The following is a 259,257-nucleotide window of genomic DNA, read 5'->3' on the forward strand; positions in this document are numbered from 1 at the left end:
CAGGAGGAATGACCATCTGGATGATCCAGAGGAGGAATGGGAGAAGGTCATGTGGTCTGATGAGACAAAAATAGAGCTTTTTGGTCTAAAATCCACTTGCCGTGTTTGGAGGAAGAAGGATGAGTACAACCCCAAGAACACCATCCCAACCGTGAAGCATGGAGGTGGAAACATTGGGCCAAAATCCCTGCTGCAGTGTGTGCAACCCTGGTCAAGAACTACAGGAAACGTATGATCTCTGTAATTGCAAACCAAGGTTTCTGTACCAAATATTAAGGTCTGCTTTTCTGATGTATCAAATACTTATGTCATGCAATAAAATGCAAATTAAATACTTAAAAAACATTCAATGTGATTTCTGGATTTGTTTTAGATTCTGTCACTCACAGTTGAAGAGTACCTATGGTCAAAATGACAGACTTCTACATGCTTTGTAAGTGAGAAAACCTGCAAAATCGGTGTATCAAACACTTGTTCTCCCCACTGTATCTGTAAAACCATCAGTCATGTAACTGGAGCGTTTTCTTAGTGGATAATAAAGCTGCCTAATTCAACTGGAACATTTTACCTTTCTGAGACATTACTTTTTTTGTATGAAGCAGAATGTAACACAGGAAACGTGAGTGATGACAGAGCGAGGAGAACTGGAACCAGCAACACCTCCTGTCAGCACATGCTGATGATCTCCCCCAGCTGGACAGAGAGAGAGAGCGATAGGAGAGGGGCACTTGTTCTTGTGTAAAACAAACTTGTCAAGAGGGGTCTATACATTGTTCCAAGGCTGTAATCATAATACATATTGGAGGGACACATCCCCCCAATATTCAAATCTGGTCAAAATGTCCCCCCCAATATATTGATGTAAAAATATAAATGTGCTACGCTACGACAGGCAACCACGCACGCTGTCCGAAATTATCATAATATATATATATTTTATTCGGCCCCCCAATGTTGACACCATGGCTACGGCCTGTTACTTGATATTTTGCTTTTGCTTGAAATCGCTCAGTCTAATCTTGGTCCTCATGACTGCAGTCACAAACAAAGAGTAAAACAGTTGTTTAGTAGGAATGTGTTTCATTTTGTCCCACAGTCCTCGCAAACAGTCAGCCCTCACAGCAGTCTTGTGAAGTCTGGTTCCCAACCCTGAGATTGATGCTCTGTGTTTCTGTCCTTTAACAGGAAGAAACTTTACAACGATGGAGTCAGCCTCAAGGTGAGCCTGTTCAGAACGAGGAACTAAAGTAGATCCTATCTGGACAGGTCTGTCTCCTGGCAGTTTAATGAGCTGAAACCTAGACCTGTAGAATGTACAGGATGTTAATCATACAGCACATATATTTGGTGAATGTCTGCCATGTTTTCACTGGAAAAATAAATGAGTCTCACAGTTAACAAGGATTGTAGGGTTTTATCTCTGCCAGGGTAAACACTGTGTGTGTGTGCGAATGGGGGAGTGGGGTCCTGAAGTTGACGGGTAGGGTCTTTTAATGACAGCTCTGATTTAAGAGTCAATGCTTTGAGGCCAAAGATGAGTTTGTCTATCCTGAGGTGGATTCAAACACCTGTTCCACATCAACCCCAGCAGCCTGGACGTGTCAGCGGAGGTCTCCACTCCCTCTCCTGCCAGTCCTCCACAGCTTCCCACAATGCTCGGCTGTTGACAGTGTTACACATCAAGTTTATTGTTATGTTCCTTATCTGTAGGAATGTCCCAATGATTTACACGGACGGCCACTCCGGTGTGTTCTGGGAAACAGAGCTCCTTCCTATAAAAGCAGACTGTGGTTCTGAAGTAAATCAGAGTTTTCATGGAAACATATTCAAGGCTGTGGTCCTTCTACCTTAAATGGAACTGATATGTAGTCAAGTTTGTATGAGTGCTGACACAGAGATTCAGAAATGATCGAAATGTCATCATTCCATAAATGTTTGGCCTTCCTAACTTCAATATTGTGGTTGAGAGGGTTGGTCCCAAAACAAACTACCCAATGATTTGAGCACACAACTAAACAGCAGATTAGCGCTGAGCAACTCCATCAAGCTCTTGGGAAACTGTTCACCAGTTCATTCTGACTGTGGGTTTTTAGTGTCAGCCTTTCAAGGAGCAGAGAGTGGCTCTACAGACTGCTAACGCTACAGCAGCAGTATTGAGTGTGTAGAGCTGCAGTTGAAATCCATTACGGCATCACACCATTGCATCAACACGGCCCTGGGGGGCTCAGGGGCCGCTTCCTCTCAGCGCCGCACGCCCCCTAGAGGAGGGGGGGCTTGCCCCTTGTTCACACGTCTGGAAGAGAAAGACAAGAGAATGATATCATGACAGCTTGGTGATGCTCATCGCCCCTGTGAAACCAGTCAGGCGACAGATGTCCTGCCTGTTATAAGTGAAAGAAACAGTACAGCACCACTTGTCATGTTGTTTTGACATTCAGCCTGTTTAAGATGTGCCTTTACCAGCAGGGTTGGCCTCCATAGGGGCTTGTTATGGAAGTGCAGGGTTGTCAAGGTTTGGGATTATCACAAATAATCACATGCTCACATTGGGCCTCATTCACCAAATGTTCTTAAGAAAAAACGTGTTCTTAAACCCCACTTACGCAGTTTTCACAAAGATTCTGGCATTCACCAATGTTTTGTTATTTGGTATTTGTTCTTAGATAAGAAGAGAATTTATGCACACTCAACGGGGAATCTTGCCATCCTATAATAAGTGACTGATCACGGTATTTATAGGCCAAGATGGTCAGATGGCTGAGCGGTTAGGGAATCGGGCTATTAATCAGAAGGTTGCCAGTTTGATTCCCGGCACTTCACCCTACTTGCCTCGGGGGGAATGTCGCTGTACTTACTGTAAGTCACTCTGGATAAGAGCGTCTGCTAAATGACTAAATGTATCTAAATGTACTAAAGGCACCATCTCCAGATCCGTTCCCACATCTCAAGAAATACCACTCCATAAATGTCCAACGAATCTGCGACTCCCAGAATCAACTTCTGAATGTGGTCCCCTGCTTCCTAGGAGGTGCACAGAACAGTTCTGTGGGTGGTGTGGTGGTGCTGGTCCAGAGTGGGGTGTGTGGAGCGCACCATTGGTATTTTAAAAGGACGCACATTTTGGACTGTGTCTTGGACTGTGTCTTGCACAACATTGCCATGACCTCTGTGGTAATGAAGTCTTTTGAGCGCCTTGTGCTGGCACACCTCAAATCCATCACAGACCCTTTCCTGGACCCACTGCAGTTTGCTTACAGAGCCAACAGATCTGTGGATGATGCCATTAACATGGCCCTCCACTTCACCCTACAGCACCTGGATTACCCAGCATCCTATGCCAGGATCCTGTTTGTGGACTTCAGCTCTGCCTTCAACACCATCATCCCCGCCCTGCTTCAGGACAAGCTCTCCCAGCTGAACGTGCCTGATTCCACCTGCAGGTGGATCACAGACTTCCTGTCTGACAGGAAGCAGTGCGTTAAGCTGGGAACACAAATCTCTGACTCCCGGTCCATCAGCACCGGATCTCCTCAGGGCTGCGTCCTTTCCCCTCTGCTCTTCTCCCTGTACACCAACAGCTGCACCTCCATTCATCCGTCTGTTAAACTTCTGAAGTTTGCGGACGACACCACCCTCATTGGGCTCATCTCTGACGGGGATGAGTCTGACTATAGGTGGGAAGCTGACAACCTGGTGACCTGGTGTAGCCAGAACAACTTAGAGCTCAATGGTCTTAAGACAGTGGAGATGGTTGTGGACTTCAGGAACAATACAGCCCCACTCACCCCCATCACCCTGTGCGACTCCCCAGTCAACACTGTGGAATCCTTCCGCTTCCTGGGCACCATCCTCTCCCAGGACCTCGAGTGGGAACTGAACATCAGCTCCCTCACCAAAAAAGCACAACAGAGGATGTACTTCCTACGGCAGCTGAAGAAATTCAACCTGCCAAAGACAATGATGGTGCACTTATACACAGCCATCATTGAGTCCATCCTCACCTCCTCCATCACCATCTGGTACGCTGCTGCCACTGCCAAGGACAAGAGCAGACTGCAGCGTATCATCCGCACTGCTGAGAAGGTGATCAGCTGCAATCTGCCTACCCTCAAGGACCTGCACACCTCGAGGACCCTGAGGCGTGCGAGGAAGATTGTGGCCGACCCCTCCCACCCTGGTCACTCCCTGTTCCAGCTACTCCCCTCTGGCAGAAGGCTGCGGTCCATCAGGACCAAAACCTCACGCTATAAGAACAGTTTCTTTCCATCTGCTACTGGCCTCTTCAACAAGGCCAAGGACTCCCATTGACATTCATTCACTTATTTAACTATTATAAGTCCATCTAATGGAAATTACAGTATGTACAAGCCACCTTACCTCAGTATCTGATTGCACTATGTTGACCACTCACGCTGCTCATTCTTATTCTTATTTTTATATATATTTTATATATAAATTGTTGTATTCTGAGATTGTTTAGTTATTAGAAATAGTTAAACTTTTGTACTTTTACTTAATTAAAGATTTGTATATGTTTAGTGTTTTGCACCTCCCTGCTGTGTTTGTATAACATACATGGCGAATAGACCTGATTCTGATTCTGATGAAACGTGGTGTAGCACTTCCGCCTCAGCCACCACAGGAGCATGAGCGTCCTGACCAGCTCCTGGGACCGGACCACAGAGTTGCCGTCCAAGTTCGAGAGCAATTTACTGCTCGTTCGTAAATAAAGGCTTCATAGATAATTTTGCTTTTACTGTGTGATTCTGTTTCAAGTTCAGGCCTCTTCGCTCCCATTGGAGCATGAGGTGCTGATGAGTGGTTGTTCGCTATAATGTCAAGAAATAGTCACTCACAGGTTCAAGTGCATGTATTTAATTTCTTAAGTGTCTGGGAGATGGTGGTCAGTGTTGAGGCTATCTGTGCAAGTGCTTGGATCACATGTGGAGAAGTTGAACGGGATCTGGGGGCACGTGTGGATGTACTGGTGGATGCTTCAGGTTCAGCTTCAGAGGGTGGTTGCTGTTGCCTTGGCAGGACTTCATCTACATAAATGAAATAAGTGGCTGTTTTTGAAGATGTTGAGCGGAACACTTTACACGCAAAAATATACACTTGTGTCTTAAAAGAATCACATCTTCCAACTTTCAACTATCAAATATGGAGAAAAAAAACAAACAACCGCTTACCTTCCAATTCTGAGAGAGGAGATGTTCTAGGAGATGAACCCACCGACACGGGGCCCAGGTCTGTATCTAAATCCTCGGACGATGGCACACCCAAGAGGGATCAAGAGGGCTGTCTGTCCAATTAAGGACCCCATGTGCTGGTCCAGCTCAGATAGCTCTGGGCCAGCCTTCCCCCCTCCAGTGGCCAGCATCTGTCTTCTATGTTTTGAAAGGTTTTTTTGCCTCTGATTTCAGATCAAACCATTTTTTTTTTTCACTTCATCAGTTCTGCGCCCTTCTCCGGACACAGCATTCACTGCATGGGTAATTGCATTCAATAACCCTAACCCTAACCATTCCATGCATCGGTTTTATTTACCGCTATGTATCCACCGCTGACGCTACTAACTAAATATGATGTTGCGTTTGTCACTAACTTTTGCAGCTGTACCTCCACTTCAGAATTAGTTAGTGAGAGTATGCAAACGCCCCTGCCATCTCATGCCCTTTATTGGAATTAACAGGGCGTTTACCTATGCTGTTTAGGAACACGTCCCGAATCACACGTAGACTTTTATGAGGAACTTTTTTAAGAACAAATGTATACAATACTGACAGGGACAAAAATCAAAGGAGTAAACATGTGATCAATGTGCTTCTTCTTGTCTTTGGGCTGGGTTAGGCCAGAGCACTTTGTCGACATCACAAGCAATATTTTCCCACCTTCAACAACCTGTTTGCTCTCTGAACTGACTTATATTGGTTGTGCCACATCATTTGAAACAAGTGAAATCAATTTTGAATGGTTGTGTTTAGTCAATGACATGTTTTCTCTATTTCTATTTGATCGTTGCCATGTGTTTTAAAAATGAGAATGTGTTTAGAGTTTTGCTGAACAGTCTAAGTGTGAAAAGTGGGTGATCAGGGCCATGGCTAAGGCTAAACATATTTTAAACTGCCCTGATCACCCACTTTTCGGAGAGTTTACTGTAATTTGCTCCATTCTGGTCACCGCTTTAGGCTACCTAGGTTCAGAACTGGTCGTGCCAGTGATTCCTTCATTCCTGTGGCTATTAGGAACCTGAATTCACTTGGCTGACATCAATAATTTTTATTTGTATTTATTTCCTGCCAATGGCCATTACTGTCCCAATTGGACCCTGTCATGGGGTTTGGGGGAAGGTGTGTCTCTATTGTGTGTTCTGTGTTGTGTAATGTTGTTGGCATTTGGCGCAGTTCAGTTCTGTGTTTGTGTATGTGTTTCTGACCCCTGCTGCACACTAATTTCCTTTTGAAGGATAAATAAAGTTGAAAGTTGAAAGTTGAAGTTGAAAGTTGAGATCTGCAAATTGTGTTTTACCATGTGAAATGGTTTAGAGACAGACAGGCACAATTAGCTACATGAGTTCAGGCAACTGAGAACTTTGTTCAGCCAATGGGTTTTAGTGTTTTAGCAATTGAGAAAAACTGTAAATATTAATTTTCTCAATCCCAGTACTTTCCTGCTGTAATTCTTTTTAACAGTCTTGATTGTGCCACAAGGCGTACAGTTGAATGAATAATGTTGAGTGTCCAATTTTCTTTGGCCTCTTAATTGTTTGGCATCTGTGAAGTGAGCTTATTTTGTAACAGCTATTTGGCTGCCGGTGAGCAGGGCCCTGTGTAGAGGCGTGAGGAGACCTGAGGAGACGTGAGGAGACGTGAGGAGACGTGAGGAGACGTGAGGAGACGTCAGGAGACTTGAGGAGACGTGAGGAGACCTGAGGAGACGTCAGGAGACGTGAGGAGACGTCAGGAGACGTGAGGAGACGTCAGGAGACGTGAGGAGACCTGAGGAGACCTGAGGAGACGTGAGGAGACGTGAGGAGACGTGAGGAGACGTGAGGAGACGTGAGGAGACCTGAGGAGACCTGAGGAGACCTGAGGAGACGTGAGGAGACGTGAGGAGACCTGAGGAGACCTGAGGAGAAGTCAGGAGACGTGAGGAGACGTGAGGAGACGTGAGGAGACGTGAGGAGACGTGAGGAGACCTGAGGAGACGTGAGGAGACCTGAGGAGACGTGAGGAGAGGTCAGTAAAGAGCCAGACAGTGAGAAGAACCAGCACCACACAGGCTGAGTAACACTCTCAAAGTGAAACCAAAAACGTCATTTGACAGTGATTCTTTTCTCAGGTACTTCCAACATTGGTCAGGTAGCAAGGTGTTACCACAGCCTAATGATCTAAGTAATGATGAAGGAAATGTCTCCAGTTATTTACAACACTAGTTTAGGCTAGACTGTCACGAGGTTGTGACACAATGTCTTGTACCAGTGACAGAGTGTAACATGCTCTTACAGGAAGAGGTTTTGAAACACCTCCTTGTTTCCAAAATGTCCACTCTTCCCCTCCTCTCCTTTTGTCTCTTCTAAAGTATTCTTATGTCCAGGTAATCATGTGGTAGGCTAGTGATCAAGTGGTAGGTATTGTAGTTGAACTGTCTGAGCTGAAGGAAGGATTTCCTTTCAAAAATGTCAGGATGGAAACTTTATTTCAGCACTGGAAATCGATCCACTGAAGAACAGGTGTGACATTTTCGGGTCTGAGGAAGAGATATTTTCTTGCTCTTTCCTCAAACAACAGTCTGATAATAACAGTGATGTGTTCATGTAAGAGAGTGAAAACAATGAAAACAGAGCAAAACCATCCATACACAGGACAGTAAATGCATAGGACAATAGAAACACAAAACATGGAATGAAACATAGCGGCAGTACTGGCGGCAAAAATGCATTCCAGCAGTATGAATAGACAGATGCATGTGAACACAAGAGGGTTAGGGTTAGTGCTCTGGAGCACTCATTCCAATACTGCAACAACACCCTTTCCAACTTCAGTGACATGCCTTGTGGCCAGCGGGAAAACCAATGACATATCTTCAACAGTGACACCATTCAGCAGAAGATGTGTACAGTGCATCATGGGACCATGAGTGTATGTGTGGTGAGAGGAGTTGTGCAACACTGTGCTTGCCAACACACTTTATAGCAGTCACGTCTCTGTACACCTGGGAAACGACATGTAGAAAACTCCACAGCTCTCAGTCTTACTCCTAACCATCATGATGAGCTCAACACCAACTCACAGTAATTCTACTGAAACCTGTTCATGTTCATTGAAACATACAGGCATGTGAAAGGATGCTGACCAGCATATATATGGTAACTTGACTTATTGATCCAGTCAGAGCCTGGAGCGACAGCAGGCTGGCTGAAGAGGATGTAGTTAGCAGATCTGCGCACATCATCCTGATGGGAAAGAACACACTGACGTGTGGAGATGAGCACACCCTCCTCCCCAGGCTGTTCTCCTGAAGACACTCTCCTCCCCCAGGCTGTTCTCCTGAAGACACCCTCTTCCCCCAGGCTGTTCTCCTGAAGACACCCTCCTCCCCCAGGCTGTTCTCCTGAAGACACCCTCCTCCCCCAGGCTGTTCTCCTGAAGACACCCTCCTCCCCAGGCTGTTCTCCTGAAGACACCCTCCTCCCCCAGGCTTTTCTCCTGAAGACACCCTCCTCCCCCAGGCTGTTCTCCTGAAGACACCCTCCTCCCCCAGGCTGTTCTCCTGAAGACACCCTCTTCCCCCAGGCTGTTCTCCTGAAGACACCCTCCTCCCCCAGGCTGTTCTCCTGAAGACACCCTCCTCCCCCAGGCTGTTCTCCTGAAGACACCCTCCTCCCCCAGGCTGTTCTCCTGAAGACACTCTCCTCCCCCAGGCTGTTCTCCTGAAGACACCCTCCTCCCCCAGGCTGTTCTCCTGAAGACACCCTCCTCCCACAGACATAGAACTATAGAGACGTGTAGTCAGAAATAGAACTACACAACTATAGAGATTGAATATATAGTTGGAAATAAAACTTTTGAATTAAAGGACTATAGAGGTGTAGTTATAAAGAGAATTAATAAACAAAAGAGATATGGTGTTAGAAATAGAACTATAGATCTATAGATATTAAAGATGTAGTTAGAAATAGAACTATAGATGGAATATGTAGTTCAAAATAAAAATGTAGAACAACACAAATAGAACGTTGTGCCTTGAACATCTAGTTGTCTTGCAGTTGACATGTTCTACTTGAGCAGGGTGGTGTTATGGTATATTTACATTTATTCATTTAGCAGATGCTTTTATCCAAAGCGACTTCCAAGAGAGAGCTTTACAAAGTGCATAGGTCACTGATAATAACAACAAGATTACCAAAAACATTGCGGGTAGCCAAAACATGAAGCACATATTGTGAACAACCAAAATAAGTGCCAAAGGGAAGAACCACAAGAGCATGTAGTTAAACAAGTTACAATTAAACAACATGAATCGCTATAAGTGTAAGTGTACCTGTAGAAAAGCAAGCAACAATAAAAATATTTCAACAATTTAAATCAGTTACCACTGACCAACAAGAGCAGCAAGACTCTAAGCAAGAGTCATTGTGATCCTTGAGGAAACTAACATGGGGTCCAGCAAACCATTCCTAAGTACCGTTGTACTCCCGGAACAAGTGCGTCTTGAGCCTTTTCTTGAAGGTGGGGAGACAGTCAGTGTCTCTGATGGAGGTGGGGAGTTGATTCCACCACTGGGGGGCCAGACAGGAGAAGAGCTTGTGTTGGGACCGGGCGCTCTTGAGCGGTGGGACCACCAGGCGGTTGTCTGAAGAAGACCGTAGGTGGCAGGTGGGGGTGTAAGGCTGGAGGAGAGACTTGATGTAGTCGGGTGCAGTCCCGTTCACCGCTCGGAAGGTCAGTACCAGAGTCTTGAATCTGATAAGGGCCGTGATGGGTAGCCAGTGGAGGGAGATGAGGAGTGGGGTAACGTGGGAGCGTCTGGGTAGATTGTAGACCAGGCGGGCCGCTGCGTTCTGAATCGTCTGGAGAGGGCGGGTTGCGCATGCTGGGAGACTGGCGAGCAGCGAGTGGCAGTAGTCCAACTTGGAGAGGACAAGTGCTTGGACTAGCAGCTAGGTGGAGTGCTCAGACAGGTATCTCCTGATCTTCCGGATGTTGTAGAGGGTGAATCTACACAACCGGGAGACCGCAGCAATGTGGGCTGTGAGGGAGAGCTCGTCATCCATGGTAACCCCAAGGTTCCTGGCAGAGGATGAAGGGGTCACCGACACAGATCCCAGGGTGAATGCAGAGGATGTGGTACGTCGTTTTGGAAATGTGGAGTGTCTACACCAAAACCTCCATTTATTTATTGTGTGGTTTTGAACGTAAACACCTATTATACAGTGGAGTGGGAAGAGTTGCTCTTTACAATTAACAACAACCTTATCATCTCTGGGTGAAAGCTCTTTGGAAATGTGTAGGGCTATTCTCATAGATTTAGTAGGCCAACACTTCAAACATTTTATAGGCCTATACACATCAATTATTATATATACACATCAATTATTATATATACACATCATTGATTATATATTCACATCAAATTGCTGAAGTGATGGGATTTGGCTTACTCTCCTACAGGAATAATTGATCATTTCTGTGGAAAGTCCTCTCTAGTTACGCCCCTTCCTCTCCAGCTCCCTCCCACCCGTCAGCGGTACAAGTGGAGCGCGCAATGCGCGTTCTCAGACAGCAGCGATTATCAGAGAAAAAGATCAGTAGAAGGAGATGTGACACGGGAGTCTGAAACACTATATTTTTGAGAAGTATTTAGCATTATTCGTCAAACAAAAAACGTACGTTTTAATCTGTTAAGAGGAAGCTTGACAGACCAGGACACTATGGACACATCGTTGAAGGGAATTAGTCTGAGTTTTTGAGCATAGTATTGGTGAGCAGACGGAGCGCGCCTTGCTTAATATAAAACGGTATAGCGGGAGCGTGGAAACGAGTGGATTCAAGCAACAGTAGAGGTAAACCAATCTGATAAAAATGTCTTAACATCTACATTAGTCTATACTACAGGCTTATCTGAAAATGTGATTAACGTTCGCATATTGAATGAAGATTGGATAGCCTTCCAGTTCCCTCTTGCATACTGTGTCGTTCAACAGACATGAACCTTACATTGAACGGACACGATGCGTTGTTTTGTGTCGAGATTAATCGTGTTGAGTGGCTGTAGCAGTGTGACTGACACACGGTATGTCTTGTGCTGGCTTTGTGTGGCCGTTGCAGTCGGCTCATCAACGACCGTGCCTTCTTTGATAATGTCATTGATGATGCTCTTGAACACTACGTGTAGCACGGCTGTCATTAGAGCTAACCCTTGTTTCATAATGAGGCAGTAGGAAGACTGCAAGTGTGTCACGTTTGCAACGCATAAGTAACAATGAATATGACGCATTCTGTTTAGTTATTTTGTATCCAGACCAGTGGCATTCCACGTTGCAGGGGGGCTGGGGGGGTGCAACAGTCCATAACAATTAATTGTGGTTTTATTTTTACAAGCATTATTGTTCAGGGCGAGCAACTGCGTTTCGTTTCATTGTTTACCACAGTTTAAGAGCTCAGTAAATGCAATAACAAATGACGTATTATTCTCCAGAGCAAAAAGACCCTGGTTATGATGCATCCCGCGTTTAGATCGTTGAGGAGAAAGGACGAAATGACGCTTCCTGAGTTGTAGAGACGAGACGGAAGCGTTTTGCCATGCCATTAGTTGTTTACCGAGCTAGGTCTGTTAGCTGAGCGGTCTGTCTGTAAGAGCTAGAAGCAGGGTCGGTGTCTGGAGGACCAGGTGACTGGTCAGAGCAGTGGTGGAGGTTGTGGGCCCGGACTTGCCTTCCAGCGGGAGAATCACCCTGTGGCCCAACTCTAAACGGCCCACATTGAGCAACAGCATTCAAAGCTACCGGCGCATATCACGAGTCACTATCAGCCTTGGGCAATCCCCACGAAGATAAGATACATACATGTTATTGTCCCGAAGGAAGTTGGTCCGCATACTGTTTCTGCGGTTAAAATTCAAATAGATTATGGCATGCAGTACATGCGGTACATACCATCACACTCGAAGGCCATAGTGATGTCATTCTGTACATCAAAGGCTAGAGGGGTTTTGGCATGGAGCAATTTCCCAATGTTAACATGAGGATATCTATTTACAACAAAAGTTGCTTTTAAGGCAAATTGTGTAAGTGTATATACAGTATATGTGTCTGTGTGTGCACGTGTGCACGTGTGTGTGTTTCATAAGCCTTGCCGCTCCATTGCTAGTCATGGAATTCCCTGTTGAGATGTTGAGCTTGCCATCATTAACATTTCATTCAGGTTGTTATGTAAGCAACAAATGCCTTTGAGGAAGAAATGGAAACATTAGCTTGACAGGTCGTGCTGCATGCAGACAGGACATAAAAGGCGTGAACAGATGTCTCAAGAATCACTTTTAAAACTGTGAGTACAAAGGCAGATTAAAGTGACTCACCTCCTTAGTAGTATGGTGATCGCAGTGATGTGCTGAGTCAGTGCTGAATGCACTGACTCACTGAATCAGTGCTGAATGCACTGACTCACTCATTCTTTATGGACGATGCATTCATTAGTGCCTTCATTATCAACCCCAATCACCAGACCCATACCATCCAACGGTTATAAGCTGATCACCTAGTGTGTAGTCCATTGCCCAACAAGCATAGGTTATATATAGTCCAGTGCATTGTGACTAATATACATGTGCATGTAAGTACTGTCCAGTTGCTGTTTCATGATTATCTTGATACAGTTGGGTCAGTTGCTTCCATTGCAGCAGTCAAGGCTTTATATATAAATTTGTTTATATAAAACAAGACCAGGATGAGTCATCAAAGGATTATATCCATACAGTAACCCTGTAGCTCCAGTAAATAACCCTATATCTCTGGTATATTACCCTGTAGCTCCAGTATATAACCCTGTATCTCTGGTAGATTACCCTGTAGCTCCAGTAGATAACCCTGTATCTCTGGTATATTACCCTGTAGCTCCAGTAGATAACCCTGTATCTCTGGTAGATGATCCTGTAGCTCCAGTATATAACCCTGTATCTCTGGTAGATGATCCTGTAGCTCTGGTAGATAGCTCTGGTAGATAACCCTGTAGCTCTGGTTGATAACCCTGTCGAGGTTCCTGGAACTATAATATTTGGTGTGACGTTTGTAAGTGAACATTTTAAAATGTATGTGAAAATGTAATTATTTCTGTCTGAGATCAGAAAAGCTGTTCTTTTATAAATTATTCATTTTTCTGACCTAAATGCTGTCAAAATAAATGTTAAAAGAAGTATAAAGAAGATCTCAAATGTTTTCCTTGCAAGGCTGTCCAAGAATATTAGATTCATATTTTGTTTGCTGGAACCTTCTTCAAAGGCATAGATGTGTCAGTGGCACAGATTGTGTGATTTCAGAAATCCTTCTGATTCCAACATGGCCTCATTCTTAGAAGTGAGCTTGTTTGTTTCTTTTGTACGTTCAAAGCCAGGCCAGCCGTGAACACCCTTTTCATCTCATCAGCTCTCAATCCATTTGTAGTTCTCACTTGTAGTTCTCACTACCTTTATGAAGACCAACCAATCTGTGGTGTTTTCTGATGGTTGACAAATACCTTCTTCTTCTGCTTCTGTGTTCTTACATGCGTCTATTCCTGCATATTATCTTGACACCAAAAACCTTCTGCATGGAGGATGGAAGTGAGGTCAGACGTTTCCTGCATCAGCTGTTGAGGTCAGGGCTCAGCTCTGGCAGGCAGCAGCAGAACAGCCACACTCAGTCCACTATGCTCCCCTGTGCTCAACCATGGTGGGAGGGGTGAAGGGATAGAATCGCAGAATAGGGGGAGGAACTGATCATGTGAGCTCTCTCTAGGGTTTAACCATCTGACTTACAGACATGGGCTATTGTCAGGGACACATTACTGTGAATACAGTACAAATATCCAATGGGTAATTCAAACTAACAGCTAATCTCGCAGGCCATCTCTTCGTACAGTAAGCTAACCTTGCCATGCACACAGCAGGGGGCTAGTAAGTCTTGGATAGGATGCAGTGCTGTTGGTGTGACACAGGGATGCATGAGACTGTGGAAGACCCTGGAACACTCCTGATCCTTCAGAGTCTCAGCCAGACAGACACTCGCCTGTCTGTGTTTCTCCTCCATGAGTCTCGCTTTGATTCTGATTAGTTGCTAAGTCGTTGGCTTAGTGTCACCAGTCAGATCTCTCCAGGCATGGTAGGACTGCACTGTCAAGAGTTCAAGGGAAACAATGGCGGCAGGAGGAGAGGGTGTAGGAGTCACAGCAGCTTAATGACCATTGAGATGCACAATCACAGCCCAAATCCTTGATTTCATTTCATCTCCAATGCAAGGAGCTCTCAAGCTAATTTAGCATTAGCCTCCATTAAACTAGCCTCTCAGTTTGCTTGAAGAGACTAAGGGGATTAGCCGAATCCCAACCTAGCCTAGTTTACGCCTACATTGTGTTCAAAGCTTCTATTTAGACACACTGCTGATGGCTGGTGGTCTGTTTGGGCTTGAGTCAGTAGTTTAGCAGCAATGCTGACTCCAGCATTGTTTATCCCAGTCTGCAGCCAGGAGATTGATGGAGCTGCTGGCTGGATTGACAGTTCTAGAGCAGCGCGGCTCTTCTGAGGTAACGACTGGCTTCTGTCTCCTCAGAAAGGTTGAGAACATCCCAGTCACAATTAGCACTGTGTCATTCAGGGGTTTGAAGGCAACCTATCATTTCAGGTCTTTAAGTGTGCTGTGGTGAAGGCGAACCTTCTCCAGACTACTAGAAGAGGGAACATTATTTTGTGCTTCACTTCCTTTAGAGCTGAATCACTGTTCATAATAAGAACTCGCCTCATTCTTCTACAGTTCTTGTTCGGCCAGTTAAATCTCTGGCTGTTAGAGTACCCAGACAGAGTGCTGATGGTAGATACACACACTCACATACACACACATGCACTCACGCATACGCACACTAGTGGTCAGTGTGGCCGGCCCCCAGCCTGTGTCAAAGCTGGAACAATGCAGGCCAGCGACGGGGTGTGGCTCTGAGCACCATGGAGCTGCAGGCTGGAACACCCAGGACTGCATGGAGTCTCCCTCTCTCTCTGTTCTCTCTCTGTCTCTCTCTCCTCTCTCTCTCTTCTCCATCTCTCTTTCCTCACTCTCTCTTTTCCATCTCTCTCTCCTCTCTCTCGTCTCCATCCTTCTCTCTCTCTCTCTCTCTCTCTCTCTCTCTCTCTGTTCATCCCTCTATTCTCTCTTGTTTCCCTTGCTATCTACAGCTCTACTTGTTTTTGTCAGTTCCGCCCTTTTTCCGCCCATATTTCCTTTATTTATAAACAATATTTTTTACAATTTCTCTCCATTTATTTTTGTTTTCACTCTCAGTGCCTGCCTTTGTGTCTCTATCTGCCTCTATTTTGCATTCTCACATTCAGCTTAAGTAATTTGAAGTGAAGCCAGAGTCTTTCTGTAAAGGCTGAATGTGGTGTTGTCCTCTGGCTGCAGGTGTCCTACATGAGGATGGTTATATCTGGGACACAGGACTACGAACCCAGTTAGAAAGGTGTTCCTCATGCCTGTGGGAGGGTGTGGGCATATGTTGCTAACATATATCTCCCTCACCTCCTCTTTCCTCCCCTCTCCTCTGACATGACCCCTTCATTCAGACTAGCCCTTCAGTCCTGGCTGTCACTGTTCAGCAGGCTAGCATTTAGCCTTGCATTCTGTGCCCCAAATCACATGATCCCAGCCTTTGTGTTGGTTGTTTACATGGCTGCATGGTACTTCAGCCTGTCTGTTCTAGCTGTAAAGAGGGCAGTTGCCAAGAGCCCACAAAAGGCCATGTTTATATTCAATTAGCTGAGCCAATGAAAGGGCAGTGTAGGTCAATACTTGCTAATGCAGATTAGCAGTTTGAAGGTGTTTACATCGAGTTGAATGAATTGGCACGGAGATCAAATGCAAAGTGAAGATATACAGTAAAAGTCTATTGAGATCCTGGGCTTCATTAGCTGGCTTATTAAATATGTAATGTTCTAATCCTTCATGTTCTACAATTGGTCAGAACCAATTGTAGAACATGGTCTTCAATTGGTCAATGCTAGTAAATTACCTTATTTTTTAAAGACCCTACTGGTTGTTTAGAATAAAAGCGGAGATGTTTGCAGTATGTTAAGGGTTATCTATGGCAGTGATGAAAGACACATCGCCTCGTTTAGACTGAGCCACCCTATTGGCTCATCCACTCTGCTGTGAAGCAGGTGATTGGCTTGCTGTTACCATGACTAAATGACTAAATGTAAATGACTAAATGTACCGTGGAGCTACTTCCGAAAGATCCAGAAATGGTTCACCCCGGAAAGTGTGAACATGCCCATGTTAGGGTGAGAAGCAGGCTGTCTGTGACTTTGTTCACCAGGACACGCCGGCACTGATGGCGTACGCCTGGGACAGCTTGTCCTCCTTTTCCGAGCGCGCTCTGTTGGCAAGCTGAGCCGCCGTGACGGGAGAGAGGAGGGAGAGAGAGACAGAGACGTGAGGAGGAGGGAGAGAGAGACAGAGACGTGAGGAGGAGGGAGAGAGGAGGGAGAGACAGAGACGTTAGGAGGTGCTCCTTAGCTGCTTCACACCCCGGCCTGGACAACCAGCCCTGGATCATCACTGACCAGAGGGCCAATTATACAATGACAATCCAGGGGGTCAACTTCTTCTCCAGGGCGTGTATCAACCCCCCCGACCTGTTGTTTTTACCTCTTTTGGGGGGGTCCAAGTCTTAATTAGGGGGGTCAGACCCCCCCCCCAAACCCCCCTGTAATCCGCACCCTGACTCTGACCTCAGCCCTTGTCCTGCTAACACTCACACACACACAACACACACATATCCTTGAACCCTCCTCCTGATAGGCTGGCTCTTTGAGCCCTCCTCCTGATAGGCTGGCTCTTTGAGCCGTCCTCCTGATAGGCTGGTGTTATTGAGCCCTCATCCTGAAAGGCTGGCGTCGTCTCCTAGCGAGAAGAGCAGAGCTCCTGCCAGGAGATCAGGGTGTAACTGTGGGTCTGAGTGGATTTGGGAGGGAGGGAGTTTGTCTGTATTACAGTGGAGTGGGTTCGGGAGTGTGTGGATAGACCGAGTCTGGGCTTCAGAGGGCCTTTATGTAAATATCAAGACTGTGTGCAGTATATAGGGCAGCTGTTTATTAGGCACAGTGTATTATTTGTAGACTGGTGTTTCCACACGTAAAAACAGCCATGTCTCAGTTTCTGTGGTTGTTTTTGCTTGAAGTCATGTGACCGTATCTCTTCCTATGTAAATGCGTGAAAGCAGTAGGTTCTCTCTCTGTCCCTCTTTGTGTCTCTGTCTCTCCCTCTCTATCCTCATTCATTCTCTGTCTCCCTCTCTATCCCTCTTTCATTCTTTGTCTCTCCCTCCTTGTCTCTCCCCCCTCCCTCCCTCTCTGTCTTTGTCTGTTTCTCACTCAGGTTCTCAGGCCTATCAGTAACTCTGGACCAGATATGGACTAGATATTCAAACCAAACTTGTTTGAATATCTAGACTCAACAGCTTTCTATTTCTCTTGTGTAACATGCGCTTCTTCAGTAGCAGTGTAACATGCTGCCTCAGTAACAGTGTAACATGCTGCCTCAGTAACAGTGTAACATGCTGCCTCAGTAACAGTGTATCATGCTGCCTCAGTAACAGTGTAACATGCTGCCTCAGTAGCAGTGTAACATGCTGCCTCAGTAACAGTGTAACATGCTGCTTCAGTAACAGTGTAACATGCTGCCTCAGTAACAGTGTATCATGCTGCCTCAGTAACAGTGTAACATGCTGCTTCAGTAGCAGTGTAACATGCTGCCTCAGTAACAGTGTAACATGCTGCTTCATTAACAGTGTAACATGCTGCTTCAGTAGCAGTGTAACATGCTGCTTCAGTAACAGTGTATCATGCTGCCTCAGTAACAGTGTAACATGCTGCTTCAGTAGCAGTGTAACATGCTGCCTCAGTAACAGTGTAACATGCTGCCTCAGTAACAGTGTAACATGCTGCTTCAGTAACAGTGTAACATGCTGCTTCAGTAACAGTGTAACATACTGCCTCAGTAACAGTGTAACATGCTGCCTCAGTAACAGTGTAACATGCTGCTTCATTAACAGTGTAACATGCTGCTTCAGTAGCAGTGTAACATGCTGCTTCAGTAACAGTGTAACATGCTGCCTCAGTAACAGTGTAACATGCTGCCTCAGTAACAGTGTAACATGCTGTCTCAGTAACAGTGTAACATTCTGCCTCAGTAACAGTGTAACATGCTGCCTCAGTAACAGTGTAACATGCTGCCTCAGTAGCAGTGTAACATGCTGCCTCAGTAACAGTGTAACATGCTGCTTCAGTAGCAGTGTAACATGCTGCTTCATTAACAGTGTAACATGCTGCCTCAGTAACATTGTAAGGCTAGACAGGGATTATCACCCTCAGAACAGGATTGTGAGTGGTTTGGATTGGTTACCTCATGTTTCCTTCACGGCTGTGGAGTCAGTCCTGAACATGCAGCTCCATCACAGTATTATTATAGATGAAGTTTATGACTACTTGTCCAAGCAGAACATCCCTCACATATTGTCTGTATTATTTATCTGCAGCATAGGCAACGCATGGCACAGTTACAGTTATTTTCTTTGCACATGTGTGTGACATTTAACCCCCCCCCCATCCTCCAACATGCCCCCTCAGGACAGTCGCTGTCGGGAGAAGCTTCTGGACTAATGGCTGCCTTCTCAGAGCTAAATGGAGTGTACCTAATCTATGCCATTGATATTATGTCTCTCCCACACACACACACACACACAGGCCCTCGTGGGGTCGTCTACTGTCTCTCTCCATCTCAAGATCCTCCGTCTTCCTGGATGAGAGCTGTTGGCTCAGAGGACAGATGCTCTCGGCTAAGATTTGCTCTTTTAAACCCCACAGTGATAAACAATGAATTAGAGAGGACTACTGCTGACTGTGGATCCAAATGAGGTCATGAAAAAATATGATAATGCGTATCTTGCATTTCCTATGGTTTTGTTTTTCCAGGCCCTTTGTTACCATGCAACATTGTGGTGAGCACTAGATGAAATATAGCTTGATATTAAAGTGGTTTTCAGGATGAACCTCTATCAATCCATGGTGTAGAGAGACACCATCCCATACGCCAACCACTGAACTGCTCTGACATCATCCCAGAGGATTATATTCCCCCTCTGATGGGTTTATCTAATCTGGATGGGATTTGGCAGAGGGGGTGGTTGTGTGGAAGTCGTCTCCACGGTAACCTCAGATGATGGCTGTGCCCAGGCTTAGCTCAGCTCATGAGAGATGTTTGTGAGGGAAGTTCCTCCCGTTCTATTCTAGGGAATAGTAGAGTTTATACTGAGTGTTTCAACCCTGCAGTATTGCATCATTCTCCTTCCTTCAGGCTGAGTCTCTGAGAGGCTGGATGTCAGGGCAGCTGTGTCATTAGCACGGCCCTCTGTGAGCGTCCAGTGAAGCTCACATTCAGCATGTCTTCTGGTCAGGGGCTTGTTGACTCCTGGTCAATGGATGCAGTCTGTAACAGTGGAACACCATTTTTATTTTACACACATCTTAATTGACAGATTAGATGACAGAAACACCCTGTTTAATTCTTTTTTCTAAAGACTATTCTAGACTAAAGAAACATTAAGACAAAACTATATGTGGACTGTTAGTGCTTTAACCTGCTTGTTGTTGGTGTATTTGTGTCTGCTGTCTCAGATACAGAGGCAGGCCAGTGTTCAGGGCTAGAGGTGTTCACTTAATATCATAATCACCTGGCTGGCAGGAGGAACATAAACTGGAGGATCAGAATCTGATTTGGATTCTACCAATCGCTCTGGTCTTCCAATCCTGAACCAGAGATACTTAGGACAGGCCTATGGAATTAAACGACACGACAACACGAAGATTATCTGTAAAAATCTCACCATTGGCCATTATGACCCCACGTTGAAGCCTGAACTCAAAGCAGGTTTTTTTTTGTTCAGAATCCCGTTCTATTCTCAATGTGAATCACATTTAGCGTACCGTTTTGTCTGAAATCTAGTCAGCTCTTTTGGTTTTTGGAAGCTAACCTCCCTCATATCTCTCAGAGAACACCAGATCACCCCACCGCTGTTCTGAGAAACAGAAAAAGAGCAAGTCAGAGGGGGAGAGGAGGAGGTTTACCAGAAAAGTAAATGCTCAAATCTGCAATGTTACTCAATCCAGCTGAACAATGTGCTCATTGAGCAGTGGGACCCGATGGCTCTGCAACGCCACAAAGGCCTGTTTATGTGAGGCCCAGACAGCAACACAGCCCAACATTGTGCATATCAAACCCAGTAATGCAGGACATGCGGACAGTCATGCCTACACCCAGAGGCTGTGGAAGCAGGAAAGTGTTTGTTTTCGCCCCCCTGCGGGGGGGATGGCTTTGGGCTTTGAACCTGTTTGAGGCTCCAGCTTCTCAACGCTCCTCAACTCTCCCACTGTTTTCTGAGGACTCCTCCTCTGCTTCCTCTTCCTCTTCCTCCTCCTCTGCTTTCTCCTCCTCCTCCTCTGTTTCCTCCTCCTTCTCCTCTGCTTCCTCCTATTCTGCTTCCTCCTCCGCTTCCTCCTCTTCCTCCTCCTCCTCCTCTGCTTCCTCCTACTCCTCCTCTTCCTCCTCTTCTGCTTCCTCCTCCTCTTCTGCTTCCTCCTCCTCTTCTGCTTCCTCCTCCTCCTCTGCTTCCTCCTCCTCTGCTTCTTCCTCCTCTGCTTCCTCCTCCTCCTCTGCTGCTTCCTCCTTTGCTTCCTCTTCCTCCTCCTCTGCTTCCTCCTCCTTCTCCTATTCTGCTTCCTCCTCTTCTGCTTCCTCCTCCTCCTCCTCTGCAGCTTCCTCCTCCTCTGATTCCTCCTCTTCCTCAGCTGCTTCCTCCTCCTCTGCTTCCTCCTCCTCTGCTTCCTCCTCCTCTGCTTCCTCTTTTGCTTCCTCCTCCTCTGCTTCCTCTTTTGCTTCCTCCTCCTCTGCTGCTTCCTCCCCTCCGTGGTGCGGCCAGGAGAATGCGGCCACAGGTTTAGATGTTGCTGAAGCCTGTGATCAGACAGAGATCTCTGGTTTCATGGGTTATGACATCGGAAGCAGCATTTGCACGTGAGCTTAGAATAGCTCCAGGGTCAGAGACGCAGTGCAGGGTTATCTGAAGCCGGGCAGAACCGAGAGGTGAAGTCAGAAGAGAATGTGAGGGTCTGGCAAGCCTCCACCTCCTCATGAAGCATCTGATGTGAAAGGAGCAAGAGTGTGACATTAAAGGAGCAGGAGTCTGAGAGTGAGTCTCCGCCAGACCAGTGGAAGTGAAAGAGAATGGATCAGAAAAGAGAACCTTGAATAACTTCCTCTTCCCTTATCAGAGACGTTGTCCTCAAAGAAGGATCATGGCAGTATGTGGACGTGGTGGTTGCAACATTGGAGCGCTTTCCTAAAACACTTCTCTTTTGTTTGTGTTAGAGGGAAGAATCAGAGTAATTGAAGGAGACAAGTTCACAGCTGCCAATGAACTACAGAGACTTCCCTCTTGACTCTACTAGATGGGCCCAACTGAAATGTTAAAATGCACCTCATTAGTGTTAGTGAACCTCTGGAACAACACTCAGTTCTAGTTTGGAAATCAAAACTTGACCTCACCAGAACGTAGGTCTCGAACACTGTAACTTATATAACTATCAATATCAACCTTACTAATGAAACACTTCATTTCCATCCAGCAACTTCCCTCCAAAACACCCACAGAACCAGAGTGGACATGTCGTCAGCCTGTTTGGGTTGTGTGGCGTGTCAGAGGGCCTGCATGTTTCCCTCCCAGCACAGTGTTTACAAGGCCGTAAATGGATCCCGTTGGAGCTGAGATGTCAGCCTGGGTTGCATTCCACTTGTTTTATCCCCGTGATCTCAGCTTGTTGCTGGTTTCCTCTGTTCCCTGCCTCTGGTACCTCAACAGTCGCTGCTGGGCAACACGTTTCAATGTGTATCTTTACATTTTGACTCAGCTGGTCAGGTTTTTCAGATTTAGTTGTACTCATGTTTTTGTGCCCCTGTTCTCATGATTCACATTGTGTACCATTGCAGTATTGTTATAAATACAGTGAGCTCATAAGTGTTGGGACGATGGGTGTTACTCTGAATCAGCATTCTGCTAAGAGGATCAGCCTTGGTCACTGCAGCAGCCCTCAGCCCTCTCTACAGTATCTTTGCTGTTACCCTCTTTACAGTATCTCTGCTGACCTCAGGAGATGGTGTTTCCCTTTTCTGTCCCTGGGAAGGCTTTACTTCAAACCCCATTGTTGCTCTTCCTCCAGTCCTGAGGCAAGCTGAGTCAGCACTGGACTCTCCTCTCCATCTATCACTTCTTATCAGGGATGAAGCTTCCATCTGTGCCTCCACAGACGGCATCACCTCCTTCCTTTCCCTCGTCCAGCCTCCCTCCAGTCGGGGGTTCCTAGGGAAACTGGGTGGCAGGGAGGGGTGCAGCCATGACATGGCAGGATTGTACTTCCTGTTCTCTCTGAGCTGCGTCGGTCAGATCCAGCGCTGGGAACCAGAGATAAACACGCAGCTCTCTGTCACGCAGCCCTCTGAACACAGCCCAGCAGCCCCCTGTCACACAGCCCAGCAGCCCTCTGTCACACAGCCCAGCAGCCCTCTGAACGCAGCCCTCTGAACACAGCCCAGCAGCCCTCTGTCACACAGCCCAGCAACCCCCTGTCACACAGCCCAGCAGCCCTCTGTCACACAGCCCAGCAGCCCTCTGTCACCCAGCCCAGCAGCCCTCTGTCACACAGCCCAGCAGCCCTCTGTCACACAGCCCAGCAGCCCCCTGTCACCCAGCCCAGCAACCCCCTGTCACAGAGCCCAGCAGCCCCCTGTCACACAGCCCAGCAGCCCCCTGTCACACAGCCCAGCAGCCCTCTGTCACCCAGCCCAGCAGCCCCCTGTCACCCAGCCCAGCAACCCCCTGTCACAGAGCCCAGCAGCACTCTGTCACACAGCCCAGCAGCCCCCTGTCACACAGCCCAGCAGCCCTCTGTCCACTGTCAGGTTCAGCTCTCTCTCTGAACGCACAGCACTGGTAATCTCGTTGTTATGATCAGTGAACTATGCTCTTTTGTAAAGCTCTCTCTTGGTCTGCTAAATGCGTAAATGTAAATCCCTCTGGACAAGGTGGCTGTTTAGCATGTTTGTCTGGATGTTGAGTGCCCCAAGTGTTGTTTTGAGGCCACTCCACTGCAAAGCCACAGTCACGTAAGAAGCAATGTTCTCTCCATCTGAAACACTGCAGTTGTGGCTTTGTGGTATTGAGTCAGACTGCCTGCATGTTTTCCCACATGCACATGCGCATGCATTAGATGTTGACCTGCTTTTATTCTTCTGTGATCGAGGGAAGGCAGATGTTGATGTGAACCTGTTGTGACAGGGTAACAGTGATCATGAGCTGGAGGAAGCAGCAGTCTTGGTACTGGGTTAGGGAGGTGAGGGTGTTTGCTGTGGTGAGGAATGAATGAATGAATACATTAATATTTCATGTTCTATCACTCCATCAGCAAAGCCCTTACCATGTAACTAAGTTTAGTGTTTGTGTGAAAAATGTCAGCTCCCCTTTCGTTTGTACGTATGCACGTGTGTGCACAGAAACACACACACATCCTGCTGGTCGTGACATGTTAAGTTCCCCCTGTCCAACACTCAGAGGGCTGTTATTAAGGCCACATTTGCTTTTCCTTTGATCTCTCCAAACCGCTTGGCCGAGTCGTTAATTACAGCTTGAGTAACTGTCTGCCCAGTCCTATTACCCAGCCACAGAACTGCTGCTGGTCGATACCAAATGGAAATGAACAGGAAAATGAAATAAGGTGACAGGTATTGATAATTTCTGGACGGTCAAAAATCTATTCATGGGACCGAATGCCTGCAGTCCGGCAAACTGGATACGATCGGAGTAATGGAAACTGGATCAATATTTGTAATATTGTTTCCAGTGGATGAAATGGCGCCATTTAGATACGGCACGAACCCAATATACCATTGGTGCTGTCAAACTGGGCTAATGAGATAACAGCAAACATATGAATTCAAATGAAGAAATAAACTACAGATTAGTTCCTCTTTCTCTTTGACCTTCGATCATGGAAAAATCTTTAAAATAGTTTTCACCAGTCCACCCAGAGCCAAAGAGATGGTTAGTTATGTTCTGGTGTAGCTGAAGAGGTTGTTAGTTATGTTCTGGTGTAGCTGAAGAGGTTGTTAGTTATGTTATGGTGTAGCTGAAGAGGTTGTTAGTTATGTTCTGGTGTAGCTGAAGAGGTGGTTAGTTATGTTCTGGTGTAGCTGAAGAGGTTGTTAGTTATGTTCTGGTGTAGCTGAAGAGGTTGTTAGTTATGTTCTGGTGTAGCTGAAGAGGTGGTTAGTTATGTTCTGGTGTAGCGGTCACTGTGATTCTGACTCCACAAACACACTAGTGTTTCTGTTGGCGTACATCTCCATGTTGGAGCAAGGTCTCCTCAGCCTCCTGAGGGCTTTCATCTGACAGAGCAGGGGTGTGAACCACCAGCGAAATTCTGTTTAAAAACCCTGAAAAGTCAACCTCATTGAATGTAATGATGTTTTCCTTTACAATTGGGTTCCTCGTAGTAATAATAAATGGAATGTAGAGAGTGAAGATATTTCCAGAGGCCTTTGGTCCTTCTCCCAGCTGCACATGCTGTCCAGTTCTGTTTTCAGATCACGTTTCCATCGTTTTTCTGGAAGGACACTTTCTCCGAGCTGGCTGTGTCCTGAAGGGCCTTCTCAGACTCCAGCTCCATCAGTCATGCCAGCCCAAGAGACTGCAGGACATGCTCCACCCCCCAGAGGATGACATTGTCTTCTGCCAGTAAGCCCAGATCAATACAGGCTCGTTCCTCTGCTCTTATCAAGCCAGCCTCCCCCCTGCTGCCTGCCTGTCGGAGCCGAGCGTCCAGGAGGAAGCAGAGATGGAGGCACCTCAGGCCCATAGCTGCCTGTCTGTCATCTATCTGAATAACATGCTCTGCCTGGGTCTGCATCCACTTCAAATCTTGTTTTCAGGGAGCAGTGTTTTCAGTTTGTGCAAATAATACACTTGGACAGATTGACTGTAGGCTGGAAAACCTCTTAGCGAGATCCAAGTGCACTAGTTCTGGTGATGTGGCCGTGACTCTGAGATGATCTAGTTGTAGGGCTGTAGGGAATCAGATGGCTGAGCGGTTAGGGAGTCGGGCTATTAATCAGAAGGTTGCCGGTTCGATTCCTGGCCGAGCGAATTACTTCCTTGGGCAAGGCACTTCACCCTACTTGCCTCGGGGGAATGTCCCTGTACTTACTGTAAGTCGCTCTGAATAAGATCGTCTGCTAAATGACTAAATGTAACAGTACATCCAGCTAAACCATCTTAGCCGAACTGTCAGGGAAACTAATACATAAATTTGTCAAGGAGAACATTAATCACATGATATGTTCCAGTTCTTGAGTTTGAACTGTTTTATCTGTAATGTGAAACCAGAGGGTCTGGAGGAGCCTGAGGGTCTGCAGGAGGAACCGGGGAGAGAGAGCTCTGTGGGGAGTCAGACATCTACTGTCCGTGGCTGAGACCAGGGAGGGGTCGTCTCAAATCAATACAGCAGCCCACAGTGGTCTGTCTGTAATGCAGTTACTCCATTAGTGTGTGTGTGTGTGTGTGTTAGATGATGCACCATGGTGTGGCCCGTGCCAACCTGAGAGCAGCACAGCCAGGGTGATGTAATCTGTGCTGTGGCCCAGGGGCTTTGCTGGGGGAGGTAGCTCTGTACCATGTCTATCACACACATACACACACATACACGCACTATGTCTGGGGCTTGGGTGGGGTGGACACATTCATGTCCACAGTCCATATTTCTATCAGCCCTGTCTTGATTCCTCTCTCTAGCCTCTCTCTCTCTCTGCCTAGCTCTGAAGCACTCCAGCCTTGCTCTCTCTCTTGCTCTCTCTCTCGTTCTGCTCTGAGCTGTGATCAGATTTCAGGAAACAACAGACCTCCCACTCCTCCCCTCCCCCCTCTCCTCCCCCTTGTCCTCCCCTCCCCCCTTTCCTCTAGTCCAGCTGCCAAACCCCCCACACAAAAGCTCTCTGCCCTGTCATACTCCCTGGACACAGGGCTGACTGGACCGAGAGGGAAGAAGGACAGTTCTGGGGAAGACAGGAGGGAGGACAGTTCTGGGGAAGACAGTAGGGGGATGTTGTGGCTGCCTTGCAGCTGAGGTCCACTTCATGGAATTTTGATCTGGTGGTCTGACAGGGATTTTTAAAGATATTTCTTTTGAGAAAATCGTGGCCTGTGTTGGAAACCTGTGTTTCAGGCCATGCAGTGACTCCATGTGGAGTGTGAGGTGTTAAAGCAGAGGAGGAGGATATCTTGGTCAAGCTTAAAGGAGATGTCCTCGTCTACAACGACTGGCCGTTGTGGTTTTGCTTTAAAATCTGGACTTTCTGGCCCAACAAAGCGCGTCTGAATCATTCAAGTGAGTATCCGTCCCCGAGGACAGATGCTGACACGCATGCAGAGACGCTCTGCTGTTCTGATTGACACGGCTCTCTCTCCCCACGTAGACCGTCTGCTAGATGTGTCTGTGCAGATCCTGCTAGCCTTCTGGGTTCAGGAATTCTCCCCTTCCACATGTCTGTCTGACATTCCCTGGAAGTTAAACATCTTCAGCTGCACAACTGGAACCTTCCCGGAACACAAACTCCTCCACAGTGATCCTTACTGATCTGTGTCCCAGTAAAACACCATCCACAGTGATCCTTACTGGTCCGTGTCCCAGTAAAACACCATCCACAGTGATCCTTACTGGTCCGTGTCCCAGTAAAACACCATCCACAGTGATCCTTACTGGTCCGTGTCCCAGTAAAACACCATCCACAGTGATCCTTACTGGTCCGTGTCCCAGTAAAACACCATCCACAGTGATCCTTACTGGTCCGTGTCCCAGTAAAACACCATCCACAGTGATCCTTACTGGTCTGTGTCCCAGTAAAACACCATCCACAGTGATCCTTACTGGTCTGTGTCCCAGTAAAACACCATCCACAGTGATCCTTACTGGTCTGTGTCCCAGTAAAACACCATCCACAGTGATCCTTACTGGTCCGTGTCCCAGTAAAACACCATCCACAGTGATCCTTACTGGTCTGTGTCCCAGTAAAACACCATCCAACACCACCTTTTAAGGAAATAATGCCGTTACAACCTCAGTCAGTGGTTTCTGATAGAGGGGAATATCTAAATGGCAATCTTGTCAGTTGGAAACACAAGCACGTACCAGAGAGTCTGAAGATGTGCGGAAATGTGTAGAAGTGTGTCCTGATTGTTTCTAACCACAGACTGCTGTGAAGGAGTATGTGATGGAAGAAATGGTGTGCTTCTTGTGTGGGTGTGGGATGGAGTGTGGGGTTGGTATTCACCATTCACTTCGTCTTAGTCTCATGCATTTCAGAGGCTTTGGATAGACTTTCTATAGGCAGAAAATACATTCAAAGTTGAAATGAGGAACTACAAGGCTTGTATACTGGCAAAGACTCAAGAGGGGATTTCAACTGTCTGCAAGCTGTGTGTGTGTGTGTGTGTGTGTGTGTGTGTGTGTGTGTGTGTGTGTGTGTGTGTGTGTGTGTGTGTGTGTGTGTGGAATGCACAGGTTTGGTGTTTATTGCTCTTGTATGAGTGAGAACACAAACTTAGGGACTGTTTGCTTTCTTCACTGAGTTGGAGGACGGAAGCTTGAAGGATAACTTGTTTCAGTTTGGTGGCTGAAAGAGTTTTTTCTGTACAGACACAGTTGTACTAACTCTGTTCCTGTCTGCTTCAGTCCATTTCCTTCATGCTATCTTCACCAGTTCTTCCTTGTTTTGTTGTTGTTGAAGGAACAGTGTTTTCTGGCAGTGGGAGCTCACTTTCACCTGAGCGACCCGTCGCTGACCTGCCAGTGAACCTGCCTGCTGTGGGAGGAAGGCTCATTAGGAACCTTCCATGCCCCTCATACCTCCACCACACCAGCCCCCCACGGCCCATCTTCTGCCTTATCTCCACACACTGTCAACTACATGGACTCAACCATGACTAAACAAGACAAAACAAACACTCTCCCCTTCCCCTCCGCTTCCTTACTCTGCTCTGCTCCCGGCCTGGCTGGTATTAGTTAACAGTGAGCTCATCCTAGTAAAGGATCTCTGCAGGGGATCACATTATCTTTTGTAAATAGGTCCTTGAGATTTTAGTTGCTAAAGGTCATTGTCGTTGCTGATTTGATCTCCCCGGGTTAGGGTTGGACTCATAGGCCTTCAACCCAGAGCAGAACGATGCCTCGTGGCTCGTCCTGCAGTGCTTGGGGATGATTCATTGTGATCGTGTAACCCTAACCTGACCCTTCACCTCCTGTCCGTTCATCAGCCTCTGGTGGACCAGACTAGGGCTGTTCTGGTGAACCAGACGAGGGCTGTTCTGGTGTACCAGGCTAGGGCTGTTCTGGTGAACCAGACTAGGGCTGTTCTGGTGAACCAGGAATGTTGTTTCTCCTACCTGAGGAGGATGAGCAGGTATGTTCCTCTGGGCCAGTGTCTCAGACCAGAAGGGGCTCTGGGTTTAAAACGGGGCTGAGCTAGACTTGTTGCTGTCAGCTTTCCTCAGCTATTAGTCCAGTTTAGCTGGAGGGTTCACTTAGGTGTTTTTAAGACTGGCTTTTTCATTCTCTCCCCCCTCCCTCCCTCCACCCCTTGTTCCCTCCCTCCTGCTGAAACTCTTGTGTTGTAACAGTCCTCCTCAAGGCCTTTCTATCCCCAATGTCTGGGCTTGTATCCCTTCTCAATGACTTTACAATTCAGGAGAGGCTACCTCAAGAGTATCAGAACAATAACAAGACCGTACTCTATGTAAAGAAAGAAACTATGAATGATGGGCCCCAGTTGTCCAGTGTAACTGTATTGTAACCAGGTGCATTTAATACACACATTCTCTCTCTCACACTCACACTCACACTCACACACACACACACACACACACACACACCCATCCATCCTCATTGAGAAATCTTTGTTCCCCAGCATGCTCCCTTCCTCCCCAGCTCCAGGAGACAACTAGACGTGTTGGCAGCAGTCGTAACTCCCAGCCGAAGCAGGGGCTTTGATGACCGCTAGCCTCCTCCAGAGCCCCAGCCCCAGCAGGGGCTTTGATGACCGCAAGAATGCAGGAGTAGTGCCCTGCGTGCGAGCTAGTCTGCAGACAGGAGGAGCTCCTGACCAGCGAGGGCCCTGCGTGTGAGCTAGTCTGCAGACAGGAGGAGCTCCTGACCAGCGAGGGCCCTGCGTGTGAGCTAGTCTGCAGACAGGAGGAGCTCCTGACCAGCGAGGGCCCTGCATGTGAGCTAGTCTGCAGACAGGAGGAGCTCCTGACCAGCGAGGGCCCTGCGTGTGAGCTAGTCTGCAGACAGGAGGAGCTCCTGACCAGCGAGGGCCCTGCATGTGAGCTAGTCTGCAGACAGGAGGAGCTCCTGACCAGCGAGGGCCCTGCGTGTGAGCTAGTCTGCCTGGCCTGGCTGTGTTGTGTGTCAGTGGCACCATGTGGCTCCCCAGTCTACACATCCTGCAGGTTCATTCAAGCCGCTCCGGGACAAGTCATGGCTGATTGTACCTGCCTTGATATCCCAATCACCATTTTCATGCCTTGATGTCCCAATCACCATCTTCATGCCTTGCTCCGGGACTCCCAGCTAATGAGGCAATGAGCAAGATGAAAACCCTCATTCTAGTGTTGTGATTCTGTTATCGTTCATAATTCATTAAAACGGTCTTTTCACACATTGGCTTTTGGCATAGGCCAAGCTCATCTCTGTGCCCAGTGTCAGTGATATTCTCTAAATACAGTAGCACAGTTATTGTGTCTTTGTGTGGCTGTGTAATTGGAACCTTTTCTCTAGACTCACAACTGCAGCTCTGTGTTACTGTACTCTGGTCTCCATGGTGAATGGTCGCTCCTGGAGACCATTCTGTCCAGAGTCAACAGGGAAGTGGTGAATTAGACCATTGTGTTCTCATTAAAGCTACTTCTGTGGGGAAGGTGGCAGCTGTTAATCTTGGCACACAGTCACGGTACTAGGATTATCACACACACACACATGTCCAGAGATAAGCTGGGGCCATTGCTTTTGAAATGTATGAAACTACTGTTCCCCAGTGTCTTGTCTGGCCATACATCTCTCTGTGACTCACAATCTCTATCTCCTCATTGTAGTCGGAGAAGTGTTGCAACAATAGGATAGTGGTTCTTCAGACTATCAAAAACAAAATGTCCTATTATTTTCCCCTACTAGTCAGTCATGTGACTTCAGTGCTGACATCACTCTGACTCCTGTAGGAGGTGAAGCTCCTCTAACCTGCTCCTCTTCTCTTTCCCCTCCTCCTCATCCCTCCTTCCTGTCCTCCAGCTGGAATGTCCTGAGCCGGTCCTCCAGGGAGGGACGTGCAGCGGCCGAGGTAACCACGGTGACAGCAGCGGCCAAGGTAGCCACGGCGACAGCAGCATCCGTTGCTGATGGGACCTGCTGCGCCACGATGAGCCTTCAAGATGGAGGCTGCGGCTACGCTAACTCCGCCAATGCCGGCCACGCTAGTGGGAGCATGCGGAGGCGCCTGGAGGACCAGGAATTCACCCTGCGAGTGTACCCTGGCTCCTTGGCCGAGGGCACCATCTACTGCCCCGTCGCTGCCCGCAAGAGCACCACCGCCGCCGAGGGCATCGAGCGCCTCATCGAGCGCCTGCGTCTGGACCGCACCAAGTGCTACGTGCTGGCGGAGGTGAAGGAGTTTGGGGGGGAGGAGTGGATTCTCAACCCCAGCGACTGCCCCGTCCAAAGGATGATGCTTTGGCCTCGGAACGCCCTGGAGAACCGCTGCGGCCTGGGCAGCGGCGAGGACTACCGCTTCCTGCTGCGCCAGAAGAACCTGGATGGCTCCATCCACTACGGTGGCAGCCTGCAGATGTGGCTGCGTGTGACCGAGGAGCGGCGCCGCATGGTGGAGCGGGGTTTCCTCCCCCAGCCTGCAGGGGGCGAGCACCCGGCCGACCTGTGTGCCCTCCCTGAGCTGACGGAGAGAGCTCTGCTGGACAGCCTCCGCGCCCGCTTCCGCCAGGAGAACATCTACACCTATGTGGGCAGCATCCTCATCGTCATCAACCCCTTCCAGTTCCTGCCCATCTACAACCCCAAGTACGTGAAGATGTATGATAACCACCAGCTGGGCAAGCTAGAGCCGCACATCTACGCTGTGGCGGACGTCGCGTACCACGCCATGCTGCAGCGACGCAGGAACCAATGCATCGTCATCTCCGGGGAGAGCGGCTCGGGCAAGACCCAGAGCACCAACTTCCTGATCCATCACCTGACGGCACTCAGCCAGAAGGGATTCGCCAGCGGGGTGGAGCAGATCATACTGGGGGCGGGGCCTGTGCTGGAGGTGAGCAGATCATACTGGGGGCGGGGCCTGTGCTGGAGGTGAGCAGATCATACTGGGGGCGGGGCCTGTGCTGGAGGTGAGCAGATCATACTGGGGGCGGGGCCTGTGCTGGAGGTGAGCAGATCATACTGGGGGCGGGGCCTGTGCTGGAGGTGAGCAGATCATACTGGGGGCGGGGCCTGTGCTGGAGGTGAGCAGATCATACTGGGGGCGGGGACTGTGCTGGAGGTGAGCAGATCATACTGGGGGCGGGGCCTGTGCTAGAGGTAACCATCTTTTGTTAATTCCTTTATTTTGCGCTGTGAAGGTAACACGCACAGGCTCCATAGACATGTAAGGAGTTGTTTATGGATTCCTTGATTACGTCTTATTTCACTAGCAGTAATTGTATTGTAGATCCCAGGGATATTTTTTCTTAACTGGTTGTACTGTACGAACTAGTGAGTAGTACTGCACACAAATGCCAGGCTGAAGCGAATCCATGTGTTGTGAATTAGAGGTCATGGTTTGAGAAAGGAAGTGACACAAGCCAGTAGAAATATGAAGACAAGTCAATGCGTTATTGCAATTGTGGTGGAATGTCTGAGCATGGAACAGGGCATGAAATGGATTAAAAACCAGATTTCCTCAGATGGAATGCCTGAACATGATGGAAATCTATATTTATCTTAGATTTTCAACGTATGAGTTTATATATTATTGACCCAGAAACGGTGCTTAGCAAGGTCTGTCTCTGTAACTGCAGATTTAGAGCTTCAGCAGAAGAAAAAAAAAACATCAGAATGTGGCCTAATCCGGGATAATGGATCAATTATGGATTATGCTCTGTGATTGGGAATTCTGTGTATGAAAGATCAAGGACTACTGAAGGGCTCTCATGGTACTGAAGTCAAATTTCTGACAGGTTGTCCATGCATCAGCTTGAGCCTGTTCAGTACCAGGCTTGTATAGCATCACCCCCAGCAGCACGGTGATGTCATGGCAGGATATGCACCCTGTCAGCATGGTGATATCATGGCAGGATATGCACCCTGTCAGCATGGAGGGAGAGGGAGAGAGGGAGAGGGAGAGAGAGAGAGAGAGCTTTTCAAACTCGCTCCTGACATAAACACATTACATAGGAATCTGATGTTGACATGCACAGGATCTACTGTTATGTTTAAGAATGTAGGACGCATTCTTACATGTTGAGCATTTACGCTAACATTCCTTCAGCTTTTAGATACTCTCAGAAAAATGGCTCACAACAGAAGTTATGTTACGGGACTTAATAACAGTTTTTAACCACATTTCTGGTGATAAGCACGTTCTGAAAGCACCAGGTTACAGCCTACCGAACATGACATGACATTGCCGATTGACACATTCTGGGTGAGAAGGTCTTCAATGTTTGTGTTGTGAGATTGCCTGACTGTCGCTTGCATGGATGTGTGGGGTCGTTTTAAAGAGTGCTTTTCTGGGATGGGCATTCTGCTGATGCTGGCTGTAGACTGGATCAACACAGGTGGACAGGGGCATAAACCGACATGCGTGTGCACACACATACACACGTGTATATATAGTTAGGTCCATAAGTATTTGGACATTGACACAATTTTCATCATTTTGGCTCTGTATACCACCACAATGGATTTGAAATGAAACAATCAAGATGTGCTTTAAGTGCAGACTTTCAGCTTTAATTTCAGGGTATTTACATCCAAATCAGGTGAACGGTGTAGGAATTACAACACATTTTATATGTGGGCCCCCCCCTTTTTAAGGGACCAAAAATAATTGGACAAACTAACATAATCATAAATATAATTGTCACTTTTAATACTTGGTTGCAAATCCTTTGCAGTCAATGACAGCCTGAAGTCTGGAACCCATAGACATCACCAGACGCTGGGTTTCGTCCCTGGTGATGCTCTGCCAGGCCTCTACTGCAACTGTCTTCAGTTCCTGCTTGTTCTTGGGGCATTTTCCCTTCAGTTTTGTCTTTAGCAAGTGAAATGCATGCTCAATTGGATTTAGGTCAGGTGATTGACTTGGCCATTGCAGAACATTCCACTTCTTTGCCTTAAAAAACTCTTTGGTTGCTTTCGCAGTATGCTTCGGGTCATTGTCCATCTGCACTGTAAAGCGCCGTCCTATGAGTTCTGAAGCATTTGGCTGAATCTGAGCAGATAATATTGCCCGAAACACTTCAGAATTCATCCTACTGCTTTTGTCAGCAGTCACATCATCGATAAATACAAGGGAACCAGTTCCATTGGCAGCCATACATGCCCACGCCATAACACTACCTCCACCATGCTTCACTGATGAGGTGGTATGCTTTGGATCATGAGCAGTTCCTTCCCTTCTCCATACTCTTCTCTTCCCATCATTCTGGTACAAGTTGATCTTGTACCAGATCTGTACAGGCTCTTTTAGATGTTTTTTGGCAAACTCTAATCTGGACTTCCTGTTTTTGAGACTCACCAATGGTTTACATCTTGTGGTGAACCCTCTGTATTTACTCTGGTTAAGTCTTCTCTTAATTGTTGACTTTGACACAGATACGCCTACCTCCTGGAGAGTGTTCTTGATCTGGCCAACTGTTGTGAAGGGGTTTTTCTTCACCAGGGAAAGAATTCTTCTGTCATCCACCACAGTTGTTTTCCGTGGTCTTCCGGGTCGTTTGGTGTTGCTGAGCTCACCAGTGCGTTCTTTCTTTTTAAGAATGTACCAAACAGTTGATTTGGCCACACCTAATGCTTTTGCTATCTCTCTGATAGGTTTGTTTTGATTTTTCAGCCTAGCGATGGCTTGCTTCACTGATGGTGACAGCTCTTTGGACTTCATATTGAGAGTTGACAGCAACAAATTCCAAACACAAATACCATACTTGAAATGAACTCTAGACCTTTTATCTGCTCCTTGTCAATGAAATAACGAACTCCCTTTATGAGGGAATAACATACACCTGGCCATGGAACAGCTGAGCAGCCAATTGTCCAATTACTTTTGGTCCCTTAAAAAGGGGGGGGCCACATATAAAATGTATTGTAATTCCTACACCGTTCACCTGATTTGGATGTAAATACCCTGAAATTAAAGCTGAAAGTCTGCACTTAAAGCACATCTTGATTGTTTCATTTCAAATCCATTGTGGTGGTATACAGAGCCAAAATGATGAAAATGGTGTCAATGTCCAAATTCTTATGGACCTAACTAACTCTGCTTTTGATGCTGCATTGACCTGGCGCCTGCTTTCCTGCAGAGGCTCAAATCTGCTGCCATTTTCCCCCTGAGAGAGCAGTGTGCCTCTGGCATTTGTCCAGCACACGGGCAGCCTGATAGGAAGAACCCAACTCTCTCCCCCTCTCTTTCTCTGTCTCCCCCTCTCTCTCTCCCCTTTCTCCCTCCGTCTCCCCCTCTCTCTCCCTCAGTCTCCCCTCTCCCCCTCTCTCTCCCTCAGTCTCCCCTCTCCCCCTCTCTCTCTCCCTCCGTCTCCCCCTCTCTCTCCCCCTCTCTCTCTCCCCCTTTCTCCCTCCCCCTCCCTCTCCTTCAGTCTCCCCTCTCCCCATTAGTCTCTGTGTGCTGCTGAGTGGGGTGGTAGTGCTGAGTGGGGTGGTAGTGCTGAGTGGGGTGCTGCTGAATGTCGCCCCTCCGGGGCAGCAGCATGGCTGGCTCAGGCTGGATGAGTCACTGCATGTCTGCCTGTGGCATGGACAGACTCAGGCACATAAACCAAGACTCAAACCATCACTATGGTTTATACACATGACCAAGTAGAAATGAGCACACACACAGATGCTCATGTGGCCTGAATTTGTTCACCTTCTCTGAAGGTTACAGCTGCAGCCGTGGAGACAGTGCGTGAGTGTGATGGTCTGTGCTCTTTTCTGAAGGACACAGTGGGGGGCCTAGGGTGAAAACATCCCTGCCAGCCTCCCCTCTCTCTTGCTCTCTCTCACTCTCTCTTGCTCTCGCTCTCTCGCTCCCCCCCCCCCCCCCCCCAGCGTAAAGAACCAGCATGTCAACATTACATCATGCCAGCAGTATCATCTAACAGCTGGCCACACCCAAAAATCTCTTGAATCAATAAAGATCCTGTAAAGCAAATTACATGATTTTCATTTTCTCAGTACATTATATATGTGTGAAATTAGTTCCTGAAAGAATGTGCAAAGCGTGAAAACTTTGTCGCACTGAAATGTGGAGTTAGACCGTTGAACAGTTTCTCTTCCGTTTTCAGCTCAGGTTTTGTATAGGCGGAGCCAAAACCCGACCGATCTACGTTACAGCGACCTATCTACGTCAGATCACAGACGGTTTCATTCAGTTACTCAGCTGGTACGATGCAAAGACAAAGTAATTAATACATAAAACACTCAGACTGCAGGTAGGTCTGTTCTGATATCTGCAATTGACTTAGCTAGTGTTGCTGTTGTTGTTAAATTCAATAAATTCGAGGGGGCGGAGCTTCAGCTCCTTCAGGCGACACGCCCCCCCAGTCTCAAGCAGAGAAGACTGCTGATTTTCTCACGATTTCAAAGCCTAATTTAACATACTTGTCCGTGTTTGTTTTTTTTCATTCGAATTTGGATGGCTAGTTAACAACACATTCTTCTGTGGTGTGATGAACTTAAAAGTCATTTTCAATTCCACTTTACAGGATCTTTAATTACCGTAAATAAGTTGTACCACAGTCGGGTGGTGGCTGCTGTGTAATGTGATCATTGTTCAGAGGCGTGGGGGTCGAGGATGACAGGATGATGGGAGGGGGGGCTGCAGTTCGGTCATTACATCGGCAAGCGAAAGGATTAGTCTAAACGAGAGATCTAGCAGACGCTGTGTTCTGTACCAGACTGAGGCAAGGCTGCTGATTTTTTCATGTCCACACATGGACTTGGATATCCTGTTGTTTCCGAGATGACTTCACTATAAGTGATGTCGACACTTGTGCTGTTGCTGTTGTGTGAACATGGACAGTGCTGTGCGGTTCATGCAGTGCTTACAGCCAGCAGAGCAGGGCCTGCTGTCCTCCTGTGACAGCCTGCTAATCTGTCCTCCAGACAAGCCTGCAGTCACACTGACAGGCAGCCAGGATCAGGTGGATGTTACACTGACAGGCAGCCAGGATCAGGTGGATGCTACACTGACAGGCAGCCAGGATCAGGTGGATGTTACACTGACAGGCAGCCAGGATCAGGTGGATGTTACACTGACAGGCAGCCAGGATCAGGTGGATGTTACACTGACAGGCAGCCAGGATCAGGTGGATGTTACACTGACAGGCAGCCAGGATCAGGTGGATGTTACACTGACTGGCAGCCAGGATCAGGTGGATGTTACACTGACAGGCAGCCAGGATCAGGTGGATGCTACACTGACAGGCAGCCAGGATCAGGTGGATGCTACACTGACTGGCAGCCAGGATCAGGTGGATGTTACACTGACTGGCAGCCAGGATCAGGTGGATGCTACACTGACAGGCAGCCAGGATCAGGTGGATGCTACACTGACTGGCAGCCAGGATCAGGTGGATGTTACACTGACAGGCAGCCAGGATCAGGTGGATGCTACACTGACAGGCAGCCAGGATCAGGTGGATGTTACACTGACTGGCAGCCAGGATCAGGTGGATGCTACACTGACAGGCAGCCAGGATCAGGTGGATGCTACACTGACAGGCAGCCAGGATCAGGTGGATGTTACACTGACTGGCAAGCTGCTCTGAGGGATTCCTGTACACCTCCTCCCCTCTCATCTCTGTAGGCTGCTCAGACAGGGCTGCTCAGACAGGGCTGCACAGACAGAGCTGCTCAGACAGGGCTGCTGAGACAGGGCTGCTGAGACAGGGCTGCTGAGACAGGGCTGCTGAGACAGGGCTGCTGAGACAGGGCTGCTGAGACAGGGCTGCTCAGACAGGGCTGCTCAGACAGGGCTGCTCAGACAGGGCTGCTCAGACAGGGCTGCTCAGACAGGGCTGCTCAGACAGGGCTGCTCAGACAGGGCTGCTCAGACAGGGCTGCTCAGACAGGGCTGCTCAGACAGGGCTGCTCAGACAGGGCTTGTTAGGCAAGATATCAGAACACCAGAACCTCCATGCTGAAAGGAACCGTGGTGCTATTATGGAAGCAAATCATTGAAAATAAATAAATAAATTAACCCATTTTTAAATTCACGTCTTTAAAATTGAAATTCAAAATTCAAGGTTCGGACATTCAGGTTGCTCAAATTCGAACAGTAAAATTCAGATCCCAAAAATAGAAAATAACAAATTCACGCTCCTGAAATTCAAATCAGACAACATTCAGGCTGCTCAAATTCAGATGGTGAAATCCAGATAAAAAATTAGACGGGCCTGAGGAGAGAAGTCTGCAGTTGGACCCTTCTCGTGATTTGCTTGATTTAAGTTTTTTATTTTAGTTTTGGGATCTGAATTTTACTGTTTGAATTTGAGCAAACAGAATTTGAGCCTGAGCGGGCTGGAACCACAGAGGGCTAGGTTTAGCTCAGACTAAGGGTTTGTTTTGGCTAATGATTTTATCTCTGGCCTTGTATGTTCTTGTTCGCACATCTATCCTCGTAATCCTCATCCTATCCTCACTGCACGCTCACTGGTGTCCTCCCATCATCTGGTCCCTGGATCACACTCACCGGTGTCCTCCAGTGACTGTTCGCTAGACACTGGACATAATGTACCAGGACTCTGTTCACTAGACACTGGACATAATGTACCAGGACTCTGTTCGCTGGACACTGGACAGGGATGATCTGTTGGCGACCCGTGCTTCTCGTTTCTCCTCCATGAGAGAACAGTATTTATGTTTGAGTCTGAGTGGGATTGTCATGTCTGTTGGGCACACTGTCAACAGACAGCATGCAGACCTATCACCAGAGATGTGCAACATTGGCAGAGCTGTGTACTGTGTCACACAGCCTATCAGCTCCCCTGATTGGATCATGTGTAAGCGCAGGGTACACAGCCGTGTTAATGGCTCATTCAACCATGAATGAGCCAGTCGCTGTCACAGATGAAGTTCCCCACTGCAGTTTTGATGTGTAATTATTCATGTGTCAGAGAACCTCCAGAGGATTCACTGACAGAACGTTTAGAGCTCAGTTCATGCAACGGTTGATCTGTTCTGAGTCGCCTGGAAGTTAGGCTTCGATTCACCACTACACTCCTCTAATATGGAGGATGTGGGGATCGTGCAGGTCCATCATCTGTAGTAGTGTCTGCAGGCCGTTCTCTGAGTAGTGATGTTCAGTCCCAAACCGCCCCTCCCTCAGAGCAGAGCGACAGCACCCCAGCACTTCTCCCAGATGGAAGACGGAGTGAAGAGTGTCAGGTCAGTGATTGAGTCAGGGCCATGAGTCAGGGCCATGTGCACAATCAGATTCTGCTTCTGCGGTGTTTGTCCAATCAGAAACTAATGAGATTAAGGCCATTAGGATGTTTAACCTGACACCAGTCCATCTGGAACAGGATGAGTCAACAAATGTAATCTTCTGTTGTGAACTCATCCTCATCCTGTTAACCATCATCCATCACACTTTATCCAGCCTCCATCAATCAGTTAACTGTGTAATTTCCTTGTTTTTTCTAGCTAGCATTGGTTAATGTTTATTAGTAGAACAGGATTATTATAGAAGCAAATCGTGACCAAAATTAAAATGCATTTGCAGAAATGCTTTTTCATTTTAAGAATGTGTATGCATTATTTGACTCATAAATGAAATTAGTAATCAATCATCCTATTTGCATTTTAATTTTCTTCTTCAAGAGTGCTCAATCTTTCACTTAATTAAAATGAAAAAGAAATAGACATTTGAGATTTAATGTTCAAAACATGCCCCAGCAAATAGATACCAAAATTCAATTTGAAATGTAAAATTTGAAAATTAAAATGCATTTGCAGAAATGCAAAATGAACGAAAAAGCATTCTGAGCGGCGCAGCAGAGTGACGTCAGTAGCCGCTCTTCTTCAGCTCCCTGCTGACCGAGCAACCCATCTTGTTTGGTAGGGGGCGGTGTGCACATCTGTATTGCATTACATTGCAAATGTGCCGGGAAATTGATTGAATTACCGGGTCTTTAGAGCAGCGTTCCCCAACCGGTGCCCACTGGTCCGTGGGTCATTTCGTACCGGGCTGCACAAAAAAGAATTAATAACATTATTTCCTTTTAATTGATTATCAGAGTCTGAAAGACGTTTTATTCTGAAAAATGACCGGATTCTCTCCTTCTCCGCGGGCCTTTTCCCCTGAGCAAAAAAGCTCTGTAAAGACGTTTGTTTACTCATTTTTTTACTACGTCATACAGTACAACGCCTGACTGTGTGTGTGTGTGTGTGTGTGTTTATAAGCCGGCCCCTATCAAATCTCAGGAGTGCAGAAACACCGGAGGTACAGGTAGCAGTTACCTTTGAGGAAGAAAGTGCTGAACTTAAAACACAGCAGGTATGCTACTGTGAGGAAGGCACGCGATGCCAGACATTATTGATTGCTTCTTGTATAATAACCAGAGCATAATGAAAGCATCGGAAGGATCGTTTGTATGACCCACTAGTTTGTTTAGTCAGTTCAGAAGAATATCCGGGTCATTGAGAAGCTGTCAGTTGTTCACAATATCCATTCCTCTGAACACACAGGCAGGCCAGCCTGTAGGGTTAGGGTTAAGGAATCCGGTTAGAACAGGCTTGCTCCGAACCGCCCTGCTCAACACCAACACTGTTCTAACTGAAAATATCAAACACATTCAAATAGTCGCTAGCTATTGAAATCTGGCTTTTCTGAATGAATAGGTGTTGCAGAGTGCCTTTGAGGTTTGTGGTTCTGTAACCATGATGCTGGAGGAGGTAAAGAACGGGCTCTGTGGGCTCGCCTCCTCTCTCGAGACGGCAGATGTGGAGAGGGGGCTTTTCCTTTTATGTACACTACCGTTCAAAAGTTTTGGGTCACTCAGACAATTTAGTGTTTTCCATGAAAACTCACTTTTATTTATCAAATAACTTTCAAAATGAATAGAAAATATAGTCAAGACATTTACAAGGTTAATTATTATTATTAGAAATAATTATTTTTATTTGAAATATAAATTTTGTTCTTCAAACTTGCTTTCGTCAAATAATGCTCCATTTGCCGCAATTACAACATTGCAGACCTTTGGCATTCTAATTCTAATCCTTCTAATCATCCATTAGTCTTCAAAGGCAATTAGCAAACACAATGTACCATTCGAACACATACAGTAATAGTTAATGGAAATGGGCCTCTATACACTTATGTAGATATTTCATTAAAAACCAGATGTTTCCACCTAGAATAGTCATTTACCACATTAACAATGTATAGTGTATTTCTGATTAATTTAACATTATCTTCATTGAAAAAAAAGTGCTTTTCTTTGAAAAATAAGGACATTTTTAAGTGACCCCAAACTTTTGAACGGTAGTGTATGTGTTTAAACAGACTCCGCCACACACCTCACCTCCAGCCTACCTTGGTTAACACACAGTTCTCTTCCTCTGGTTTAAAGTCACCAGCTACCTTTCACAGTTCTCTGTCGTAAGTACACTACCCTGCCGCTCTAGCAATATAGAGCTGCACCAATCATGTGGTTCAGCCACACACCCCCATGCAGGAGGTCTACAGCTCTCTCCCCTTATCTGACTCTGCACAATCCCTCTCCTCCGCTATCCTCCCTTCCTTTCTCCCTCAGTATCAGCACTGCAGAGAAGATCAAAGGCCTGTTAGAGCACCTCGCTCCTCCCCCCCTCATCCTCGCCCCCTCCTTCACTCCTCTGGTCTTTTCCCTCATCCTCCCCCTTCCCCCTCCTCCTCCTCTCCTCTTCTCCCTTTCCTCTTCTCCCTTCCCGCAGTGCAGTGGCCCAGGCAGGATTTGATTCTGAGTGATGGAGTGGGGGAAGAAAGCTAAAAGGCGCGAGAGAGTTGAGGGATTGAGTTATGATGAGATGGAGAGAGGGAAAGCCCTGACTCTGGAGGAGTCAGGGCTAGGGTTAGGGTTAGGTGAGTAGGTTAGGTGAGTAGGGTTAGGGTTAGGTGAGGGCTAACTTCAGATGGTCCAGACTGCTCTGTCCCTGTGGCACGTTAAAATCTCCTGTCTCCATACTGAGTCCTCCTCTCTCACCCTCCAACCTGCTGCTCTGCATTCTGAACACAACACAGTCACTTTGACTCGTTCCATGAATGTTTTAACAAGATGTGCCTGTTTCTGTCTGGACCCTTACTACTTCCTCCCAAGAAACTGTAAACAGTCTCTGACACGCCCCTCGGGGACGGCCTGTCCCCGAGGGGCGTGTCCCCGAGGGGCGTGTCCCCGAGGGGCGTGTCCCCGAGGGGCGTGTCCCCGAGGGGCGTGTCCCCGCAGCCAGCGAGGGCTTGCTGAACGTCCACAGCAGGGAGTACTGGGTTAGGGTCAGGGCAGATTAGTCAGGCTGTGTTTCTGCCAGTAAGTCTTCTCTGCACTTCCCGTGTTCCTCTCCTGTTCAGTCTGTCCTTCCCGCCGTGCTTCTGTCAGCTGGGTCACATGAGGAAGTCTTTCCCAGGCCAGCGCTCCACCTTGCGGAGCTGCTTTGGGGTTTACCTGACTTAAAACCCAAGGCGGCAGTTTGCTGTCAGGATTTGCGCTGGTTTTTCTGTGTGTTGGTTTGGGGATTACATGTGGTGCGTGTTGCAGTAGCCTGCCGTAATGTTCACTTCAGAGCGGTGTGCATTCTTGTGGCATCGCTGCCGTGATGTAGAGCCGAGCTGAGTGGCACCCTGGGACTGAACCCAGGCACCGAGGGGGGAGGGGGAGAGGGACATGGAGAGGAAGAGAAAGTAGTGGTACATGGAGAGAGGGATAGGGGGAAATGGAAGGAAGTGAATAGCAGAATGGATGGAAAGAGAGAGAGTGGGGGGGGAGAGAAAGAGGACTGCGTTGCAGGGAAAGCAGAAGACTGCATTGCAGAAGAGGTGAGCCCAGGGGTAAGACTGAGCTTGGGTCAGTTCTCCAACGTTTCCTCCCAGATAGATGGCAGATAAGACTGCAGGAATGCCCCAGGTCTTATTAAATCAGTTTGGTAAATCCACTATTCCGACCTCTAATTCAACCTCTAACCCGACCACGAGCAGCTGGTTGGCTAACCCTAACCCTACCTGCCTTGTGGGGGTCATCTGGGTAGTTTAGTGAATTATGATGGAAACAGGACCCTTAAGGCCTTTGCACACTGAGGACCTCATGTACGTACATTCGCAAACGTAGCGTTATTAGCGCAGATAGCGAACGCTGTGAAACTTCAGTTTACGACGTATTTATGAAACCTGCAGGTCATCGGGTAATCAGCGCCTTTCTCCGCTCACTATACAGTACATTGCGAGCATTTAAACGCGCAATTGAATGGGCCACCTTCTCTCTTTCTATCCTGGATCAGCCATCAAAGTCAAAACAGCGATGACTGTTTGACATGATCCTGATGCCAATATTTGTAATGTAGCGAGGAGTTTGGGAGTCAGGTGGCTGAGCGGTGAGGGAGTCGGGCTAGTAATCCGAAGGTTGCCAGTTCGATTCCCCGTCATGCCAACTGACGTTGTGTCCTTGGGCAAGGCACTTCACCCTACTTGCCTCGGGGGGAATGTCCCTGTACTTACTGTAAGTCGCTCTGGATAAGAGCGTCTGCTAAATGACTAAATGTAAAATGTAATGTTTAACAACTGCTGGAATGGAATGTGAACGCTGAGTCGGAGATTCGATATAATCTTTGATTTCTTCAAGTAACTGTAATATTGCATGGCTGCTTATTCTGTAACGCGTAATGATTTCGTGTTCACTCAACTCAAAAAGTGTGATCCTTGTGGCAAAAATTCTTTGTCCTATGTCTTCATCTTGCTCGGGTTACGGCTGCCATTTCACCAGGAGGCATATACGCATCCTGGTTTACGCCTTTTGTAACAGACAGGGAAATTTCACCGCAAAATAATGGTGCGCTTTTACAGGTGGTTTTTGTACATACCGCGGAATACATAATTAGGCGCACTTTACGCATCCCCTCCCATCTCTTTATGGGAAACTCCCACTTTCCCCTTGACCCTCCCGTGAATGCATATGCATGACACGGAAAAGCGCAATTTGCCATTTTCAGTTCCCTCGACAGGCAGTCTGCGCTTGTACGCGCAAATTACGAAACAAATACGCCTGAAGTGGGTGCAAAAGCGTTAGTACATGAAGCCCTGAAGTCCCTCGATTTTCTGCTTTTTTAGCATCCATAGCCAGCATCGATTTGAGGCTGCCGATTATGAAAAAACGGATACGAACATTTTGCACTCAATGTGCAGGCTGCCGTGTAGGGTGCTGTGTAGTGTAGGGTGCTGTGCAGGGTGCTGTGCTGTGAGAGGGTGCTGTGTAGTGTAGGGTGCTGTGCAGGGTGCTGTGCTGTGAGAGGGTGCTGTGCTGTGAGAGGGTGCTGTGTAGTGTAGGGTGCTGTGAGAGAGTGCTGTGCTGTAAGAGGGTGCTGTGCAGGGTGCTGTGCAGGGTGTTGTGCTGTGAGAGGGTGCTGTGTAGGGTGCTGTGCTGTGAGAGGGTGCTGTGCAGGGTGCTGTGCTGTGAGAGGGTGCTGTGTAGTGTAGGGTGCTGTTCTGTGAGAGGGTGCTGTATAATGTAGGGTGCTGTGCTGTGAGAGGGTGCTGTGCAGGGTGCTGTGCTGTGAGAGGGTGCTATGCAGGGTGCTGTGCTGTGCAGGGTGCTGTGCAGGGTGCTGTGCTGTGTAGGGTGCTGTGAGAGGGTGCAGTGCAGGATGCTGTGTAGGGTGCTGTGGAGGGTGCTGTGAGAGGGTGATGTGCTGTGAGAGGGTGCAGTGCAGAGTGCTGTGCAGGGTGCTGTGAGAGGGTGCAGTGCAGGATGCTGTGTAGGGTGCTGTGGAGGGTGCTGTGAGAGGGTGATGTGCTGTGAGAGGGTGCAGTGCAGAGTGCTGTGCAGGGTGCTGTGAGAGGGTGCAGTGCAGGGTGCTGTGCAGGGTGCTGTGCTGTGCAGAGTTCTGTGCTGTGCAGAGTTCTGTGCTGTGCAGAGTGCTGTGTAGTGTGCTGTGAGAGGGTGCTGTGCAGGGTGCTTTGCTGTGAGAGGGTGATGTGCAGAGTTCTGTGTAGGGTGCTGTGCAGAGTGTAGTGCAGGGTGCTGTGAGAGGGTGCAGTGCAGGGTGCTGTGCAATGTGCTGTGAGAGGGTGCAGTGCAGGGTGCTGTGCAGGGTGCTGTGCAGGGTGCTGTGAGAGGGTGATGTGCTGTGAGAGGGTGCTGTGCAGGGTGCTGTGCAGGATGCTGTGCAGGGTGCTTTGCTGTGTAGGGTGCTGTGAGAGGGTGATGTGCTGTGCAGAGTTCTGTGCTGTGCAGAGTGCTGTGTAGTGTGCTGTGAGAGGGTGCTGTGCAGGGTGCTTTGCTGTGCAGAGTGCTGTGTAGGGTGCTGTGAGAGGGTGATGTGCTGTGAGAGGGTGCAGTGCAGGGGGCTGTGCTGTGCAGGGTGCTGTGCAGGGTGCTGTGAGAAGGTGATGTGCTGTGCAGGGTGCTGTGAGAGGGTGCTATGCAGGGTGCTGTGCAGGGTGCTTTGCTGTGTAGGGTGCTGTGAGAGGGTGCAGTGCAGGGTGCTGTGCAGGGTGCCGTGCTGTGCAGAGTTCTGTGCTGTGCAGAGTGCTGTGTAGTGTGCTGTGAGAGGGTGCTGTGCAGGGTGCTTTGCTGTGAGAGGGTGATGTGCAGAGTTCTGTGTAGGGTGCTGTGAGAGGGTGCAGTGCAGGGTGCTATGCAGGGTGCTGTGCTGTGCAAGGTGCTGTGAAGGGTGCTGTGAGAGGGTGCAGTGCAGGGTGATGTGCAGGGTGCTGTGAGAGGGTGCTGTGCAGGGTGCTGTGCAGGATGCTGTGCAGGGTGCTTTGCTGTGTAGGGTGCTGTGAGAGGGTGATGTGCTGTGCAGAGTTCTGTGCTGTGCAGGGTGCTGTGTAGTGTGCTGTGAGAGGGTGCTGTGCAGGGTGCTGTGCAGAGTTCTGTGCAGAGTTCTGTGCTGTGCAGGATGCTGTGCAGGGTGCTGTGCTGTGAGAGGGTGCTGTGTAGGGTGCTGTGCAGGGTGCTGTGCTGTGCATGGTGCTGTGCATGTTGCTGTGCTGTGCAGGATGCTGTGCAGGGTGTTGTGCTGTGCAGAGTTCTGTGCTGTGCAGAGTTCTGTGTAGGATGTTGTGAGAGGGTGCTGTGCTGTGCGAGGGTGCTGTGCTGTGCCAGGGTGCTGTGCTGTGCGAGGGTGTTGTGCTGTGAAAGGGTGCTGTGCAGGGTGCTGTGCTGTGCAAGGGTTCTGTGAGGGGGCTGTGCGAGGGTGCTGTCCTGTGCCAGGGTGCTGTGCGAAGGTGCTGTCCTGTGCGAAGGTGCTGTCCTGTGCAAAGGTGCTGTCCTGTGCGAGGGTGCTGTGAGGGGGCTGCGCGAAGGTTCTGTCCTGTGCCCACACAGCCCCCAGTCCCCAGGGGATGGGCTGATGTTTGGATGCCTGCACTGGGACTTCACCCGGCCCTTTCAAACACCAGCATCCAAACCCAACAAACCCGATGCAGGAAGAGGCGCAGGTCTGTTAGCAGCGCCCCACAGCATGTGTGTTCACATTACTGCTCGCTGTGAGAGCGTTACAGCCTGAGAGCAAGAGGAGGAAGACTGTACTAGCAGCTCATAGGTTGTTTTATCAGTCTGTCTCTCCTTTTCTATCTCTCTCTCCTTTTTACTCTCATCTCCTGCTATCCAGCTATCCATCTCTTACACACTCACACACATTACAAAACCATTTCCCACCTAACCACAAGCCAAATGTGTGTTTATAAAAATACACATTCGTGTTGGTATGATGAGCTGTCTGTCTGGTTATATATAGCCTCTCAGTTATTCTCAGCATTACATACCCTCCATGTTTACCCAAACCCTCCATGTTTACCCTAACCCTGTTTACCCTAACCCTCCATGTTTACCCTAACCCTCCATGTTTACCCTAACCCTCCATGTTTACCCTAACCCTGTTTACCCTAACCCTCCATGTTTAGCATGGATTCTCCGGGAGCCCCGTCCCTATCTGAGCCTGTCTGGCTGCTGAGGGATGATGCTCATGTACCCTCCCTCACACACCCTCCCTCACACACCCTCCCTCACACACCCTCCCTCACACACCACATTCTCACACCCTCCCTCTCATACCACACTCTCACACCCTCCCTCACACACCACACTCTCATACCCTCCCTCAAACACCCTCCCTCACACACCACACTCTCACACCCTCCCTCACACACCACACTCTCACACCCTCCCTCACACCCTCCCTCACACACCACACTCTCACACCCTCCCTCACACCCTCCCTCACACACCACACTCTCACACCCTCCCTCTCATACCACACTCTCACACCCTCCCTCTCATACCACACTCTCACACCCTCCCTCTCATACCACACTCTCACACCCTCCCTCTCATACCACACTCACACACCCTCCCTCACACACCCTCCCTCACACACCACACTCTCACACCCTCCCTCTCATACCACACTCTCACACCCTCCCTCTCATACCACACTCTCACACCCTCCCTCACACACCACACTCTCACACCCTCCCTCACACCCTCCCTCACACACCACACTCTCACACCCTCCCTCTCATACCACACTCTCACACCCTCCCTCTCACACCCTCCCTCACACCCTCCCTCACACCCTCCCTCACACACCACACTCTCACACCCTCCCTCACACACCACACTCTCACACCCTCCCTCACACACCACACTCTCACACCCTCCCTCACACACCCTCCCTCACACACCACACTCTCCCACACTTTACAAATCTGTCAGCAATTCATAAATTTTTCTGAGCCTACCTCCCCCACACATACTGTAGGCTCTCTCTCACACACACACACACACACAAACACATCTCTGACAGGGCTGAAGGGATCTACTGATGTAGGTTCTTTCTGGTTCACAGTTCCTGCATAGCAGAGCCACTGCACCATCTAAGAGCTCATGGAGGGTTCAGGCAGCTGTACAGCACGCCATCATCACCACTAGAGATCTTCACAGGTCAGGCTGGATCTAGTCTGAGTCTGTCAGACAGTGAAACCTGTCTTCTGTGTTTTTCTAAAAGCCTGAATCCTGTTCTGTCATGAGTATGTTCAGTCATCTGCAGTGAGGAATTCATTTAAGTTCTTTGCCAAAAGAGAAAAGCACTTGGGAGAGCTTCTCATTTGAAGTGTGGGTTTAGATCGATGTGATTCAGGTTGAGGTCTGTGTGATCTAGGTGAGGGAGGGCATACTGTTTTCAGGTGTAGTGTTGGATATGGAGTGCATTGTGGGGGCTGGAGTCAAGCCAGAACTAACTCAAACCCTAAATGATTGCATTAAATCTAATGAAATTAAAAGTAAAAGCAGCCTTGGCTTGTTCCACCAGATTTATAAAGAAATTGTCAAAGTAGCTTGGTTATATAGGACCAGAGAGGAAGAACTGTCAGTTTGTGCACACATGCACTCTTTCTGTCTCTCTCCGTCTGTCTTTCTCTCGCTCTTTCTTTCTGTCTCTGTCTCTCCATCTGTCTCTCTCTCCCATTCTCTCCACCCCCCCTCCCTCTCCATTTCGCTCTATCTTTTCGCCTGTCTCCATCTCTGTCTCTCTCTATCTGCAATGAGATGTGTTGTGTGTTGGCTGGTGCTTTTGGGAATTAACTCTGTAGTGACTGTGTGATGTACTTTATGGATATAATTATTTTGCTTTTTCTGTGAGTGAGCCTGCTCCCAGACCCACAGTTGTATCAAAGCTGGTTAGGTCATTCTCTCTCTCTCTCTCTCTCTCACACACACACACACACACACACACACACACACACACTGGAGCCAGGCATAGGCCCAACAGTTCTGTCAGATCCAGTTGGGATCCTCTCCCCCTCCTCCTCCTCTTTCCCTCCTCCTCAACTCCCCCTCCTCCTCCTCCTCTCCCCTTCCTCCTCCTCCCTCCTCCTCTCCCCTCCTCCTCCTCTCCCTCTTCCTCCTCCTCTCCCCCTTCCTCCTCCTCTCCCCCTTCCTCCTCCTCTCCTCCTCCCTCCTCCTCTCCTCCTCCCTCCTCCTCTCCCCTCCCTCCTCCATTCCCCCTTCCCCCTCCTCCTCCTCTCCCCCTCCTCCTCCACTCCCTCTTCTTCTCCCCCTCACCCTCCTCTCCCCCTCCTCCTCTCCCCCTTCCTCCTCCTCTCCCCCTTCCTCTCCCCCTCCTCCTCCACTCCCCCTCCTCCTCCTCTCCCCCTTCCTCCTCCTCTCCTCCTCCCTCCTCCTCTCCTCCTCCCTCCTCCTCTCCCCTCCCTCCTCCATTCCCCCTTCCCCCTCCTCCTCCTCTCCCCCTCCTCCTCCACTCCCTCTTCTTCTCCCCCTCACCCTCCTCTCCCCCTCCTCCTCTCCCCCTTCCTCCTCCTCTCCCCCTTCCTCCTCCTCCCTCCTCCTCTCCCCCTCCTCCTCCACTCCCCCTCCTCCTCCTCTCCCCCTTCCTCCTCCACTCCCCCTCCCTCTTCCTCTCCCCCTCCTCCATCCTCTTCCCCATCTCTTCTCCCCCTCCTCATCCCTCCTCTACCCCTCCTCCTTTCCCCCTCCTCCTCCTCCTCCCCCTCCTCCTCCACTCCCCCTCCCTCTTCCTCTCCCCCTCCTCCATCCTCTTCCCCATCTCCTCTCCCCCTCCTCATCCTTCCTCTCCCCCTCCTCCTTTCCCCCTCCTCTCCCCCTCTTCCTCCCTCATCTCCCCCTCCCTCCTCCTCTCCCCCTTCCTCCTATGACGTTACTCATAACTATATAGTATTCCAGATAAACGTCCTTTTAAATATTTATATATACAATATATACAATCTATGGTATGCCCTGATAAGGGTAGTGGAAGTGTGCCCCACGAGGCTAACTAGTGACTGTAGATGCTAGCCTGGCAAGGATGCAGGGGGGTCAGCAGGCGGGTCAGAGGTCAGCAGGGGGGGGGGGGGCGGTCAGCAGGGGGGGTCAGGGGTCAGCCTGCCATTGGAATGGTTGTTGTGCTGATCATCAGCAGACTGTCATCCAAGGGAACATACAGGGGGCATTTAAACCTCTCTGTGTCTCTCTCTCACTTTCTCTTTGTCTCTCCCTCCCTCTCTCTTTGTTTCCCCCTCCTTCTCTCTGTCTCTCCCTCTTTTTGTCTCTCCCTCCCTCTCTCTTTGTCTCTCTCCCTCTGTCTTTGTCTCTCCCTCCCTCTCTCTCTTTGTCTCTCCCTCCCTCTCTCTTTGTCTCTCTCCATCTCTCTTTGTCTCTCCCTCTCTCTTTGTCTCTCTCTCTCTCTTTGTCTCTCTCTCTGTCTCTCCCTCCCTCTCTCTGTGTCTCTCTCCCTCTCTCTTGTCTCTCCCTCCCTCTCTCTGTGTCTCTCCCTCTCTCTCTTGTCTCTCTGTGTCTCTCTCCCTCTCTCTCTTGTCTCTCCCTCCCTCTCTCTGTGTCTCTCTCCCTCTCTCTCTTGTTTCTCCCTCCCTCTCTCTGTGTCTCCATCAGCAGTTAGAGTAACACAGGCTGGTTGAGCCAGACGGCTTCACAGTTCCAGCTCATAAAGTCCTAATTGAAATCTGGCTGGAATTCTGCCTCTGAACTACCTCTGTGGTAATCTATAATGAGGGAGGGAGGGAAGAGGAATGGCCTAAAAGGAGGGAAGTGATGAAGCGATGCTTTAGCAGCAGAGGTGTGTGTGTGTGTGTGTGTGTGTGTGTGTGTGTGTGTGTGTGTGTGTGTGTGTGTGTGTGTGTGTGTGTGTGTGTGTGTGTGTGTGTGTGTGTGTGTGTGTGTGTGTGTGTGTGTGTGTGTGTGTGTGTGTGTGTGTGTGTGTGTGTGTGTGTGTGTGTGTGTGTGTGTGTGTGTGCGTGTGTTTTAAAGTGTCTTGACTGGGGTCACCAACAGTCTGCTGGATGAATGACTCTACAGGGAGCAGACTGTCAGTGTTGGAGGCCAGGAGAGCTGTAGACCAGGTCATGAAGTGGCTTCTTAAGATGTTTTTACGCTTTGACTTCCAAGAAAGATCCAAGATGGCGCCGATGATGGCTGCCTCGGTCGTTAGGTGCGCTTTTTTTTGTCTTGTTTTGTCTGTTAATTCAGTGTTCTGCCAAGATTTCCGGGGTTCTCTAACTAGAGAAGTACTTCTAAACATCAGGACTACAACCCCTGTGGATTTATTTCCCACTTTTCTGCTTCCAGCGGCGGAATTAGTGGGAATTATAGTCAAAGCCACCCTCGGCTTTGTCCTAGCAGCGAAGCGCCGTAGGAGAGGCAAACGAGCCGGTGCTCTGGTGCGACTCCGTCGGCGTGGGGCACGCACAGCGTTACCGGGGATATTTCTCTCCAACGTGCGTTCACTGAGCAACAAACTGGATGAACTTCAGCTACTGGTGTGGAAAAACAGAGACTTTCATTCATCTTCCGTTTTGTGCTTTACGGAGACATGGCTGAGTGAACTGATCCCAGACTCTGCGCTACAGCTAGCAGGTTTCAAACTGCTGAGAGCGGATCGTAACCCTGTGCTCTCTGGCAAAACGAAAGGCGGTGGTATTTGTTTTTACATTAACAGTGGCTGGTGTGAAGATGTGACAGTGATTCTGCAGCAATGTTCTCCTGATCTGGAATCATTTTTTATTAACTGTAGATCTTTTTACTCGCCACGAGAGTTTGCATCATTCATTCTGGTTGGCGTCTACATGCCTCCGCAGGCTAGCGTTAACGAGGCTCAACGTGTGCTCGCCAGCCAGATACTGAGTGTGGAGCATGAAAATCCGGATTCCTTGGTTATTGTGCTAGGCGACTTTAACAAAGGCAATCTCACTCAAGAACTCCCAAAATATAGACAATTCATCAAATGCCCTACCAGAGAAGGAAACACCCTGGATCACTGCTACTCTACAATCAGCAAAGCATACCATGCGGTCCCCCGAGCAGCACTGGGTCACTCTGACCACGCCATGGTCCACCTGATTCCTGCATACAGGCAGAAGCTAAAGCGCTGTAAGCCTGCTGTGAGGACATCAAAACAGTGGACCAGTGAAGCTATGGAGGATCTGCGGGCGTGCTTGGACTGCACTGACTGGGACATGTTCACGACTGCTACCAATAGTCTGGATGAGCTCACAGAGGCTGTGACATCATACATCAGCTTCTGTGAGGACTGCTGTATACCAACACGCACCAGGGTAAGCTACAACAACGACAAACCCTGGTTTACAGCTAAACTCAGAAGGTTGAGGTCAGAGAAAGAGGCCGCGTTTAGGAGTGGGGACAAAGACAGTTTCAAGGAGTCGAAGAACAGGTTTAGCAAGGCAGTGAGGGAGGCTAAACGACTGTACTCAGAGAGGCTAAAACACCAATTCTCTGCAAACGACTCTGCTTCTGTCTGGAGAGGGCTCAGGCAAATTACCAACTACAAGCCCAGAGCCCCCCACTCCACTAACGACTCCCGCCTGGCCAACGACCTGAATGAGTTCTACTGCAGATTTGAAAGACAATTGGACAGTCTTGAACTACCCCTTCCCACCCAGGAGGCCTCCCACCTCCCCCCCTCTACAGTGACGACTCTCTCCATTCAGGAGGGTGAAGTTAACAGACTTTTCAAGAGGCAGAACCCCCGCAAAGCAGCTGGGCCGGACTCTGTCTCTCCAGCCACCCTTAAGCACTGCGCTGACCAGCTGTCTCCGGTGTTTACCCACATCTTTAACACCTCCCTTGAGACATGCCATGTGCCAGCCTGTCTCAAGTCCTCCACCATCATCCCTGTGCCCAAAAAGCCAAGGCCAACAGGACATAATGACTACAGACCCGTCGCCCTGACCTCTGTGGTAATGAAGTCTTTTGAGCGCCTGGTGCTGGCACACCTTAAATCCATCACTGACCCTCTACTGGACCCCCTGCAGTTTGCCTACAGAGCCAACAGGTCTGTGGACGATGCAGTTAACATGGCCCTCCACTTCACCCTACAGCACCTGGACTCCCCAGCATCCTATGCCAGGATCCTGTTTGTGGACTTCAGCTCTGCCTTCAACACCATCATCCCCGCCCTGCTTCAGGACAAGCTCTCCCAGCTGAACGTGCCTGATTCCACCTGCAGGTGGATCACAGACTTCCTGTCTGACAGGAAGCAGTGCGTTAAGCTGGGAACACAAGTCTCTGACTCCCGGTCCATCAGCACCGGATCACCTCAGGGCTGCGTCCTTTCTCCTCTGCTCTTCTCCCTGTACACCAACAGTTGCACCTCCAGTCATCCGTCCGTCAAACTCCTGAAGTTTGCGGACGACACCACCCTTATTGGGCTCATCTCTGGTGGAGACGAGTCTGATTATAGGTGGGAAGCGGCCAACCTGGTGACCTGGTGCAGCCAGAACAACTTAGAGCTCAATGCTCTTAAGACAGTGGAGATGGTTGTGGACTTCAGGAGGAACACAGCCCCACTCACCCCCATCACCCTGTGTGACTCCCCAGTCAACACTGTGGAGTCCTTCCGCTTCCTGGGCACTATCCTCTCCCAGGACCTCAAGTGGGAACTGAACATCAGCTCCCTCATCAAGAAAGCACAACAGAGGATGTACTTCCTTCGGCAGCTGAAGAAGTTCAACCTGCCAAAGACAATGATGGTGCACTTCTACTCAGCCATCATTGAGTCCATCCTCACCTCCTCCATCACCGTCTGGTACGCTGCTGCCACTGCCAAGGACAAGAGCAGACTGCAGCGTATCATCCGTACTGCTGAGAAGGTGATTGGCTGCAATCTGCCTACCCTCGAGGACCTGCACACCTCGAGGACCCTGAGGCGAGCGAGGAAGATTGTGGCCGACTCCTCCCACCCTGGACACTCCCTGTTTCAGTCACTCCCCTCCGGCAGAAGGCTGCGGTCTATCAGGACCAATACCTCACGCCACAAAAACAGTTTCTTCCCCTCTGCTGTTGGCCTCTTCAACAAGGCCAAGGGACCACACTGACTCAAATGACTTATTGCTTAAAACACTCTGCTTTTGCACTGCACCACAACATGGTATCTTGTACATTTGTATTTTTTGTAATATTTGTATTTTTATATTGGCCTGCTGGAATCTGCACCCATCTCAGGTGTGTGCGTGTGTGTGATAGTTTTGATACTGTGTGTGTGATAGTTTTGATACTATTTGTGTGAGATACTGTGTGTGGGGTTGCCTTTGCGAGTCCCACTTCAGGCCCATAACTGTTGACAAAGAGCTCTGACCAGTCAGTGCTCCTTCAGCACCTGATTTGAAAGTCAAAGTTCAACATGGTCATGAAGTCTATACTCAGGTTGATGGACTATGTGCTGTAAATCTCTCTCTCTCTCTCTCTCTCTCTCTCTCTCTCTCTCTCTTTCTCTCTCTATATATATATATATATATATCTCACATCCATCCCTTCTTCCCACCCTTCATCACCTTTCGTTCTCAGTCAGTCTGTCCTCTGATGGTGTAATAAACGTGGTCTGTCCTCTGATGGTGTAATAAACGTGGTTGTCTCCTGCAGGCCTTCGGGAACGCCAAGACGGCCCACAACAACAACTCCAGCCGCTTCGGGAAGTTTATCCAGGTGAACTACCAGGAGAACGGGACCGTCCGAGGGTGAGACGCCTGGACACACACACACCTGACTATATGAACCAACACTTCCAAACTAGATTATCTGAACACATACTTCCAAAACTGACTTCTTTTATTTGATTCCTTGTTGCTTGAATTAGTACCTTTTCACCTAATAATAATGATGATGATGATGTATTCATTTATCTAAAGCAATGTAAGAAGGGCAATTCAAACCCGCAACCTCTTGATCTGCAGTCAGATGCTCTAACCACTTTTCTCTGCTGTGTTAATCAGATGTTGTGTTTGTGTATCCAGAGCATACGTGGAGAAGTACCTGCTGGAGAAGTCTCGCCTGGTCTCCCAGGAGCACAGCGAGAGGTGAGACCTTATCCACGGCAACACCTTACCCAAGGCAACACCTTACCCAAGGCAACACCTTACCCACGGCAACACCTTACCCACGGCAACACCTTACCCAAGGCAACACCTTACCCACGGCAACACCTTACCCACGGCAACACCTTACCCACGGCAACACCTTACACACGGCAACACCTTACACACGGCAACACCTTACCCACGGCAACACCTTACACACGGCAACACCTTACCCACGGCAACACCTTACCCACGGCAACACCTTACCCAAGGCAACACCTTATCCACGGCAACACCTTACCCAAGGCAACACCTTACCCAAGGCAACACCTTACCCAAGGCAACACCTTACCCACGGCAACACCTTACCCAAGGCAACACCTTACCCACGGCAACACCTTACCCAAGGCAACACCTTACCCAAGGCAACACCTTACCCACGGCAACACCTTACCCATGGTAACGCCGGTGATCCACATGCAGCCTAGTTTAGTCTGAGTTTGGTCTGTAGTTTACAAGGTTGGGATACTTAAGCGCAAACTTAATTATATAGAAACATCTCGTATTTCAGAGTAAGGACATTCCTGGCATAACTCTGAGCTTTAAACGGCAGCTATTATAGAGATAGTGAAAAGCAGCTTGTGTCTGTGGCAGAGAGGTGATATCCCTTAACTCATATGTCCTCTTTCTCCTGTCTCTCTCTTGAACACTACAGTGACTTAGCTCTCATTTCTGAGAAGCACTCAGGATATCTTATACACATCTAAAATAGACCGGAATTACAGACTTTCATCAACTTCTGACCACAGCATACTGAGACTATTGTTTTTCCCTCCAGAGTTAAATCAATAGTTGGCCTCTATGAATAATACATAATCGTTTGTGTAAAAGCATAAATATTATAAAACCGCTTCTGTGTATTTATAGCAGACCCAGTTTAGCTGACTAACACAGATAATCACCAGAGCACGTTGGTGGATCTGTATGCAGTTCCTCCCAGTCCTTGAGGCAGGGTGGGAGAGATCCTGCTGCATGCGACTCCGATTTAAAGGAACCAACAGATGATTTCTGTTTCAAGTCGTTTTTCTTTCTTCTGTTCAAAAAAACAGTTTGATTCAGTCCATTTGTCTGTCCCAGCTGATGGTGGTTAGAACCAGACAGGGCCTCTTGGTAGAACCAAGCCATACACCAGACTGGGCCTCTCGTTTGACTGGAAACACAAGCTCACACTGTGTAGAATTTCTCATGTATTTGTTACTTACAGTACAGCAGAATTTGCTGACATGTCGGGATCGTTTTCAGGTTCACAAGAGAAGAGTTTAGCCATGAAAGATAATGTTTTCCAGTGAACTGGACTGACACAAAAGAATCAGGCATGACAGATTAAATATAAATAAATATTAAATTTACGCTTAATGCGCCGTATCTACTGTTAATGAAGGACATACATCACCCTTCCCCGGTCAAAGCTGGGGGTCAGATGGCTGAGCGGTTAGGGAGTCAGGCTATTAATCAGAAGGTTGTTGGTTCGAATCCCGGATGTGCGAAACGACGTTGTGTCCTTGGGCAAGGCACTTCACCCTACTTGCCTCGGGGAGAATGTCCCTGTACTTTACTGTAAGTCGCTCTGGATAAGAGCGTCTGCTAAATGAATAAATGTAAATGTAATGTAAATGCAAAGTATGCTGCATCCAGCATTCAGCATCCAGCATTCTGCACTATATCACACATTCTGATGGATGACACATCAGTATAAAGTACAGCTGTACTGTCCCAGCCTGCTGCTTCTAACCTGCTCCATCTCCTCCCCCCGTCTCCTCCCCCTGTTCCCTACCCCCTTCCCCTCCCCCTCCCCTCGTCTCCTCTACTCCTCTCCTCCCCCCGTCTCTCTCCCCCTGTCCCCCACCCCCTCCCCTCGTCTCCTCCCCCCCCCCCCTCCCCCCGTCTCCTCCCCCGTCTCTCTCCCCCCGTCTCCTCCCCCCGTCTCCTCCCCCCGTCTCTCTCCCCCCGTCCCCTCCCCTCGTCTCCTCTCCCCCCATCTCCTCCCCCCGTCTCCTCCCCCCGTCTCCTCCCCCCGTCTCTCTCCCCCCGTCTCTCTCCCCCCGTCCCCTTCCCCCGTCTCTTCCCCCTGTCTCCTCCTCAGGAACTATCACGTGTTCTACTACCTGCTGGCAGGAGCCAGCGAGGATGAGAGGAACACCTTCCACCTGCTGAAACCTGAAGAGTACCACTACCTCAACCAGGTGGGCTCTACACACACACACACACACACACACAGTGCTCTACGGACACAATGTAGCTTGTGTCGCCATTGTCAAGCAACTAGCTCCAAATCTAGCGATATACCGCTACTTTGGAAATCTCTATTGTCTTTGTTGAGCAGTAGCAAATAACTACACTTCTGTGTTGTCATAGATAATGTTAAGTTAACTCACCCTCCCAGTAACACTGGACATAGATCATGTTAAGGACAATTTACTATCCATTGGCTAATCAAAGAGAATTCTTTGTCGCCTAGCGTGAAATTTGGTCGCATATCTGAGTGATTTACTAGCATTGTAAAGGGCTGATACACAAACACACACCACACATACAATACATATTCTCTAACTCAAACACACACACAGTACCTGAGGAGCACTATCTCAGCCAGGTGGGCTCCACTGTGACTCCTGTTATTCTTGTCTTCACTTCTCCCTGCTTCTACACCGCGTTCCAAATTATTATGCAAATTGGATTTGTGTCATAAACATAATAATTTTTGTTTTTCAATTAAACTTATGGATGGTATTGTGTCTCAGGGCTCTTTGGATCACTGAAATCAATCTCAGAAACCTGTGATAATTAGTTTGCCAGGTGAGCTCAATTAAAGTAAAACTACTTAAGATGGACGTTCAACATTAATAATCAGGCCACAGGTTTCAAGCAATATGGGAAAGAAAAAACATCTCTCTGCTGCCGAAAAGTGTCAAATAGTGCAATGCCTTGGACAAGGTATTAAAACATTAGATATTTCAAAAACACTTATGCATGATCATCGTACTGTGAAGAGATTTGTGGCTGATTCAGAGCACAGACGGGTTTGTGCAGATAAAGGCATAAGGAGGAAGGTTTCTGCTAGAAAAATTCATCGGATTAAGAGAGCAGCGGCTAAAATGCCATTACAAAGCAGCAAACAGGTGTTTGAAGGTGCTGGTGCCTCTGGAGTCCCACGAGCCTCAAGGATCCTCCAGAGGCTTGCAGTTGTGTATAAACCTACTATTCGGCCACCCCTAACCAATGCTCACAAGCAGACTGGGCTCACTGCTCTGCAATGGGCCCAGAAATACATGAAGACTAATTTTCAAACAGTCTTGTTTACTGATGAGTGCCGTGCTACCCTGGATGGTCCAGATGGATGGAGTAGTGGATGGTTGGTGGATGGAGTAGTGGATGGTTGGTGGATGGAGTAGTGGATGGTTGGTGGATGGAGTAGTGGATGGTTGGTGGATGGAGTAGTGGATGGTTGGTGGATGGAGTAGTGGATGGTTGGTGGATGGAGTAGTGGATGGTTGGTGGATGGAGTAGTGGATGGTTGGTGGATGGAGTAGTGGATGATTGGTGGATGGAGTAGTGGATGGTTGGTGGATGGAGTAGTGGATGGTTGGTGGATGGAGTAGTGGATGGTCCAGATGGATGGAGTAGTGGATGGTTGGTGGATGGAGTAGTGGATGGTTGGTGGATGGAGTAGTGGATGGTTGGTGGATGGAGTAGTGGATGGTTGGTGGATGGAGTAGTGGATGGTTGGTGGATGGAGTAGTGGATGGTTGGTGGATGGAGTAGTGGATGGTTGGTGGATGGAGTAGTGGATGGTTGGTGGATGGAGTAGTGGATGGTTGGTGGATGGAGTAGTGGATGGTTGGTGGATGGAGTAGTGGATGGTCCAGATGGATGGAGTAGTGGATGGTTGGTGGATGGAGTAGTGGATGGTTGGTGGATGGAGTAGTGGATGGTTGGTGGATGGAGTAGTGGATGGTTGGTGGATGGAGTAGTGGATGGTTGGTGGATGGAGTAGTGGATGGTTGGTGGATGGAGTAGTGGATGGTTGGTGGATGGAGTAGTGGATGGTCCAGATGGATGGAGTAGTGGATGGTCCAGATGGATGGAGTAGTGGATGGTTGGTGGATGGAGTAGTGGATGGTCCAGATGGATGGAGTAGTGGATGGTTGGTGGATGGAGTAGTGGATGGTTGGTGGATGGAGTAGTGGATGGTTGGTGGATGGAGTAGTGGATGGTTGGTGGATGGAGTAGTGGATGGTTGGTGGATGGAGTAGTGGATGGTTGGTGGATGGAGTAGTGGATGGTTGGTGGATGGAGTAGTGGATGGTTGGTGGATGGAGTAGTGGATGGTTGGTGGATGGAGTAGTGGATGGTTGGTGGATGGAGTAGTGGATGGTTGGTGGATGGCCACCTGGCCACCATGTCCCAACAAAGCTGCGACGTCAGCAAGGAGGGGGCGGATGTTTTGGGCCGGAATCATGGGGAGAGAGCTGGTAGGCCCCTTTGGGGTCCCTGAAGGTGTGAAAATGACCTCGGCAAAGTATAGAGTTTCTGACTTTCCACTTTCTTCAATGCTACAAAAAGAAGAACTGTGCCTTCCGTAGCAAAATCCTCTTCATGCATGACAATGCACCATGTCATGCTGCAAAGAATACCTCTGTGTCATTGGCTGCTATGGGCATAAAAGGAGAGAAACTCATGGTGTGGCCACCATCCTCAACCCTATTGAGGCAGTTTGCATCAAAACAGCAGCTCTGGGAAGCTATTCTGACATCCTGCAAAGAAATTCAAGCAGAAACTCTCCAAAAACGTTCAATGGATGCAGGAATTGTGAAGGTGGTATCCAAGAAGGGCTCCTATGTTAACATGTTAAGATATTTTTGATTGAAATAGCTTTTGATTTCAGTAAATATTACCTCCTAATGCAGCAAATTCAAAAAATGACAATTTTTAGTTCTTTACAACCTATAAAATGTTTTGAAACTCTGTTGTGCATAATAATTTGGAACAATGCATTTTGAGTTTATTTTTTTAAATACTGTTATCATTGGGAGGTTTGATCAATAAAATTTTAATTGTACCCTAACGGTTGATGACTTGATGAATTATACTGACTGTCATTTGCATCGACTATTTAGGAAAAACAGAAAATATATAATTTGCATAATCATTTGGAACGCGGTGTGGTTGGCGTCCCAGAAACCAGACCCCTCCCTAATTCCCCTCCAAACCCCTCTCTAATCCCCGGAGGCAACACAACCTCCATGCCGTCTGTTACTATGCACCCCTGTTTCCATAGCAACAGAAAGAGTTAATCTGGTTGGCTCGCTCGTGCAGAGGGGCATGGCGTCTCATGCGCTTGCGTGTGTGTGCATTTACATTACATTTAGATATTTAGCAGACGCTCCTATCCAGAGCGACTTGCAGTAAGTACAGGGACATTCCCCCTGAGGTAAGTAGGGTGAAGTGCCTTGCCCAAGGACACAATGTCGTTTTGCACGGCCGGGAATCAAACCGGCAACCTTCGGATTAATAGCCCGATTCCCTAACCGCTCAGCCATCTGACCCCTGCATGTCTAAGCCTCCTTCACACTCTGACCATCACTAAGGAGATGAAACACCATCTCTGACCATCACTATGGAGATGAAACACCATCTCTGACCATCACTATGGAGATGAAACACCATCTCTGACCATCACTATGGAGATGAAACACCATCCGTGCGGATCACAGTCTGGAACTACTTGGATCAATTGGGTGCCTGTGTCCATATGTTTCTTTTGCTCTATAGGACTCCTATATAACTCCTGTGTGGGTCTACACGACTCCTGTGTGGGTCTATATGACTCCTATATGACTCCTGTGTGGGTCTAGATGACTCCTGTGTGGGTCTACATGACTCCTATATTTACATTTACATTTAGCAGCAGACGCTCTTATCCAGAGCGACTTACAGTAAGTACAGGGACATTCCCCCCGAGGCAAGTAGGGTGAAGTGCCTTGCCCAAGGACACAACGTCATTTTGCACTGCCGGGAATCGAACTGGTAACCTTCAGATTACTAGCCTGTGTCCCTAACCGCTCAGCCACCTGACTCCCAATATATGACTCCTGTGTGGGTCTATATGATTCCTGTGTGGGTCTATATGACTCCTGTGTGGGTCTATATGACGTGTGTGTGTGTACATCTTACCTTTTCTACCTTATTTCCAGATGACAAAGAAATCCCACAAACTCCACTGGGACAATTTTTATGAGAGCGAGCTGGTCAGTATAGTCTGAGTGTAGTAGATGTGTTGGTGTAATGGTGCTGGGTTGGGCCTATCACATCTCACACACTCTCAACCTTTTGAAGTGTATGTCCAGTGTGTGTGTGTCTCCCTGTGTACAGTGCGTACATGTGTGCGTGTGTGGTTCTCTTGCTGTCTCTGTACAGTGTGTGTGTCCAGAGTCTCCTCGCTAGCCTGCTACTGTCTGACAGCCTTTACCTCAGCTGGAGAGAGAATTGGTCATTGTGATGCCTGGATCATCTGTAGATTTTCTTAATTCTTAATATAAAATAACTTTAATGTGCTGGTTGACAAACACTAGAGAGAGTAGATTTGATTTGAAGAGGGAAGCAACACATGAAGAGGGAAGCAACACATGATCTCTCTCATGCTTCCTCTTCCTTCCCTCCCTCTCCCTCTCTCCCTCCCTCCCTCTCTCTCGTGTTTGTTTACATGCTGTGTGTCTCAGGGCTAGTCTGTGACCTCATCTCCTATGCCAGTGTGAGAGATGCTGTCAGCCAGTCGTCCCGCCCCCCTGTCTGGCCAACCCTGAGGGCCTGTTTGACCTCTGACCCTAACTTCAGCCATGTGGCATGGAGAACTGTAGTAAATAGTTCAGCAAAGCTCTTTGAACTTTTACCTATTAATACAGTTGCTAGGCACAGCTCTCTGAAGGAGGGGCACAGGACACTGTCTAATGAAGTATCACAATGACCAAATGTATTATTGATGTTTTAATTTGCTGTGTGGTGTGTTCTTGACTTGGTCGGTGGCACGCTGCCAGGTGTGACAGAACAAACAGGAAAGACTCAGGAGAGACTCTCAGGAGAGACTCTCAGATGAGACTTTTAGGTGAGACTCTCAGGAGAAACTCTTAGGTGAGACACTCAGGAGAGACACTTAGGAGAGACTCTCAGGAGAGACTCAGGTGAGTCTCAGGAGAGACTTAGGTGAGACTCTCTGGTGAGACTCTCAGGTGAGACTCTCAGGAGAGACTCTCAGGAGAGACTCTCAGGAGAGACTCTCAGGAGAGACTTCAGGTGAGACTCTCAGGAGAGAGACTCAGGAGAGACTCTCAGGAGAGACTCTCAGGAGAGACTCTCAGGTGAGACTCTCAGGAGAGACTCTCAGGAGAGACCCTCAGGTGAGACTCTCAGGTGAGACACTCAGGAGAGACACTCAGGAGAGACTCTCAGGAGAGACTCTCAGGAGAGACTCTCAGGAGAGACTCTTCAGGTGAGACTCTCAGGAGAGACTCTTCAGGTGAGACACTCAGGAGAGACACTCAGGAGAGACTCTCAGGTGAGACTCTCAGGTGAGACTCTCAGGAGAGACTCTCAGGAGAGACTCTTCAGGTGAGACTCTCAGGAGACACTCTCTGGTGAGACTCTCTGGTGAGACTCTTCAGGTGAGACTCTTCAGGAGAGACTCTCAGGTGAGACTCTTCAGGTGAGACTCTCAGGTGAGACTCTTCAGGTGAGACTCTCAGGATCAATGCAGGATAACCCCCAGACATCCTGTACAGCAGCCTGAAGATCAGCACAGTCAGCTGAATAGAGATGTCCTGCTCTCCCTGGGTGAAGGAGAACAGAGCGTTCTGAATGGAACCCAGCTCACTCAACTCTGGTGTTTTTCGAACACATGGAGTAGAGTTAAGGGTTTGGTGGAGGACCAAAGGATTCCAGAGGAACTAGCCAACACTGATGTCTTAATTTTCCCTGCATCCCTCTGACACAGCAGGCTCCCTGCCATCAGGAGGGAAAACAAACCCGTCAATTTGCAAAACTCTTGTCCAAGACTCACCCCAGGCTCACTAAGCCTCAAATCTCTTGTAATTGAAGAAACTGCAAATTTGACCTCCAAAGAAAATGTGCCAACTCTACAACTTACTGTACTTTATTTACCCTGGAATGATGAGCTGAAATCTAAACAATAGAACTGTAGCTGTTGGTGCTGCATGGTCCAGCAGAGGAGATGTGAGTGTCATCCTGCCTGCCCACTGGTCTGCTGCTGGTCTGCTGCTGGTCTGCTGTTGGTCTGCTGCTGGTCTGCTGCTGGTCTGCTGCTGGTCTGCTGCTGGTCTGCTGCTGGTCTGCTGTTGGTCTGCTGCTGGTCTGCTGCTGGCCTGCTGCTGGTCTGCTGCTGGTCTGCTGCTGGTCTGCTGCTGGTCTGCTGTTGGTCTGCTGCTGGTCTGCTGCTGGTCTGCTGCTGGTCTGCTGTTGGTCTGCTGCTGGTCGGCTGCTGGTCTGCTGTTGGTCTGCTGTTGGTCTGCTGCTGGTCTGCTGTTGGTCTGCTGTTGGTCTGCTGCTGGTCTGCTGCTGGTCTGCTGTTGGTCTGCTGTTGGTCTGCTGCTGGTCTGCTGCTGGTCTGCTGCTGGTCTGCAGGGCTCTGCTGCTGGTCTGCTGCTTGTCTGCTGTTAGTCTGCTGCTGGTCTGCAGGGCTCTGCTGCTGGTCTGCTGCTTGTCTGCTGTTAGTCTGCTGCTGGTCTGATGCTGGTCTGCAGCTGGTCTGCTGCTGGTCTGCTGTTGGTCTGCTGCTGGTCTGCAGGGCTCTGCTGCTGGTCTGCTGCTGGTCTGCTGCTGGTCTGCTGCTGGTCTGCTGTTGGTTTGCTGTTGGTCTGCTGCTGGTCTGCTGCTGGTCTGCTGCTGGTCTGCTGTTGGTCTGCTGCTGGTCTGCTGCTGGTCTGCTGCTGGTCTGCTGTTGGTCTGCTGCTGGTCGGCTGCTGGTCTGCTGTTGGTCTGCTGCTGGTCTGCTGTTGGTCTGCTGTTGGTCTGCTGCTGGTCTGCTGCTGGTCTGCTGCTGGTCTGCTGCTGGTCTGCTGTTGGTCTGCTGTTGGTCTGCTGTTGGTCTGCTGCTGGTCTGCTGTTGGTCTGCTGCTGGTCTGCAGGGCTCTGCTGCTGGTCTGCTGCTTGTCTGCTGTTAGTCTGCTGCTGGTCTGCAGGGCTCTGCTGCTGGTCTGCTGCTTGTCTGCTGTTAGTCTGCTGCTGGTCTGATGCTGGTCTGCTGCTGGTCTGCTGCTGGTCTGCTGTTGGTCTGCTGCTGGTCTGCAGGGCTCTGCTGCTGGTCTGCTGCTGGTCTGCTGCTGGTCTGCTGCTGGTCTGGTGTTGGTTTGCTGTTGGTCTGTTGCTGGTCTGCTGCTGGTCTGCTGTTGGTCTGCTGCTGGTCTGCAGGGCTCTGCTGCTGGTCTGCTGCTGGTCTGCTGTTTGTCTGCAGGGCTCTGCTGCTGGTCTGTGGAAATTACAGCCTGAATGAGACGAGTCCACGAACACTCACAGGCTGTCCTAGTGTGTGAGGCCTGACGCCTGGGCCACACACATTTCTTCGTGAGACGCTTGCAAAATCGGCTGCAGGATGATAAAATACACCATAATAGTTTATATATTTGAATAAAAAACTATGTTATTACGATTTTACTACATTAATTGTAGACTACGGGGAACATTTGTAAAGTTGTAGACTTTATAATTATTTTTGTAGTATTACTTTGGAGGCCTACGTAGGCTACTTTACCAATATTCACTCTATATAAAACCTAACTACACAATGTTGGTAACGAACAGCCGTTCCATGTGGTTACCCTGATAAAAAAGAATGAAAATAAACGGATTGATCTGTTGAGCTAGCATGCCCGAAGTTGTATTGTTTGTTTGAGAGAAACGAGTTGTCATGCGTTGCACACAACACACACGTGCAGACACAGTCTACCGAACCCCCAAGTCGATTTCTAAAATCAGCAAAAAATTCAAGGAGATGGACGACATTAAATTAATTCTCAAAGTTGAAAAGCACAGGGAGTTGTTTGACCCCCAGCACCAACTTTACAAGGACAACGTAGAGAAGGATCAATGCTGGGATGCTGTTGGGGCGGCTGTTGGGATAACACGTTTCCTAAATAAAGCCTATTCCATGTTTATGTACCATGTCAGCGTTACATGTGAAAAAGGAAAGCTCAGATGAGGTGAAAGGCTTGGTGACCTGCGCGGAGAAATGTGCTTGCACAACCTTGAGCCGATCGTAGCCGATCGTGACGCTTCCGGGCGCTTAGCAGCAAGTGTGTCCCAGGTGTGAGGAGGACACTCGCACACACACCCAGACACACACTCAGTCACACACCCAGACACACACCCAGACACACACCCAGACACACACCCAGACACACACCCAGACACACACCCAGTCACACACCCAGACACACACCCAGTCACACACCCAGACACACACACACACCCAGTCACACACCCAGACACACACCCAGACACACACCCAGTCACACACCCAGACACACACCCAGAGACACACCCAGTCACACACCCAGACACACACCCAGACACACACCCAGACACACACCCAGACACACACCCAGACACACACCCAGACACACACCCAGAGACACACACACACCCAGTCACACACCCAGTCACACACCCAGTCACACACCCAGACACACACCCAGAGACACACCCAGTCACACACCCAGACACACACCCAGACACACACCCAGACACACACCCAGACACACACCCAGACACACACCCAGAGACACACACACACCCAGAGACACACCCAGTCACACACCCAGTCACACACCCAGACACACACCCAGACACACACCCAGACACACACCCAGACACACACACACACACACACCCAGTCACACACCCAGACACACACCCAGAGACACCCAGACACCCAGTCACACACCCAGTCACACACCCAGTCACACACCCAGACACACACCCAGTCACACACCCAGTCACACACCCAGACACACACCCAGTCACACACCCAGTCACACACCCAGACACACACCCAGACACACACCCAGACACACACCCAGACACACACCCAGACACACACACACACCCAGACACACACCCAGACACACACCCAGAGACACACACCCAGAGACACACACACACAGACACACACACACAGACACACACCCAGAGACACACACACCCAGAGACACACACACCCAGAGACACACCCAGAGACACACCCAGACACACACCCAGACACACACCCAGACACACACCCAGAGACACACACACACCCAGTCACACACCCAGTCACACACCCAGACACACACCCAGACACACACCCAGAGACACACCCACACACACACCCAGAGACACACACACACAGACACACACCCAGACACACACACACACACCCAGACACACACCCAGTCACACACCCAGACACACACACACACCCAGTCACACACCCAGACACACACCCAGACACACACCCAGTCACACACCCAGACACACACCCAGAGACACACCCAGTCACACACCCAGACACACACCCAGACACACACCCAGACACACACCCAGACACACACCCAGACACACACCCAGTCACACACCCAGACACACACCCAGTCACACACCCAGACACACACCCAGAGACACACCCAGTCACACACCCAGACACACACCCAGTCACACACCCAGACACACACCCAGACACACACCCAGACACACACCCAGACACACACCCAGAGACACACACACACCCAGTCACACACCCAGTCACACACCCAGTCACACACCCAGAGACACACACACACCCAGTCACACACCCAGTCACACACCCAGTCACACACCCAGTCACACACCCAGTCACACACCCAGACACACACCCAGACACACACCCAGACACACACACACACACACCCAGACACACACCCAGTCACACACCCAGACACACACCCAGAGACACACACACACCCAGACACCCAGTCACACACCCAGTCACACACCCAGACACACACCCAGTCACACACCCAGTCACACACCCAGACACACACCCAGTCACACACCCAGTCACACACCCAGTCACACACCCAGTCACACACCCAGACACACACCCAGACACACACCCAGACACACACCCAGACACACACACACACCCAGACACACACACACACCCAGACACACCCCCAGACACACACCCAGAGACACACACCCAGAGACACACACACACAGACACAGACACACACCCAGAGACACACACACCCAGAGACACACCCAGACACACACCCAGACACACACCCAGACACACACCCAGACACACACCCAGACACACACCCAGACACACACCCAGAGACACACACACACCCAGACACCCAGTCACACACCCAGTCACACACCCAGACACACACCCAGACACACACCCAGAGACACACCCAGACACACACCCAGAGACACACACACACAGACACACACCCAGACACACACACACACACCCAGTCACACACCCAGACACACACCCAGACACACACCCAGAGACACACACACACCCAGACACACACACACACACCCAGACACCCAGACACACACACCAGTATCATTAGATTGTGAAGGCGCTCTGTTGTCACCCAGCCAGAGGGACCAGACCAGTCTGTCTGCCAGCACGTCCCCCTCCCAGCACTGTGGCTTGACACAGCACTCTGGGTGTGTGTTTGTGTGTGTGTGCATGTCTGTGTCCCTCACCGCTCCCCAGCTACACCACGCTGGCTGCCCACGCTGGCTGCCCACGCTGGCTGCCCACGCTGGCTGCCCACGCTGGCTTGTGGGAGTGTAGGTACTGGAGTTTCCAATGTAAAGTTTGCAGTGGCTGTGGTTTAACGCAAGGCTGAGGTGAGTGTATGTATCATGTTTTAATGCTAAATTCTGTGTGTGTGTTACTCCAGCAGGACTGTTTCTCTGTGGAGGGGGAGGACTTAAAGCATGACTTTGAGAGGCTGCAGTTGGCCATGGAGATGGTGGGATTCCTCCCCGCTACACGCAAGCAGTAAGAACTCACACAAGATGTCCTCCCACGACATGCACCTCTCTATCTCTTCTCTCTCTCTGTGTCTCTCTATCTCTGTCTCTCTCTCCTCACATCCTGCCGTAACTTTTTTCTTTCTTCATCCCACCATCATGTCATGTAACACACAACACACACAGAGGTCAACTTCACGATTCTTCCTGTCTTCCACTGCCCCTCTGTCTCTCTCTCTGTCTCTTTGTCTCTCTCTGTGTCTGTCTCTCTCTGTCTCTCTCTGTGTCTGTCTCTCTCTGTTTCTCTCTCTCTGTCTCTCTCTCTCTGTGTCTATGTGTCTCTCTGTGTCTCTCTTTCTCTCTCTCTCTCTCTCTCTCTCTCTCTCTCTCTCTCTCTCTCTCTCTCTGTGTCTCTCTCTCTCTCTCTGTGTCTCTCTCTCTCTGTGTCTCTCTCTCTCTGTGTCTCTCTCTCTCTCTCTCTCTCTCTGTGTCTATGTGTCTCTCTCTCTCTCTCTCTCTCTCTCTGTGTCTCTCTCTCTCTGTGTCTCTCTCTCTGTCTCTCTCTCTCTCTCTCCCTCTGTCTGTCTCCCCCCCAGGATATTCTCTCTGTTGTCTGCCATCCTGCTGCTGGGTAACATCCGCTACAAGAAAAAGACCTACAGAGATGACTCCATAGACATCTGCAACCCAGAAGTGCTGCCCACAGTCTCACAGCTGCTGGAGGTGAGGCTCCACAAACACACACACACCAGAACAGGACTGGACACACACAGACCACACACTCACACCAGAACAAGACTGGACACACACACACCACACACACACCAGAACAGACAGACACACACTCAACAAAAACACACCAGAACAGGACCTGACACACACCACTCACACACACCAGAACAGGACCGGACACACGCAAACACACACACACACACACACACATCACAAACCAGACCTATGTACCCATGATAGATAATGAAAGAGATATGTGACTCTTAGGGATTGACAATCTGCATTTAAGTGCTCAGTTTTGGCCCTCACAGTAAACCATGTAGCAGTGCTCAGTGTGAGAGGCTGTTTTCAAGCACAGTAAAATGCCATGATGACAAATACCGTCTACACAGCTAGTTCTGATGGCTGCTGGAGTGTTCAGTTTAGCTGCCATGTGTGGAGCCAACAGAACCAGTCCTGGAAGTGTTCCTCTCATTATCCCTCACTCTAACCCTCACCAACACTGGAGGACCTGAGGTATCTGCAGAGGAAGTGTTCCTCTCATTACCCCTCACTCTGACCCTCACCAACACTGTGGAGGAACTGAAATCTTTTTATTGCATCGTGGTATTATTTTTGCATTAATTAGCCAGCTACTGTAATCGAGTTGTTTAAGTATGTGAGATGTTATTGTTGCTCAATGATATTCAGTTTCGCTCCTCGTGCCTGCCAGCTGAGATGTGGTTCCTTTACGCTGGGGCCAGGAAATAAAGACCATTCCTTGACTCTGAACTGTAGAACTCTGCATTTCTGATCGCGGGGATAATAAGCAAACCTTTCCTTTGCACGGAATCTACACTTCTTCAGACAAGACCAGACCATAACTCCTTCAGACCTCACCTCACCTCCTTCACACCTCACCACACTTTAAGACCTCACCACACCTCCTTCAGACCTCACCACACCTCACCACACCTCCTTCAGACCTCACCACACCTCATTCACACCTCACCACACCTCACCAGACATCACCACACCTCCTTCAGACCTCCTTCAGACCTCACCACACCTCCTTCACACCTCACCACACATCACCACACCTCCTTCAGACCTCCTTCAGACCTCACCACACCTCACCACACCTCACCAGACATCACCACACCTCCTTTAGACCTCCTTCACACCTCACCACACCTCCTTGAGACCTCACCACACCTCCTTCAGACCTCACCTCACCTTCTTCACACCTCACCACACCTCAACACACCTCCTTCAGACCTCACCACACCTCCTTCAGACCTCCTTGAGACCTCACCACACCTCCTTCACACCTCACCACACCTCCTTGAGACCTCACCACACCTCCTTCACACCTCGCCACAACTCACCAGACATCACCACACCTCCTTCAGACCTCACCACACCTCACCAGACATCACCACACCTCCTTCAGACCTCACCACACCTCACCACACCTCCTTCAGACCTCACCATACCTCCTTCAGACCTTACTTTAAAACTGTACACACATGCACATGCTCATATAAGCCCACATACACCCCCCGACAGCCATGTGAGCCCCATTGGCCCTGGCAGCTGTTGTGTGGCCCAGCCTCACGTCCCTGTGGACAGGAGAGGCATCTGTCTCAACACTGTCTTTTTTGTTTGTGTGCACGCTCTTAAAACTACTGACTAGCTATGCAGGGTTACTTTGAGCATCGTCTCCGTAGAAACATTGAATGGTAATGACTTGTAATGTGTTGAAAGGTTCAGTGAGAGATGCCCTTGTGTGAGTAGAGGAAGTGTTCAGCGCTGAGCTGCTCTGTGTTGCAGGTGAAGGAGGACATTCTGTTTGAGGCGCTGACCACCAGGAAGACCGTCACCGTAGGAGATAGGCTCATCGTACCGTACAAGCTGGCTGAGGTGAGCACAAGCACAGAGAGAGCTGGATGAGGGAAGTGAAGTCTCTCCATCACAGTGTCACCCAAGCCGTCAGCATGTCTACCAACACGAGTGTTGGTAGACATGCACCCCCAAACACCCCCCCCCCCCACACACACACACACACACACATACACACCCCCACACACACACACACGACCCACACATACACACACCCCCCCACACACACACACACACACACACACACACACACACACACACATACACCCCCCCCACGCACGCACGCACACACACACACACCCACATACACACACACACACCCCCACACACACATACACCCCCCCCCACACACACACACACCCCCACACCCCGCGCCCCTGCAGAGACGAGGCTAGCAACATCGTGTGGTTGGGACCCCTGCTGGAGGTTCCACACCTCCTGTGTGTTTGCGAGCCATGAGCCAGAGAGGGAAAGCACATTCAGCTCAGTTCAGCACCAACAGCGCCTGTCTGAGGCTTGCACCAGGCCTGTCTGAGGCTTGCAGCAGGCCTGAATAAAACCACCAAGTAAGAACTGTAAGAACTACTTCCACATAACATTCGTGACAGTAGATGTTTGCAGCTAGGTGTCCAAAAGCAGTCATCTCCGTTCCCATCCTTTACGAAGCCACTGAATGGCGTCATTTTGATCCTAGCGTGAAGTCTTGCATAATGCAAATAGCCGTACACAACCTCTGGAGCACAAGTGACGGCCCCTGGATAAAAATAAAACAACAATCAATAATGCAAGAGGGAAGAGAAGGAGTCAGGTGGCTGAGCGGTTAGAGAATCGGGTTAGTAATCAGAAGGTCGCTGGTTCGATTCCGGCCGTGTCAAATGAAGTTGTGTCCTTGGGCAAGGCACTTCACCCTACTTGCCTTGGGGGAATGTCCCTGTACTTACTGTAAGTCGCTCTGGATAAGAGCGTCTGCTAAATGACTAAATGTAAATGTAAGAGAAGGCTTTTAGAGATGAGATTTTGCTTCATCACAATTCCTCCACTGTGGATGACACACTGCCTCCACTGTGGATGACACACTGCCTCCACTGTGGATGACACACTGCCACCACTGTGGATGACACACTGCCTCCACTGTGGATGACACACTGCCTCCACTGTGGATGACACACTGCCTCCACTGTGGATGACACACTGCCTCCACTGTGGATGACACACTGCCACCACTGTGGATGACACACTGCCTCCACTGTGGATGACACACTGCCTCCACTGTGGATGACACACTGCCTCCACTGTGGATGACACACTGCCTCCACTGTGGATGACACACTGCCTCCACTCTGGATGACACACGGGGACCATCAGATTGCTAGGAAAAAGTGACAGCTAGAATGGTTGAAATTGCTGGAAAAAAAAAAACTGGATACTTGATGAAGGCAACATTTGAAGTACAAAGTCATCATTTCGCTTGAAGTCCTAATTTATTTGTCTGACAATGTCATGTCCTGTTTGTAGCTATATTTGCTCGGTCTCAAGACAGGCTTTGGTCTTTCGTCTCCCCAACGTGATGTAATACAATGCATTGTGGGGGAAGGAGATTCATTGCAAACTGCTGTACACAAAACACAGTACTGCTGCAGCAGAACATAGTGCTGCACTCCTGTACCTGGCTAGACTGCTGTAGAACACAGTAGTGTAGTAGTCCCCTCTATCCTGTCAGGAGCAGGATAGAGGGGGAGTTGTGTTACAATGACTCATCATTCCTCTGTCACTGATACTGTACTGCAAGGAGGGAGAGAGGCAGGCAGGGAGGCAGAGATGATGTTTTCTACAGTAAGTCCCAGCTGAAGGCTTTGTTTGGGAACTGCTGAACTTGTATTCTGGCACAGCAGTTGATGTTTTAAGACCACGTACTGTAGGAAGATTAGTAAGCACTGAAAGATAGGAGAAACATCTGGACTCATTCTTAAAGAAAAGAGTTAAATATGGTGGCCACAGACACACATGCATGTGTTCTCTCTGTCTGGTGGGCTAATCTGCTGGGTACTGGACATCTGTTTGCCATGCAGTGTAATGGACATCCGTTTCTGTGGAGGGTGTTCGGGTTTTTCGTGCCTATACCATCCTAATCTACATTATGTAAGGTCTTGTGTAAGAAGGACTTTAACTCTGTGCTGTCCTGTTTGTCTTACAGTGTGTCACAGTGTTATGGGGGGAGGAGTGAGGGGGGGGATGAGGGAGCTAATAGGATCAGCCGTCACTCCAGATTACAGGAATGCTCAGTGTATAGGCATCTGATTGGAGAAAAGAGGGATGTGGGTGACATGTCCCTGTGTTGATGTGTGTGTGTGTGTGTGTGTGTGTGTGTGTGTGTGTGTGTGTGTGTGTGTGTGTGTGTGTGTGTGTGTGCGCGCAGGCTGGAACAGTTCGTGACTCCATGGCCAAGTCCCTCTACAGCGCTCTGTTTGACTGGATCGTCTTCAGGACCAACCATGCCCTGCTCAACACCAAGGACCTGGAGGACAGTGCCACGGTAGGACACACAAACCGTATACACACCCACACACACAGCATACATACCACACACACACAGGTCAGTAAGGCACTTCACAAAGGTCGTTTGAGACTCTTGAATTGTTAAAGTGTATTAGAGTGTGTGTGTGTGTGTGTGTGGAGAGTTGGGGAACTCAGACGAGATGGTGCCCTCACCTCTCTTTCTGTTCAGATCCGTCTGTCTATTGGTTCTTCTTTCATTTTCTGTTGCTCTCCCACTCTGTTTTGGCTCTGTCTGTACAGTATTGTTGGGGTTGAAGGGTAACATGAGTCCACAAAGGATTGTGTGTGTGTGTGCGTGTGCTCTAAGGCAGCTGTCTTGATGTGCCCACTGCCCAGCGGGCATCCTGGGATTAGATAACAGATGGTTGTGGCTCCTCCTCCTGTGTGTGTGTGCTCTCACCACGGACGCAAGGAAGATGCCAGGCTGCCCTCTCTCCTCTGCCCTCCTGAGGAATCATCCTAGTGATGCGTGCTGCCCTGGCTGTCAGCGGTGTTTAGCTGTTTGTGTTTGTCTGCCTCAGCTAGGCTGTGTGTCTGCTCTTTATAGAGCTGGAGAGATCCGATTAGAGCCCGACCGATAAAGGATTTTTAAGGCCGATACAAATATTTGGTGATTTAAATTGTCCGATATATATATATATTTTTTAAAAAAAATCCAGAAACGCATATAAACGCATATAAAACATAAACAGATTTCCCTAACACTCTGCCCGACTCTGGCTGGATCAGATGTTTGTAGGTTTTGTGGCGTTCTAAACACGAGTGTTGCCAACAGGGACTTTGTATTTTTTATATTCATTTGTCGGCCTTTATGAGTACCTTGTTTGTACATTGTTTGTTTGTTTGTATTGTGAAGGCATAATAATAAAAAAAAAGATTAAAAAAAATTATCTGCCATTATAAATGCCGATACCGATATGGAAATCGGTATCGGCCTTTAATGAAAAATCGATAGGAAAATGCCTAATATCGATAATATCGGCCTGCTGATAAATCGGTCGGGCTCTAGATCAGGACATATTTAGACTGATGTGGTTTCAACCTCAAGGAGGATCCTTCTTTCCCTCCCCCTCCCTCCCTCCTCTGTATTTAAGTTCTCATTACCTCAGAGCAAAACTGATGGTCTAATAGAGTCTGAGAACTAGCATATTGAATCATAGCTGTATGTCAATAATTTATACCCTCCTCTCTCTCTAAACACACTTGTGAGAATCATAATCCCCAAAAGGGTATTTGCCTTGATAATAATACTATAAAGTCGCTAGTTTAAATGTTTCATCTTTCAGCTTTCATTTCATCTTCTTTTTACAGAGACATATTTTATACATCATGTTACTACATACATGCTCTGCTCTTCTTACCTTGAGGATGTGTTTATATTTTACATAGAACATCAGTTAATTTTATTGAAGTGTGTTTCCAGGTTTTAACTCATTTGTTCTGTTGTAGACTCTCTCCATCGGCGTTCTGGACATCTTTGGGTTTGAGGACTACGAGAACAATAGCTTTGAACAGTTCTGTATTAACTTTGCCAACGAGAGACTGCAGCATTACTTCAACCAGCACATCTTCAAACTAGAACAGGTACGACTGCTGTTGGGTGGATTCTGTTCTCTTGGGCTGCATTGTGCTGTTGTTTGGTCTGCTGTTTGGTCTGCTTCCTCGTGTTTGGTCCAGTTAAACTAGTTCTTCCTCACTGGTGCCACTTTCCCAGAAGGAACATCCAAGAGCGGAAATCTATCCTGACGACATTGTAGTGAGGGAAGAGGGAAGAAGGCTGCTCTGGGAGACTGACTGAGCTGGGGGCTAGAAGTTAGAGAGCTGGGTGAGGTGGGTGAACATGGCAGAGCAGGGCGGGCAGGGCAGAGCAGGGCGGGCAGGGCAGGGCAGGGCATAAAACTCATGTTCCTGCTGTAATACAGGAAGGTTTAAACCTCGACTGCCCTGAGGTTGATGGACATTACTAATCCCAGCAGGGCTGGAGGCACAGGGAAAAAATTTTTATTTGCTTAAATACTTTAATTCCAGCACCACCCTCATGAGTCAGTCGTGACTCAATCTTAAACTAGAGAGGGTACAATTTCTGGGGAAATTGTAGGGTGTGCTTGCTTGCGTCGGTTGCACAGGGGTCCGTTTTTGAATGACATTTTTACAACTGATATTTCTGTATATTTTATATAAAAATGCATACTTATTATTTATAAAGATTACATAGATTTAAAAGCATTTTTTTTGGCTGCTCATTTACAACTGAAAATACGAGTGAAGTGTAGAATGAAATAGATGTCTTCTAATTTCACCTGCAAGAGGCAGCCTCATCGTTGAATCAAAACGAATAAATTTGGCAGACCGGTGTAAAAATTGACCTAATCTCTATGACTTAAACGTCCTTTTAAGTTTTTCCCTTCTCGTGATATTTTAAGGAATTTAGCCTACTCATATTGCATTGATTCATGAATAAAGAACCCCCTTTGAAGATTATTGTACGACGTTACCGGCAGTAGAAGATGGAATCGCGATTCAAACAGTACCATCTGCTAACTGAAAATATGCCCCCAAAAACGTAAATAAGCTTGACATTTATTTAGTGGAAAATCGCTTTCATAAAAAGCTCACTGGTAGCGATCATTGTCAGTAACAACGCCAAGTGCGATATAGCCCTGTGTGGAGAAGCTGCCCCGGTAAATTGTACTACTACGGTACAGTACTAGTAGACTACTGCTGTGTTCGTCTTGGTAGCGATTGCGTTGGTTGAATTGGATTTAACGTTCCGTTGTACGGTTTAGGCTGAAATTAATTATTTTCATGAACAGATTGACAAAGTTTAGGCTGTGGCAATGAAGTTAAGGTTAGTAGTTAGATAGATTTTTGATTTAAGTAAGGGGAGTGCCGAACATGTTCTGTCGCCGTTTGACTTCCTACAGCTGTGTAGATGTTTTTGTAGTGTCTCGCGTAGGCTACAGCGTTGCAGTGTGCTACACTGGTTTGAAACCACAGGTAATGATAATTTCACCAACAAATCGTTTACTTGTAATGTAATGTCATAATAAATCCTACAACGAAAATGTATTTGTGAGGAATGTTTATTTTAACGATTGAAAACAGATGCATCATAGACCACTGTAGTATGTGTTGCCCGGGCAACAGAGGCTAATGTCATGATGCTAATACTTCAGTGAAATAGTAGACTACTGTTTCCGAAAGTAGATGTACTTCCTTAATAAAATCAGCTTATATTGTACATTACACGTCACAATTGTGTGTCATATCACAAAGTAAAATTAGTAAATAGTTATCACCCTGGCCTCTTTGCTTGTGGCGTTTCTGCAGCTGCCTTGCAGTAAAGCTATAGTTGGGTGTGCTCAAGCCTTCGGCGAGAGCACAACCTTTGTTCTCTCACATATATATTTCTTTCTTTCTTTATTTTCGCCCCCCTAAGGATCAGTCAATATTTGGACTACATACACAACGGCGGTGTCAAAAGGTTCGTCTTGGTAGCGATTGCGTTGGTTGTATTTTTATTTACGTTCCGTTGCATGGTTTAAGTAGAAATTGCGTTTTTGTGGTGAAAAGTGAAGCTAACGGTGGCTAATTTGCTAGCCACAGTCACTGACGTTACTAACGTCACTACGTCACTAACGTCACGAAAACACGCGTGACTACCTGTAGCAGAACATTCGTTTCACATCTGTTAACTTGGGGGATAGCTAGGCTAACTATAGCTTTACTGCAAGGCAGCTGCAGGAACGCCACAAGCAAAGAGGCCAGGGTGATAACTATTTACTCATTTTACTTTGTGATGTGAAACACAATTATGAAATGTAATGTACAATATTAGCTGATATTATTAAGGAAGTAGGCCCACATCTACTTTTGGAAACGGTAGTCTACTATTTCACTGAAGCATTAGCATCATGACATTAGCCTCTGTTGCCCGGGCAACACATACTACAGTGGTCTATGATGCATCTGTTTTCAATCTTTAAAATAAACATTCCTCACAAATACATTTTCGTTGTAGGATTTATTATGACATTACATTACAAATAAACGATTTGTGGGTGAAATTATCATTACCTGTGGTTTCAAACCAGTGTTGCTCACTGCAATGCTGTAGCCTACGCGAGACACTACAAAAACATCTACACAGCTGTAAGAAGTCAAACGGCGACAGAACATGTTCGGCACTCCCCTTACTTAATGAAAAGTCTATCTAACTACTAACCTGAACTTCATTGCCACAGCCTAAACGTTGCCAATCTGTTCATGAAAATAATTAATTTCAGCCTAAACCGTACAACGGAACGTTAAATCCAATTCAACCAACGCAATCGCTACCAAGACGAACACAGCAGTAGTCTACTAGTACTGTACCGTAGTAGTACAATTTACCGGGGCAGCTTCTCCACACAGGGCTATATCGCATTTTGCGTTGTTACTGACAATGATCGCTACCACTGAGCTTTTTATGAATGAGCGATTTTCCACTAAATAAATGTCAAGCTTATTTACGTTTTGGGGGGCATATTTTCAGTTAGCAGATGGGACTGTCTGAATCGCGATTCCATCTTCTACTGCCGGGTAACGTCGTAGAATAATCTTCAAAGGGGGTTCTTTATTAATGAATGAATGCAATGAGTAGGCTACATGCCTGAAAATATCACGAGAAGGGAAAAACTTAAAATGACGTTTAAGTCATAGAGATTAGGTCAATTTTTACACCGGTCTGCCAAATTTGTTCGTTTTGATTCAACGATGAGGCTGCCTCTTGCAGGGGAAATGAGAAGACATCTATTTCATTCTACACTTCACTCGTATTTTCAGTTGTAAATGAGCATCAAAAAAAAAATCCTTTAAATCTATTTAATCTTTATAAATAATAAGTATGCATTTTCATATAAAATATACAGAAATCAGTTGTAAAAATTTCATTCAAAAACGGACCCCTGTGCAACCGACGCAAGCAAGCACACCCTACAATTTCCCCAGAAATTGTATCCTCTCTAGTTAGCCTAGCTATCCCTTAACAGATGCGAAACGAATGTTCTGCCAAAGGTAGTCACGCGTGTTTTCGTGACGTTAGTGACGTAGTGACGTTAGTAACGTCAGTGACTGTGGCTAGCAAATTAGCTGCTTTGCAGTAAAGATATAGTTAGCCTAGCTATCCCCCAAGTTAACAGATACGAAACGAATGTTCTGCCAAAGGTAGTCACGCGTGTTTTTGTGACGTTAGTGACGTAGTGACGTTAGTAACGTCAGTGACTGTGGCTAGCAAATTAGCCACCGTTAGCTTCACTTTTCGCCACAAAAACGTAACTTGAGCCTAAACCATGCAACGGAACGTAAATCCCAATACAAGCAACTCAATTGCTACCAAGACGAAACTTTTGACACCTAGGTTGTCTAGGGAGGCCAAATATTGACTGAGTTTTAGGGGGGCAAAAATAAAAAAATAAAAAAAATGTGAGAGAACAAAGGTTGTGCCCTTGCCGAAGGCAAAGCACACCCAATAATATATATGTGAGAGAACAAAGGTTGTGCCCTTGCCGAAGGCAAAGCACACCCAATTATGTTTGAGAAAAGTATCCTTTCCACTTTTTTACTTTTGGAGCGTTTCCTCCTTAAGCTCTCTTATAGTTCTGCTTTCCTAGTTTCTGTTAACTTTGCTGCACACTGCTTCACATTGTATTGATCTAACAGACGCTTGTCTCCAAAGGGATGTACAATTAGAGCCCATAGAAAGTCCAGCAGAAGCTCTAGGACCAGAAGTGTCCAGTTCTAGTACCTCTAGTACCTGGAAGCACGGTGTGTTCTGTCTACATGCTGTATGTCTGTGCCCTCAGGAGGAGTACAGGGCAGAGGGCATCACCTGGCACAACATAGACTACATCGACAACACGGGCTGCATCCACCTGATCAGCAGGAAGCCCACAGGCCTGCTCCCCCTGCTGGACGAGGAGAGCAAGTATGTCATCGCACCATCCTGCAGGGAAATACTAAAACATGATGAAATATGAAGATGTGATGATTTATGTTTTAAAAACGATATGGGTTGATAAGGTGTTAGAAGCACCACACATCCTCTTTGTACTGAAAGGGCTCGTTGATAGTTGACAGTCTCATCTATTGGCTGTGAATGGAAGCTGGAAGAGAGGGGGTTGTGTTCCCAGAGAGGGTCTGTCCTCTCAGCCCCCTGTTGGGATTAATTCCAACACACGGAGGAATGCAATGCTAATGACTATAAACCCCACTCCCCTGCCCTCCGCTCCCCTCCCCTGCCACGCCCTCCCCTGCCCCTGCCCCCCCCCTCCCCTGCCCCGCACTCCTCCGCCCTCCCCTCCCCTACCCCTCTAGTTTCCCACAGGCCTCTAACCAGACTCTGCTGGATAAGTTCCAGCGGCAACACGAGGGCAGCAGCTACATCGAGTTCCCCGCTGTCATGGAGCCCGCCTTCATCATTCGCCACTATGCCGGCAAGGTCAAGTACCGGGTCAAGGTGAGGCGGCCGCTAATGTAGAAGTGTGTGTGCAAGCGTGTTTGTGAGAGTGTGTGTGTCGTGCTGTTACAGAAGTCAGGTGAACCAGCATTACCAAGCAACAAGCCTGTCCCCTCCTCCTCAAGCATCAGTACTTCCTCAGTGGCAGGTCTTACTGCCCCTCTGTCTTCCTCAGTGGCAGGTCTTACTGCCCCTCTGTCTTCCTCAGTGGCAGTTCTTACTGCCCCTCTGTCTTCCTCAGTGGCAGGTCTTACTGCCCCTCTGTCTTCAGGGGCATAGCCTGGAGCACGTTAGCTGTTAGCTATACTTTGCATGTGTATGTGTTCATGTGCACCACAACCATGTAAGGATAATATGATTCTGAAGTCTAAATGTTCTGCTATTTTGTTGAGGTTCAATTCACTCTATTTAGATACACAAAAACAATTGTTTGGAAATAGAAAATCTGAAAATGCTATTCACTGTGGCATTGCAGTGTTGCACTGGAGAAGGGTGTTATATAGATATGATCTTCATGTTACACTACAGGGATTTTTCCTTCCATGTAAACACACTTCATGAAACCAGTGTTATTGCTACTGTTTTGTTAATGGTGATGTAGGAGTAGTGAAACGTGTCTGATGTGAGCAGGACTTCAGAGAGAAGAACACTGACCACATGCGTCCAGACATCGTGTGTCTGCTAAAGAGCAGCCAGAGCGCCTTCATCTGCGGCCTGATGGGCGTCCACCCCGTGGCCACGTTCCGCTGGGCTGTGCTCAGAGCCTCCTTCAGGGCCTCCGTCGCCTTCAGGGACGCAGGCAGGAGACACGCCCACAGGAAGACTGGTGAGAGGACACCCTTGGGAACACACACACAAAGTATACACACACACACAGTATACACACACACTCACAGTATACACACACACAGTGTATGCATCGTTGCTAACGTGTGCTGACGTTGTGACTGTGTGTATGTGAGAGAGACGCGTGAGTGACAGAGAGACGGAGGGAGAGCAGGGAAAGGAAACACAGCTGAACGAATACGCTGCGTGTTTCAGCCTAAATAGTGTTAAAAAAAATATATACGAAACGCAATATGTGGCGGCTGGTGTTGATTCTGTGGCGCACCGCCACAAATGAGTCTACGTGTGGGAAACACTGCAGTATACACACACACACAGTATACACACACACACACACAGTATACACACACACACACACAGTATATACACACACACACACACACCCTCACACACACACACACACCCTCACACACACACACACACCCTCACAGACACACCCTCACACACACACACACACACACACACACACACACACCCTCATACACATGCTCACACTCACACAGGAAAGAATGTTTTGATCTCTGGGACGACAGAAACACAGAAGAATCTGGTTGGTTCTCTTACCCCAGGGCTGAGGAGAAAGTTTCTGCTGACACATAATGTGTCTTCTGAATCTTTTCAGTGTTGACTTCAACTTTCCCCAAACTCAGCTTTTTAATTATTCATCACCATAGAGACGGACTGTGATTCTGGGATGTTTAAATATGCATTAGGAGGACAGTGGCTCCTTCAACCACAGATGATTTTTATCACCTTTCCTTAAACGTGACTTGCTTTCTGTCTGTCTCTCTTGTGTCCCTCCCTCTCTCCTCCCCAGGTACGGACCCTGCCCTGCCTTGTCCTGTCGTCAAGAGTGTGGACAGCTTCAGCTTCCTGCACCACCCTGTGCACCAGAGGAGCCTGGAGATCCTGCAGAGATGCAAGGACGAGAAACACAGTAAGACTGCCTCACTTAAATTAGTTTCACACAATATCCAGAGGTCAAATTTGTAATAAATAGGTTTCAATCGTTTTCAGGCTTAGTGAACAGACTCCATTCTGATTGGTTCTGTCATCTGAGGTCAAACAGGTGTTCCTGGTTGAAGTTTCCTCCTGGAGTCCTAACACACCTGCTGTGTGGCTAGATGGCAGGCTGTGGTCAATAGGCTCTGCTTCTCTCCCCTCTCTCTCCTCTCTTATTCTCTCTCATTCTCTCTCTCCTCGCTCATTCTCTCTCTCCTCTCTCATTCTCTCACTCTTTGCTAAGATCTGTGCTGACCCCTCTGTGCTTGTGTTTCTTGCCAGTAATGACACTAAATGAGTGACACAAGTCCAGGGATGATCTTGATGCTTCAAGCATCTTAATGCAGATCGATGCTGCAGCGGCACGTACAGCCGCTGGCTTGAACTGTGTGACTAGCTTAGCCAGGGCGCTAACATGTACCGCTCACATTCAGCACAGCCTGCTGCTCCCACAGGAACCAGTCTGGGAGACACGCCTCCCCTCCATTGCTCCACTGCTGTAGCATGGCAGGAAACCAGCTGGGACAGCACACTCCAATACAGAGGAGGAGAGGGGCTCAGATCACTTTCAGTCATCTCACTGCAGTCGTCTCGAGGGAGAGGGGAGTGAATTACAGAGTATTAGAAAAGGGAGAGCAGGGAAGTGTCTCTCTGGATGTTTCTGTGGGTTTGGTAAATGGACTGCATTTATACAGCGCGTTTTCTACCTTAGCGGCACTCAAAGCGCTTTACATTTTGCTTCTCATTCACCCATTCACACTCGCACCCACACATACCGACGGCGGCGGACCTGCCGTGCAAGGCACCGCCTGCCCCTCGGGAACAACTAATCATAACCATCCTCTCTCTTTCTGTCTCTGTCTCTCTCTCTCTTGCAGACATCACTCGTAAGAATCCAAGGACTCCCTTGTCTGACCTTCAGGGCATCAACGCACTGAATGAGAAATCTACCTGGTATGTCCCTCAAGGCTATGTTGTGTGTGTATGTGTGCCTGCATGGTTTATCAGTCATGCCTTTATGAAATGCAAGCAACCATCTCTCTTGCCCTCAGTATCACGCTCATCTCTTCCATACTGCCCTTTTTTACCCCCCTCCCTCCCTCCCTCCTCCCCTTCCCTCCCTCCTCCCCTTCCCTCCCTCCTCCCCTTCCCTCCCTCCTCCCCCTCCCTCCCTCTTTCTCCCCCAGGGACGGGGGTTTGGGCTGGAATGGCCGCAGCCCTGGCTTGACCCGGCTGTCCTCAGGGCTGGATGAAGACGGCCTGTTTGTCAACTCAGCCAGCAGCAAGCTGCTGGAGAGAGCCCAGGGTCTCCTGCTGTGAGCGGAGCACACACACACATACACACACACATATATATACACACACACATTTCCACACACACACATATATACACACACATATATACACATACACACATGGGAAAATGTGTCCAAACTTTTGAATGGTACTGTATAAATATATATATATATATACCGCCCCCCCCTGGAAGGTCAAGTTAATAAAATAAAAAAAATACATCTTTATTTTTTATATATAGCACCCGATCACAAAATAAGTCATTTAAGGTTACCTTTCCTATAAAACAGGTCTTTAGCTTGCTCTTATTAAACAGCCTAAATGGCCTTATGTTATTTACACAACGGCGTGTCATTTCTGTCTCTACATGCCCCCCCCCCCAAAGCTGTAAACCTAGGGGAAACACTGTATATCTATATACAGTGCCTTGCGAAAGTATTCGGCCCCTTTGAATTTTTTGACCTTTTGCCACATTTCAGGCTTCAAACATAAAGATAAGAATGAACACAATGATGATTGTGTCCAACAAGTTGGACACAATCATGAAGTGGAACGAAATTTATTGGATATTGGATATAAAAACTGAAAAATTGGGCGTGCAAAATTATTCGGCCCCCTTAACTTAATACTATGTAGCGCCACCTTTTGCTGCGATTACAGCTGTAAGTCGCTTGGGGTATGTCTCTATCAGTTGCGCACATCGAGAGACTGAAATTTTTGCCCATTCTTCCTTGCAAAACAGCTCGAGCTCAGTGAGTTTGGATGGAGAGCGTTTGTGAACAGCAGTTTTCAGTTCTTTCCACAGATTCTCGATTGGATTCAGGTCTGCACTTTGACTTGGCCATTCTAACACCTGGATATGTTTATTTGTGAACCATTCCATTGTAGATTTTGCTTTATGTTTTGGATCATTGTCTTGTTGGAAGACAAATCTCCATCCCAGTCTCAGGTCCTTTGCAGACTCCATCAGGTTTTCTTCCAGAATGGTCCTGTATTTGGCTCCATCCATCTTTCCATCAATTTTAACCATCTTCCCTGTCCCTGCTGAAGAAAAGCAGGCCCAAACCATGATGCTGCCACCACCATGTTTGACGGTGGGGTTGGTGTGTTCAGGGTGATGAGCTGTGTTGCTTTTACGCCAAACATAACGTTTTGCATTGTTGCCAAAAAGTTCGATTTTGGATTCATCTGACCAGAGCACCTTCTTCCACATGTTTGGTGTGTCTCCCAGGTGGCTTGTGGCAAACTTTAAACAACACTTTTTATGGATATCTTTAAGAAATGGCTTTCTTCTTGCCACTCTTCCATAAAGGCCAGATTTGTGCAGTATATGACTGATTGTTGTCCTATGGACAGAGTCTCCCACCTCTGCTGTAGATCTCTGCAGTTCATCCAGAGTGATCATGGGCCTCTTGGCTGCATCTCTGATCAGTCTTCTCCTTGTATGAGCTGAAAGTTTAGAGGGACGACCGGGTCTTTGCAGTTTTGCAGTGGTCTGATACTCCTTCCATTTCAATATTATCGCTTGCACAGAGCTCCTTGGGATGTTTAAAGCTTGGGAAATCTTTTTGTATCCAAATCCGGCTTTAAACTTCTCCACAACAGTATCTCGGATCTGCCTGGTGTGTTCCTTGTTCTTCATGATGCTCTCTGCGCTTTAAACGGACCTCTGACACTATCACAGAGCAGGTGCATTTGTGAGCGGTGAGGGAGTCGGGCTAGTAATCTGAAGGTTGCCAGTTCGATTCCTGGCCGTGTCAATTGACGTTGTGTCCTTGGGTAAGGCACTTCACCATACTTGCTTCGGGGGGAATGTCCCTGTACTTACTGTAAGTCGCTCTGGATAAGAGCGTCTGCTAAATTACTAAATGTAAATGTATTTATCATCATTAGTCATTTAGGTCAACATTGGATCATTCAGAGATCCTCACTGAACTTCTGGACTTTTGCACGCCAAAATTTTCAGTTTTTGATTTGTGAAAAAAGTTTGAAATATCCAGTAAATTTCATTCCACTTCATGATTGTGTCCCACTTGTTGTTGATTTTTCATAACAAATTAAATTTTTATATCTTTATGTTTGAAGCCTGAAATGTGGCAAAAGGTCGAAAAATTCAAGGGGGCCGAATACTTTTGCAAGGCACTGTATATCTCCAAATGCACACCCTAACAGCCCCCTCCCCCATCCCCCCTCCCCAGGCGCAGTAAGCCCTCCAGGTCCAGACCCAGCCTTCCCAAACAGCTGCTGAGTGTCCGCTCCCTGAGACACCTGAGCAGTGTGACGCTCCACGATCGCATCACCAAGTCCCTGCTGCTCCTGCACAAGAAGAAGAAGGCCCCCAGCATCAGTGCCCAGTTCCAGGTGAGACGCCGCCCTCCTGTGGCCTGCAGGGTGTACTGCATCTTGTTGAGGTGGACTAAATGTGGTGGTGTTGTTACATTTACATTTACATTTAGTCATTTAGCAGACGCTCTTATCCAGAGCGACTTACAGTAAGTACAGGGACATACCCCTGAGGCAAGTAGGGTGAAGTGCCTTGCCCAAGGACACAACGTCATTTGGCACGGACGGGAATCGAACTGGGAATCGAACGGGAATCGAACTGGCAACCTTCAGATTACTAGCCCGGTTCCCTAACCGCTCAGCCACCTGACTCCCCCTGTTGTTATTCTTGTTTGTTTAGGCCTCACTGAACAAGCTGATGGAGACCCTGGGCCAGTCTGAGCCGTACTTTGTGAAGTGTATCAGATCCAACGCTGAGAAGGTATGTAGCTCCACAGGAAGCCAGGCGTCAGGGCTGTGGTGAAGCAGGATGTGACATAATCTCCCTCCTCTCCTCCAGCTTCCCCTGCGCTTCAACGACTCCCTGGTGCTCCGCCAGCTCAGGTACACAGGCATGCTGGAAACTGTCCGCATCCGCCAATCAGGATACAGCTTCAAGTACACCTTCCAGGTGAGCCCTCACAACAGCATATCATTACACAGTGTGAGTTAGACCATCCCTCACAGATAACCTAGGAAACATGTCGAAGATCAGAAACATAATGATGTGATATGTGTGTTTTGAGTTGTAGCGTTGTGTGTTCACTTCTGTGTCATGTGTGTGTTCAGGACTTTGTGCATCATTTCCACGTGTTGCTTCCTCGGGGCACCAGCCCCACCAAGTCAGGCATCAGAGAGCTCTTCAGACAGGTCCACCTAACGCCCGCCGGCTACCAAGTGGGCAACACCATGGTACCAACTCTCTCTTACCTAAAATAATAATACTGTCATGTGTTAGCATCTAGCAGATACTTTTATCCAAAGCACACAGGGGGTTTGAACCTACCAGCTCTTGGTCTGCAGTTAAACTCTCTACCTCTGAGCTACACCTCTACTTATTTACAACATGTCCTTTTTCCTATAAACCTGTTGCTACACTTCTCCTCTCTAGTGATATGCATACTACTGTATGTAATGTGTATTCGATGTGTCTAGTGGCTGATGCCCCGCCTCCCCCCCAGGTGTTCCTGCGGGAGGCACAGCGCCAGCGTCTGCAGTCCCTCCTCCACCAGGAGGTGCTGCGACACATCGTGGCACTGCAGCGCCGCTTCCGGGCCGTGCTGGGCAGGAAACGCTTCCTCAGCATGAGGCGAGCCGCAAGCGTGCTGCAGGTGAGCGAATTATACAGAATAATGTTGAATGTACAGATTATACCCTAACCCTAACCCTAACCCATACCAACAGAATCTTCCTCATCCCACACAGGTGCCTAGGTGTGGGTTCGGGTTAGTGTTAGGGTTAGAGAGGTGCCTACATGGTCCATAACCCTAAGTGTGTTAGGGTTAGTGTTAGGGTTAGAGAGGTGCCTACATGGTCCATAACCCTAAGTGTGTTAGGGTTAGTGTTAGGGTTAGAGAGGTGCCTACATGGTCCATAACCCTAAGTGTGTTAGGGTTAGTGTTAGGGTTAGAGAGGTGCCTACATGGTCCATAACCCTAAGTGTGTTAGGGTTAGTGTTAGGGTTAGAGAGGTGCCTACATGGTCCATAACCCTAAGTGTGTTAGGGTTAGTGTTAGGGTTAGAGAGGTGCCTACATGGTCCATAACCCTAAGTGTGTTAGGGTTAGTGTTAGGGTTAGAGAGGTGCCTACATGGTCCATAACCCTAAGTGTGTTAGGGTTAGTGTTAGGGTTAGAGAGGTTAGGGTTAGGGTTAGGGTTAGGGTTAGGGTTAGAGAGGTGCCTACATGGTCCATAACCCTAAGTGTGTTAATGCCTAACCCTAACCCTACATGTGTTGGGCCTAACCCTACGTGTGTTAGTGCCTAACCCTAACCCTACATGTGTTGGGCCTAACCCTAACCCTACGTGTGTTGGGCCTAACCCTAACCCTACATGTGTTGGGCCTAACCCTAACCCTACATGTGTTGGGCCTAACCCTAACCCTAACCCTACATGTGTTAGTGCCTAACCCTAACCCTACATGTGTTGGGCCTAACCCTAACCCTAACCCTACATGTGTTAGTGCCTAACCCTAACCCTACGTGTGTTGGGCCTAACCCTAACCTTAACCCTACATGTGTTGGGCCTAACCCTACATGTGTTGGGCATAACCCTAGTATATCTGGTATCACTAAGTGCAGGGTTGGTTAAGGCAGTTAAAATTGTATTCTTTGACTCTGTTAATCGGCACATGAATCTGTACATAAAAATTCCTCAGCACATAGTTTTACTCTGGAGTATTTTCTTCCTAGCTATGTTGATATAGTTAAGTGTAATTTATACTGTTCTAGGTTTGAGGAAAACTTATCAAATATATATAAATCACACTTGATAAATAGTTTTTTATAAAATTCCACAAACTTCACTACCTTATTTATGTAATTCCTAGCTTGCACACGCCAACCTTACTGTAACCTGATCAAATTGTGTCAGCATCCTGATGGCTCCTGCTTCCCTCAGGGCTGGTGGAGAGAGCGTGTCCAGGAGCAGCTGGGTGGAGTGGACCCTGCCCTCCAGCAGCTGGGTGGAGTGGACCCTGCCCTCCAGCAGGAGGCGGCGCTGAGGCTGCAGGCGGTGTGGCGGGGCTACCGGGAGCGGAGCAGCTTCCTGTTGCAGAGGGACGCGGCCCTGCTGCTCCAGAGGAGCTGGAGGGTCTGGTGCGAGCGCCGTTGTCAGGCAGCCCTCATGCTGCAGGCAGCCTGGAGGGGCTACAGAGAGAGGACAGCATACTGGAGGAAGAGGGAGGCGGCCCTGCAGCTACAGGCTGCAGGAAGGGGACATCTCGCTCGGCTCAGGTGAGCTGAGCTGCTCCAGGGGGTGGGGGACCAGGGTGAGGTGCTCCGGGGGGGGGACCAGGGTGAGGTGCTCCAGGGGGTGACCAGGGTGAGGTGCTCTAGGGGGGGGACCAGGGTGAGGTGCTCCAGGAGGGGGGACCAGGGTAAGGTGCTCCAGGGGGGGGGGGGACCAGGCTAAGGTGCTCCGCGGGGGGGGGGGGGGACCAGGGTAAGGTGCTCCAGGGGGGGTGGGACCAGGGTAAGGTGCTCTAGGAGGGGACCAGGGTGAGGTGCTCCGGGGGGGGGGGGGGGACCAGGGTGAGGTGCTCCAGGGGGGGTGGGACCAGGGTAAGGTGCTCTAGGGGGGGACCAGGGTGAGGTGCTCTGGGGGGGGAACCAGGGTGAGGTGCTCCAGGGGGGGGGACCAGGGGTGAGGTGCTCCAGGGTGTGGGACCAGGGTGAGGTGCTCCAGGGGGGGTGGGACCAGGGTAAGGTGCTCTAGGGGGGGACCAGGCTAAGGTGCTCCGGGGGGGGGGGGGACCAGGGTAAGGTGCTCCAGGGGGGGTGGGACCAGGGTAAGGTGCTCTAGGGGGGGACCAGGGTGAGGTGCTCTGGGGGGGGAACCAGGGTGAGGTGCTCCAGGGGGGGGACCAGGGGTGAGGTGCTCCAGGGTGTGGGACCAGGGTGAGGTGCTCCAGGGGGGGACGACCAGGGTGAGGTGCTCCAGGGGGGGGGGGACCAGGGTGAGGTGCTCCAGGGGGGGGGGACCAGGGTGAGGTGCTCCAGGGGGGTAACCAGGATGAGGTGCTCCAGGGGGGGAATCAGGGTGAGGGGAACCAGGGTTAGATAAACTGATTTGATCATTTGTTTGATTTAAAGAGAATTGCTGTGTTTACCAACTGTAGCAGGTTCAGCCAAGACACTCACGTGATTGATTTCACCATTTATTCATAAACATGACAAATGGTTTAACATTGGCAGAATGGATGTACATGGGGAAGCGCTCCCTGCCTTCACTGCACATGCATGATGTGAGGCAGGGAGCAACGAGTTAAATCCCCCACAGGGAAAAGACAGACAACATGGGGGAGAAGGGGATGGTGGTGGGTGGCGCAGAACACTAGGTAATCGACGATGCGTGCATGGTGCGACTTTTTAGCACCGCCTATTGAGCTAAGCCTATGACCTGAGAACACAGCGACGGGTGATATGACGCGCGCTGCCCGAGTGCCATGCTTCACTCATATGCATCAGTACTCAGCAGACCTGCTGGTGAGGTGGTGCACCTGGAGGTGCTCATAGAGGTGGTCCCATGGTCAGGTGAACGCATCCTGTCTCCTCAGGTTCAGGGATCTGGAGGAGCAGCGTCGCGGGGAGGGGCCGGGTAGCCCCACCCCCGGGGAGGAGCCAGAGAGCATCATGGTCCTGGAGGAAGGTTTGCTTGAGGACAGAGAACTCCCAGACGTGTCAGACAAACCCTCAGCAGACGACCCGACTGAGTGTCTGGTGGAGGACAGAGAGGCAGGAAGAAGCAGCGACGAGGCGACCAACAGAAGCAGGTCGAAGAGAGAGAGCCGGAGGATGAGAGAGCTGGAACAAGCCACGTTCAGCCTGCAGCTGCTCAGGGTGAGAACCAGCAGTGTGGGAGGCCCTCTGTCTGAGGACCCAGACAGCAGCCTCCACCAACACCCCCCCTCCCCGGGGGCCCCAGAAGACCACCAACACCCCCCCTCCCCGGGGGCCCCAGAGGACCACCAACACCCCCCCCTCCCCGGGGGCCCCAGAGGACCACCAACACCCCCCCTCCCTGGGGGCCCCAGAGGACCACCAACACCCCCCCTCCCCGGGGGCCCCAGAGGACCACCAACACCCCCCCTCCCCGGGGGCCCCAGAGGACCACCAACACCCCCCCTCCCCGGGGGCCCCAGAGGACCACCAACACCCCCCCTCCCCGGGGGCCCCAGAGGACCACCAACACCCCCCCTCCCCGGGGGCCCCAGAGGACCACCAACACCCCCCCTCCCCGGGGTCTCCAGCCAGTCATGGAAGCTTCGAGCTCCTCAATTCAGACGAGCTGGAGACACATGACCCCACTTTCCCCTCCGGGGCGATTCAGACCACCATGGACTCCATCCCTCCAGAGTATGAGCTCAGCTCTTCTGGAAACCCAACCCTGTTGTCACTCACCCAGGAGGAGACCCCAAGAGCGACCTTCTACATCCTCTCGGACCCCAGCCCCAAACAGGATGCTCACGCAGACAGCCCCAGCAAGGCCCTCCCGGAGCGGAGACAGTCCGCCTCGCGACGGCCTGTGGTAGTGGTGATCAGCATGCAGAAGGAGAGCCCTGTGGAGGAGATGCAGTCAGCTCCCCCCAGTCTGGAGGCAGGACCGCCCCAGCCTCAGAGAGATGTGCCTGTGGCGAGGATGCCTTTTGAGCTCCTCTCCTCCAGTCCCCACGGAGCTGCCCCCTCCAGCTCTGAGCCTGGCTCCTCAGAGGTGGACATCCACATTGTCCTGGAGCCCAAGGACCCCGCCCCGAGCGCTCCCCCCAGCCAGGAGAGGACGTCTGGGGGCAAGCTGTCCTGCAGCCCAGACCTGGACCCCAGGGAGGTCAACAGACGACCTGCAGCACACAGCACCCCCACCAACACCATCAGCATGACAGAGAAACCACCGCTCATCTCTCCTCACAGACGAAAGCTGCCCTTCTCCAAGTGAGTGTGACATTGATGCATGTTCAGAGAGCAGAACAAGTTGATACATCAGTGTCTAGCGATTCTCAAAGTTGTCCCTATGTTTGGCCTCTGATCAACATGAATATATATTTTAGATAAAAACACAGCATCCGATATAATATATAGCTTTTTCAATTGTTTTTCAAAATATATGTAGGATCCACCACCAGATACCCTGAATTAAGTGTTATTGTCCTAGTATAGTGGACTGTGTTATACTGGGTGTATTCAGAATCAGAATTCGGTTTATTCGCCATGTATGTTATACAAACATGGAATTTACTGTGGCAGGGAGGTGCAAACACTAAACATATACGAATCTTAAATTAAGTAAAGGTACAGAAGTTGAACTATTCCTAAGAACTAAACAATCTAAGAATAAAACATTCAGTAGTGTTATACTGGGTGTTCAGTCCCACCAGTGAGCTGTGTGCTGTTTGCAGGTCTGATAAGGACCTGGTCAATAAGGAGCGCTCCCTGGCCTTGCTGAGGGACCAGGCTGGAGGAACCACACCCAGAGAGGTGAGCTGCAGGCAGGCTGGGCGAGTTTCAAGAGGTTGCTGGGTCAAATCCCCCCCGTATGTCGATGTGGTTTAAAGTGCCTGCTAAATAAATACAGTGTTATGACTAATGTTAGCACATTCAAGGGAACGACTATGTTGAGAACCCACTTGAGGGAGTCAACAGGTTGATACACTAACTTATATGACACCTTTCAACATTGGAAGGCTATACCGGGCTGTACGCACACAAACACACGCAAACACACACAAACACACACAAACACTCACAAACACTCACAAACAGTCACAAACCCACAAATCTGTACTAATACAGTCACACACACACCAGCAAGTCAACAAGCCTTACCTGTGCAGGGTTAGGGTTACCTTGCTTACCTGTGCAGGGTTAGGGTTACCTTGCTTACCTGTGCAGGTTGTGTGCTTGCAGCAGCTGGGCCGCCCAGGTCCCAAAAAGAAAGCACGCGTGTCTCGGACTCGCTCCGACTTCCTGACCCGCTGTAACTCTGAGGGTGCGGGCCAATCAGACGAGGAAGACGATGCCTTCTACACCCCCGCCCTTTCCCGCACCCTCCCCCTGTCCCCCCAGCCACGCCCAGGAGGGGGTGCCCCAGAGCTCGCTTGTTACAGCGACTCTGAGATGGTGAGCGTCCAGGGGTCTGGTGGCCACCCCATCCCGTCCTCTCTGTCCCCTGGTCTGCTCAGACCCCCCCCCCCTAGCCGCTCCTTCTGCGGGGGCCGGAGGGGACGACTAGGCGCTAACCTTAACCCCTGTATCAAACTCTGTTTACTGACCACTAGGCGCTAACCTTAACCCCTGTATCAAACTCTGTTTACTGACCACTAGGCGCTAACCTTAACCCCTGTATCAAACTGTTTACTGACCACTAGGCGCTAACCTTAACCCCTGTATCAAACTCTGTTTACTGACCACTAGGCGCTAACCTTAACCCCTGTATCAAACTCTGTTTACTGACCACTAGGCGCTAACGTTAACCCCTGTATCAAACTCTGTTTACTGACGACTGCGACAAGTCCTGTGTCTGAGCTCTCCGTCTTCTACGGCTGATTGTGGAGGGTTAGGGTTAGACTGAAGACTGGCAGACCTTCCTCTTGTTTCAACTGCATGCAAAAAACATCCGTTTAACCTGCACACCAATCTCTCTCCCTATCTGGACAGCATGACTTAACAAACATCAACTCACTCTCAGGCAGCTGCTCCAGGCAGGATCGTCTGTTGAGGAACACCTGTCCTCCCTGTTCAGCAGGGTTGCGCTGCTGCTGTCAGTCAGAACGGACCGCACGCATGACCTCATGGAATAATGGAGTCCTGCCAACTATCAAACAAACACCTATATTTTTTTCTGTAGGAAGGTTTTCTGTCTTAACTGCATCATTCTCCAGCCAGGCCCCTAGTATGTTGAGTGTGGTGCCTGTTTGAAAGCAGATGAAGAGTAATGTGGGATGTTCCCTCCCCAGCCCTCTCACAAGGACCAGAAGAAGATCCACAAAACCATGTCGTCAGGTGACCTTGGCAAGGTGGAGGCCCTCAGCAAGACCTGCAGCCAGGACAGCAGGTAACCTGAGGCCACGCCCACAAACCTGTTGCCATGGTTTTATGCAAGTTGGGTGAATTACAAGCCATGTGATTGTGTACGTGTGTGTGTGTGTGTGTGTTGCAGCAGCAGGCGTGGGAGGATGCGTTTCTGGGGTAAGACTAAACATGGAGACAAGAAACGAAGCAGCAGGTGCCAGCTGGAGCTAGGCCAGACCCGGGGTAAGAGACTGGGGGACAGGGGGGACCCGGGGTAAGAGACTGGGGGACTGGGGGGACCCGGGGTAAGAGACTGGGGAACAGGGGGGACCCGGGGTCAGAGACTGGGGGACAGGGGGGACCCGGGGTAAGAGACTGGGAAACTGGGGGGACCCGGGGTAAGAGACTGGGGGACAGGGGGGACCCGGGGTAAGAGACTGGGAAACTGGGGGGACCCGGGGTAAGAGACTGGGGGACAGGGGGGACCCGAGGTAAGAGACTGGGGGACTGGGAGGACCCGGGGTAAGAGACTGGGGGGACCCGGGGTAAGAGACTGGGGGACTGGGGGGACCCGGGGTAAGAGACTGGGGGGACCCGGGGTAAGAGACTGGGGGGACCCGGGGTAAGAGACTGGGAGACTGGGGGGACCCGGGGTAAGAGACTGGGGGGACCCAGAGTAAGAGTCTGGGGGACTTGGGGGACACAGGGTAAGAGACTGGGGGACTGGGAGGACCCGGGGTAAGAGACGGGGGGACCCGGGGTAAGAGACTGGGAGACTGGGGGGACCCGGGGTAAGAGTCTGGGGGACTTGGGGGACACAGGGTAAGAGACTGGGGGCACTCGGGGTAAGAGACTGGGGGGACCTGGGGTAATAGTCTGGGCGGGGCAGGAGGTCTTATCTGTGAACAGGACTCTCGGTATTACTTTGTGACTGGGGATTTCCTCCTCTCTCTCACTCTCTTTCTATCTCTCTCTTTCTCTGCCTCTTTTCTCCCCACTTCTCTCCAGAGGGTGTATCTCCCCCCCCCAGTCCGGGGCAGGCGGGGCCAGGGGCGGCGCTGGGGGCGGTGGCTCGGGAGTGGAAGGAGAACAAAGAACCATGTCCTAAGGTGCGTCGGCGCAGCGTAAAGATCAGCAGCGCGGCTCTGGACCCCGCCCCCTGGCAGAACGACTCGCTGCACATCCTCACCAGCGCCCACGACTACCGCAGCATGAACGACTTCCTCATGAAGAAGGTACACACACACACACACACAGTATACATACACACATACATACACAGTATACATACATACGATATACTCATGTACTTACCCATACACAGGCAACGTAACTCTCTTTCACTCTGTCAGTTCACAGTTCATAGTAATGACCAGCTGTTTTTCTCATGTTCAAATACATACCTTTCTATTCTCCTCAACTCTCCAGATCAACGACCTGGACTCTGAGGATGGGAAGAAAGACACGTTAGTGGATGTGGTCTTCAAGAAGGCTCTGAAGGAGTTCCGCCTCAACATCTTCAACTCCTACTCCACTGCGCTGGCGGTGAGTCCCTGTAGATGTGCAGTTAACCCTAACCTCCCTCTTCCTAGAACTGCAGTTAACCCTAACCTCCCTCTTCCTAGATCTGCAGTTAACCCTAACCTCCCTCTCCCTAGATCTGCAGTTAAACCTGACCTCCCTCTCCCTAGATGTGCAGTTAACCCTAACCTCCCTCTTCCTAGATCTGCAGTTAACCCTAACCTCCCTCTTCCTAGATCTGCAGTTAACCCTAACCTCCCTCTCCCTAGATGTGCAGTTAACCCTAACCTCCCTCTTCCTAGATCTGCAGTTAACCCTAACCTCCCTCTCCCTAGATGTGCAGTTAACCCTAACCTCCCCCTCCCTAGATCTGCAGTTAACCCTAACCTCCCTCTCCCTAGATGTGCAGTTAACCCTAACCTCCCTCTCCCTAGATGTGCAGTTAACCCTAACCTCCCTCTCCCTAGATCTGCAGTTAACCCTAACCTCCCTCTCCCTAGATCTGCAGTTAACCCTAACCTCCCTCTCCCTAGATCTGCAGTTAACCCTAACCTCCCTCTCCCTAGATCTCCAGTTTACCCAGGGATGGTTAGGGTTAGGGTTTAGCCTTGGTCATCCTACCCAGGGTTATGGATCTCTGAGGCCTCAGCACAGTTCACTCAGGATCACCATAGCAACATCAGATTGATTTAAACTATGTTGAGTCATCAGAATGGGAGCACTGCTACATGGTAAATCATTTACCTAAAGTAACTCCATCAAATGTTGAACTATCCAATGTCTCACTTCCCCACCTCTCCCTTGCTCTCGGCTCCAGATGGATGATGGGAAGAGTATCCGCTATAAGGACCTGTACGCCCTGTTTGAGCACATCCTGGAAAAGAGCATGCGTCTGGAGCAGCGTGACTGGAGCGAGTCTCCTGTCACGGTCTGGGTCAACACCTTCAAGGTGTTCCTGGATGAGTTCATGACAGCGTACAAGCCCACGGACGGCACCATCGGCAAGGTAGGCTCCCAGACCGCTGCTGCTGCTCTACTTTCTACAAGTGGTGTGGTTCATGTCTGTTAGACCAGGGCATGCAGAGCAGCCGTCACTGACCAGTCCCTTTTGCCGGCTCTTCTCCCAGGTTCCCAAACCAGAACGCAAGAAGAGGAGGAAAAAGGAAAGCGATATTGTAAGTCTCATCCAGAAACAACCATCATCGAACAGAGTATTTATTTTGTCCTTGTCTCCTGCAGTAAATGTTGTGACAGATGTCAGATGAGCGGTGCTTGTGTCTGTGGCAGGTGGAGGAGCATAACGGCCACATGTTCAGGTCCACCCAGTACAGCATCCCCACCTACTGCGAGTACTGCTCCTCCCTTATCTGGATGATGGACCGCGCCTGTGTCTGCAAACGTGAGCGCGCACACACATGCATAAGTACTCTGAAACACCCTTCCACTCTTACTTTATTTATTCCACTTGTTTCTAAGTGTCATAATCAGATGACCTTCTGCTCGTCTCTAATAAACCCATCTTCCATCTTGGAACAGAGCCTCTATACCAGCCTCTATACCAGCCTCTATACCAGCCCTAATGGCATCTTCATCTCTGGGTGTAGCTATATGTCTCCCCAGCCCTAATGGCATCTTCATCTCTGGGTGTAGCTACATGCTACATGTCTCCCCAGCCTGCCTGCAGCTCTGTTATCAACCTTAGCTCGTCTTCCTGGTCTTTGACTGACTGGCGGGCGAATGCCAGATGTTTTTACAGCTGGTAAAGAGGTTAGAACCGGCTCTGAGTCTGTGCTCTTCTCCTTCCTCCAGTGTGTCGCTACGCGTGCCACAGGAAGTGCTGCTCCAGGATGACCAGTCAGTGTAGTAAAAAGGTAGGAGGGAAATTTTTGTTTATATACGATACGTTATCACTGTTAATAAATGTTACATATTCATAGTGTATAGCCAACATTTTATACCTTGGACCGCAATCTCAATGGCTGTCAGTGACGCATGTATGTACGTGCATGCATGCGTGTGCGTGTGTGTGTGTACGTGTGTGTACGTGTGTGTGTGTGTTCAGTACGACCCAGAGCTGTCTTCCAGGCAGTTTGGAGTGGAGCTGTCTCGTCTGACCAGCGAGGAGAGGACAGTGCCTCTAGTGGTGGAGAAGCTCATCAACTACATCGAGATGCACGGCCTGTATACAGAGGGCATCTTCAGGAAGTCTGGCTCCACCAATAAGATCAAGGAGCTCCGGCAAGGCCTGGACACGGGTATGGTTAAGGTTAGGGTTAGGGTTGGGGTTAACAGGGTTCTCAGCCAGCCATGTTTATTTGTGGGATCATTAAAGGTTGAGCACCCTGACCTCCTCCCCCTTTCTGTGTCAGATGTGAACAGCATGAATCTGGACGACTACAACATCCACGTCATCGCCAGCGTGCTCAAACAGTGGCTCCGCGACCTCCCCAACCCCCTGATGACCTTTGAACTCTACGAGGAGTTCCTGAGAGCCATGGGTAAGGACATCCATCCTGACTGACTGGATCCTGGCTTTTCAAGGAACTGGCTATCTGTAGTGGTGTAGCAAGAATGGATGGCTTTGACAGATCTAGCCAGGGTGGCTTTTTTCATGGCATCAGCATGTTCTGCAGCAAGCTGAACTGCTCTTCAGTGTTCGTCTTCGGCAGAAACCTTGAGAGTGTGTGTGTTGGCAGCGGCCTGTTGCTGAAGTGTTCTGAATGGTTGCTCCTCTGCAGGCCAGGCAGACAGGCGGGACGAGATCCGGGGGGTGTACGCTGTGATCGACCAGCTCAGTAGAACACACCTCAGCACCCTGGAGAGGCTCCTCTTCCACCTGGTCAGGTACGGCACCAGGGACAACAGGCCGCTGAGGCAGGGTATAAGCAGTTGCAGATGAGGGTACTGAAAATGGGTTATTTGGGAGCAGAGTAACGTTTTATGTAAGTGAATGTTGTGGAATCCATCATCCAGTATCATAGTGTGTCTCTGTTGTCCCTGTTGTAATGTATTGTGTTGTTACGTCCCTGTTGTAATGTATTGTGTTGTTACGTGATGTGCTGTTGTGTGTAATGTGGTCATGAATCTGTGAAATGTTGATATACTAATACATTGCATGTGCTGCATGATTGAGTAACTCACACTATGCAGTAAATTGTATTTGCCTAACTTTTTAGAAAGGTCTGACCAGGGACTGGGGTTGCAAATTAGCCTATTGGCTAAAACCCTTTTATGCAACACATCTACAACATTATCTATGTATGTAATAATGTGCGCTGCATTGTCCCTGACAAATAAACAAATAAATTAAAAAAATAGCATATCAGTTACTACAAAGATCTCTAATGTGTGTGCGTGTGTGTATCTATACGTGTATGTGTGTTTGCATGCGTGTATGTGTGCGTGTGTGCACGTGTGTGTGTGTGCGTGCATTTGCAGAATCACTTTGCAGGAGGAAACCAACAGGATGTCTGCCAACGCGCTGGCCATCGTGTTCGCCCCCTGCATCCTGCGCTGCCCTGACACCACCGACCCCCTGCAGAGTGTCCAGGACATCAGCAAGACCACCGCGTGAGACTCCCTGACCTCACAACACAGCCAGCCTGACCTCTCCTGACCTCACAACACAGCCAGCCTTTCCTCTCCTGACCTCACAACACAGCCAGCCTTTCCTCTCCTGACCTCACAGCCAGCCTTTCCTCTCCTGACCTCACAACACAGCCAGCCTTTCCTCACCTGACCTCACAGCCAGCCTGACCTCTCCTGACCTCACAGCCAGCCTTTCCTCTCCTGACCTCACAGCCAGCCTGACCTCACCTGACCTCACAGCCAGCCTTTCCTCACCTGACCTCACAGCCAGCCTGACCTCTCCTGACCTCACAGCCAGCCTTTCCTCTCCTGACCTCACAGCCAGCCTTTCCTCTCCTGACCTCACAACACAGCCAGCCTTTCCTCACCTGACCTCACAACACAGCCAGCCTTTCCTCACCTGACCTCACAGCCAGCCTTTCCTCTCCTGACCTCACAGCCAGCCTTTCCTCTCATGACCTCACAGCCAGCCTTTCCTCACCTGATCTCACAGCCAACTCATGACACAGACAGCTTCATCACGTCACACTATACGTCTTACATTTTATTTAGCTTTTATCTAAAGAGAGAAAGAATTGAGATGTTATTGTTGCACTGTAGTAGTTTATGCTCACTGTGCCTGGTAGCTGAGATGCGGTTACATATGCAAAAATGCAGGCTAATAGTAAAGTCTCAGTCCTGTTCTGTAGGGTTGTGTGTGACTGTCGCCCTGTCCTCCAGGTGTGTGGAGCTGGTCATTAACGAGCAAATGAGCAAGTACAAGGCGCGTCTGAAGGACATCAGCAGTCTGGAGTTTGCTGAGAACAAGGCACGGAGCCGTCTTTCCCATCTCAGGAGGACTATGGTAGGACTGCACCTTGTTACACAATATAACCACCAACTCTCTAGCTCAGCACAGAGGACTATGGTAGGACTGCACCTTGTTTCACCATCTAACCACCAACTCTGTAGCTCAGCACAGCTCTGGAGGACGATTTAACTCGCCCTCTTTTTCTGAATCCCATATTCCTGTCACCTGTCAGTCTGTGTTTGGGACTCCCAGACCTAACTAGCTGGATATGCAAACTGCAGACTATGACTGAAACATCATCACTATCCCAGTGAACCCATACTGATCCATACTGATCCAACCACATTGACATTGAAGTGTTTCCCAACCACCTTGGGGTGTTCATGTAAATCAGCTGAAGGGTATTTGCTACCCCTCTGCCTACCTACCCCTCTGCCTACCTACCCCTCTGCCTACCTACCCCTCTGTCTACCTACCCCTCTGCCTACCTACCCCTCTGCCTACCTACCCCTCTGTCTACCTACCCCTCTGTCTACCTACCTCTCTGTCTACCTACCCCTCTGCCTACCTACCTCTCTGTCTACCTACCCCTCTGCCTACCTACCCCTCTGCCTACCTACCCCTCTGCCTACCTACCCCTCTGTCTACCTACCCCTCTGCCTACCTACCTCTCTGTCTACCTTCCCCTCTGTCTAACTGCCCCTCTGCCTACCTACCACTCTGCCTTCCTACCCCTCTGCCTACCTACCCCTCTGTCTACCTACCCCTCTGTCTACCTACCCCTCTGCCTACCTACCACTCTGTCTACCTGCCCCTCTGTCTAACTGCCCCTCTGCCTACCTACCACTCTGTCTACCTGCCCCTCTGTCTAACTGCCCCTCTGCCTACCTACCCCTCTGCCTACCTACCACTCTGTCTACCTGCCCCTCTGTCTAACTGCCCCTCTGCCTACCTACCACTCTGCCTTCCTACCCCTCTGCCTACCTACCCCTCTGTCTACCTACCCCTATGCCTTCCTACCACTCTGTCTACCTACGACTCTGCCTACCTACCCCTCTGCCTTCCTACCCCTCTGTCTACCTACCCCTCTGCCTTCCTACCCCTCTGCCTACCTACCACTCTGTCTACCTGCCCCTCTGTCTAACTGCCCCTCTGCCTACCTACCACTCTGCCTTCCTACCCCTCTGCCTACCTACCTCTCTGTCTACCTACCCCTCTGCCTTCCTACCCCTCTGCCTACCTACCCCTCTGCCTACCTACCACTCTGCCTACCTACCCCTCTGCCTACCTACCACTCTGTCTACCTACCCCTCTGCCTACCTACCACTCTGCCTACCTACCCCTCTGTCTACCTACCCCTCTGCCTTCCTACCCCTCTGTCTACCTACCCTTCTGCCTACCTACCACTCTGCCTACCTACCCCTCTGCCTACCTACCCCTCTGTCTACCTACCCCTCTGCCTTCCTACCCCTCTGCCTACCTACCCCTCTGCCTACCTACCCCTCTGCCTACCTACCCCTCTGCCTACCTACCCCTCTGCCTACCTACCCCTCTGTCTACCTACCCCTCTGCCTTCCTACCCCTCTGTCTACCTACCCTTCTGCCTACCTACCACTCTGCCTACCTACCCCTCTGCCTACCTACCCCTCTGTCTACCTACCCCTCTGCCTTCCTACCCCTCTGCCTACCTACCCCTCTGCCTACCTACCCCTCTGCCTACCTACCCCTCTGCCTACCTGCCCCTCTGTCTAACTGCCCCTGTCTCCAATGTCATTGCAGGGCAAGGGCAGCGTGTGTGGGAGCGGCCACATCCCCGCCCCCCCGCTCAGCCCCCAGGTCCCGGTGGAGCAAGGGGGGCCGGGGGGGGCTGCGGGCGGGGGGGCGGAGCTGGCCTTGGCGGAGCAGCAGGCAGACCTGCTGCAGGAGGAGAGGATCCTCAGCCAGCACATCGAGAGTCTGCAGAAGGAGAAGTACGAGCTCCTCTTCCGACTCACCTCCAGTACACTTCCATCCCTGTTTTTGTCTGTTTTGTCATGTTTGCCAGCTGGACTGCCTCTACTGTGTGTAACCTGTACTGTGTATAGCCTGTGCTGTGTGTAACCTGTACTGTGTATAGCCTGTGCTGTGTGTAACCTGTACTGTGTATAGCCTGTGCTTTCTGTAACCTGTATTCTGTGTTACCTGTACTGTGTATAGCCTGTGCTGTGTGTAACCTGTGCTGTGTATTATCTGTGTAGGGAGGAGCTGACATATGAGATGTTGGTGCTGGAGCCGCGAGCGTCTGATGATGAGACGGAGGCCTCCATCGGCAGCTCTGAGAACCTCCACGCCCCCTCCACCTCCTCCGACTGCGGCACGTACCGATCCAGGAAGTTGGACGGCAAAATCCGGCGCACCCTTAAACACCAGCCCGACTCTGTGGACTCCACCTCCTCTGTCTCCTCCTCTATCTCCTCCTCCTCCTACCACCCCTCCTCCTCTCTGTCCTCAACCGTCCCTCCATCTCCTCTCTACCGGGTCCGCTCCTCGTCCTCCGGCCCGCTGCTCTCCTGCTCCCTGGCCACGCCCCTGCCGGCAGTGGAGGGAGACCCCAGGGTGGTGAAGAGCCGCCTCAGACTGAGCAGGAGCTCCCCCCGGGACGAGGGCCGCAGGAGGGACGCCCACCTCTCCTCCCCGCCCCAGCAGCTGGTCCTGTATGGAAGCAACGAGTTCATGGTGTGAGCTTAGGACAGGAGGGCCGTGCTCTGTCCCTTCGTGGTGGAGGAAGCTAGGATTGGAGAGGGGCTGGTAGGGGTGCAGGTGACGCCCCCGTCAGCGGGTCACGCTCTCCTCAGCCCTCCTGCCTTCAGCCTTGGGGGCCCCTCAAGACCCAGGTGCATTGTGGGATTTCTGTGTTGGACAGGAGAGAGCTCTGAGGAGGTGAGGGGTGGGATGGAGATGGAAGGATGTAACATTGAGACGGTAAGATGGCTACAGACTGGGGAGAAGTAGGAGAAGAGAAGTGGCTTTGGGCTTTACACTTCTTCTTGATGGAGGTCCAGAGGGTTAGACAGTAGACTAACCAGACAGAGACACTGCCAAAGTAACAGCACCCTCTGCTGAGCAGAAGGACTGGCAATCAAACAGACTGAACACTCCATTGAAGAGTACAAGAGCATTTTGGTCATTTGATACAAGCTAAATCTCAACTACTCTTCTGTCAGCTTCCACGTTTACACAGTCCAGCCTGTCAAGGCTGCATGCTCCTTCATTTAACATTTTCCTATACTGTATCTGTTAAGAGACTGTTGAAATATAAAAATGTGTACAATTCTATTATTATTGCTGTTGTTCTTATTATTATTAATTATGTTGTTGAGTAAACATTGTACATAGAAATAAACTTCAGTGCTGCTGCATCGTCCGTGGTAGATATATCTATCTCCCAGCAGGAGGTGAACTTGATATATCCATCTCTGAACTTGATGGGATTCAAGTTTTGTTTTTTCCTGTTTATGTTTAAATGAACAAAACCACTTGTGTTCAGTTGGTGCCATTATTCTAACTGGTGGAGTCTGACTCTACTGCCTCTACTGGTGGAGTCTGACTCTACTGACCCCTCATCAGTGCAGCAATGGCCATGGTCAGGAGTCAGGGGTCATCAGCCATAACATGCAATGTCTTTCCCACCACTGACTGGGTGGCCACAACCCTCTGGTCTGTTCTGAGACCTCAGGGTTAGCCAGTCTGAGACCCCAGGGTTAGCCAGTCTGAGACCCCAGGGTTAGCCAGTCTGAGACCCCAGGGTTAGCCAGTCTGAGACCCCAGGGTTAGCCAGTCTGAGACCCCAGGGTTAGCCAGTCTGAGACCTCAGGGTTAGCCAGTCTGAGACCTCAGGGTTAGCCAGTCTGAGACCCCAGGGTTAGAGTTAGCCGTCAGGACTTTTTGGATGTCTTGTTATTGGTTTGTTTCTTGTTATTTTCTGTTGCCATTTTTTCTATCAATGTTATCATGACTTGGCATGGTAATGTTTAGTTGAGATGTAAGCCAATAATGTTTGTGTGTGTGTGTGGCTATAATGTGAACATTTACTTTCCCAACAGATCATGTTCTGTCCATCCTCAGAAACACACACACAAACACACTGCAGCCATGTGTGTCTTGCTCCATTGGCCAAAACGCTCACCTCTGTCAATCATGTGCTAGGTGTTTACACAAGTTAAATAACATTGTCTCCATCCAAGGTTGGGCTTGAAGAAGTAGAATTTTAGAGTACGATCATGCAACTCGATAAGCTTTAGATATAAAAAGCTGTGTCTGTTTCAGCCGTCCATTCTATCTGGCTCTACTATCAACTATCAATGGTACAGTACTCTACATGAATCATGACTTTCTCTGTCCCTAAAGTATCTATACCCACTGTGCAATATCCTATCTACTGTACATCCTTTAAGGATTTTATATCTCAACACCTGTGCTTGCCCTGTATATGAGAGAAGACAGTATTTAGTGGTTTGACAGTACAGTAACTGCTCGTCATAGTACTTACAGTAAGCAACAACAAAGACCAAGATTACAGCTTCAGTGGCCTCTTTTCCAGGCAGGTCTTCATATCTTATAAACTCACGGGCTCGTCACAATCCCACCTCATACGGATCAAGTCTTAGTCGTGTCATTTAGATTCTCAACCTTTTCTAGGATGAGTGGAGACTTGTTGCTATAGTTACCTCTTATCTACATGATGAAGACGGACACTTTTCACAACCAAGTTGGGTTGTACGGAAGAGCCGCAACCCAGAGAGTGAAGCACTAGGTGCGTTCGACTTCATGCAGCGCCGGCGTCGCCTGCAGCCGCCTGCAGCCCGGCTGACTTGAAGCAGCCAATGGCATTCTCAACTTCAAGGGAGCCGGCTGCAGCCGGCGGCAGGCGCCGCCGGCGCTGCATGAAGTCGAACACACTTAATGTAAGGCATTGGAGCATGGGAAATGTAGTCCATCCAGTCCATTGGAGCATGGGAGATGTAGTCCATCCAAACTGGTCCAATACCCTCTATGGAAAGAAAAGATGACATTTTGTAGTGATTCAAGTTGGCAGCGGCCAAGGCATTCTGCTGTTGTGAATGTACCTATCACTGGCATGCTCTGCTTTCTATACATGTTTGTTTTTCCTTGAATACACAGGATGTATATTGTATTTATGATCATGTTTTAGATTGTACATTGAAATAATGCCTGTTATAAAAGGATATATTATCCTGTGTATGACTCATATGATTAACCATGTCCAACGGTGTAACAGATCATGATTGTTCTGTCATACTTGTGCTAAAACAGCAAAAATCCAACTTGAGCTTTGTATCTGTTAGTGTGTGCTTCTCTGGACACAGTTGTATGTATAAGGTGCAATTTGTGTAGTTTTTTTTTTAAGATACAAAGTCTATGGTTGTAAAAAAGAAAAGAAAAAAATGAATTTATGAAAGAAAAAGCTTATTAAAAAAAGCTAAACCGGAGTCAAACTGATATGAATTGTAATTTATTTCTGGCAATATTGTCACGTAGAGAGGTATAGTATTATTAAGATGTGGATTACCAACACCCTTGTCTACTCGCAACATTGAGCCCTCGGTGTAATACCCAATAACTCAGGCCGACACAGACGTAGCAAACAACAGACTATCTTTTATTTAACACAATTCATTTAAAGATCCTGTAAAGTGGAATTGAAAATTAGTTTTAAGTTTACCACACCACAGAAGAATGTGCGGTGGCCCTGAAGTGCAAATCACACACACTAACACGAGTGCATCCCCCAAATGAAAACACTCCCCCCAAATACGAGTCAACTCCCCCCAAATAGGATGACTTGCTCTCCTCCCCCCAATACAAAGACACGCTCCCCCAAAATGGAAACGACATTACATTAACTCAAAAACGGAAAGGGTAGGTACAACACTTCGTCACTGAATGGATGCTGTAACTAACAAGAAATTGATCGACAGAAGTACAAAATGCAATAGCCTGACAGAGTTACGTGCACCAGGACATTTGTTAGGCTATCGAAGAATGTAGCAAGTAGTAGGCTACTTATGCAAAAGTATAAATTGCATGTTAAACGTCAAAATCGATAGCGAAACAACCATCCTGTAACTCTTTCATTACCATGAAGTTGATCGTTTTGGTTGGAAGAAAAGAAGAAAAACATTTGTGTTAACAATTCAGAGTCATGACTTGCACTACTCTTTATTTTAATCAGGGACATTCCTATGAAATAATCTTAGATATGCTGTTAACGTTTCACAACATTAAAATAAGTATACTTATTTTAATGCGCACGCTAAAAACAGTTGAAGGAAGCAGGACTTTTCTGAAGAAAAAAATAATAGTCAACAACAGAAGAACGAAATGCCACAATGACAGAGTTACGTAATAATGTGTTGTTTACTACCCATCCAAATTCGAATGAAAAAAAAACACCGACAAGTACCGGTATGTTAAATTAGGCTTTGAAATCGTGAGAAAATCATCAGTCTTCTCTACTTGACTACTACTTGGCTACTCGCAATGTTTTTGTGGTTATCTTGTTGTTATGATCAGTGACCTATGCACTTTGTAAAGCTCTCTCTTGGAAGTCGCTTTGGATAAAAGCGTCTGCTAAATGAATAAATGTAAATGTACTTGAGACTGGGGGCGTGTCGCCCGAAAGAGCTTCAACTAATGTAAATGTCAGGAAACCACAGAGGTAGATTATCGTAACCATATAATAACTGTGTAACACAAATATGCAAGTAGTTAACTGTGTAAACATTGTAAATATATATTTAGTAGATTGACCCTAAATATATGCATTAATTGTAAACCTTACAGAATTTAGCAACAACAGCTAAATCAATTTCAGATATCACAACAGACCTACCTGCAGTCTCTGAGTGTTTTATATGTTAATTACTTTGTATTTCCAGCTGAGTAACAGAATGCAACCGTCTGTGATCTGACGTTTTTTTAGCAACATTCTCAGCCCTTATATCGCTAATGTTACACACAGTGGACGTGCACTCACAACCGACCACATTTTTCTGGCACTGAAATAAAGACATCATTTCATTTATTCTTTATTGCCTTTATTTCATTTTAAGATGCTGCCAAGTGCGCTTTGCGGCCGTGGGATGCACGTGAACATGATATTTGATTAAATTAGCCTACATTCCACCCCTTTTTCACCTGTAATATTAAGGACAGTGTGGTTAAATGTTAAACTTAGGCCTATGGACTAGGCTACTGCATTCAAACGTATGCATTGACTCGGCCATCAATTGTCTCCCACGCCAATTGTCTCTCTGCTGCTACACCCGTGTTGCTTTTTTTCTGGAATATGTGCTCAGATTCACCATAAATTAACACTTCTGAAGTGGGGTGAAGTAGGATGACGTTTTTTGTAGCCGAGTGGAGTTCCATGTTGGCTTAAATAGACCTCATTCACGCGTTTAACTCCGAGTGGACATATTCCCAGTTGATTTAACTCTTTCAAATCAGCTGTTCTGGAACCGAAAAGTCAGAGTTTCACATTTTAGAGTTCAGGGTTAGGTTCACAGTTTGTTAAGCCCGCTTTCTGGAATATCCCCCTATTCACCGAATGACAAAACGAAAGTTATTTTAGGTTTTGTTTGAAACAAAACGAAAGTTTACGTTTGTAGGCGTTGTTTACCAGAGTCATAAGGACAGAATACTTATTTCATTTGATAATAGGTCCGTCTTGACGTCGTCATGCAGTCGGTAAGATCCGTATTTTTTTCTGAAAGAGAATGATTTAGACCTGTTGAATATTACATATAACATGATGTTTTAGCCTATACACGTTCTACATATTTTATAGGCCATTAATAGGCCTACAGGACCCGTTTCCCAGACATACATTAAGTCCTAAAGTAAGAATGTTAATAAAGATCTCCATCAGGATAGGACTGAGCTCAGTCCATGTCTGACAAACTGCCATAAAGATGTTTACATAACCCTTTAAAACTTTATTATTTTGAATAACAGACTAACATTTTAAATTATATTTTTCTAATAGGCTAATGGAGTAATTTCCGGGGATCATACAATTGTATTCTTTGATTTGGAGACTACTGGTCTAGGTAGGTGATTTTACAGATGGGACGGTTTTACTGTCGGATTTTACGCCGTGGCTACACCAAGCACGGAAATTTTGCCTTGCGGACGCAGTGTGGACTCAGCAGAGTTCTAATACATTCAGGGGCGACGCCAGAGAATGGGACCCATTTTCAGCCCGGCAGTGTAATGGCCAAAGCCAGCCCATCTCCCATCAGGGGCCGAGCCATACGTTGAACAATCGGGGCTTAACCCGAACCTAGAACCTAGTCAAGGTTTTGATGCGAGGTGAAATCGGAACTTCACAAGAATGCGAGCGCGCACAGCGCGCGAGCGCAATTTTTTGCATTCATTTCTGCGCAAAATAGTTTTTTGAGCTTTCTGTAGGCTAATATAAATATTTCGTTGGACTCATATTGTAATATTTTCTGGAAATTACAACCCAAATTTGTACCTGAAAGGTTCAGGGCTTTTGAGAAAATCTAGGTCCCTTGCAGGAACCTAGATTTATGAAGTGGCCCACCGTGAATTCTCCCGATTCTCCCGATGGCCACTCCGGGACTGAATACTACTAATAAATTAGCAATATTTTGGGGGGTGCTATCGGGGTGCTTTAGACTTTCTTGGGGGTGCTGAAGCACCTGCTAGCCCCTACCTAGCGCCGCCCATGAATACATTGTAAGCAATGAGAGTGGCTACACCAGACGCGAAAACGAAGCCACGGCGCTACGGCTACACCAAGCGCGGAAATTTTGCTGTGCGGAAATAGAACGTTCACGGAGCGGATCTTTTATTTAGCCGGCTACACTGGACGCCATGAAGATGAGTCAGTTTTGCTGTCTTTGTTTATTGGGTGTGCTCAAATCTTCGGCGAGAGCCCCCCTAAGGATCAGTCAATATTTGGACTACATACACAACGGCGGTGTCAAAAGGTTCGTCTTGGTAGCGATTACATTGGTTGTATTTTTATTTACATTCCGTTGCATGGTTTAAGTAAAAATTGCGTTTTTGTAGTGAAAAGTGAAGCTAACGGTGGTTAATTTGCTAGCCACAGTCACTGACGTTACTAATGTCACTACGTCACTAACGTCATGAAAACACGCGTGACTACCCGTAGCAGAACATTCGTTTCACATCTGTTAACTTGGGGGATAGCTAGGCTAACTATAGCTTTACTGCAAGGCAGCTGCAGGAACGCCACAAGCAAAGAGGCCAGGGTGATAACTATTTACTCATTTTACTTTGTGATATGACACACAATTGTCATGTGTAATGTACAGTATAAGCTGATATTATTAAGGAAGTACATCTACTTTCGGAAACAGTAGTCTACTATTTCACTGAAGTATTAGCATCATGACATTAGCCTGTGTGGCAACACATACTACAGTGGTCTATGATGTAGCGTTATCTGTTTTCAATCGTTAAAATAAACATTCCTCACATATACATTTTCGTTGTAGGGTTTATTCTGACATTAGTAAACGATTTGTTGGTGAAATTACCATTACCTGTGGTTTCAAACCAGTGTAGCTCACTGCAACGCTGTAGCTTACGTGAGACACACTACAAAAACATCTACACTACACAGCTGTTTAGGAAGTCAAACGGCGACAGAACATGTTCGTCACTCCCCTTACTTAAATCAAAAGTCTAACTACTAACCTGAACTTCATTGCCACAGCCTAAACGTTGTCAATCTGTTCATGAAAATAATTAATTTAAGTTTAAACCGTACAACGGAACGTTAAATCCAATTCAACCAACGCAATCGCTACCAAGACGAACACAGCAGTAGTCTAGTACTGTACCGTAGTAGTACAATTTACCGGGGCAGCTTCTCCACACAGGGCTATATCGCATTTTGCGTTGTTACTGACAATGATCGCTACCACTGAGCTTTTTATGAATGAGCGATTTTCCACTAAATAAATGTCAAGCTTATTTACGTTTTGGGGGGCATATTTTCAGTTAGCAGATGGTACTGTTTGAATCGCGATTCCATCTTCTACTGCCGGGTAACGTTGTAGAATAATCTTCAAAGGGGGTTCTTTATTAATGAATGAATGCAATGAGTAGGCTAAATGCCTGAAAATATCATGAGAAGGGAAAAACTTAAAATGACGTTTAAGTCATAGAGATTAGGTCAATTTTTACACCGGTCTGCCCAATTTATTCGTTTTGTTTCAACGATGAGGATGCCTCTTGCAGGGGAAATGAGAAGACATCTATTTCATTCTACACTTCACTCGTATTTTCAGTTGTAAATGAGCAGCAAAAAAAAAATGCTTTAAAATCTATGTCATCTTTATAAATAATAAGTATGCATTTTTATATAAAATATACAGAAATATCAGTTGTAAAAATGTCATTCAAAAACGGACCCCTGTGCAACCGACGCAAGCAAGCACACCCTACAATTTCCCCAGAAATTGTACCCTCTCTAGTTTATTTTACAAACACTGTCAACTATCTTAGGCCTACTTCCTATTTAACACTTGAATCGATCTACTTACTATTACTGTCGGTTTGGGAAATAATCGGATTTATTGCTTCCTTCATTATTTACAGCAAAATATATAATAATTTTCATAGATGTATTACTACTATGTAAAAAGGGCCACGCAAACCTCGCCGAAAATAATAGAAGCTAGTCTATCTCTCAATTTTCCACGCGGAAATTATCGGCGCGTAAATTCAGTTTCCGCGTCTGGTGTAGCCACTCTCATTGCTTACAACGGATTAGAACTCTGCTGAGTCCACACCGCGTCCACAAGGCAACATTTCTGCGCTTGGTGTAGCCACGGCGTTAAGGATATAAAAGTAAGGCTATATATTAGTGTTCACTGGGACAGAAATCTGTCTTGATTCACACTAAGACTTGTAGTGTGAAGAGTATAAACATCCTTCTCTCTCCTCCTCCTTCCTCTCAGACATTGCAGCATGTGACATCGCCCAGCTGTCTGCCATCAGTGGAGGGAGGAGCTTCAACATGTACACTCTCCCTCGCTGCAGCTTCTCAGATGGAGCGTCTAGAGTCAGCGGGCTCACCGTCCTCGACCACACTCTGCTTCTCCATGGCCGACCAGTGGACACGCTGCCCCTCAGAGAGACCGTCTCCTCCTTCATCACCTTCCTCCGGTCCTTCCATCGACCCCTGCTGACAGCCCACAACGCCAAACGCTTTGACTGCCCCATCCTGGCCAGGGCTCTGGAGGAATGCAGCCTGAGGCAGGAGTTCCTTCAGGTGGCGTCTGGTTTCCTGGATACCTTACAGATGAGCAGGGATCTCACTCCCGGGCTGGTCAAGTACTCGCAGGTCTTCCTGGTTCAGATTTTTCTCAATAAGTCCTACGAGGCCCATAATGCAATAGAGGATGTCAAAGCCCTGCAGGAGTTGTTTCACACCTGGAGACCCAGTGAAGAGATGGTGCTCAGGTTCAAGTTCCCCCTGCAGGAGGTGTTACATACTCCTGAGAGAGTTAGACCCTGACAGGGGCGCAGGTTTGATTTCAAATGTGGGTATGGACAGCTTTTTGGATGCGGCCATTAAATGTAATGTTCTTAATAAACAGTGTATGTAGTGTATATAATGAAACCTAGAACCCTGGTCATTGACTCGTGCACTTGGTTAGACTACAGGAGGTCAAAGTTAAACAGACCAAATGCTTTTGTTCTTTTGTCAAACAAGGACTAACTAGTTTTCAAAATGTAATATAGTTTTGTATTAGATATTTTCAAATTTGAACAGGATTTGTAACACAATTTGGTCATGACACATTGCTGTTCAATCATGTTGGCATATACAAATGTACCTAAATAAAAAACAATAATCAAATGAGTGACGTCAATTCACTTATGTTATTTGAAAGTTACACCCACTAATGCTGATGTGTAAGTTCTGTTAATGAGGAAATTATAAATGAATGTAAAACATTTTACGTTTTACAGTTTGGGACGAAGTGATTGACCGTGCCTTAAACTCAGAAGATTCTGATTGGACACTGAACCGAGTGGAACGCAGTTGAGGACAGGAAGGTAGATCGAATGAGGAATGAAAGCGTGGCGAACTGTTAAAAATTTAAGAAGGGTGCATTTGGAGATACTGAATCAATTTGATGAGGATTAGAATTTGGAGATGTTTCCTATCAAAGTCGAAAATGTGGTGTTCTTTGACTTGGAGACAACAGGGCTTGGTGAGTTTTTATTTTTATTTGTAGATTTAAATAATGTGAAATTTGCGCATTCGCCGTCAGACTCACGCATTTCGGCAATTTCTCAAGCTCTCAGTCAACACCTTGTATTTCTTACTCATTTCAACCATTTCTCACGCTGAGAAAATGTGGTGAGTGTGAAACTTAATAAAGTTATTGATAAAACTTGAGAGCCCTGATTATGCCTGTACATCTCAGACTCAAACCTACATCCTCGAAGTGCATCGATCTAATAACGTTTCTACTTCAGTAGTTCATTGCCAATTCGTTGTTCGTTCGTCTGATGATGGAGCTAAAAGTAAACAGAGTTGGGAGACAAAATATGCAGTCCGAGGTCACACACAGTGAAAGTGAAAATACAGTAACATAAGTGACAAGTTAACAATAGATAATGGGAGTAAGTATTCATGTGCTCCCTTTGAGAGGTCGCAGTCTGTCTCATCATGACCACTCAGAATCCCCTCATCCAGGATGAGGACTTTCTAAAGACATCAAGTCACTTCTTGCAAGAGCCATATGCTGACTTTTGTATGTTTTGATTAATAGCCCGTTGTTTTTGCTGTTATAAATTATCCTGAAAACTACTTCAACAGTTTGTTTTGAGAAACAACTTGGAATCAAAACCATTAAAAAAAGGAAACATAAGTTGTCTGTGTGTTAAGTGTTTCTGGTCTGTGCTCAGGTCTGAGCTGTGAGATCGTCCAGCTGGCGGCGGTGAGTGGTGCTCACTCCCTCAGCCTGTACTCCGTCCCCCGCTGCAGGGTGCAGCCCCGGGCCACCGCAGTCACAGGCTTCAGGGTCCGGAGACACAAGCTGTACCTCCATCGCAAGCCGGTCTTGACCAACTCTCTCAGAGAGGTTCTCGTATCCTTCATAGCCTTCCTGCGCATGCTCCAGCGGCCTCTCATCATCGGCCACAACATCCGACGCTTCGACTGCCGGGTGCTGGCCAGAGCGCTGGACGAGTGTGACCTCAGAACTGAGTTTGTGTCAGTGATTTCTGGTTGCTTGGACACTCTGCCGCTAGCGAGAGAGCTTTTGAAGGATGCTGGTCTGCAGAGCTTCCGCCAGGAGGCGCTAGTGAGGACAATCCTGGGTGTCTCCTACAAGGCCCACGATGCTCTGGAGGATGTCAGTGCGCTGCAGATGCTCTACACAGCGCTGGAGCCCACACCAGAGCAGGTCCTCAGACATGCCTTCCTCCTGGAGACCACAGCTGGCCCTCCAGCCAGGAAGCTGCCCTGCTCTAACACTGAGGGCCCATTTAAACTCCCAGGACAGCGCCCCCTGTGGGAGCATATGAGACAAGCTGTCACGATTTCAGAGGTGCAGAAAGAGGCTTCTGGCACGTGAAGGTCCAGAAAGTTGGAGAACTTACAGTGTTGTTCTCTCTCTGCTTTCCTCTACTTCGCTGGTCAGAAAACACAAGATGGCTGCCTCCCCTCCCCCCCCCCCCCCCCCAGGAGGAGAGTGCACCTCTCTAACTGGAGATGAAGAGGGGGAGAGATCCACCCATCACTAACTCTAACCCATCACGTTTTGAACAGCGACCCCTCTGTTAGATTCTCAAGGCCATGGTGAAGAATCATTGTGTTATATTGTTTTAGCGTGAGCCTGAAATACATATTTTAAAATATTGGAAATAAATTGATTTTATTGCAATGCTTTTATTCTTATTATTTGGAAATGTGGAAAAGTTGTTATGTGGAAAATCAGGTGCTGTGTGACGTTGCAGGTGAACAGCTGTGTGTTCAGGACCCAAGGACTTGCAGAGAATAATATATAAGCGCGTAGACGCAGAGTGGAGCTGCCCTGAGCGATGAAGACAGGGATCTTGCGAGCCAGGCACTGTACTACATCAAAACTGCCTGCGTTGACGAAACACACACAAACTCCAATTAGGTCAACACTGAATTAACTTACCAACATCTTAATCACTGGCTCTATTATGGGCACTGCGCTAGGTAATATTAAAGACTAAAATCAAGCCTTTAGACTAACATTTATTACAGCAGTATTCTTAAATCGTCTTGATTTGTCTGAGTCTGGTTTAACAATGCTTCTATGTCTTGTCTTTTTAGATGTATTATACATGTTTATAATGTATACATTGCTTCTGCTATGTTGTACATTACACCCAGTCTTCATCCTCTTCACCCAGTCTGTTAAATACCACATGTACTGTAATGGAAACATGAGATTGTCTGCACAAGGTCTTTATTAATTCAGGTTAACATGCAGCCATTCTCTGTAGAAAGTGTTCTAAATGCAAAACCCATGCCCAATCCCTCACTGGAAAAAGATAACATTTGTAATAAAGTCAAACTGTGCAATACAACGCACTTCAAATCAACTAGTATTTTTAACCAAAATGTTATTAATATTTAATTGCAAACTGACTCTATATAACTAAATATCAGCTGAACCAATTGGCAGAAAAACAAGTTCAGTAACTCATTGTCAGTTCCTTAAATACAGTTTTAATTTCATGACAGATCAGTACCCGGAACTGAAGCAAAACAGGGACAGGCCTCAAACAGTTCAACAATCTCAAACCAAAACATAACTTCAGTAGCCGAATATGACTTAATTTGAAACCCCAAGTATTATTTTCCTTACTATTTAATACCGTGGAACTGGTTTTGGACTGACACAGTATGACTCAAACAATACTACAAATAACCAGAAAATGTCTCAATACTTTGTGTCCAGAAGTTTGAGGTACTCTCACTCGTGAATGGCCTTGTGAGTTTATGTTCTAGGAAGACCATACTTCAAGTCTTTTTTCATTTCAATTACTTGAAATGAAAACGCCACTGGCCCTTGTGCAAACATCTTTGTAAACACAACAAAGTAATGTATCAAGTTATGTCATACAGTACCAGCACACTCATTTCTGTAATTAAACAGACAATCTAGAATTACATAATGTACTGTAGATGCAGCAGTGTGTATTAAGGCATGTATTTATTATTCCTAAACATGCAGGAATCTCAACATATGACATTACCATGTTGGGAAATGAACAGTAGAATATTTAGAGGAAGATTTCTTTGTAGCAAATAATGACATTGGGTTCAGAGGTCACAACTAAACATGCTTAATCATCCCAAAGAGGGGCAGGTAGATACACATTACTGCACCAATGAAAATATATGATCTTCCTACAGTACAGATCATAGATCATGCATGATTTGTGTACCCACACTGGTACACTGGTGCTAATGGATCGCCTTAGCATGATGATGGAGACAGAAAGATAGGTCGATGGGCCTACAGGAGACAGCAGGCCCGGAACATGGTCATTCCAAACTGGGAGGTGATGTGCAGGGAGACGCTCTCATTGGCTGAGATAAAGATGACCGTGCCCCTGGTCAGGGTGATGTCAGCGAGCGCTGCAGTGGCTGTGGCCTCCCCCTCCACCACGAGGAGGAGGCCTGCAGAGTCCAGCGGAGCCACGCTGTACCTCTTCACAGACGGGGGCACCTGGCGAGGCAGGATAGCAGGACGGAGAGGAAGGAGGAACAGTCAGTAGGGAAGAGGGAAAGGAAGGGAGGAAGAGAGAGAGAAAGCAGAGGGAAAATAAGCTAATAATACCAACTTTAGATGGCAGCTTACAGATGACACAGATGACAGTAATAGTTGCTCATGGTTTTGGTGAACAATAAAAGTGATGAAGCATCCTTTATTTGACCGTTGATGTTGCAAGAACATTTTGCTGATCCCACCAATTGGATTAAAAGAAAAAAGTAGACAGCAACAGCTCTCCATATAACATTGGGAAATTATGTAATAAAGTACCACAATTAGTAAATTATTAGAAATACATAAATACTTTCAAGGCCTTTGAACGGAGCCAGTTTGAAATAGTTGAGTTGTATCTACTGTTTCTCCCTCCCCCCTCTGGTGTACCTGTATCCTCATGACGGTGAAGTCAGGGACGGGGGGGTCATAGAGGAGGATGTTGGGGTCGGAGGGGTCGGGTACAGAGGGGAAGATCTTGGCGCTCGCTGGGGCGGGGCTGTAGTTCAGCATCTCACACAGCGTCTTGACGTCCATGTACTTGGGCGTCAGTCCGGCGCGCACCGTGTTGTCAGAACACGCCATGCACTCGATACAGTCTGAACAGCACGGGGGACAAACAGGAGGTCGTACATCGCCTTTGATATTGCTGTTTCTGCTAAATGAATAACATGTCATGTAAATGTGGTGTTGTTCTAGATTAGCCTGAGATAGGTCCAGTAGGATGTTTTTTTATTTTCTTAATTTGTATTTGTATATTTTTTGTTTGCTAAATTACTTTATATGTGAAAACAAGAGTTCACATAAGATCTATATCACATTTAATTGCTGAACATATAAAACCATACAACATGCATTCAGTAATATGATGCCAGTACTTGATCAGTAGCATGAAACAGAGTTCAGGTGAAACAGAGTTCAGGTGAAACAGAGGTCAGGTGAAACAGAGTTCAGGTGAGCTGTGTTGTACCTCCACACAGGTATGCGTGAGGCTCGCTGGCTCCCAAAAACATGGCCTCTCCCGGCTCCAGGATCACGCGGTTCAGGAAGTAGATGGAGAAGCAGCCAATGTCTCCAGGGTACTGGGAGTGCAGCCGCAGCAGCAGCTCCCCATTACTGCCCGAGTCCCTCCCGGCCGCCCCTAGGATCACCACACTGCTGGGCTAACATCTGCATCGTGCTGCTACCATGTCGAAGTGTTGAAACTGGTTTCACACTGAATTCTAGGTGAGGCTGTACAATCCTCTTATTACATATCCAACAATACAAAATTAAGGGTTGACATACTGGATAATGTTGATACAGACCTTGTAGGTTTGGTACTGTACCTTCCTCAGTGACTCTCTTGACGAGCATGTTGAGCTGGTCTACAAACACCTTCTTTTCACAGTTCATCATCCTGGTGAAGCACTTCTTCAAGGCCAGAGAGCTGCAGCCTGCATCTCCCATGCTGCTTAGCAACTCTTCAGCTGCTTCATTCCCCACCAAGGCATGGAACTCTGGCACGGCTGGAAAACACACATACTCTATACAACCTTTTTACCTTTTAACACCATTATATAGGATCATACCATTTTGACTTGTTTTGAATATTTCTTAATAGTTAGTATTGGTACTTTCTTTTGAGTTTTATTGTCTGTTATTGCTTCATAAACCCAGATTAGCTGAGTCTAATGCTAGTCTAGTTAACACCCGAGGATGGGACTCACATGTCAGGAAGCTAGTTATCTCCTCCACAGGCCTGAAGCCACACAGGCCCTCAAAGCGCGTGAGGGCAATGGCCATCTCTGGCTTGTGGTTCTTGTCTGGGTAGTGCTCTGGAAACTGAGAATGCAGCCTTGCAGCCAGCTCCTGATGGTGCACCAGCATGATCAGGGGAATACTCAACATAGTTTCTTATTTGTCTTCAGTAAAAAGAGGAAACTATTGATTTAGATTATAAATATATATAAAATACAGTACCTACTACTGTACTATTCCCTATACTTACATTCATTACCTAAAGCATATTTATACATATTAACACAAATGCAATGTTCTAATATGTGCCCAAATGTTTTGACACACTTTGGAAGAACACTGGAGTATTTATCAGCTGTTCTCTTGTGTGGTTCCAGGTCTTACTCTGTTGGGGTGGGCCTGTATGGACAGGGCTGTGTTGACCGATAGGACCTTAAACAGGAAAGGCAGCTGGCCCTGGAACGTGTCTTTGACCTTTGAACCCAGGGTTCCGGGGTAGTCGGCTATCCACTGGCTCAGGGTCCTCTGGGGTATCCTGTTGTCTATGATGAGAGCGTCTCCTTTTGGGTGGGCCCCCATCCACAACTGGAAGAGGTATTTAAAAACAACAGTTGTCCATATTTAGAACCATGGCGTAATGTATTAGGTTGGTCACAGTTGTTTACACTGTACAACATAATCCTAAATGGGAGATGACGACCCAGGAGATACTGTAAATACAGCACAACTGACAGAGCAAGAGACTCAGACAAGATCCTGTGGGGCTTTGTGTGTGCACAGGAATCAGTAAACCATTCACTGGAAGAGCCCCTACCTTGTTCCATTACATGACATGTGCATCAACCTTGATATAGGAATGTTGCCAGGTGGTACTGGATAATTATTTATTTGTAATTACCTCTGCGTATGGTTCGCCATCTTCTATAACAGCTGATGGATCTCCACTCACAACTAGTTTGGCAACTTCACTGTCCAGGCCAATCTTTCCCCACGCATACTTCTGAACCACACAGGATAGTGGAAAGACTGAAAAATAAGTTTGAGTCAAATCTCAAGTTAAAATGAAAATTTTAATTTGAGAATTGTAAAACTGTTATAAACGTTAATGGCCTACTGTCTAACAAAGCGTGCCATTTTTACACGTTCCCTTACATAGGATACCCCGGAATCTAACCCTACCCCTGAATCTCCGTCCATGGAAATCCAAACATAAACACTGAGCCAGCCTTAACTGTGACGTATTGCCGTGTTTCTCAACCTTACTTTTAAACTATAATCCGGGAGGCTAAACAAATTGTCTGCTCTTTTGAAGATTAGGTTTGCTGTAACAAACGTAGCCTAACAGTTGGCAATCATTCCTACATACTAGATGGTTACGAATCCTCGTTTGGCTACAACGTACACATTTCCTTCGATGCTTTAAGGGCTAGTGGACTTATTACCACGCGCAAAATATGAAATAAATTCAGGGAAGACTTTATAAACGGAAGAATAGGTCTTACCTCTTACTTCCTCCATGGTTGGCAACGTAGTCGACTCGTCACGGCACTACTGACGTCATGAGTGAGATGGGCTTTGTGTTTCCACAATGGTGTCAGCATTGTTACGGTAGCCTTCATGTTATTAGGTGCATTCGACATGAACTGCGGCTGCATGAAACGACCGGCGAGAGTTGCCGATTGCAGTAGGGGAGGGGTTAAAAATGCCTCCTTAAAGTCGGACATTCTTGCTTCTCATAGTTTGCTGCGTTGACATCGGTCATGGCCGATCAAGCGCTGTTTGCTTACTTTACTTTATTTATAAATAAACGTAGTCTTTCTGTTAGTGAAGAGGCGGACTAAAACACTTTCATCAACATATTTTTAATTCAATTAAACAGTTTGGTCCGGATTTGAGCATTGGCGACACTGAAGGTGTCAGAATAATTACAAAACACGCGTCAAAGTTGTCGTGTGTGAGTCTGGCCAATCATGAAATAGCTGTGTCGTCATTAGAACCGGTGCAGTTGCCATAGAGTTAATAGGTGCATTCGACATGGACTGCGGCTGCATGAAACGACCGGCGAGAGTAGCCGCTTGCAGTCGGGGAGGAGTTGAAAACGGCTCTGTAAAGTCGGACATTCCAGCTTCTCGTGGTTTGCTGCGTTGACGTCAGTCATGGCCGATCAAGCGCTGTTTGCTTACTTTACTTTATTTATAATTAAACTTAGTCTTTCCGTTAGTGAAGAGGCGGACTAAAACCCTTTCTTCAACAAATTTTTTATTCAATTAAACTGTTTGGTCTGGATTTGAGCGTTGGCGAAACTGAAGGTGTCAGAATAATTACAAAACACGCGTCAAAGTTGTCGTGTGTGAGTCTGGCAAATCATGAAATAGCTGTGTCGTCATTTGAACCCGTTCAGTTGCTCTTGAGAAAAGTCTTGAGACCCTCCTTGAAGGTTCAAAAACTATCACATGAACGCAGAACACTAGGCAACTCATATTATAGAATGCACCCATATTTTAAGGACTGTCTGCAGGGAATGTGTCTGACCGGTCACGGTGGGTGTGGGCCGCCTGGGCCAAAAATGCCAGGGCCGATTTTTTTGTCCCAGTCCAGCCCTGAGTAAAACGTATTGGTATTTACTCCTTGGTATCGGATCGATACCACATTTTGCAGTATTGCACACCCCTAGTTCAGAGTGAGACTATAGATGATCCCTCTGGATCGAATAGATCTTGATCGACTGGTTTAGCTTGCCTGGGTGGTAATACTGTTCATTCACCAATCAGAGGTTTTAACCCGCCCCCTGACTTTTGAGGGGGGGACGAAAGATTTATTTTGCTGCAACAAGGGTTGCTAACACTAACCCTTATCCAAGTATTTAACCATTCAATTATTTATGTATTTATTTATTTAGTTTTGGGCCCTTTAATCCTCCATACAGATGGAGGTTACACCGCAGAGTACGAATTATACAATGACAATCGGGGGGGTCGACTTCTTCTCCAGGGGGGTATTCGTCGTAGCTCGCTAAGCAGTTTAGCGAGCTAATTTTCAGGCTAAGATAAAAAACGCCCCTCTTTTTGGTTCGTGGAAGCAACTTTCGATAAATCACCATAGTAACATATCAATTAGCACTAACCTGCTCCAGAGCAGGCTAACGTAAGTGTAGCTGGATAAGCTTGCCACACCCCCGGAAAATAACATGGCAGCTCCCTTTTTGAGAGACCCAGTTGACCAAGGAGCTATATTTTAGTTCGATTAGCTTTGCATACAAATAGAGTTCTTCGCGATTGCCAAGATCCTTTATTTCACACGGATGAGTTCTTGTTTGAGCGATATCGATTCAGCCGACAAGGACTCATTTATTTGCAAGACCTTCTCGGGCCGTACATTGCAAATATCACACGCCGCAGCAAGCTTTATGCTTTATTATGAGGTTATGCTGCTGTATGTGAATATGTAACGCTATGTTTTACGAAATGTCTTGTCTTATCTGTTGTGCCTGTGCTTTTTATATGTTTCACTGTGGGAGAGTGGGAAACGTCATATCGATTCCTTTTTATGTCTTGACATGTGAAGAAATTGACAATAAAGCTACTTGAAACTTTAACTGTTCTTCAGACTGCATAGCCTTGAGGTTTTTTGCGTCAGGTAGGCTATAGGCTACATTTTTATACAGTATAGGCGATGCAGAAAACATTGGCAAAGCCGCAGCATGAGTTGCTGTAAGAAAAGTGTCCTTGGCGCTTAACCAGCTGATGAATCAATTCATCATATTCCCTGGCCATGTCCCAGTCAATTAAATCAAAGAGGGATTTACACATAGGCCTACATGCACATATATAGTAGGCCTACATGCACATATATAGTAGGCCTACATGATATAAGCGCAGTATATCCTCATAATTGTCTATGAATTCGTATCAATTAGATACTCTTTGGCCTTGTTTTTATCTAGCCTACTTATTCTGAGGAGAGTTGAGATCATTATTTTCGCTAGCAAGATCTCATTCGATTATTAATTTCCATTAAGCCTATACCAGCAGGCACATTTAAAGAAATGTGATCTGATTGATTGGGGTAATGAGGCACTTAAAATGAGCCTATACATTTCCCCAAAACTTTCGCATTTAGCTTATTGGCAATTTTTTGCCAAGCTGCTTGTCTTGCTCTGGCAGCGGTGGCGGTGTTTGACTTAGCCATGATAATATATGCTTATTGTCTTATAGAGACTCATTATAATAGTTTGCTCGGATGGCGAGAATAGCCTATCACCGCTCTCTCTTTCGTATTTTCCGCCATCATACCGTTAGAAAATCACGGTTTTGGTGATCGACCTTTCCTGCCTTTTGAAGTAGGACGTGCACGTGCAATTTCCCTGATAAGTTTAGCCTGATTGAAATTAACCACATGATTTGGATGCGGATCAGCCGTTGACGAACCGATATTTGCTATTCTCACTCATCTCGCTAATGTTAACGGGCTAAAGGGACAATTGATTAACTTAGCTTCAACCCTTACGACGAACGGGGCCCAGGGCGTAAAGTAATATTTACGATTACAGGTAAGAACGACCCCCCCCAGCAGCAACGACCCCCCCTAACCCCCCCCCCCCCCCCCCCCCCCAGCAGCAACGACCCCCCCCCCCCCCCCCCCAGCAGCAACATTCTCATTTGCTCCTGACTCTGCCACGCCTCTTGCAGGGTAGACAAACTTCGTGACTATACACTTAAACGCATGTTTGGTTAGGAAGTTCAAAAAGGAACAGATAACGTCGCTAACTAGCCTACATATAGATAGCATATTGCCAGAGTAGCCTAGATTAAATCATGAGTTTTCATTTCAGCAAATGTCATTCCGTCTTGATCACCGGAGCTGGCAGAGGTCTCGGTCTGGCGATGGCAAAAGAGTTAGCGAATAGCAACCAACGACCAAAAACGATTATAGCGACTGCTCGCAATCCAGTTGCTTCAAAGGTAAGAGCACGCAGGCTATGTTATAGCCTACCCTAAAACGTAATAATATTAGCCTACAAACCACGTGACTCAAACGTGTTGCCATTTTATCCAAATTACGTGTTCATATTTTAGGACCTACAAGACCTTTCTAAGTCATTCCCTGGGTTTCACATTGTGACACTCGGTGAGTAGCCTACAACTTTATATATTGCCACAATGACTCATCACAGTAGATGGCGCCACAACGTTGAATGTCGCAGTAGGCCTACCAAACACAACCAGAAAAATAAATGTTTCTTAGTTAACCTTTTTTGTTCAGTTGAGTTCTGAATGGTATCTCTTGTTTGGTGTCACTCTGTTTAAGACGTGGCAAGTCAGCCCAGTATAGACGCCGCACTACAGGAAGTGAAGTCCATAGTGGGGGAAGATGGGCTAAACTGTCTAATCAATAACGCAGCCATCAACATCTCCACTGATCTGAACACTGTCACACCTGAGGCCATGATGAAGACATTTGAGAGCAACACTGTTGCTCCTTTGTTTGTCACCAAGGTATGTTATGTTGTGTCTGGTCTAGAGGACTCTAGAAGATCATTGGATTCTGTAGTGTAGAACATCTAAATAGGTTAATATAGCATATGTGTATATCAGCCTACATATTATATACATACCGTAAATTATATTTGTGACATTTGAAAGGTCATAAGACATAATTTTTGTTATTTTGTGTTTAAACAAGAATGCCTTGAAACCTTTGTAGTAACAAAATAATTTTAGACAGCATTCTATTCAAAATCAATCCCTGATGCACCTGTTGACAATCAGACATACACAGATTGTGTTGTTTACATTATTGTTTGTGTTTCCACATGTTTCTCTCAGGCGTTCCTGCCGCTGCTCCACACAGCTGCTGCCAGGGAGACAGGGCTGGGGATCCACAGAGCTGCCGTCATCAACATGTCATCCATCCTGGGCTCCATCAGCTGTAACTGGGGCTCTGCAGCTGCCTTCAAGAGCTATGCCTACAGGACCTCCAAGGTTACAGATCCGTAGGACGCTCCAACATGTCAACACTTGTTATTATATTTGTGTTTATTATATTTGACATAGTTCTCATTTGGAGTCCATTTCATTTGCCACACAATTTGATTCAAAACAATGTATAAATACTGCATATGGTACGTACAGCAGATAATCAATCATCAGAATTCAAAGAGTATTTCATGGTTTGCGCCAAGGAATGGTTTGTATTTTTACCAGACACAGTGGAACAATAGTATCTTAACTACAGTATTACTTACACAATTCTGATCGTAGGACAGTGTTGTTATTACTATCATCAGAACAACATTGTTTAAAACCTATATTCTCAAATGAATCTAAAATAAATCATTGTCGTTGGCCAGGCTGCTTTGAACATGGTGACAAGGTGCCTAGCTACTGACCTGGAATCAGAGGGGATCCTGTGTGTGGCGCTGCACCCTGGCTGGGTCCGCACGGACATGGGGGGGCCTCAGGTGGGTCTGTATGGACATGGGGGGGGGGGGGGGGGGGGGGGGCTCAGGTGGGTCTGTATGGACATGGGGGGGGGGTGGGCCTCAGGTGGGTCTGTATGGACATGTGGGGGCCTCAGGTGGGTCTGTATGGACATGGGGGGGCCTCAGGTGGATCTGTATGGACATGGGGGGGGGGGGGGCCTCAGGTGGGTCTGTATGGACATGGGGGGGCCTCAGGTGGATCTGTATGGACATGGGGGGGGGGGCCTCAGGTGGGTCTGTATGGACATGGGGGGGGGGGGCCTCAGGTGGGTCTGTATGGACATGGGTGGGGGGGGCCTCAGGTGGGTCTGTATGGACATGGGGGGGGGGGGGGCCTCAGGTGGGTCTGTATGGACATGGAGGGGGGGGGCCCTCAGGTGGGTCTGTATGGACATGGGGGGGGGGGGGGGCTCAGGTGGGTCTGTATGGACATGGGGGGGGGGGGGGGGGCTCTACAACCTGTGACTTCAGTCAGAAGCCCTGTAACACTGAGTGATTGGGCTGTAATACTGAGCTGTGATCAGCTCCTTTGTTGAAATGGATATTATATTCATATTAGTGCTGTCAGTTAAACGCGTTATTAACGGCGTTAACGCAAACCCATTTTAACGGCGTAAAATTTTTTATCTCGAGATTAACGCTCTTTTTGGCCTAGCAAACTTTGTAGTTTTTTTCACATGCTGTTGCAATGACTACTGACGTTAGAAAAACTAACACCACACCGGATGTAGCTAGACCGGAAACAAAACAACAGGCACGACGCACACACTTGTTTGGGCTTGCGAGCCGGCTAAAGAGTAGTAGGCTAACGTTACGTTTAGAGTGGATAGCGAGCGCGAGACGCCAAAATGGATGCCAACTAGATCCTGATTGGAAAGGTTACTTTTAAAAAGTTGCCAAATGGTTCCATTGACAAGACCAAATTGATCTGTGTGTTTTGTCGTTGTGAACTGAGCTGTCATCGCAGCACGTCCAGTCTGAAATACCACTTGATGGCCAAGCACACAGCTGAAGCGAATTCTCCGCCCCCTCGTCAAAGCCAGGCAATGTTGTTTTCAATAAAAAAAAAAAACATTTGCACTAACTAAGCAATCCAATCCACTTTTCCATATTGATAATAGCATTTAAATGAGAAAAAATAATGGGACAAAAAGAAATCAAGGGACATTTAGAATAGATAAAAATGTGCGATTAAATGCGATTAATCGCGAGTTAACTATGACATTAATGCGATTAAATATTTAAATTGTTTGACAGCACTAATTCATATATCTACCTACCTACATACCTGCCAATCTGTCTATTTACCAATGTTCCTATCTATATACGTATCTATCTATAGGCGGATCTCTCTGTTGAGGAGAGCATCCCCTCGCTGCTGGCTGTGGTGGCTAGCTTAACCGAGCAGGATCATGGAGGGTTTAAGGACTACTCTGGAGAGACCCTGCCGTGGTGAACCTTCTGAAGGCTGTGAGGATCATCACATCAAACTTTACTCCTATAGATGTTGTTTTTCATCTGTTGCTCTGAAGTTGGGATGTCCACCTGTGATGCACTATGGCCCGACATGTATGTATATGCATTGTAGTATTGTATGTTTTAGTTGTGCAAGCAGGTGGAATTCATTAGATCTTTTTTATTAAAAGTGTTTAAGTGAAGAATAGAGCTGAGTTTGCAATTCTGTATAACGATGAAAATGTGCTCAGTACTGCATATTAGGAAGAATAAACCACACAAGATGATTCCAATGCCATTCAAAAGTTTTATCTATTCCTATCTCCCACATGTTGATCAGTCATTCTTCGGTACACATCAGAGAGATAAAGGTGGGGGTGAGGCACTGGGCTGAGGAAGGGGGGTGGGTAACGAGGGAGAGAACTGCAGAAGAGATTTGAGGGGTGGAGTCACCAAGCTAAGGCTCCACCATCTCCTCTGAGGCAAGAGAGGAAGGCAGGGTGTCCAGGGCACCGAGTTCTGTCGAATACAATAGCTGTTATTCAAATGTATTTCATGGTTAAGGACTTGCATTCATAAAATGCAACCATTTGTATAACAATTATTTGTGGGGAACTCACCTTTAAGTTTCAGGTATGATAAGAAGTCAATGACGGTGTGTATTACATCCTCGTCCGCTAGTCTTAGGGCACCTGCAGAAGCAATAAGCATTCTGGGACTTCCAAAAGAGTACATCTGACAAGACTGATTAATGTTGTGGGGCAGAGCAGCATTATATCTGTACTCTGTGTCATTAACAACTGAAGATTAAACACATCAGTAAGCAGTGAGGGATGTTACAAGAGAGCTTACTTACCTGTTTTGAAGTCCTCATCTACAGGCATGTCTCTCTTCCCTGCCAGGCCATGGCGGTCACTAAGGGTCCTGTGGCTGTCTATGCCATCTGGACAACGAAGCAAAGTCCAGGTTACCACAGCTTAACCTCTACATGTCTCAGCAGGCATCCTACTGCATGTGCATCACAGGCACATCCACTGCAGCCCTGACTAAAGCTCACATGACGGCCCTTCATTTCAGCGAATGCTTTTGTTGTGGTTTTGAGTACGTTTTGTTTAGTTTCAATTGACATGAGTCTGAAAAGCAACCTGCAGGGCTTGAGTCGCGGAATTGCTGTAGAATTAATCACAGATGAGATGCATGAAGCAAAGGCACATGCACATTCATGGGGACAAAAAAAAACACAAACCCCAAGTCTGAACATAAATGATAAGGAGTCTCTTGGCATGCCTAGGAAACACATCTGAATAAACAAATAACAAACAAGGGGAGTGAAAGAGAGCTGACTACCTAATCGACAAGGGCTGTCCATCTCAGAGATCCTTGTATGATAAATGTGAATCTTGATGGGGTTATTAATTGCAACAACAAAAAAAACAGAAGCATATTATTCCCCACCAATAACATTTGAAACTTAATTTTGCCAGGCAGTACATGGGGGTTAATTGCACTGAATAAGTATATAAGCACAGTCATGCTGAGTGGAGCTGACCCAGTCAACACAGACGGCCTTAACACCTTTCTCACTAGACATAATGCATGAGGTAATTACATGCTGAATCAGACCTGATGCTTGGCCCACAGACACAGATGAAGCAGTTAGGGTTAACACCTGTTGTCTCTGAGATAAACAGCTCATTCTTATGACGTTACCTATGTATGCTTGTAAGTAACCCTAAAACGTATTAATTATGACTAGAGTCTCCTTTCCAGGCAAATAAAGAATTGCCATAACATTTCTGAACAACAATTTCACTAACCCATCACTTGGATGTATTACTTTTTTTTGATTTTTCTTTTACTCTGCAAACCATAAAAGCACAATGAGCAAAGCAGACAAAGCAATTCCCTTTGCCGACTTCACCGTCCTGCAGGAGCCATCTTACATTGACCCAGCCGCTCCTCCCTGCCCCTCGCACTGGGAGAATCCTTTATCTGTATTAGGTGATCAATACGACCTGAAACACAGGGATGGGGAGGGCATTTGACCTGAACTTTTATCAAACACGCACCTGTCATTCTAACAGGATGCTTTATACCCTGAGCATGAACATCTTTGATTGATCGTCTGGTTATATTGCAACAGCGACAGTTGGAAGGCAAATACACAGAAATGGAGTTCAGGGTTTGTAGATATCATACAGTGAAAGGCAATTTATTCCACCCAAATAATAATCCCTTTACTTCTTAACTGTGTGATCAGACTATTTAATAAGATACATTAACTACAAATAAATAAATCCAACTTCAAACGGGTGAAGTTTAAATAAAAATTTTCCCAGACAGAGAAGTGGATCAAAGACAACCTTTGTGGAAAGAAAAGGACTGCTTCAGATTTATAGTGTTCACATTTACTGGAGACTTTATGGGGCTCACAAATACACAAATAAGGGATTATATCCATATTATCTTATACTGCACTGTGGGCTATTATTGTGAAAGCTATCCCCGATGCACAGGCAATAGTGACTACAGTTGTGTGAAATCATTCCACACTTAACACCTAAAGTATGAAAGGTTTAAAATTATGGAAATGTGATAAGAGAATGCAACAGTTGTAAGCTCAAAAATGTATTTCTGGTGATAAGAGTTCTATAACTTTCCGTTTTCAGTACTCACGGGGTCCGAGGAGGTAACCAGCGCTGTTCAGAGTCCAGCCTCGCTTCTCTTTAGCCTATATATGTTGAAACAGGTGTTATAAGATGAGGTGTGTGTAAACACACTCATCGATCAATTGTCTTATGTACATCTTCCCATGAGCCTTTATCTGAATTTCCTTTTGGAATAATATGTTTACAGTATTTAATTATATGCATTCTTTTCCAGAGAAGTAAGCAAATGAATATAGCCTACTTACCGCAATGACTAATCCAATAGTCTCTGACAGAGCTGCGCAAAAGATGAGCGCCGCGCACAACAGCCCCATACACTTCTGCATCTAAGGATCATAAAATTACCGTCAATTTCCTACAAAACAAATATGGTATGTCATATAATTCTAAAACGAAAAATATAATAAATTAAAAAAAACGTATTAGCTGCTTACCTTTGAATTGAAGTTTTCTTATTGTTTAAATAAAAAAAGTTTCGATTCTGAAAGATTTGTAAAATGTGCTACCTCATAGAATTATACTTTGTGGAGTTTACGTGATGCTTCTGTTTGACAGATATTTTAGTTGGCTTTTATAATCCACCACGGAGAAAAAAAATCATAAAAGGAAAGGCGTACCTGCTAAAATGTTGACGTCAATCGACCGCCTCCCTCTCGTAAGACTGCATGTCACGATGCTATGAAAATTACAATAATATCCTCATGTTCTCTTCTTGCCATCAGAGACAGTGTATTGGACAACAACAGTAATAGTCGTTTAATCATGGCGTAATCAGATTTTAAGAACATTTTACACATGTGCAAATGTGTGTTGAAGCTCTGAATAGATAGCCAAATAGAAAAGAAAAAGTAGCACATCAACTCTCTAAAACGAATCAGAAAAGAAAACCCATAGGCCGCTGCGTAATAATAATAATAATAATAATAAAGGCTATGTATAAAAAGTGTTTGTGTTGTGAGGGGGACCTATAAACTATTTTATGTAAGAAAATAAAAAAGGATGGAAAATATAAAAGACGGCAACCACAATATCAAAGTCAAGACATTCAATGCTTTATAAGTGGAACAAACTATCGAAAAGTATAACGTCAAGATCTGGTTTCCGGGCGAGGGAAGTTACTCAGAGGGAGATGTCAGTGAACCACGGTCCAGGAGCTTTTCAGTAACAGTATAGGACTGCAACCATCACTGAGGAAAATGGAACACAAACAAGAGTGGCTCCTCTCCAAAGTCCGCCTTGTTCCTCCATAGGTGTCCGCGTCAATTTCTGGTTCTGTAATTGGGGACCCGACATTTCTGCCACTTCCCTCATCGGCTGTGTGGGAAGCCCTCCAATGTCGCAGGTCCACTACAGGCAAGACCAGCAGCAGGTTGGTCTGCATTATGTGTCAGGAAAGTGCATGATAACCAGCCTACATCCTGACATTTTGAGGGAGAGTGCATTAAGCCTACGTTGTAAGCTACAGGTTCCAAAAGTTGGTAAATAAAACTTTAGTTAGGATATTCTTTTTGTGATTTAATAATTAGGGTTAAAATCTGCAACATCTCTAAACACTAGCCTATCAACTATATTATAGTCTAGACTTAGAAATGTGGCCGACATGTCAGAAAAAGGTCACGGCTACAATTCCCAGTACTACTGGAGCGCAGCAGACAGCTGACCCTGGTTCTATAACAATGGAAGTTTAGAATCATGTGACCCAACCGAAGCAGCTGTCTCGCTGTACTGTACAGCAACCTGTAGCTGCGCGAGTTCTAAATATGTCCCACAGCTTAAAGATGCTGTAAAGTGGAATTGAAAATTAGTTTTAAGTTCTTCACGCCACTGAAGAATGTGTTGTTAACTACCCATCCAAATTTGAATGAAAAAAAAACATGGACATGTATGTTAAATTAGGCTTTGAAATCGTGAGAAAATCAGCTGTCTTCACTGCTTAAGACTGGGGGTCGTGTTGCCTGAAGGAGCAGAAGCTCCGCCCCCTCGAATTTATTGAATAGCAACAACAGCAACACTAGCTAAATCAATTGCAGATATCGAAACAGACTTACCTGCAGTGTCTGAGTGTTTTATATGTTAATTACTTTGTCTTTGCATTTATCAGCTGAGTAACAGAATGCTACCGTCTCTGATCTGACGTAGATAGGTCGCTGTAACATAAGGTGCTTTTGACATTGACTGCGGCTGCATGAAACGACCGGCAAGAGTAGTCGCTTGCAGTCGGGGAGGAGTTGAAAACGGCTCTGTAAAGTCGGACATTCCAGCTCCTCGTGGTTTGCTGCGTTGACGTCAGTCATGGCCGATCAAGCGCTGTTTGCTTACTTTACTTTATTTATAATTAAACTTAGTCTTTCCGTTAGTGAGGTGGCGGACTAAAACCCTTTCTTCAACACATTTTTTATTCAATTAAACTGTTTGGTCCGGATTTGAGCGTTGGCGAAACTGAAGGTGTCAGAATAATTACAAAACACACATCAAAGTTGTCGCGTGTGAGTCTGGCCAATCATGAATAGTGTGTCGTCATTAGAACCCTTGCAGTTGCTCATGAGAAAATGCGCTCGGCTACACAGCCGGCAGTTCTCGAATCGATCTCACGGTACTTTGATGGCTACGACACAGTGACCTAGCCTCGGCGCCGTCTCAAGTCGGACAAAAAGTCTAACCAGAATTCACTGTTTCAAGTCAGCCGCCTAGGTCAGCCGCCTAGGTTGGGTTTCTGCCCCGCTTATACAAAATCTGAGCTGAAAACAGGAGAGAAACTGTTCAACGGTCTAACTCTACATTTCAGTGCGACAAAGTTTTCGCGCTTTGCACATGCTTTCAGGAACTCATTTCACACGTATATAATGTACTGAGAATCAAATCATGGAAATGAAGCCACACTATATATAAATGTTGGGAGTGCAGGCTCCAGGTTGATTTGGAAGCTTAATTGGTATGAAGCTCTGTGTACTAACTATTCTTTCAGCGTTCAGCGAGAACCCGCATGGTGAAGCTGCCCAACACAGTGACCCTCACCTTGTGTGGAATAGGTTTGGGAACACTCAGTTTCCACTATCCAGAGGTATGAATGTCATTTTTATAAACTACAACTAATTCTGTTCATTCTGATGAAAACAACTGTGTATACAAGTTATCCGTTATTTAATCCATGAAATTACCTTTAGTGGCCAGTGCTTTAATTTGATGTGTATGGTATTTGGAGCAGACACCAAAAAAATAAGAGAACTTTGATTGTTTCCAGGTGAATAATTTCACAGCTGAGTTAGCACACATTTCCTGTTACTGACGGACATCTTCATGCCAGTGCTGATTTGAAACGGAGTCTCACACCTTCAGAAGATCACTGACACAGGTTAGTCTGAACAGTCCTAACATCTGAGAAGCACAAGAAATCACATGTGTGTTGTTGATCTCTGCATCTCTCTAGGGTTAAGGGTTAACGGTTACATCAAGACTGAGTAGACCCTACACCATCTGGTCCTGTCACCATGGAGATACAGATGGTATTGGTCCTGTCACATGGAGATCAGGGCTCGACATTAACTTTTTGAGGCACTTTTCCTTTGGACAAGTACATTAACAGGGCTCTCAAGTGTCACGCATTGAGCGTGACAGTCACTAATTTTGGTCTTTTGTCACGCACTCCCGCCAAACATTGTATTTCTCACGCAGAAAAACTATTTATAATATATTTAATATGCCGCAGCGCCCAACCGAAATTTCTCTGGCCGCGCCACTCTCACTATGGAACCGGCAGGAATCAAGCGCGTCTCCCCTGGAGTTCTTAGTCGAGCCTGCCACTTATCACCCAATCCAAAAAAAGAAAAGGTCTACACAATAGCTAATCAGAAAATAGCACTATTGTATCTGGGTAACATTTAACGCAACAACCCTTGGAAAAAAAAGCATATCCTGGAATTGTTCTTGTGATTCTGCTACAACAGGTGCGTTCGACTTCATGAAGCGCTGGCGGCGCCGACAGCCGGCTGCCTTGAAGCTGAGAATGCCATGGGCTGCTTCATGTCAGCCGGGCTGTAGGCGGCTGCAGGCGACGCCGGCGCTGCATGAAGTCAAAGGCACCTAACGTCTTCCGAAAGTTTCGTTCACCTAGGAAACCACTGGAGCTCGAGCATCACTTTGAGCACAGAGTAAGTTATGATCTCATGTTTTAATGTTACAACTAATTCACAACTTGTTTGACACAAACAATGACAACTTAGAAAATGTTAGAACATGTTTCCCAGATAATTAGCATCAGTTTTTCATGAGTGTCTGTAACTAAACCAACAGTTTTACAGCCTGTTCACTGACAACACCTGCTCAGAACAAGTAGTCTAGGCTCGCCCTGCCCTGGATCCTGCAGCTCTCCCTGCCCTGGATCCTGCAGCTTTCCCTGCCCTGGATCCTGGATCCTGCAGCTCTCCCTGCCCTGGATCCTGGATCCTGCAGCTCTCCCTGCCCTGGATTCTGCAGCTCTCCCTCCCCTGGATCCTGGATCCTGCAGCTCTCCCTGCCCTGGATCCTGCAGCTCTCCCTGCCCTGGATCCTGCAGCTCTCCCTCCCCTGGATCCTGGATCCTGTAGCTCTCCCTTCCCTGGATCCTGGATCCTGCAGCTCTCCCTCCCCTGGATCCTGGATCCTGTAGCTCTCCCTTCCCTGGATCCTGGATCCTGCAGCTCCCCCCCCCAAAAAGCTAAAGAATGACCATGTCAATGTCCATTCAGGAGCCTGATGGCGAAGTACAGTGAAGTACAGTAGTGCAATGTTACTGATAGTGCAACCAGTAGCTGAAAGTGACAGTGTGTAAAGTGACTAGTATGAAGTGAATCACTGTCCATATCAATGTCCATTCAGAAGCCTGATGGCCCTTGGATAGAAACTGTTGTCCAGTCTGCCTGTGCGCGACCGTGCGGCGGTAACGCCTGCCAGAGGGCAATGGGGTAAAGAGACTGAAGGATGGGCGGTAACAGTCTCTTAGAATCCTGCCAGCTTTCTTGAGGCAACGTGTGCGGTAGGTGTCCTGTAGGGCTGGGAGCTTCCTGCTGATGATGAACTCAGCAGAACGGACCACACTACGTAGGGACTTGCGGTCCCTGTCTGTGCAGCTCCCATACCACACTGTGATGCAACCAGACAGAATGCTCTCTATAGTGCATCTGTCAAAGTGACTGAGTTCATGACGAACTTCTTCAGTCTCCTCAGGAAGAAGAGGCTTTTACGGGCCGCTTTGACCCCCTTGTCCGTGTGAACAGATCTGGTAAGATCATTGCTGATGTTCATCCCGAGGAACTTGAAGCAGCTGACCTTCTCCACTTCAAATCCGTTGATGTGTAGGGGTGCATGCTCCTCCTCCTCATCTCCTTGGTCTTGCTGACGTTGAGAGAGAGGTTATTGTCCTGACACCATGATGTCAGGGTATCAACCTCTCAGTAGGCTGACTCGTCACTGTCAGAGATGAGGCCCACGATGGTTGTGTCGTCAGCAAACTTAACAAACTGCTCTGTCAAGCTGATCCGTAGAGCACTCACAACCCCCTGAGCCTGCTGAAGATGGACCGCTTCCTGGCTGGGAACCCCTGATGACAGGGTACCATGACACCTCACCACAAGCACAAACACACTTAAAGAAGAAGTCCGAGTTTTATACACATGTGAATTGAAGCAGTGTTGAATGGTATCTAATTTATGTGTGTGCGTATGTGTATGCATGTGTATGCGTGTGTGTGTGTGTGTGCATGCGTGTGTGTGTCAGGTGAACATGGAGGAGTTCAGCCCGATTGCCAGGATGACCACATGTCCTGACTGTGACAAGAGCATTCCCTACACCCTACACCCCGGCAGCCCTACACCCCTACACCCCTACACCCCGGCAGCCCTACACCCCGGCAGCCCTACACCCCTACAGCCCTACACCCCGGCACCCCTACAGCCCTACAGCCCTACACCCCTACACCCCGGCAGCCCTACACCCCGGCAGCCCTACACCCCTACACCCCTACAGCCCTACACCCCGGCAGCCCTACACCCCTACACCCCGGCAGCCCTACACCCCTACAGCCCTACACCCCTACAGCCCTACACCCCGGCAGCCCTACACCCCGGCAGCCCTACACCCCTACAGCCCTACACCCCTACAGCCTACACCCCGGCAGCCCTACACCCCTACACCCCGGCAGCCCTACACCCCTACAGCCCTACTCCCCTACACCCCGGCAGCCCTACACCCCGGCAGCCCTACACCCCTACAGCCCTACACCCCGGCAGCCCTACACCCCTACAGCCCTACACCCCGGCAGCCCTACACCCCTACAGCCCTACACCCCGGCAGCCCTACAGCCCTACACCCCGGCAGCCCTACACCCCGGCAGCCCTACACCTCGGCAGCCCTACACCCCGGCAGCCCTACACCCCTACACCCTACACCCCTACAGCCCTACACCCCGGCAGCCCTACACCCCGGCAGCCCTACACCCCGGCAGCCCTACACCCCGGCAGCCCTACACCCCAGCAGCCCTACACCCCGGCAGCCCTACACCCCTACACCCCGGCACCTTTACATCCCAGCAGCCCTACACCCCGGCAGCCATGGGATCCAACCTTCTGTTGGCTCCATCTTGCCTCCTCTCTCACCTCCAGACTTTCTCCTGAGAGCCCAGTCCTCCCCTCTCTCACCTCCAGACTTTCTCCTACAAATACTTTCATTAGGAACATTATTGTATATGTTATTAGTATTTACAGGAATACTTAAGGAAGGATACATAGTATTCATAGTGTTTAGAGTTATTTACAGGACTATGCGAATCAAAGCCTTTAAGACAGCACACCATATAATGTTGACTCGTGACATTATTTAGACATGATGATTCCTGCATTTTGGAATGTTTAGTACGCAGGTCCAGTTGAGAAATCATTCATAAAACAATTTGGTATGGGGTTGAAAGTTCTGTTTGTCTGAAATATGTTCTGTAATAACATTAGGTTTGAAAGTTAGACTCCTTAGCCTTTCTCTGGTTTTCTTCACTCCTATCAGTATCGACCTGAGACCAGGGCTCCACATTAACTCTTTGAGGCTCTTGTCCTTTGGAGAAGTACATTAACGTTTCACTTGTCCATGCACAAAAGTCACTTGTCTAGATTTATCATTTTATATTTATTTATTTTTTGTGTTGACGTTAGCTAGATTTCTTACCTATTCTCATTTCGGAAAGTCCGGATGATGGATGCTACAGTGTACCTGCTCAAATTGGGCAGTACTCTTTGCCCAGCCTCCCTCATTGTTAGACCATGGTTGACTACATGGTCAACCAAAGCGCCTCGGATCTCATCAGAGATTATGGTCCTTGGCCTTCCTCATCCTCGTCCTCCCCGTCCTCCTCCTCTTACTCTCACTCCTCTGCCTCTGTTTCCAATGTTGGCATCCATTGCTCAAAAACAGAAGAGGTCACCTGTTGCCCTTTTATGCTAAAGCTCTGACTGCTAATTGTAAAACTGTGTGACAGGTGTTTGACCATGCGATGAGTCAGTGTGTGTATTTGAATGGCAGTGTGTTCCTTGTGAAAACAAAAGATTTTCTTCATGAAAATTGTGCCAAATGCAGAGAATTGTGTGTAGTGTTTTGAAAAAAGTGTGTTTTAGAACTGCAATTTGAGTGTAAAGCAGGAATTGTGCTTTCAGTTTAGCAGAATTGGTTCATGGGGTCATTGTGTCTCAAGTACCAGTATTTGTGTGTAAACAATTGAGAAAAACTGTAAAAGAGAGCCATGCTCTGTCCTGGTGCACTGTGCCGGCAAGATGCTCACTGTAAAAGAGAGCCATGCTCTGTCCTGGTGCACTGTGCCGGCAAGGTGCTCACTGTCTGGTTCCCCCTGCAGATTAGTTACTGGAAGCAGTACGGCTCTGGGATGTTCTACCCAGGCTGCCAGGACCCTCAGAAACACGGTGGAGAACGTGCCTGAACACAAAGGGAAGGAAGTCTCTGCTTTTCACTTCCTGTCTGGAGGTCAGAGGTCACAGGGTCAAATCTGTCAGCAGTAAATGGACCAGTTGATGAACCATATAAAGCGTTTTTCCACCAGCCAGTGTTTACATAGCACTTCCTAGAGATATACACACTGCCATAACAATGATGCAACTTAATGTTCATAAATGCAACACATGAATTAGAAAACTCAGTCTCCTTCCTGGCAATGTTGATGTGTGTAATGAAGCATGTTGAGTTCTGATTGACAGGCGTGTTGGGGACCCTTTACAAAAGAAAAACCCCCAGTAATTGCTGTTCATTATGTACTTGGTTTAAGCACCTCTTAGATGTTTCCATCTCAGCTGGGTTCAGGTTCAGGTGTCCCACGGGGCCTGTGAGTGTGGAAGTGGTCCAGGTAAGATCAATTCCCTCTCGGTGGCAGATATAGAACAGCACCTACTGTGCATTGGCATCGTCTAGTTTAAAGCCAATGCCAATAACTGAAAACCGTTTAGACGTTTTATTGAAGGAAGAAATGAATGCATGAGACATAGATAGAGAATGATAATGCAGAATGTTGGGGGGGGGCAGAAGCCTGGATAACTGATAGAGGGCTGGGGATTGAGAGGGCTGGGTGCTGAGAGCAGGAACACACTGTCAGGTAGGTCATACTACTGTATACAGAACAATTATAAATGGGAGGCGTGATCTTATCCAGAATCTCATATAACTCCTTTACACACCGCCTCATATTCTCCATTATACTGTATACTCCTTTACACATTACAGTAAATGATCATTTACATACTCCCTACAGTCTGTCCATAGTGCCTTCCCCTGCACCCAGCCTAATGCAGAACACATACTCCCTACAGTCTGTCCATAGTGCCTTCCCCTGTACCCAGCCTAATGCAGAACATATTCTCCCTACAGTCTGTCCATAGTGCCTTCCCCTGCACCCAGCCTAATGCAGAACACATACTCCCTACAGTCTGTCCATAGTGCCTTCCCCTGCACCCAGCCTAATGCAGAACATATACTCCCTACAGTCTGTCCATAGTGCCTTCCCCTACACCCAGCCTAATGCAGAACATATACTCCCTACAGTCTTTCCATAGTGCCTTCCCCTGCACCAGGGGCGGATCTAGGGGTGGCAATGGGGTGGCGTCCTGGAGGCGAATCAAAACCCAAGTAGGGGGGTACAGTACTCCCTATGGTAAATGATTAGGCTATAACATTGTAGTTTAAATTAAACAGTAACATTAATGTTATTTATTGAAATGTTCTGTAATGTACAAATAATATTTTTCCATGGGAAGATTGAGTTTCATGTTGTTTAATTGTAACTTGTTTAACTACATGCTCTTATGGTTCTTCCCTTTGGGACTTACTTGGTTTTTCACAATACATGCTTCATGTTTTGGCTACCCGCAATGTTTGGGGCTATCTCGTTGTTATGATCAGTGACCTATGCACTTTTGTAAAGCTCTCCCTTGGAAGTCGCTTTGGATAAAAGCGTCTGCTAAATGCATTAAAAAAATATTTTTTATTGGGGTGGCCTTCCTGACCAGGTTCATGAGTGTACAGGACATCCAGAAGTACTGGGAGCTGAAGGGCATGTTTGTCACCCTGAAGAGGAGATTAGAGGACTGGCTGGACAACAAAGTGGACAAACTGACCAGCTGTCCAGGTGAGGCATCTGCAAACAGACATGTAGCTCATGGTGTTCAGTACAGACATGTAGCTCATGGTGTTCAGTACAGACATATAGCTCATGGTGTTCAGTACAGACATGTAGCTCATGGGGAAAAGAGATGGGTGGATGGGTAAAGATACAAATGGATGGATGGTTGAGGAGATGGATGGGTGGGTCAGGAGATGGATGGGTCAGGAGATGGATGGGTGGGTCATGGGATGGATGGGTGGGTCAGGAGATGGATGGATGGTTGAGAAGATGGATGGGTGGGTCAGGAGATGGATGGGTGGGTCAGGAGATGAATGGATGGTTGAGGAGATGGATGGGTGGTCAGGGGATGGATGGATGGTTGAGGAGATGGATGGGTGGGTCAGGAGATGGGTGGGTGGGTCAGGAGATGGATGGTTGAGGAGATGGATGGGTGGGTCAGAAGATGGATGGGTGGGTCAGGAGATGGATGTATGGTTGAGGAGATGAATGGGTGGGTCAGGAGATGGATGGGTGGGTCAGGAGATGGATGGGTGGGTCAGGAGATGGATGGGTGGGTCAGGAGATGGATGGATGGTTGAGGAGATGGATGGGTGGGTCAGGAGATGGGTGGGTGGGTCAGGAGATGGATGGGTGGGCCAGGAGATGGATGGGTGGGCCAGGAGATGGATGGGTGGGTCAGGATATGGATGGGTGGTGGTAGCAGGTGTCTGTGCTCTGCAGGTGCTGGCCATGAGGAAAGATTAACTCTTGGACCCTTGGAACCACCTGGACCTGGTGGTGCTGATCCTGGCCCTTGTGGACATCATCGTCCAGGGCCTGGTGGACAGGGACGACCTCCACACCATCAATGCTTCGGGTTTTTCATCTGACCAAGGTACGCCATGAAACACCCATTATTCCTGTTACACTCATGTTCATCCACAAGATGTCTTCAGCCCATGAATGATTACAGCCTGAATCTGGGTCCTTAAGATGAAGTGGTGAGATGGGGTGCTTATAGCTCAGTGGTAGAGCATTTCATTGGCAATCAACATGTTGCAGGTTTGATTCACGTCAGTATGTGGATTTGTATAAAAGATTCTGTAGAATTAACACATTGTGTCGTTGTAGCAGTTGGAGTGTTGCAGCTGCAGTGTTGTGATATTGAGTTGCACAGACACAACCTTCACACTGCCTCTGCTCTTCACACTGCCTCTGTCCTTCACACTGCCTCTGTTCCAGGTTCTGATCCCCAAGATGATCGCTCTCACCAACCTCCAGATCCACAAGCAGCTGAGCCTTGGCTACTACATCGGCAAGGGCTACGTGGTAGGAGAAGAGGCTGTCGGCAGGATCATAGACCACATCTCAGACGACATTAGCATCTCCAAGGTGGACCAAGTCTCTGTGTTAGGATGAGTGTGTGTACTATGAGTGTGTATTATGTGTGTATGTATTATGTGTGTATGTATTATGCAGACAAGCTAAACTTTGGTTATTAATGGGAGGGTTGAAATCAGCATGCGGCCTGTTGTGTTGCAGAAACTGAAAGAGATTCTAGAAACACACAGGATGCAACCAGGGAGCTAGATACCGCTAGGAGACAGACAGACACACAGACAGACAGGGAGCTAGGTAAGGCTAGGAGACAGACAGACAGGGAGCTAGGTAAGACTAGGAGACAGACAGACAGACACGAAGACAGACAGGGAGCTAGGTAAGACTAGGAGACAGACAGACAGGGAGCTAGGTAAGGCTAGGAGACAGACAGACAGGGAGCTAGGTAAGGCTATGGGACAGACAGACAGACAGACAGACAGGGAGCTAGGTAAGGCTAGAAGACAGACAGACAGACGGGGAGCTAGGTAAAGCTAGGGGACAGACAGACAAACAGGGAACTAGGTAAGGCTAGGGGACAGACAGACAGACAGACAGACAGGGAGGGAGGTAGCTAAGGTTGGGAGTCAGGTGGCTGAGCGGTTAGGGAATCGGGCTAGTAATCTGAAGGTTGCCAGTTCGATTCCCGGCCGTGCCAAATGACGTTGTGTCTTTGGGCAAGGCACTTCACCCTACTTGCCTCGGGGGAATGTCCCTGTACTTACTGTAAGTCGCTCTGGAGAGCGTCTGGTAAACGACTAAATGTAAATATAAGGCTAGGAGACAGACAGACAGGGAGCTAGGTAAGGCTAGGAGACAGACAGAAAGCTAGGTAAGACAGACCTTCAGCGTGTACAGTTTCCACAACCATACAGTACATCCTTATAGAAGATCAGATTTTTAGGGTTAGTTAGCTACTATAGATACAAAAGGGTTAGGGTTGGGCTACTATAGATACAAAAGGGTTAGGCTACTATAGATACAAAAGGGTTAGGGTTAGGCTACTATAGATACAAAATTACAGGACCTGCTGTTTTCTTATGATTCCCAGTCACATACACAGTCAGCCTCTGTCTAAAGTCTAAATAGATCTGGTCTCAAATCATGCAGTTTGTATCCAGCACTATTTAGTTACCATGTCACTTCCAACTTAACCCAATAAGGCTGAACTTTGAAATGTGTGTATGATAACAACAGACATGTTACCTTATGCATGATATGCAAAAGAATCGTGTGATATTTGATTATATCAATATAATATTTACATTTAGTCATTTAGCAGATGCTCTTATCCAGAGCGACTTACAGTAAGTACAGGGACATTCCCCCCGAGGCAAGTAGGATGAAGTGCCTTGCCCAAGGACACAACGTCATTTTGCACGGCCGGGAATCGAACTGGCAACCTTCAGATTACTAGCCCAATTCCCTAACCGCTCAGCCACCTGACTCCCAGCCTTAGCTACCTCCCTGTCTGTCTGTCTGTCCCCTAATAATATTATATTATATATAATATATATATATATATTATATAATATTATATATAATATTATAATATAATAATATGATAACACTGTGCTTTTTCATTGCCAAACTCCAAAGATTGAATCCATTGGCTTTTCTACAATACATGAGGTATTTCATGATAATATGAACATGAAATATTGTCCATGCCAATCATTCCACTGTGAAACCTTACCTAACTCCAGCTGTTGTTCCAGGTCATAGGCCTACGCTGTGAGGGATTTGCAGTAGTATGATCAAGGCTATGACTGTATTTCCATTCACAATGGTCTCTTCAGCCATCAGCCATCAAAGGCAACAGGGACACAGCTGCCGAGATGATGATTGTGTCTGACAGTAAATCTAGAGGGAAGGAGCTGTAACTACCAGGCCATTGTAACCCATAAAAGCCTGAGAAAAGGACATCCGCTAGTCAGGCAACTCCTCTGAGGAGCTGTAAGGAGCTGTCCTGATGGTTAGGGTTAGGATCCTAATGTGTTCTGGGTAGCAATACAAGGACACAGTGGGACACAGTGCTATAATAAGACCCCCCACACACACAAACACACCTTCCATCCCCCCTGCACACCCACACACACACCTTCCATCCCCCCTGCACACCCACACACACACCTTCCATCCCCCCTGCACACCCACACACACACCTTCCATCTCCTCTGGGACCCTGCTGTGGGGAAGCACACAGCACAGTATGCAAACTCATCACTTCCTGTTGATGAGGATAAGCAATGTCAGACCAGTCCACATATGGGCTTCACTACTGGGACAGAAGGAGGGAAGGAGCTCTGTGGTGGATACATGGTGTCCCCTCCTCTCTCCTCAGGAATGCTACAGAGAGACTATCCAGAGATCGCCATCTCAGACAGGCCACACGAGCTGTGATCTCAGTGCAGTACCCTAACCACACGAGCTGTGATCTCAGTGCAGTACCCTAACCACACGAGCTGTGATCTCAGTGCAGTACCCTAACCACACGAGCTGTGATCTCAGTGCAGTACCCTAACCACACGAGCTGTGATCTCAGTGCAGTACCCTAACCACACGAGCTGTGATCTCAGTGCAGTACCCTAACCACACGAGCTGTGATCTCAGTGCAGTACCCTAACCACACGAGCTGTGATCTCAGTGCAGTACCCTAACCACACGAGCTGTGATCTCAGTGCAGTACCCTAACCACACGAGCTGTGATCTCAGTGCAGTACCCTAACCACACGAGCTGTGATCTCAGTGCAGTACCCTAACCACACGAGCTGTGATCTCAGTGCAGTACCCTAACCACACGAGCTGTGATCTCAGTGCAGTACCCTAACCACACGAGCTGTGATCTCAGTGCAGTACCCTAACCACACGAGCTGTGATCTCAGTGCAGTACCCTAACCACACGAGCTGTGATCTCAGTGCAGTACCCTAACCACACGAGCTGTGATCTCAGTGCAGTACCCTAACCACACGAGCTGTGATCTCAGTGCAGTACCCTAACCACACGAGCTGTGATCTCAGTGCAGTACCCTAACCACACGAGCTGTGATCTCAGTGCAGTACCCTAACCACACGAGCTGTGATCTCAGTGAAACCAGACAGGCCAGGGTTAGGGTTAGGGGCGTCTTAGATGAGACAGAGTCGACAACAGTAGACTAACCCTAACCCTACAGTAGACTAACCCTAACTGTACAGTACCTCTATTACATTACTGTACAGTACCTCTTGTACAGTCCTGTACAGTACCTTTATTACAGTCCTGTACATTACCTCTATTACAGTACTGTACAGTACCTATTGTACAGTCCTGTACAGTACCACTATTACAGTACTGTACAGTACCTCTATTACAGTACTGTACAGTAAATCTTGTACAGTACTGTATAGTACCCCTAGTACAGTACTGTATTGGAGTTAGGGTACTGTACAGTACTTTATAGGGTTAGGGTTAGTACTGTACAGTACTGTATTGGGGTTAGAGTTAGTACAGTACAGTACTGTATAGGGTTAGGGTACTGTACAGTACTGAATTATAACCCTAACCCTATCATGGATCTCGTCTTCACCTCTTGTATTGAACTCTAGTTCTTTTTTGTGAACCTGCCTCCTAGGCTGGAATGATGTATGAAGCCCAGTACAGCCACTACTGTATAACACCACGAGTGTATAACACCACCCACGGCAGAGCAGCTGCTTCAGAGCCTGCCCCGGCTCCACCACCCCCTCCACCCCCACGGCAGAGCAGCTGCTTCAGAGCCTGCCCCGGCTCCACCACCCCCTCCGCCCCCACGGCAGAGCAGCTGCTTCAGAGCCTGCCCCGGCTCCACCACCACAAGGAGACCACCTTCATCAGGGTACCACCTCCCTTAACGGGGTCATTGATTTAAAACCGAGATTACCTTGTCATAGTTGAATAACAACAGTTCGGTGGGTAAAATGGACATACAGTGAACCTCAAAGTACATTGACACCTCCACGGGATGTGATGTTTATCTATGAGAAGATCCCTGTGCAGTTCGACCCTCAATTACACATTTGCTCGAACCATTTCACCAAGGACAGTTTTGAAAACCTGGGACAATGTAAAGCAGGATTTGCTATGAAGCTGTTGCTGAAAAGAGGTGCTGTTTCGGCCTTATGTTCATCACAACCGCAAGCTGTAGTATGATGTTGTCGCTAACAGTTATTAGCAATGCTAACGTATCCTGCCTGTATCTAGCATCGGTAGAATGTGTGATGATTTAGTTTATTGGCAATGGGGCTTCTGCTAAAAAAAAAAAAAGACTAAATGTAAATGGGGCTAATGACATTTCATGTTCCCGACTGTGTTTCATTCAAATAAATAACCTGTGTTGTCATGTAAATATACAATTCAAGATGCATGTTTTTCCAGATCTATTTTTCAGCAAGATAGCTAGAGCTAACTGAAGCTGAGTTGAATCACGATAGTTTGTTTGCTAAGCTGTAGTGCTAACTAGGGGGTGGAACGGTACACTGAAGTCACGGTTCGGTTCATACCGCGGTTCAGACATCACGGTTCGGTACGAGTTCGGTACAATGGAGGGAAAAGCAAAGCAAACCAGGTTCCTCTACGAGTGAATACGGCGCATTGAAGAGGACACGTAAATACCGATTGCGTCAGTATTTTTTTGGGCCCTATTTGTATGTGTATCTAATGGCTGGTTAAGCACTGTCGGGAGGAGAAGTTGAAAAAAAATGTTTGTCTCGTTCCAGTGATTGGCACACCTGGGTGATGGCGTCGGATATTTTTAGTCATTTAGCACACGCCAGATGTGTTATATGCGTTAGCATGTTGTATTTCCACTCACATACCCCACAACCAGTGACGTGCGGTGATGTCAGTAAGAGGCTAGGCACTTGAATGGGAAAATGTGTCCAAACTTTTGACTGGTACTGTACATGTTTAAGAATACAGGATCGAATTGCGCAAGTGAGTTTTTTGCTTGTCAACCGCAGTGAACAGACAGTAAAAGCACTACTTATTCTGATTTTTTTTTTATTTGATTATGCGTAACTGCTAAATAAAATGATTTAATAAAAAAAAATTACGTTTCAATTTTGGCAGGGTAGGCAGTGCCTACCTTGCCTACCCAGACTGCATGTCACTGCCCACAACTGCTGAAAAATGCCGACACACAGTGCTTGTCTTATCCACCACTCTCTCGCCTGTACTACTGTAACTGAATGGGAAACCGAAGTTTTCCCAAACTCGCAATCTTAAAAATGCCGGCTGGTCCTCTATCTCTCGTGGGTCGCCACCACTCGCCATACTTGTCCTTAGTGCTGCTAGCTAGCCTATCTCTGACTCACGGCGGCGCCAATCAGAGCTTCAGAGCTACAGATTAGATATCCCTAAAGTACACAAGTATCTAACAGTAGTTCCGCATGACATTAATTAATTTGCACGCAAGTTTTATTTATTTTATACCGTGTATTCTCCGTGTAATTTTATGCACCGAACCGTGACGCCCGTACCGTACGGTTCGGTACGAATACATGTACCGTTCCACCCCTAGTGCTAACGGTGAGTGCTGTTGGCCGTGTGGCGTCTTTGCTCCGCAGCTTCACTCGTTGTAAACCAACCAATCAGCGCGCAGCTTACTATCTATTCATGCGCATACCATAAAAGGGAAAAAACCTCTCGTTTTTTTACAGGGCTATTTCACAGGATGCATCAGGGCTCATAGAACAGCACCCGGGCCATTTTCAGCCCAACCAACATTACATACTCGTGTACGGGTGTTTCTACAGTTTCAGATTAATGAAAAATTACGTGGCGTGATAATCTGCGTACCTTCAGCGCACTTTAGAACCCATGCGTACACCATGCTTAGAGATGTGATAGAGCCGCACAGAGGGACCGAGAGGCAGAGAGAAAGTGCATGCGGAACAAATTACAGTTTTACTTGATCTACAATGGGAGTACATTATATAGGTTATCTACAAATTATGCCAATGATCTCACTTTAGCCTATTCAGCCAAAAAGAAAACGTGTGAATTTGGGTCATTTCAGCGGGAACTGGCAGACAGGTCGGGGATAAGCCAATCCACCCCCACCAAACAAGATGCTCCTCCTATTTCACAAATTAAGATCTCCAATTCACATTCAGTGAAGTTTTATTTGTTGCCTTAGCTATTTCTCATTAAGAATCATTCATTGTATCACAATGGGTTAATTGATAAGTTTATTGTTCATAAAAATTAGAAAAACGTTGCGTAGTTTTCCCTTTTTCTCCGTATGCATATTTTTATGGATGAATATACACAGTTTGATACATTTGGCCCCTAGTTCCACTCAGATGAGGTGTTGAGTGTCTTGGTCCTGATTGGCCGCTGTTGTTCCAGAGGGTGGCCAAGTTGCTGTACACCATCATCCAGGAGAAGGAGGCTCGGCATGGGATCCACCACATCATATCCGGCATGGTCAAGGTAACATGTGTCAAGGTACTCAACCCTGAGACGGGCTAAGGGTTGAGGCACTGGGCCCCAGGACGGGCACTCAGCCCTGGGGCCCAGTGCCTCAACCCTGAGACGGGCTGAGGGTTGAGGCACTGGGCCCCAGGACGGGCACTCAGCCCTGGGGCCCAGTGCCTCAACCCTGAGACGGGCTAAGGGTTGAGGCACTGGGCCCCAGGACGGGCACTCAGCCCTGGGGAGAGGGACAGAAACATTCGGGCGTGTCATGTGTACTGTAGGAACAGAACAGTAGGGTGTAACGTATTTTTCTTCTCATGAACCATGAATGTCGTTTTGTACTACACATCCGGTTGTTTTCTTGAGCAACAGAAATTAAAACTGTAGGCCGGATAGTCATTGGTGGGTAGTTTAACGATATCTCAGGATTATCTCCGTGCTGTGCATTATAAGTGATGACGGAACACAGTCAATGCTAATATGTGCTTTAATATGTGCAAATTACACTTAATCGCTTGTAATTTTGGTCACCTTAAAATGGAGCACATTATAAGCCATTTCAACACATTACAGCCTAATACAGCAATTATGGGTTATTTGGACAGGGAGTAATGTGTCTCTTTGTGTCGACACCTTTGCACATCTTATGATCTGGTAACTGTAGTTTCACATCTGTATATCCAGTGAGATAAACGGCTTCTCTCTCTGCATCAGTCTCAGTGTGAAGAGCCTGGACGTGTCAACCACAACCTGGGGGGTTTAAACACATTCAACACATGAACCACAATTTGATGTGATTTCATTTTAGGATGCAGTCTAAATGTGGTTAGAATGAGCCAGTTTGATTCAGCTGACATGATGACTAGACAGTGTCTAAACGTGGTTAGAATGAGCCAGTTTGATCCAGGTGACATGATGACTAGACAGTGACAGAGAGCAGGGAGGGTAGATTCACTTTGTGGCCCAGCTACCACCCTCTGACCGCCAGCCCCCAGCTAGCAGTCCCTCTTCTCCTCCCTAGCTAGCAGCCCCGCTCCTCCCTAGCTAGCAGCGCCTCTCTCCTCCTCCCTGGCTAGCAACTCCTCTCCTCCCCCCCTAGCTAGAAAATCCTCTCCTTCCTGGCTAGCAACTCCTCTCCTCCCTTGCTAGCAGCCCCTCTCCTCCCTAGCTAGCAGCGCCTCTCTCTTCCTCCCTAGCTATCAACTCCTCTCCTCCTCCCTAGCTAGCAGCCCCTCTCTCCTCCTCAGGAAGTGGTGGTGATGTACGACGGCAGCATGGAGGAGGAGGTGGTGATGTACGACGGCAGCATGGAGGAGGAGGTGGTGATGTACGACGGCAGCATGGAGGAGGAGGTGGTGTACGACGGCAGCATGGAGGAGGAGGTGTACGACGGCAGCATGGAGGAGGAGGTGGTGTACGACGGCAGCATGGAGGAGGAGGTGTACGACGGCAGCATGGAGGAGGAGAGGGTGTACGACGGCAGCATGGAGGAGGAGGTGGTGGTGGTGTACGACGGCAGCATGGAGGAGGAGGTGGTGTACTACGGCAGCATGGAGGAGGTGGTGATGTACGACGGCAGCATGGAGGAGGAGGTGGTGGTGGTGTACGACGGCAGCATGGAGGAGGAGGTGGTGTACGACGGCAGCATGGAGGAGGAGGTGTACGACGGCAGCATGGAGGAGGAGGTGGTGTACGACGGCAGCATGGAGGAGGAGGTGGTGGTGTACGACGGCAGCATGGAGGAAGAGGTGTACGACGGCAGCATGGAGGAGGTGGTGTACGACGGCAGCATGGAGGAGGTGGTGTACGACGGCAGCATGGAGGAGGAGGTGTACGACGGCAGCATGGAGGAGGTGGTGTACGACGGCAGCATGGAGGAGGAGGTGGTGTACGACGGCAGCATGGAGGAGGAGGTGGTGTACGACGGCAGCATGGAGGAGGTGGTGTACGACGGCAGCATGGAGGAGGAGGAGGTGTACAACGGCAGCATGGAGGAAGAGGTGTACGACGGCAGCATGGAGGAGGAGGTGTACGACAGCAGCATGGAGGAGGAGGTGTACGACGGCAGCATGGAGGAGGAGGTGGTGTACGACGGCAGCATGGAGGAGGAGGTGGTGGTGTACGACGGCAGCATGGAGGAAGAGGTGTACGACGGCAGCATGGAGGAGGAGGTGTACGACGGCAGCATGGAGGAGGAGGTGTACGACGGCAGCATGGAGGAGGAGGAGGTGTACAACGGCAGCATGGAGGAAGAGGTGTACGACGGCAGCATGGAGGAGGAGGTGTACGACAGCAGCATGGAGGAGGAGGTGTACGACGGCAGCATGGAGGAGGAGGTGGTGTACGACGGCAGCATGGAGGAGGAGGTGGTGGTGTACGACGGCAGCATGGAGGAAGAGGTGTACGACGGCAGCATGGAGGAGGAGGTGTACGACGGCAGCATGGAGGAGGAGGTGTACGACGGCAGCATGGAGGAGGTGGTGTACGACGGCAGCATGGAGGAGGTGGTGTACGACGGCAGCATGGAGGAGGAGGTGTACGACGGCAGCATGGAGGAGGAGGTGTACGACGGCAGCATGGAGGAGGTGGTGTACGACGGCAGCATGGAGGAGGAGGTGGTGTACGACGGCATCATGGAGGAGGTGGTGTACGACGGCAGCATGGAGGAGGAGGTGTACGACGGCAGCATGGAGGAGGAGGTGTACGAAGGCAGCATGGAGGTGGTGATGTACGACGGCAGCATGGAGGAGGACGTGTACGACGGCAGCATGGAGGAGGAGGTGTACGACGGCAGCATGGAGGAGGAGGTGTACGAAGGCAGCATGGAGGTGGTGGTGTACGACGGCAGCATGGAGGAGGAGGTGTACGACGGCAGCATGGAGGAGGAGGTGTACGAAGGCAGCATGGAGGTGGTGATGTACGACGGCAGCATGGAGGAGGTGATGTACGACGGCAGCATGGAGGTGGTGATGTGCGACGGCAGCATGGAGGAGGTGGTGTACGGAAGCTGTGATGACCCACAGGTCCAGACCTCCTACCTCGCCCCCGCACTCATCAGCAGGACCACACCAGGTCCTCTCTCTCTCACCATGCTTCTGAAACACCAGGTCCTCTCTCTATCACCATGCTTCTGACACACCAGGGGCCTCATGTATAAAGGATTGTGCAGCTTTCATACCAGAAGATAGCGTACGGCCAAAACTCGAAAAGTACTTACGCACAGAAATATTCACATGTATAAAACCGGTCGTACGCCAGGTCCTGCGCACCTTTCCTTTATAAATCACAATCAACGTGAGATTGACCGCACGTGAACGAGCCACTGACCCCGCCTTGCCTCCTCCCATAAATGAATATGCAGATGGACTATACATGCGCTCCTGAGCTCATTTCTTTGTCTGAATTACTGTATTTCTTCGAATAAACGCCGCACCAAAAATGAACGTTATTTAATAAACGCCGCAGCGTTTATTCGAAGAAATACGGTGACTGTGAGATTGTGTAGCACTTTGAGATGTAGCTAAATGTAAAGTGCATTACAAATAAAATCACTATTATTATTATAGGGCCATAAATGATGTGGGTTCAGAGAACCGGACCATGGAAGAAATTAAAAAGAAATGGTCCGATGTAAAACTTTAAATGAAGAAACGAGTGGTGGCGCATCGTAACAGCATGGCAGCTATAGGGTTAGCGTGACATGCATTTCCTGAGTGATTTTGTCGTTTGTCGTTTTTCGTTTGACACCCTCAAGTTTAACAGAAGTTATTAAGTGGTGGCGGATTAAACAGAAGGCTATACTATATTTCCCGTTTTGGGTTGTGGCATTTTGATTTGATCATCCACATTAATGATCAAACTTGTATTTTTATGTTTTTTGAATAGTCAATGTCATAAACGTAGTAGTGGAAACTTTATTTTGTAATGTTTGGTGAGTTTCGGCACTTTTCAGTTAGAGTTCGCCACGTTACAGAGCCAGACAAGACTTTGCGGACGGTCCGCACATTCTCACGTCTGCTCAAAAGTTTCCGTGACGGCCCGCACATTCTCACGTCAAGTAAATCTTTATACATCACAAAGTGTGCGTGAAAACCAGCGTACGCAAGCTTTTTGTGCGTACGCAACGTTTATACATGAGGCCCCAGGTCCTCTCTCTATCACCATGCTTCTGACACACCAGGTCCTCTCTCTCTCACCATGCTCCTGACACACCAGGTCCTCTCTCTATCACCATGCTTTTGACACACCAGGTCCTCTCTCTCTCACCATGCTTCTGACGCTCCAGGTCATCTCTCTCTCACCATGCTTCTGACACACCAGGTCATCTCTCTCTCACCATGCTTCTGACACACCAGGTCCTCTCTCTATCACCATGCTTCTGACGCTCCAGGTCATCTCTCTCTCACCATGCTTATGACACACCAGGTCCTCTCTCTCTCACCATGCTTATGACACACCAGGTCATCTCTCTCTCACCATGCTTATGACACACCAGGTCCTCTCTCTATCACCATGCTTATGACGCTCCAGGTCCTCTCTCTCTCACCATGCTTATGACGCTCCAGGGGCCAAATGTACGAAGGCGCACATGCGTGAACGGGTCCATGGCTCTCTGTGTAGAAACGTGTACGGGTGTTTCTACAGTTTCAGATTGATGAAAAATCACGTGGCGTGATAATCTGCGTACCTTCAGCGCACTTTACAATCCATGCGTACGCCATGTTTAGAGATTTGATAGAGTCACACAGAGGGACCGAGAGGCAGAAAGTGCATGCGGAACAAATGACAGTTTTACTTGATCTACAATGGGAGTACATTATATAGGTTATCTACAAATGATGCCAATCATTTTTGCAAATCATTCTCGGCACTATGGCTAATGGATAGTTTTCGGCGACATAAGCGACTGCTTTAAAGGGGTCATTGACTGGGTTTTTTGAGTATTTCACACTGTTCCTTAAGGTCTCCGAATAGGGTATGTAACATTAGTTGGGCTGAAAATGGCCCGGGTGCTTTTCTATGCCCGCTGACGCTTCCTGTGAAATTGTCCTGGGAAAAACGCTAGGTTTTCTCCTTTTATGGTATGCTCATGAATATATAGATGAGCTGCGCGCTGATTGGTTGGTTTACAACGAGTGAAGCTGCGAGCAAATAGGCAACACGGCCAACAGCACTCACTGAAACATCAAAGGTGGAGACTTACAAATAAATCTATCGTGTATACACAACACTGTTTTAAACAGATTGACATTTGAAATTATTACGTTAGTTGTTTCCACTTCTGTTGTCGAAGCAAACATGATCGCTTTAGGTAAGTAAGGTTAGCACTACAGCTTAGCAAACAAACTATCGTGATTCAGGGAGTCAGTTGGCTGAGCGGTGAGGGAGTCGGGCTAGTAATCCGAAGGTTGCCAGTTCGATTCCCGGTCATACCAACTGACGTTGTGTTCTTGGGCAAGACACTTCACCCTGCTTGCCTCGGGGGAATGTCCCTGTACTTACTGTAAGTCGCTCTGGATAAGAGCGTCTGCTAAATGACTAAATGTAAAATGTAAATGTAAATGTAAAGATTCAAACTCAGCTTCAGTTAGCTCTAGCTATCTTGCTGAAAAATAGATTTGGACAAACATGCATCTTGAATTGTAGATTTACATGACAACACAGGTTATTTATTTGAAATAAACAGTCAGGAACATGAAATAACGTTAGCCCCATTGCCGATAAATCACTCTCCTACATGCTACTGATGCTAGATACAGGCAGGATACGTTAGCATTGCTAATAACCGTTAGCGACAACATCATACTACAGCTTGCGGCTGTGATAAACATAAGGTCGGAACAGCACATCTTTTCAGCAACAGCTTCGCTCGCGCGCTAGGCGCACTCGCTTAAATCGTGGAGGTCCATATCCAGCATCACATAAAACCCGATACGTCATAGATTTGGGCTAAGCTCCGAATGTTTATAACGTCTGGCCTGATTAACACTCGGATCGTTAAGCAGACTCGAACATGGTAACATAATGGTAATATAAAAAACAATACGATCCCTTTCCGTAATCATGATACCCCCCAGAAATGTTCACTGCACCCCCAGTCAAAGCAGGCTGCATCCGGCCCTGTCTCCCACTGTTAAAAACGTCCTGTGTTCATATTCATATTTCGTTTTGCTGAGCATTTTTCCCCTGCCATTTTCAGAGCGAACTTGACACCAATTGTTTTCTCAACAATAAGGTTTTCCCTCCCTCCAAGCTGAGCGTGGAGTTTTATGTTGGACCACACCACCAAATGCGTTTTGCGCGTCTATTTTAGATAGGCAATGTAGGCTACAGACGCGATCACCGACTGTAAAAGTTATCTGCAACTGGGACTTTTCGCGAGCTGGCAGACAGGTCGGGGATAAGCCAATCCACCCTCAATCGTGATGCCATAAGTGTAGGATGAAGCGAATACAAGTGCTATTGACTGTACACGTTACGATAAGAGCACAATGGGTTGATACATTTAAATGAAATTAACTCAACTGCTAGCCTAACCATGCCTAAACAAGATACTCGCAAATGAAGACATTCCATTTGACATTCAGTCAAATGGAAATCTTTTTCACCGTTTTAGTTGCCTTAGCCATTTCTCATTAAGAATCATTCATTGTTAATGACAATAGATTGTGATTGATACTTGAGAAGTTTATTGAGAAACCTGAAAAAATATTGGTGTTTCATCAACCATGTCAGGTAAAATATGAGTTTACGGGGTGTGGACAACGAACTGGTTCACGTGCCACAATCACAAGTGGAATCTATTAAGACAAATGTGTGATATCGGTCACGTAGGCAGGGTCAGTGTTCATAAATCTGAGAAAAACGTTGCGTAGTTTTCCCTTTTTCTCCGTATGCATCTTTACGGATGAATATAGTTTGATACATTTGACCCGAGGTCCCCTCTCTCTCACCACACTCTTGACCATGGCCATCATTAGTATTTGCAATACTCATTTCATGATTTAACCTTCGAATTTTATAAGAATGCTGCGTTACCATACACGTGAAGTCCTCAGTGTTGAATGAGGTTATAGACGCTTCAGCATCTAACACACATTGAGGTGTCGGCGCCCTCTGCTGGTCGTCTGCTCAGCATGCTGATCTGTGGTGCAGATCGTGGGGACCTCCAGCACCACCAAGCCGATGGTCATCCCCAGCCCCAGCATGGCAGGAGGGACCCTGGCTCTCTGGATAGTGTGCCCTGCCTGAGACGTGCGGCGCTGAGGAGAGGTAGGCAGGAAGTCCTGGAGCCAGTGATGTTACTGTCATGTAGCCATGGTTACTGTCATGTAGCTTGAGCACCATCACTGAGGGCTGGTTCTGTTGCAGCTTCAAGGCCTGAAGAATCGGGAACCCTAACCCTATGCTCCACATAGTACACACAAACACACATACCAGCCCACTTTACACAAGTCCCAGTGTCCCTCAGAGATGTATCGTCCCTCATGTGTACAGGTGACGTCAGAGGACAGCCTGCCAGACAGCAGCCCAGACGACACCAGGGCTCCAAGTGAGCAGCCTCCAGAACCACAACACCAGACCTGCTCAAGCTAGACAAAATGTGTTTTCATTTTCCATGCATTCAGAGGATCAACCAGAGATTCCAGTTCAGAGCAGGGATCAGTAGGATGCTCAGAGTAGCTAATTCCAACCAACCAGATCAATGAACACCAACTTAAACCTTGTCAAACCAGAATATCCATATACAATACCTATAAAAGTATCCCATTAAAGTATACGTTTTTATGGGAACGTTAAACGTGTTCTGTTGTGAGTTTTGTTCGACACTTTCAAACCAAAACATCCCTTCACGTCTGGAGGATGTGTAGGAGAGGATGTGTCTAAGAAGTGGGCAGCTTATGACACCAACCATAGTATTACTACTATTCTAAACAACTCATTTCAGTTCAGTTGTGTTTTTATACAAAGTGAATGTTGACTTCTTGACATTTTTATGAAACCCCTGACATTCTCCTTGAGAATGTTGTGGCAGTGTGACCCTGTCTAGAATAAGGAGACACCAGTCATGAACAGAGTATTTACAGTAAGACATCATTCATCAAACAATCCTGAATCAGTGTCAGAAAGGTCAAAAGGAATTAGCTTCATAACATATAATTACAGGATGAAATGTAATTATCTGTGGGGGAATAAGGGGCAGGAGAAATGTACCCCTCTGCTGCTCACACCAACAATAAAAAATCAAAATCATAACATTGAGATCAAGCCAGGTAGATGCATGATTGATAGTTTCTAAAACATGAGTTACCCAGCATCTAGACAGCCAAGCTCAGCTACTTATCACCTGCCTCCACAAAGGACCAGCACCGGCTCACAAGCTACGTGTGGACTGGACGCCCCCCCCCCCCCCCCCTCCCCCCTCCAGCCCTGGAACCTTGGGGTTGAACAGTTTGTCAGAGGAGAGGAGGGAGACAACATGAGTATGGCTCTTGCTGACACATCTACTGTAACAATAAATTAAATTAACTATACCAAAAAAGGCTGTCAAATGTTGCTCATGTTGAGAGAATACAGAAACATTTACAAATAATACCAGTGGCAAAAATAAAAACCCTTTTGAATATTAAAATGATCAATTCCATTAATATCAAGTGTACTCATTCACAGACCAACATGGGTAGCCCATTATCATCTCAAGGTAGCTGTTTGCCTTTAATTGAAAATTAAATATCAGATTTTGTGCAGGAGAAAATCCTATTCATAAACAGCTTGGTCTTGGTGACTGAAGGTTCTGACCCTTATTCATCTTTTGTTTCTGTATACATTTCTTTTATAAAATATTTATTCATACAATCATTTTTAACTATAGCAACATTACTTTTTAAGTTTGAGTGGCAAGATAGACAGATCACCCCAGAACAACAGTATATAAACAAATGCAAAAAAACAAAACAAAACAAAAAATCTGAATCCATTAGAGTATGTGTGTGTCTCTTCATTTCAGTTCCAACAGGTCTGTACAACTGTAATAGTATTCTAATATGAATATTGCTGGTCCTGATCTGGTGGTGAAGTTAGTGCAGCGGCAGCTCTGAGTCTGGACTGGCACTGCCCCCTGCTGGTGAGCCAGGGGTGGTGCGTGGCAGAAACAGGCTGGCTAGAGCGTCCACCTCCCTCAGTCTCACGCTGGGCCGTTCACAGCCTCCGGCAAGGGCACACTCTGCTCTGTTCTGGGGGGTGGAGAGGGAGGGGGTGGAGGGGGAGGGAGTGGAGGGGGAGGGATGGGGTGGGAGTGGGGGGGGAGAGGGTGGAGAGAAAGGTGACGGTGTGTGGTTAACAACATCAGCAAAGCTCCTCAAACTGGTGTAATGTCCAAGAGGGCTGCCTCCACTGTGGTGTCTAGAGAAGCAGGGCCTGACCCTAACCCTAGAGAAGCAGGGCCTGACCCTAACCCTAGAGAAGCAGAGTCTGGTGGTTCTTACTTGGCTTCCTCCAGTACAGCTGCCTCTTCTGAGGGGCCGTTAACCACATCGCCAGCAGGTCTGGACTTGTCTTCTGTTTGCTTTGCAGTGCTGAAGGAAGAGAGGGGACATTAGGAGAGAGGGACAACAGCATGCTTAATCACACACGCACACACAAAGTATTATTTTTGATAGATCTAACACTTATTAGAACGATTAATCAACTAACCACTGAGAGACTCCCCATTTAACTAACTGTATGAACAACTTACTGATGCATAATTCAGCCTAATGCATACCTTACAACCTACATTTTTTCATTCACATTTCCTCTCCTATAATACCTTATGGTGTTAAGACAATCAAAACAGTCCCGATTCCTGAGCTGAATCAAGCTTTAATCTATGCAAACCAGACCATCACTTTACTGTTGTAATGTTCTTTTTTTTATGATTTACTAACAAAATAACATTAGGTGCGTCCAAGATGTACTCGGAAGTTGGAATTTGAGTCTCATAAATATTATTATCTACAGACAGAGATAGACAGTACTGTGTCTATGTTGCTACGGTGTAAGTCGGCCTGTGCGTGAAATAAGAGTACACAAAACTACTACAGCAGGTTTTTATAAACTGGTGTGGCTAACCTGGATGGCTAACCTAATCTGGGCTTTGTACAATCTGGGCTTTGTACAAGAAACATTTTCTAATTGGTTTGTTCTGAGCAGAATCGGCTTTAACGTTTCCGGTTTAAAGGTCCACCTTAAAATTCTCATTCCCAAACTGGTTCAAAACAAATATCGAAATACCAATTGTTTCTGGGTGTTGTTCCTTGAACCAGTTCAAAGCCTTGGCCATAACACACCCAAACCTGTCTGACCTGGCTCTGGGACAGCTGGCGGCGGGCTGGGCCAGAGCAGGGCTGCTCTTCACACTCTCGGCTCCTTCTCCCACGGCATACTTAGCAGAAGCCTCCTCCGAGGTAGACAACTTCTCTTCCTCACTGCAGAGAGAACACACACGTTTACACAGAGCATAAACACAGCAGGCAGGGCAGATCCCCCCCCCCTCCCACGCACGCAGCTTAGACAGGACAGATGCATGCAGGATGGGACAGACTACATCAAAGAAAAAAGGATCAAAAGGAAAGTGTTGAAAAGTGGTTGGCTGTTTAAACCAGATGAGAGCTTCATCATGTACAGCTAATGGAGAGCCAGAGTCCGGATCTGACCCCAGTAACCATAGTAACTCCAAACAGCAGCTGGAGAAACCCAGCTGCCTGCTGGGTAACGTCACAGCCTCAGACGATTGGTCTAACTACAGATTTGGAAATGTTCTGATTGATTGAAACTCACGCCAGCCTTCAGTCTTGCTTTTTTTTGTCAGAAAGCCACCAAAGGTCTAGTCAAGGTGCTAAAGAACTGAGGGTATTACTGTTTATAGAGCCATTTCCTTGATATACTGTATGTACGTGTATATATGAAATGAGGAAAGCTAATATTATGGAATTTAAGATAAATCTTGACATGCTCAAGCAGTACTGGTAAGGTCTAGCAGGAGAGTAGTGGAGGCTTCTGTTGCTCAGCAGGACAGTACGGTCCTTTCTCCCTACTCAAACTTTGTCCACCTCACAATGCCATTGGCTGAGAGCCAATAAGAACTGGAATTGAGAAGAGGCAGAGAATAACAGATAATCGTAATCCTGTAAACTGTTTTAACCAATCGACCTCCACAACTGAAACTGAACAACCAGCAGAAAGAGAGCAACGGCCAATTCAGAAAGCCTGGGATTGGGTAATCCCAAAATGGCCATGGCCTATCAAGGCCAGTTTTTTCCCCGTCGTCACTGGACAACGGACAGACATCTGAGAGAAACATGCAAATGGGAATGGCAAAATAAACCAATCAAAATAAAACTCAGTGGCTGACATGAAAACAAGACATGGCAGGCGACTGCCCCCGATTGGCTGTACATACCGATAAGATTTCAACACTCTGAAGCCACACGCACGCCAGAGAGAGAGAGGAAGCTCATGTTTAAGTGTTGCAGTTAATCAGAGGGAAGGACAGTCTTTCTTTAGGTTACAAACACAGACACACAGCAATGTAGGACCTGCAGACTGAGTGATGCATACATACATACATACATACATACATACATACATGGCAGATACAGTAGACAATGCTGGCTAAACCCAGTCAATACAAAGATGTTTAACCATAAAACACATTGGTCACAGAGCAACTTCCTGAGAAGCAGTAGAGGACAGAGCTATCCTGTCCTCAGTAGAAGAGGAGCAGAGCTATCCTGTCCTCAGTAGAAGAGGAGCAGAGCTATCCTGTCCTCAGTAGAAGAGGAGCAGAGCTATCCTGTCCTCAGTAGAGGAGGAGCAGAGCTATCCTGTCGTCAGTAGAGGAGGAGCAGAGCTATCCTGTCCTCAGTAGAAGAGGAGCAGAGCTATCCTGTCCTCAGTAGAAGAGGAGCAGAGCTATCCTGTCCTCAGTAGAGGAGGAGCAGAGCTATCCTGTCCTCAGTAGAGGAGGAGCAGAGCTATCCTGTCCTCAGTAGAGGAGGAGCAGAGCTATCCTGTCCTCAGTAGAAGAGGAGCAGAGCTATCCTGTCCTCAGTAGAGGAGGAGCAGAGCTATCCTGTCCTCAGTAGAAGAGGAGCAGAGCTATCCTGTCCTCAGTAGAGGAGGAGCAGAGCTATCCTGTCCTCAGTAGAGGAGGAGCAGAGCTATCCTGTCCTCAGTGGAGGAGGAGCAGAGCTATCCTGTCCTCAGTAGAAGAGGAGCAGAGCTATCCTGTCGTCAGTAGAGGAGCAGAGCTATCCTGTCCTCAGAGTAGAGGAAGAGTTGAGTTTTCCTGGAGGAGGAAAAGGTGGAGAGGAGGAAGAGTGAGGAAAAAGAGGAGAGGGCTGGGAGAGGAGGAGAGAGAGAAGCCGGTTCAGCCTTGTGGGCCTCAGCCCAGAGCAGGTGGCAGGAGAGGGCAGTGGTTTCCTCACCTCTTGAACACAGCAGTTTCAGTTTTGGCATCTACAGTAAGGCTGACTGTTTCCTTCATGGAGCCGTTGGTGACTGTCTCTGTGATGCGGTCGCTGGCCAGCTCCTCCTCCGCATCCGAGCCCCTCCCAGGCTGGTCCCCCGGGGAGGGGGGCAGCGGGACCACAACCTGCCAGGGGTCTGAGTCTGGGGCAGAGAGGAGGACATGGGGTCAGATGAGGACATGGTCTGTAGGAGGGTAGTGAGTCTGAGACTACAACCAAGAGATGCTCTCCTGAACAACAGGGCCTCTAAACTAGTCTTTCTCATGATCAAATGACATCCATCAATGAGATCGATTAATAAATCAACCAAGCGGTTGGTTCTGAGAGCAGTACTTACCTGCAGACTGCAGGGGTGCGTTCACACCCAGGGGGTCCATGGTCTCTATGCTGGTCTCCATGGCAACCGGAGAGTTGCTTCTAAGGGGGTCTTTGGGGCTGGAGGGAGAGATGACCAGTCAGAATCCCAAAATTCATCATATGTTTACCAATTATGACCAATATAGTCAATTTATAGACGGCGAGTCTTGCTGTGGGTGTTGGGTGAAATATTAATGTTGTTGCACTCTGCCTGGTAGCTGAGATGTTACTTTACACTGTCTGGTAGCTGAGATATGGTTACTTCACACTGTGTCTGGTAGTAGGGATGTTACTTTACACTGTGTCTGGTAGCTGAGATATGGTTACTTCACACTGTGTCTGGTAGTAGGGATGTTACTTTACACTGTCTGGTAGCTGAGATGTTACTTTACACTGTGGGATTACACAGGAAATTCCTCGACTCTGACCCTCTACTGTTAGAACGTCTAAACTTCTTACTTGTTCTCAAGATAGGAATACTATTCAGGGCTCAACATAAAAAAATGTTGGCACTGGCCCGCTGGCCCCAAGACAGTTTTTACTGGCCCCTCCTCCAAAAGTTGTAATTTATCATTGTTACAACAAAACCAAAGACTTAGAAGTTGTGTTATTCTGTTAACATGTTTAACCATTTATTAAACACATGCTGGATATAAAAAGAACAATAATGAAATCACATTTCTAGTGATAAAAAATAAAAAGGTAATAGTCAGCAAAACAATTGACAACCTCAAACATGACGTGCTCTCTTCCCTGCTGACAGCCATCTCTGCACAACTCTGTCTGGCAGAAACTGAAACCTCTGGTCCCTCAATGCTAATATATAAAAGCTTCCATAGTATCATACTGATGAAATGCTAAGTACCCAAGTCAACACCATTCTTCTGCTGCAGTTCAATAGCCTGGGGGAACGAGGCGAACTGCTGGCCCGTATTAATTACGTGATATGCCGTTGTTTTAAGTCGTGCAATAACACGATGGGCATCTACATTTAAGATGGGGGGGGCGACCATATAGAGACACGGTCGCCCCAACATGTAGAAACAGAAATGACATGCCGTCGTGTAAATAAGATAAATAACATAAGGCCATTTAGTTTGTTTAATAAAAGAGCAAGCTATAGACCTGTTTTATAGGAAAGGTAACCTTAAATGACTTATTTAATAAAAATAAAAATTAACTTGACCTTCCAGGGGTAGCGGGGGGTGCCGTTGGGGGGGCGGGGCATTATACCCCCCAATGGCATTATATTAGGGGGGCGGGGCGCCCCCCTAATATAATGGTAGGGGAAACATTGACCGTGTTCCAAGGCTGAATGAACTGTGCTGGCAGCAGCAGTGAGAGATGCTGACCTGACAGGGGAGAAATTGGTGAAGTCAGCCCAGCCCGTGTCCGAGTCGCGGGGAGAGCTCCAACCCGCCGTGTCTGTCCTGGCGGCCGGGGAGGGGGCAGGGCTGGGGCTGGCAGGGGAGGGGGCAGGGTTGGCTGTGGAGCTGCCGGTGTCCATGGGGATGTCGTCAAAGTTGGCTGTCCACACGGGGCCTAGACACACTCACAGATCAGCACAGAGAAAATGCAGCAGCAACACACGCATATGGGGTCGCCGCTGCTGAACTCACCGTCACCCGAGTCCACCTCCATCCTGTCGTCGGCGCTGGTGCTGCTAGGCTCAAACGGGTCTCTCTTCGCGTCCTCCTCCTCCGAGTCGGTGCTCTCCTCGCTGTCCGTGCTGCCGGAACTCCTGACACACAGCCAACCAATCAGGGGAGATTAAGGACAACCAGACACTTGATGGCACATAAAACATGATTCAGGTCCTGCTGCATTGATGACATACTTATTACATTTGGAAATATTGGTGATGCGTGCGTGCGTGCCTGAGCGTGTGTGCGCATCTTGGTGAGCGTGTGCGTGCGAGCGTGTGTGCGTACCTAGGCCGTCTCTGAGCGTCTGGAGCGAACGTGACATCCTTCTCGTCCCAGATGTCCTCCTCATCTGAGCCGGCGTCCTCAAACTGCTGGATCTTCTCCTTGCAGCAGGCCTCAAACAGAGCTATGCTCTGCTGCAACACAGCAACAGGCCCCGTCACATAATACAACCCTCTGTCTGGACTGACCAGCAGGGAAAAATCAGCTACTTAAGACAACTAAATGCACTTGTCATAATAAATAAATAAATAGTGTGCTTTCACCCTAGATCTGGGGTTGCCAACTATAACCCATCTGTGAAAATGATGGGCATTCATTTATAACATCTCATCACGCCCACCTGGTCTAACATATCACGTTGAAGCACAAAATACTTACACTTTCATTTGTATTCAAGGAAAAATTGATGTCTGATATTCTATCAAAGGGAATACTGCAATGTTCAAGAGAAAATAAATTAGTTTAGTTAAAAGTTGTTAGATACAATGACATCACATGACTCCTTTCCATACTGTCACCCGGGCCCCCACAACCAGCTGCTTACTGCTTACACCCCCCACCCCCTAAACACCTGGAGACTAGAAACACCTGGAGACTAGAAACACCTGGAGCCTAGAAACACCTGGAGCCTAGAAACACCTGGAGACTAGAAACACCTGGAGACTAGAAACACCTGGAGCCTAGAAACACCTGGAGACTACCCCAGAGCAGTACACATGACCCACACAGGAGCAGATGAGAGAGGGGAGGGTGAAGTTGATTCAGGCCAAGTCCATGTAAATCAGCTCCAGTGTTTTGTTACCATATTCTATTCACACCGTCAACCTAGGCAGTTGTATTTTGATTTCAAATATGATCATTACAAAATAAAATATAATAATCTGAGTCTTGTCTATGTAAATACCAACACTGAAACCCCCACATATTTGTAAGAGAGCTAGGAGCAGTAGACTAAGGAGTCCCTGGGAGTTGTGTTAAGTGAAGCAGGATAGTGGATGTATTAATACTAGGCAGCAAAGCTGGCTCTTCACAGCAGGAAGGTCATGAGGACAGACAGCAGGAACATGCAGGATCAGTACTCACTCCACAACATCGTCCCGATCAGCAAACTCTTCGTCATTGAAGCCAAACTGCTCAATAAAATTGGACGTCATTTGTTGCATCTGATAATCAGAAAAGGCCTGGCCAACCCAGGACCAACGGTAATGATATAGTCTGGCCACTACACAAAGCTTCGGCAAATATTTGTTTCTTTTTCATTTTTTTAATGAAAAATTCAACAATTTGCTAGCAATGGCTACACAGGTTAATCATTTTATAGGTTAAATGTATATCAAAAAATTAAATGCATGCATTGCAATTGTATTACAGTAATCGTTTTCACATTTGTTTATTACAACTGACATTACTTAGACACGAGACTCCATTAGTACAAGAACATAGTTAACATATGAAGCGTGCTTGGTGCACGCTGCCAGCTAGGTGTGATACGGGTACAGACTTACTTGTTGTAGAGAGGAGTCCTGGTGGAAGCCACTCTCCTTAAAGTCTACTTCATCGTCACTGGATGAGTGGATGTGGTGCGTGTTCACCTGGGAACAACAACAACAACAACAACCACACATCACTAAAGGCCTTATTATACTTCTCCGACTCCGTTACGGACATACGGACGGACTGGTTGAATTTATGGTTCTCCGAAGGCTGTGGGTGCTGAAAACATTTCACCGCCATTAGAGTAGGTGGCGCAACGGTTTTTTGTAAGTCGTTGTCGAGTGTTTATTTACCTAGGTTATCGAGAAGTCGGAGCAAATGTACAAATTAGCCGTTTCATCAAGAAAATACGCACATTTTCAGCAACTACACTGCCCATTTCTCGTCACATTTTAATTCAGATGCTGATTTACATGTACTGTTTAGCTGAAATATGAATTGTAAAAACGTACAGCAATGGCGGTCAAAGGATTCCGTTTGTCCTGTTTATCACGGCAACCCCGCCCCCGCCCCTGACGCAAGCGGTTCTTAATACGGACCAATCACAGCCAAGGGGTATCCGTAAAATGACGGACGGACAGTCAGGAAAATCAAGAGGTGCACGTAGAGCTCTCCGAGGGGCTCGGAGAGGGCGTTCCTTGACGGAGAGGGCGTTCCTGTCTCCGTAAAAACGCAGAAGTATAAATCGGCCTTTACTCCCCACACACAGACTACCCTTCAACAACCCAAATAGATGGTGTGTTGCCTATAGTGCTGGTCTACAGGTGAGGCGTTTATAGTGCTGGTCTACAGGTAGAAGTGTTTATAGTGCTGAGGCCTGTTCCATAAAGCAAGTTTATCGACAGTCAGACTCATTTCTAGTTAATTCGGTTCCATAAAGCCAGCTCAACGTACACTATAATTCCAAAAGTATTCACTCAGCTATCCAAATCATTGAATTCAGATGTTCCAATCACTTCCATAGCCACAGGTGTATACAATCAAGTACCTAGGAATGCAGACTACTTCTACAAACATTTGTGAAATCGCAAAGCTCTCAGGAGCACAATCAACTGTTAATGGTACTATAACAAAGTGGAAGCGATTGGGAACAACAGCAACTCAGCCTGAAGTGGTAGGCCACATAAAATCAATGAGAGGGGTCAGTGGATGCTGAGGCGCATAGTACGCAGAGGTTGCCGACTTTCTGCAGTCATTAGCTACAGACCTCCAAACTTCATGTGATCTTCAGATTAGCTCAAGAACAGCGCTTAGAGAGCTTCATGAAATGCGTTTCCATGGCCGAGCAGCAGCATTCAAGCCTTACATCACCAAGTGCAATGCAAAGCGTTGGATGCAGTGGTGTAAAGCACGCTGCCACTAGACTCTGGAGCAGTGGAGACGAGCTCTCTGGAGTGACCAATCACACTTCTCCGTCTGGCAATCTGATTGACGAGTCTGGGTTTGGCGGTTACCAAAAGAACAGTACTTTTCTGACTGCATTGTGCAAAAGTGTCAAGTTTGGTGGAGGGGGGATTATGGTGTGGGGTTGTTTCAAGAGTTGGGGCCCTTTAGTTACAGTGAAAGGAACTGTTAATGCTTCAGCATACCAAGACATTTTGGACAATTTCGTGCTCCCAACTTTGTGGGAACAGTTTGGAGATGGCCCCTTCTTGTTCCAACATGACTGCACACCAGTGCACAAAGCAAGGGCCATAAAGACATGGATGAGTGAGTTTGGTGTGGAAGAACATGACAGTCCTGACATCAACCCGATAGAACACCTTTGGGATGAATTAGAGCAGAGACTGCGAGCCAGGCCTTCTCGTCCAACATCAGTGTCTGACCTCACAAATGCACTACTGGAAGAATGGCCAAAGATTCCCATAAACACACTCCTAAACCTTGTGGAAAGCCTTCCTATAATAGTTGAAGCTGTTATAGCTACATAGCGTGGGCCGACATCATATTAAATCCTATGGTTTTAAGAATGGGATGTCACTCACGTTCATATGCGTGTGAAGGCAGATTAGCGAATACTTTTGGCAATATAGTGTAGTTCGAACTCAGTTACTATGGCAACTTATGCTGCAAAACTAGCCTGGTCCGGGGCAGGCTAACTGTCAGGCTTAGCCCGTGTTGTTGCTTAACCACACGTTCCTGTAACATTGACCCAACAGGGGAACGTTCCTGTAACGCTGACCCAAGGGAGAACGATGATTCACCGCAGTATATCTCAATCTAAATGATCCCAGGTTTATTTTCATAGCTACATAATTGTTAACAGTGGCCTATAACTGAGTTAGCGACGTATGGAGAACGGGCCCCAGGTCTACATGTGAGGTGTTTATAGTGCTGCGGGGTGTTCAATCAACGTAGATAACGCAAGTCGCGCTTACACGAATAAGTCTCACTTGGGTAAACGTCAACTTAGACTTAAGCCTCAAGCCGTTCCACTAACGTTACTTTCCACTAACAGGCACCGCTAATTCAAGCTAGACCTCAATAAGCTTAGACTGTGCAGCCCAGATCAGGCGATCGTCGAAGAGGAGTTATGTTGCAAAAAGCAAAACCAGCAGAGGGGTGTTATTTTCAGCAGCGTAAATTTATTTTTTTTGTCCCCAAAAAATTGCAATGTTGCCACATTTAATGCGGCAAGAGGGGAAAAACTTGAAAGGACGTTTAAGTTATAGAGATTAGGTCAATTTTAACACTGGTCTGCCAAATGTATTCGTTTTGATTCAACTATGAGGCGTCTGATCATTTACTCTTGGGAAATAAGACAACTATTTCATTCTACACTTCACTCTTAGAATTTTGAGTTGTAAATGAGCAGCAAAACAATATATGCTTTTAAATCTATGTAATCTTTATAAATAATAAGTATGCATTTTTATATAAAATACACTGAAATATAAAAATGAAATAAAAATGTCATTAAAAAAACGCACCCCTCTGCAATCGACGCAAGCAAACACACCCTACAATTTCCCCAGAAATTGTACCCTCTCTAGTTAACGTTGATTTGCAAGGAATGCAAGAACAGCTAGATAGCGAAAACACCTACTGTAGGCATGTAAACTAATTTAGCTTGCTAACGCAAGAGCATAGGTAGAATGTGTGATGATTTTTTGAAGTTTATTGGCAATGGGGCTAACGCGTTATTTCATGTTCCTGACTTTCATTCGAATAAATAACCCATACATGTAAATCTACAATTCACAATGCATGTTTGTCCAGATCTTTGTCAGGTTATTTGTTGAACGCTGTAACGTTCTACCCACCTAAGTCGATCCAGTTTGCTTCGACAACAGAAGCGGAAACAACTAACGTAATCATTTCAAATTATATCTAGTCAATGTGTTGAAAACAGTGTTGTGTAGACACAATAGATTTATTTGTTCGTTTTTATTTCAAGTCTCCACCTTCGTTGTTTCAGTGAGTGCTGTTGGCCGTGTTGCGTCTTTGCTCCTCAGCTTCACTCGTCGTAACCCAACCAATCAGCACGCAGCTCATCTAAATATTAATAAGCATACCATAAAAGGAGAAAACCTAGCGTTTTTTCCCGGGAACATTAAAAATTTCAGGGGGCATAGAACTAGCCTGGTCCTAACCAGACTCTCATACATTTCATTTGTACAGAGAGTCTGGCCTCGCTCCATTGACAAGCGTTGACTTCCTTGTAGGCGGGTACTCTGTTGAAGTTTAAAACTATTGGATCTGCCCAGAGCCACTCTGATCTGCCATAACCAATCGCTAGTGTTCGCCTTAGCCAATTCCTTCACCACTACTGTAACATCAATGTCATCGTTCTCAGCCACTCTCTCTGTTCGCTGATTGGCCGGTAGAAAATTATCCGGAGACATCTGACTTACGTACCTCATGGCCAGACCTAGTACAGAAGCAAAATCAAAATTGAGCGGAAGTACGTAGGAGGGCACAGCCAGGCTAGCATAAAACAGCACCCGGGCCATTTTCAGCCCAACCAATATTACATACCCTATTCAGAGACCTTTACGAAGTGTGAAATACCAAAAAAAAATACATTCTTTGGAGATGAAGTAAACACATAAATTCATTCATGTCTGCACTTCAAAAAGTCTGCACTTATGTTTCCGAACAAAGTGCTTTGCGCGCAGGAATTTACTCGACGGAACCGTCTGTTGAGATTCTGTTTCCGCCTGTTTGAAATTATTTGCAACACATTTTAGTTTAGCTTGACTTTTAGCCTGACACGGATCAGGCTAGTTCCGAAGTATAAGTTACCTTGGTTACGTAGCTAGAACTAGAATAAGCCACCTTAATGGAACGGAACTCTCGCTGAAGTAAGCGAGACTAAATAAGTCTCGCTTTTCCTTAATCGACGTTGATGGAACACCCCCCAGGTCTACAGGTGAGGCGTTTAGTGCTAGTACCTACCAGGTCAACAGTGTTCTTCTTGTTTGTGTCGGCGAGCTGGCCGGAGGTGAAGGCCTCCCAGCGCTCCCTGTCCTCCTCCACAAGCTCTGAAACCACACAGCAGGTGAGTCATCCCTCACTCTCACAGCAGGTGAGTCATCTGTCACTCACACAGCAGGTGAGTCATCTCTCACTCTCACAGCAGGTGAGTCATCTCTCACAGCAGGTGAGTCATCCCTCACTCTCACAGCAAGTGAGTCATCTCTCACTCTCACAGCAGGTGAGTCATCTGTCACTCTCTCTCACTCTCACAGCAGGTGAGTCATCTGTCACTCTCTCTTACACAGCAGGTGAGTCATCTCTCACAGCAGGTGAGTCATCTGTCACTCTCTCTCACTCTCACAGCAGGTGAGTCATCTCTCACTCTCTCTCCCTCTCACAGCAGGTGAGTCATCTGTCACTCTCTCTCCCCCTCTCACAGCAGGTGAGTCATCTCTCACTCTCTCTCCCCCACACAGCAGGTGAGTCATCTCTCACTCTCTCTCTCACACTTTTACATCAAGACAGCAGTTGCCTAGTGACCTGAGATGAGCTGTTGAATCTGAGCTCCGTTGGGGCCCTTGTCACAGTTGTGGACGATGGAGTTGGCTATCCTGGTCAGGTGTCCCATGTAGCCTCGCCGGCGTCCGCCCTCAGACCTGCATCACAACAACAACATGGTCGGCTAAACAGAAACACTTGAACACCTAGGAGGTCCGGGGAGCAGAGGCTACAGAGCTGAGATTACTACAGCTGGAATCAGGGTTCTTGCAGGTTTCAGTAAGTCAAATTTAAGACCTTTTTAAGACATTTTAACACCATAAAGATTGAAATTTAAGACCTACACGACACATTACCCCAAAAATATAAAAATCAAATAAATTCTGAAAACATTTTATTTAAATGAATTCAGTCATTGAAAAAGCATACATTTAATTTAAAGATAAAGCAATCACATTAGTAACCAAATTGAATATTTTTGGGGCAAAGTTTGCAGAGAGCCTTGTACCTGGAGCTTGTAACCAACAGCAGAAATTGCTAGCCATGTCTCGTTGAAAGTACACTTTCCCATTTTCCACACGTAGCCGAACTTTAACAAACTGAGGAAGCACAGACGTATTTCGCGGGCAGGTATTGTATTCATCACAGGATTTGTAGTTTCATCACCGCGTACGTACCAACACCAATATCCCCCAGAAAGAACTACAACACACCGAACCAATGTTCTGAGGGCAGCATTCTGCTGGTTTCGTTTGTAGCAAAGACTTGCTTTGTAGGCTACGACTAAATACTTTTTTGCTACGTTGTAATAACTTTCTGCGGCCAGCTTTTCTGGAAATGAACGAGGGTATAACCTTTTTTAGACTTGACTAAATTAAATTGAAGACCTTGTGGGAACCCTGTGGAATTAAATAAATTGAGCTATTCAGGCCCATTTCAGCTGGTACTGCAAAGTAGATTGTAAGATTTTTATTCCAGTGACAAAAAGACCAAAACCACTAAGGTCAACCATCTAGCAACAAGCTCCCAGTCTGGTCCCAACCCACCTGGGTAAGGAGACTAGCTCCCAGTCTGGTCCTAACCTACCTGGGTAAGGAGACTAGCTCCCAGTCTGGTCCTAACCCACCTGGGTAAGGAGATTAGCACCCAGTCTAGTCCCAACCCACCTGGGTAAGGAGATTAGCTCCCAGTCTGGTCCTAACCCACCTGGCTAAAGAGACTAGCTCCCAGTCTGATTAAAAGATAACTTACTGTTCCTTCTCGTTGGAGCTCCAGGCGTCCAGGATTCTCTGTATGAACTGACCCTTCTGGAACAGCTGCAGGCAGAGAGAGGGGTGAGCATGGCTGAACAGTCTGCAAAATGCACTGCTCAGAGAAGAACAACCTACAAGAGTACTGTTTATATGCATTAATTGTACTTGTCTCTACAATGAGGGGTGAGGCAGGGAGGGGCGAGGCAGACTCACGTGCTTGATGAGGTGGCTCTCTGCCAGGGGTTGCTGGTGTGGCTCCCTGATCTCAGGGCTGTGGGCAGGGGGAAGGGCCAGGATCATGGCAGTGCAGATCTCAACTTGGATATGCAGGAAGTTATTCCATATATATTTGAAGTACATATCCTACAAAGAAGAGTTAAAGGAAAAAAAACCTTTAGCCTTGATGGTGGTGTCATCTGTTGAGGTTGAAATGTTATTATAGAGGTAGCTGTGTTTCCTCACCAGTATGACCCCTGGTCTGTTCCCTACTCACCAGTATGACCCCTACTCAACAGTATGACCCCTACTCACCAGTATGACCCCCTACTCACCAGTATGACCCCCTACTCACCAGTATGACCCCCTACTCACCAGTATGACCCCTGGTCTGTTCCCTACTCACCAGTATGACCCCCAGGGTGTTGAGGGTGATGAGCTCCATGCTGATCATGTGGGTGTTGGTCTGCAGCAGGCTGGCCACCAGACGCACCACGTTCAGCCGTGTGTTCCCCACCGGGGGGTCCAGCACGCCCCAGGTCGTCCTCATCACATGTTTCTGACAGACACACAGCCTGGGTTACAGTACCAACACTACTTCCTCATCCAGAAACAGGACTAATCAATACATTTAAAAAAGACAAACAATTAAAACATTTATACATCATATGTTTTACCAAAAGTGTTGTGGGTAATATTTAATCAGATGTGACGATTCTAACTAACCTTAGACAGGTGTAACGATGCTAACTAACCTTGGGGGGCTCCAGCAGAAGCAGGTGGAAGTCCTTGAGGCGCGGTCTGACAGCCTCCAGGATGCTGTGGTTCACTGAGAAGGCTGGGTGGCTCATGCCTGGTGGACAGGCGTCCAGGTGGCCCTCGAACCTGCAGCAGAGAGAGGCGTTGAGATCTGATCTTTCAGACCCTCCGGAGCTGGTCGGAGCTGTGTGTGGCCACAGTCAGCTGGGTGGACATGATAAGCTGTCCCTCTGACAAGGAAGTGGACATTACATTTCTGAAAAGTGTCAATGTTCAATTATGTGTCAGTACCCGGTATGTCAGTACTGGGTGTGTTAGTAGGTAGTGTTGTCACGATACCAAAATTTTGACTTCAATACCAAGTTTAGAATCGCAATACTCAATACCGAAACGATACTGATTTGATACCTAAAAGATCACAGACAGTCAAAAGGGCTGATCACATTTTCAACAAATTCAAAGTTTATTAACAGCCTTGTAAGTCAAATTGCAAGTCTCAAACTAGTTTTTCCAATTGCAATGCTGTTCGTTAAATTTACAATGAATGTCTTTTTTTAAATCAGCCGTTCTGTGACAATATAGAGCCACCTTGACATGTAGCTAGCTCATATCTCTACTATGCTATTTAGCTAGTGACCTTTTAAAAAAGCACCAAAATTAGACCCCCAAATAACTGTAGCTTAATATATGTGACACGGTCCAGCGAAAAGGGTCTGTTTTTATTGTTTTAATTTTCTTGCATACTCCAAAAATTTGTGTTGTAGAAGCCAATAAACAACATGTTTAGGATCACTAAACACTCATAATTTGTTCTTGTTCACCCAAGCTTCCAGTTAAGTTGTGGGTGTATCATGCGTGATGTGCATTACAATGCAGACTTTTCCCTAGGCTACTTATAACGCGGTTGTCTGTACAAAGTACGCCCCCATCCCCCCCTCCTAATCAAGTAGTGAATCGGCAGATTTGGACTCGAGTCAAGTACCTTCTGCGTGTTCGCTGTACATTTGTGTCATACGTTCGTTTTAGCCTACATCCACGGACTATACAATGAATAGGCTAATCTCGGGCATTGCATCGCACACAGGACTTTTTCTTTGTTTACATTTACATTTAGTCATTTAGCAGACGCTCTTATCCAGAGCGACTTACAGTAAGTACAGGGACATTCCCCCGAGGCAAGTAGGGTGAAGTGCCTTTCCAAGGACACAACGTCAGTTGGCATGACCGGGAATCGTACTGGCGTTGTGTCCTTGGAAAGGCACTTCACCCTACTTGCCTCGGGGGAATGTCCCTGTACTTACTTTAAGTCGCTCTGGATAAGAGCGTCTGCTAAATGACTAAAATGTAAAAATATACAGATATACATGTTTTGTTTTTTTGTTTAATTGCTGACTTCCTGTGCACCTTTTATCTTTATTCTGTCTGCTATCTCCTCCTAAATGCAAACAAATTGACTTGAAACTGACTGACTTGAAACATATTGGATATTTGGCTATAGCCTGTTTATGTTGCAGTTAAGTTTGTATTATTTTTCCACAGGAAAGCTACTGTATACGCTCAAAGTTCTCTTGAGAGCCTCTAGAGAGTGGAATGTTGCACATGTGATTCTATTGTTGTGATTTTTATTTAAAGATTGTTTTAATTTTAATATTTAATATTATTTACACATTTTATAGTAAGCGAGAGAGCTTCTACACTGGAATGTTGCACGTTCCCTGCAATAGAACGGATGGTTGTCAATTCATGATACTCTCTCGTCTCGTAATTTAAATACAATACCAATGTTGTTAAGAATAATTCATTTCATAAATAATGCTACACAATAAATAGAATGCTTCAATCGACACCGTGATCAGTGATATTGGATCGGCAGATACTGATTTCAGTGATCGGCACCAAAAAACCTGGTCGGAGCATCTCTACCAAAAACGTAACACATAACTTGAACCATAATAATGTTAGGTATATTGCAATGTCGTCAGTGCAAAAATAGTGCGTGATAAAACACACGTCTAGGATAAGTCAAGAAAGCAGGATCCTGGAATTTGATGTGGTGAAATAACCAGCGCATCTAATGATTAACACAAAACAACCACACCTCTCTCAAAGCATGAAAAGGTCAAAAGAAATTGAAGCTGAATATCTGGGAGAGAGCTTTCTCGGTTTATCAACATTCAGATACGCGTACTATTTTCAGATTTCAATGTATTCAATGTATTTTCACATCATTTGAAAGCTTCCAATCTGCACTTTCACAAACGTAAAAAAAAAAGTGAGAAATGATCTTGGCCGACAAGGTCCCCTTTTCATCAGACCGTGTCACATATTTGTCGTTTTGGAACTCACATTTTCTAATATGCTTGCTTGTCATGCTATTTATGATATAGGGTCAGCCTGACATACGTATTTCACCATCCTACCAGCTGGCTAGCCAGCTAGCCTTTTCGCTAACCTGTCGTTTTTTGTACTCGGCGTGTAGGTCTTGGTGTCTGCCTCTGAGGTGCTTGGCGAGGTTAGAAGCATTTCCTCCCTTGAACAACACTTTTATAGCAGCTTTTACAAATAGGCTTCGTAATGTCCGTGTGTTTGCCATCAGCGTCGGCTCTGTAGGTAAAGTAGTCCCACAGTAGACTTCAGAAACGCTTAGTCTCGTTTGACCTACAAGTACCGAACATTGGGAAATTCTAATACCGAACCGTTTTTAACAAATAAATATCGAAAAGTACCAAAATGTTGGTATACCGTGCAAAACCAGTACCACGTGTGAACAGGGTCAAACAGCCCCTGGGGAGGGAACTCACGCTGGTCTCCGTGTTTCCAACAGAGTGAGGAGGATCTGAATCACGCTGACGATCGCAGACTCATTCTTCTCCTTGTCAAAGATGTTTGTAAGCAGCTGCTCTACTGTCTCTTGTCTGAGGAGGAAACAAAACGCTAAATTTTTATAGCCATTTTTAAGACCGTGCATAAATATGCAACACATTGCATAAATCAAGTCCACTCAGGACTGCTGTTTGCAGGAGGGCATGCTGAAAACAGCTAGAGGCATGACCAGGCCTACTTCTCCAGCGTGGCCAGCAACGGGTCAGGCTCCGAGCAGCCCTGGACCTGGAACATCTGATCCCTGCTCAGACGGATGATCTCACACAGGGACTGGGACGCGTTGGAGTGCCTCTGGGGGGGGCCAAGACATCATTACCACCTCCGTATAAAAACATACATTTGAAAACAGAAACCATTCATATAGAGACAAGGTTTAGGATCAGTCTCTTTTAGAAACAGCTGATAGAATGGTTCCTCACATCCTCGTCCTGGGACGACTGGACCATCTCCACCAGCCGCTGGATCACCTTCTCCTCATTCAGCCACTAAGGAGAGCACCCCAAGGCAAAGATGACTCATGACTTGTATCATTAGGCTATGATTTAATTACTATAACATAACAGCATGAAACAAAACCACAGACGACTTTTCAGCCTTCACTAGCTTCTGTGGATTGTGGGTGTTCCACTTTAAACAACCCACTTTTCCATTTAACTAAACATTCACTTAAAAATGTGAAAACAAAGAAATTGGCTCAATACAAGCATAATGCACCTTAGTCATACATGTAAACACAGCAGCCTAACAGCTAGTCATACATGTAAACACCTCCCCAGCAGCCTGACAGCACTCACATTTAACACGTCCTGTCTCAGCTGCTGTGGTTCGATGCAGGTCAGCATGCGGAGCAGCAGGTCCATAATAGCGGAGGTTCCGATGTGTTTTATCATCAAGTCCACAAAGTCCTCTCTCTGCCTCAGGAACTCCACGATCTACACACAGCAGTTATAACAGGTAGATCACATCAGTCAGAGGCCACAGTGTCAAACTGTTCAATTAAGCACATGGATTTTCTGCGTTTCTATTGATGTAAGTAGGGCTGTCCCCACTCAGTCGATTAGTTGATCGTTTGGTCTATATGCTCTCACATTTACATTTAGTCATTTAGCAGACGCTCTTATCCAGAGCGACAGAGTACAGGGACATTCCCCCCGAGGCAAGTAGGGTGAAGTGCCTTGCCCAAGGACACAACGTCATTTGGCACAGCCGGGAATCGAACTGGCAACCTTCGGATTACTAGCCAGATTCCCTAACCGCTCAGCCACCTGACTTGGTCGATTTTTTTTAATCAAGCTGTCGTATGGTAGTGTGAGATCTGATTCCCTGATGTTCTACAGAAATTGTAGATTATATTATTCAAGACAAATAAAGCAACTCAAAATATATAATAATAAAAAGGTGTTACTCTGTTTTCCCTTTCGTTAATCTGCGTTTGTTTTGTTCTGTTTTTTGCACATGGCACTTGAGCACAATTGTAGCTGTTGGCCTAAACTCTACCATAGGCTTACTTTGTCTACAGTTGGTGTTAGTAATCCTTTAAGCAAAATGGCAAAGAAATCTGTGGTATGGAAGCATTTTATCAAAGTACCGTTATTAAGTGACTCAAAACATGTTGAATGCACACTGCCAACAACGGTTTATATTCCATAGTTCAACGTCGACTATGATGTAGCCTACCACTTGTAAACCTTAAGTTGGCCATCGGATCATTATTTTACAGTGTGTAGCATATAGGACTAGGATTTGTATGTTTCAGAAAGTTTTAGGCTATGTCTGCTTATGCTGTGCTATGTCTAACCATCTGCATTAAATTTTGAACAACTTTTCGATTTCCCAAAAGGTTGATTTGAGAGACTGTACACTTTCAACACTTACACTGAACAAAATTATAAACGCAACACTTTTGTTTTTGCCCCCCATTTTTCACGAGCTGAACTCAAAGATGTAAGACTTTTTCTATGTACACAAAAGGCCTATTTCTCTCAAATCTTGTTCACAAATCTGTGTTAGTGAGCACTTTTCCTTTGCCGAGAAAATTCATCCACCTCACAGTTGGGGCATATCAAGATGCAAATTTTCAACTTTAGCTACAATGGCTTTGGGAAACGGCCAATAAAACTAAGATCTGTCGTACGATGGATTCTAAAATCAACTTAGGCTTACAACGCTTTTGGGAAGCGGAGCCCAGGTTTTCTACAGTCTGGGTGCCTGAGGGACTGGGAGTGCAGTGTGGGGGTCATGTCTGAGGGACTAGGAGGGCAGTGTGGGGGTCATGTCTGAGGGACTAGGAGGGCAGTGTGGAGGTCATGTCTGAGGGACTAGGAGGGCAGTGTGGGGGTCATGTCTGAGGGACTAGGAGGGCAGTGTGGAGGTCATGTCTGAGGGACTAGGAGGGCAGTGTGGAGGTCATGTCTGAGGGACTAGGAGGGCAGTGTGGAGGTCATGTCTGAGGGACACGTTTCCCCCCGGAGCAGCTGACCTGTTCAGGCTTCCTGCCAATGAGAATGCTGAGGACCTTGGAGAAGAAGCTGGCCAGCAGGGGGTTGAGGGGGGCCTCGTTCTGCAGGAACCCATACAGCTTCATCAGGAGGCCCTCGTCTTCGCCCAGCCTGTCGTTGATCTGGCCCACGTCAGAGGTCAGGAGTTCACAGGATATGTTGGGGTACCTGAGAACAGGAGACAAGCTCACTCTTCAGTCTGAATGCAGGTGTGACCATGTTTCACAGCCACAATATCTACACAGTTGTTCTGTCTTGATAGCCCTGGGATGGTACAATACACTGGCACAATTTAATAATCGGAAGTGTACTCAGGTTATGAAATGGAGGAAACTGCATGTGTATTGAGACACTTTCTGAATACAGTCAGTAAAACAGCAACAGGGATCTACAGTAATGATTATTGCTCGTCTATGAGACTGTGGTCGGTGGCCCGGCGACCCTCTGGGAGGGACACAGAAAGAAACTGTAGAACTGTAGGTCCACATTTTCAAGTTAAATGCATCAATCTGGTGTGAACCTCAGGTGCAACTTCTAGAGCTAAATGAAGAGGCCCGATGGATGAAGAGGCCCGATGGATGAAGAGGCCCGATGGATGAAGAGGCCCGATGGATGAAGAGGCCCGATGGATGAAGAGGCCCGATGGATGAAGAGGCCCGATGGATGAACTTTGTGCAAAAACAAATATCACAATGTTGTGCTCTAGACGAGAGTGATGACGCGATAGTGATGATGTCTAATTTGTCCCGCCATAGTTTCGTAACGTTTCAAAATGAACCGAAAATATTCATACACTTCATATTACATGATATCTCTAAAATTGTGTTTTGCGCTGTTGCTTTAGCAAAGCATCTCTCACTCCCAGTCAGTCACCCCCTCTGTCCCCCCCGCGGTACATGTGCAGGCTTTCAGTCATTCACACCCGCACTGGATCCTTCATGGCTGCCTGTGTCCAAGACACTTTGTTTTGCCACACAAGACACATCGTATGACTGCTAACAAAGTTAGTTGTCAGACTCCTTGCTTACATCTAGCTAACTAACGTCAGCTAATTATAAATGTTAACGTTGTAATTACAAGCTGCTCTGACAACAAGCTGCTCTGACAAGCTGCTCTTACAAGTAACCATTTTCAGCATCTGAGGAGCAAGTTGGCTCATCATGTAACTATGGCTATAGATGAAGTTGAAGTAGCTAACACTATTGTTTAATGCTTAATGTTTCTATCCTTGATTTTTAGATCATCTATTTTAAAGAGAACTAAATCCACCAATTCAGTAATATACATCAACAGAAATAGCCAGCTAGGTTAGCTAGGATAGTTTGATGGCAGGTAGTTCTCAGGTGCAACAGGACAGCAAGTGAGGTTGACAGCAGAGAAAGGGACAGTAGGTCAGAAGTTGGTGTATGTGGGAAATAATTATTTTGTCAGGGTATATGCAGGAATCCTGAACTTAATTTCAATACCTTTTTAAGACTTTTGAAGACCTTCTCAAAATATTTTAAGACCTCATCGCCACTTCAAGTTCTAATCTGCAACAAACCTTTAACTTAATAAATAGTTGTAGTTTGCAAATAAATCTATAGAGCACAACCATACAACAGAACTCAGATATAGTGCAGTCATTTTAAGCCAAAATGGGGGTCAACCTAGGACAAATTGCAACAGAAGCAAACTCAACTGATTTTGTATCCTCAATATGTCCTGACTAAGGAAAAAAAAAGCCCAGAAGAATCCCATTAGGGGAAAGTTTAAAAAAGACTATTCATACGCCTATTCATTCTTTTTCTCCCGTGAATAGGGTAACATTTTTAACCTTTAGATATCACCATGAAAATTACTAAATTGATTACTTACATTAAGACAAACAAAATTTATTAGGCCTACAAGTTTTTAGAAATTGTTTGTTAACATGGGCATCGGAGTGTTCTTGTTTCTCGTAACGTAGCAACCATGGTAAACATTTCTAGCTTTCAGTTTCAAGATAGAGAAACTAATCGCCTGTGTGGCTGCATATCCAGTCCTGTACGATACGTCTCTGTATTTGTACAGAGACATTAATAAAAAGAATGAGGACTGGCGCAGGGTTGCCGACGTTGTCGGTGCTCCTGGTGGGTTTTTTGTACTTTCAAATTCAGTCTCGTCACATTACGTAACTTCGTTCTGTGGTACAGTGGTCATATCGACAGATTAGTAGAGACTTCGAGTAATATAATAAAACGTGTTTACACATGTCAACGTGTATGTCTATTAAAATTTTTGTATAGGCTACAAGTTGTATTTTGATCGATATTGCGAGTACGTAAACCCAAGTCTTCAAACTTTTCCATGACGTTATACAAACTACAACAGTGACTTTAGAGAACTACAACTCTGCATTAATCTGTCTGACACCCCCCGAGCATGGTGCACTGTGGGAAAGCGAGCGATGGCAAGCGATTCACGTCGCTGGAGTGTGAATGCCTCACAGTTGTTTTCAGCGACAGGCTTCAGCCATTGTATAAACTCATCCTTCTCTAACCTGGGGCCAGTTCTCCGTACGTCGCTAACTCAGTTAGCTGGATTTGATTGTTGACGATTTCTCATTATCTTGGATTGTTCGGTTCTTTGAAGCTCATCCTGGACTTGCTGTCATAGTAACAGGTCCGTAAACTTAAACCTGCTCGGGAGCAGGTTTATTTTATGTAAACACGATTAGATTGAGGCTTTACAAGCAGAGGTGATACAGGAAGTCTGTCACAGACGTCTTGTCCGTTTTTACTACAGGAACCTGTTGCAGAAGGTGCAAGAATAATTATCAGAATTTAACATGAAACTGAATTAATTGCTAATTGCGTGATAGATAGGCTCCTTAAGCACAGCGCGATACAGTATGCTAGCCTATACTTTTTGAGAGGATAGCCTATCTTTTTTTGTGAGGGTGTCATTTACATAATACATTTGTTGAAACCACATCATATGACATTAAAGATGATAAATGAAAATATGAAAGTATGAAAAAAAACAGGCCTAGCTTACTGTAATAAGCGATAAAACACGTGGTCACTCCTCTACATTTAATTTGGTCTGCTACTTTTGCCAGCCCTCTTTCTTGGATTTTGCAGACTTTGAGGTGTTCCCTGGCGTTCTGATAAAACCTTCAAATTCGGAGTAACCTTCGAGCAAGCTGTTGCTCTGTTGGCTCTGTTGCGGAAAAAACAGGGCGCTCATTTTGGCCACAGTGAGCACCAATAGACTTATGTGAGCAGCCAATAGCAGCGTTGCTGATCAAGGTTTCTACCATCGATACATACCCCCTTTTAGACCAACGTATAACTCAATCCAGCTATACTAATCATAAACAACAAGTGTGTTCGAAGAACCGAATTAGCCAGATCATGATAAGCAAGATGATATCATCTTGGATGTGTCATTTGATCTTGGATGTAATAAGCGACGTACGGAGAACGGGCCCCAGGAGTCCGCAAATTTACATTTCCCCATTTTGGAGTCTGTTTCGCTGCGACATGTAGAGGGCGACACATCACCTAACCGTGCATTTCGCAAAATATGTGACTCGCTGACCGAGCATGTCGTTGTTTATAATATGGGGAGGAAAATACATATATTCAGGCACTTTTTGGAGTCAAACCTCTTTGGACAAAGCTTGAACAAAATGTAATACCTCAAAATCGGAATTAAGACTTTTTAATACCTTTCAAGGGCCTTCCTTTTCCCAAAATTGATTTATCAACTTTTAATACTTTTTAATACCCCGTGGATACCCTGTTTGTTTATGCCATCCAGGTGAAAAGAAACGCTAAGGTGGAATCCTGGACGGCATTATGACTGAGGTCACAGACATGTGTGCCAAACCTTTAACCCATTGCACTTACATGACAAACAGCATAATCTTCTTAACTAAAAGAAGAGTACTACTGTGCTCATGGACTGCCTCTCAATTTTGCGATCCGGGGCTCAAAAAGTGCACCAGCTCAATGGATTTAACCCTACAGGGACCCTACAGGGACCGACAGGGTCTCTCAAAATCCTGTGGGCAACCCTGTATGCATGTACTTGACTGCAAAAAGCCTAACATTACATTATGAGAAAACTGGGTTCTAAACTCACTTATACTTGATCTTCTCATCCACGTCGTCGCTGGGCTCCTGCGTGATGTAGGTGACCAGGTCCTCCATGCACTGGGGCCGAACCAGGAAGTCCACCAGCTTGTGGTTCTGGGCCTTGCACTCCTGCAGCACATCCTCTTCGTCCATCACCTCTGTCAGCGTCACGTCCTCCTTCTCCAGGAGCGTGTCGATGTGGGACGTGGTGTGCAGGTCGAACTTCCAAAACATGATGCTTCTGCACAACCATATTAGGGTTCATTTTTTATTTTGATATAATACAGGAAATTGAATAGGAGGACTGTCTATATCAGATCCAAAAGAAAAACATGCTCCGTTTACATATGTAAATGGAGCGTCTGTAAACAGGATATTTGTTATCAAACACACCAACACCCTTTGACCCCCCAGATCCCTGCTTTGTTTTGACAGCATATCATTGCGACAGTATGTTTCCAGGTTACCCAGTAATGGTGGTGTTGAGGTATCATTCATATATATATATATATATATATATATATATATATATATATATATATATATATATATATATATATATATATATATATATATATATATATATATATATATATATATATATATATATATATATATATATATATATATATATATATATATATATATATCCAGTTTAAGTGAAACCAAGTCTAGCCTGTTTAATATGTGCTTTGTAAACCTCCCCTCAACAACTAGGAACACATGGTATGTACATGATGTACATGCAGTCTTTAAATTGCAGACAGATTCAGAGTAAACATCAAGCTCACCTGACTGGGGTCGAGTCCAGAGGTTGAAACTGATTAAAAATAAAATAATGTTTGTGCTCTTTGTGAGATCTGGCCCATTACAGGCTCCACAGGCTGCAGTGACAGAAGAGGCCCTTGGACACAGCACACAAGCAGCACATCCAGCTCAGCTTAGCTCAACAGCACACATGCAGCACATCCAGCTCCAGCTCAGCAGCAGCGCTCAGCTCAACAGCAGCGCTCACCTGCAACACAGAACACATACAGACATGTCACCCTTCTGTAAACACTGCTGTGTCAGCGTTATTTATGGTTTACAAACGCTGTTTTCAACTCTTTAGCATAACTGCTGTTTCTGAACCGACATTAAAAATGACCATTTCACACATCTTCATGTAGCTTACTGTAAGTAGCTCAAGAAACCAGGCTGAAACAACTCAGGTCCCTTGTATTACAAGGGATTAATCCTGGTTGAAAATGAAAGACTTGTCACAGTTCGTAACAGGAACACAGTTAGCAGAGTACCCTGCTGTTGCACAGGTACAGATGCACTAGTACTGAGGAGAACATGCCTGTAAAAATACACTAGGTAATAGGACAATAGTGCAGCAGCCTTATGAACAAAATAAGAAGCCTAATCCTATGAGAACACCCGTCTCAACCAACAGCTACAACACAGAGCCCTGGAGGCCCAACCCTTCCGCTGTGAAGCAGCTTGTGACATCAGTCAATCAGATGCACCCTTGAGTCGCTGTGTAGACAGGAAAACAGGTTACCTGAGAAAACGGAATTGTAGCTAATCGATATAATTTAAGATAGCTAGTTAACCAACCAGTCATTTCAAAACCAAAACTACCCCAAGTGTTGTTTTGAGCTGGCTGACATCAATTAGGTAGCTAACGTTGAAAAAATTAACCAGTCAGTTCAACATTAAATCCACTACTTCGCGTGACTTTAACAATCCTGTAAACGATGCCAAGGGAAAAACTAACGTTGAAAGCCCGAGAGCTGGGCGATTAACTCGTTAGTACTCAAAGTCGTGTTAGCGTTTGCTGTCTAAAACCACAAACTTTGCACCAGTTGTTAGACAGCAAAATGCTATCAGTCAGCACAGACAGGTATAACTGGCCAGCGCAATCTCTTGCTCACTAATGTATAATTTATGGCTAGCTTGATGCAAATATCAGGGTCAGATAGCAACACAACTTCAGTTACTTTGCAACCATGCGTTACTCTACCTAGCTAGCTAATGTTGGTTGAATGGGCGTAGAATAGCAAGATAGTTACTGTCAGCGTTGTTTGATTACCAGCTAACGACGTTAGCTAGTGGTAGTTGCTACTGAGCTGCAACCGCGTAGCCAACGGCCTTCTTTAGCCATTTCAATGCGCATTGCACTTGGAGGCCAATATTTAAAAAGCCAACCGGGCTTACCATTTGTGCTAGGAGAGACATCTGCCTCACCCACCTGATGGCAGGTGTTATTCTATGTTTAGCAATTTATTAATATGGCTTAACGTAACTAGTAAGTGTATCAAACTAGCTAGAGCTAGCAGTTAACGTAATCTGAGAACAGGCCGTGTCACGGTACTCGGTAGCAGCACTAGAAGCTAACTTGTCAAAATGTTAGCCAATGAGAAGATGACTTGCTAGGTTTCTAGTAGATACTACAGTAGTAGACGTCTCTGTCGTGAAAGGAAAATATTATTCTCGGTAGCTACGTTAAGTCTAACCAGATAATATTAGTTAGCTACTGTAACATCAGTGACTAGTCTGTCTTTCCCCGGTTAAAAGTCAACATTTTCAATGAAACCGCCAGAAGGGCTACACTACAGTGCCAAGCCTGACGTCAACTGCAGTCTCAGAGTTAGTGTAGGTTAAAACATACCCGCAGGTTAAGTTTGCTATCCGTTTAGCTAGCTAACCCTACAAAGATCTGCACATTATTTGCTAGCACTACCTAGATAACGGCACAAAATATTCCGGCTTGCTCTTTGGCCGGGTACGTCGTCGGCTAGCAAACTGCTCGTAGTAACGACAGATACTGTAGCAAGATGTTAGCAGTAAACTAGCTAAGTAAGGCAAAAAAGAGGTTCGTGAAGGGGCTAACAACTACGTACCGATAAACAACTGTAAATGGCGAGTCCCCGGCATGTAGTTCATTTGGCCATTTGCCTAAAGTCTTAACAAAACAAACATATACAAATTTCCAAATCATAGAAAGAAAAATAAAGTGTTTACAACTGGTTCTTCCAGGCGCGAAAAGGTAGATCATCAGAGGGCACTTTTCAAGATGGCGGTTCCATCAACTTCAACGGCCCCTTCCCCCACCACAAGTAAAGTACCTGTCAATCAAACCAAGCGCTGGGGTTCTATTGGTTACGAACCACGTCAACTAAAGTCGGTTATTACCACACGCTCACTCGACTTGGTATATTTTGCACGCCGTTAAAGCGGAGGTTGCACTTTCAGAAATTTCACGAACTATTACGCGTTATTTTAAGTTTGTTGGTTTATAAACATTCTGCTGTGCAAATCAAATTGTATTCATTTACTCCCCCTTTTGTCTGATTGGTCAATTAATTAAAAATAATAATATTGTGTGACACTAACTCCACCCATTCGGTACGCTTGGCGACCCATATCGAGGAGAGAACTGAGTTTTCCTCTCCCTTGTTGCGTTTAGAAACTCGTCTCTGCAGGTAAAGGGCGGAACAAAAGCGACGTTTCAATTTCTTGGCTTAATGTTCAAAAAATATTTCCGAGGCGCTAAATGCCGAGTTGGGGCTAACTGCCTGCCACATCCATGCCAACTTGTAGAATCAGGTGTCTCAGCCCTCATGGTTTTGCACTTGATGTTTTGACGTTTTGAAATCCAAGAGATGGGGCGTGATTCTGTGTGGTTTATGGCGAAGTTTAGAGCTAGTCAACCAAGTTAAAACGTCGACGTTCAGTCTTTCTTGAATATACAACCTTATAGACGGATTTGTTGGTTACTAGGCTATTCGTTGAGTAGCAACGAGCAGATTGACAAAAAGGCTTGTGCGTTGAGGTGCTGTTACATGAGATTCGACGTGACCACATGGTGGCACTATAGCAGCAGTAATGTGCCGTGTGTCCATCTCTACTTCCATAAACTTTTCCAAATAGTTAGGCTACTATAGAAGAATTGTCATACGTAATGTTTCTAGAACATTTCTAAAGTTCACTTTTTGTTGGATTAGGAACCGAACTTAACGAGTGTTAATTTTCGTCTACATTACATTTATTCATTTAGCAGACGCTTTTATCCAAAGCGACTTCCAAGAGAACTTTTAAGTGCATAGGTCCAGTGGCGAAAATCTGCTATCAATTTTGGGGGGGACAATTATATGACATTTTCTCAAGAGCAATTTCTGAGGGGGACACCAAAATGACTGCTGTAACACAGCCTACATTGTAATATGTTAAATGTATATTGAGGAACCATAATTAATACTCCTGGATAATTTATAGTTAGTAACTGAAGGGTTGTCTCAACTTGTTCAAATGTAGTTATAGTAGTGTTTCTTATCAGTCAAGTATGAATGCAGGTGTGCAGTTTATGTTATTACAATGGGCATGGTGCAGTCTCATCTAAAATAATCTCATTGAACCATCTTAAAAAGTCGGGGGAACTAGCAAAACCATTTCTCTTGAAATGTCAACACTTTGTTGGCAAGAGTCTGCGGTTCTACAAATTGTGGGTTTGGCTGATATGGTTCTGTGCCACCACTGAGGTAACTAGACAGTGCTGTGCCAGTGTGTGTCTCCTATACTGGTGCTGCTGGCATAAAGGTTGACCACCGGTCCTGCCATGGCTGTGACATCTGTTTCCATCTTTTGACAATGCCAAATGGAATAGGTGCTAGCTAATGTTTGGTCCATCGGTTTGTTTGCTAGCTATGCAAATGAATCTAGCTTAGTGTGTGTGAACCCTGCCAACATAGTGAAATCCCTATGGTGCGATTAACTGGATTAATTTCACGTTAGCTACGTGCATTTCAGATGGTAGACACTCAAGTCACCTTGTCAGATAAGGAACACAACTACTGCATTGCTAGCTTCTCTCAGTCACTGACTTTAATTCAAACAGCTGGTGATGTTACTTAGCTAGCTACCTAACATAGTGATCAATGCAGGGAAAATGGTGACAGTTATGAATGTTTTATTGTATTGGGTGGTAGAAATAAATTGTCAAACCAATCCTTTTTTACAACTACTTACTGGACATCAGCCACCATCACACTGAAACAGATACTGTCCGATTTTCACACACGCACCTGCTAGTGATGGGTCGTTCGCGAACGATCCGGCTCTAAGAGCCGGCTCTTGAAGGTGAACGTCGGGAGCTGGCTCGCATATCTGAAGAGCCGACTCTATTTTTAATAGATTAATACAGCCTATGAAAACTAAATAATTATGATATAATGAATTTTAATTGTATTTAAAATAATTGACTAATTCAAAGAACAACAAAAAAATACTTGTAGGCTTAAGGGCGCACACGATCATCCTCACATTCTGTTCCTGTCAATCCTGCATGAGGGAGGGCCGAGCCAACTCACACAGTCAGAGAGTAGTCAAAACTCGGAGGAGAGCCACGACAAATCAATGCATTTTTAATGCATTTTTTAAGATATGTGTTTACGGTCGAGTATGATTTCATTTCATAATTTAATTCAAATTGTTTTTTCACACCTATCATAGTCAAATTAATAGTTAAAACATGTATTTTTTAAAGAGCCGTTCGGGAGCCAAAAGAGCCGGCTCTTTTTAGTGAGCTGAGCCATACGAGCCGGCTCATGAAAAAGAGCCGGAATGCCCATCACTAGCACCTGCATCACTGCTGTGGGCTGGGGCTGTGGATCAAACCATGTGGGACCAAGGACAGGGTTCGCAATCTTTTTAAACTAAAAAAAGCGCCATTGTGTCCATAATCAGCAAAGCGCTTTCATTGCATATTATCAATGTTATTGAAATTATATAGTTATGTTTACAGTGATTTATTGGGGGGGACAAATCATTTTCCCAGGATTGGGGGGGTCGGGATTTCCGCCCATGCATAGGTCACTGATAATAACGAGATAGCCCCAACATTGCGGGAAGCCAAAACATGAAGCATACATTGTAAAAACCAAATAAGTGCCACAGGCCAGAACCACAAGAGCATGTAGTTAAACAATGAACCTCAAAAGTGCAAGAGTGTAGGCTACCTGTAGAAAAAACAAGCAACAATATTATATTTCGCAGCAAGTACAATAATTTTAAATCAGTTACAACTAACCAACAAGAGCAACAAGTCTCTCAATAAGAGTAATTTGTGATCCTGGAGGAAACTAACATCAGGTCCAGCAAATCATTCCTAAGTACCGTTGTATTCCCGGAACAAGTTGGTCTTGAGCCTTTTCTTGAAGGTGGGGAGACAGTCAGTGTCTCTGATGTCTACTTACTTACGAAAGTTTCATACATTACAAAAACAAGCACCATAAATTCTTTAAAATAGAACCTTTATTATATAAAATGTTTTGATACAAAAATTGTCACAAGTGTAAATTACAGAAGGCATTTACAGACAAAAGACAATACACAGTTTGTTTCAAGAGCCTTGCTATACTGGCACAGTGGGTGTCTCCTGTCCTGGGAGAAGTGAGGATCACTGAGCAGCACTCAGGATGAAAAGATGCTCAGCTGTCCTCTGTGTGACAGGACAGCTGCAGCAGCGTGTGTTCCTATCGGCTCCACACACCAGAACTAGCCGGGCTAATCTAGCCCTAGCAGGGTTCCTAACAGGGATGTAGATCGTCAACTTAAAATCTTAACACTACAACCTGATGCAATGTTATGAACTCTTGTGGTGGGTCTACAATTAAATTAATAGCAATTCATTAATTGTAAAATTTAGTTTTCATAAACGTGATTACAACATTCTTTAGTAAGTGCTCACTCTAACAGGACAGCCCTGTTCAGAGAACATAGTGAGGCACATTGAGCATGTTTCACAGACAGGAGACTAGCTGGATATGGGAGATATTAGTCTATCTTCCTCAGGACAATTGATAAACATTTATTTCTAAGATTGTTGGATGACTGTATTTTCTGAGAGATGGCTCAATGTATAGCATACATCAATGACATGATAAAGTGACAGGGTGTAAATGTCTGGATGCAACACCAGGGTTGTCGGCCCTGGATCCCTCAACTCACAACTGCATCAAGGATGAAGCTGTTTCTGATCTATTCTAGACAGAAACTCCTTCAAAATCTGAAACGTTCCCATATAAACAAGAATACATACATACTGCTCTACATACAACAATTGCAACATTGCTATAAGAATAATACAATTTGTTTAAAAAGTAAAATAGCTTCATGATCTACTGTTGGTTGTAATATTTAAATCATAAGTGTTTTTTAAAACCATAACTCATAGTCATATATGTACAGTAGCAGCAAACTGGAAAACGAAACTTCTGCATGGGACCAATTCAGATTCACAAAGATAATCATTAATAAGAACATCTCATGGCTATAATGAACTCAAAGAAATCAATTATTTACGTTTAATTACAAATATTTACAATTCTTTTTCTAAGAGGCTCATTTGGTATTTTTCATCTTGATTTGGAAAGGTATATTACAGTGTGCTCGTGTTTCCAGCTTTCTAAGAGCCACATTTATAACTGCTGAAAGGTGCAGGTAAATTTTGATAGGTAGAAATTTATCTATTTCGAAAAATCTAATTTGGAGGGTTTCCACCCAATGGCAACATGATGAAAAGTGGTAAGATTCACACTGTTTAAGAGATCTGAGACAGACCCCTTCCCCCACCTCTCACCACACCAAGATGGAGGCATGAATACTATAGAATCATCTCATATGTTCGTATTTAAACATTATTTACAGGCTGAATCACATTCTCCAGCTGTCACGAGGAGTCGGTGCAGGGCGAGGGGGGAGGGGGGCACAGGTGGAAGTAGCTCCGCTCCGTGGAGGGGGAGGGGGGGCAGCTCTCCTCTGCTGACAGGTACTGGCTCCGGGGGGTGGGGGGCGGGGGGTAGGGGTCGGAGTCTGAGTTCAGGTCCATGTAGTATTTGTTGCTCTTCCAGCGGCTGGTGGTGTAGTCGCTGTCACACACGTCGGTGCTGCAGGGGGTGGTGGGGGGAGCCGCTCCGCGCTTCAGGTACGGCCTCACGGAGCAGGAGAGACATGGGGTACAACTTTACATTTGAGTCATTTATTAGTTGCTTTTATCAAAAGAAAACAAGCAAATATCGCATATAGCAAGTCCATCAGATAATCATGGATCAGAAGTGCACAGTCCTAAGTGTTTCACAGGTTAGAGGAAGGAACAAACAGTCTGTGAGGTTCAGACTGAGAAGCAGTTACATGTTGAGAATTCACAGTGAACAGGTCATGTGTTTCCATTATATTATCACTAAACCACCTTTGCCACCCCTTCAAACACTGAGACGCTATTGGGCCTTCTTCTAGGCATATCCTGTTCTGTGCTGTAAAGTGTATTTGCGACCATCTCATTAAATGCACTTTAAACTCAATAAAGTTGAACTTGTCTTTCCCAACATGAGAGATACCCACTGGCAACACAAGTGTGATGTAGCACGTGTGTGCTGCTCCCTACCTGTAGGACCTGGTAGTGCATGAGTGTGCTGCCCCCTACCTGTAGGACCTGGTAGTGCATGAGTGTGCTGCCCCCTACCTGTAGGACCTGGTAGTGCATGAGTGTGCTGCCCCCTACCTGTAGGACCTGGTAGTGCATGAGTGTGCTGCCCCCTACCTGTAGGACCTGGTAGTGCATGAGTGTGCTGCCCCCTACCTGTAGGACCTGGTGGTGGAGGGGCTGTTGGAGGAGTAGAAGCCCTCTGCGTTGTAGAGGGAGCGATCTGTCGCCGGGGACGGAGGAGGGTTCAGCATCTACAGAGAGACACACAGAGAATATAAAACTCTGGGGTAAGATAGGGTAGGTCGTGGGGGGCAGGCTGGGGTAGGTCAGGGTAAAATGGGGCAGATTGTGGTCAGTGGGGTCGGGGGGGGCAGGCTGGGGTAGGTGGGGTTGGGGTAGGTGGGGTCCGGGGGGTAGGCTGGGGTAGGTGGGGTTGGGGTAGGTGGGGTCCGGGGGGTAGGCTGGGGTAGGGTGGGTAGGGGTAGGTGGGGTCCGGGGGGTAGGCTGGGGTAGGGTGGGTTGGGGGGGCAGGCTAAGGTAGGTTGGCTCAGGGGGCAGCAGGTACCTGAGGATAGAAAGTCCCCTTGGTGCTGGAGGAGCTGCTGGAGGAGGCTCCGGTCAGGTGGTTCCTGTCGTAGAGCGGAGCTCCGCTGCTGCTGCTACCCAGCATGGACTTTCCACACGAGATACCTGGTCACCACGGCAACACACATTCATGTTACAAAGCCTTTTAATCATTCAAAGTGTAAAAGGGCATCTGGATATAACGAGAATGTGAAAGACTTAAATAAAAAATATTTTTCCTTTCAAAATGGCTCAATTTTGTTTTTTTGATGATGTCTCCTACCTCCTTTCCTTCCTCTCATGCCCTCCTCCTCCTCCTCTCTCTTTTCCCCCTCCCACCCCTCTTCCCTCTCTCTCCCCTCCCACCCCTCCTCTTCCTCTCTCTCTCCCCCATCCCACCCCTCCTCCCTCTCTCTCCCCTCTCCCCCTCCTTCCTCTCTCCCCTCTCCCCCTCCTTCCTCTCTCCCCCCCTCTCCCACCTGAGAAGGTGCCGTGCTGGGAGCTGCTGGGGGTGATGAAGTTCAGTGGGACATGGGGCGTCCCGCTGATGTACTCGTGGGGGAAGGATCCATTAGGCCCCTTGTAGCGCCGACACACGACGCGCTGGCACACGAAGTACACGCCCACCATGACGAACACCGACAGAATGATGCCGATGACCGGGCCCACCGTGCTAGAGTGGGGAGGGAGGTCGCTGGACGACGGCACCAGGAAGTCTCCTGATAGAGAGGACACAGAACGTCAGATGTTCTACTAGATACTGAGGACACAAAACGTCAGATGTTCTACTAGATACTGAGGAGACAGAACGTCTGACGTTCTATTAAGAGAACGAGAATTGGAACATATTATGTTCTAAGATCCAGAGAAACGATGAATAAGATGTTCTAATTCTACCGAGATGTTCAAGATGTTCAATAAAGAAACTGAACCTGAAACTGACAATGAGGAGACACAAGACTAGAGCAGTCACAGAGCTGTGCTCACCACAGCCCAGCTCATCAGAGTCGTCAGCACAGTCGCTGTAGGAGTCGCATTGCTGCTTCTTCTGGATGCACTGGTTGTTCAGGCAGCGGAACTGGCCCGGAGAGCAGATGACTGCAGCAACAGGAAAATGTTGTACCTCAGTTATTCATGACAATAATGATGATACCTGGGTAGGGGGGGGGGGGGGGGTAATGTTGGGTTGTCATGAGTGGAGTTATCATGAGGGTGTTATCACAAGGGCTAATATTGAGGTTGAACAACGTACTGTCACAGTCCTGCTCGTCTGAGTGGTCGGCACAGTCGGGCTCGCCATTGCAGCGCAGCTGGGCGTCAACACACTGACCCTTGTCACACTGGAACTGGAAGGCATAGCAGACAGGGCAGTTCTCCTCATCACTGTTATCGTCACATTCTGGGAAGCCGTCGCAGCGCCAGGCCAGCGGGATGCAGTCAATGTCCCCCGTGGCACAAGTGAACTGCTCTGTGGAGCAGGTGGGGGGCTCTGGGGGAGGACATGTGAGGAGAAGGGGTGGAGGAGTGGAGAAATGATCACAGTCATTTAATTGGCTGTCCTCTGTGTGTGTGGTGTGTGTGTATTTGTGTATGAGTGTTGTGTGTGTGGTGTCTGTGGTTTGAGTGTGTGTTTGAGTGGTGTGTGTGTGGTGTGTGTGTGGTGTGTGTATGAGTGTTGTGTGTGTGGTGTGAGTGTGTGTATGAGTGGTGTGTGTATGTGGTGTGTGTGTGGTGTGAGTGTGTGGTGTGTGTATGAGTGGTGTGTGTGTGTGGTGTGTATGTGTGTGTGTGTACGAGTGGTGTGTGTGTGGTGTGTATGTGTATGAGTGGTGTGTGTGTGTACGAGTGGTGTATGTTTATGAGTGGTGTATGTGTGTGTGTGGTGTGTGTGTGTGTGTGTACCTCCACAGTGGAGCAGGTCCTGCAGCAGTACCAGGTGCATCGGGCATGAGCAGCGAGGCGTCCCATCGCCTTTGGCGATGCAGATGTGGGAGCATCCTCCGTTGTCACGGGAACAGGGATGAGACACTGGAGGGAAAGACAATGAGCATTCAACATCCCATACCATCCAGCAACAACAGTGACATAGACCAAATGCCTCAGGGGCCCGTTCTTCGTGCGTTGCTAACTCAGTTAGCTGGATTTGATTGTTGACGATTTTTCATTATCTTGGATTTTTCGGTTCTTCGAAGCTCATTCTGAACTTGCTGTCATAGCAACAAGTCCTTTAGCTTAAACCTGCTCGGGAGCAGGTTTATTTTATGTAAACAATGTTTAATTGCAACTTTATAAGCAGAGGTGATACAGGAAGTCTGTCACAGCCATGTCTTGTCCGTTTTTCCAACAACAACCTGTTGATAATTTAGCACCGCGAGACAGGCTACTATAGTTTTTGAGAGACAGCCTATCGGTTTTCTCGTGAGGGTGTCATTTACAGCATTAATTTGTTGGAACCACAATAAATTAGGCTATATGACATTAAAGATGATAAACAGTGTAATTATGAAAATAAGCAAATACAAAAACAAATAGGCCTAGCCTACTGTAATAAGCGATAAAAAATCTAACATGGTCACTACTATACATTTAATTAGTCTGCTACTCTTTGCCAGCCCTCTCTCCTGGATTCTGTAGACTTTAAGGTGTTCCCTGCCATTCTAATTACATCGTCAAATTCGGAGTAACCTTCGAGCAAGCTCTTGCTGTTGTTGCGGAAAAAAACGGAGCACTCTTTTTGGCCATGGTGAGCAGCCAAGAGCAGCATTGCTGATCAAGGTTTCTACTATCGATACATACCCCCTTTTAGACCAACGCATAACTCAATCCAGCTATACTAATCATAAATATCAAGGGTGTTTGAAGAACCGAATTAGCCAGATCTAACCCAAGATTATGTCATCTTGGATGTGCCATTAGATCTCCAATCTAATAAGCGGCGTACGAAAAACGGACCCCTGGCTTCTGAATATGATAAAACTGTTGATCATATTTAGTCATAGTTATTATTATTGACACTATTATTAACACACACATGACAGCCACACACACAGCTAACAAACATTTCAACTAGAGGTTACACTATACTGTAGGAGTGTAACAATATATCATGGCACAATATATCACAATGCAAAAATTGAAGATGTATCGTAGAGTTATGGCAATATGACAATACAATGTTTCATCCCATCCAAGTTGTATGTACAACAAAGAATTTTTTTGAAATGTTTTAACATTTTGGAAATAAAGCTGTCAATTGAATTTCAGTTTAATTTTGTTCAAAATATCGTGATGTGTATCGTATCGTGAACCCAGTATCGTGATATGTATAGAATCGTGAACTGAGTGCATCGTTACACCACTAATTTAAACTGTTATCCACATTGTGTTGTAGAAAAAACATCACACTGTTCTATTTATGAAGATGGGTAATGATTATGGATTGAAACTTGTAATCACTTTTAGTACATGCTATACTATTGGAAACCCACTGTGTAAGAATGCCTAATGTATATGTAACCACCAAATATTGTACCATATTGCCATACAATGGGGAAAAAACTATAAAAGTGAAATGTCCGGAGAAAACTTCAGTGTGATCCCTGGATCTTGCTCACGTTTGTTGGAATCTCTGTCACTCTGAATTCTAATAAACACTTTGCGTCAAACTTTTCTGAGTTTCAGTGCTGTTTTAAAATGTTGATATTGATTGAAGACGTAGAAGATTTTTCACGACAATTGCTATACAGTGTTAGATTCTAATGTAAGCCTGATCCACGGGGGCGTACCAAACTCTGCCGGCTCCATGTCCTCCACAGCGTGGATGCTGGTCAGGTAGATGATGCGTCCCTGGATCCTCGTCCGCTTATCGCCCGTCAGCTTGTCCACGCGCTCGATCATCTGCTGCTGCCGGTCGATCCAGTACAGGTGCTCCCCCAGCAGGGTCAGCCCCACAGGCTGCAGGATATTGGAGTCCTGGAGCACAATGCGATTGGCTCCTGCAGGGAGGGAGGGTGACATCATCAGAAGGGGACTTGGGTTCCTTCCCACAAACACTTGTATGACGCTGTGGTTAAAAGCATCTGCTTAAATGTAAACTAGACTGTATTATTAATGAAAATATTACACTGACAATGTTACAGTTTATGAAACTTTTGAACTTTGAAATAACTGGTCCCAGATGGCGTATTGTTTTGACTGCTTGGTCCTCCCCCCTGGCTCCTCCTAACCAGACAGGCTCAGATGAAGAACTAGAGTAGTTCCCTCCTCACAGGAGCCAGGTATGCTGGCTTGAAGCCAGGTATGCTGGATTGATGGCAGACATGTGAGACCAAACAAGGCCTGGGGCCTCCTGTATAAACGGTGAGTACACACGGAAAGCTTGCGTACGCCGGTTTTCACGCACACGGTGTGATGTATAAAAATGTACTTGACGTGAGAATGTGCGGGCCGTCACGGAAACTTTTGAGCAGACGTGAGAATGTGCGGGCCGTCCTCAAAGTCTTGTCTGGCAAACTGAAAAGTGCCGAAACTCACCAAACATTACAAAATCAAGTTTCCACTACAGTTACTGTCATACTTCTATGACGTTGACTATTCAAAAAACAAGTTGGATCATTGATGTGGATGATTCACATCAAAACGGGGAAATGCTATTAACTGTTTAATCCGCCACAACTTAATAACTTCTGTTAAACTTGAGGGTGTCAAACGAACTACAAAATCACTCAGGAAATGCATGTCACCGGCTGTATATGGTTAATATTGCAAGCAGCACGGATTATTTACAACATATGAAATATATACTCGCTGTGCTGTGCAACTATACAAGATTGGCATGGGAAAATAACATTTTCTCTGTGAGCCTGACTCTGGCTCATCCAAGATAAACAGGAGGCATGTTTCTTAATTTAGAGTTTTACATCGGACAATTTTTTTGGTTCTCCGAGCCCACAGCATTTACGGCCCTAGTGACAGTTTTCCACTCCGCCAACTTTCTTTTGTTGCTAATACCTGATGACAGGCCGCCAAACAGGACCCATTTCCTCGCCTCCACCTAGAAGGTATCTTTTTTGTGTGTTTAGCCATTTTAATTCAGACAAAGAAATGACCTCAGGGGTGCATTTATAGTCCATCTGCATATTCAATTATGGGAGGGTCAAGGCGGGGTCAGTGGCTCGTTCACGTGCGGTCAATCTCACGTTGATTGTGATTTATAAAGGAAAGGTGCGCAGGACCTGGCGTACGACCGGTTTTATACATGTGAATACTTCTGTGCGTAGGTACTTCAAGTTTTGGCCGTACGCCATCTTCTGGTATGTAAGCTGCGCAATCTTTTATACATGAGGCCCCTGGCCTTCACAGACCTTGCTCTCCAGCAGGCCCCCAGCCCAGCCCAGCCCAGCCCCCCAGCCCAGCCTAGCCCCCCAGCCCAGCCCCCCAGCCCAGCACCCCAGCCCAGCCCAGCCCAGCCCCCCAGCCCAGCCCCCCAGCCCAGCCCAGCCCCCTAGCTCCCCAGCCCAGCCAGGTTCAGGCTGAGGATAAACAGACACCAGGGAACGAGAAACTACACCTTTTGTGACTGAAGTACTGCATGTGAACCATAGGGGGCAACATAAGCCACTAGACCAGGTTGTGTCCCATTAGAGACAGAGTGGCAGCATTTACATGCTCAGCAGATTTGCAGTCCAGTCTACCCTGTTTTCTATTTTATATGAATGTACTCTTAATTCGTTCTCTCTTCCACTTTTAAATTATATTTTTTAAATCAACAATATTTGATGTTTTGACTCAATGTTGGTGTGCTCACCGGTGAGGTCGCTGCTTTCGATGCGTTTGAGGTCGGCGTCGACCCAGAACAGCTTTCCCAGCTTGTTGTCCAGCGCTAGGGACACAGGCCGGATCAGCCCTGTGGTGAACAGAGACTCTCGCTCCGTCCCGTCCAGAGACGCCCCCTCGATCTTGGCTGAGCGCTCCTGCATGGTGGTGAAGTACATGTACCTACAGGGAGGGAGGGAGGGAGACAGAGGGAGGGGATAGAGGGAGTGATAGAGGAAGGGAGGCATGGACAGATGGATAGAGGGAGTGATGGATAGAGGGAGGGAGGGAGGGGGAGACAAAACAGGGTTAGAAAACAGAACCGTAAACATTATAAGAGTAAACTGAGAGTAAACTGAGTGTGAAGTCTGCTTGGCTTGTGTCTGGAGGACGACAGCTTTCCAGTCTGACTGTCCTGGGTTATAACATGTCAGCTTCTATCAGTCTTGATCGGCACTCTCCAACTGTTGTTTGCAGGAGATCTCGGCAGACAACACAGCTTCTCATCTGTTAGTCATTCAGATCCGTCTGGCTCCTGTCTCTCCCACTCAGAGCAGGGACTCAGTAGTAGAGACGTTTCAGCAGTAGAACCACGGTGTTACAGAGGAGGCCTCCAACCTCCCTGAAGAGGGGCGAGGAAAGGAGAGGAGGGGAGGAGGAGCCAAGGCAAAGAGGAGAGCACCCAAACAGCCACCATCTGTTACACACATGGTTGCCTCCTCCTCCTTCTGTCTCCTGCTCTCTGAGGTCCTGTGGTTCCCTGGCCGATCAAGAGCAAATAAACTCTGTCCACAGCCCCTCCCATCCATGTCCACAGCCCCTCCCACTCCTAACTGCCCTCAACACCCCCCTCACCTGATCACCCACTAATTACCCTGCTGGAGGACCTTCCCACCCAGATCAGCAGAGCTAACTGGACTATATTTACACAGTGGCATCCTTCTGAAACATTTCATAAAGAAACACAAGGAACTATTTTGGTCCCTGCATATTTTTTCATTTTTTGAATTCCCTCTGCTTTTTATTTCCAAGTCCACCACATTCAAAACAACATTTGCTTCAACCACAGCGTAGAGGGGTGGAGTGACAGGCCTAGTTCAGCCAGAACCTTTCAGAACCTTCCAGCCCTCCAGACCAGGTCCAAAACAGCTTTAGTTCAAGTCCTGAAGGTGCATTTGATGTGCTTCTCCTGACACACTGGGTGGACTGGGTTTGCAGAGATAATATCATTTCTACTAGCTGCACCAACTGAACCAAATGTACCTCAAGTATTTGAAGGCATTGGAAGATGTGCTGAGATTCATTCCGTAACCCTGCAATCAACCATGCTCCCCCCCCCTCACCCTTTCTCTGCGTTGACGACGATGGCTCGGGGCTTGTCGTGTTCGTCCCTGAGCACCACCCCCAGGGCCTCCCCATCCAGATGCTGGACGTTGATGGTGTTCGTGGTCTCACATGTCCAGTACAGGCGCCGGCTGTACGGGTCCACACTCAGGTCATGGGGCTGCTTCTCTGAGCTCTGCTGGGGGGCTGGTGGCAAGGTGGACACCACCACGGAGGACTGGGGGGGGGGAGGAGGAGAGATGTAGGGAAGAGAGGACAGCGATGGAGGGAGAGGAAGGAAGGGAGAGATGGAGGGAGTGAGGGAAGAATGGAGGAACAGCAAGGGAGGGGTGTATGAGGATGTGGGGAGGGGATGTATGGGTATTATAAAAGCAGGAATAAGTGATGTGATACTTTATACACACACACCAGAAAAATGTTACACATACATAAACAGATGTGTATTGTGATGCTTTCACTAACTTCATCTATCAGTTATGGACATGCTGATTGATGCTTTCACTAACTTCATCTGATCAGTTATGGACATGCTGATTGCCACTGGCATATGATCATCAGTAGATCAAGTATTACCTCATGTCACCTTATTGTTTTCTTAATATAAATCAATTTGATATAAATAATATCATAATGTTAAGATAACAATAAGCTAATATAAAGTAAGACTTGTCTACTGACTGGGAGGAACACGATGGTTCAGTTTCTGACCTGCGTGCCGTCGTCGCGGGCACGGCGGATGTTCTGTCGCCCGTCCACCCAGTACAGCAGCTGCTCCAGGGGGTCATAGCTGATGGCCCGAACACTCTTCAGAACATGGATGGGCAGGATGATATCCGGGCTCTGCTCCCCCAAAACCATCCTGCTGATGGAGGTCTTCTGGCTGAACAGCAGGAAGCTGGAGGGAGCTGGAGGAGGGGAGGGGAAAGGGAAAGGAGAGGAGCAAGGAGGTGGGATGTGTATATAGGAGGGTGATGGTGGAAAGGTGGAAGAGGAGAAAAGTGGGTGAATATAGGGATGGCTGGCACAGTGACTGTTTGGTTAGTTTTGGGTTTAGTTTTGGGGTTAGGGTTGGGGTTAGGCCGGTAGGGCTGGGACAGAGGTCAGGGGTCCAAAAATAAACACATATAAACACTCACACATACACACACAGACACACCCACCAACTCCAGCCAGCGCCCCATGACTCAGGAAGTCATCAGCTCACTAGAATGTAAACAGGGTCTCTGGAGAGACGGAGCTCTGCAACAGGAACAGACAGGACCTAACCCTAACCCTTCACCAGCCAAGACTGGTGAAGGGTTAAGATCGATACATTTTTCAATCAATGTTTCAATCAATCCATTTATCCGTGTATGCCGTATGATCAGGGGATGCAGGATGAGAGGGTTAGGTTAGGTTAACCCAGTCTATGCAGGATGAGAGGGTTAGGTTAGGTTAACCCAGTCTATGCAGGATGAGAGGGTTAGGTTAACCCAGTCTATGCAGGATGAGAGGGTTAGGTTAGGTTAACCCAGTCTATGCAGGATGAGAGGGTTAGGTTAAACCAGTCTATGCAGGATGAGAGGGTTAGGTTAACCCATTCTATGCAGGATGAGAGGGTTAGGTTAAACCAGTCTATGCAGGATGAGAGGGTTAGGTTAACCCAGTCTATGCAGGATGAGAGGGTTAGGTTAACCCATTCTATGCAGGATGAAAGGGTTACGTTAACCCAGTCTATGCAGGATGAGAGGGTTAGGTTAACCCAGTCTATGCAGGATGAAAGGGTTACGTTAACCCAGTCTATGCAGGATGAGAGGGTTAGGTTAACCCAGTCTATGCAGGATGAGAGGGTTAGGTTAAACCAGTCTATGCAGGATGAGAGGGTTAGGTTAACCCATTCTATGCAGGATGAGAGGGTTAGGTTAACCCAGTCTATGCAGGATGAGAGGGTTAGGTTAACCCATTCTATGCAGGATGAAAGGGTTACGTTAACCCAGTCTATGCAGGATGAGAGGGTTAGGTTAACCCAGTCTATGCAGGATGAAAGGGTTACGTTAACCCAGTCTATGCAGGATGAGAGGGTTAGGTTAACCCAGTCTATGCAGGATTAGAGGGTTAGATTAACCCAGTCTATGCAGGATGAGAGGGTTAGGTTAACCCAGTCTATGCAGGATTAGAGGGTTAGGTTAACCCAGTCTATGCAGGACTCACAGCTGCAGTTGCGTCCGTTGGGGTCCAGGGTGTAGTGGGAGGCGCAGCGGCACTGGGCTCCAGAGGGAGACGCCAGGCAGAGGTGGGCACAGTTCCCGTTGCCCTGGGAACACTGGTTGGTGCCGTTCTGGCGGGAGGAGTGGAAGACCAGGATGTCCATGACGTACTCCAGCTGGCCCTGCACCACGGTGCGGTTCAGACCGCTGCGCTTGTCCACGCGCTCAATACTGCGCAGGTTCCAGTCCGTCCAGTAGATGTAGTCCCGGTACTGGGTGAGGCCAAACGGGTGGGGCAAGTCATCCACTACAATCTCCCTCTGAAGACCTGGGGGGAGGAGGAAGGGTTTAGGGTGGAGGAAGTAGGGCGGAGGAAATTACAGGTCTATCAAAGTGTTCGGGTTACCTTGCATGTTGGTGGACTCAATCATGCAGGTGTCCAGGTCGGTCCAATACAGTCGCTGGTCGGTGTAGTCGATGGTGAGGCCGTTGGCCCGGCCCACCTTGTCCACCAGGGTGACGATGCTGCTGCCGTCCATGTGGGCACGGGCGATGCGAGGCCTGCCGCCCCACTCTGTCCAGTACATGAACCTGCCGACCCGACACAGAACACTGCCTCAGAACCAGAACACTGCCTCAGAACCACAACCAAGAGGATTTTAGGATTGGGCTGGCAGTGGGGGATGGATGGGATGATGTGCCTCAAGCTGAGAAGCACCAAACATGAAGCTAGAATACTTGGAACACCAGGCAGGTATGAGCACACTGGAGCGGTGTTCCCTACGCCCGTCACCTCCCCCTCCATCAAAGCACCACCCACAGGCCACATGTCTGCATTCCCACACTAACTGGAATGGAGCGTAATTTGGTGAATGGCAGTTGGCTTCTCTGCCACTTCATTGGGGGAGGGACATGTTGTACAGATTTACTAGAAGAGAACAAGCATGACTGCTGCCTGCCTCAGGCTATGACATCACCGCCAGAGTGGCATGTGAAGACTGCGGCACAAGCAAGTGTGAAAGTGTGTGTGTGGGCGTTGTGCGGTGTGTGTGCAGTGAGCATGTGTGAGTGTATTCCTGCTACACAGACGACAACCTGCCAGTAAGAGTTAGAGGAGCAGTAGGAGGCCAGCCACACCCAGAGACGTGAGGTGTACTTAAGGAACACAGTAGTCTGTAGCTACAGGAAATCCACATGCTGTTGTTGGGGTTGTAAAGGGTGCTGTTGTTGGGGTTGGGGAGAGTGCTGGTTGGAGGAAGGGTTTTTATCGGGGTCAAATTTTGTTCTCTGATATTTGTAGGTATCTCTCTATGGCTTGGCATGCCTCTGAGCCCCAGGTGAACCTATGGAGGTCGTTCTCACCCTCTGGCAGGGTCCAGGGCGAGGGAGCGAGGGTTGTCCAGGTCCTTACACACCAGGACCTGCCTGTACTGCCCATCCAGCCTGGAGACCTCGATCCTGTTGGTGCCGGTGTCGGCCCAGTAAATGTTCCGGGCCATCCAGTCCACCGCCATGCCTTCTGGGTAATCCAGGCCGAACTCGATGACGTGCTCCACAGAGCTTCCGTTCATGAAGGCTCTGCTGATCGTCTGAAGGACAGCGAGAGGACACACCACACTCAAACTCCTCCTTTTCCCTCTCCTCCTCTCCCTCTTGCTATCTTCCTCCTCCTCCACCTCTTCCTCCTCCACCTGCCTCTCTTCCTCCTCCACCTCCCTATCTTCCTCCTCCACCTCCCTCTCCTCCTCCTCCCTCTCTTCCTCCTCCACCTCATTCTCTTCATCCTCCACCTCCACCTCTTCTTCCTCCACCTCCCTCTCCTTCTCCTCCCTGTCTTCCTCCTCCACCTCATTCTCTTCTTCCTCCACCTCCATCTCTTCTTCCTCCACCTCCCTTTCTTCCTCCTCCACCTCCCTCTCTTCCTCCTCCTCCACCTCCCTTTCTTCCTCCTCCACCTCCCTCTCCTCCTCCTCCTCCACCTCCCTTTCTTCCTCCTCCACCTCCCTCTCCTCCTCTCCCTCTTGCTCTCTTCCTCCTCCACCTCCCTCTTCCTCCTCCACCTCCCTCTCCTCCTCTCCCTCTCTTCCTCCTCCTCCCTCTCTTCCTCCTCCTCCTCCACCTCCCTCTCCTCCACCTCCCTTTCCTCCTCCTCCTTCTCACTCTCTCTCTTCCTCCTCTCGCTCTCCTCCTCCTCTCTTATTCCTCCTCCTCCTCCCTCTCCTCCTCCTCCCTCTCTTCCTCTTCTTCCTCCACCTCATTCTCTTCTTCCTCCACCTCCATCTCTTCTTCCTCCACCTCCCTCTCCTCCTCCTCCCTCTCTTCCTCCTCCACCTCATTCTCTTCTTCCTCCACCTCCATCTCTTCTTCCTCCACCTCCCTCTCCTCCTCCTCCACCTCCCTCTCTTCCTCCTCCTCCACCTCCCTTTCTTCCTCCTCCACCTCCCTCTCCTCCTCCTCCACCTCCCTCTCTTCCTTCTCCACCTCCCTCTCCTCCTCCTCCACCTCCCTCTCTTCCTCCTCCACCTCCCTTTCCTCCACCTCCACCTCCCTCTCTTCCTCCTCCACCTCCCTCTCTTCCTCCTCCTCCTCCACCTCCCTCTCCTCCACCTCCCTTTCCTCCTCCTCCTTCTCCCTCTCTCTCTTCCTCCTCTCGCTCTCCTCCTCCTCCCTCTCTTCCTCCTCCACCTCATTCTCTTCTTCCTCCACCTCCATCTCTTCTTCATCCACCTCCCTCTCCTCCTCCTCCCTCTCTTCCTCCTCCACCTCATTCTCTTCTTCCTCCACCTCCATCTCTTCTTCCTCCACCTCCCTCTCTTCCTCCTCCTCCACCTCCCTTTCTTCCTCCTCCACCTCCCTCTCCTCCTCCTCCACCTCCCTCTCTTCCTTCTCCACCTCCCTCTCCTCCTCCTCCACCTCCCTCTCTTCCTCCTCCACCTCCCTTTCCTCCACCTCCACCTCCCTCCTCCACCTCCCTCTCTTCCTCCTCCACCTTCCTCTCCTCCTCTCCCTCTCTTCCTCCTTCTCCGTCTCTTCCTCCTCCACCTCCCTCTCTTCCTCCTCCACCTCCCTTTCCTCCTCCTCCTTCTCCCTCTCTCTTCCTCCTCTCGCTCTCCTCCTCCTCCCTCTCCTCCTCCCTCTCTTCCTCCTCCACCTCCCTCTCCTCCTCTTCCTCTTGCTCTCTTCCTCCTCCACCTCCCTCTTCCTCCTCCACCTCCCTCTCCTCCTCTCCCTCTTGCTCTCTTCCTCCTCCTCCTTCTCTTCCTCCTCCTCCTCCTCCACCTCCCTCTCCTCCACCTCCCTTTCCTCCTCCTCCTGCTCCCTCTCTCTCTTCCTCCTCTCGCTCTCCTCCTCCTCCCTCTCCTCCTCCCTTATTCCTCCTCCTCCTCCTGTCTCTCCTCTTCCTGTCTCTCCTCCTCCTCCCTCTCTTCCTCCTCCACCTCCCTCTCCTCCTCTCCCTCTTGCTCTCTTCTTCCTCCACCTCCCTCTTCCTCCTCCACCTCCCTCTCCTCCACCTCCCTTTCCTCCTCCTCCTTCTCCCTCTCTCTCTCCTCCTCCTCCTCCCTCCTCCTCCCTCTCTCTCTCCTCCTCCTCCCCCTCTCTCTCCTCCTCCTCCCTCTCTTCCTCCTCCACCTCCCTTTCCTCCACCTCCCTCTCCTCCTCTCTCTCTTCCTCCTCCCCTCACCTTGGTGCTGACATCGGTCCAATATATCCGGTTCTCGGAGACGTCAAAGTCGAGTGCGGAGGCCTCCTTGACGCCGGTGAGTGGTATGGCCACATCGTTGCTGTTGGTGCCCAGGGAGATGCTGCGTATGTCGGCCCGGTTGGTGAACAGGAGGAAGGCTTCAGGAACCACGCAGGTGTGCAGATCACTCAGCAGCTCCAGGCCCATGGGGCATGCGCAGCGCAGACCCTGCGGACGGTGGAAACACAGGTGGCTGCAACCCCCGTTGACCTCCGCACAGCCGTTGGTACCTGGATGGGGGCGGGGGGGGGGAATGGTGATAGGTCAGTGTAAATTTGTTCTGTGTGTGTGTAGACGTACATCCCTATTTGAAGCACCACTGCATGTGTAGCTACTATCTCTCCACAGGTCTCTTATCAACCACTTGTCCTTCTCGCCTCACCAAAGGTCTTAGTGGACATCCCCTCATCAAACCACACCATCCCTTATCCCTCTCCTTTTCTTCTCTACTTACACCCTCTCCTTCACTTTTAACCTCCATCATTTCCCTGTACCTCTCCCTACTTCAATCCCCCTCCTCCTCCACTATCTCCTCTACCCCTTCCTCCTATTCTCCTGCTCCTCCCCCTCCTGCTCCTCCTCTTCATCTTTCTCCTGCTCCTCCTGCTATTCCTCTACCTCCCGCTCCTCCTCCCCCTCCTGCTACTCCTCCCCCTTCTCTTCCTCTTCCTCCTCCTCCTCTACTTCCTCCTCCTCCTTTTCCTCCCCCTCCTGCTACTCCTCCCGCTCCTCCTCTTCCTCCTGCTCCTCCTCCCCCTTACCAAAGGTCTCTGTGACCCTGGTGGCCTTCAGGCCCATAAGGTCGGGCAGCTGGTCGATGATGATCTCTCGTATAGCCTGGGTCTTGTGCACCCTCTCGATGCTCCTGCGCTGCCAGTCGGTCCAGTAGATGAAGTCACCTAGCAGCGTGAAGCCAAAGATGTGGGGCAGCTTGTCCTCCAGGAGCACCCTCCTGTCAGAGCCATCCACGTTCATCACCTGAGGGGCAGGGAGAGCGCTTATTGAAGTAAACACAGACACACACACAAGGTCTTTACAAGGTGGCAGGGTTTGAAATTGTTGAGAATAAGTTGAGAGCTGTCTCAAGTTATACAGCCAATCAAAAACAAAAACATGAGGAACATGGGGAACCACACACACACACCCGCATGCACACACACACACACACACACACACAAAAAAAGATGGGAGGGAGGGAGGACAGGCTTGTGTCTAATTTCTCTGAAAGCAGCAATTACAGTCTGCTCAACCCTGAGCCTGCATTACTGTTACAGAGGCTGCAAATAGCTGCAAGTTGGTAGATTTGAGCTAACTGATGTCAGCTGCAGGAGTATTTCAGCGTCTCCAGACATGGGTTAAGGTTAGGGCTTGCACACTGAGGGCCTCATGTACTAACGCTTTTGCGCCCACTTCAGGCGTATTTGTTTCGCAATTTGCGTGTAAAAGAATGGCGAGGTATGCACAAACATGCCGCACTGAGGTAAAAGCGTAGACTGCCTGTCGCGGGAACTGAAAATGGCAAATTGCACTTTACCGTGTCATGCATATGCATTCACGGGAGGGTCAATGCGAAAGTGGGAGTTTCCCATAAAGAGATGGGAGGGGATGCGTAAAGTGCGCCTAATTATGTATTCCGCGGTACGTACAAAAACCGCCTGTGAAAGCGCACCTCTATTTTGCGGTGAAAAAACCAGGATGCGCATATGTCTCCTGGTGTAATGGCAGCCGTAACCCGAGCAAGACGAAGACATAGGCCAAAGGATTTTCACACTTTTTGAGTTGAGTGAACACAAAATCATTACGCGTTACAGATTAAGCAGCCATGCAATATTACAGTTACTGGAAGAAATCAAAGATTACATCGAATCTCCGACTCAGCGTTCACATTCCATTCCAGCAGTTGTTAAACTCTTCGCTACATTACAAATATTGGCATCAGGATCATGTCAAACAGTCATCGCTGTTTTGACTTTGGTGGCGGAACCATGATAGAAAGAGAGAAGGAGGCCTATTTAATTGCGCGTTTAAATGCTTGCAATGTATGGTATAGTGGGCGGAGAAAAGCGCTTACGGGGTAGAGGGTAGGGGGTAGGAGGTAGAGGGTAGGAGGCAGGGGGTAGAGGGTAGAAGGCAGGGGGTAGGGGTTAGGAGGTAGAGGGCAGGAGGTAGGGGTAGAGGGCAGGGGGTAGAGGGCAGGCGGTAGGAGGTAGAAGGCAGGGGGTAGAGGGTAGGGAATAGGAGGTAGGGGGTAGGAGGTAGAGGGTAGGGAGTAGGAGGTAGAGGATAGGAGGTAGGGGGTAGGAGGGAGGGGTTGGGTATCCTGGGGGGGGGGGGGGTAGGGGGTGTCCTGGGACTGTGTGGGTAAACGCATGGCTGCCAGTGGACACAGGCCCCTCTGTGATGCTCAGGCAGCCCAGCTGCCTCGGCTAATTATCCCAGAACAGACCTGCTGAGGTCACACACACACTCATACACACACACACACACACACACTCACGCCTCCAGGCTGTGTGAAATGCTCAAACAAACAGTAATCGAGGGAAACCATGACCTCTATAAGCAAACATCTGAACAAGTATTAGAAAATGTTTCTGTCAAGATAGACATTTCAGGTTGGCAACAAATAAATGTGTCAAAACAAGACAACAACTCTGTTGTGAAAACAGGCTGTGGCCAGACACAGATGGATGAGATGTTAGGCTGTATTTCTACTGGGCTGTATTTCTACTGGGCTGTATTTCTATCTAGTTCTGACCCAGCCGGATTCTGGGCCCAATCAAGAAACCAAACCAAACAAATGCAGAGGCGCTCCTGCCAGCATGAAGCCGTTCCTGCTTTACAAAAATGCTTTTCATTTCCTGAGAGACAATTAGACATGGCCCTCTCCTATGAACGAAGCTGTCTCTCTCCGTCTCTGGTCTGGTTTGTCAAGGAGAATCATGTAGAGGGAGGGCTTTTCTATCTCGTGTGAGAACCCCCATTTTCTTGACCGAGGAAAAACGTTACAAAACAAACAAAACCAAAAACACAAAAGTCTAATCAGAGATGCAGAGAGAAGTCAGGCTTCAATGGAGGCTGATTGTGAAGCTGCGCTCTGCTCCTCTGTGTCTCCAGGCGCCACTAATTCAATCTGCAGGCTTCTGTGACGGGCTGAGGGCCTGAGTCACACTCCAGCAACTGGAAAGCACAGTCTTGGAGCTGGAGGTAAAACAGCCAACTAAAGGAACACTCTACTAATTAAAGAAACAGTCTTGTATCTGAAGTGAGTGGGATAAATAATTCAATACAAACGTGACAGTCTGCTAATTAGTGTACCAGTTTTTTGTTAAAGTCAGCAACAAAAAGTGAAGTAAAAAGAAAATCAAGAAAGCTTTGAACTTTAGAGATAGATGAACTGCTCAATGCCATCATTGACACATTCACACTGGTGACGGTCCCGAACTGCATGAAGAGAGGTAAACAAATCAAACGCACACAGACATACACAAACACACACCTGAACCTCACAGCCCACTGCCTCCATCCGATGAACACTGCCACTTCACTTACCTGGCAGATTTTTATCAATTACCCTCCCCCTAACCCTGCCCCACCCATTCTGACCCCCCCCAGGCCGCCCTATTCAATGTGAGATTCTTTGAAATATTAGAGGCCTGCGCTGGAGGTTTGGCCCAGTCTTCAGAGGCCCCGACTCGGCAACAGATGATGTTATCTTTTTATCTGCCGTTTCGTCTTCACGTAAAGCCAAGAACAGCGAAGCCTTAATTCAAACAGAATGTCCCTACTGCTCTTTCACTTCCCATCACTCCTCCCCTCCTCACCCCCTTTCTCTCTCTCTCTCTCTCTCTCTCTCTCCTCTCTCCCTCCCCACCATTCCACCCCTCTCCCCTCCCCCTCCTCTCTCTCTCCTCCCTTATCTCTCCCTGTGCTCTCTCCCTCCATTCTCTCTCCTCCCCACCCTTCCCTCCTCTCTGTTTCACACTCTGTCCTCTGAGACCAATAACAACATCACTAACTACCACAGCCTCACTGTCATCTGTCTCTTTCTCTCTCTTTCTGTCTTCACAGTAGAGAGCAGTAAAGACTAACTAGTAGTAGTGGGTAGGAGTTGACCTGAAGCATCATGTGAAGATAACAAGGTTAACACAGCTTTCAGACCCAGCATGTGTCTTGTTTACTAAACTTCTAAACAGACAAATACCACATCAACATCCTGCAGTGATTCTGACAAGACTATCAGACTGGACGCTCTGCTAACTGTGACTGGAGCCTTCCGATAGAACATACATCACCATGGGCCCCCACTCAGGGATACAGAGCAACACACAGGCCTAGAACCAGGCCTGTACTGGGCAGAACTAGATCCAGGCCGGTACTGGGCAGAACTAGAGCCAGTCCAGTACTAGTAGAACTAGAACCAGGCCGGTATTGGGGGGAGGGGGAACTACAACCAGGCCTAGAACTGGGGCCCTCGCCAAGTGATACTACAGATTATGAGTTGAGTTGCGTATGATCTCAAATTGCAATAATCCAGCTCTTCTTATCAAACGTAACAGTCATTTAACTCATGGTTACAATGGTAAACCAGCACAAAAATGACAATTACCACGCCAAAACACTACATTCTAAGCAGACACATTACAAAAAAGAAATTCATGAAGTTGCATTTGTATTTCGAACAAACGGCAAATCTATCAGCAAATTTTAACACTATTTACCGCCTTGCATCATGGGAATTGACCAGCCAATTAGCCACGCTTTCTTCATATTTTCATGTCGTGATTTCGTTCTTCAGTCAGTTTGACGGTATATCCTTCAAATGCATAACACAACCCTTCTGTCTGCTTCTTTCTCAAGTACCTTTTTTGTTTTTGGGTGTGCTTTGCCTTCGGCAAGGGCACAACCTTTGTTCTCTCACATATATATTATTATAATTTTTTTTAAACCTCAGTCAATATTTGGCCTACATAGACAACGTAGGTGTCAAAAGTTTCGTCTTGGTAGCGATTGAGTTGCTTCTATTGGAATTTACGTTCCGTTGCATGGTTTAGGCTCAAGTTAAGTTTTTGTGGCGAAAAGTGAAGCTAACGGTGGCTAATTTGCTAGCCACAGCCAATGACTTTACTAACGTCACTACGTCACTAACGTCACGAAAACACGCGTGACTACCTTTGGCAGAACATTCGTTTCGCATCTGTTAACTTGGGGGATAGCTAGGCTAACTATAGCTTTACTGCAAGGCAGCTGCAGGAACGCCACAAGAAAAGAGGCCAGGGTGATAACTATTTACTCATTTTACTTTGTGATATGACACACAATTGTGATGTGTAATGTACAGTATAAGCTGATATTATTAAGGAAGTACATCTACTTTCGGAAACAGTAGTCTACTATTTCACTGAAATATTAGCATCATGACATTAGCCTGTGTTTCCCGGGCAACACATACTACAGTGGTCTATGATGTATCTGTTTTCAATCGTTAAAATAAACATTCCTCACATATACATTTTCGTTGTAGGATTTATTCTGACATTAGTAAACGATTTGTTGGTGAAATTACCATTACCTGTGGTTTCAAACCAGTGTAGCTCACTGCAACGCTGTAGCTTACGCGAGACACACTACAAAAACATCTACACTACACAGCTGTTTAGGAAGTCAAACGGCGACAGAACATGTTCGGCACTCCCCTTACTTAAATCAAAAGTCTATCTAACTACTAACCTGAACTTCATTGCCACAGCCTAAACATTGTCAATCTGTTCATGAAAATAATTAATTTCAGCTTAAACCGTACAACGCAACGTTAAATCCAATTCAACCAACGCAATCGCTACCAAGACGAACAGTAGTCTAGTACTTTACCGTAGTAGTACATTTACATTTACATTTAGTCATTTAGCAGACGCTCTTATCCAGAGCGACTTACAGTAAGTACAGGGACATTCCCCCGAGGCAAGTAGGGTGAAGTGCCTTGCCCAAGGACACAACATCAGTTCGCATGACCGTGAATCGAACTGGCAACCTTCGGATTACTAGCCCGATTCCCTCACCGCTCAGCCACCTGACTCCCTTACAATTTACCGGGGAAGCTTCTCCACACAGGGCTATATCGCATTTTGCGTTGTTACTGACAATGATCGCTACCAGTGAGCTTTTTATGAATGAGCGATTTTCCCCTCATTCTACACTTCACTCGTATTTTCAGTTGTAAATGAGCAGCAAAAAAAATGCTTTTAAATCTATGTAATCTTTATAAATAATAAGTATTCATTTTTATATAAAATATACAGAAATATCAGTTGTAAAAATGTCATTCAAAAACGGACCCCTGTGCAACCGACGCAAGCAAGCACACCCTACAATTTCCCCAGAAATTGTACCCTCTCTAGTTTCTATTAATACTCCAATTGATAATTATTAGTATAGTATAAGAGTATAGTGTCGGGGTAAAAGAGGACGTCTGGTCACCCTACCTATTCACCTTATTCCGCCCTGCCCACTTTTTCTTCTTTTTGCACTTCCGTTGTAATGGCACTTCCGGTTTACCGGGGATGTCATCCAAGTCAATGGAGAACTGCCGAGAAGTACCGCTGTTAAAATATTAAATAATTAGGTGGATTTGTGCCAGATGTGCTATGTTCGTGTGCTACAACAAGTCAACAATACACCCTTTCACTGGATGGCTTGAAAACGGCTTTTAAGTGTTTATATAATTTGTTTACCGGTCAAATAGCTGCCCTGCGCTCTGCTGTGCTGCGATAAGCAGGCGTTACATTCCCAACTAACACATGACATTGCGGCAACGTTGCTATTACGTTGCTATTACCTTCTGGCAGCGTTGCCGCGACGTCGTAGCAACATTATAGATTGAATGTTGCCAGTTGGTCCCGTGGACAACGTTGGCGCAACGTCCTACCTTCCTACCTTGGTCGGCTGGATACGTTAATTTTGGTACCATGGGTCACGATGCCGTTACGTCGCTCTTTGGTCGTAGGACAACGGATCTCGAGTGCATTATGTGGTTTATCCAGAGATGGAGAGATCACACTGGACTGCTCTCATTTCTGACACTTTTGTAATGTAGTCTACATGAATTTCAATCACACACAATATTAAATGTTGCATCCCAGCACGTATAAATGTAGGCCTAGACAATGCATGTAATTCATGTGCAACTCAGCCCCAGCATGTTATTGGTCATCAATTTTCTCATATGCAGAAACGTAGCTTTAATAAATAAAATACTTCACTGAATTTGGAATATAATTTAGTCTTTCATTGTTTAGCCTACTATAAACATGTACAAAAGCAATCAATTGGTGATGTGTAACATAAGCAAACATTCTTTGTATAGCATACAAAAGCTGTATGACACAATGCAAATTTGTGCTCCAATAATTTTGTAATACAAAATTGTTCAATGTGACCAAAAGGTAAGCGACTCTTAAGAGTTTCATTTCCAAAGACAAGTCATCAAAGAATATTACAATTCTTCCTTAGCAAACCTGCCCCTCAGTCTGCCCCTGAGCAACAACTTTGCGCATGCCCATTTCAACGCATCGCTGAAACTGGGGTTTCAGAAGAGATTTTGCAGGGGGATCTTACGTTCCACCGCCTTTCACGCATTGGTTTTCACCTGGAAAATAATTACTTCAAAAGGTGAGTTTCTTTACAGAAATAGTTTTAAATATATAAATGTATTTGCAGAAATTGAATGGGCATGCTATTACGTATAGTTGAAATGTAGGCTATTTAGCCTGTTTATTTGCTATCAGATTCACATTGTTTAAGTTAGGATTTCGCTAGCTAGAGGTAATAGGTTAAAGCCTCCAGACAGTTCTGTTGAAATAGTGAAAATGCATATATGATATCAAAGTTTAGCGTCTCACAAATCACCCACAAAAGAATCAGTAAAAATAAACGTTAAGTACTGTTAGAAAAAATTGTTCCAAAATAGCTTAGCTCCCGTGAAAGACGGGACTTGGAGAGAAGGCTGTGGAGATCCTCATAGCAGAGACACTCAAACACGCCCAATGATCCAAAGAACCGTACCCGAAGAACCAGTCAAAATGAACGAATCATTTTGATTTCCTCTAGCTACCAGTACTGAGCCTATGCAGGTCACGTGAAAAATGATCCAATGACTCATACCCGGCAGATGAACGAATCATTGATCTGAAGACTCGGTTGGCAAAAGAACAAAACATTGATCAGAAGACTCGGTTGGCAGAAGAACGGACCATTGATCCAAAGACACGGTTGGTGGTGAACGATTCGTTCATCTGACGGGTCTTTGGATAATTGTTCAAGTGACCTGCATAGGCTATGAAGAGGAAACAGAAAGGATTTGTTTACCTCGTTCACTTTTGCGTGACTAGGTTTAGTAAGACGTGTATGATATTCGTTCACAAGTAATAATTACAGGTTTTGTTATTTTAACATTTTTGTACTTTACTTACAGTTCAGTGCAGTTTAATTGTTTGCCGTGATAATTAAATGTTACTGTGAAATGACCATTTCAAATCATACAAACCGCCCCCCCCCCCCCCCCCCCGCCTCAGGGTCCTCGAGGTGTGCAGGTCCTCGAGGGTAGGCAGATTGCAGCCAATCACCTTCTCAGCAGTGCGGATGATACGCTGCAGCCTTGTCCTTGGCAGTGGCAGCAGCGTACCAGACGGTGATGGAGGAGGTGAGGATGGACTCAATGATGGCTGAGTAGAAGTGCACCATCATTGTCTTTGGCAGGTTGAACTTCTTCAGCTGCCGAAGGAAGTACATCCTCTGTTGTGCTTTCTTGATGAGGGAGCTGATGTTCAGTTCCCACTTGAGGTCCTGGGGGAGGATAGTGCCCAGGAAGCGGAAGGACTCCATAGTGTTGACTGGGGAGTCACACAGGGTGATGGGGGTGAGTGGGGCTGTGTTCTTTCTGAAGTCCACAACCATCTCCACTGTCTTAAGAGCATTGAGCTCTAAGTTGTTCTGGCTGCACCAGGTCACCAGGTTGGCTGCTTCCCACCTATAATCAGACTTGTCTCCACCAGAGATGAGCCCAATAAGGGTGGTGTCGTCCGCAAACTTCAGGAGTTTGACGGACGGATGACTGGAGGTGCAGCTGTTGGTGTACAGGGAGAAGAGCAGAGGAGAAAGGACGCAGCCCTGAGGTGATCCGGTGCTGATGGACCGGGAGTCAGAGACTTGTGTTCCCAGCTTAACACACTGCTTCCTGTCAGACAGGAAGTCTGTGATCCACCTGCAGGTGGAATCAGGCACATTCAGCTGGGAGAGCTTGTCCTGAAGCAGGGCGGGGATGATGGTATTGAAGGCAGAGCTGAAGTCCACAAACAGGATCCTGGCATAGGATGCTGGGGAGTCCAGGTGCTGTAGGGTGAAGTGGAGGGTCATGTTAACTGCATTGTCCACAGACCTGTTGGCTCTGTAGGCAAACTGCAGGGGGTCCAGTAGAGGGTCAGTGATGGATTTAAGGTGTGCCAGCACCAGGCGCTCGAAAGACTTCATTACCACAGAGGTCAGGGCGACGTGTCTGTAGTCATTATGTCCTGTTGGCCTTGGCTTTTTGGGCACAGGGATGATGGTGGAGGACTTGAGACAGGCTGGCACATGGCATGTCTCAAGGGAGGTGTTAAAGATGTAGGTAAACACCAGAGTCAGCTGGTCAGCGCAGTGCTTGAGGGTGGCTGGAGAGACAGAGTCCGGCCCAGCTGCTTTGCGGGGATTCTGCCTCTTGAAAAGTCTGTTAACTTCACCCTCCTGAATGGAGAGAGTCGTCACTGTAGAGGGGGGGAGGTGGGAGGCCTCCTGGGTGGGAAGGGGTAGTTCAGGACTGTCCAATTGTCTTTCAAATCTGCAGTAGAACTCATTCAGGTCGTTGGCCAGGCGGGAGTCGTTAGTTGAGTGGGGGGCTCTGGGCTTGTAGTTGGTAATCTGCCTGAGCCCTCTCCAGACAGAAGCAGAGTCGTTTGCAGAGAATTGGTGTTTTAGTCTCTCAGAGTACAGTCGTTTAGCCTCCCTCACCGCCTTGCTAAACCTGTTCTTCGACTCCTTGAAACTGTCTTTGTCCCCACTTCTAAATGCGGCCTCTTTCTCTGACCTCAACCTTCTGAGGTGTAAACCAGGGTTTGTCGTTGTTGTAGCTTACCCTGGTGCGTGTTGGTATACAGCAGTCCTCACAGAAGCTGATGTTTGATGTCACAGCCTCTGTGAGCTCATCCAGACTATTGGTAGCAGTCGTGAACATGTCCCAGTCAGTGCAGTCTAAGCACGCCCGCAGATCCTCCATAGCTTCACTGGTCCACTGTTTTGATGTCCTCACAGCAGGCTTACAGCGCTTTAGCTTCTGCCTGTATGCAGGGATCAGGTGGACCATGGCGTGGTCAGAGTGACCCAGTGCTGCTCGGGGGACCGCATGGTATGCTTTGCTGATTGTAGAGTAGCAGTGATCCAAGGTGTTTCCTTCTTTGGTAGGGCATTTGATGAATTGTCTATATTTTGGGAGTTCTTGAGTGAGATTGACTTTGTTAAAGTCGCCTAGCACAATAACCAAGGAATCCGGACTTTCATGCTCCACACTCAGTATCTGGCTGGCGAGCACACGTTGAGCCTCGTTGACGCTAGCCTGCGGAGGCATGTAGACGCCAACCACAATGAATGATGCAAACTCTCGTGGCGAGTAAAAAGATCTACAGTTAATAAAAAATTATTCCAGATCAGGAGAACAGTGCTGCAGAATCACTGTCACATCTTCACACCAGCCACTGTTAATGTAAAACAAATACCACCCCCTTTCGTTTTGCCAGAGAGCACAGGGTCACAATCCGCTCTCAGCAGTTTGAAACCTGCTAGCTTTAGCGCAGAGTCTGGGATCAGTTCACTCAGCCATGTCTCCGTAAAGCATAAAACGTAAGATGAATGAAAGTCTCTGTTTTTCCACACCAGTAGCTGAAGTTCATCCAGTTTGTTGCTCAGTGAACGCACGTTGGAGAGAAATATCCCCGGTAACGCTGTGCGTGCCCCACGCCGACGGAGTCGCACCAGTGCACCGGCTTGTTTGCCTCTCCTACGACGCTTCGCTGCTAGGACAAAGCCGAGGGTGGCTTTGACTATAATTCCTACTAATTCTGCCGCTTGAAGCAAAAAAGTGGGAAATAAATCCACAGGAGTTGTAGTCCTGATGTTTAGAAGTACTTCTCTTGTTAGAGAACCCCGGAAATCTTGGCAGAACACTGAATTAACAGACAAAACAAGACAGAAAAGAGTGCACCTAACGACCGAGGCAGCCTTCGTCGGCGCTATCTTGGATAATTAAGTTCACTGCTTCAAGTCAGCCGGCTGTGGCGTTGCATGAAGTCGAACACACCTCATGCTCTTGGTACCCAGAATGCCCTGCGGCAAGCTGAAAAGCTACAAAGTTAAGGCTATCTAAGCTATCCAATGGAAGAGTGTGTCTGGAGAAATAAACAGTCGTGAACATTGTTCCTCTCAATGCTAGTCGGCGCTATGGTATCGTTGTTCCCGATTAAAGTGCGGCCTATATTCCAGTGCGGCAGGTACTCCGATTTACAAACACAACTCATCATAAACCACAACATGTAACCACACTTTACCATAACACTACAACATGTAACAACACCTCACCATAACACCACAACATGTAACCACACCTCACCATAACATGTAACCACACCATATCACCTCACCACAACACCTCACCATATCACCTCACCACCTGTACGTTCACATAGAACCTGCTGCTTGTTCTCTCCCCCTCACCTTCCTCTTCCCCTCTTCCAGGTTGGAGCTGAGGCTGGGGCTGAGGCTGGGGTTAAGGCTGGGGCTAGGGCTGGGGCAATGTTTTTTTATGGTGCAGATCTATTAAAGGCAGGATCAGTAAGTTTTTTGAGACTAACAATTATAGCTAGAGTTCTAAAGGATTCAAACCAAAATATCCCACCTCTCCCTTCAAAGCCACTCCACCAAAACACATGAACGCTGCCTGACTATTGCCGGAATGATTGGAAGGACAAGTAGCCCGTCCAATCATTGCGTTTGGTCCGAATGCCGTCCAGTCATTAAGGTCGGTATGAACTTAATGATTGATCTTGTTTTTTAAAGTCCTGCGACGCCCACAGATATTGGACTGATTTCATTTTACTGTCAGATCTTTAGATGTATTGGTTGCTGTCATGTGAAGTTTATTTCAGCAAATATGACAAAAAGTATTTCTCAACAACATGACCTACCATGCCTTTAAGATGAGGAGAAAGTATTGTATAGCAATGTCTATTCAAGACACTCGAAAGCATGTGCACAATCTACAGCTAAACAGCTAAACAATCTTAACAGTCCTCTTCCTGAGCAAACACGAAATCCTGATGAACTTTGAATGCATGGGAAATCTGCATCCATTTAACACTCTCTCTGACTCACAGACTAACAGCCAACATCTGCTAACCATCAGTACAGCCAGGCAGCCATCTTGGAAATGCACTTAAAGGCCTCTTTGGAAATTCAGACTTGATGAATCAACCACTGAGCTGCTCTCTGGACATTCAGACCTTGTTAATCAACCTCAGAGCAGCTCTCTGGCCAGCCCAGCTGAATGTGAATCACAGATCAGTATTTCCTAATAACACACTGGCGTGAGAGTGAGAAAGAGATTGGGAAAGAGAGAGAGGTAACTCAGGGGAGCTCTTGGACAGGAGAGAGCTGGCAGATGAGTGTGGAAAATATGACCACATTCAGGTGTCTTTTATTTCTCTCAAACGGCTGTACATCCTAAGAGCTTGGCACAGCAAAGTCTCAAGATCTCACTGTGTGTGTGTGTGCGCGTTTCCACATGTATACAAAAAGAAGCAACAGAGCAACTGTATGAAAAACAGTTACCAAGCAACTAACTGCCTGGCTCTCTGGACAAGGTGGACATGGTGGAGTCCTTGTGTTTCTGTTTGCAGATCTCTCTCCTCTCAGCGAGGCTGACTGGGTGCAGCTCTCAGTGATGGCTGCTACTAGCTCACCACAACAACACACGCTAACAGACGCCTTTTATTGGACACGTCTGACTAATGCGCTACATGTGTTTCCATTTCCTAGACTCAATCCTCACACACACACTCTCATAATGAGAGCAGTCTGTTTCAGGACCTGTACACAAAGTGAAACACTGCCTTGAGGCTGGGCCATGCCAGGTTTTCACAGGTTTCCCCAAACTACCCCAACTACCCCCAGGTTACCCCAGACTACCCCAGGTTATCCCAGACTGCCCCAGGTTCCCCCCGGTTCCCCTGACTATCCAGGCTACCCCAGACTGCCCCAGGTTACCCCAGACTACACCGGATTCCTGTATGTGAACATATATTCTATACATTTGTACATGTGATATGTTACACTAGAGTATAGCTTCTGTGTTGCTGTGCAACTTTCTCTGCTGTCTCCTTGTTTCTCCCAGGGAAAGGTCCAGATCGGCCACTAAAGCTGTCACTAGCCTGGCCAGTGTTTTAGAGGGAGGCCCCTTGCTGGAAAATCCTCCACAAATCAGGTTTCACGGCTCCCGCCAGCAACAATGTGTCCATGGCCCGGGAGCAGAGAGCTTTAAGGAAACATTATTGATCTCTTTAAGGGATGAGGCAAGCACCCATCATGGCCTCAGCTGCCCAGCTCCTGTTCTCAATAGTCTTTCTCTGAATGGGAAGCTTTTGTGTGGAAGAAACTAAACGATGAAACCTTCCTGGGGGAGTAAGACACCACGGTTGACTTGTTAAATACATTTCAGCATCACACAAGAAATTAAAGGAAATAGATCCATCCGTCTCAAAAAATATGAATGAAAAACGAATAAAATACAATTATTATGACCTCAGCATACTACTACTACTAGCCCCCCCCAGCACATACACTGCAAGCTCCCCTAGCCCCCCCAGCACATACACTGCTAGCCCCCCTAGCCCCCCCAGCACATACACTGCTAGCCCCCCAAGCCCCCCCAGCACATACACTGCTAGTCCCCCCCCAGCACATACACTGCTAGCCCCCCCAGCACATACACTGCTAGCTCCCCTAGCCTCCCCAGCACATACACTGCTAGCCCCCCTAGCCCCCCCAGCACATACACTGCTAGCCCCCCAAGCCCCCCCAGCACATACACTGCTAGCCCCCCAAGCCCCCCCAGCACATACACTGCTAGCCCCCCAAGCCCCCCAGCACATACACTGCTAGCCCCCCCCAGCACATACACTGCTAGCCCCCCAAGCCCCCCCAGCACATACACTGCTAGCCCCCCCAGCACATACACTGCTAGCTCCCCTAGCCTCCCCAGCACATACACTGCTAGCCCCCCTAGCCCCCCCAGCACATACACTGCTAGCTCCCCAAGCCCCCCCAGCACATACACTGCTAGCCCCCCAAGCCCCCCCAGCACATACACTGCTAGCTCCCCTAGCCTCCCCAGCACATACACTGCTAGCCCTCCCCAGCACATACACTGCTAGCCCCCCCAGCACATACACTGCTAGCCCCCCCCAGCACATACACTGCTAGTCCCCCCCAGCACATACACTGCTAGCCCCCCTAGCCCCCCCAGCACATACACTGCTAGCCCCCCAAGCCCCCCCAGCACATACACTGCTAGTCCCCCCCAGCACATACACTGCTAGCTCCCCTAGCCCCCCCAGCACATACACTGCTAGCCCCCCCCAGCACATACACTGCTAGCCCCCCAAGCCCCCCCAGCACATACACTGCTAGTCCCCCCCAGCACATACACTGCTAGCCCCCCAAGCCCCCCCAGCACATACACTGCTAGCCCCCCCCAGCACATACACTGCTAGTCCCCCCCAGCACATACACTGCTAGTCCCCCCCCAGCACATACACTGCTAGCCCCCCCAGCACATACACTGCTAGCCCCCCTAGCCCCCCCCAGCACATACACTGCTAGCCCCCCTAGCCCCCCCAGCACATACACTGCTAGCCCCCCCCAGCACATACACTGCTAGCCCCCCTCCAGCACATACAATGCTAGCCCCCCTAGCCCCCCCAGCACATACACTGCTAGGAGGGAGGGGGGGGAGGAGGAGGAGGGGGGGGAGGGAGGGTTATGATATTTGAGGGAGGTACATCGCGGCAACGTCAGAGGATTCCAGCAGTGGGGTGATGGAGGGAGGGAGGGGGGAGGGAGGGTGGTGGTGTGCAGGTTGCAAGAGGAGTCAGATTCTTCAGAAAAAGGCTAAAACAGTGAGACTGGAATAAAAGACCACAATTCCCTCGCAGCTGAAAACCTCCACAAACCCCTGAGCCTCATGTAGCCTTATCCAGGCTCATCCAGCCTCATCCAGGCTCATCCAGGCTCATCCAGCCTCATCCAGCCTCATCCAGCCTCATCCAGCCTCATGCAGGCTCATCCAGCCTGCTTTCAGACAGGCAGGTCTCAGAGAGGAAAGAGGCCGATATTAGAGCTTGTTCACAAAGTCAATCTTCCACAATTTCCATCTTCCACAACCTCCAAAATTCAGAGGCAGACACATTGTACCAAGAGGCTAACCCTACCCTAACCCTAACCCAAGAGAGCATGAAGCCACCACGGCCATGTGTGGCCAAACATGCTAAACACACACACCCAACCACAAAACATATGCTTCAATAGGTAAATTAAATTACCCTGTGTATCTGCATATTCTTCTCACGTAGTCATTGTTCAGCCAAACTCCTCCAGCCTGCTGTAGCAGAGAGGTGCTGGGTCTCTGTACTGTCCTGATCAGCCTGCTGTAGCAGAGAGGTGCTGGGTCTCTGTACTGTCCTGATCAGCCTGCTGTAGCAGAGAGGTGCTGGGTCTCTGTACTGTCCTGATCAGAGAACAGCCTCTCAAACTGAGAAGCTCACCATACATGAACATGCCATATGTCCAGGGTTCTAAATTAACACCCGCCAAATGCGGGTTAAAATTCATTTTGGCGGGTGTTAATAAAAACTCACTAGCCAGTTTGGCCGGTGATGCATGAGGCATTACATGAATGATACATAAGGCTCTGTTCTCGGCATGGTTCTCGGTCATTTATCCCCCTGGCAGTACTTCCTAAGTTTCCCATGAACACTGTGCCGTAATGCTACGTGATAACGTTTTATACGCCCATTGGCTGCGCGCAGTTGAAGTGAAACCGGCGCGAGAATCCGTGGAAACGAACTGAGCGTCCACCAGAAAACACAAGGAAGAAGTCAAACGAAGCATAGCGGATCATAGGAGGTAATAAGAGCTAGCTAGAGTAGTAAAGTAAAAAGTTAACTAAATGCAGTGGTGGTTAGGACAAACTTCTGGGGGCGAGAAGAAGAACGAGGCAGTGGATGAGGATATTGATAGCACTAGAGAAACGAACAAAAGAAAATGTAATGCCAAATGGCTGACGGGTCGGGAATGGCTTGTGTTTGACAATGAAAATGTTGTGATGTTTTGTAAGGATTGCCGCATGTAGTCTACGCATAAGAAAAATTATGTTGCTTACTGACACAGTCTAGTGTAATGTAAATACACTGTTCTTAATAAAGAGTATATTAGGTCAGTTTAATTAATGCCTGCTTAGGACAAAACGTTACTGTAAATGCATGGGCAGGAGTCAATCTCATCATGACGCGAATGGACGTTTTAGCCATTTACAATAAATCGTGTCCTTACTTAGTCACGTGTTGGTGATTTCACATACCCTTGCATTATACTTCTGTGCTTCATTTTACTTCATTGTCTTTGTTTTTCATGCCAACAATGTTAACTAGAGAGGATACAATTTCTGGGGAAATTGTAGGGTGTGCTTGCTTGCGTCGGTTGCACAGGGGTCCGTTTTTGAATGACATTTTTACAACTGATATTTCTGTATATTTTATATAAAAATGCATACTTATTATTTACAAAGATTACACAGATTTAAAAGCATTTTTTTGTTGCTGCTCATTTACAAATGAAAATACGAGTGAAGTGTAGAATGAAATAGATGTCTTCTCATTTCCCCTGCAAGAGGCAGCCTCATCGTTGAATCAAAACGAATAAATTTGGCAGACCGGTGTAAAAATTGACCTAATCTCTATGACTTAAACGTCCTTTTAAGTTTTTCCCTTCTCGTGATATTTTCAGGCATTTAGCCTACTCATTGCATTCATTCATGAAAAAAGAGCCCGCTTTGAAGATTATTCTACGACGTTACCGGCAGTAGAAGATGGAATCGCGATTAAAACAGTACCATCTGCTAACTGAAAATATGCCCCCCAAAACGTAAATAAGCTTGACATTTATTTAGTGGAAAATCGCTCATTCATAAAAAGCTCACTGGTAGCGATCATTGTCAGTAACAACGCAAAATGCAACATAGCCCTGTGTGGAGAAGCTGCCCCGGTAAATTGTACTACTACGGTACAGTAGTAGACTACTGCTGTGTTCGTCTTGGTAGCGATTGCGTTGGTTGAATTGGATTTAACGTTCCGTTGTACGGTTTAGGCTGAAATTAATTATTTTCATGAACAGATTGACAACGTTTAGGCTGTGGCAATGAAGTTCAGGTTAGTAGTTAGATAGACTTTTGATTTAAGTAAGGGGAGTGCCGAACATTTTCTGTCGCCGTTTGACTTCCTAAACAGCTGTGTACAGTACTGTAGCTAGATGTTTTTGTAGTGTGTCTCGCGTAAGCTACAGCGTTGCAGTGAGCTACACTGGTTTGAAACAGCAGGTAATGGTAATTTCACCAACAAATCGTTTACTAATGTCAGAATAAATCCTACAACGAAAATGTATATGTGAGGAATGTTTATTTTAACGATTGAAAACAGATACATCATAGACCACTGTAGTATGTGTTGCCCGGGAAACACAGGCTAATGTCATGATGCTAATATTTCAGTGAAATAGTAGACTACTGTTTCCGAAAGTAGATGTACTTCCTTAATAATATCAGCTTATATTGTACATTACACATCACAATTGTGTGTCATATCACAAAGTAAAATGAGTAAATATTTATCACCCTGGCCTCTTTGCTTGTGGCGTTTCTGCAGCTGCCTTGCAGTAAAGCTATAGTTAGCCTAGCTATCCCCCAAGTTAACAGATGCGAAACGAATGTTCTGCCAAAGGTAGTCACGCGTGTTTTCGTGACGTTAGTGACGTAGTGACGTTAGTAACGTCAGTGACTGTGGCTAGAAAATTAGCCACCATTAGCTTCACTTTTCGCCACAAAAACTTAACTTAAGCCCAAACCATGCAACGGAACGTAAATTCCAATAGAAGCAACTCAATCGCTACCAAGACGAAACTGTTGACACCTACGTTGTCTATGTAGGCCAAATATTGACTGAGTTTTAGGGGGGCAAAAAGAATAATAATAATATATATGTGAGAGAACAAAGGTTGTGCTCTCGCCGAAGGCTTGAGCACACCCAATAAAATGATCAAATGCATTCAGTGAAACTCATAATTGTTTTTTATTTTCACCAGAAAAAATTTGGCTAGTGGAAATTCTGACCAAATTGGCTGGTGATCAAAAAAGTTAATTTAGAACCCTGCATATGTATGAATGTATATACTGTGTGTGTATATATATGTATGTATGAATGTATATACTGTGTGTGTATGAATATCCATACTGTGTGTGGGTTAGATCATATATCAAAACTCTGAGGCCGGTCTAGCGTAGGAAAACAACAATGTTCCCCGTAGCTGTTCACGTCACACTGTACTGATGACACTTCAACTTCCTCCAGCTTCCCTGAAATACTATTTATTTAAGGCAAGAGGCATCTCGCCAGAGAACCCTTCCTAAAGTCTGCTACTTCAGTCTAAATCAGGACTGAAACGCACCCATAGCATGACGGACTCGGCTAGGTGTGAAGATGACAAACATTTAGCTGCACCACTGAGGCTGTCTCCCCTCACACCAAACAGGAACAATGGCAGACGTCTTCAGACCCTGAGGCTATTCACTTAGCAACAAGAAAAAAGAGGAGAAAAAAAGAAAGAGCTCTATTGAGTCAGGCCCTGGGACAGGGAGGAGGGAGAAGCCCTGTCAGAAAGACAGGGAGGAGGGAGGAGGAAGAGGCCCTGTCAGCGGTGCAGAAAGAGAGGGAAGGGGGAGGAGATAGAGGCCAGGAGGAGGAGAGGCCAGGAGGAGAGGGTGGCGGGTGAGGCTGGCGAGGAGGGAGGGGGGAGAGGCCGGGAGGAGGATGTGGGGAGAGGCCGGGAGGAGTGTGGGGGGAGAGGATGGAAGGAGGGTGGGGGAGAGGCCGGGAGGCGTGTGGGGGGAGAGGATGGGAGGCGGGTGGGGGGAGAGGCCGGGAGGCGGGTGGGGGGAGAGGCCAGGATGAGGGCGGGGGAGGCCAGGAGAAGGGTGGGGGAGAGGCCAGGAGGAGGGTGGGGGGAGAGGCCAGGAGGAGGGTGAGGGGAGAGGCCAGGAGGAGGGTGGGGGAGAGGCCAGGAGGAGGGTGGGGGAGAGGCCAAGAGGAGGGTGGGGGGAGAGGCCAGGAGGAGGGTGAGGGGAGAGGCCAGGAGGAGGGTGAGGGGAGAGGCCAGGAGGAGGGTGAGGGGAGAGGCCAGGAGGAGGGTGGGGGAGAGGCCAGGAGGAGGGTGAGGGGAGAGGCCAGGAGGAGGGTGGGGGAGAGGCCAGGAGGAGGGTGAGGGGAGAGGCCAGGAGGAGGGTGGGGGAGAGGCCAGGAGGAGGGTGAGGGGAGAGGCCAGGAGGAGGGTGAGGGGAGAGGCCAGGAGGAGGGTGGGGGAGAGGCCAGGAGGAGGGTGAGGGGAGAGGCCAGGAGGAGGGTGGGGGAGAGGCCAGGAGGAGGGCTTGCCTTCAGACCTCTATTGGGAACCATTCAGGCAGTGAGCTGATGCATTCCAAATGCCAGAAGGCACTTTTTCAAAACGTCCCATTCAAGACTGAACGCTGTTTTCATCTAGAAAGAGAGAAAAGTCTTTAATAAGAAAAGGGATAAACAGTAACAACTAAATGGCAAGGCAGGCTCCTACAGAACAGAGGAAAACCTAGAATCTCCAATAGCAATTGGGAGAATAAAATAAAGTGTAAAAGAAATGCAATTAAATAAATAAATCCCAAAACAAACAACAAAAAACAGCTTCAGAAAAACTTTAATGAAAAGTTGCTGAAGGGCTGAGCAGAGGGGGGCCGCCCCTATTAGCACTTCAAGCGCTCCTCAGACCTTTTCAGCGTGAGAGGGAGAATGGCGAGGCCTTCATTAGGTGAAGCTGAAGGAGTCGGCTGAAAAGAGCAGAACAGAACACACTTGTCAGCTGCCTCTGAAGCAGGCTGCATCTGGCCGGAGAGGAGCCCCAGAACGGAGAGGGGGTGGAGGGGGAGAGAGGAGGGGGAGGGGAACCTCTGCCCCTTCCCCCCTCTTCCCTCCTCTGTTATGGGGCTCCATTGTGCTATCCAGGCCAGGGGTCAGAGTCTAACCCTAACCCTACCACATACTACATCCTCCAAAAAAGCACAACAGAGGATGTACTTCCTACGGCAGCTGAAGAAATTCAACCTGCCAAAGACAATGATGGTGCACTTCTACACAGCCATCATTGAGTCCATCCTCACCTCTTCCATCACCATCTGGTACACGGCTGCCACCGCCAAGGACAAGAGCAGACTGCAGCGTATCATCCGCACTGCCGAGAAGGTGATCGGCTGCAATCTGCCTACCCTCGAGGACCTGCACACCTCGAGGACCCTGAGGCGAGCGAGGATGATTGTTGCCGACCCCTCCCACCCTGGCCACTCCCTGTTACAGATACTCCCCTCCGGCAGAAGGCTGCGGTCCATCAGGACCAAAACCTCACGCCATAAGAACAGTTTCTTTCCATCCGCTGTTGGCCTCTTCAACAAGGCCAAGGGCTCACACTGACTTTAATGAGTTAATCACAATCTGCACAATGACACCTTGCCACATTGCCATTTGCACTAATTGTATCTTTTGTACTATTTGTATTTTTTGTACTATCTGTATTTTTATATTGCAAATAATGTCTACTTTATATTGTATATTGTATTTTTTATTCTAAATACCATCAGCTAGACTTTGTTCCTTTTGTATAGTTAGACCACATATTTAAGTTTTAAGATTCCTATATGTTTAGTGTATGCACCTTCCTGCCAAAGTAAATTCCTTGTCTGTGCAAACTTTCATGGCGATAAAAACCCTTTCTGATTCTGATTTTGACCACACGTCTAATCTAGCCAAGCCTAGTCCAACAACCTTACCTATCCTAGTACAACCCAAGCCCAGCCACATCCAAACTAGTCTAGTCCTGCCACACCCAGACTAGTCTAGGTAGGGCAGACTAGTCTGGGTGTGAAGAGAAGATAAACCGTCAAAATAAAACTGAGGGAAAGTACAGAAAGAGACAGAGACAGACAGAGGATGGAAAAACTAACTCCAGTGAACAGACCATAATTTCCACCAAGTAATCTTCCATGAGAAGTCATCTGGGATGCAGCTTGGCTCTTCCTGTGTTTACATATTATATGGAGCATGTGACTGCAGAAATATGGCCACCTTGGTACTCTGACACCCTGGGACTTGTGCATGCAGGTAGACTATAAATCACACATGGACCTTGAAGAAACACACACACGTGCGCATGCACACATACACACACACACATGCGCATGCACACATACACACACACACGTGCACATGCACACATACACACACACACGTGCGCATGCACACATACACACACACAAACGCATCTCAAACTCTGTGCTGGTATGAAAATATCAAGCACAAGAATGAAAGAGGAAGTAGTCAAATTGAAAACAAAAGGAGCTTATTGAGCCAGCAGACAGACAGGCAGAACAGAGGCAGACAGGACAGACAGGCAGACAGGCAGACAGGCAGACAGGCAGACAGGACAGACTAGCTTGCTGTGTTATGAAGAGATCCAGACATAACAAAGACAAAAAATGGACCTTTCAAGGTAAAAAAAACCAGTTGACTTTATAACCCTAATACTAACTTCACTTCCATTCAGCAACACCAAGCCACAAACAACAAACCGTGGAGCAAAACAACACCCAACAATTACTCACACACACACACACACACACACACACCACGCAAACCACCCTCCAGAGACTACCTAGCACCAAAGGTGTTCCAGAGTGATGTTCTCCCCAGCTCCGCTGAGCCAGAGCTGCTGGAGGCTCACCTCTATCTTATCAGTCTTGGCGTCGCCCCAGTACAGCTTCCCAGCAGCGTGGTCCAGGGCGAGGCCGTTGGGCCAGCCCAGGGAGGAGTTCAGCAGCACCAGACGTTCACTGCCGTCCAGAGTGGCCCGCTCAATCTTGGGGTTCTCTCCCCAGTCAGTCCAGTACATGTAGCTGGGGGGGAGGGGCGAAGGGAGGCGAGGAGGAAGGAGGGGGAGGGATGGGGGGGATCATTTACTGTCATTTACAGAGTGGATGTGGATCACAACTTTCATAAATGTTGAGAAACACAAAACACACACAAACACCCACCCGTTAACAGGGTCCAGCACAATTGCTCTGGGCTCCTCCAGGTTCTCAGAGATCAGGATCCGTCTGGAGGTGCCGTTCAGCCGGGTCACCTCAATGCGGTCGGTGCCCGTGTCGGTCCAGTACAGGTTGCGTGCGACCCAGTCCACAGCGATGCCGTCAGGGTGGTTCACCTCCGTGGTCACCAGCGTCTGGGCCTCACTGCCGTCGATGCGCGCCCTGCGGATGGCCTTCACCTCGTCGTCCGTCCAGTACACGTGGCCCTCCACGGGGTCATAGTCGACGGCGATGGCGTGCCGGATGTCATCCACCTGCAGTACGATGTCGGTGAAGTCGGGGAGGTCCAGGGAGATGCGGCGCAGGTCAGTCCTACGAGCCAGGAGCAGCACCTGCTCAGCACCTGGGGGGCAACAAGAGGTCATGTGGGGCATTATTGGATCAGATGGGGCAGTAGGGGATCAGGGGGGCAGTAGGGGATCAGTGGGGCAACAATAGGGGCATAAGCGACAAGGTGTCGTGATGATGGAGATATAAATATGACTGGTGAAGATGTAAGGTTGAATAAACCATCTCCTCCATTACTGAGACTGTATAGGACAGGTCTGAGACAAGCTGTACTGTTATAAGTGCAGAAAAGTAAAATGTTTCATGTTGAGTTTTGACAATCCCAACATTAAAGGGCTTTTTAAAGTTTTTATGCTTTTTTATGATCGTAATGCGTTGACCCATAAGACATTTGTAGACACAAACTATATGTCTGGTTTCAATTATTCTAACATTTATTCTCTTCATCCTCTCAGGTTGGACCAATCAGAGCGCAGTGTGCAGAGCCGTTCCCTGGGGGAACGTTGTGTTGTAGTCTGAAGGTTTAAACAGCAGCTGTACACACAAACACACACACCATCCACACAAACCCCAAACACACATACACACAGCCCCCCCACACCCACACCCACACACCCTACACACCCACACACACACACCCCACATACGCAACGCAATTAGGTCCAGCTTCTCTCTCATCTAATCTCCCGTTTCAAACTCTCACGCTCCACTACACCCGCAAGTTGCAGGCCAGTCGACCAATCAGAGCAGAGTATGCTACTGCCCGGACGCCAATCAGTAATGACAGCACAGGAGCGTTGCCTCATCAAGGGAGTCATTTACATTCGGGTCCCTCAGTCCACTTCACATCTCACACTCAGGCCTACAAGAGAGACGCCTCACATGGACCTCCTCGCCTCACAACAACCAATAGCCCTCGTAGTCATCCAAGCTCGACCAATCAGCAGAGTGGACGCTGGCTCTGTGTTTAGTCTTGACCAATCAGCAGAGTGGATGCTGGCTCTGTGTTTAGTCTTGACCCAGACCCCCCAGAGGAGCCGGCTGGTTCCCTCATCAGACTGGCTACAATGAGGTCAACGTTTGGGCTACAAGGGGCCATTGTTTTATTCTCTGCTTGGTTGTCAATACCGCTGGAGACTGGTAAATCTGTATTCACTCTGAATATATCCCTGCTCCACCAGGCCTGGATTAGCTCTGAGCACATCCCTGCTCCACCAGACCTGGATTAGCTCTGAGCACATCCCTGCTCCATCAGGCCTGGATTAGCTCTGAGCACATCCCTGCTCCATCAGGCCTGGATTAACTCTGAGCACATCCCTGCTCCATCAGGCCTGGAGTATTTCTGAGCACATCCCTGCTCCATCAGGCCTGGATTCACTCTGAGCACATCCCTGCTCCATCAGGCCTGGATTAGCTCTGAGCACATCCCTGCTCCATCAGGCCTGGATTCGCTCTGAGCACATCCCTGCTCCATCAGGCCTGGATTAGCTATGAGCACATCCCTGCTCCATCAGGCCTGGAGTATCTCTGAGCACATCCCTGCTCCATCAGGCCTGGATTAGCTCTGAGCACATCCCTGCTCCATCAGGCCTGGAGTATTTCTGAGCACATCCCTGCTCCATCAGGCCTGGATTCACTCTGAGCACATCCCTGCGCCATCAGGCCTGGATTAGCTCTGAGCACATCCCTGCTCCATCAGGCCTGGATTCGCTCTGAGCACATCCCTGCTCCATCAGGCCTGGATTCGCTCTGAGCACATCCCTGCTCCATCAGGCCTGGATTCACTCTGAGCACATCCCTGCTCCATCAGGCCTGGATTCACTCTGAGCACATCCCTGCTCCATCAGGCCTGGATTAGCTCTGAGCACATCCCTGCTCCATTAGGACTGGATTCACTCTGAACACATCCCTGCTCCATCAGGCCTGGATTCACTCTGAGCACATCCCTGCTCCATCAGGCCTGGATTCACTCTGAGCACATCCCTGCTCCATCAGGCCTGGATTCACTGAGCACATCCCTGCTCCGTCAGGCCTGGATTCACTCTGAGCACATCCCTGCTCTGTTAGGGATATACCCACCGAATGGACACACACAGGCCTTTTATATGTTATATTTGCACCTCTGGAATGAGGGTCAGTTGAATAAGGCTCTATTGTTTGTTGGCCTGAGAATCCTGATAGATCCTGTCATTGTGCCGAGTTATAGAGGAGAGCAGAGCTGGGAAGGGGAAATGAGGGGAGAGGAGGCGGGGAGAGGAGGGCAGAGACGGTCTGAGAAGGGGAGAGAGGAGGAGGGAGGGGAGAGGAAGGGAGAGGGATAGATGGATAGAGAGTGGCGGGATGGAGAGATGGAGGGATACAGGGGTGGAGGGATGGAGAGATAGAGGGGTACAGGGATAGAGGGTGGAGTGATAGAGGGGTGGATGGACAAGGGGTGGATGAAGGGTGTGGTGGGAACCAGAGTGGAGGTTGAACAGATGACCTGGATATCTCACAAAGGCCCAGACTATAGCAGTGTTATTTAAGCAATAAGGTACGAGAGGCAGTACATTATCGTCAATAAAGTACGTGTTCCAGGGTTTGCCGGCCCTCCGCTGCGCGTCGGGCCTAACAACACCCTGGAACACGTACTTTATTGACGATAATGTACTTGTTGATAAGTGACATTGTATGGGAAAGGCAGAGCAGTTTTCTCATTGCACTAAGTTGCCCACTCATGCTGCTCATTAGGCTTCCTCCGGTAGGAGGGAACCTAGGGAGTCAGGTGGCTGAGCGGTGAGGGAGTCGGGCTAGTAATCCGAAGGTCGCCAGTTCCATTCCCGGTCATGCCAACTGACGTTGTGTCCTTGGGCAAGGCACTTCACCCTACTTGCCTCGGGGGTATGTCCCTGTACTTACTGCAAGTCGCTCTGGATAAGAGCGTCTGCTAAATGACTAAATGTAAATGTATTGTATTTGTTAGTTTTATTATTAGGTTCCTCCGGTAGGAGGGAACCTATTGTTATTGTTGGTATTCTTATTAGGTTCCTCCGGTAGGAGGGAACCTATTGTTATTATTGGTATTCTTATTATTATTTTTTTTCTCCTTGCGCCCCAACATCTCAAAAGGTCCCTGGTCATAAATTTTCTAATTTGGCACATTGATACTACATCCAAGTTGGTACCCCCACACCAAATATGGGCCACATTGGACCATAGGGGGGGCCACAGGCCACGCCCAAAAGTCCGATTTTAAAAGTGATGGCATTTCCACCCCATTGCTCCAATTCTTCTGAAACTTGGTGTGCATGCCTCATTTTTAATGAGGAACAAAAAAGCCTCAAGGACCCATAAGGTCCGCCATGATGGATTTTCCTGTACAGTGATAATTTGGGAAAACCTTCAAAATTCCTCTTCTCTTGAACCAAAGCTCTAATTTACTTGAAATTTTGAACAGATATGTATCATGGATGTATCTAAAAACATTACTTAAGACAGTTGAATCAAATACAAAATGGCTGAAAGGGGTGTACTTATTTAAATGTACACATTGCCTCAATACGTTTGTGTCACTAAATAGGGAGTCAGGTGGCAGAGCGGTTAGGGAAGCGGGCTTGTAATCAGAAGGTTGCCAGTTCGATTCCCGGCCGTGCCAGATGACGTTGTGTCCTTAGGCAAGGCACTTCACCCTACTTGCCTCGGGGGAATGTCCCTGTACTTACTGTAAGTCGCTCTGGATAAGAGCGTCTGCTAAATGACTAAATGTAAAATGAATAAACCGAATTCTGATTCTTATTGGGATGGGAGAAGAAACCCGCCCAAATAAGCTTCGGTTAAACAGGCGTGGGAGGAAATTGCCACAATTGTTACAAAGCAAGTTCACATACATATAGATTTCTCATGAAAATCTTTTAAATCATTGACATGAAATAAATGTAACACAGCCATACAAGAAATCAAAACAATGTAACGTAGCTTCGCAGGAAGAAGACCCTGGCCTCGCCAGCAGTGCGCACGGGCCAAGCATGCACCCTTAAAATAACATCTGAATAATGCACCATTGACTTTAGACTTGGTCTGTGGCGGAATAGTTTTTCTGAAACTGCAAAATAGCACCAGGGAACGTTTGCGCCGGAACACGCCTCCTTTTTTCGCTGAACCGCCCCCGGGAGCGCAAGGTCATTCCCTCATTTACCGACGTGTGTCTGTGGAGGGAAAAGTCCGCTTTGCGTCGAGTGCAAACTAGGAATGATACTTTCATCATTGACAAAGTCAATTGCACTGGGTGCAAGATAGGGCCCATATGTTTTGAAGAGATAGACCTAGTGGTAAAAGAGGAGGAGTAATGTTTTACATTAAAGGTCCCATGACATGAAAACTTCACTTTAGGAGCTTATGAGTTCCCCTAGCCTGCCTTTGGTCCCCCAGTGGCTCGAAATATTGATAGGTGTAAACCAAACCCTGGGTATTCTTCTCCGCCTTTGAGAAAATGAGAGCTCAAACGCTCGGTTTTGAAAATCCCCCTATTGTGACGTCACAATAGGGAAGGTTACCTCCCCTTTCTCTGCTTTGCCCGCATAGAGAATTTGGCCCACCAGTGAAAAAATTAGCTAAGACCGTACGAGCGCAACATTGTTTGTTCCTCGAGAAATCATGGCTTGCTATCTGGCGTCACTATCATTGCAAATGTCTCTTACTCTTATCTGTCTCTACAGACCACCATCGTCCAAATGTGAATTTTATGATCAGCTTGATTCCATGTTAAAGGAATCAGACTTTGACAAAGAGGTTATATTAATGGGTGATTTTAATGTAAATTGGGAGGATAAATCTGGAAGAAAATCTCTAAAACGTCTAATTGATTGTTTTAATATGACTCAGTTAGTGAAAAAACCCACAAGGATAACCCACTCTTTTCAGTCCCAGATTGATTAGATTTTTTGCTCTCCATATCAGCTACATCCTATGCAGTTTGGTTACAGAGCTAATCATTCGACTGAAACAGCTAACTGCTTTCTCTTAGAGAATGTGAAGCTTAAAATGGATAAATGGGGTGTAGTAGCAGCGGTTTTTCTTGACCTCAAGAAGGCTTTTGATACGGTTAATCACAATGCCCTGATTAATAAACAGTCAAATTTTAACTTTTGCCTTCTTGAAATCGTACCTTGGAGGAAGAACCCAGTGTGTCAGAGTGGGTGATGTTTCATCATCTACTCTGAGATCCAAAGTGGGAGTCTCCCAGCGTTCTATTTTAGGACCTTTATTATTCAACTTGTACATTAATGATTTGCCTGGTGTCTGCAATGGGTGTGATATTCAAATGTACGCTGATGACACAGTGATTTATGTGCATGCAAAAAACAAAGAACAAGCTGCACTTAAGCTCACATCTACAATGACAAATGTAACTAAATGGCTTGCAGATTCCTGCCTTCACCTGAATGTTAAGAAGACTGTTTGTATGTTCTTCAAAAAGAGGGCTTGCAAAGGGTCACCAGAGCCAGATGTTTATGTTTCTGGTAAGAGGCAACAGGTAGTATCAAACTTTAAATATTTAGGAATTTTTATTTATTCTAATCTCTCCTTTAAAAAACAGGTAAATGATGTGACAAAGGTCTTAAAATTTAACCTCGTGAATTTTAGATATATAAGAAACAGTCAAACAACCATGCAGGCAGCGAAGCTGTATTTTAATGCAAGGGTTTAACTGGTCAGGTGAGGGTTTACCTGGTCAGGTGAGGGTTTACCTGGTCAGGTGAGGGTTTACCTGGTCAGGTGAGGGTTTACCTGGCATGCAGGTCTTGCTGTCCTCCTTCAGCTTGACCCCGGTGGGACATGCACAGCTGTAGAAGGGCTGCAGGGGGGAGAGAAGACACAGGTGGGAACAGCCTCCATTCTCCTCATCGCAGGGGGTCTGGACTGGGGGGCAGAGGAGGAGGGAGAAAGAGGGATAAAGTAAGAAAAGATAGACATCACATTAGAATGTTTAGTAGTAGTAGTACAGGATGTTAGAATAACCTGAGATGATTACCTGGCAGATAAACTGGCTGAAGTGACAGAGGGTGCTGAGCTGGTATTAAGGATTTAAGTTTGCTAAGTTGGTAATGTTACTCTTGACCCTCCCCCTCCATCTCTCCCCCTTCCTTCTCCCCTCCCCTCCCTCTCCCCTCCATCTCTCCCCCTTCCTTCTCCCCTCCCCTCCCTCTCCCCTCCATCTCTCCCCCTTCCTTCTCCCCTCCCCTCCCTCTCCCCTCCATCTCTCCCCATTCCTTCTCCCCTCCACTCAACTCCACTCCCCACACACAAGCATGCATACACATACACACACTCACACAAACATATACATACACAAGCACACACACTCCCACAAAAAACACAAACACCAAGCAGACCCAAACACATTAACAAGTACATACAAACAGCTCTGTGTAGAAACACACACAGGGAACTCAAAACTGGAAACATCTCTGCCCATCTTAACTTGGCACAAACATCCCATTTATTTGTCCAGAGAGGAATGCTAGACACTTGAAATTACATTTCTGGGAAAATTGGAGCTGAACCCAAAACAAGTTCTTCTGGGCTTACCCACACTGAGAAGATATGTGCCATAAACTTCAAAACACTTCCCAGACACACACAGAACTTGGACACACCATTCTCCATCCCTGGCTTGGGGGACTGGTGTAATGTTTCACTAGAATGTGCTCCCTGAGAGATGGGGTGTGGGCGGCCCTCTCTCTAGAATGTGCTCCCTGAGAGATGGGGTGTGGGCGGCCCTCTCTCTAGAATGTGCTCCCTGAGAGATGGGGTGTGGGCGGCCCTCTCTCTAGAATGTGCTCCCTGAGAGATGGGGTGTGGGCGGCCCTCTCTCTAGAATGTGCTCCCTGAGAGATGGGGAGTGGGCGGCCCTCTCTCCTCCCCTACAGTGAGCTTCCACTGGCAGATCAACATGCCAACATTTATATTCAGAAAATTTAATTGTCTAATGAATTCATGAGCAACAGATTTTCTAATTTAAAAGGCGTTACATATATGCTCCACACAGACACAGGACCCAGGCAGCAGGAATACTTACTGTTAGGTTGTCTCTCCGGACCCAGCACCTGGATGTCCATGGGAGAGTAAATCCCGCTCAGAATCTCCTTCCTCTTCTCCCCTGTGTGCTTGTTGCAGGCGTGGATGGACCTGGTCTGCCAGTCGGTCCAGAACAGTGTCTCCTCAGACAGCGTGAGGGCGAAGGGGTGGGTCAGGGTTCCCTCAACCACCGTCTCCCTGCAGGGACACACCAGCAAGGGCAGGGTTAGCAGGGATAAGGCCTTCCGCTAAGGCTAATGCTACAACCAGTGCTAAAGCTAATCCTAACCATAAGGCCTATGGCTAAAGTGAATGCTACCCCTTACGAAAAAAAACTAGACTTCAAGTCTTATTTGTAAGTATACTTAAGTATAAAAAGTATACTGTTTTCATGGTACTTAAAGTATACTAGCAGTGTACTTATGTGTATACTATTTGTATAGAAGTAAATTTAATAAATGTCCATTTACTATGATTCACTAATATATTTAAATGTTTAGGGGCCCCAGAAACGCAGCCGATCTAGCATCACTTGACGAGAACGGGGGCCCTCACCAAGTGACACTGCAGATTATTAGCTGAAAGAAGCTAATTACTGTGTATGAACTCACATTCTAATAATCCAGCTCTTCTTATCAAACATAACAGTCATTTAACTCATGGTTGCAAAGGTAAACCAGCACAACAATGACAACTAGAGAGGATACAATTTCTGGGGAAATTGTAGGGTGTGCTTGCTTGCGTCGGTTGCACAGGGGTCTGTATATTTTATATAAAAATGCATCGGGCCTACTTATTATTTATAAAGATTACATAGATTTAAAAGCATCTTTTTTTTGCTGCTCATTTACAACTCAAAATATGAGTGAAGTGTAGAATGAAATATGATGTCTTCTCATTTCCCCTGCAAGAGGCAGCTGACAGGCTGAATCAAAACGAATACATTTGGCAGACCGGTGTACAAATGGACCTAATCTCTATGACTTAAACGTCCTTTTAAGTTGTCCCTTCTCGTGATATTTTCAGGCATTTAGACTACTCATATTGCATTCATTCATTAATAAAGAACCCCCTTTTAAGATTATTCTACGACTTTACCGGCAGAAGATAGAATCGCGATTCAAACAGTACCATCTGCTAACTGAAAATATGCCCCCAAAAACGTAAATAAGCTTGACATTTATTTAGTGGAAAATAGCTCATTCATAAAAAGCTCACTGGTAGCGATCATTGTCAGTAACAACTCAAAATGCGATATAGCCCTGTGTGGAGAAGCTGCCCCGGTAAATTCTACTACTACAGTACAGTACTAGACTACTGCTGTGTTCGTCTTGATAGCGATTGCGTTGGTTGAATTCGATTAAACGTTCCGTTGTACGGTTTAGGCTAAAATTAATTATTTTCATGAACAGATTGACAAAGTTTAGGCTGTGGCAATGAAGTTCAGGTTAGTAGTCAGATAGTTTCCCTACTGAAAGACTTTTGAGTAAGGGGAGTGCCGAACATGTTCTGTTGCCGTTTGACTTAAACAGCTGATGAGTTGTTGTTAGCTACTCACACTAGTGTCTCGGGTACAGTAGGCTACAGCGTTGCAGTGAGCTACACTGGTTTGAAACCACAGGTAATGGTAATTTCACCAACAAATCGTTTTCTAATGTCAGAATAAATCCTACAACGAAAATGTATATGTGAGGAATGTTTATTTTAACGATTGAAAACAGATAACGCTACATCATAGACCACTGTAGTATGTGTTGCCCGGGAAACACAGGCTAATGTCATGATGCTAATACTTCAGTGAAATAGTAGACTACTGTTTCCGAAAGTAGATGTACTTCCTTAATAATATCAGCTTATATTGTACATTACACATCACAATTGTGTGTCATATCACAAAGTAAAATGAGTAAATAGTTATCACCCTGGCCTCTTTTCTTGTGGCGTTTCTGCAGCTGCCTTGCAGTAAAGCTATAGTTAGCCTAGCTATCCCCCAAGTTAACAGATGTGAAACGAATGTTCTGGCAAAGGTAGTCACGCGTGTTTTCGTGACGTTAGTGACGCAGTGACGTTAGTAACGTCAGTGACTGTGGCTAGCAAATTAGCCACCGTTAGCTTCACTTTTCGCCACAAAAACTTAACTTACGCTTAAACCATGCAACGGAACGTAAATTCCAATAGAAGCAACTCAATCGCTACCAAGACGAAACTTTTGACACCTACGTTGTCTATGTAGGCCAAGTATTTACTGAGTTTTAGGGGGGCAAAAAGAAATAAAAATAAAAATAATAATAATAATAATAATATATATGTGAGAGAACAAAGGTTGTGCTCTCGCCGAAGGCTTGAGCACACCCAATTACCACGCAACAAATCACTACATTCTAAGCAGACACATAAAAAAAAACGAACCCTTTCAAACCAACTGCAAACTTATCAGCAAATTTTAACACTATTTACCGCCTTGCATCATGGGAATTGACCAGCCAATGAGCCACGCTATCATTTTTTCACGTCGTTATTTTGTTCTTCAGTCAGTTTGACAGTATAACCTTCAAATGCATAATGCAACCCTTCTGTCTGCTTCTTTCTGAAGTAGCTTTTTCGTATTTTCCATTAATACTCAAATTGATAATTATTAGTACAGTATAAGAGTATAGGGCTTCAAAATGTTTTGACAGTAATTAAGGTTACAGCTTTAGTAACAAAAAAGACTCAATGTGCAATGCATAATAAAGTTTCCTATACATGAATAATTAGAATATACAAGATGGATCTAAAAAAATTAACTTGTAATGTACTTTGAAAGTATTTTGACTGTTTTTGCTGTATAATAAAAGAAAACGTACATCCTACTCCAGAAGAAATGTATACCCTTTTTTTTCTAAGCATACTTCTTAAAAGTATATCAAAAGTGAACTAAAAGTGTACTATCCATTTTGTAGTGTAATATACTTTTTTTCCGTAAGGGACAGCCAAATGAGCTGACACAGAATGAGTACATCTCTGGACAAGCAATACAGAACCCAGGAGCCCACAGACACACATCTCAGTTTCACACCAAAAACAACAATTGGGAAATCCATCTCCCTGACTGGAGACGCTGAGAGTGGAACATACTGGAACCCTGGTAGAGGGGCCCAATCCCAGCCCCCCGCTCATTTCCTACCATGGGGGACCCGGGGGAGGGGGGTGGAGTGGGAGGGGGTTGGAGGGGGAGGGGTAAACAAATCAGGCTGTCGTCAAACATTTAGAGAGGGCATCTGGTATAACGTTTATCAGTGAGGCTGCTCCTGTGTTGCTAGCAACCACCCCAGCACGGCACTGTCCTTATTAAGTACTGTAGAAAGCACAGTCTATCATACGGTACTGTGAAACACAGACACACACACTTACATATGCGTGCTCCACACACACACACTCTGACATAAGTACACTGAAGGATCAAAGCTAACACGCTGCACTCAGCTGTTTAGAGTCCTGATCCAGCAGCATTCTGCTGAGGTTCCTCCATCAATCACAGGATTACTGCCTTGTGAGTGCATGTGTGTGTAATGTGTATCTGTCTGTCTGTGTGTGTGTGTGTGTGTGTGTATCTGTCTGTGTGTGTGTGTGTATCTATCTGTGTGTGTGTGTGTGCTTGTGCATGTGTGCCAGAGGGTTCATAAGGTCGACTATATTTTCAAAGTTGTTGGAGGGAGTAGCTGCCTTTTCTCTCCTCAAACTTTAACAGTGTGAGAGGAAGACCAGAGCGGCTGTGAGGAGGACTAATGACCCCTAGACTTCACAGCTATTTCTTGTTTGACGTACTTGGAAGTAGGACGTGTGTGAGTTTGGCGCCATTTAAAACATACTACACACCGGGCCATTAATCCTAATGTGTCAAGAATGTGCAGATGAAAGCCAAACCTCACTGGTTCAACAAAGCATCGGTAAGCTTGGAGAGAACAAGACATCTCCAGGCATAGTGTATAAACCAGATCTACCACAACATTGTGATAAGTGATGATGTCCCCTCTCACGGGTCAGGACAAGGGTCAGGGCTGATGTGCAGGCCCAGGGCCATCACATCTGTGTGTGTGTGTGTATCTGTCTGTGTGTGACCCTAGCCCAGGGCCATCACATCAGCCCTGCCCAGACCCTGGCCCTGGGCCAGACAGCTGGAGAGTGTCATCCATCCTCAGGGCCGATGACCTCCCCAGGTCACAGCTTCTATAGTCACCCTCACCCTAACCCGATAGTCTCTACCCTGCACTTCACATGTCAAGACTGGGAGTTGGGTCGGACACCCGTGTCTCTGTGTAGGAGCTCCAGACTAGCTGTAACGTTGTGAGGAAAGCAGGGTTTTGTATCTGACTCCACCAGTAGCACCAAGCCCTGGACTCTTCATGGAAAGGGTTCCTCCCCCTCCTCTCTCTCCTTTCCCTCTCTCTCCTATCCCTCTCTCTCCTATCCCCCGCCTCTCTCTCCTGTCTCCCTCTCTCTCCTGTCCCCCTCCTCCCTCTCCTATCCCCCTCTCTCCTATCCCTCTCTCTCCTATCCCTCTCTCTCCTATCCCCCGCCTCTCTCTCCTATCCCCTCGCTCCTGTCCCCCTCCTTTCTCTCCTCTCCCCCTCCTCTCCCTCTCCTATCACCCTCCTCTCTCTCCTGTCCCCCTCCTCTCTCTCCTATCCCTCTCTCTCCAATCCCCCTCCTCTCTCTCCTATCCCTCTGTCTCCTATCCTCCTCCTGTCTCTCCTGTCTCTCTCTTTCCTGTCTCTCTCTGTACTGTCCCCTTCCTAGCCCCCCAGCATAGGTAAACATACCTCTCTTTATTAAAATGGCCGTCATCAAATCCTTGTTTCACAAAGGAAATGTGACCCCAGGCCTCCAGTGGGCCAAACAGGCCGGCGGTGCCAAGTCAGATTGAGTTACAGATGAGCAGGACTGGGGGGAGGAGGAAGCATACTGGGGGAGAGATGGGGGCGGGGTTTGAGGGGTGTAGGGAAAGGCTGAGGGACTAGGGGACGGGAGAAAGGGGGAGAAAGGGGGCGCAGGGGGAGGAAGTTGGGGGGACAGGGGGGCTATGGGGGAGGAAATAGGGGGGGCAGGGGGATGAGGGGCAGGGGCAGGAGGAGTTGGAGATGTTTCCGCATGCAGAGCCAGTGTTTGGATTGGGGCCTCCACAGTCCCTAGTGTTTGGGTTGGAGGTTACATCCATACCCTCCTCCTCATACAGCTGAAGAGACACTGTGCGAAGTGGGAGTAGGATGGCTGATCTGGGTCTTGGTGATTGATTGGTTTAAAGTAACATGAGGTTTTGTGTTTGTGTATGTGTGAACTTTAGACCAAACCAGAGTGTTAGATTCATAAAAAAGAATAATAGTCAACAATATGAACTACAGCACACTAGCTGCTTTAATCACACACACAACGAGACAGACAGACAGACAGACAGACAGACAAGGAGACAGGAAGACAGACAAGGAGACAGACAAGGAGACAGACAAGGAGACAGACAGACAGACAAGACAAGGACACAGACAGACAGACAAGGAGACAGACAGACAGACAGACAGACAGACAAGGAGACAGGAAGACAGACAAGGAGACAGACAGGGAGACAGAGAGACAGACAGACAGATAAATCACATACCGTTGTGATCCATCCAGGTTGGCTCGGTGGATGAAGCTCAGCTTGGCGTCGGCCCAGTACAACTTCTGCTCGTCCAGGTCAATGGTCAGTCCGTTTGGCCAGTAGAGCTCCGCCTCCACGATGACCTTCCTGTTGCTGCCGTCCATCCCCGCCCTCTCGATTCTGGGCTCCTCTCCCCAGTCCGTCCAGTACATGAAGCTGGGGAGACAATCAACACAGTTCATGGACATCGGTCTCCCTGACAACAGTGAGTTCCTGGTCCCTTCCCTTCCTGTCCATCCACCTGCCTGGGATGCCTGCCTGTTGTATATGTACCTTAATATAGCAGTTTTGTTTGAAACTGGATTGACAAATGTTGAATAAGGACCTAAAGTTTACCACACAGAAGAGATTGTTGTGTGACTGTCATGGCTGGAGACCTAGTCTGGGTCCTGAATCCTGCTAGGATGCAGTGCAGCTGCCCTTAAAGAGTTGGTACTGTTGCATGCAGTATGAATTCAGCAGAGACGTATTACTTAGTTACTCTATATAACCGTGCAGGCACGAGATGACAATTTTAATGACACCAGCAATGTTTCCATTCCAACCCAAAGCTAACAGTTTGTTCCCAACCACACACACTGTTGAGGTCACACAGGGGTCACACAGGGGTCACCAATATAATCTGAGTTCCACCATTATATGAAGTCCTATCTCACTGGCATACATGTTACATACAGTCATCTCACCATGGAGACATACATGTTACATACAGGGAGGAGGGTATAGAGGGGTAGGAGGGTGAGGGTGGGTGAGGAGGGGGCTCTACCCCCAGAGCTACATAACCTGCTCTACCCCCAGAGCAGCTCAATATTGTTTGCCAATGGCTGCACAGCATTTCATGTCATGTCATTTCACAATTAAGAGGTTCCCCTATTCTTGCACGCTCTCTCTCTCTCACACTTTCTCTCTCTCTCCCCCTCCTTCTCTCTCTAACCCCTCCCCCTCTCCCTCTATTATAATTCAGTTACTGCAGGAACAAAGTGGAAGATGAACAATGGTGGGGCTGTCTAGGAATTAGACTAACGGGCCAGGGAGGATAAGGCAAGGACGAAGAGGCAGATGCCAGACTCAGCCCTACCCCAGTCCTACACCTACCCCAGCCCTAACCCAGTCTTACACCTACCCCAGCCCTACCCCAGTCCTACACCTACCCCAGCCCTACACCTACCCCAGCCATAACCCAGCCCTACACCTACTCCAGCCCTAACCCAGCCCTACACCTACCCCAGCCCTACACCTACCCCAGCCCTACACCTACCCCAGCCCTACCCCAGCCCTACACCTACCCCAGTCCTACACCTACCCCAGCCCTACCCCAGTCCTACACCTACCCCAGCCCTACCCCAGTCCTACACCTACCCCAGCCCTACACCTACCCCAGCCCTACCCCAGTCCTACACCTACCCCAGCCCTATGCCAGTCCTACACATACCCCAGTCCTACACCTACCCCAGCCCTACACCTACCCCAGCCCTACCCCAGTCCTACACCTACCCCAGCCCTATGCCAGTCCTACACATACCCCTGTCCTACACCTACCCCAGCCCTACACCTACCCCAGCCCTACACCTACCCCAGCCATACCCCAGTCCTACACCTACCCCAGCCCTACACCTACCCCAGCCCTACCCCAGTCCTACACCAGTCCTACACCTACCCCAGTCCTACACCTACCCCAGCCCTACCCCAGTCCTACACCTACCCCAGTCCTACACCTACCCCAGCTCTAACCAGTCCAGTCCGGTTCAGGGGTCAGGGACTCACCGCTGGGCAGGGTTCAGGGCAATGGCTCTGGGCTGGTCAAGGTCCATCCAGAACAGAACCTTCCGGGATGTACCGTCCAGATTGGCCACCTCGATTCGGTTGGTCTCAGAGTCAGTCCAGTAGAGTTTACGGCCCAGCCAATCACATGCCAGGCCGTCCGGGGAGTCCAGTCCAGCCACCACCACTGTCTGACCCGCACCCAGACCGTCCTTTCCTGCTGGAGACAAGAAGCACAGGAAGGTCACACAGCAGAACTTCTACACAGGGCCCAGGGCCACTTGTACAGCAGCACATCTACACATTACAAAGGTTCCCTTCTGGGAAAACCTTGTTTATATCCTGAACTGCTGATGAAGGTCCAGGCTTCCCCTCTAGAAGACGTGAATACTGCATTAATTCACAGAACCAGGAACACATGTTCACACATCATGCGTTGCTGTATACCTGCATATTGTGCAACTGCTGCCTCCCTCCACCATCCCCAACTCCTCAATACTGTCTTTTGTACTGACACTACAGGATGTTGTTATGCTCTGTGAAGCCTTTTGACTGAAATCTGCTTTAAAGATCCTGTAAAGCAATTCCATGATTTGCTTCTCAGTACATTATATACGTGTGAAATGAGTTCCTGAAAGCATGTGCAAAGCGCGAAAACTTTGTCGCACTAAAATGTGGAGTTAGACCGTAGAACAGTTTCTCTTCCGTTTTCAGATCAGGTTTTATTGGGCGGAGCCAAAAAATTACTTATCTACGTCATTTTGACCCATCTACTTCAGATCACTGAATGGCTCCTCCTGCTGTACTGTTATTGTAGCTTATATCAGCTAGCTAGCTAGCGTCAGGATGTCTCCCTCCACCCGCAACTGCATCTTCCCTGGATGCAAGAACTTCAGCTGCTCTGCAACACTATTTAATTTCCCTATTGATGAGGAAAGGAAAAATATGTGGATTGATTTTGTGAAGAGCCACGCTGATGGAAAGCTTCGGATAAACTCCAACAGCCGCCTCTGCAGTGACCATTTCACGGCGGATCATTTTAACATGGACCAGAGACAGACGGGGTTCAGGGACACACGGCTTCTCTTGCAGCGCGAAGCCGTACCGAGCATCGCCCCCCCGGCCGCTCATCCTCCGGTCGCACCTGGACCATCCACCGACGCCAGCAGTTCATCACTCAGTTCTGTGTGCTTGTTATAATTATACTAGATAACTTTTCCAGAGGTATCTCTGCTATGAGTTAGTGCAAACCGCTAACTTGACATTAGGCTACTCGGTGTAGAATGATGGTACTTTGGTGAAATGGTAGCTAATGTGCTAGAAGTAGTTGGAGACCTCACTGTCTGCTGTCTCTGGTGTCCATTTTTACTCCTGTGTTACAGCTCAGGGGAACATTTCATTTATATGCATCTGTATGTTTCTCTCATTGAACAAATACATTCTAATTCTATACTGTTTTGTTCGGCTTGACGTAGCGTCTATTATCTGGGTCGTAGGTAGGCAGCGATGGGCGGAGTTCAGCTCCTTCAGGCGACACGCCCCCCCAGTCTCAAGCAGAGAAGAGTGCTGATTTTTTCACAATTTCAAAGCCTAATTTTAAATACTTGCCGGTGTTTTTTTTCAGTCGAATTTGGATGGGTAGTTAATAACACATTATTCTGTGGTGTGGTGAACTTAAAACTCGTTTTCAATTCCACTTTACAGGATTACTAATTATTCCTGTCCACCACAGGATCTTAGATCCTATGCTCCCTGCCTTGTTAGTGTATGTACATGTGTATGTACTTGTGTATGTACATGTGTATGTACATGTGTATGTACTTGTGTATGTACTTGTGTATGTACTTGTGTATGTACATCTGTATTTACATGTGTATATACATGTGTATGTACATGTGTTACGCTAGCCAAGCTCCTGGGCAGGGAGCTCCCCCTTAGACAAAACTGCTAAACACAAACCTATTTCCATTGCAATAAATGGTCAAATCAATACATGAGCACAATACATCTTAAATTAGATTATGACTTCACTCTTGAATGATTTATCGCTAAAACAAGCAACAGTCAATTAGTCAGACTTAAGATGTTCTAGAACCACGGAACTGCTTACCTCTGGTGGACTGGTTGTAGTATGTCTGTTTGATGGCTTCCTCGCTCACGTCCGTCCAGAAGATGAGTCCCTCTGAGTACAGGAAGTCCACAGCTGCTGCGTCCTCCAGGCTGCTGACCACCACGGAGGACTCTGCCCTCGGCCCCCCGGCGTCCACCAGCCTGACGTCCTGCCGGTTAGCAAACAGCAGCAGAGGAGACCCTGGGGGAGAAGTCATAGTTCAGCACCGCTGCTGCCTGGACTACCACCCAAATACTGTTGGAACTGTGAAATTCTGGTCCTTGTATTCCTGCTGTAATTTTTCTATGGGTCAGATGGCTGAGCAGTTAGGGAATCGGGCTATTAATCAGAAGGTTGCTGGTTCGATTCCTGGGCCGTGTGAAATGACGTTGTGTCATTGGGCAAGGCACTTCACCCTACTTGCTTCAGGGGGAATGTCCCTGTACTCACTGTAAGTCGCGCTGGATAAGAGCGTCTGCTAAATGACTAAATGTATGCATGTATATAAATTATGTTGCTTTGGATTGAAGCATCTGAATAAATTAATTAAAATGTTATAGGCACACGGCTGTGCCATGTGATGAAGCAGAGGGCCAGTGTGTCTTGCTCTCCATGTGCATGTTGCATAACTGTCCACTGCACTAGCTGGACTTCAAAGACACATCTGCTGTCTCCCAATCAGAGACCTCATCCAATCAGAGACCTCATCCAATCAGAGACCTCATCCAATCAGAGACCTCATCCATCATCAGAGCCATCATCCAATCAGAGCCATCATCCAACCAGAGCCCAGCTCTCACTGCTCCTCAGGACAACTTCCTGTCTGCTTCAGGACAGGTGTGTAAGAGCCATATGAACCGCATGTTCAGGCCTGTGTGCTGAACCTGGCTCTGGGCAGCCGCTAGGATGAAGCCTGCGAGGCATGTGAAATGAGATGTGCCGCTATCTAAATCGCACAGACTCACTCCTCCACCCCCCACAGTGTGTCCAACATGCTGACAGCCAGCAGGGGATCATAGTCCCTGTACAAACAAGGGAATATAACTGTGTCATAGGGATCGATATGTGTCTGGTTGGAGTGCTGCGTAACCTTTTCATATGCAACACAGATGACAATTCATAAAATCACGTCAGAATATGCACAGAAGACTCATGGAATATAAAGAACAGACTGTGTCCAGGCTGCTTCCAGACTGTGTCCAGATTGCATCCAGGCTGTGTCCAGGCTGTGTCCACACTGTGTCCAGGCTGTGTCCAGGCTGTGTCCAGGCTGTGTCCAGGCTGTGTCCAGGCTGTGTCCAGGCTGTGTCCAGACTGTGTCCAGACTGTGTCCAGACTGTGTCCAGGCTGTGTCCAGGCTGTGTCCAGGCTGTGTCCAGGCTGTTTCCAGACTTCTTCCAGACTGTGTCCAGGCTGGGTCCAGATTGTGTCCCAGTCTAGCTGTGTCCATGGCTTCAAGACAGGTGTGTAAGACGAGAGATGTGACCTACACAGCAGATTAGCACAATGGGGAACTGTATAACCGCCTTCAGCCACAGAAAACTATAGGAATGCTGCCATGAGGCCACACGAGGGCAGGCCCTGAGAAACCAGTCCAGCATATTATGCTGATGGAAAACAAATACTACCTAAAAACAGTGTTTGCAGGTAAGAGTAAAAGTAAGAGACATAATCACAATTAAATTATGTTTGCAATACAACAATACAGTTGTCATCCAAAAAAGGTACACACAAGCTTTGTTGTGAAGCAGAGAGATCCAGTAAACTGACAGAGAGATAGAGAGCAGGAGAGATAGAAAAAGACAGAGAGAGAGTGTCACTAGAGTCAGCACCACCAGGGAAGATTCTTGACACCTCACCCCCCAGTGGATACATCACATCAGGGATTAAACTGCCCAAATCTCTGCACAGCTGCATCTTTTATGAGCCCTGGCTGGACATGCTGCAGACCTTGTATCTCAGAACCAGGTCAGGTCTCATCTTGGGTCTACAGGGGAGGACTGTGTCCTGTGTGATGGTCTGACGTCAGCTTGGTGACAGGCTCATGTCCTGTATGACATCACAATCTTCAGCAAATCTGAAGGGGGGCAGTGTCTGTCTCCCCCTCCGACCTCTAATGCCAGCTCTCTTCAAAACAGCTCTGACTGGTGCTGACTACAGGTGACAGCTTGTTTGAATATAACTGCATTTAAAGATAATATCTGTCACAAATGATCAGATGTTGGTGTACAGGGATGATTTCTCAGGAACAATAAGTCCTGGGGATATGTCTCAGGGATGATAGTTTTTTTGAGTCCATCCTCACCTCCTCCATCACCATCTGGTACGCTGCTTGTCACTGCCAAGGACAAGAGCAGACTGCAGCATATTATCCGAGCTGCTGAGAAGGTGATCTGCCTTCCCTCGAGGACCTGCCCACCTTGAGCACCCTGAGGCAAAAGGAAGATTGTGGCCAACTCTCTCCCTCCCTGGACACAGTCTTTCAGTCACTCCTCTCCAGCAGAAGGCTGCGGGTCCATCAGGACCAAAACCTCATGCCACAAAAACAGTGGGACAGACAGAGAGAGAGACAGAGGGAGAGACAGACAGAGGGAGAAAGAGCGAGCGGAGAGAGAGAGAGAGAGAGAGAGAGAGAGAGAGAGAGAGAGAGAGAGAGAGAGAGAGAGAGAGAGAGAGAGAGAGAGAGAGAGAGAGAGAGAGAGAGAGAGAGAGAGAGAGAGAGAGAGGAGAGAGAGAGAGAGAGAGAGAGAGAGAGAGAGAGAGAGAGAGAGAGAGAGAGAGAGAGAGAGAGAGAGAGAGAGAGAGAGAGAGAGAGAGAGAGAGAGAGAGAGAGAGAGAGAGAGAGAGAGAGAGAGAGAGAGAGAGAGAGAGAGAGAGAGAGAGAGGAGGAGGAGGGGGGGGGGGGGGGGGGGGGGGGGGTGGGGGGGGGGGTGGGGGGGGGGGGGGAGGGACAGACCCTGGGGGAATCAGGGTAGTCTACACCAGACTTCCGTCAAAAAATAATTCTTCCATCCTTGGCTGCATTAGAATGAAACAAATAACCTGCTCATATTTCCAGAAAGAGAAAAGAACAGGAAAAGATTCAATGTGTTCTTTACATTCCCTCAGCCATGGAGTCAGACTTCCACACCTTCGCTCGACCCTCACGGCTGTACATGTGAAGCATTGTTTAAGAAACATCAGCAGGACTGAAGCCCAATAACTGTAACCTTCTCAAGTGCCCTTGGTACAGCCTGTACCAAGTAAAGCAACTTACAGGCAAGCATCAGTGAAAAGGATCAATATTTGTTGGACACACACTCCCAGCTTAGGCCTGTAGTCTAACTGTTGACTCAGTGTTTTAGTGTGAGTGTGAAGTGTGCTAAATCCTCGCACCCCCTCTCGACATGCCTGCAGAGCCATGCTCGCTCCCAGCTCCTCCCAGCTCCTCTCAGCGGACAACTAAGCCTTCCGCTTCCTCCACACACACACGGTGGACAAAGGTATTTAAGCATGAACAGCATAAATTCTAAAATGGAAAACTGGTTATTTTATCACTCTGGGAATTTTACTAATAGAACTCAAAATAACTAAGACTTATTGATCATAAATGAACTAGGAAAGTATGTTTAATCATAAATGCCCAGTCAAACTTGTTAAAAGTTTTTTCAATGTAAAACAAGACTGCCGGATGCATATAGTTAGGCTAGTTATTAGGCCCTCCTTACTTTCAACATAAAAAAGGAAAACAAACTCCAACACTGAATTTATTGGGGGAACCATTAGAGTATTATCAGCAAATGAAAAGACAAAAACAGCAGAAAACTTAAACTATAGAAATGACCAGGAAATCCACCAAAACTGAAAACGTAACTTATTGCTATCTGGCATGGGACACAGTCCACACACTGACACTTTGAACAGAGGAAAGTCCATTCCTACAGTATAAACACCACAGTAGGTGCATAGTTGTTTTACTGGACTCTACTGATGCAGAGGCTACAGTGGGGCACAATAGCTACATCCAAAACCTACATAGGCTACTATCAGACTGCAATATTTTGCACCATTGTATTTACTTCACTTCGGCGTCTTTTAAATACTTATTTATGTGTTGGGAAATAGAGAATGTTTACACATTGAACAAAACTTGTTTAGTGTATACTTTCTTTATGAGATATTTTATCTAGACTACGATCTAATATTTAAGATCAACGTTATTTTTTAAGTAGGCTAGAAAGGTCTTCGGGCACCCGACACCGGAGATCGATCGCCGTGTGTTAAGGCCTCCGAACAAACAAAATGCTTTAAAACGCAAACTTTTAAGTCGCCCCACGACAGGTAATAAACTGTCCTGAGAAATCTTCAGTAAAATTATAGCAGGGCGTAGGCTATTCATAAATTGATATCGCACACGTCACAGTGTAGACTATCGGCTTGGATTGAAACTTGGGATATGCGTTTGTGCCACGGGTTATAGCCTAGCCTTTAATTTATAACGAAATGCTCCAAATTGACTACTTCTGCATACAATTTGAAGAACATTTTGTCCCCAATAAGCTACAATACAGGAAATATGTATGCCTTAGACCTATGGCATAGCATATTCTAGTGTTCAATTCCCGTAATGTTTTTCAGAGTCCATGTTCTAACCATGTTCGAACTTTGCCACCTTCGTGCGGATCATACGAGCAAAACTAAAGCAGCATACTTACCATCAACTACAGAGAGCAAACTACCGAACAGAAGTAATCCCGCGAGTAAATCACCCATTGCAAGTGCTCTCGACTTTAATTCCATAATTCCGACTCCATTCTTCGGTATATTTGAGCTAGAGAAAGTTATGAATCCGTGCGGGTCTCTCGGACGATACTTTTGTTAAGGCGCCTCTGCTCCACTCTGCCATGCTAGCGGAGAGGAACGAAGGGGAATGACAGCGGAAACTGCGTGACGTCACCACACAGACGTAAAAGATCTTTCTGTGCACATCTGTGTGTTAATATTTCAGCCCAACCACTAAGGGTAAATATTTTGCGATACAGTTATATATTGTGTTCTGACCCCACAGTTGTCTCAATAACATAAGTAATGATTGATGCATTCATGTCTTTCGACTTATGTTATGAGACAATTACGTTGTCTTTTATAACGTAAACTGTGTTAGCCTGGGGCCTCACTATCTGAATGTGGGAAACTAGAGGGTGAACAAACCAAACTTTCCAACCTTAGCGAGAAACTATTTACCAGGACCATACTCCACGTAGTCAAACACCCAGAACTAACCTCCTTTACCCTGTAGTGATTTGAGAAGATAAGAAAATAAATAGTTGGATACTAGATGGCATATCCAACAAGATACATCTGATCCTGTAAGGCCAAATAAAGAGAAGCCACATGAACGAAAGCCTTAATGTCACTTTATGTATCTTAATTTTGTTTTCGGCAAAGTTCACAAAATTACAACAAGAACAGAAAAGATAACAATAAGAAATCCTTTTCTTTTCCTTCTTTCAGGATAGGCCTGGCAATGAGAGAGAGGGGGGAGGAGAGAGACAAGTAGAGAGAGAAGGAGGAGAGAGACATGGAGAGAGAGGGCAGAGAGAGAGAGGGAGGAGAGAGAGAGACATGGAGAGAGAGACATGGAGAGAGAGACATGTAGAGAGAGGAGGAGAGAGAGGGAGGAAAGAGAGAGACATGGAGAGAGACATGGAGAGAGAGGGAGGAGTGAGAGGGAGGAGAGAGAGGGAGGAGAGAGACATGGAGAGAGAGGGAGGAGAGAAAGAGGAGAGAGAGGGAGGAGAGAGAGAGGGAGGAGAGAGACACATGGAGAGAGAGGGAGGAGAGAGAGGGAAGAGAGAGAGGGAGGAGAGAGAGACATGGAGAGAGAGGGAGGAGAGAAAGAGGAGTGAGAGGGAGGAGAAAGAGACATGGAGAGGGAGAAGAGAGAGGGAAGAGAGAGAGGGAGGAGAGAGAGACATGGAGAGAGAGGGAGGAGAGAGAGGGAGGAAAGAGAGACATGGAGAGAGACATGGAGAGAGGGAGGAAAGAGAGAGGGAGGAGAGAGAGACATGGAGAGAGAGAGACATGGAGAGAGAGGGAGGAGAGAGAGACATGGAGAGAGAGGGAAGAGAGAGAGGGAGGAGAGAGAGACATGGAGAGAGAGGGAGGAAAGAGAGAGACATGGAGAGAGAGGGAAGAGAGAGAGGGAGGAGAGAGACATGGAGAGAGAGGAAGGAGAGATAGACATGGAGAGATAGACATGGAGAGAGAGGGAGGAGAGAGGGAGGAGAAAGAGGGAGGAGAGAGAGACATGGAGAGAGAGGGAGGAGAGAGAGGGAGGAAAGAGAGAGGGAGGAGAGAGAGACATGGAGAGAGACATGGAGAGAGAGGGAGGAGAGAGAGACATGGAGAGAGAGAGACATGGAGAGAGAGAGGGAGGAGAGATAGACATGGAGAGATAGACATGGAGAGAGAGGGAGGAGAGAGGGAGGAGAGAGAGGGAGGAGAGAGAGGGAGGAAAGAGAGAGGGAGGAGAGAGACATGGAGAGAGACATGGATAGAGAGGGAGGAGAGAGAGGGAGGAAAGAGAGAGGGAGGAGAGAGAGAGACATGGAGAGAGAGAGACATGGAGAGAGGGAGGAAAGAGAGGGGGAGGAGAGAGAGAGACATGGAGAGAGAGGGAGGAGAGAGAGTCATGGAGAGAGAGACATGGAGAGAGAGGGAGGAGAGAGAGGGAGGAAAGAGAGGGAGGAAAGAGAGAGACATGGAGAGAGAGGGAGGAGAGAGAGGGAGGAAAGAGAGAGGGAGGAGAGAGAGAGACATGGAGAGAGAGACATGCATAGAGAGGGAGGAGAGAGAGGGAGGAGAGAGAGAGACATGGAGAGAGAGAGACATGGAGACAGAAAGTGCTCTTCTCTGGTTAAATACTGAGGCTGCTCCAGTTGGCTTGAGCTCTGAAGGAGGGAAAGTGGAAGCACATGTGTGTGCGTGAGTGACCAGGCTCCAGCCCAGAGAAGTATGCCCTAATGAAACATGCCTTTACAGCCACCTGTACGCTCTACCCCTCGGCTCTCTGTTTCATCCATCCCCACCTCCTCACAAATGAAACCGACCTGCCCCCCCCTTGCACTCTGCTGCTTAAATATGGGGCTTAGTGGTGATAGACCCATGTATCAGAGTAACAAATATCCCCCTCTGCTCTGTAACCACTTCCACCTGGGATGGATTCTCTACCAACAACAGGTTTGCAGCAGGCATCATGTCACAAGGCTTATAGCTAACCCCAATCCCTTCCTGACAGGGCATATTACTGTGGCGTGAAGAATGTGAATTCCATCTGCCTCTCCTATCTCCTCTTCACTGGCAACAAGCCTGAGCTGTTGTTGGGGCTGAGGTAGTACCCAGGTCTGGTGTAGGTTGTTAGTAACAAGGTACAGAGCACTTTATTACCACACTTACTCACCTGTTTACTAAGGATCAATTTTACCATATTTACAACTAATATACTGTATTCTATTCAATACTGCACCCTAGTCAACTAATATACTACAATTCTACAGCATACTACACCACGTTCAATGAATACATTTCTATTAAGCATACTAAACCCAATGCAATATACTGCTATTCTCAGTGATGGGAAGTAACAAAGTACAAATACTTTGTTACTGTACTTAAGTAGATTTTTCTGATATCAGTACTTTACCACAGTCTTTTTAAACATGAGTATCTGTACTTCTACTTGAGTGAAGGATGTTACGCTGTCATTGGATGGCTCACGCCTTCGGCGAGCACAACCATTGTTCTCTCACATATATATTATTATTATTTATTTTTGCCCCCCTAAGGATCCGTCAATATTTGGACTACATAGACAACGTCGGTGTCAAAAGTTTCGTCTTGGTAGCGATTTAGTTGCTTGTATTTTTATTTACGTTCCGGTGCACGGTTTAGGCTGAAATAACGTTTTTGTGGCAAAAAGTGCCTTGTGTCAACAAAGGGAACTCAGTGCTACACTGTAAAAAGAAACCGTAAAATAATTGTAATTTTCCTGTACCAAATTTACAAGATATATCTGTAATATTACATTATAGGCTGTTCTTTGCCGGTAAATAAAACTTTTATTAATTGAACTTGAGATCAGGGTATATGCAGGAATCCTGAAGTTAATTTCGATACCTTTTTAAGACTTTTGAAGACCTTCTCAAAATATTTTAAGACCTCATCGCCACTTCAGGTTATAATCTGCAACAAACCTTTAACTTAATAAATAGTTGTAGTTTGCAAATAAATCTATAGAGCACAGCTATACAACAGAACTCAGATATAGTCCAGTCCTTTTAAGCCAAAATGGGGGTCAACCTAGGACAAATTGCAACAGAAGCAAACTCAACTGATTTTGTATCCTCAATATGTCCTGACTAAGGAAAAAAAAAGCCCAGAAGAATCCCATTAGGGGAAAGTTTAAAAAAAGACTATTCATACGCCTATTCATTCTTTTTCTCAGGTGAATAGGGTAACATTTTTAACCTTTAGATATCACCATGAACATTACTAAATTGATTACTTACATTAAGGCAAACAAAAAATGTATTAGCCCTACAAGTTTTTAGAAATAGTTTGTTAACATAGGCATCAGAGTGTTCTTGTTTCTCGTAGCAACCATGGTAAACATTTCTAGCTTTCAGTTTCAAGATAGAGAAACTAATCGCCTGTGTGGCTGCATATCCAGTCCTGTACGATACGTCTCTGTATTTGTACAGAGACATTAATAAAAAGAATGAGGCCTGGCTCAGGGTTGCCGACGTTGTCGGTGCTCCTGGTGGGTTTTTTGTACTTTCAAATTCAGTCTCGTCACATTACGTAACTTCTTTCTGTGGTACAGTAACTAGCTAGCTAGCCTGGACTCCCTACAGTAGTTGTGTCGACAGATTAGTAGAGACTTCGAGTAATATAATAAAACGTGTTTACACATGTCAACGTGTATGTCTATTAAACATTTATGTATTTTGTATAGGCTACAAGTTGTATTTTGATCGATATTGCGAGTACGTAAACCCAAGTCTTCACACTTTTCCATTACGTTATACAAACTACAACAGTGACTTTAGAGAACTACAACTCTGCATTAATCTGTCTGACACCCCCCGAGCATGGTGCACTGTGGGAAAGCGAGCGATGGCAAGCGATTTACGTCGCTGGAGTGTGAATGCCTCACAGTTGTTTTCATCGACAGGCTTCAGCCATTGTATAAACTCATCCTTCTCTAAACAGGAGTCCGCAAATTTACATTTCCCCATTTCGGAGTCTGTTTCGCTGCAACATGTAGAGGGCGACACATCACCTAACCATGCATTTCGCAAAATATGTGACTCGCTGACCGAGCATGTCGTTGTTTATAATATGGGGAGGAAAATACATATATTCAGGCACTTTTTGGAGTCAAACTCTTTGGACAAAGCTTGAACAAAATTTAATACCTCATAAAATCGGGATTAAGACTTTTTAATACCTTCTAAGGGCCTCAATTTTCCCAAAATTGATTTATCAACTTTTAATACTTCTTAAGACCCCGCGGATACCCTGAAGATATAACGATTTAACACGTTCATTCATAACATGTTGTGTGTCTGAATACTACAATCAGTATCCAGACACTACAGACATTACTGGCGCTTCAGATTACAACTGTAGCGCCGGCTAGTTGTGCAAATTGAAGAGGAATATTGCTCGCAACAAATTAGACAGGTTAGATCGCCATCTAACTGGACAACATTCACACTCAGGGTGAACACTTAATGTATTCAAACTACAGACCATCACATTACACATATCAAAACAGAACGAACACAACAACAAAACTCCAAACAATGCTTATCTAACTAAGCTTAAACCTTTAACTCTGTAGCTTTGGGTAACAGGAGCGTTGCCGCTACACAACTATCTAATTAACTTTCCTTCGTCCTACTCTGGAATCTTTACATTTATTCATTTAGTAGACGCTTTTATCCAAAGCGACTTCCAAGAGAGAGCTTTACTAAAAGTGCATTGGTCAATGATCATAAACAACGAGATAGCCCCCAAACATTTGTAGTCTTTGATATTGACTGGTGCATGCTGGGATTGCATGATGTCAACTACCCGAGTTCAGTTCACAATTCAAGGTTCCTATGTCTAAACCAAAAATTATGTTATTAAGTTATTTGTCCGTGGGATGAAAGTAAATATCTGCAAAATAACAGTTAAATTGGCCAGTTTTGATATCATGTGAAATCATGTGTTTTAACAGAACATTTTGATGAAAATGTTACTAATATTTGTAAAAAAAAACAGACATTTGAGTGTATTTTTAAGTAACATTTGGCTGTAATCTTTATGTAAAATTATAAATGTACAGTTTGCCATTGTATTTCTATCTGTATTTCCTGTCATTCAGAAATACAGAAAAAAAACACGGATATTTACAGAAAAAGTGCAGTAATAGTGCGGTAATTTCATGTTTTTTTTTACAGTGTAGCCTACGTCACAACGCCAGCACACGTTAGCAACGACGCATGGATACAACGTGCATAGATGTGCTTTTGCACAGCGAGAGTGGTGCGTTGTTGTCTTCAATGCCACAGCCTAAACTTTATGTCAAAATAAACGTTCAAATTTCCGGCGCTTTAGCCATTTCCCCCTAAATAAATGTCAAGCTTATTTACGTTTTTGGGAGCATATTTTCAGTTTGACAACGTTGCTACAATAGCTTGTTTCAAAGGGGGTTCAGCTTGTTTCAAAGGGGGTTCTTAATGAATTATGCAATATAAGTAGGCTAAATGCTTGAAAATATCAATAGAAGGGAAAAACTTAAGGGGACGGACCCATCTGCAACCAACGCAAGCAAGCACACCCAAATTGTAGGGTGTGCTTGCTTGCGTTGGTTGCAGATGGGTACCCTCTGTAGTTACAGTTGTTACACTGTCATTACACTGTCCTTAGTGTTATGTTTTCATCACATTATCATTAGTGTTATGTTTTTATTACACTGTGATTTCACTGTTATCATACTGTTATGATGTCGTTTTTTTATTGGGTGTGCTCACGCTTTCAGCGAGCACAACCATTGTTCTCTCACATATATATTATTATTTATTGTTTATTTTCGCCCCCCTAAGGATCAGTCAATATTTGGACTACATAGACAACGCCTGTGTCAAAATGTTCGTCTTGGTCTCGATTGTGTTGCTTGTATTTTTATTTACGTTCCGTTGCACGGTTTAGGAGGTTACAACGTTTTTGTGGCAAAAAGTGCCTTTAGTCAACAAAGGGTACTCAGTGCTAACTACGTCACCACGTCAGCACACGTTAGCAACGATGCATGGATTGATGTGCTGTTGCACAGCGAGTATCGTATCGTGCCGTGGTGTACTACTACTAGCAGCATCATACATGTACATGTAAGAAAATCAAGACTTGCATGTACAGTAAGTAATGTCACATTAAAGAATGTAAAGTTTAAACTCAAGCTTGTGTGGTGCGTCGCTGGCTTCAGTGCCACAGCCTAAACTTTATGTCAAAAGAAACATTCTCATTTCCGGCGCTTAAAACAATCCCCTCACTCAGTCAAGTTTGGCTAGCCTTCTTTTGAATTAGCCATTTCTCCCTAAATAGATGTAAAGCTTATTTACGTTTTTGGGGGCATATTTTCAGTTAGCAGATGGTACTGTTTGAATCACGATTCCATCGGAAATACTTCCGGTGACAACGTTGTTATAGTAGCTTGTTTCAAAGGGGGTTCTTGAGTAGGCTAAATGCTTGAAAATATCACTAGATGGGAAAAACTTAAGGGGACGGACCCACCTGCAACCGACGCAAGCGAGCACACCCTACAATTTCCCCAGAAATTGTACCCTCTCTCGTTTATTTTATTTTACACTGTTACACTGATATTATGTTGTTATTACACAGTTGTTACACTGTAATTATGTTGTTACCAGCGTGCCACTAAAACAGGTAATAGTAATGACTACTTTTTACTTTAGTATATGTCAGAGCTACTATAGTTTACTTTAACTTGAGTGAAAAGGTGTAGTCAGTACTACAGAGTATTTTTAAACATGAGTATCTGTACTTCTACTTACATTTACATTTAGTCATTTAGCACGCTCTTATCCAGAGCGACTTACAGTAAGTACAGGGACATTCCCTCCCGAGGCAAGTAGGGTGAAGTGCCTTGCCCAAGGACACAACGTCATTTTTGCACAGCCGGGAATCGAACCGGTAACCTTCGGATTACTAGCCCAACTCCCTAACCGCTCAGCCATCTGACCCCCCGTACTTACATTTACATTTATTCATTTAGCAGACGCTTTTATCCAAAGCGACTTCCAAGAGAGAGCTTTACAAAAAGTGCATAGGTCAATGATCATAAACAGCGAGATAGCCCCAAACATTGCGGGTAGCCAAAACATGAAGCAAACATTGTGAAAAAGCAAGTAAGTGGCAATGGGTAGAACCAGAAGAGCATGTAGTTAAACAGATTACAATTACAGTTTTTCTCCATTGCTTTGGCTCAATTCTTGAAACAGAAATGACATTCTCAAAGCTCTAAGTGCATCTGGCAAAATAGCCAATATGGTTCAGCACAAATACATAGATCACCTTCAAAAGGTCATATCTCACCCAAAACAGTTAACTCATGCTTCAAAACCAAATCATTTTCTCATATAAATAGTCAGTGCCCCCAAAATGAAAAGTTCCTTCTCGATTGCTTTGGCTCATCTCTCGAGAAAAAAGAGGACATTCTCAAAGCTTTAAATACATTTGCCAAAATAACCTAGATGGTTCAGCAAAACACCATGGCACACCTGCAAAGGGTCATCTTTCTCCTAAAACAGACAACTCATCAGTCAAAACTAAATCCTTTTCTCATAGAAATAGTCAGTGCCCCCAAAATGAAAAGTCCCTTTGGCATTGTGTAAACACTGCAGGTCAAAATGATTAGATGTTTTGTCAGTATGGCAGTGGACCTTAAAAATATCCCTCATGTGTCCATTCTACAGTTACTGTAGTAGATGTTTTCTTTCCAGAATACTATGTGTCTTCAATCTACCCAGATGCTTCCATGTTACCCCGCTCCTCATCTCCCTCCACTGGCTTCCAATCATGGCCGGTATCAGATTCAAGACCCTGGTACTGACCTTCCGAGTGGTGAACGGGATTGCACCCGACTACATCAAGTCTCTCCTCCAGCCTTACACCCCCACCTACGGTGTTTTTCTGACAACCGTCTGGTGGTCCCACCTCTCAAGAGCGCCCGCTCCCAACCCAAGCTCTTCTCCTGTCTGGCCGCCCAATGGTGGAATCACCTCCCCACCTCCACCTTCAAGAACTACGTTTCTTCCCATTGGCACTTATTTGCTTTTCACAATGTATGCTTCATGTTTTGGCTACCCACAATGTTTTTGGGGCTACCTCATTGTTTATGATCATTGACCTTATGCACTTTTGTAAAGCTCTCTCATGGAAGTCGCTTTGGATAAAAGCGTCTGCTAAATGAATAAATATAAAATGTAAATGTGTATCAAACAGAAAAAATATTACAGTAATTCAAGAGTAGCCTACAAGGTTTCACATCACATATTGCACTCACACTGCTTTGGAAATTGTTACTGTAATTGCCATACATTGTGGTTACTGTAACATGAAATGTGTACAGCACAATATAATGTCATACAATAAGCACATCAAAACTAACATTATGTATAACCTACACTACCAACACATACAGTAAGAAAGTAAAGCAAAGCTGGAGTTTCAGTAGTTGTCCTCACTTTCCTGCTCATCCTCACGCTCCTGTCTGTCTGGCCACAGGTTTCATCGACATCACATCTGATGTTCTTCCTTGCGATGCAACAGGGGTAGAATCATTGTGCATGCCGCAACCATCCCCTACACTGATCTGCTGTGACATCATCACAAGCAGCATCCATTGCCTGGAGCAGGGACCTCTGGTTTTGAGCTCAATGCTCATAGACCCTCCACCTACATGCAGAAAAAAACTCCTCGATAGGATTGAGGAATGGGGAGTAAGGTGATGAGCACCATAAGCATTCTTGGATGGGCAGTGAACCCTGATGAGTGGGCCATGGTGGAAGCTTACATAGTCCCACACAATGACAAATGTAAGCAAGTGAGGCCCTACCAAACCCCTCTCATGTAGAGGGATAAGATCGGAGTGCAGGTGGTCCAGGAACACCAGGTACTTCTGGGTATTGTATGGGCCAAGACTGGGAATGTGGGTGACTACACCATTCTCTGAAATGGCAGCACACATGGTGATGTTGCCCCCGAGCTGGCCTGGGACAAGCTCTATATATTTGATGGAAGCATTTATACTCCTGGATGAGGGAGTCAGGTGGCTGAGCGGTGAGGGAGTCGGACTAGTAATCCGAAGGTTGCCAGTTCGATTCCCGGTCATGCCAACTGACGTTGTGTCCTTGGGCAAGGCACTTCACCCTACTTGCCTCGGGGGAATGTCCCTGTACTTACTGTAAGTCGCTCTGGATAAGAGCGTCTGCTAAATGACTAAATGTAAATGTAAATGGATAGCTCCTGTCAGCTAACTAAACTTACTGTGTGATTGGTGATCGGATGTGTCCCCTTGTTTAGTAAATTTCTAGTTGCACCTGACAATGACTGTAACCAGTTGATCCAAGAGATCCATATTACAGTATATACCATGATGTTTTTCATGGTATTATGTGCCTGAAAGATTTTGACAGTGGAGTGAACTATTGTGCAGGTGATGTACACAAGGAAATAATGCCAATATGTTTTGCAGCGAATAACCACTTGACTGAGAAGCAACAGTCAGTTTAGACCAGCAATATATATTCAATTGGTAATTGGCCTAACTGAAGGCAATTGTACTTAACCATTTCAAAGATGTGCTAAATCATTTGAAATTTGTGCAAACTGTAGGCAATTGCACTTGTCATTTACGAGGATGTGCTAATACAATTGCAATTTTATTAAAGGAATGAAAAATTCCAATCGTTTGTGAACAAGTGCCCAGTGGTTTGGAGGTTTGCACGTGTTGTTTTGAGAATGTCATTTCTGTTTCGTGAAATGAGCCAAAGCAATGGGGAAAAACTGTAAACAACAGAATCCTCGAGAGTGCTAGAGTGTACCTGGAGGAAAGCAAACAACAATAATATAATTCACAGCGAGTACAAATAGTTAAATCAGTTACAACTAACCAACAAGAGCAAGACGTCCCTCAATTTTCATTGTGTTCCTGGAGGAAATCTGATCCAACAATCTTTCTTAAGTGCTGGTGTACTCCCGGAACAAGTGCGTTATTAGCAAGGGCGTAGGTTTGGTCTCAGCTTTGGTAGGGACACTGCCCGGCAGGTAATATGGAGCTGTACTAGGCTTACATCATCTGTACTGGACTTCTGAGCAATGAATTAATGAATTATATTTGGGCATCCCAATTTATAGCACCTTTTTACTACCTACAAGTATAAGTGTGAATGATAACATTCATGGGTAACATTGTCTAAACATCCCTTAAAAAACAGCAATTTAATGCAATCTTTACCAAAATGGACAATTCAACTTCTCACCTGAACCCCTGATGCTGATTCATCACCAACCTGCTCTACATCTGTAGCTTCAGGGTGCTGTTTTTCCTGCACAGTAATTCATCAATTTAATACAGACACTAACGATGCTTAGTTGACTGCTGACATTGGTCTAGATTACAGGGATAGCCATATTACTATCCAAGGGATCATACAGGCCTACTTATTACCAGTTAATATCAACTTTGAGTTGCTAGCCTGCTGGTACTAGGCTAAACTAGCACGTTCCCATTATGTGGGTAGGTTAGCTTTATCCTTCTGGCTTCAGCAAGACCAGCTGCTGCTAACACACTGGTCGAAAGATTGCAGACGCTAGGGATAGATTTAATACAGGCAAAAGTTACATGCTCTACAGTAACAACTTTCAAAACATGTTTCCATTGTAGAATGGGTGGCGATGTAAGGCTAGCAGGTTTGCACTGTGTGGGTAATTTTCCTACTAGCTAACTAATAACGACCTTCTTGATAGTTACTTACTCTATGGGTGGTGAAAAAACTTCTGATACATTTCTTCTTTTTGGGTGACATTTTCCTATCTACAAAGCACAAAAGGGTAAAAAATATCAATGTTGAGACCAAACGAAATACTAATATGAGGCTTTATAATTTCCTGGCGTATTTAGTAGTTTACCGTGTCAGAATACTGACAGCTCTCTTTCTGCAAGTCAAGATTCACGAAGTGTTTCTGACTGCCACTTCAGCCAATTAAATGACATAATCTTGTCTGCCAGGCTCGAGGGCGCATTGGTTAACTTGGGAATGTGTTTTTCACTTTTCTGGGCGACGAACAATAATGCGAATGAGTTTTGCAAATATATTTAGCAAAATATTTTTTTCGGAATCCATCCAAATTGCAGCACAAAGGAGTTCGCTAAAATATTGGTGTGGACAATTTTGTCTATTAAAATATTGGTGGGGGCTTTAGCCTTTTCTCTCCCCACATCCATCAGTATCTCTGATGGATGTGGGGAGATGATTCCACGATTGGGGGGCCAGACAGGAGAAGAGCTTGGGTTGGGAGCGGGCACTCTGGAGAGGTGGGGCCACAAGATGGTTGTCAGAAGAAGACCATAGGTGGCGGGTGGGGGTGTAAGGCTGGACGAGAGACTTGATGTAGTCAGGTGCAGTCCCGTTCACCGCTCGGAAGGTCAGTACTAGGGTCTTGAATCTGATGCGGGCTGTGATGGGTAGCCAGTGGAGGGAGATGAAGAGCGGGGTGACATTGGAGCGTCTGGATAGGTTGAAGATCAGGCGTGCTGCTGCGTTCTGAATCCTCTGCAGAGGGCAGGTTGCGCATGCTGGGAGACCGGCGAGCAGGGAGTTGCAGTCGTCGGACTAGCAGCTGGGTGGAATTCTCAGACAGGTATCTCCTGATCTTCCGGATGTTGTAGAGGATGAATCTACACGACCAGGAGACCGCAGCAATGTGGGCCGTGAGGGTGAGCTTGTCATCATCCATGGTAACTCCGAGATTCCTGGCAGAGGATGAAGGGGTCAACGTCGCAGATCACAGGGTGATTGAGAGATCGTGGGAGATGGAGGGTTTGGCCGGGATGATGAGAAGTTCAGTTTTGGCAAGGTTCAGCTGGAGGTGGTTCTTGGTCATCCAGGCGGAGATGTCTGCGAGGCAGGCCTCGATTCTAGTTAAGATCACCGGCTCAGTCAGGTTGAACGACAGGTACAGCTGTGTGTCGTCAGCGTAGCAGTGGTAGGAGAAGCCATGGGAAGGGATGATCGGTCCAAGTGAGGTGGTATACGGGGAAAAGAAGAGGGGTCCAAAGACAGAGCCCTGTGGGACACCAATGGAGAGATGGCGGGGTCCCATTACCTCCCCAGGAGACTTGGTAGGATCTTCCGACAGGTAGGATGAGATCCACTGAAGTGCAGTGCCAGTGATGCCCATCTCAAAAAGTCTAGCTAGCAGGATCTGGTGGTTGACCGTGTCAAATGTTGCAGATAGGTCCAACAGAATGATGACGGATGACCTTGAAGAAACTCTGGCAGACTGGAGGGCAGTAGTGACTGACAGGAGGTCAGTTTCTAGATAGATGACTAGATACAGCAGGTTCAATTGTTTTTTAAAAGAAGGGTAGCAGTGATACTGGCCTGGAGGACGGCAGGGTTAAGGGAGGGTTTTTTGAGTAGAGGGGTAACCTGGGCCTGTTTGAAGGCAGAGGGGAAGGTGCCAGAAGTAAGAGAAGAGTTAAGGACATGGAGAAGAAAAGTTATGATGGAGGGAGAGATGGATTGAAAGAGAGGAGAAGGGACTGGATCAAGAGGACAAGACGTGGGGCGATGAGAGAGGATGAGGTCAGAGATCTCAAAGGAGAGAAAGAGTTTAGTCATTTAGTTGGGTCAGTCATAGAGGGTGAGTGAGTAGGATAGGTGGGTTCAGGGAACTGACTGCTAATCTCAGCGACTTTCTTCTCAAAGAAAGTCCCTACAGGGAATGTCCCTGTACTTACTGTAAGTCGCTCTGGATAAGAGCGTCTGCTAAATGACTAAATGTAAATGTAATGTAAATGTAAAGAAGGAGAAGTCGTCTGCTGGCAGGGGAGGTGGGTTAAGAAAGGTGGAGAAGGTAGAGAAAAGTTTGTGAGGGTTTGAGGCAGAGTTAATTTTGTTCAGGAAGTAGTGGGGTTTAGCACCAGTTATGTGAGCAGAAACGGATTTAAGGAGGAAGTAATACTTATCGAGGTCCATCTTGGACTTGCGCCATGTACTCTCAGCTGTGCGAAGGGTGGATCGTTCTTCACGAAGAACAACCGAGAGCCATGGGCAGGAGGGAGAAGATCGTGCAGGCCTGGTTGACAGGGGACAGAGAGTGTCAAGTGACGCAGTTACAGTTTTTCTCAATTGTTTACACACAAATACTGGTACTTGAGACACAATGACCACAACATGTAACTCATGCACCAACCCCATGATACAAATCTTCTAAACTACAAGCACAATTCCTGCTTTAAACTCAAATTGCAGTTCTAAAACACACTTTTTTCAAAACACTACACACAATTTCATGAAGAAAATCTTTTGTTTTCACAAGGAACACACTGCCATTCAAATACGCACACTGACTGGACATGGACAAACACCTGTCACACAGTTTTACAATTAGCAATCAGAGCTTTAGCATAAAAGGGCAACAGATGACCTCTTCTGTTTTTAAGCAATGGATGCCAACATTGGAAACAGAGGCAGAGGAGTGAGAGTAAGAGGAGGAGGACGGGGAGGACGAGGATGAGGAAGGCCAAGGACCATAATCTCTGATGAGATCCGAGGCGCTTTGGTTGACCATGTGGTCAACCATGGTCTAACAATGAGGGAGGCTGGGCAAAGAGTACAGCCAAATTTGAGCAGGTACACTGTAGCATCCATCATCCGGACTTTCCGAAATGAGAATAGGTAAAAAATCTACTCTCACTACAAAATTGCAGTAGGACTACTGCATATCAATACAGTACTCAATGAGTACAGTAGTAAAGTATTGCCTGTGGACTGTTCTGTAGGACTGTAAAAATAAAGTATGTTTCAAGTATTTGGAAAATGTATTCCTACACAGTATTTACAGTATTTTACTATTTGTTTGGCAGAACTGAAAGATTACCAACACAAGGTGGTCGGGAACGTCTTCTGTCTCCTGAACAGGAAACTGCAATCATGAACATGGTCCTAGAAAATAACGCCATAACATTACGGCAAATACAAAGAAAAATAATAATAATGTAACTGACCGCCCGGTCCCAACACAAGCTCTTCTCCTGTCTGGCCCCCCAGTGGTGGAATCAAGTCCCCACCTCCATCAGAGACACTGACTGTCTCTCCACCTTCAAGAAAAGGCTCAAGACGCACTTGTTCCGGGAGTACAACGGTACTTAGGAACGGTTCGCCTCGACCCGATGTTAGTTTCCTCAAGGATCACAATGACTCTTGCTTAGAGACTTGTTGCTCTTGTGGTTAGTGGTAACTGATTTAAATTTTTGGTTCTCGTTGTGATATATTGTTTTATTACTGTTGCTTGCTTTTTTCCACAGGTACACTTGCACTTATAGCTGTTCATGTTGTTTGGTTGTGACTTGTTTAACTACATGCTCTTATGGTTCTTCCCTTTGGCACTTACTTTGGTTGTTCACAATGTGTGCTTCATGTTTTGGCTACTCGCGATGTTTTTTGGCTATCTTGTTGTTATGATCAGTGACCTATGCACTTTGTAAAGCTCTCTCTTGGAAGTCGCTTTGGATAAAAGCGTCTGCTAAATGAATAAATGTAAATGTAACTGTATACACTATACTGTAAATTACTCTGTTGTTTTGTATGTAGACCACTGTATGTGCAACTTTGTGTTGGTTGGGATGTACACTGTGTACATTTACATTTACATTTATTCATTTAGCAGACGCTTTTATCCAAAGCGACTTCCAAGAGAGAGCTTTACAAAGTGCATAGGTCACTGATCATAACAACAAGATAGCCAAAAAACATCGCGAGTAGCCAAAACATGAAGCACACATTGTGAACAACCAAGTAAGTGCCAAAGGGAAGAACCATAAGAGCATGTAGTTAAACAAGTCACAACCAAACAACATGAACAGCTATAAGTGCAAGTGTACCTGTGGGAAAAAGCAAGCAACAGTAATAAACAATATATCACAGCGAGAACCAAAAATTTTAATCAGTTACCACTAACCACAAGAGCAACAAGTCTCTAAGCAAGAGTCATTGTGATCCTTGAGGAAACTAACATCGGGTCAAGCGAACCGTTCCTAAGTACCGTTGTACTCCCGGAACAAGTGCGTCTTGAGCCTTTTCTTGAAGGTGGAGAGACAGTCAGTGTCTCTGATGGAGGACATGTATAGTGTACATAGTTTTTCTGGGAAAAATCCGTAAAATATATTTGTTACCGTGTATTTCTGTGTTCTGAGTAAAAAAACAATATTATCAAATATTTTACAACACACTTATGTATGTACTGTCTGTAGTAAGTGTAACACTGAACAAAAAAAGGCCTAAGCCTTCATATGATGAATGA

At 47.1% G+C, this 259,257-nt stretch overlaps 9 protein-coding genes across 14 annotated transcripts; 5 read left to right on the forward strand and 4 right to left on the reverse strand.

The window, feature by feature from the left end:
• Positions 1 to 10,853: 10,853 nt before the first annotated feature.
• myo9ab (myosin IXAb) lies at positions 10,854 to 102,329 on the forward strand. Its single transcript, XM_067235155.1, has 42 exons — positions 10,854 to 11,065; positions 30,685 to 31,714; positions 54,255 to 54,349; positions 54,626 to 54,688; positions 56,832 to 56,931; positions 60,943 to 60,996; positions 67,699 to 67,799; positions 68,368 to 68,494; positions 70,316 to 70,405; positions 72,801 to 72,917; positions 74,390 to 74,524; positions 78,784 to 78,905; positions 79,295 to 79,436; positions 80,067 to 80,262; positions 81,100 to 81,219; positions 82,163 to 82,238; positions 82,472 to 82,600; positions 84,779 to 84,941; positions 85,264 to 85,344; positions 85,423 to 85,533; positions 85,692 to 85,814; positions 86,084 to 86,233; positions 87,523 to 87,857; positions 89,180 to 89,900; positions 89,932 to 90,551; positions 91,016 to 91,094; positions 91,524 to 91,736; positions 92,573 to 92,670; positions 92,776 to 92,870; positions 93,636 to 93,862; positions 94,056 to 94,172; positions 94,966 to 95,154; positions 95,276 to 95,323; positions 95,436 to 95,547; positions 95,958 to 96,019; positions 96,211 to 96,403; positions 96,518 to 96,646; positions 96,887 to 96,992; positions 97,587 to 97,718; positions 98,457 to 98,580; positions 100,306 to 100,496; positions 100,764 to 102,329. The coding sequence occupies exons 2-42, from the start codon at positions 30,812 to 30,814 to the stop codon at positions 101,245 to 101,247; spliced, it is 7,473 nt and encodes a 2,490-aa protein (XP_067091256.1). The 5' UTR covers positions 10,854 to 11,065; positions 30,685 to 30,811; the 3' UTR covers positions 101,248 to 102,329.
• A 3,820-nt stretch (positions 102,330 to 106,149) lies between these two features.
• On the forward strand, positions 106,150 to 110,421 carry plex9.1 (PML-like exon 9.1). The gene is made up of 3 exons (XM_067235367.1): positions 106,150 to 106,275; positions 106,574 to 106,637; positions 109,545 to 110,421. Exons 1-3 carry the CDS (start codon positions 106,267 to 106,269, stop codon positions 110,102 to 110,104), a joined length of 633 nt encoding a protein of 210 aa, XP_067091468.1. The 5' UTR covers positions 106,150 to 106,266; the 3' UTR covers positions 110,105 to 110,421.
• Positions 110,422 to 110,667: 246 nt separating this feature from the next.
• On the forward strand, positions 110,668 to 112,432 carry LOC136942467 (protein PML-like). Its single transcript, XM_067235375.1, has 2 exons — positions 110,668 to 110,807; positions 111,508 to 112,432. Exons 1-2 carry the CDS (start codon positions 110,750 to 110,752, stop codon positions 112,176 to 112,178), a joined length of 729 nt encoding a protein of 242 aa, XP_067091476.1. The 5' UTR covers positions 110,668 to 110,749; the 3' UTR covers positions 112,179 to 112,432.
• Positions 112,433 to 112,838: 406 nt separating this feature from the next.
• Positions 112,839 to 117,745, reverse strand: mpi (mannose phosphate isomerase). 2 transcript variants are annotated; one of them, XM_067235548.1, is made up of 8 exons: positions 117,590 to 117,745; positions 116,986 to 117,113; positions 116,472 to 116,672; positions 116,057 to 116,198; positions 115,676 to 115,855; positions 115,318 to 115,488; positions 114,738 to 114,946; positions 112,839 to 114,311 (listed from the first exon to the last, which is right to left on the reverse strand). In XM_067235548.1, exons 1-8 carry the CDS (start codon positions 117,603 to 117,605, stop codon positions 114,099 to 114,101), a joined length of 1,260 nt encoding a protein of 419 aa, XP_067091649.1. In that variant the 5' UTR covers positions 117,606 to 117,745; the 3' UTR covers positions 112,839 to 114,098. The 2 variants fall into 2 exon arrangements, with proteins under 2 accessions (XP_067091649.1, XP_067091650.1); XM_067235549.1 differs by lacking the exon at positions 117,590 to 117,745 and adding an exon at positions 117,267 to 117,523.
• Positions 117,746 to 120,767: 3,022 nt separating this feature from the next.
• Positions 120,768 to 124,328, forward strand: zgc:110339 (uncharacterized protein LOC550490 homolog). 2 transcript variants are annotated; one of them, XM_067234984.1, is made up of 6 exons: positions 120,768 to 121,048; positions 121,163 to 121,214; positions 121,395 to 121,582; positions 121,913 to 122,068; positions 122,437 to 122,547; positions 123,911 to 124,328. In XM_067234984.1, the coding sequence occupies exons 1-6, from the start codon at positions 120,902 to 120,904 to the stop codon at positions 124,022 to 124,024; spliced, it is 768 nt and encodes a 255-aa protein (XP_067091085.1). In that variant the 5' UTR covers positions 120,768 to 120,901; the 3' UTR covers positions 124,025 to 124,328. The 2 variants fall into 2 exon arrangements, with proteins under 2 accessions (XP_067091085.1, XP_067091086.1); XM_067234985.1 differs by having other exon boundaries at positions 120,777 to 121,048; positions 121,488 to 121,582.
• Positions 124,329 to 124,480: 152 nt separating this feature from the next.
• Positions 124,481 to 127,018, reverse strand: gal (galanin/GMAP prepropeptide). Its single transcript, XM_067235264.1, has 6 exons — positions 126,938 to 127,018; positions 126,700 to 126,754; positions 125,967 to 126,038; positions 124,880 to 124,966; positions 124,644 to 124,715; positions 124,481 to 124,542 (listed from the first exon to the last, which is right to left on the reverse strand). Exons 1-6 carry the CDS (start codon positions 127,016 to 127,018, stop codon positions 124,481 to 124,483), a joined length of 429 nt encoding a protein of 142 aa, XP_067091365.1.
• A 5,431-nt stretch (positions 127,019 to 132,449) lies between these two features.
• On the forward strand, positions 132,450 to 134,646 carry LOC136942306 (uncharacterized). Its single transcript, XM_067235156.1, has 2 exons — positions 132,450 to 133,238; positions 134,563 to 134,646. Exons 1-2 carry the CDS (start codon positions 132,450 to 132,452, stop codon positions 134,644 to 134,646), a joined length of 873 nt encoding a protein of 290 aa, XP_067091257.1.
• A 17,550-nt stretch (positions 134,647 to 152,196) lies between these two features.
• On the reverse strand, positions 152,197 to 180,092 carry ppp6r3 (protein phosphatase 6, regulatory subunit 3). Of its 2 annotated transcripts, XM_067233984.1 has the most exons (25): positions 179,936 to 180,092; positions 177,839 to 178,062; positions 177,055 to 177,288; positions 172,926 to 173,112; positions 171,241 to 171,378; positions 170,866 to 170,931; positions 170,625 to 170,737; positions 170,365 to 170,478; positions 167,560 to 167,689; positions 167,211 to 167,363; positions 166,802 to 166,951; positions 166,587 to 166,651; positions 165,378 to 165,493; positions 164,817 to 164,902; positions 160,430 to 160,516; positions 160,008 to 160,105; positions 159,303 to 159,357; positions 158,928 to 159,058; positions 158,616 to 158,737; positions 158,349 to 158,538; positions 156,977 to 157,074; positions 156,598 to 156,781; positions 154,432 to 154,596; positions 153,616 to 153,705; positions 152,197 to 153,363 (listed from the first exon to the last, which is right to left on the reverse strand). In XM_067233984.1, the coding sequence occupies exons 3-25, from the start codon at positions 177,279 to 177,281 to the stop codon at positions 153,315 to 153,317; spliced, it is 2,814 nt and encodes a 937-aa protein (XP_067090085.1). In that variant the 5' UTR covers positions 177,282 to 177,288; positions 177,839 to 178,062; positions 179,936 to 180,092; the 3' UTR covers positions 152,197 to 153,314. The 2 variants fall into 2 exon arrangements, with proteins under 2 accessions (XP_067090085.1, XP_067090084.1); XM_067233983.1 differs by lacking the exon at positions 177,839 to 178,062 and having other exon boundaries at positions 154,474 to 154,596; positions 179,936 to 180,081.
• A 3,234-nt stretch (positions 180,093 to 183,326) lies between these two features.
• lrp5 (low density lipoprotein receptor-related protein 5) lies at positions 183,327 to 243,489 on the reverse strand. 3 transcript variants are annotated; one of them, XM_067234291.1, is made up of 24 exons: positions 243,315 to 243,489; positions 238,621 to 238,821; positions 236,514 to 236,727; positions 234,708 to 234,905; positions 229,077 to 229,273; positions 227,786 to 227,917; positions 221,678 to 222,074; positions 221,368 to 221,539; positions 199,929 to 200,145; positions 199,108 to 199,397; positions 196,788 to 197,014; positions 195,832 to 196,016; positions 195,430 to 195,753; positions 193,948 to 194,144; positions 193,239 to 193,456; positions 191,888 to 192,078; positions 189,867 to 190,076; positions 187,984 to 188,109; positions 187,334 to 187,570; positions 187,069 to 187,179; positions 186,561 to 186,800; positions 186,083 to 186,207; positions 185,671 to 185,768; positions 183,327 to 185,023 (listed from the first exon to the last, which is right to left on the reverse strand). In XM_067234291.1, exons 1-24 carry the CDS (start codon positions 243,397 to 243,399, stop codon positions 184,762 to 184,764), a joined length of 4,854 nt encoding a protein of 1,617 aa, XP_067090392.1. In that variant the 5' UTR covers positions 243,400 to 243,489; the 3' UTR covers positions 183,327 to 184,761. The 3 variants fall into 3 exon arrangements, with proteins under 3 accessions (XP_067090392.1, XP_067090391.1, XP_067090393.1); XM_067234290.1 differs by having other exon boundaries at positions 236,514 to 236,730; XM_067234292.1 differs by lacking the exon at positions 243,315 to 243,489 and adding an exon at positions 239,793 to 239,830 and having other exon boundaries at positions 236,514 to 236,730.
• Positions 243,490 to 259,257: the final 15,768 nt, after the last annotated feature.

Source organism: Osmerus mordax, chromosome 4 (genome assembly GCF_038355195.1).
Source record: "Osmerus mordax isolate fOsmMor3 chromosome 4, fOsmMor3.pri, whole genome shotgun sequence".
NCBI classification, from domain to species: Eukaryota; Metazoa; Chordata; class Actinopteri; order Osmeriformes; family Osmeridae; genus Osmerus; species Osmerus mordax.

Bases quoted from the DNA above. Each gene is read 5' to 3' on its own strand.
- zgc:110339 (XM_067234984.1), top strand. From the start codon at position 120,902: ATGAGTTTTCATTTCAGCAAATGTCATTCCGTCTTGATCACCGGAGCT. The intron at 121,215-121,394 runs GTGAGTAGCCTA...ACTCTGTTTAAG, and splicing joins GTTTCACATTGTGACACTCG to ACGTGGCAAGTCAGCCCAGT. The intron at 121,583-121,912 runs GTATGTTATGTT...TGTTTCTCTCAG, and splicing joins CTCCTTTGTTTGTCACCAAG to GCGTTCCTGCCGCTGCTCCA.
- gal (XM_067235264.1), bottom strand. From the start codon at position 127,018: ATGCAGAAGTGTATGGGGCTGTTGTGCGCGGCGCTCATCTTTTGCGCA. The intron at 126,755-126,937 runs GTAAGTAGGCTA...CAACATATATAG, and splicing joins CTATTGGATTAGTCATTGCG to GCTAAAGAGAAGCGAGGCTG. The intron at 124,543-124,643 runs GTGAGTTCCCCA...TGTATTCGACAG, and splicing joins ATCATACCTGAAACTTAAAG to AACTCGGTGCCCTGGACACC.
- lrp5 (XM_067234290.1), bottom strand. From the start codon at position 243,399: ATGGAATTAAAGTCGAGAGCACTTGCAATGGGTGATTTACTCGCGGGA. The intron at 236,731-238,620 runs GTAAGCAGTTCC...TCTTGTCTCCAG, and splicing joins CTACAACCAGTCCACCAGAG to CAGGAAAGGACGGTCTGGGT. The intron at 200,146-221,367 runs GTGAGCCTCCAG...CCTGCCCCTCAG, and splicing joins CCAAGACTGATAAGATAGAG to GTGATGAACGTGGATGGCTC.
- LOC136942467 (XM_067235375.1), top strand. From the start codon at position 110,750: ATGTTTCCTATCAAAGTCGAAAATGTGGTGTTCTTTGACTTGGAGACA. The intron at 110,808-111,507 runs GTGAGTTTTTAT...GTCTGTGCTCAG, and splicing joins CTTGGAGACAACAGGGCTTG to GTCTGAGCTGTGAGATCGTC.
- myo9ab (XM_067235155.1), top strand. From the start codon at position 30,812: ATGAGCCTTCAAGATGGAGGCTGCGGCTACGCTAACTCCGCCAATGCC. The intron at 67,800-68,367 runs GTAAGAACTCAC...TCTCCCCCCCAG, and splicing joins CTCCCCGCTACACGCAAGCA to GATATTCTCTCTGTTGTCTG. The intron at 70,406-72,800 runs GTGAGCACAAGC...GTGTGCGCGCAG, and splicing joins TACCGTACAAGCTGGCTGAG to GCTGGAACAGTTCGTGACTC.
- LOC136942306 (XM_067235156.1), top strand. From the start codon at position 132,450: ATGGAGGAGTTCAGCCCGATTGCCAGGATGACCACATGTCCTGACTGT. The intron at 133,239-134,562 runs GCACCTTTACAT...TTCCCCCTGCAG, and splicing joins CCCTACACCCCTACACCCCG to ATTAGTTACTGGAAGCAGTA.
- ppp6r3 (XM_067233983.1), bottom strand. From the start codon at position 180,033: ATGATTTGGAAATTTGTATATGTTTGTTTTGTTAAGACTTTAGGCAAA. The intron at 173,113-177,054 runs GTGAGTTTAGAA...TCCTGTTCTCAG, and splicing joins GATGAGAAGATCAAGTATAA to GTACCCCAACATATCCTGTG. The intron at 166,952-167,210 runs GTGAGTAGGGAA...TCTTCTTTGTAG, and splicing joins ACACCCTGGGGGTCATACTG to GATATGTACTTCAAATATAT.
- mpi (XM_067235548.1), bottom strand. The intron at 116,199-116,471 runs GTAAGACCTGGA...GTGCACCATCAG, and splicing joins TACAGGCCCACCCCAACAGA to GAGCTGGCTGCAAGGCTGCA. The intron at 115,489-115,675 runs GTACAGTACCAA...TGGTGATCCTAG, and splicing joins CAAGAGAGTCACTGAGGAAG to GGGCGGCCGGGAGGGACTCG.
- plex9.1 (XM_067235367.1), top strand. The intron at 106,638-109,544 runs GTAGGTGATTTT...CCTTCCTCTCAG, and splicing joins TTTGGAGACTACTGGTCTAG to ACATTGCAGCATGTGACATC.